Source organism: Anomaloglossus baeobatrachus, chromosome 2 (genome assembly GCF_048569485.1).
Source record: "Anomaloglossus baeobatrachus isolate aAnoBae1 chromosome 2, aAnoBae1.hap1, whole genome shotgun sequence".
NCBI lineage: Eukaryota > Metazoa > Chordata > Amphibia > Anura > Aromobatidae > Anomaloglossus > Anomaloglossus baeobatrachus.
Genome location: NC_134354.1, coordinates 436,969,136 through 437,257,493, shown reverse-complemented (window position 1 = coordinate 437,257,493; position 288,358 = coordinate 436,969,136). Strand labels below are relative to the sequence as shown.

At 44.9% G+C, this 288,358-nt stretch overlaps 1 protein-coding gene across 2 annotated transcripts; it reads right to left on the bottom strand.

Moving 5' to 3' along the window:
• Positions 1 to 50,107: 50,107 nt before the first annotated feature.
• On the bottom strand, positions 50,108 to 278,692 carry RASL10B (RAS like family 10 member B). 2 transcript variants are annotated; one of them, XM_075336257.1, is made up of 5 exons: positions 278,614 to 278,692; positions 88,273 to 88,711; positions 68,401 to 68,747; positions 57,453 to 57,577; positions 50,108 to 52,731 (listed from the first exon to the last, which is right to left on the bottom strand). In XM_075336257.1, the coding sequence occupies exons 3-5, from the start codon at positions 68,614 to 68,616 to the stop codon at positions 52,461 to 52,463; spliced, it is 612 nt and encodes a 203-aa protein (XP_075192372.1). In that variant the 5' UTR covers positions 68,617 to 68,747; positions 88,273 to 88,711; positions 278,614 to 278,692; the 3' UTR covers positions 50,108 to 52,460. The 2 variants fall into 2 exon arrangements, with proteins under 2 accessions (XP_075192372.1, XP_075192373.1); XM_075336258.1 differs by lacking the exon at positions 278,614 to 278,692 and adding an exon at positions 137,558 to 137,632.
• Positions 278,693 to 288,358: the final 9,666 nt, after the last annotated feature.

Below are 288,358 nucleotides of genomic sequence, written 5' to 3'. Positions count from 1 at the left end.
GTCTTGCCTTTTGGGTTACATGGCGCTCCGGCCACGTTCCAGAGGTTGATGGACTTAGTGCTGGAACCCCACCAGGCGTATGCATCAGCGTACCTTGATGACATCATTATTTACAGCTCCGATTGGCAGACCCACTTGGAACAGGTACAAGCGGTGGTGGACGCGCTTCGAACAGCCGGATTGACAGCCAATCCCAAGAAATGTGCGTTGGGACTCACGGAAGCCCGCTACTTGGGCTACGTGATAGGCCAAGGAGTGATTAAGCCCCAAATTAACAAGGTTGAGGCGATCCAGAAGTGGCCTAGACCCCTGACCATGAAGCAGGTTAGGGCCTTCCTGGGTATCGTGGGGTACTACAGGAGGTTTGTAAAGGATTTTGCGGGACTATCAGCCCCCGTGACGGACCTTCTCAAAAGGCAAGAAGTCCGTCATGGTGCGCTGGACTCCGCAGGCCGAGGACTCCTTCCGGGCCCTGAAGGGGGTCCTGTGTGGACAGCCCGTTCTTGTACACCCTGATTTCCGGAAGGAGTTCATAGTACAGACTGACGCCTCAGAGGTCGGCCTGGGGGCAGTGCTGTCTCAGGTGATTCAGGGGGAGGAACACCCCGTAACCTTCTTAAGTAGGAAGCTCACCCCTCCCGAGCGGAATTATAGCGTAGTGGAGAAGGAGTGCCTGGCGATCAAGTGGGCCTTGGAGTCCCTACGCTATTACCTGCTGGGACGGCAGTTTCGCTTGGTGACGGATCACTCTACACTGGTCTGGATGAGGTCCGCCAAGGAACGGAATGCCCGGGTTACCCGGTGGTTCCTTTCTCTGCAGAACTTCCGGTTTACGGTTGAACATAGGGCCGGTGGGTTGCAGGGCAACGCCGATGCCTTGTCCCGCGGCCCGTGTTTGATGGCGGGAGTTCAACCCCGCTCGCTTGAACTGAGGGGGGGGGGGTATGTGAGACTGTGACCGGGGTTATCTATGACGGCCGGTATGTCTCGCCCCGATTGTGCTCACTCCATGATAGAAAGTAGATCCACTCCAGGGTTAATGCTGTTTCCCTACAGGCTGAAGGAAGGGTTAAATGGAAACAGGAACAAGGGCAGGTGTGCCGGGTGTGAGGGAGTGAACAGAACTCCCTGAGCTCTCTGCTGGAGAGGCACATGTATATTGTTGTGGACTTTTGTTTGGACATTAAACCGTGTGCTGTGAACCTTAATGCCTGGATCCGTGTCTTCTACTGCGCAGCCGACCACGCTACCTCACAACATATATATAGTGGTGGGATGTTTAGGGACATACCATATCTATAGGATCATGTAGTCACAAGGTCGAAGCGGTCATAATGTGCCGGATGATTCAATTAAGGTGAGTATTTAGCAGCATTATACTGTAGAAGAGAAGATGTTAAGTGTCTCGTGTCCTCAAGTTCTAGTCAATTTTTAGTCACAACATAGAAGCGTCCACTTGATTGCTTGATCGGGTCTGTTCCTTCTATAGACGGGTATCTATTACTTATAGGCTCCCATAGGACCTTATTACCTTTACTACCACAGTCCACTGATACTTAACATCTTCTCTTCTACAGTATAATGCTGCTAAATACTCACCTTAATTGAATCATCTGGCACATTTTGACCGCTTCGACCTTGTGACTACATGATCCTATAGATATGGTATGTCCCTAAACATCCCACCACTATATATACGTATATATGTATATAAGCATATACATATATACTTATTGTTTCCTCTCTACAACAGGTCTTTAACGTGCATATGTACCCTATATATTTAACCCGCTGAATCCAGGTGAGCTCCCTTACCATGAGTGCTACTCTTACCTGATATCACACACTGCTCACCATCACCTTAACCCATACCCCTTCTTTCTCCAATCTACTGTTGATTCTTCACACCTGTGACATCATAAGAGACCCCTAACGTGCTGTAACTGTCTTCCCATTGTTGTTGCTGCTGTTATTTCTCTCCTATTGTTGTTCATATTTATGTACTGTATTATTTCAATGTCATATGTGCCTATACAATTATATTGATGGATGTCCTTTTTATTCTTTGTTTTTGTCACAGCAAAACAGAAATGTAGAGTCATGCATATGAGATAAGAAGAAGATAAGAAGAACATTTAGAAACAATAATAATCCTTGATCTTGTCTCTTATTCCGAAGGCTCTGACTATGAACTACTTACTAATGAAATAAAATATCTTTAATAAAGAAATAGAGAAACCATTTAACCCTTCTATATCAATAATATTGTATCCAGTCTGTCCGACCTGAAGAAGGCCTTTCAGGCCGAAACATCAGCTTGGCGGACATTATCTTGTACAGCACCTTTTTTCACGATTTCTTGCACCAATAAATGAAAAGGATCTGAAATCAATTTTTTTCATGTATTTACTTCAAATATCAACTGGAAACGATTAGTGTGCAGGAGTTACTCCTTTCTAGATAAGTTTTTTTCTCCTGAGCACCTAGGTGAGGAGATGCGATGTCTTTTTTCTATAATTGTACTTTGAAAACAAACAATTACTTTTACCATATATTGTACAAAAAAAAATTGGGAAAAAATTCCAAGTGTGGTGAAATTGCAAAAAAAGTGCAATTTCACAGTTTCTTCTTTTATTTACCATGTACACTATATTGTAAAACTGACCAGGCAATATAGTTCTCCAGGTCAGTACAAACTCATAGATATCAAACATGTATAGTTTTTTTTTATTTAATTGGTGAAAAAAAAAATTGTCACGGGTCACCATTTTCCGAGAATATTCTCATTTTTCGGGATCTGGTGCTGTGTATTGGCTTATTTTTTTCACCCTGAGCTTACATTTTGCAAATACTATATTTTGGTAGATATGATGTTTTGATCACCTCTTGTTGCAGTTTATCGCAACCTTGCAGTGACCAGAAAAACATAATTCTGGCGTTTTGATTTTTTTCCCGTGACGCTGTTTACCAATCAGATTAATTTATTCTATATTTTGATAGCTCGGACATTTCTAAACAAGGTGTTATGAAATGTGTATTTTTTATTTTTGTTGTATTTTCAATGGTGCAAAAGGGGGTGATTTGAACTTTTCTGTTTTTTTCATATTTTTAAAAACTTCCCCCCACTTTTTATTGTTTTTACAAGTTCCCTTAGTGATATTCCAATTGCTTATGCTGTAAAGAGCGGTGCATCAGCACTAATCTGTACAGCAGAAATGATGACTTCTTATGAACGCTGGCTCAAAGCCAGCATTCATAGGAAATTTGTCTTGACAGAGACAGGGATCATCAGCTGTCCCGCAGCTGTCAACTATACAAGTTGCACATGTGGTATGGGTCCCCCTGAGACTAGTATCTAAACACCATAGCAAAGGCAGAGTAGCTTGTTGTCACCCAGTACCCAAAGCATCTCCATCACCCTCAGCAATACACTTGCTCTGATGCAGTAAGGTGGGGATTATTGCATAGCAAATGCATAGTTTTTCATTTTCACAAATGTTTCATTTTCTCAAGGGATAACAGAAGAAACCAAAAACTAGTGGGGATTCACCACCAAGAATACAAGGATGTGGTAATGATAAGGCCTTAATTTAGGTTGATGCCATTCAGTCATGCATCCCTCTTAAACTGTCTGCAGTCCAAATTATGAGTCACTCGTGGTAGCATGCATACCACTCTTTCACTCACACCAGAGACGTGCTCAGATATGAATAGAAGGTAAGACTCCTTTATTCCGGAAGTTTGTACAGATATTTAACCGGACTTCTTGGCTAGGTGCCAAGAATACGTAACACGTCTCCTATTGGATAAAGTAGAACAGCTTATTCTGTGATATACAATTTACTGTAATGTGCTTGGTTCCTCATTTATATTAAGCAATGTCAGCATGATTCACTCGTCACATGAATAGCCCAGACTGTCTAAGTTTTATGTCCAAATGCAGAACTAGGTGGGGGTACACAGTCTGAAACAGCATCTTAAATACTGTTCTTTATGGATATCTCCATATAATTCTTATATACTCATAATCTTGTCCATAACAGTCCCCCCTTTGGAGATAGCCAAAAAGTCTTTCCTTACTTTCCCAGGTCTATTGATCTGTCCTAGTGCCGATGGTTACCTCACTCACATACGAGATACCCCATCCCTTGTGGATGAATCTCCCCACCCAACAGACTATGCATAGGAAGCCAGATCCTGACCGTATTTTCTAGACTGTCCTCATGGCTATGTTCCGCTGGCACACGTTATTCAGGAAGGGGGAACGTGTCAGTAGTCCTCTAATTGGCTAATATTTATCAGGGTTGGTTTCTCTCAGAGTCTCAAGCTCCTCAGTCCTCAGGCGGTAATGGTGGGACATCATCAAAGGTGGGATGCACAGTCGTCTTCTGGTCCACATGCTTAGATATCATCGTCCTGGCACAAAGTATCGGGTAGAAGAGGGAAGACAGCCATCTCCTGGTCTCAGGTCCGACATCTCTTTGTAGTGGAATGCATGGATCTTCGTCCGAAAGAAAAAGAGTGAGAGAAGAAAGAAGAAGAGAGAGAGAGAGAGATTGAGAAGAGAGGGAGAGAGAGAAAGAGAGGAAAAGAGAGAGGAAAAGAAAAGAGAGGAAAAGGAAAGAGAGAAAAATCTAGATCTGGTTGGATCTGGAGGAGAAAACTCAAAACGTATATTAGGCAAATGTTTAAACAAACAACAAGCTTAGTTGAAGTATCTGGGAGTACTTCTAAACAGGATTTCATAGGGTCTCAACCTAGTGGTCCCTGCTATGGTGTGTCTGACACTGAACAATTCAAGGGGAAGACTCTCATGCCCTTGCTTTCTACACTGCCCCATCCTCCCAACCTTCCCTCTATTCTGTGGCTGGTATGGGGTGTGTAGAGTCAGTTCTGTGTCTAAGGCCTGCCATACCTCTTTGGCTGGCAATGAAAGCAGGTCACTAGCCACTTTCTATGGTCTCCGGGAGTCCACAGCTGCACCCTATCTCAGTCCTCTTCTTCTTCTGAGACTTGCTCTTGTAGGGTCAGGACAACGTTTTCTCAAGACTTTCCATCTTCCCTTTCTTCTTCACATCGGGGTCATTCAAAAAGCACAGATTGACTGACTGTTTCTCTGGCAAGTGGTCTTGGGGCTTCTTTGGATGTTCTGTCAGTGAGGGCACTTCTTACTGCTTCCCTTTACTCCTCCAATGTTGGCCTCAACCCTCCTCACCGCTACTCTGGCAATAGCAAAGATTTCATCCATTCTTCTATGGCCTCATGGCGGTGTACAGTTCCATTGGCAGTGATCAAGTCTCTTGTCTTCCATACAGAGTAGATGCTGGCTGCCATTTTGCAGGCTTCAGCGAGAGCACATACATCTGCTTCTTCACAGACAGGCATGCGGGTAGCGACTGCTCTATCAGCACAGCGTCTTCTGCTACCAGCACCATACCCATGTAGAACCGTCTTCTTGATGCACATCTTGATCCATCCGCAAAGATGTTAAGTCAGGGTCCAAAGGTGTATCCGTCACTGTATCGAATCCAGAGTTTCCTCAGCTATGCCAGAGTCGACTACCTCTTCCACCAAGGTGTCAGAGGTGGGACACTCCCCCCTTGGAAGAGGGAGAAGTATAGCAGGATTAAGGACCCCACACCGGGAGATGGTGACTTTGTCAGGAAGCAGTGATGTCATACGGGCACTGATCTTCAACTGGTGCTTTAGGAAGGTGTTCAATCTGGCTGAATAGTGTTCAAAGGGCTGCTGTCTTCCAACATGGCAAACATGTAGAATGACTTCTGGGCTGGAGATGACGTGATGATACTCTTCAGGTGACTGTGACTGTAACTCAGGTGACTGGGACTGTAACTCAGGTGACTGGGACTGTAACTCAGGAGTTACCAGCTGTAGTTGTTTGCATATGGGCTCTCGGAGACCTGATACAAAGGACTATACCCAGGTTTGTAAGAAAGAGCAATGGGTGTAACTTTGGGGTCAGGAGAACACTGAAATTCTAAAAACTAAGATCCCCTAAAACCCCGGGGAAAGAAAAGAGCACAAGAGTGTTTGGAAACTAGCAAGCAGCACCCCCTGACTACATATACACAACTAGGAAAAAGCAGTGGAGCGTATCTACTCTACCTCTCCTGTGCTGACCCTGTAACTGGGGTCCCTGCACTCTCCCTCATCCCGACGGTAGACCTGATGGTGGTCAGGGTCGGGCCTCCAGCGTATCCCTCTCTCCTGTCAGACCCTGCAAACTAGGACACAAAGGATTACTGGGTGCTGCCAACAAAAACCCTAATATATACCAACTCCTGATGATCAATGTCCCCTTGGGTCCACATGAACCTCCACCCTCTCTATCAGGGAACTCTTGTGCAAGATACCAGGCAGGATAACATACAAGTGAAAATATCTCAAAACTAGGCTAAGTAACAACTGCCATAGGCAGAAAAATATTCACCGTCCACCAGGACTAATAGTGAGCAGTCTATATGGTCTACTAAATTGTATACTAGATACAGCAAAAACAAACATGCAAAAGTGAAGGGAAAAGGTTTCCACAGGACTATCAGCAATAACCTCTGCTAAGGTTCATGAGTGGGAACACAATGGGGAACAACTGCATATATGACCAAAAACGGAGTGTGTGTTTCAGGTCCCTATATCCCCCCTCTGCAGTCCCTGCTATGTCAGCAATAAACAGAGCAGTGGCTGTAGCTGCTGAAACAAAAATGGGGAACTGGGTGTCGGCTGGACTAAAATGGCGTCAAAAGATGAACTATGTAGTGTCTGAGTTAAAACGTCCACTAAAGATAATTACCGATAAGAAACAGCCGCTAAAAGAGGAAGTAGGTGTTGGCCAAAAATGGCGTCTGAAGAGGCCTGGGAGGGAGTGACATGTATTGTGACATCTACATTCAGGAGGTATTCAATCTGTCACTGGGAATATGGATTATATAGGGACCCCTGGGCTGACCCTGTAACTAGGGACCCTGTGCTTGCCCTCATCTCGACGGTAGACCTGATGGTGGTCAGGGCCGAGCCTCCAGCGTATCCCTATCTCCTGTCAGACCCTGATAACTATCCCCATACCATACCCCACCCAGGGCTGGGCAAAACACTGAGTGACAGAAAGAAATCTACATTCAGAACAGGAAATAATGGCGTGGGCTTACGTGGACACAGTGCTCCACAGACAGCACACAAGTCCACCCTATATATCAGCTTATGTTTCTTATTTTCACAGACAGGTAAAATACACATAGTGTAGTTACTAGATTCAGAATTACTCATCAATTCTCATCTAATCTCCCCCCTCTCCATTTCAACATACGTGTGTCATTTACAATTAAACTTCACAGAACTTCATTCACAGGACTGAAATAGAAACTAACACTTCTCTTATTTTTTTTTTTTCCCCAATTTCAACTCTCCTACGGTGTTCTACACCAAAAACTGCGTACATTATACATAAAACATCTTCCAGTGTCACTTGGGTGATAAGGTACACGCACCCTCACTGTAAACCCGCAAACCTGGATCCATTACTGGCCAGAAAGAATCCCCAGCTTTAATTTGGGTGAGCCCATATAAATCAGTTTTGGTGGTGGGATGAATCATTGTTAAATCATTCAAATTGTCTCTCCAGTAAAGGAGACAAACTCTAGCACAGCGCCACCTATTGGAAGTAGCGATCCTAAAAGTCACAAGTGGATTTTCAACAATCCATTGCAATATGACTCAGGATATATAAGCCAGATCAGAATCCCAATTTGCAGACACGGTGTTTCGGGGTGCTTGCCCCTCGTCAGTGCAAAGTATGGGGGTGTCATCTTCCTGCCCCCCCCCCCCCTGGTGGCTTCTGTTGCTCCAGCAACAAACTTGGGACTTAAGATGGCTGGAAAAGGGAACTAGGCACGTCCCGACCTGAAATGATGTCTGGAGAGGCTAGGGAGGGAGTTTGGTGGGCAGGGGGACAAACTACACAAGTCCAACCCTTTGGAGACGACTTATAAGGAGGGGGGCGTTGTTTCCTAATGGGCTTGGCCACTTCCTGAGGTGCCATTTTCTGAGCTGGTGCAATATAGAAATATCTACTATCTCCATCCCATTCCTCTTTCCATGCCAATTTTCTAACATCTTTTGACGTTCTATACCATGCCTCAGCATCCATAAGGAGATCTTTATCTTTCAAAATCCCTCCCTTATTTAACAAGACATCTTTCCATTCTTGCTCCTCTCATCTCCCTCTTGATAGTGATCCCTGAAGGAGCGACTTCATATTTTTAATATACTTTTTACCTTTTTGCTCGCTTACTAATTCTTCTGCTGGTTAACTTGACAGGTGTGGACTGATTAGACCCCATGTTTAAAGGGTACACGACCTAAAACTAACACGTCAACCTGGATGTCTGGTCTGTGCCGTAGTGCACTTCCTCTCCTGGACCAGTAACTATACACATCCACAGAATACCAAGATTTCTATCCACAAAACCACAACACAAACGGGTTGTCCTACCAGGAAGAAGTGTCACGTGGGTGATAGAAACTAAATTCACCCTCACTATATCTTACTTCAAGTACTAGTAACCTCTGTTCACACTATATACACCTTATTTGAACAAATCCGTCCAGAACATCAATACTCAATGATTAAGCCTAAAATCAAGGGTTTTCCCCAATGTATTCAATCCTAGGTAAGAATACACTGACATCCACTAAAACAAGACCAATGAGTACGCATACCACGTTCAACTCACTGCTTAGCAGGAAAACCGTACCAGGTAACAGTCAGGGTCCCTCCCCCACTTTATACAACACTGCACTGTACATAGAAAACCCTTCCAAATCTTCTATTCCCGAAGATCAGGTCCGTCCAAGGCCTTATCAAACATCAACTATCGACCGGACATGTCACACACCAGTGTATCTCGCAGTATACATAACAGTATACATACAGTTAACTTCAAAGTACAGCTTCAGAGGTTTTTTTTTTTTTTCCAAAGACAGCTCTCACTACATTATCGTGACTTCCTCTTTTTGGCAGCCGTAACAAAAACAAAACAGAGCTTCTGTTTCAGGCAGCCAGCAAGTACTTCGCTTGCTGCAAATCAACAGACATTTCAACAGATAGACACAGGTAAACACAATGACATAACAATAAGGACACTATATAAACCATCCAGGTGGCTGATCTCACCTGCAGATATAACCATATATATCCATATATCCAGCGTATATGACAACTTCCTCATTTTCCTCTGCAGTTAAGTCAGAGAAAAATAACATAGAACTTCTGCTTTCTCCAAAGAGACATTTATACAGACAGCTTAAGGTGAACCTGACCACCTTGGTGTGGGATCTCTTAGGACGGCTTATCTCATGCGAGATGGCGGTCATTAGGTGTCTAGACTGGGACAGCCCAACCCCCCCTTCGAAATGCAAGTACACGCAGGAGGTTTGCAAGGTGAGATTAGACAAATTTTCTCACCTGCAGCTGGAGTGCGCATCTCCATCCCCTCGTGCAGTTACATTCGAATCAAGGTGTTAGCACGGCCGTCCGCCATCCAGAGCTCCGTCCTAAGGTTCGTTGGGCGCCAAATGATAAGGCCTTAATTTAGGTTGATGCCATTCAGTCATGCATCCCTCTTAAACTGTCTGCAGTCCAAATTATGAGTCACTCGTGGTAGCATGCATTCCACACTCTTTCACCCACACCAGAGACGTGCTCAGATATGAATAGAAAGTAAGACTCCTTTATTCCGGAAGTTTGTACAGATATTTAACCGGACTTCTTGGCTAGGTGCCAAGAATACGTAACATGTCTCCTATTGGATAAAGTAGAACAGCTTATTCTGTGATATACAATTTACTGTAATGTGCTTGGTTCCTCATTTATATTAAGCAATGTCAGCATGATTCACTCGTCACATGAATAGCCCAGACTGTCTAAGTTTTATGTCCAAATGCAGAACTAGGTGGGGGTACACAGTCTGAAACAGCATCTTAAATACTGTTCTTTATGGATATCTCCATATAATTCTTATATACTCATAATCTTGTCCATAACAGTAGCTGAATATTGGTGTATTTAACATAGGTCAGTGAACATTCTATGATTTTATTGGCCATGTTATTAGAATGTCTGTCTAACAGTACATAATTAATTTTTTTCAGTCTTTATTTATTTTGAAACAATGGCGATCATGTGATCGGGAAGCAAAAAAAACTGTTCGTGAGCACAAAATGACTGCTGAAACAAAGCACATCACTTTGTAGTGAACATACCCATTATAAACATGATGCCTTTAGGGCCCAAAACATTACTGTGTTTGCACATTTTATTATCTAGTATGTTTTGCTGCTTTTGGCTGTTGTAATTTACACCTTATTCTTCTTTTAATTTGTGCCTTTAAAACCCTTTTCGCTATACATAGCAGTACTGATGCACTGCTATGTATAGTACACGCAATCACAACTTCAACTTCCCTAAGGGGACTAACAAATACAGTAAATTGCTTTTAGTAATATGAAAAAAAGTTCCAATCACCCCCTTTAGCACATTTCAAAAATAAAGAAAATTTAAAAAATGCACATATTTGGTATTGCTGCATTCATAAATGTCAGATCTATAAAAATATAAAATAAATAATAGTATGGGGCCCAACTGTGCTGAAACATTGATTCTATTGTGAAGAAAAATATGGGTTTTTTTGCATTCAAGAACTAAATATAATATTAATTTACCTTTTAGCAGAAGATCTGATATGACATTGCTGCAAATGTCAACAAGTTAGGAAACCAATCCCAGGCTTTGAATGGATTCTAGGGTTCCCTTGTAACTCTTTAAAAGTGCCTATAATTATTAGCTCAGTTAGGCTAGTTTCACACATCCGGCTTTTCAATGGTTTGCAGGATTTGGCGCACGCCAGTACAGTTTATACAGTACAGTGGCAGCGCTGTAACTTCCGGGTCACGTGCTCCGGTCACATGACAGCATGTGACCGGAGCTTGTCGTGCTGCCACTGTACTGTATCCACTGTACTGGCGTGCGCTGAATCCGGCAAACCGGCGAAAAGCCGGATGTGTGAAACTAGCCTTAGATGGATTTTAGCAGATTATGCTGCCAGAAACCTTGCCTACACCCTTTGTTAGGGCATAAAAGTAAATAGGCTTTATATAATTTGACCAATTGGTCCATTTTATTGGGGACAAAATAAAAGGTAAGGTGAAATAATGTATCGCACATAAACAAGATAACTAGTTATTTTGTTTTTAGTTAGTTAGTTAGCTAGTTAGTACGGTTTTTATACAAGAAAATCCCATGGCAGATGACATGACCAGTGATACCATAAATTCACCCTTGAATATTACCTGCTTAGCCCAGCAGGAAGTACGCCGCCACCTCGAAATCACTAAGGTTGACAAATCTCCAGCCCGGATGGTATACATCCCAGAGTACTACAGGAATTGAGTTCTATGATAGATAGACCATTATTTTTAATCTTCACAGATTCCTTAATAACAGGGTCGGTACCACAGGACTGGCACATAGCAAATGTGGTGCCAATATTCAAAAAGGGGACAAAAACTGAGCCGGGAAATTATAGACCGGTAAGTTTAACCTCTACGGTTGGTAAAATCCTTGAGGGTTTCTTGAGAGATGCTATACTGGAGTAGCTCAAGAAAAATAACCTTATGACAGAGTATCAATATGGGTTTATGAGGGATCGATCCTCTCAAACTAATTTCATCAGCTTCTATGAAGAGGTAAGTTCAAGCCTGGACCAGGGAAATGCAGTGGATGCTGTGTATATGGACTTTTCAAAAGCTTTTGATATGGTACCACACAAAAGGTTGGTACAGAAAATGAGAATAATGGGGATAGGGGAAAATATGTGTAACTGGCTTAAGAACTGGCTCAGTGATAGGAAACAAAGGGTGGTTATTAATGGTACGTACTCGGACTGGGTCTCAGTTCATAGTGGGGTACCACAGGGGTCAGTATTGGGCCCGCTTCTTTTCAACATATTTATAAATGACCTTGTTGGGGGCATGCGGAGTAGAATTTCAATTTTTGCAGATGATACTAAACTCTGCAGGGTAATCAATACAGAGGAGGATAATTTTATATTACAGGGAGATTTATGTAAATTGGACGATTGGGCTGAGAAGTGGCAATTGAAGTTTAATGTAGATAAATGTAAAGTCATGCACTTGGGTAGAGGAAATAAAATTTATAATTATGTACTTAATTGTAGAACACTGGGTAAAACAGATACAGAAAAAGACTTGGGTGTATGGGTGGATGGTAAACTTCACTTTAGTGGACAGTGTCAGGCAACTGCTGCCAGGGCTAATAAAATAATGGGATGTATTAAAAAAGGTATGTGTTCTTGAAAAAAATATAGTTCTACCTCTGTACAAGTCACTAGTGAGACCGCAATTAGAATACTGTGTACAATTCTGGTCACCGATATATAAGAAGGACATAGCTGAACTGGAGAGGGTGCAGAGAAGAGCGACCAAGATTATTAGAGGAATGGGTGGGCTGCAATACCAAGACAGGTTATTAAACTTGGGATTATTTAGTTTGGAAAAACGAAGGCTTAGGGGGGATCTAATCACAATGTATAAACATATGAGGGGACAGTACAGAGACCTTTGCAAAGATCTCTTTACACCTAGGCCTGCGACTGGAACACGGGGGCATTCACTACATCTTGAGGAAAGAAGGTTTAATCATAATCACAGACGAGGATTCTTTACTGTACGAGCAGTGAGACTATGGAACTCTCTGCCGCATGATGTTGTAATGAGTGATTCCCTACTAACATTTAAGCAGAGCCTGGACGCCTTTCTTGAAAAATGTAATATTACCAGTTATGTATATTAGATTTTATGACAGGGTGTTGATCCATGGAACTAGTCTGATTGCCGTATGTGGAGTCAGGAAGGAATTTTTTTCCCTATTGGAGCTTGTTTGCCACATTGGGTTTTTTTTTGCCTTCCTCTGGATCAACATGTTAGGCTACAGGTTGAACTAGATGGAGTTAGAGTCTCCCTTCAACCTTAACCCCTTAACGACCCATGACGTACTGTGTACATCATGGATCGTGTGCCGGTAAGCCCCGCCCCCTGCCGCCGGCAGGAGGCGGCAATCCGCGCACATATCAGCTGTTATAAACAGCTGACATGTGTGCCTGCTAGCCGCGGGTGGAAACGATTCCACCCGCGCCCATTAACCCCTTACATTTCGCTGCCAAAATCTGGCAGCGATATGTATATGGGCGCCGCCATGACAGTCACTTACCCCACCCCCAGCGGAAGTCACGTGACATGATCACGTGACTTTCGGTGGTTGCCATGGTAGCACAGGGTCATGTGATGACGCCTGTAGCTAACATGACTCACTTCCTCTCAATGCCGGAATACAGCCGGCATTGAAAGTAAAGCACCAAATCCGCAGTTCTCAGCTCTGTAGCTGTGATCTGCAGATAGTGCAGAGCGATCGGATTGCTAATCGCTATAGCCCCCTAGGGGGACTAGTAAAATAAAAAAAAGTAAAAAAAAAAATAAAAAACCTAAAAGTTCAAATCACCCCCCTTTCACACCATTGAAAATTAAAGGGTTAAAAAATGAAAAATACACACATATTTGGTATCGCCGCGTTCAGAAATGCCCGATCTATCAAAATATAAAATCAATGAATCTGATCAGTAAACGGCGTAGCAGCAAAAAAATTCCAAACGCCAAAATTACGTTTTTTGGTCGCCGCAAATTTTGCGCAAAATGCAATAACAGGCGATCAAAATGTAGCATCTGCGCAAAAATGGTACCGTTAAAAATGTCAGGTCAAGACGCAAAAAATAAGCCATCACTGAGCCTCAGATCCTGAAAAATGAGAACGCTACGAGTTTTGGAAAATGGCGCAAAACGTGCGCTACTTTTTTTGGACAAGTTTGTGAATTTTTTTTAACCCCTAAGATACAAGTAAACCTATACATGTTTGGTGTCTACAAACTTGCACTGACCTCAGGCATTACATAGATACCTCAGTTTTACCATATAGTGAACACAGTGAATAAAATATCCCAAAAACTATCGTACGATCACACTTTTTTTGCAATTTTTCACTTGGAATTGTTTTGCCGTTTTCCAGTACACTATATGGTAAAACTTATGGCTTCATTTAAAAGTACAACTCGTCCCGCAAAAAACAAGCCCTCATATGGCAAGATTGATGGAAAAAAAAAAAAGTTACGCCTCTCGGAAGAAGGGGAGCAAAAAGCAAAAACGGAAAGTGCCCGGGGGCTGAAGGGGTTAAAAGCTATGATACTATGATTTGATTTTTTTTCAATTAGAAACTGTTCTTATTTGTATATAGGTTTAGAATAGTACAAGACTAAAATTTGATTAAGAAAAACACTGAATTTATCTTCAGTTTATTAAATTCACCTTTAGCAGCATTGCACAATTTATACAAGGATATCATCTATGCATATGCAGTATATTTAGAAAATGCATTGCATTACTTATCTTCTACTGGTCTTAAGTTAAAGTCCACATTTTTGCCAAACGTTTTTGGTTTATTATTAGGGATGATCGAATATCTCCAATATTCGGCAATATTCAGTTTCGCGAATATCCGACAAATAGGTCACCGCTATGCGAATATTCGATGCATAATGTAAGTCTGTGGGAAGCCCGAATAGTTGCTATTCGGCAACAATTCGGGTTTCCCATACACTTACATTGCGCATCAAATATTCGCAAATAGTTGAATAGCGGCAACCTATTCGGTGAATATGGGCATTGCCGAACATTTGAGGTACTCGATCATCCCTATTTATTATGTTTTAATATTTATTACCAATGTATGTGTTTTCTGAATGCACATAAGTAGTGTACTGTAAGTTCAACTTAACATTAATCAGTCCCTTTCAAAATGTATATTTCTGCTAGGAAAGAATACTCTGTGATCATAGTTTCATAGTAATCATCTTGGACATACTATCGTAATACTTGTAGTATTTTTACAGCAATTAAAAAAATGACAGTGGGTCCTTGAGTTGTTTTATTAAGAGTAACCAGCAGATGGCACTATCCAATAATAAGATAAAAACCTTGCACACAAGTTGCTAAAGTCTCCATTATCTTGAGTAAAACAATGATTATGAAATATAGGATCATTACTAAAATGTTGCTCAACGTCAATAAAGAGAAATATACCGTAGTTATTGTGTAGCATAAATAATGGAAAAATAATTCTACTGACTTTCTTACCTGCAGTAGGTACATCAAAATACTGCAACTATTAATACAAAATTGCTTGCCATTTAGAATAAACTATATTTTAATATACAGTATTCAAAATATAACATTGGCTAAAAGTAAAAAACACACCGGATAATGTTACGTGATTATAGACCTCTTATTTAGGGTTGAATATCTGTGCTAGATGATCATGATGACAAAATGAGAGAAGAGTGTATCAATTCCACACAAAATTTAATTTGTTTAAACATTTTTAGTAATTCTCTGAACCTAGCGAATTCAGATAATTTTCAATTTGCTGCCTGCAAATTGCAGAAGCATTGTTGGACATGCTTCCTCATAACGCCTTGCTGCTACCACTTTACATGGTATAGCACTGTGAATAAGGAGGAACTATAATAGCCCATATAAAAGTTGAACCAGGAAAGTCAACAGCCATTTTGTTGTGAATAAGGATAGTGAGATGGCACCAAAGCTTACAACTTAGGTATAGAGATACGTAGAGAAAGCCATTAAATACTAAACAGATTGTGCTACTTGTGTGTGTACACTTTATAATACTTACCTAACGGTCACTCGGTGGGTCTAATGAGCATCTCCGTTCTCCGATGCCGGCGCTGCCTCTTTCGGCCATTGTCGTCTTTCTTCTGAAGCCAGTGTGCATGACGCGGCTACGTCATACACACTCGCCGATCCTGCGCAGGCGCACTACAATACTTTAATCTGCCCTGCTCAGGGCAGATCAATGTGCGCCTGCTCAGGACCTGAATGCCGGCGAGTGTGGATGACGTCGGACCCGTCATGCACCGCGGCTAGAGAAGAAGGAGCACAAAGATGGCCGAAAGAGGCGGCGCCGGACAAAAGTGTTTTTTATGTTCTCACAGCGGCCTGGGCTCTTATATACAGCATGTTGTAGTGCTGTATATAGGAGCCCAGTGGTGGTGGCCGCAGCTTATACGCCAAAAAAGTGGTGACAGGTTCCCTTTAATGAAAAGAATGAGCAAGAAATTATGGACTGACACATCCTGATGAAATAGAAAGAGAATAGTCAGCATTTAGACTTCGATGCGATAGGAATGAGGAGGTGGAGGACATGACTCATATGCCTAGCTGTGTTTTAGGAGGTAGTAGTGGCACTGTCAGCTAATGAAACCAAAGCAGCTTTTATTCTTTTTGTGATTGTCATTTTGGTAGTCTGGCTGCATCCTCAAATAGTGCTTGGTCATTGTGATCATCAACATCATCAAATTTCCGTACTTTTTCCTTTCAGTTTTCCATTTATCAACTCTCACTTGTTCAAGTTTACTACAGTCACTGCCGTACCATGTTTTTACATTCAGGTCTGTGCCCACTCTCTCTGCATTTATTGCCAGGCATTGCCACGGCTTATAGGAGCATGGGAGATAAATACTGAACTTGGTCGTTATATTAACTCTAGTGGTGGAAAAGAACTAAAATGCTTGAGTGCTTGATACTCAAATAGAGCAGGTTGAATGCTAGGACAGATGTGATTCGAGTAAGGAGTATAATGGAAGTCAAAGAGAAACTCAAGCATTTATCCAGAACCTTCCCCCCAGGAAGGCTTCGGGGGAGGAAAATTGCTGAAGTTGATGGAAACAGCACTCAAATGGAATGGGAACAGCATGGTGAAGATGCCTGGAAGCATCTCTGACTCTCAGGTTGCTGCTGGGAACAATGTTGTTAGAGTATTACACCACTTTTACAAAAGAAAAATAAAACATACAAAACCAAAGTAAAAATGGATTTTATAGGAAAAAAATGTTATGAAACAGTTTTTCCTGTATAATGACAATACTAAGGACCAGGGGGCACTCACAGTGGGTGGAAAAAAGACAAATCTGACAGCTAAATAGGAAAGGCTTGTTTACAGTTACAGCAGTCAGACTGTGGAATGCCCTACCACAAGAGGTAGTGAGGCAGACATTATAACAACAGTTAAAAAAGGGCTGGATAATTTCCTCAGTACAGATAAAATTGGGGGTTATAGATAATTTAAGGACAAACATGTATACAGTGCCTTGCGAAAGCATTAGGCCCCCTTGAATTTTTCAACCTTTTCCCACATTTCAGGCTTCAAACAAAGATAAAAATTTTAATGTTATGGTGAAGAATCAACCAGTGGGACACAATTGTGAAGTTGAACGAAATTTATTTCTTATTTTAAACTTTGTTAAAAAAATAACTGAAAATTGGGGCGTACAATATTATTCATCCCCTTTAAGTTAATACTTTGTAGCGCCACCTTTTGCTGCGATTACAGCTGCAAGTCGCTTGGGGTATGTCTCTATCAGTTTTGCACATCGAGTGACTGAAATTTTGCCCATTCTTCCTTTGCAAATAGCTCGAGCTGAGTGAGGTTGGATGGAGAGCGTTTGTGAACAGCAGTTTTCAGCTCTTTCCACAGATTCTCGATTGGATTCAGGTCTGGACTTTGACTAGGCCATTCTAACACCTATATATGTTTATTTGTGAACCATTCCATTGTAGATTTTTCTTATTTTTGGGACTATTGTCTTGTTAGAAGACAAATCTCCGTCCCAGTCTCAGGTCTTTTGCAGACTCCAACAGGTTTTCTTCAAGAATGGTCCTGTATTTGGCTCCATCCATCTTCCCAGCAATTTTAACCATCTTCCCTGTCCCTGCTGAAGAAAAGCAGGCCCAAACCATGATGCTGCCACCACGTTTGACAGTGGGGATGGTGTGTTCAGGGTGATGAGCTGTGTTGCTTTTCCGCCAAACATATCTTTTGGCATTGTGCCCAAATAGTTCGATTTTGGTTTCATCTGACCAGAGCACCTTCTTCAACATGTTTGTTGTGTCTCCCAGGTGGCTTCTAGCAAACTTTAAACGACACTTTTTATGGATATGTTAGAGAAATGGCTTTCTCCTTGCCATTCTTCCATAAAGGCCAGATTTGCGCAGCGTACGACTGATTGCTGTCCTATGGATAGACTCTCCCACCTCAGCTGTAGATCTCTGCAGTTCATCCAGAATGATCATGAGCCTCTTGGCTGCATCTTTGATCAGCCTTCCCCTTGTTTGAGATGAAAGTTTGGATGGACGGCCTTTCTTGGTAGATTTGAAGTGGTATGATATTCCTTCCATTTCATAATGATTGCTTGCACAGTGCTCCTTCGGATGTTTAAAGTTTGGAAATCTTTTTGTAATCGAATCCGGTTTTAAACTTCTCTACAACGGTATCACGGACCTGCCTGTTGTGTTCCTTGGTCTTCATGATGCTATCTGCGCTTTAAACAGAATACTGAGACTATCACAGAGCAGATGCATTTATACGGAGACTTCATTACACACAGTTGGATTATATTTATCATCATCAGTCATTTAGGACAACATTGGATCATTCAGAGATCCTCAATGAACTTTTGGAGTGAGTTTGCTACACTGAAAGTAAAGGGGACTAATAATATTGCACGCCCCACTTTTCAGTTATTTTTTTTTAAAAAGTTTAAAATAAGCAATAAATTGTGTTCAACTTCACAACTGTGTCCTACTTGTTGTTGATTCTTCACCATAATATTAATATTTTTAGCTTTATGTTTGAAGCCTGAAATGTGGGAAAAGGTTGAAAAATTCAAGAGAGCAGAATACTTTCGCAAGGCACTGTAAATGGTGGAGGAAAGTTGAACTAGATGGACTTAGGTCTTTTTTCAACCTATGTAACTATATGTAAGTATATAAGGCAAATTAAAAAAAGTGAAAAAAAACCCTCACCTCTGCCATCCCTTAGGCTATTTTCCTGAAAAGTTCTCCTTTTAGCGTAGTTCGAGAATGATGAACAACCAGTAATCAGTGTTGGTTAAAATGTGTATAACACGAGGGTCACTGGAAATGCAGCAGGACATAAAGTTAGCCATGTGTGCAAGACTCCCAACAGGCAAGACTTCCTTGTCCGTAAAAGGAGGAGGACCCTCCATTTCCTCCTCGATCTCCCTCCTGCTCCTCCACTTCAGTCCATTCATGCTGAACAGATGGGATGAAGCTGGTGTGGGTAGTACCCTCTGTAGCGCAGGAAATTTTCTCCTGTCCCTCTTTTTCAGCTGCCTCATAAAAGCCAAATCTAGAAGCCATAATCATGGCGTAACACGTAGGGTGTGGACCGCGGTATATTCTCTCCTCTTTATTCCCAGTTTTTTGGGTGCTCTATTTGGTCTATTCATTATGTACATGTGCATGTATAGCTGTCTGAGGACATATATTGCTGTTTAGTATTGTGTGTCTTATACCCTCAACTTGCCTGTTTATGTTTACACTGGCTGTATGTATTAGATTATTGAGTTGATTATAAGGGTTTTTTTTAGCATGTATAATGTTTTTGCGACATTTTTTCTGCACTGTGCACTTTAAACTTATTTTCACCCTTACTTGAGCTTAATCTGCATATATTTTCTGTGCATTATTGATGTGAAGAGCCAAGGTTATTGTATTATTCACAGATACTGTGGTACTATCTGTAATTGCATCATGTGTGTCTTTTTCTGTATGAAATGTTTTTAATTGTTTTTATGTTTTTTTGCACAATGATTAAAGCTATTTTGCACTTGATTTTGAGGTCATTGGCTGTATAAATTTTACAATACTCCCTTTTTGGTTATATATGCATTAGCTTGCCACAGGTTTTGGAGAACCTCACAGATGTCAGACATCCATACCCACTCATCAGTTCTTATGTGCAGAGGCTGACCGGCATGTTGTAGCTGGTATTCAATAACTGCCCTCTGCTGCTCACAAAGCCTTGCCAACATGTGTAATGTGGATTTCCAGAGCATGGGAACATCTTACACCAGTTAGTGAGCTGGAAGTTGCAAGTGCTGCTACAGCACTGCCAAACTAGCGGCAGCTGTAGCTGACTTGCGGAAAGTGGCGCACACGCAGTGTACTTTCACAAGTAGCTCAGGAAAATCTCGGTAGGCTTTCAGAAACTGCTGAACCACTGAGTAAGTGGGCCATGCCTTGTATGTGTGCGAGTTTGCCAAAATTCAGAGCTGCCACCAGGTTATGGCCATTATTACACCCGACCATGCCTGGTTGTAGCTTCAGCGGAGAGAGCTACAGTTCTGTCAGACCTTTCAACAACTCTGTGACGGTGTCCTGTTTGTCACCTAAACAAATTCATTTCAGCAAAGCCTGTTGCCGCTACACCAAGGCAGTGCTGCAGTGCTTACAGCTTGCCACTGATATGGGCGACAATTCAGAGATGGAGGATGAAGAGGAGGAGGGGATTCAGTAAGTGATGTAGGAGGTGGGGGAAACCCCAATGGAACTATGACCTAATATTCTAAGCATCAGTAGCCTGTGTGCCATCTTACGGTCTGACTCGACCCTCGCCTCCAAATAGTTCATCCAGTGACCCTTCAGGGAAATGTAGTGGCCCTGGCCACATGCACTTGTCCACGTGTTGGTGGTTAACTGGACCTTCCCAGTCACTGCATTGGTCAGGGCATGGGTGATGTTATGGGACACTTGCTTGTTTAAAGCGGGCTTTACACGCTGCGATCGTACCCGCCCCGTCGGTTGTGCGACACGGGCAAATTGCTGCCCAAGCCACACAACATCGCTTAACCCCGTCACATGCACTTACCTGCCCTGCGACGTCGCTCTGGCCGGCAAACCGCCTCCTTTCTAAGGGGGCGGTTCGTGTGGCATCACAGCGACGTCACACGGCAGGCGTCCAATAGAAGCGGAGGGGTGGAGATGAGCGGGACGTAACATCCCGCCCACCTCCTTCCTTCCGCATTGCCAGTGGAGGCAGGTAAGGAGATGTTTGTCGCTCCTGTGGTGCCGCAGGAATGAGGAACAACATTGCTAATAAGCAGAAAACGATTTTTTGTTTCAGGACGACCTCTCCGCGGCAAACAATTTTGACAGCTTTTGCGATCGTTTAAGGTCGCTCATACAGTCATATGAAAAAGTTTGGGGACCCCTATTAATGTTAACCTTTTTTCTTTATAACAATTTGGGTTTTTGCAACAGCTATTTCAGTTTTATATATCTAATGACTGATGGACTCAGTAATATTTCTGGATTGAAATGAGGTTTATTGTACTAACAGAAAATGTGCAATCGCATTTAAACAAAATTTGACAGGTGCAAAAGTATGGGCACCCTTATCAATTTTTTGATTTGAACACTCCTAACTACATTTTACTGACTTACTAAAGCACTTAATTGGTTTTGTAACCTCATTGAGCTTTGAACTTCATAGGCAGGTGTATCCAATCATGAGAAAAGGTATTTAAGGTGGCAACTTGCAAGTTGTTCTCCTATTTGAATCTCTTATGAAGAATGGCATCATGGGCTCCTCAAAACAACTCTCAAATGATCTGAAAACAAAGATTATTCAACATAGTTGTTCAGGGGAAGGATGCAAAAAGTTGTCTCAGAGATTTAAACTGTCAGTTTCCACTGTGAGGAACATAGTAAGGAAATGGAAGAACACAGGTACAGTTCTTGTTAAGCCCAGAAGTGGCAGGCCAAGAAAAATATCAGAAAGGCAGAGAAGAGTGGTGAGAACAGTCAAGGCTAATTCACAGACCACCTCCAAAGACCTGCAGCATCATCTTGCTGCAAATGGTGTCAATGTGCATAGGTCCACAATACAGCGCACGTTGCACAAGGAGAGTGATGCAAAATAAGCCGTTTCTGCAAGCATGCCACAAACAGAGTCTCCTGAGGTATGCAAAAGCACATTTGGACAAGCCAGTTACATTTTGGAAGAAGGTCCTGTGGACTGATGAAACAAAGATTGAGTTGTTTGATCATACAAAAAGGCGTTATGCATGGAGGCAAAAAAACACGGCATTCCAAGAAAAGCACTTGCTACCCACAGTAAAATTTGGTGGAGGTTCCATCATGCTTTGGGGCTGTTTGGCCAATGCCGGCAGCGGGAATCTTGTTAAAGTTGAGGGTCGCATGGATTCAACATCAGCAGATTCTTGACAATAATGTGCAAGAATCAGTGACGAAGTTGAAGTTACGCAGGGGATGGATATTTCAGCAAGACAATGATCCAAAACACCGCTCCAAATCTACTCAGGCATTCATGCAGAGGAACAATTACAATGTTCTGGAATGGCCATCCCAGTCCCCAGACCTGAATATCATTGAACATCTGTGGGATGATTTGAAGCGTGCTGTCCATGCTCGGCGACCATCAAACTTAACTGAACTGGAATTGTTTTGTAAACAGGAATGGTCAAATATACCTTCATCCAGGATCCAGGAACTACAGGAAGCGACTAGAGGCTGTTATTTTTGCAAAAGGAGGATCTACAAAGTATTAATGTCACTTTTATGTTGAGGTGCCCATACTTTTGCACCTGTCAAATTTTGTTTAAATGCGGATTGCACATTTTCTGTTAGTACAATAAACCTCATTTCAATCCAGAAATATTACTGAGTTCATCACTTAATAGATATATGAAACTGAAATAGCTGTTGCAAAAACCCAAATTGTTATAAAGAAAAAAGGTTAACATTAATAGGGGTGCACAAACTTTTTCATATGACTGTAAGTGTCACACACGCCGATATCGTTAATGACGCCGGATGTGCATCACAAACACCGTGACCCCGATGATAATTCATTAACGATATCGTAGCGTGTAAAGCCCGCTTAAGGTAAGGACAGCACACCGGGAAAAATAGTGGCCGCTGGGGACCAGAGTACTAAGGAATTGTTATCGCCATGAGGTTGCGGAACGCCTCAGTGTACACAAGCCTACATGGTAACATTTCCATGGCAAGTAGTCTGGAAATGTGCCCGTATAGTGTTTGGGCCTGTGGGTGGGTGGCTGCATTTTTCCCCTTGCATTCCAAGATCTAAGGTAGGAACAGCTGAACGCTGAGCTGGGGCAAGTAAGTGGGCATAGTTGCTGATGATAGTTTCAAATGTGCTATGACAAGTGCAGGTTGGGAGGCACCCAAGCCTGCTTTCTGGCCCAGCGGATTGTCAACCACACAGCACAGAGGAATAGGTAGTAATATCACCCTCAGACCATGATTGTGGACTCAGGTGTTCTGCCCACCTAGTAGGGTGCTTTGATGACATATGCCTGAGCATGCTAGTGGTGGTCAGGCTGGTAGTGGTCAGACCCTTGCTGATCTTGGTATGACAAAGGTTGCAAGTGACTGTTCTTTTGTCATCTGCACTTTCTTGAAAAAAGTGCCAGACTGGTGAACACCAAACCCTTGGCATTGGAACTTGCCACATCTAGTTGATTTGAGGAACAGTTGCCTGCCTTCTCCCTCTGGCCACCCCACTGCCTCTTCCTGCCTATTGTGATAATGCAGATCCGTCCTACTCTGCATTGTTGTCCTTGCTCTACATACCATTTTCCCAGTTTGGGTAAGTGACTTCATAGTCCACCACCTCATCTTCCACTTCCGCACTCTGGTCCTCCTCCTGACTTCTTTATTTATTAATATGACTTTTTGCCAACTGTGTCTTATCATCATCCACCTCTTGAGAAAGTAATTGCTGTTCCCCACCATGGTCTTTTTCTGACCGTGGCTGCTCAAATATTTGGGCATCACTCCACATGATCTACTCATGTCGCTCTTGAAACGTACAGGGCAAGAGGCTAGAATCAATATTTGTAAATGTAAAGAGCTCTTTGTGGAGTCACTTGTCTCCTGTAACTTGCCTTGGTGGGGGAAGGAGGATCAAGGTGAGGATTATGTGGTTAATCCTCTTCGCTAGTGAGACAGGATCATGTGGAAGACAGGGACCAAACCCATCAACTGTTCGCACTGTTCTTGCTTCAATAGTAGTGTCCCGTGCACCCCTGCAAAGTGGGACAAAAAGATAGGTCTAGATGATGAGTGTGTTTGTGTGCCCCCGCAGCATGCAGAGTTTGCCCTGGCTCACGGCCACAGCCTCTGCATGCCATGCTATCACAGGGACATCCAATTTCCCATTCCTTATCGCACCCATTGCGCATTTTAAATTAGGTATGCAACGAAGATCAGTATTAACAGGAACTAGAATAGAACAGATGTAGGCCTGAAAAGTACTTTTGGTTTTACTTTGCAACAGCAAGGACTGTAAGGCTATAATCCCTGCCTAGATGCCTCTGCTATACTATCCCCTCTCCAGCAGCTGGTCCAACACTAAATTCAGCTAACAGCAGTATTATTAGAGAATAGAATAGATTTTTTACATTGCAGCAGCAAGGGCTATAAGTATTAATCCCTGCCTAGATGCATCTAATACACTATCCCTTCTCCAGCATTTAGCCCTACATTAAATTCAGCTAACAATGGTATTATTAGAGACTAGAATAGATTTTTTGCGCTGCAGCAACAGGAACTATAAGGGAATAATCACTGTAATACACAATCCCTTCTCCAGCAGCTCTCATTACATTGTTTCCGGGGTAGAGAAAACGGAGGGGAATGTCACAGTCTTTTATAAACCTGATGATGCAATGCGACTGGCCAATTACAATAATTCCACTACCTAACATGGCTGTGGCAATAAGGTGATTGGCAAGCAGCCCATATTTGGTGGCAGAAAAACAGTCGCGAAACATGTGGAATGGGGATTCGAGCATGGCTCTCGAGCACCAGGGATACTCTAACAAATACCGAGCATGCCTCAGCACTCAGATGATGAATTAAGTATTGTGGAGACAAGGGGCTCAGTGGGTGCTCTCGTCCACTAAAACCCGCCGCCTTTAGAAAGACAGCGTGGCTCAGGGCTCATCCCAACTGAACGCCGGCCTCCTTAACCATGGGCGTAACACTACTCAGACAACACAGGGTGAGGGAACCACAATAATTAGACTTTATTGGATCCCCAAACAATTAACGGCACATAACACATAACCAGCAAAACACAAATGTAACAGGCAACAGAATCTCACCCTTCCGCTGGCTCACCAGGGATTAGAATGTCTGGGCCTCCTAGCTTCCAGGGCCGCTTACTCCAATCCAGCAGCACCCCGCTTTCGGCGGGCACCCACCGAGATAGGAATAGCGCCAGATTTAGGAAGCTGTGTGAGGTCTGTAAAGTCTGTAGCCAGGTGACTGGATTGTCCCAACCTGAGTGTCCTCCTTAGGTAGTCCTGATATGATGTTACAATCCTGGCAGCCGGAGTCGAAATCCCTAGACTGTGGATATGGTCTCCAACCGGAACCGGAGTCCCTAGATTGAAGCCATAAGATGTCCTGATCTTCTAGTCAGCTCCAAAGAGCTTAGACTGGATCCATCAGCATCCATCAACCTTCATCAACCCTGGTGGCTTAAAGAAGTCCCTTTTATAGCCACAGCCTTCCACTTGGATACACTGCGTCCTCATCGATTGGTTGGACAAGAGCGCCTCTCCCATTGGATGAAACTCAAGCTGCATGGATAATGTTCATTTAAATGATGTGCATAGAAAGACTCAGTATATCTACATGGAGTCGGCAAGTCACCGACTAGACAATGGCTACTAAGGTAATTACATTATCAATACACAACTACAATACAATGATTACTGGAAAAGTCTGGAGAGCAATAGCTAAGCAAACATGACTTAGCACACATAAGAACAATAGTCTGGCTGAATGTTAAGAAACTTTAACCCATGTGAGTCCATGTCGTCACATTCCTCCCCCTTCTTAATATTAGCCAGACATGATAGGCTTCCGATCATCCTTCTCCTCTTGACGGCATTGTCCTTTTTAATGGTGAGGTCAGCAACAGAGGCTTGCATCTATACACTTCCCCCTGATTACCTCCCCCAAGTTGAGCAGCCATATTGTGGACAAGCACTAAGGTGGGGTCCATGAGTTGGGCCTGCACAAATCTCCCACTATCAATCCTCCCCCAGTCAATAGCCACAGTGTGGTTAGGCTTACTCACGGTTCTTGGCTCCGAAGTGGATGATGGAGACCGGGAATGCATACCATCCCTGGAAAAGATGTTAGAAAGATCCACATCAGGGTCCTGCTTGGCTTGGAGGTGGGTGATGGCTGCTTCAAACTGACTGGATAGTCCTTGTCCTAGGTCATTCTCCAAAATGACTGGTGTGAGCAGGTAATTCACAAGCCCCACTTTCACTTCCCTTTGAGTGGTATCCGAAACAACAGGCTTGGTGGGGCCATCTATGAACCCCACTTCAACTTCCTCCTGGCTAGTCCATGAAACAACAGGTGTGGGGAGGCTGTCCATAAGCTCCATATGGACCTCTTCCTGGTCAGACCCCAAAGTAACTGGTGTGGGGACGGTGTCCATAAGCTCCACATCAGCCTTGCTCTGGTCAGTCTCCACAATGACAGGTGTGGGGAGGCTGTTCACAAGTCTCACATCAACCTCTCCCTGGTCCTTTCCCGAAATAACTGGTGTGGGGACGGTGTCCATAAGCTCCACATCAGCCTTGCTCTGGTCAGTCTCCACAATGTCAGGTATGGGGAGGCTGTTCACAATCCCCACATCGATCACTTCCTGATTGGTCCCCAAAATACCAGGTGTGGGGAGGTTGTCCACAAGCTCCACCTCGACCTCTCCCTGGTCGGTCCTTAGGTCCAACTGCACACATGCCAGAGGAATGTCTGAGCGCTGGCCCTCAGCCAGGGAGATGGATAATTGGGAATCTGGTACAGGGTCTTCTGGGGAAACAATAACTGGACTTACCAGGGTAATGGAGGAAACAGTGTCTCGTAGTCCCTGGCTCTTGACCGGCTGAGCTGGTAGATGGGCTCCAAGCATGCGGCCTCGGTGTTGGAGACAATCTCTATCTATATGTCCATGGCGCCCACATGTATAACAGCGCCATAGATTGGGCGAGTCACAGGCCCTGTTTGTAGTCCTTTGTTTTGGCGCAGCTTCTGCTGGGTAGCGGGACCATCCTTCTCGACCGGCTGGTGCTAGCAGTACGGCAGCTGGAATCCCATAAACATATTCCAGAACCCAAGCCCTCTCTTCTCTTGAGGATCTAGGCCCCAATGCATCCAACAACGCTTGGGCCATTTTGGGCAAAGTTGATTTCCGATTGTCATCCATGATGTGGCACATAGTTTAAATCCTCTGGGTCAATATCGACGGGATCCTCATCGTCCTCTGCATCATTCTGGGCATCCCAACGGACTAATTTCTGGATCAAGTCTGACCGAGTCTCAGCGTTCCAGTAGATAATCATTCGCCTCTGGCAGAGATCCTGTAGCATCCATTTACTGCAGCGGTCGTAACTCCTCTCTTGTCCTTGTCCCATGGCTGAGCTGGTGGGGTTGGACATGGCAGCGTCCGAAACCTGAATGCCTCCCCTATGGCCTGCTGGGTATGCTTATGTACCTCCCTGGTTGTTGAGCCCTGGACGGTGTCCGAAAACACCAGTCCGCTGCAGCTCCCCTGGGTAAACCAGGCTGAGTAGTATCCCACTGCTGCCACCAATTGTGGAAACATGGGGCTCAGTGGGTGCTCTCGTCCACTAAAACCCACCGCCTTTAGAAAGACAGCGTGGCTCAGGGCTCATCCCAACTGAACGCCGGCCTCCTTAACCGTGGGCGTAACACTACTCAGACAACACAGGGTGAGGGAACCACAATAATTAGACTTTATTGGATCCCAAACAATTAACGGCACATAACACATAACCAGCAAAACACAAATGTAACAGGCAACAGAATCTCACCCTTCCGCTGGCTCACCAGGGATTAGAATGTCCGGGCCTCCTAGCTTCCAGGGCCGCTTACTCCAATCCAGCAGCACCCCGCTTTCGGCGGGCACCCACCGAGATAGGAATAGCGCCAGATTTAGGAAGCTGTGTGAAGTCTGTAAAGTCTGTAGCCAGGTGACAGGATTGTCCCAACCTGAGTGTCCTCCTTAGGTAGTCCTGATATGATGTTACAATCCTGGCAGCCGGAGTCGAAATCCCTAGACTGTGGATATGGTCTCCAACCGGAACCGGAGTCCCTAGATTGAAGCCATAAGATGTCTTGATCCTCTAGTCAGCTCCAAAGAGCTTAGACTGGATCCATCAGCATCCATCAACCTTCATCATCCCTGGTGGCTTAAAGAAGTCCCTTTTATAGCCACAGCCTTCCACTTGGATACACTGCGTCCTCATCGATTGGTTGGACAAGAGTGCCTCTCCCATTGGATGAATCTCAAGCTGCATGGATAATGTTCATTTAAATGATGTGCATAGAAAGACTCAGTAGTCACCGACTAGACAATGGCTACTAAGGTAATTACATTATCAATACACAACTACAATACAATGATTACTGGAAAAGTCTGGAGAGCAATAGCTAAGCAAACATGATTTAGCACACATACGAACAATAGTCTGGCTGAATGTTAAGAAACTTTAACCCATGAGAGTCCATGTCGTCACAAGTATTATTAAGCAGTGGCGAGCACACTCGCCCATCACTAATTGAATCCCTTCTGTGAGTCATGGGTGCAAATTACACAATTTGTTACCTAGTTGACAGTCATGAAGTATTTAACTCTGTTTAATTCCTATTTATCTTCCATTGCCTAGCTCTAGTTTGAATCCGGTTTCGGACTATAGCCAGTGTTTTGACTACTTTGCTGCCTGATGATTCTGTTCCTGAATTAATGGTACTGACTCAGCATTCTGACCATCCTCTACCAACTCATTTCACTGGCCATTAGCCAATCTGGGGACCCAACCCAGGAGGCCCTGTGTAATTCCAGAGCCCTTTATAGTGGACACCTAACCACCATTATTTCTGGAAGAAAGACAGCCCTTTTTTTCTACTCTCAAATAACAATGTTTTGAATAGTGGTAATGCACTACTGCAAGTAGGTTGGAGTGACACTGCAAAGGTTTGAGCATATTCTTCTCAATGAATATCTTCCATTCCAGGACATAAATGGACATTCTCATCAACAGCAATAGGGCAGAACTTTGCATCAAATGTCACACTTTATGGTTCCCCAACTGTACCAGGGCAACTTTGTAAGTGACAATGCCAAAAGAATCATTGCGGATTTGTTTTTTGGCATAGTAAGACACACTTCCTACATGATGGACATCTTCAATTTGATCTTGCCATTTCTTTAAAACAAATATGCACGATTGAACAAGTTGGTCCTTATGTATGGGAGTCTGTGAGCATTTCCTCCTTTCTGAGCCCCTTCTGAACTGCAATGTTGCAACATCATAATGCTGCATGTTGAATAGTCTGTACAAGCAATGTAAGGTGGTGACAATGTATGGCTATGTGCGCACAGTGCGTTTTTCGCGGCGTTTTTGCGCGTTTTTCGGGTGCGTTTTTGGCCTTAAAACTGCAGGACTTTGCTTCCCCAGCAAAGTCTATGAGTTTTCATTTTTGCTCTCCGCACACATCTGTTTTTTTTACCTGCGTTTTTGAGATAAAAAAAAAAAAATGGACATGTCAGTTCTTTCCTGCGTTTTTCTGCGTTTTCCCCTCATGCAATGCATTGGAAAAACGCAGCAAAACGCAGAGATCAAAAACGCAGCAAAACGCAGCCAAAAACGCACCAAATCGCGGCAAAAACGCATGCGTTTTTTGATGCGTTTTTTCGACGCAGGTGCGGTTTTGTGCGTTTTTAGAAACGCACAAAAACGCAGCGTCAAAAAGACGCAGTGTGCGAACCTAGCCTAAGGGGTGTAATCTATAATCCCCCACTGCTAGGAGGTTAGGGATGCGTGTCACTTACTGAAGCCCTTTGAAAAGACTACAAAACTTCTTAGGGATAAATGTGACATCAATGATTTTATTCCACTCAGAATTATATTGGAAAAACACTAAGAAGGATGCAACAAGGTAAGGAGGAATACACGCATCTTTTACACATTCATCACTGATTTGGGGCTATTGGTGACAATCACGGACTAATGTCTCATGAAGCAGATAGCCAAGAAAAAGGAGCAGCAATAGGTGAGTGTGGACATTGCGTTATCCCGGCCACATGCAGGGAAAGAAGCTAAAAGTCAGTTTGAAATTGATGTTGACAACTCTGGCTATGTTGATCAATCATTGCAGCAGGGAGCGGAAAGTGAACCAACCGGGACTATAGTTGTACTGGTGAACATAGAAAGCTGCATGCTCGATTGCTTGGGGGCTGACAGACAAATTGTTAGCATCAAGCAAAGAGATGACATAGTTTTAGGCCTTCGGTATAAAAGCAAAATAAAATTATTTTTATCAGGTGTCTGTAAGGGAATAAACATTGGCGTATTATCAGGATAAGCTAACTTACTGGCTCAACAAAGATTTTTTGGAGCAGATGCCTGCTGACGACATGTCTAACCAGGAGACCCTCTTCCCCTCCCTGCAGTGTCAATGCTCCAATGCCTGTGCCAGGCCTACTACTACAATTAGTAGCTGAAACAGCATGAGCAATCATAGTATATGTAACATATGGACCAGATGTTATATCAGCTGCTGCGCAAATGTGACACACATCAGCAAACAGATATGCACCACCTGATAAACTAGGTTCAGTCATGGACTTCTTGATTAACAGATTGAACCATTGGCAAAAACTGGCCCAATTTCTCAATGGCATACTGTCTTGTCCAAGCCTCCAGTCTTCTGTCAAAGACTATTCAGCGAAGCAGGTGGTTTTCTCACATACACGCAGACATATCTTTGGAAAACCTTTTATTTTTCAAAGTTAATCAGACATGAATCAGCAAGGATTTTTATTCACCTATGGCTGATGCTAATGATTAGATCACGCAGACTGTTACAACACACATCTAAGCTAAAGGACACAAACATTGAAAAAGGTTCAGGATGGACCGAAACATTAACTTAACAGTCAATCATAATATGGATCTTTGACCCATACTGATTTCTTAATAAAGCAGGTTTGTCTTGCATTATGTATTGAGTGCCATGGTATTCTACATTTAGTACTTTGGACTCATCTCTGTCCTATCACTGTGCACTTCTATACAAAGGCCACAAGTGTCAACCATAAATTGTTTCTTGGCTAATGAGTATATCAACATCAGCATTTGCCTGCCTGTCCATTATGTTGTACTCTGCTATTTCACCACTAATGCTAATGCCCCTACACTGTTGGGCCCTTCCTGTATATCCATTATGTTATATTTATAAAGTGTTGCTACTGCTGTTGCACATCTCCTGTCTATCATGTTGTAGACTGTGATGTTGCTGCCAACAGACAGCCATACATTTTCTGCCTGTCCATTAAGTTCTATATCCATACCATACTGCTGCCAAGTTATCAATATGGGCCCTAAAAAACCCCCAGATGTCTCTTGCCTTTAATATCCTATACTGTGCTGTTGTTGCACAGCTTCTAGTTTCCCAGGTGTAGAACAAAGTTCACAGAGCAGATTACATGGGATAACAAGTGTTTTACTCCTTGAAACATCAGGTAATAATATGCACAGTCATACAGGAAACTTTACACAACATCGCCATCTACTGTTAGATCAGCATAAAGTCCTCCTTCACATATATACAAAGAAGTCCTTGTCTGTTGCATATACCAACACCGTTTCTCAACAGTAAGGACTTATTCTGTTAAGCCTAATTTCTTCATTAGTCTCTGATGTCTTTTAACATTCAATGCCTTTGTGAAAATATCTGCTGTCACATATTCAGTTGGACAATATTCTAATTTCAGGATTCCTACTGCTGCTGTGATGTCCTTGCAATAGTCGTTAGATACAGTAATTTTCCAATTGCTGCTCTGTACTCTTCATTATTTGGTAACACATTTTGCTTGCTATTCATCTCTTTAAGATAACTAGTTTCCATTGAAGACTTTACTGTTTTTTGCATCCTTCAATCCAAATGTTTCTATTATGTCTTGAATCATGTGATTTTGATTAAGTAGGAAACTTCCATCTTCTTCTTTCTATCTGTATTCCTAGGTACTGTTTCAAATTTCCCAAGTCTTTGATCTCGAAATGTTGATTCAGAATTCTTAGTATGTCCTCTTTATCCCTTTCTTTTTCAAAACAAATTAAAATATCATCAACCTATATGAGTACATAGATCTATCTGTCCATCACTCTTTTTGTGTATAGGCAAGGATCAGCTTTGCTTCTTTGAAATTTTTTATTTGTGAGCACTTCTATGATTTTATCATTCTACGCTTTAGCAGCTTGTTTTAAACCGTATATACTTTTCTGTAGTTTATAAACCATGTTCGGGTTACTTTTATCTTTGAATCCAGGAGGTTGTTTCATATAAATATCTTCTGTTAAATCTCCATTCAAAAATGCTGTCTTTACATCCAGATGCTTAAACTCCATTTGTTTCATTGCTGCAACTGCAAACAAAGTTCTTATTGTAGTATGTTTGGCAACTGCAACAAATGTTTCATCATAGCCGTCTCCAAATTTTTGAGAATAACCTTTAGCTACGAGTATAGCTCGGTATCGTTCAGCTGTACCATCTGTTTGGTATTTTACTTTAACCCCTTCCTGACCTTTGACGCACCATATGCGTCATGAAACCTTGTGCCTTCCCGACCTTTGACGCACCGTATGCGTCATGGCGGGTTTCCGTTCCTGCAGCTCTGGTGACCGGGTTCACTGAAATCTCACCAGTGCTGCAGGTACATAAGAACTTGTAGTTGAGCCCGGGGGTTGACTTTTCCCCCCCATGACTACGATCGGTCTGATTGGCTGTTGAAAGTGTCACTTTCACTTTCACATTCAATCAGAACGATTGTAATATTTCACCAATGAAACTTGGTGAAATATTACAATCCAGCCATGGCTGATGATGGAATATCATCAGCCATTGGCTGGAACAGGGAGACTTCTGTGAAATACCCCCCCCCGATCTGATGGAGCTAGCGTCCATGTGACGCTATCCCTCCAATCAGATGTGGAGGGGCGGTGTGACCGGTGGGTGCCCTCCCCCTTCAGGCCTCATCCTGACCGTGGATGGCGATGCTGAAGATGAGGGTCCCCTGCTGCCGCTGCCACCGCGATCTGCCGCCTCCAATCGCCATCTGCTGCCACCGATCGCCATCAGGTAAGTTTCTCTCCCTTCTGTGCTGTCTTCCCTTCCCTTCTGTGCTGTTCCGCGCTCCCCTCTGTTGTCTTCCGTCCCCCACTGTCGTCCGATCCCACCCCCACACCAACCTCCGCTCCCCCTGCCATCCGATTCTACCCACCCCCAACCCACACCGACCTCCGCTTCCTTCCCCGACCTCCGCTCCCTGTGATCACTCACGGCCGGTGCCCTGCTTCTGACACCCGGCTGGTGTGAGTGACTGACTGCTGCTGCCAGTGATCAGTCCCCAGCCCTGCTGATCACTGGGCATCAGGAGTGTGTGATCTCCAGCCCCTGCGATTGCCCCCCCTGCGCCCCTGCGATTGCCCCCCCTGCGTCCCTGCGATTGCGCCCCCCTGCGATTGCGCCCTCCTGCGATTGCACGTCCCTGCGATTGCGCATCCCTGCGATTGTGCCCCCCTACATCCCTGCGATTGTGCCCCTCTGCGTCCCCGCGATTGCGCCCCCCTGCATCCCCGCGATTGCATCCCCTGCGATTGCTTCCCTGCAATTGCATCCCTGCGATTGCGCCCCTGCGCTCTTATTGCCCTGCGGCCCTGCAATTGCGCCCCTGCGATTGCGCCCCCCCCGCGTCCCTGCGATTGCGTCCCTGCAATTGCGCCCTCCTGCGTCCCTGCGATTGCGCACCCCTGCGTCCCTGCGATTGCGCACCCCTGCGTCCCAGCGATTGCGCACCCCTGCGCTCCCCTGCGACTGTGCTCCCCTGCGATTGCGTCCCTGCGATTGCGCCCCTGCGATTGCATCCCCTGCGATTGCTTCCCCGCAATTGCGTCCCTGCGATTGCGCCCCCTGCGATTGCGCCCCTGCGCTCTCATTGCCCTGCGTCCCTGTGATTGTGCCCCCCTGCGTCCCTGTGATTGCGTCCCTGCGATTGCGCCCCCCTGCGTCCCTGCGATTGCGCCCTCCTGCGTCCCTGCGATTGCGCCCCCCTGCGTCCCTGTGATTGCGCACCCCTGCATCCCTGCGATTGTGCACCCCTGCGCGTCCCTGCGATTGCGCACCCCTGCGCTCCCCTGCGTCTGCGCTCCCCTGCGATTGCATCCCCCTGCGTCCCTGTGATTGCGTCCCTGCGATTGCGCCCCCCTGCGATTGCGCTCCCCCTGCGCCCCTGCACTCACATCCCCCTGCATCCCTGCGATTACGCCCCCTGCGTCCCTGCGGTTGCGTCTCTGCGGTTGCGTCCCTGTGGTTGCGCCCCCCCTGTGATTGCGTCTCCTTGCGCCCCGGTGATTGCGCCCCAGTGATTACGGCCCCTGCTGGCTTCTGCATCTCTTCAGCCTCCTCCTGCAGTAGAAAGTTTCTCCAAACACTTGCACATACACACGCAGACTAAAATAAAGTTTAGGGTTTGGGGGTTTTTTTGCACACGCAGACACAAATGTCCTGCTCGTCCCTCCGTAGCTGATAGTGAAGGAGAGGGTCCCACTTCTCAATTTCTCCCACTCTTCCTCCTCCAGTGACACAGACTGGACGTTGCAGGAGAAGAAATCGTCCGGAGGCCGGGAGGAGAAGATTCGAGGGCCGGGAGGAGAAGATTCGGAGGCCGGGCGGAGAAGAGCCGGAGGCCGGGCGGAGAAGAGCCGGAGGCCGGGCGGAGAAGAGCCGGAGGCCGGGCGGAGAAGAGCCGGAGGCCATGGAGGAAGACCCACAGTAAAGTGTGAGTAACCCCCAACCTAGCGCTAGTGCACTAAACCACACACACCAAACTGACGTACATTATACCACACTAACCTGAAATACACTACGTCAGGTTGGTATGCGGTGTGGTATAGTGTACGTCAGGTTGGTGTGTGTGTTGTAGTGTACATCAGGTAGTGTGTGTGTGTGGTGTATACTACACCACACATATCAACCTGACACACACCAACCTGAGGTACACTACCCTATATCACACTGCACACCAACCTGACGTACACTACACTATACCACACTGCACACCATCCTGACGTAGTGTATGTTAGGTTGGTGTGTGGTGCATGTCAGGATGGTGTGTGTGGTGTATACACTACACCACGCACACACACATCAACCTGACCTACACTACACCACATACCAACCTAACATACACTACGTCAGGTTGGTATGTGGTGTAGTGTAGGTCAGGTTGATGTGTGTGTGGTGTAGTGTACGTCAGGTTGGTATTTGTGGTGTAGTATACACCACACACGCCATCCTGACATGCACCACACACCAACCTAACATACACTAAGTCAGGTTAGTGTGTGGGGTGTAGTGTATGTTAGTTTGGTGTGGGGTGTAGTGTAAGTCAGGTTGATGTGTGTGTGTGTGTGTGTGTGGTAAACACCACACACACCAACCTGACGTATACTACACTACACACACCAACCAGACGTATACTACACACACCAACCAGACGTATACTACACTACACAGACCAACCAGACGTATACTACACTACACACACACACCAACCTGACGTATACTACACTACACACACACACACCAACCTGACAGACTACATATTCTCCATACGCCACATGGTGTCTGTAAATAATTGGAGCTAATTTTCCATTCAAATTGTTAGCAGACACCATGTCGCGTATGGAGAACCCCTGTGTGCCTACACATTGGTGCTCCCCCAGAAGTGACCCCATTTTGGAAACTAGACCTCCCAAGGAACTTATCTAGATGCATAGTAAGTACTTTGAACCTCCAGGTGCTTCACAAATTGATCCGTAAAAATGAAAAAGTACTTTTTTTTCCACAAATTTTCTTTTAGCCTCAATTTTTTTCATTTTCACATGGGCAACAGGATAAAATGGATCCTAAAATGTATTGGGCAATTTCTCCTGAGTACATAGATACCTCATATGTGGTCATAAACCACTGTTTGGGTGCATGGCAGGGCTCGGAAGGGAAGGAGCGCCATTTGACTTTTTGAATGGAAAATTAGCTCTAAAAGTCAAATAGCGCTCCTTGCCTTCCGAGCCCTGCTTTGCACCCAAACACTTGATTTCCACCACATATGAGGTATCGGTGTACTGAGGAGAAATTGCACAATAAATTTTATGGTGTAATTTTTCCTGATACCCTTGTGAAAAAAAAAGCTACGTGGTTGAAGTAACAATTTTGTGGTAAAAAAAAAAAAATATTTTCACGGCTCAATGTTATAAACTTCTGTGAAGCCTCCAGGGGTTCAAAGGGATCACTAAACATCTAAAAAAAACTCTATGAGGGGTCTAGTTTCCAAAATGGGGTCACTTGTGCAGGAGTTCCATTGTTTAGGTACCTCAGGGGGTCTCCAAACGCAACATGGCATCCCCTAACGATTCCAGACAATTTTGCGTTTGAAAAGTTAAATGGCGCTTGTTGCCTTCCGAGCCCTGCCGTGCACCCAAACAAGTGATTTCCACCACATATGGAGTATCAGCGTACTCAGGAGAAATTGCACAATAAATTTTATGGTGTAATTTTTCCTGATACCCTTGTGAAAATGCTAAATTTTATGGCTAAAGTAACATTTTTGTGTAAAAAAAGTAAATTTTCATTTTTTCCTTCCACATTGCTTTGATTCTTGTGAAGCACCTAAAGGGGTAATAAACTTCTTGGATGTGGTTTTGAGTAGCCTGAGGGGTGCAGTTTTTAGAATCGGGTCACTTTTGGGTATTTTCTGTCCCTTAGGCCTCTCAAACTCACTTCAAATGTGATGTGGTCCCTAAAAATAAGTTTTTTGTAAATTTTGTTGGAAAAATGAGAAATTGCTGATGAACTTTGACCCCTTCAACTTCCTAAGAAAAAAAAAATTGTTTTGAAAATTGCGCTGGTGTAAAGTAGACAAGTGGGAAATTTTATTTAGTAACTATTTTGGTAGACATTTCTCAGATTTATGGGCATAAATTTCAAATTTTGAAAATTGCGCAATTTTCTAAATTTTCGCCAAATTTCCGAAATTTTCAAAAATGAACGCAAAAAAATATCGGCCTAAATTAACCACTTTCATGAAGTACAATATGTCACAAAAAAACAATGTCAGAATCACTAGCATCCGTTGAAGCGTTCCAGAGTTATAACCTCATAAAGGGACACTGGTCAGAATTGCGCAAAATGGCGAGGTCAGTAAGGTCAAAATAGGCTGGGGATCTGAAGGAGTTAAAAACCCATTTACATCCTATAGCTTTTATTCCATCTGGTAATTCTGTCACTGTCCATGTCTTTGAGTCATGCATGGATTTTATTTCTGTTTCTGTTGCCTTTATCCATTTATTAGCTTCTTCTTCAGGAAGTCGAGATAAGTTTTCCCAAGAGGTAGGTTCATAAATTTTGCTTGTACTTGCCTTGCATGAAAGATGTATTGGTGGTTTTCCTTTGTTTTCTCTTTCTATTGAACGTCTTGGTTCTGTGTCTGTTTGTAGTTCTCTTAATTTTCAGTATTCTGTTTTTCATCAATTTCAACTTCTTTTTCATCAGATGTTTTTTCAGTTATATCACGGCTGTTTTTCTCATTTTTTGTTTCTAGTGAAATCATAGTGTCTTCATTTAGATCCTCAATGAATGCCACACTGTTACTCACCGTAACTCTGTCTGTTTTGTGATCTAGGATTCTATATCCTTTGCAATTTTCACTATATCCAACAAATATTTCTTCTATGGATCTGTTTTGAAGTTTGGAACGTTTTTCTGACATCCAAAAACTCTTGAATGATTCACACTTGGTTTCTTACCCTACCACAGTTCATATGTTTTTTTTTTCAGTTTTCTAGAAAAAAGTTAGTTTTGTAGGTAAGTAGCTGTCATTACTGCTTCACCCCAATATTTCTCTGGTAGTTTGGAATCTGTTAGCATACATCTTATCATTTCAGTCAGAGTTCTGTTTTTTCTTTCGGCTACCCCATTTTGTTCAGGTGTGTATGGAACAGTCTTTTGATGCTCTATACTCTTTTGTCTTAAGTAGTTTTCTATTTTGTGTCCTGTGAATTCACCTCCATTATCACTTCCAATGACAATTGGCTTCCTCTGAAACTTATTTGACTTTGTCACGTAGTCTACTAATTTATTGAAAACTTCACTTTTGTTCTTGATCAAGTATGTGACTGTGTATCTTGAGTAGTTATCTATAAAAGTCACTATATATCTATTGTCTCCTGATGTAGTCACTTTCATGAGTCCACATACATCAGTATGCACCAAATCAAGTGGTCTTGTGCTTTTTGTCTCACTTTCTTTAGGTATAGATATTCTTGTAGCTTTAGATTTTATACAACATTCCCATCTTACGGTAATTGAGCAATCAGATATCAATAGATCCTTTGTCAATTCGTTCTTTTGTAGCTCCATTATACTTTCAGGATGTCTGTGTCCTAGACATCTATGCCACATGTGAATACAATTGATCATGTGTACACAACTTCATCTGTTCCTTTAATGTGTGTAGATGATATAATTGTTCATCTGCCTTGACATTGGTTATCTTATTTCCCGCTAGGATTTACATTCATCATCTTTGAATTTTACAGTAAGGGTACCTTCACACTTAGCGATGCAGCAGCGATCCGACCAGCGATCTGACCTGGTCAGGATCGCTGCTGCATCGCTACATGGTCGCTGGTGAGCTGTCAAACAGGCAGATCTCACCAGCGACCAGTGAACAGCCCCCAGCCAGCAGCGACGTGCAAGCGACGCTGCGCTTGCACGGAGCCGCTGTCTGGAAGCTGCGGAGACTGGTAACTAAGGTAAACATCGGGTATGGTTACCCGATGTTTACATTAGTTACCAGTGTGAGCAGGGAGCAGGGAGCCGCGCACACTGAGCGCTGGCTCCTTGCTCTCCTAGCTACAGTACACATCGGGTTAATTAACCCAATGTGTAATGCAGCTACATGTGCAGAGAGCAGGGAGCCGCGCACACTGCTTAGCGCTGGCTCCTTGCTCTCCTAGCTGCTGTACACATCGGGTTAATTAACCCGATGTGTACAGCAGCTAAATGTGCAGAGAGCCGGAGCCGGCAGCACAGGCAGCGTGAGAGCTGCAGAGGCTGGTAACTAAGGTAAATATCGGGTAACCACCTTGGTTACCCGATGTTTATCTTGGATACAGCTTACCTCAGCTGTCAGACGCCGGCTCCTGCTCCCTGCTCGCTTCATTTGTCGCTCTCTCGCTGTCACACACAGCGATCTGTGTGTCACAGCAGGAGAGCGGCTTTGAAGAAAACGAACCAGGGCTGTGTGTAACGAGCAGCGATCTCGCAGCAGGGGCCAGATCGCTGCTCAGTGTCACACACAGCGAGATCGCTAATGAGGTCACTGCTGCGTCACAAAAAGCGTGACTCAGCAGTGATCTCGGCAGTGAGCTCGCTATGTGTGAAGCACCCCTAAGTCCTTTAGCTGTTAGACGTTTTACAGATAACAATCCTCCTTCTAATCCTGGAACATAGAACACATCGTGTACAAGTATTTTTGAATCATGCCCAAACTTATTAGAACAGTTTAGCATTCCTTGTCCAATACCTTCCGCAGTTATTTTGCTCCCATCTGCAAGATAAATGGCTTCCTTCTTATTTAAATCAAGTTCAGTAAAGAAACTTTCATTACTTGTCATATGACTTGTTGCTCCTGAGTCAATAAACCAACCTGATAATGATTTCTTATCAGTTACTTTAAACATGCCATTCCAATTATTTACAGATGAATCAGAGATTGTGTTTTTCACCTTCTGTGTATCCTCTTTATGGTGTAATTTCTGTTGTTCTGCTTTCCATATAGCACAGTCTTTCTTTAAATGTCCCTTTTTCTTACATCTGAAACATTCCCTTGCCTCTTTATTATGGGGTCTCTTTGATTCTGTAGCTTTAAGAGCATTTCCACCATCTTTTTCAGTAGAATCATTTGTTTGCTCTTTCCTTCTTTGATATTCATCTATGAGTCTGCTCTTCACAAACTCTAATGTAATGTCTGCTTCAGGTCTAGTCTCTAGTGCGTATATTAAAGCAGTGTATGAATCCAGTAAACTACACAATAATATTGCTATTATATGGCTATCCTTAATATCTTCACCAATTGATCTCAGCTATGATATCACATCCATCATGGAGAATATATGCTCCTGCATGTCATTGTAGGCACTCAGTCTCATGCTGTAAAGCTTTCTTAGCAGAAATAACTTGTGATTTAAGCTGGGTCTTTCATGTAGCTTTCTTAATTCTTCCCACATTCCCTGTGCTGTATCCTCATTCCTTATATGGATTAATTGAGAATCTTCCACTAATAAGCTGATAGTAGCTCTTGCTTGTCTATTTTTCTTATCCCATGTCTGATTATTATCATTGGGTCTAACTATAGTGATTACTTCCCATAAATCATCTTTAGACAATAACATCTCCACTTTGAACTTCCATAACTGATGATTCTCATTATTCAGCTTAGCTACTGTGAGTTTTAGCTCTGTGCTATTCATTATTATCAACTTGTCTTATTTGTTTGGAGAGAATTGTTCTGAAGAATTCTTCTGCATTCACCAGGGTCTTGCTAAGCTTTCTGGTGTCCTGGATGTCTGGGATCTTTGGTTGCCTGGTAATCTTGGTGTGCCTAGGAATCTTTGGGGTGCCTGGGCCCATAACATGTTGCACAGCTTCTAGTTTCCCAGGTGTAGAACAAAGTTCACAGAGCAGATTACATGGGATAACAAGCGCTTTACTCCTTGAAACATCAGGTAATAATATGGACAGTCATACAACATTGCATCAGGAAGAGAAAGTGAAACCAGAAAGAAAACAAAGACCTTTTACAAATACAGAGAGTAAGGAAACTTCACACAACATCACCATCTACTGTTAGATCAGCATAAAGTCCTCCTTCACATATATACAAAGAAGTCCTTGTCTGATGCATATACCAACAGCTGTTAGTGCCAATAGACAGACAAAAATATGTTGCTTGTCCATTGTGTTCTATATACTGTTCTGCTGCTGGAAACTAAAAAAATGGATAGTTTTTGGACAGCTTTTCAAAAAGAAATAAGCCATGGTTTCTTCATTCTCTTCTTTCACGCACCAAAACCAAAGCACACTTTGCTCCCTATTTTTTGATAACCTTACTGATAAACAAATTATATATTTTTTTAAATTGTCAAATAAATTGAGCTATGTGTTGTTTTAGCTCTGGACTGGTGCTTTAAGTTGCTTATTTACTGTACTGTCTAGGCCCTCGTGCTTTCCCATTGCTTAATGTCTATGCAAACAAATACCAATTTTGTTATTATTCCACAAAAGTGGATAATTTTTTTTTGACAGCTAAAAGAAGCCAGGCCATTGCTCCTTCACTTTGCAAACACCAAAACTGTTGCTACTCCCCCAAAGGGGACCACAACTGTTAAAAAGCAATGTCTTTTTCCATACACACCACCATGTTTATAAACCTTGGCACTACAGTGTGTTAATAAACAAACTTTGTATCCAGTTGGATGAAAACACGTCAGGTGGGCTGCGCTGCTGCAGTAAATTGATTCTTCAACAATGATGGAAATAGTGTTTTGCTTTTTTAACTAAGAACTAGTGATGGGTGAACCTAGACCGTAAAAGTCCGGATCCAAGCGGGTAACCTAGTATTCGTGCGCCAATCCTGGGCCCAGTACCTATCCGGATCCGGCCATCTGGATAATTGAAGGCTGCAGCCCCCAGTCATGGGCTTATCTTGGCTGTGTATTAAAATAAGAGGGACCTCAGGTGTCTTTTTCTTAAATTATTTAAATAAAGGCCGAGCCCCAAAACTCCAGGTCACACCACCCCGCCCCCGACACAAAACCACCACAATAATGTCTGCCACACAGCACAAGTACCCTGTGAAAGGAGCTGGACAACTCACCTTCGATAAGCTCCCAGTATGTGAACATAGAGCAAAAAGGCAGACCCCTCTTGCAGTCTCCTGCTAATTAAAAACGCCTATGCCAAATGGGAGGAGTGCTTGCTCTAATAAAAAATCAGAGGGGAACAGACAATGCAAAGCAACACAACTGGAGAAAAAGGCATGAACCGCACATCCAAAAATTATACTTTGATCTAATGCCGCCAGGCAAAAATTTACATACCTGAACATTTTTAACATTCTGATTAGACTATAGGAAGCCTACTGCCACATCAAGGCGAACCTCTGTGTGGGTCCCTAACTTACCTCATGTTCAGGTATATACATTTTTGCCTAGCGTATCTAGATCACAGTATAACTTTTGGATGTGCGGTTCATGTCTTTTCCTTCAGCTCTGTTGCATTGAATGGTTTGTCCCCCTTTGTTCTTTTTACTTGAACCAGCACTCCTCCCATTTGCCACACATGTTATTAATTAGCAGGAGGCTGCAAGAAGGGGTTCTGCCGTCTTGCTCTGAGTTCACATACTGAGAGCTTGTGGAAGGTAAGTTGTCCAGCTCCTTTCACAGGGTGCTTGAGCTGTGTGGCAGCCATAGTTGTGGTATTTTTTTTTATCGGTGAGGTGGTGTGGCCTGGAATCGCGGGGGCTCTGAGTTGTTGTGAGGTACCAGGTCACCTGCCTTGCTGGTGCACTGTCGCTACGGCAGTGGTTGGTGCATAGCGCTGCACCTTTAAGGCTTCAAATAAGTTAGAGACCCACTCAGAGGTTTGCCATGACATGGCTGTGGGCTTCATACAGTCTGATCAGAATGTTAGACCAAGAACTACATGTATATAAATCTTTGCGCAGTTCATGTCTTTTGCTCCAGCTATGGTGCTTAGACGGCCAACTATCCCAGCCAGCAGCACGCCGCTTTTGTTGGGCACTCACTGAGAGAAGATAGTGGCAAGCTTAGCAAACCCACTGAGCGCAGCAAGATATGTAGCCATGTGACCAAGTTGTCCCATCCCGGATTCTATGAGTGGGCTCAACGTTGAACAGTAAAGCAGTTCTGTGATTCTTAAGCTGGAACCGTGGATCCTTGGCTGAAATCCTGTAGAATGGCAGTTCTGTTATCCTCCAGCTGAAATTGTAGTTCCACGGCTGAGTTCATGTAGAATATCCCTGAACCTTGAATTAGTTCTGTGATCTTCCAGCTGGAACTGCTGCTCCTTGGCTGAAGTCATGTAGAATATATAAAAGTAAAGCAGTTCTGTGATTCCCCAGCTGGAACCAAAGTTCCTCGGCTGGAGTCATGTAGAATAATTCTCTGGTGACAAAAAAAAAGACCCTTTTATACCCCTCAGTTCTCAATTCAGGGTATTGGGTCTTGGTTAGAGATGGTGGCCCTCTCATTGGTCGCTAGTTCAATCCAACTGCATAATTTTCCTCTGAACTATGCAGTCAAGGGGACTGAGGGAATACACATTTACAGACAATATGGCTCCGATCACTTTGACAAGAGACAATGGCTAACTTCTCTAACCATATGTCTGACCTAATAAAGAACAGTTCACCCCTTCACACAAGTGGCCAGACACTGAGTTGTAAATACTATATGGATGGTGAGACATGCCAGAGAGATAAATACACAAACTGAGATACAAAAGTAATAACTTCATTATTGGATGTCCCACTTAGACAATTGGCTGGAACCTCCTAACAGAGGAAAAGATTAAGGTGGGGAGGTGGAAAAACAAAGCCAAACAGTACCCCTTGTACATCAGCCTCTCAGTTTCTGCTCTCATATGCTGTTTCCCTATACGTTTGTTCAAAACCATGATTCGTCAGGGGATATAGATACAATTATATACAAATAGTGAGCAACACGCCATGTAACACCATGTTGTGAATTAAAGAAATAAGGAAAAGCTAGCAAACTCTCTAGTTTACATTTCTGTATCTGGCAAAATTACAAAACATGCAACTACATATGAAAAACAAATTTAAAGTACACGTCAAAAGTTTAGATACACATGTTCATGCAATGTTTTTCCTTGTTCTTATTAGAATGTGCACATTGTAGAGTCAGACCGAAAGGAACAAAAATACAAAGGAACACATGGAAGCAAGGAGTAAAGAAACAAAAGAGAATATGTGATAATAGGTATGGACAAGTTATGAAAATGGTAGTTAGATTGCATGGAATAAGCAAGTTTACAATTTACATGAGCTACCTATCTGTTGTAATTCTCCTCCTAAAATTAGCTTTTATCTTACACAGTTTACAGCTTGTTGTCAGATCACCAGTGTCTGAAGTATAGGGCACTAGCTACATCCCTGGCTTAACACTTGAGATCCTCGTCACCTCTCTCCTGACCATTCATTTCAAACAGCAGTTAGTGGCTCACCCCCTCCCTGTCAGTTTCTGAGTCGGAGTTGATGTTTTAAGTTTCATAGAAGTCACAGGCTCACATACTCACCCATTGCTATTTCTAGAGCAATACACCTAATCACTTATCTCACTTTACGTGTGCTTGTTCAAAGGCCCTGTTATCTCTATTTGCAAATACAGTGAAAATAGATTAGTACAACGCACTGACTAAAGGTACCGTCACACTAAGCAACATTGCTAGCAACATCGCTGCTGATGCACAACTTGCTAGCGATGTTGCTTAGTGTGACATCCAGCAACAACCTGGCCCCTGCTGTGAGGTCGTTGGTTGTTGCTGAATGTCCTGGGCCATTTTTTAGTTGTTGCTCTCCCGCTGTGAAGCACACATTGCTGTGTGTGACAGCGACAGAGCAACAACTACATGTGCAGGCAGCAGGAGCCGGCTTCTGTGGACGCTGGTAACCACGGTAAACAGCGAGTAACCAAGAAGCCCTTCCCTTGGTTACCCGATATTTACCTTCATTACCAGCGTCCGCCGCTCTCAGCTGTCAGTGCCGGCTCTCTGCTCTCTGCACACATAGCCAGACTACACATCGGGTAATTAACCCGATGTGTACTGTGGCTGTGTGCAGGGAACAGGGAGCCAGCACTGGCAGTGTGAGAGCGGCGGACGCTGGTAACGAAGGTAAATATCGGGTAACCAAGGGAAGGGCTTCTTGGTTACCCGATGTTTACCATGGTTACCAGCGTCCGCAGAAGCCGGCTCCCTGCTGCCTGCACACGTAGCAGAGGACACATCGGGTAATTAACCTGATGTGTACTGTGGCTAGGTGTGCAGGGAGCCAGCGCTAAGCGGTGTGCGCTGGTAACCAAGGTAAATATCGGGTTGGTTACCCGATATTTACTTTAGTTACCAAGCGCAGCATGCTTCCACGTGTAGCGACACTCCAGCGATCCCTGCCAGGTCAGGTTGCTGGTGGGATCGCTGGAGCGACGCTTAGTGTGACATCTCACCAGCGACCTCCTAGCAACTTACCAGCGATCCCTATCAGGTTGTATCGTTGTTGGGATCGCTGGTAAGTTGTTTAGTGTGACTGGGCCTTAACCCAGAATGTGTCACAGTAACACCATAAGCTAAGAAAAAGATACTGACCAAACCTTTTCCTTACGGATGAGTGCCAGTAACACCTGTAACATTTTATACCTTAGATTCCTCAAAGTATCCACCTTTTTCTGAGATGAAGTCATGGAAACCATCAATCACTATAATGAAACTGGCTCTGATGGGGACTGTAACAGGACAAGAAGATCAAAAAATACCTTAGCTACAGAGGATAAGTTCGTCAGTGTTACCAGTCTCAGAAAGCACAAATTGACAGCACCCTCAGATAACAGCCCTCATAAATAATCCACGTATATCAAGAAGCAGACGCATCTCAACATCAATTGTCCATTGGGGGGGGGGACTGTGAGAAGCAGGCCTTCAAGGTTGAATTGTTGCATAAAAAGCCACTGCTGAGGACTGCAGACAAGAAAAAGAGACTTGTTTGGGCCAATCAACAACAGGACTGGATATCAGATCAGTGAAAATCTGTACTGTGGTCTGAGCCAAAACTTTAGATTTTTGGTACCAACTGCCATGTCTTTTTCCAGGGATGACAAAGTGGTGAGCTGAAGTGGACCCATTGGATCACAGGGGAGACCCAGATTACCCTTAAGTGGGAGGGGCTTGACTAAGCACCCATCGTGAGACAGGTGCCAAGTGCCACTCCCAGGGCAGTGACCGGGACAGTGGCAGCTGACCTCCAGGGCAAGGAAGGACACAAATGCAAACAGGCAGATTTCTAGTGTAGACCAGAACAACCGGTATGGCTGAGGCAGGTAGCATGACCGTGGCGGACAGACACAGTAACTATTATAGGCAGGGACCACCGGAATGGCTGAGGCAGGTAGCACAGTCAGGACAGACATGTACAGTCACTTGTATAGACAGGGACCACAGTGAGTGAGTCGGCGTCCCTGCAGGAGGGAGAGAGAGGAGTGCAGGGACGCTGGCAATACAAGACTCAAGACTCTATCACCTTCAGCATCCTAGACTTCCTGGTGGCCTTCCGGAATGGTTTTTGATGAGCCGGGTTGTGTCACTTCTGCTGCGTTCTCTCTGCTGAAGTTATGGCAGGGTAAACACACAGTCAGTCAGTATGCTATTCAATTCTGCACCCTCTCCTCCGAACTAGGATGGAATAATCAGATATAGGTGGCTGCCTTTAGGAAAGGTTTATCTTGAAGGATTAATGATGAATTGGCAGACCGTGATATTCCCACTACTCTGGATAACTTGATTTTATTGGCTACTCGGGTCGACCTCAGATTCCAGAAGTGATCCATGGAGGTGACACGTGAAAGGGAACCTGTGTACCTTGCTCCATCCCTCCAGAAGCCACAGGTTTACCAGTTTCCAGCTGCTGTTCCTGAACCCATGCAGATGGACCATATCAAGATATCCAAACAAAGCTGAAACCATCATCTGGCCATGGGCCTGTGTTACTACTGCAGAGGTGCGGAATACTTCATCCATGTATGTCCCATGAGTTCCGGACCATCTTACAAAGGCTCAGTAGGACAAAAGTCACCCTAGGTAAAAACAAATCCTTGTTGACTCTGTCTGTCTGAATTGCCTAAAGGTATTCAGTTCTTTGAGACGGTCCACCTAGATTCCCAATATGCTAGGAACTTCATTCAACAGGCTGATGTGGATCGGTACCAGATCCCTGTCCGACGCCTCTGAAGTCCCTTGACGATATCTTTGGTGGATGAAACACTCTAGAAGGAACCAACATGCTTTGCTTCTGAGCAGGTGTAACTTCAAGTGGTCTGTCTTGGCTCTGTGCCCACGAGCCTGCCCTGCCCTGGAAATTCTGAGAGGAGCTCCATTGGGAAGAGAGTTGCCAATAGAGATATCTGGTTCCTAACGTCTCTGTGATGACTACCCTGGAAGCCGGTGCAGTCTTCCTTTCAGGGTCTGGCAAGAGGCCTCTCATGCAAAAGATATCTGCCCTACGCCTTCTGCTGGCCTTTCCTACATCTTTCAAAGACATCTAACTGGACAAAAAACTTTATTCAGACCTGGTGAAGAGGGGGCATGGGGGATTTTCTGTAGCACCAACGTTCTTGCACTGCCCTTAGGGGGCGAAAGCAACTGCCCTGCTCTTAAAGGGCTGACGTGTCAATTTCTGGAAGTGCCTCTCAGCTTATGCGCAACGCCTTTAATTTGTGTTCCCATCTGCAAGCTAGTTGTCAGGTCCTGTGATTTGTCCCATTATTTATACCTGTGTCCACTTTCCCATACCTGTTTGACCCTGTTGTGACCATCGTACCTGTCTGCTCCACCTGTTCTGTCTTCCTCAGCCATCCCGGCTGCACTCACCTGCACTAGAGACTGTACCCACTTGCACCTGTGTCCATCCCTGTGTTCCCTGTCCTGGGGGTCAGCTGCAACAGTCCTGGACAATGCTCTGGGAGTGAAACCTGGCCCCTTCCATGTCAGGGTAAGCCCGGGTCCCCCTGTGATCCAGTGGGTCTACTCCTACTACTGCTTGCCCCAACACCAGCGAGCATTACAGTGGACATATATACAGGATTATAGAATGCTATATATAAGGGTAAACAGGTGGTGGTCATACATTATATAGGGAAAACTTGGTGATAGGTTCCCTGTAAAAGACATATATCCAGTATGGCTACCGCATCATTCTGGAGCAACATGCCATCACATCTCGTTTGCACTTAGTGGCCCCATCATATATGTTTCTACAGAAAATAAACCAAAACACACCTACAAGCTATGTAAGTGCTTTGTAACTAGGAAGTGCTATGTCAGATGACATGGCTCCACACTAACTGAACCCAACCCAATTGAGATGTTGTGAGATGAGTTGCACCACAATGTGAAGGGATCAGCCAACAAGTGCTCAGCACCTCTGAAAATGCCTTCAAGACTGTTGGAAAGTCATTACAGGTGCCTGGAGGTGATGAAAATGTCTCAGAAAATGCAAAGGGAATGTAAAGCTGTCATCATAGTAAAAGGGGAGTATTTGAGAAATCTAAGGTTTAATATATATTCTGATTTGTTTTATTTCTGTTTCTTTTACTTGTGTACATATATATTCCTTTCTGGTTTTGCTTCCTTCAGTATACATCTATAGTGTGCACATTCCAATAAGAACAAGGAAAACCATTGCATGAAGAGGTGTGTCCAAATTTTTGAACATACGGTAACTGGAAGTATCTTAGTTATTATTTTATCATTATTCCTTTGGAGAGCTTATAAATTAATAAATTAGGATATACTTACTGGCAAGCTATGTTTTCCACTGCTTGCTACTTCACTAAATACTTTTCTCCATAAGGGCAGAGCTGTGATCTGTGACTACACTTCAGTTATGGTGCCTACAGGGGGTCTGAGATAGAAGGTGGGTCTCAGACTGCTCATCTCTCCGCCTCCACCTGCAGTTTTTCATTAATAAGGGGTACTCGTGATGATTTGTTATATGTGCTCCTGCACAGACGTGTACAGGGATGCAGTACAATCAAAGGGGTCATACAGTACCTTACGTCTTGGAGCTCTTGCAGAGGCATATGGAGATTTTATTATCTACTTCTAACATAGTTAAGAATAACATAAAAACAATATAGCAATACAAAATTTATTCATTTAAAATCTTCTACATCAATTAAAATTTTGACTAAACATAACATTTCATCAACAGTTTATTTAATTGCATCCTACATTGATAGCCCTGAAAAAGAATAATGCCACTAAGAATAGAAAGTAGAGTAAGTGACAAAGGAGAGGTCCTTAAAACTGTGTCACAGGCCATCTATAAAATTGCAAATCAATAATCAGTATCGTTTATCAGTTTTGATAAAAGTAAACTAAACATTTTTTGACCAGGCTTAATTCACTTACTTTTTTTTCAGGGTTTTTTGGGGCTTGCATAACATGCAATTAGTTTAGAACTTTTTTCATAGTGTTTTCATCATACATTTTGGCAAGGTCTTTATTTTGTTACACATGTAACATGCATTTTTCCAGGCATTTTTCATATCCTATGCAGAAACCTATAGGTAAAATGCCATACTCACAGCATGCTAAGTGTTGAAAAAAATATATTGGCACACCTAAAAAATAAATAAATTCACCACCATGCCTCAATTTAAATCAAATTGTTCATAATGTGATTAATATTTAATTTCCCTCCAATTGCAGTACTGATCTGAAGAACTAAACACTCCATAGTTAAATTTAGATGATATTTATTTTAATATGTATGTTATTGTATTTGACCCGCATCACTGCAGCCATGCCACCTTTCTACTAATGCTTCTCTATTACGCATGCCTATCCTAAACGCGACCCGTGAACCTGAAGGTCTCAGTTAGTAAATTAAACATTGGGCAATTACCGTATATACTCGAGTTTTCAAGTAGAGTTTTTCAGCCCATTTTTTATACTGAAAACGCCCCATCGGCTGATACTCGAGTGAGGTTTCCACAAAAAAAATATTCTTACCTTTCCTCCATTCCTGCGGTGCCCTCTTAACTGCTTCTTGCGGACAGCAGGCACATTGACCCCTCAGTGATTGCGGCAGGTACACACTGCACGGGACAGCCGCTGCGGTCATCACTTTATTACAGTTGAATGCTTTGCGGCGCCACCGGAAAACATTCAACTGTAGTAAAGTGCCTATGGCAGTGGCGGTGACATGCACCTACCGCGATCATCGAGGGGTCTGTGTGCCAGCGGTCCTCAAGAAGCAGGTAAGAGGGCACTGCAGAAACGGAGGACAGGTGAGAATATTAGAATATTTTTTTTGTGTGTGGGTATGTAAACAACAGCAAAATAGGGGCCAAGAAGGGGACCGAAATGAGGATGTTACTAAAGGATGGGGCACATTTCTAGAGGGTTCATTACTACAGGAGACAATATGGACACATTACTACAGAAGACGATATGGCCACATTACTACGGGGGACAATATGGCCAACATGGCCACATTACTACAGGGTGGGCACATTACTAAAGGGGGCAATATGGCCACATTACTGCAGGGAGCCATATGGGCACATTACTACAGGGGATCATATGGACACATTACTACAGGGGACAATATGGCCATATTATTAAAGGGGACAAGGATGGGCACATTACATTTTATTGGTATATATTTTTATTTTTGAAATTTACCAGTAGCTGCTCTATTTCCCACCTTAGGCTTATTCTTGAGTCAATAAGGTTTCCCAGTTTTTTGTGGTAAAATTAGGGGCCTCATCTTATACTTTAGTATATACAGTATGGGATTGTAAATAAATATACTTTCAATTTAACTATGTAGTATGTACTAGTTCTTCAGATCTAATATTTCACTACAGCCTTCCATAAAAAATATGGCCACATAAAAAAATGCAAAAATGAAACTGAAGATGCAAGTACCAAGAAAAAAAATGACAAAATAACAAAGCGTTTTTCCTGAAAACGACTATGTAAAGATAGTTGGTTGAAGCTGATTATCCAACTGAAGCGCAAAGGCCATCTGATATGTAATTAAGCTTTGAATTTTAGAAATTATTGAAATATGCAAAAGAACCGACTGTGATGAAGACTGTACAGCACTTCATACAGCTGGAGGTTGATGGAAACCTTACGTTCTGCCGAACAATTAGCAGCCAAGTAATCACAATGAAGACATATTAATATGTGCACAAACTGGTAGGCGCTCAAGTCATTATTAGTAATAAGTGGATGAAAAGATTAGAATTAACAGAAGAGGTGGAACTAGTTTTCTAGATCTTGAGATCATTGTTGTGCAATTCACATCACACAGAGATTATTCTTTAACTGATTGCGATGTGTAAAAGTGAACGGTAAAAGTGTACAGAGAATCAACGAGACCAACACATTCCATAAACACAAGGAACTGCACTGTTGTCACCAAGGCCATTGTAGGTCACATACAAGGCCTGGCTCTGAATGGTGGCTTTATTTTATTGTGCTGATACAAATTATTATATATATATATTTCTATGTATAGGTGATGGTAAGAAAAGGAAACAAAATACAATTAAGTTCACCACAAAAGAGCCCTCTGCTGCCAGACCAAATGGTAAAACATCTCATAGCAATGTTCTTCCTGATCTTCTAGCAAAGACAAGACTAACAAATGCAATAACAATAGGGTTTGTCTATCGGAATAAAGTTAACCTGGTAATTCTGACGCTTTCCATGGACAATGAGCTTATGCATTCAAAATAAAATGAGAAATATGATGCATAGTGTAAAACGTATAACCAATAATGTTATCTTGGAGACATCTATAGAAATTACTTGTTAGCAACTGTTACCCTGTAAGAAGATATGGAAGAGTGAGTTAAAAACAACAGCACAGTTAGCCAGAGATATTACAGCGACCCAAGAATGAGGGTCTATCTGCCTGAGGATTAATATTTAGCTACAAGTTTTTCCACTTCAAATAAAATCTTTGAAGTCAATGTTGGAATCCATACAAATTAGGACACAGAACCTAGACTGGAAGTTTATCTGAGATCCAATAAATTTAAGGTAGCAATTAGGAACTGAAGCACAGACCATTTAATCTAAGGTCAATTGGTATCTAGTGTCAAGAGAAGAACTAAGCAAGTACAGTATTATGCCACTATTAATCTTATTCTCAAAATAGTTTTAAAAAAGGATATCTGGGTTATCACAGAAGAGGTCATTATATCCCCATTTTCCAGTTAAAACAAGAAAGGGAGTGCTATGCTATGACTTCACGTTAATGCTAACAATGCGGTAAATCTTGATCACTGGGATTAAAGTCGTTTTGCTGGGCAAGTGGTTAATGTTCATAGTAAATCTCGAAGAACAATGACATTGAACCACTTCGTTATTGTATTTCCATGATAGTGAGTGCTGTGCCATCACATGATAGAACACCGGTTGCGACGTAATGCCCCTTGAAAGCGTATTGCAGCATGTACATGCTTGCATCTGGCACAGCCAACACTCTTAAGTAGTTCACTGAAAAGTAGCAGGATGTGCCAGTTATACTTGGCAGAGCATTCAATGTAGCCACATTTCCAGGTCTTTTTCACTAGGTGGGACACGTTCCAACGTGGGATAACACGGCCTCGTTGCAAGTCTCGCTTATTCCCAACTATGATAATTGGAGTTTCCGATGTGCCAATCACTCTGGAAAAAAAATGAACATATGTGAACATGAGTACAGTTTTTCCTCTGGTTTAGTATACATTTATGTCAGTGAACAGCAGATGGATTCAGGTGACTTGTTAGAACAGGTTGCAAGTTACACGGAATAACAATTTTTTGGCTATTATCTGACATCTATTCTGCATTTTTCACCAATATTCCCCTCTGTAGACACAGTCTTGTTATCAGAGTACTTCTTCCTCCTGTTTGATGTTACCCATTCACAAGCAGGCAGATGCAAACAGCTGGGAAGAACACCCCCACCATAGCTTGGAGAAGGTTTTTCTGTGTGTGAGATGTAATGACACAGCCCTGATCTCCTGGTCTAACCTCCTGCATGAGTCAGTGTGGAGTGGGGGAAGTGCAGCTGAGCTTAGCTGTGTCACATTACAAACATTTTTATCAGCTCTTCTTTCTTAGAATGGTTAGTTCTGCTGTACTGCCCATCCCCTCAAACCAAAATACTTTGACCACTAATATTTGTAAAGGAATGGAGAGATCATAAAATAATTAAAAAAATAAGTCTTGTTTTGCGCTCTAGCACCTATTTCATCTTGTGTCCTATTCAACATGCAATTTTGATGAAAAGTCCCCTTTAAAGAAAGATTTGAGCAGTTTTTGAGAGTGAATAATCAGTGAACGCGACAGGGTGGTGAAATATGACTCAAAATATAAATAATAATGTCATTATGATACAGTCTAAAGGCATTTTGCTTTTAGTTGACAACACATTAAATAAAAGTTGACCAAGCCAGTTAATTTGGGCAGATTTAGTTAACCATCAAAAATTTATGGGACTATCCAGACAGGATTTTAAAATGATTTGCTTTGGTTCTAGTTGGAGATAGGATGCTGCCAGAGAGGAGGGCAGTATGCATGCTTGGCAGAGCTGTTAAGGATGTACTTGAAGAATCGGCATTCGGTTAACAGCTGTATGGTCACGTTTTAAAAGGAAACTGTCATGTTAAAAAAAACACTATTAACCTGCAGATATTGGATTAGAAGTGTTCTGATGCTGCTCAGCCAACAAACAGAGTCCTGCTGCCAGGAGGAAATTAACTCTATTGCTTGCAGCAGCCTCCATATTTCAGTTATTGGAGCATGGTTGGCTTCAGTCACCGCTCAATACATAGTGACCAGCAGCTGTAACCAATTCCCGCCACTGTACTTATGCAATGCTCAACCGGCTGTCAGTCAGTGCTGGAGCATGGTTACAGCCGCTCACTTGTTGTGACTGAAAACACGCCATGTGTGTACCTATGACTGAAAGCCCAAGCCGTCGGGAAGAATAACATTTATCTTTCCAGGCAGGTGGGCACTTAGTGCGGCAGCCACATGACGTCAGAACACTATTAACCTGTAGATCAACCCCATATCTGCAAGTCTGCATTTTTTACATGAGATAAATATTTTATGACAGATATGTTTCATGAACATAATATAGTAATAAACTAAGTTATAGATGATATCTTAGTCAGCAATATTACAATGACACTGGTGCCAAAGGTTAGTAAGGTGTCCATGTATTCGATGTGATATCCTTCTAATGGTGAATGATGGTCGCTATTCAACCCTGCACTATCAGTACGAACCTTTATATACACAAAATAGCATGCAGCATGGTGCAAAAGAGTAACCATGGGGACCTAAAGGAAAACTTGGCATAGACCATACGTACAATACCACCATGAATAACAAATGAGTTGCCGGAACGAAGAGGTTACAATTATTATGAACTAACTGCTACGGGTGTCCTTTCATTTTTGTGCAGGTTAGATCTCAAAGACTGAGAATTCCTCTAAATAATGACCAGAAAAATGTACACAAATTGGAGTCAAGATTCTTTGGTATTGCTGATACATATGCAGCCAAGAAAATGGCTATTTCTACTTGTTGCCTAGATACATTATTAGCTGGAGCAAAGGACAAAATATGAAGCTAAAGTTTCAGATTTTAATGGATACACTTGAATGTACTGTAGGAAAAATAAAAATAACAAGGTAAAAAAAGAATCATACTTATAAAGATCTACTCTGATCATCATTTAGTTATGTTCATAGCGAGCGGCTTAAATGGTCTCTGTATATAAAGAAAAATTGATATCATTTCATAGAAAATGTGCTAAGTTGGAAATCTGAACATCACTTTCTGTAAAAATTATGTTGTATCCCCCCAAAAATACTCCAAAGTGCCGGCTATTGTGTGTCTCCCTTCTGTATAACATGCTACTCACTGCCTGTTGTCAAGTGTAATCTGTCGGATTAAAATGGGGAACAAATAGGGGCACAAGAGAAAACCATGAAGCACATGGGCACTGCCAAACTATGGAAAACTATGTTGAAGAAAAGGTATTTATTGCATAAAAACCAAGTGTTTCAGAACCAGTCTGGTTTCTTCCGCCAAGTCGGCTTAAAGGGGGTTCTACGAACAAAGTTAATTTTAATTAATAGATCTTGGAATAATAATAAGTTCCACGATGTGATGTGTTTTAAAAAAAATATCTTTTACTGAAATAATCTTATATATGTGCCCCTGCTGTGTACTGTGTAACGGCCGTGTCTGACCATACGGGACATGGTCTGATCATACCACATCTCCTGGGCAGGGGAGAAAGTAAAAAAATATATAGATATTACAGCATGGGATTACAGCTGATTTTTTTTGTGAGGTAAAGCATTTACCCACCTGTTTTATAAAAAAAAATGTTTTACCTCAAAGAAAGAATCATTGCGATCCTGTGCTGTAATGTCTATATACTTTTTTACTTCCTCCCCAGCCCAGGAGATGTGGTATGATGTGCTGTGGTGACAATGGCTGGTGGAATATATGTTTGCTAATGAGAGAGAGTACATTTCAGCATCTGTGGTGCTGGTGGAATTCTGATAAGGAGAAACTGTCCACTAACCACTTGAAATATTGGACTGGTATGGACACCAAAAGCAGATTTAACTTGTTGTGGGGGTTGAGGACTGCAAAACTATGATTTTTTTGGGGGGAAAAAGGACATGTATGCTTTAAATAATTAAGCACATATCACTGAAATGATCACTGTTGGGTTAACAAACTATGCATATATAAATAGTATGAGCAAACATAAGAAACCTTGTTATATAAAATATCTGAGAAATATTCACCTTTACTCAGTAATGAGCCACATCTCATTCTGCCCCTTGAACTTATCATTCACTCTGAAAAAACTGCTAAAATGCATCTTTTGCAAAACAAGACAGACTTCCAGTTCCCAAAGAAATCAGCTCACAACTGCCTATTGAAGCCTTTAGACAGAAAACGTATAAGGGAGGATAAGGGAGCATAGTGAAAAGCACAGTACGAGAGAGAGGTTCAGACATACATAGACATGTGCTGCTGGTTCCTAATATGTTTTTATCCCCCCGCCCAGTGCTGAATTCACAGCTACACTGCTCAGTACAGCTGTATGTTGTTTTACATGCTGCTGCTGTTTCCAAGAGAGACAGAAAGCAAGAATCTATCATGTCTGTGTGTACTATGTATGTAAAGCATCATATATCTAGTCTACACCCACTATCTTGGGGATAACTGAAAATTAGAGATAGCCTGTAGAGATAAAAAATAATGAAAATTGGAGGATAAGAGTCTTATAATGGCCAGAAATAGTGTTATTCCTCATGTACACAACTTATTCTGAAAAGTCCCCTGAAACAACAGATGGTTATAAGGATTTATACACAATTTAAAAATATATAGACAATGCTAGAAAGCCATTAAACCCTATGGAATGGCATATTGAAGTAAAATATTCAGCCTGAATGAAGGCTTTATAGGAGTTTGAGTAAAGACTCCTGGCTAGGAATGATCTGTTACAGCATCTAAAGGTTATTCCCACAATTACACAAAGTACAGTAAGTGCATACTTATTGTTAACATACAGACTAAGTCCAACTTGTATCCATGTGTTGTTTTTTTAATCTAATTATGTCCCTCTGTGCATCCAGCTTCACATAGATGGTCTTATTCTTATCAACTAAAACTACATTTTCAAGCAGCACCTTGCTTCTCCTCAGTGTTGCAGACCCTCTCTCCCAGCTCCTGTGTTTTCCTGACAAGCCCCACCTCTCTGAGTTATCATCAAGCTAATTTAAGTGATGTGTAGGATTTACCTTATACCTCTGGGCACTCTCTGCTCTTTTAAAATACCTTGTCTGAACGATTTCATTTTCTGCCATCTACTTCAGTATTGCTACCTGTGTGGTTTTACACCATTAAGCCTCGTTTCCACTTGCGCATAGCTTCTGATGCGAGAGCATCATAAGCGATATGCTAATGAGAATCTGCTGTGGGTGTGAGCTGAGGATCATGCCACTGTGATCCGATCTTGCGAGCGGATCTTATTAACAGAGCACATCAGCGCTATAGCCAATTTCTGAGCTCAGCGCCTGATCAGAGGTAGATGGTAAAAGCCACTGCGCTCAGAGATTTGCTGCAAATACAGCAGTGATGCATTGCTGAAAACAAAACACTGAGACCTGAGCAACAGCTGGGAGCTGGCACTGACTGTTTGTTATTTTAGATATTTTACAGTATTGTGGTCTACTTTCCTGAACGTAGAATAACCCTTTATTAACTGGTTTACAAGTATATATGTATGTGCTATAATATCTAAACATTATTGCAGTAATAAAATATCAAACCATCTGAAGGTTTCTTGCGTATTGATGACCCACCTTGTTTCCAAGATCTGTTGCCTTATGGTTTTGATGTATTCAAAGCTGTCAAAGCAACAGATGTCATAGACGAGGATGTAAGCATGTGCACTTCTGAGTCCCCGGCAGCAGGAATCTGCCCACTCCTGTAACATATAACACTATGATATATCTTGCCATGTTATGCAAGCATGGATATTTTTATAAAGATGATGCCAATCGTATAAGTTACATTAACATTAAGAAAAAGAGGCAAATGCAGTATACTCTCCCCCATGTTTTCAGTAGAGATAAGTTGCTGCCAGAGGAGTTTTATCCTCTCTCCCCATTGATAACACAACAATACTCGGCCGAGCCTAGTGCTTTAGTGCATAGGTTAGTATGGAGAGACTGCTGTCTACTGTATGTACTATTCGAACGTTCAGCTGACAGTTATCATATGTGTATGGCCGGCTTAACACTTGTCAAGTTTGGACAATGTAAGGCAAATAGTTCCGTTTGCCGAAAATCCAAAATACCGTCTATTAAGGTCTATTTGACAACACTAATTTATACTTTTATTCTTTCAAAATCATTTTTATGATGATTGCAACAATCATTTTCAACTGCTACAGAATATATACTCCATGATACTATGGCTGAAGGTGACTGAAATAAGTCAATTCTCAGATTTTATGCCTTTGTCAAAGCCCACCTTGAATTCATCTTGGCCAGGAAAATAGTAAAAAAATGCATACCTGTCTATTACACAATTGTAATCATCACCCCCTTATGCCAAAGTCAATGGTCTGCAATAGAATGACTGAGACACCAAGATACTATAAAAGGAGAAAGGGATAATAGCAGTTGTGCAATGGATGGGAAAACTTCCCATGTACTTTTATTTAGAAGGTCTGTGATCTTCCTATACTTGTAGGACATTTGAGGCACCCAGACTTTGTCACTTTGGCAGCAGAGCAACAGAAGCCTTACTACAGTGGATTCTTACACTATTTTATTGAAAAATTGTCAGACAAGCTACAAGAGATGGTGACATTTCATGACTTGTAGATGGAAAAACTTCACATGTACTTTTATTTAGAAGGTTTGTGGTCTTCCTATGCTTGTGGACATTTGAGGCACCTAGACTTTATCAGCATAGCAGCAGAAGCCTTGCTACAGTGGATTATTCAATTTTTCTACTTTTTTTTTTAAATTGCTATAACATTACAGAAAGTGTCCTACATCATTCTTTTCTTTACTCACGCCTCCTGTCACTATAACCCACGCACACCTCCTTAACAGGCATGCTGATGAGGGAAAGGGTCATCCCTTCTGCCTTGGGGTTTGTAGCACATACATCTCAGCGTGGGAAGTTGCTGAGGGATAGAAAAACGGGGGTGGTAACTTCAAAGAGTGCAATGCGACATGCCTGTGGCGGGATTCCCCCTGCCTGAATCTGCAAATGTTATGTAACCAGCCAGATCACAGACAAGCTAGCTTATGAAAATATTACAGGGGGCGAGAGCGAGAAAATGTAGAGGGGAGTCACAGCAGAACAGATATAGAGGTGCGTGGTGTGTGCATATAGAAACTGGTGCTAATTGTAACTATTTCAGCTACACTGTGATATTCCATCAAAGAGAGAGATGAAATGAATGCTCTAATTTATATATCCTCAGATACCTAGTGAATTCCACTGGGAGAGAAGCATCATTGTGATCACATAATTGTAACGGAGATGTTGGTTTCTTAAGAGGACCTGTCACAGGTCAATAGTGACCAGTTTTGTGCTCTTATTTTATTCTCACTGCTCCACAGAGTATTTCACTTTTTTCTTTCTTTAAAATCCAGCTTACGGTTCCAGAAATATGAGCTTTTTTATTTGTTTGGTGCAAATTTTTATGGGCTTTACGAAGGGGGCAGTGCTCACAGGGTAACAATGCAGACCACCCTGTAAGCATCACAAACTTTTAAAGACCATGAAAATTATCACCACACATCTAGTTGAAATGCATCGCGGTGCAGAGACCTGTCGGGTCCCTGCACTGCGATTCACGCCTACAGCCAAATAGAAGCTGGCAGCTTTCATCGGCACCTCCGTGATTGAAGCGGCACATGACAATGATGTCATGCTTTGTCATAGCACAAACGCTGATAAAAGCTGCCGGCCACTGTGGACCAGCTATAAAAGGAGGACACCATGGTACGTACCACACGAGCCGGGACAGTGGTGAGTACAGTATATACCAGGAGGGGGACATTATATACCAGGAGGAGTATAGGACTGAAACATATATAGCAGGAGGGGGACAGTACATACCACATACCAGGAGGGGCCCAGGATGTGGACATTATATATCAGGAGGGGCACATTATATACCAGGATGGGGATAGTGTTTTGCAGGACGGGCCCAGGAGAGGAACATATACACCAGGAGGTGAACAGTATATGAAAGGACGGGCCCAGAAGGTGGAAAGTATATACCAGGATGGGAGACATAAATACCATGATGGGGGACATATTTACTTTACTAGGATGGGGGGTATATATACCAGGATGGGGAAAATATATACCAGGATGAGGAACATATTTACCAGTAAGCAACCCAGTATGAGGTATATTTGAACAGGATGGGGGGTATTACTACATAATGGGGGAGGGCAACTAGTATATCTTTATAGGATTTAGAACACTAAATACATACATACATATACATGCATCTGTCTAAAATGGCGAGATGGGGGGGCCAGGTGCAAATTTTTCACTGGGGCCCATCTAACACTAGTTACGCCACTAATTACCACTAAAGAAAAAGGCCCATATCTCTGGAACTGTATAGTAGATATATAAAAATAAAAACGGCGTTCTCAGGGGAATAGCAGGAATAAAAAGCAAAAATTTGTCACATTTGACCTTCTGATAGGTCCTTTAAAGATAACCAGACAATAATTTTTAATTTTATAAAATGCTAGCATTATGAGCATAATCTTTGAATTGCAAGAATAATAGAGTATTTCATTTTTTTCCCTGTTAATTGAGATAGAAATCATATGTACTTGTTAGTGCATGTAAAATATTTCTAATTGAAGAAATTTAGATGGTTGAAAAATAGAAACATACACTTATGCACATTATAATTATTCAAGTCTTCTACACCATAGCTGGGCAAAGTGCAGCTCTCAGGCAACATCCAGCCTTCTGGCTGTTCCAGCTGTTTTAGCTCGCGTAACAAAACAGCTGAAAGGCTGAAAACAGTGGCCCATCGTGCCCTCTGCTGCCCAACATTGTTACCCAGTGTCTAACATTATCGCAGGATGCGGATAGCGGTGAATACATTGGTGGTAGAGGAGCCTGCTCCTCCTTAAACCAATCAGCATGTGTGATTGAGACAGCAGACATGATGACGTCACATCAGAGCATAGGCTGTGCGGACAATCAATGCACTGAAGACCAGAGCAGAACACAGGGAAACAGAAGTGAGATAAGTATGTGGTGTTTTTATGTGTATGGGATGTGTCCACGTTTATAGGGGATTATGTGGGACTCATACTGTATTTAGGTGGCTAAGTGAGGGCTCATCTAAGATGGCCCAAAAATGAAAAAAAAAAATAAAAATTCTGCTAGCACGTGGAAATTTGGTGCTGAAATCTGGTGCAGATGATTTCAGCACCAAATGTGCACCTCCTGGGCAAAAAAACGTGGCAAACATCGCGGGAAAAAACGAGGGAAAAAAAACTGTGGGAAAAAAATGCGTCAAAACACCGCTGTTTTTTTGCCAGGAGGTGTAGATTGGATGCAGGAATATGGTGTCAACATTTCAGCACCAAATGTGCATCCCTTGGCCCAAAAAAAAATTCTGTTTGCAGGTGGAAATTTGGAGCTGAAATCTGGTTCAGACGATTTCAGCACCAAATGTTCACCTGCTGGCATAAAAAACGCGGCAAAAAACGGGGCAAAAAACCACAGTTAAAAAAAAAAAAAAAAAAAAAGAGTCAAAAAAACACGGGTTTTTGTGAGGAGGTGTAGCTTGGATGCAGGAATATGGTGTCAGAATTTCAGCAAAAAAATCTGCATCTCTTGGTCAAAAAACCTGCGTTTTTCTGCTAGGAGATGCAGGTCTGTGAACTCAGTGACCTCCACCTGAGGTCAGATTACCTGCGATCACAGATGAAAGACTGTGGGAACCTGCAGCTGTGATCGCAAATGACCTGAGTGACGTCACCGCTCATTGCGCAGCTCATTCATTCTCTGGAGCTCACAGAGAGCGGTCCTGCTCTATGGCCTCTCTCTGTGATATTCAGATATAGCAGAGCTGAAGCTGCATGGGACCTCCTGTGGATTACGCCGGACCTGGACAGGTGTGGTGGGGGTTAATAAAGTGGTGAAGAAGGGTGTGTTTGTATTTTATTCCAAATAAAGGATTTTTCTGTGTCTGTGTTTATTTACAGGTTTGTGTGATGCAGGTATCTGATAGACGCCTGTGCCATCACAAACCTACGGTTTAGTAGCAGCTGTGCGCTGCTATTAACTCCTCCTATTACCCCTATTGGCATCGCATCACGCCACCGGGAAGGGCCGGTATCGCACCGGGATTGTCACATCTAATAGATGCGGCAATACCGGGCGGCTGCGGGCTTGAATACCAGCCCCCAGCCGGCGTTATCACGGCTAGGGATGAAAATTAGGGGAGACCGCACGTCGTTTTTTTTTTAAATATTTATTTAAATTTAAAAAAAAAAGCCGCATGCGGTTTCACCGGAATCACACATGTGAGGGACTTGCGCGAGTCTGCCATGGCAGCACCCGGCAAAGCCTCGCACATGTGACTGGATAGACAGAACAGATACAGCCCAACAGCTGGGGCTGCAGCCGCGGGCTATATCTGTGCTGCTTATTGTTTATTTTTTACCACGATACTGACCGGCAGACACTTGCACTGCTTTACCCGCCCACCGGCCATCCTGGCGCCTGTGATTGGTTGCAGTCAGCTGACACACTGACACTCAGGGTGGGGGCGCATCTAGCTGCAACCAATTACACGCGCTGTGGGCGGGCAAAACAATCAATATTGAATTGTCGGCTCCGGAAGGGAATAGCATGACCCGGAAGGAGTGTGCCGCCATGACAGCGCCTCGGTGAGTATGCCGCCCTCGCTCCTATCCCCCTCACAAACGTTTTTAGTCTCCGGATTCCGGTCCCCATTGACTTATATAGGCATCGGATTCCGGAGTGGATCGGATTCTTTTTAAAATCTGGCAGTGATCGTCCGGTCCCGGTTTTTTGGATGTTCGATCAGCTCTACTCATCTTGTATATTGAGAGGCTATGTGGGGGTCTCATTCTGTATATAGGGGCTATGTGAGATATCCTACTGTATATAGAGGGCTAATAATATGTGGGGGCTCATGCTGTATAAAAAGGGACTATGTGGTGGCTCTCACTGTATATAAGCAGCTATGTGGGTACTATATATAGAGCGCTATGTGAAAGCTCATACTGTATATAGGTGGCTATGTGAAGGTTCATACTGTATATAGGGGATATGTGGGGTTTGGGCTATGTGGGAGCTTACACTGAATATAGGGGGCTATTTGGCGGCTCAAAGTGTATATAGGGGTACTGCGTGGGGGCTCATACTGTATATAGGGGTATTGTGTGGGGGCTCATACTGTATATAGAAAGGCTATGTGAGTGCTGTTGTATTTCTGCCTTAAAAGTTCCTTCACACATGATTTTTTAAATATATGTAAAAAAAAACCTGTGTTTTTCAAGCATCTTAATCCCCTAACTACTTTTTGGGATTTACATTTTAGTTGCAGGTCACATGTGGGTTGTATAGAATGGGTTTAACAGCTGGGTCCACACTATGCCGAGCAGAGGGGCTTAACTACCGCGGTCGCAGCGGTCGCCATTGCGACCGGGCCCGGGAGGTTAGGGGCCCGGCGGCCGCCCGGCAGATCAGCAGCCATCTCCTTTCAGAGGGAGAGGAGCTGCGCTGATCTATCACAGACCACACGGCCGCTATTTGACCCGGTGCCGACACCAGGCTCCCCTGCCTGGTGTCAGCGGCTGCATCGGGGCCCCCTGCCTGGTGTCAGCAGCTGCGGCGGCTCCCCTGTCACCGCACACAGTAATGATGAAGCATATGCATCACCATTCTCCCCCTGTGCCTGCGCGGTGACGTCACTTCCATGCGACTGCTGTAGTGAATGCACAGAGCGCAGGACGGGAGGACGCCGACCCGAGCACCGGAAGAACGAGGAGATGGGGAGGACGAGCAGCGGTGGAAGAGGAAAGCAGTGAGGACAGAAGCGGTGGAACGAGGAGATGTGAAGACAGAGCAGCGGTGGAAGGAAGAGAGAGGGTGAGTACTTGTTGTGTGTGGTTTTTTTTTTAATATAAATTAGTGAGTACACAGTGGCCAGAGGCTTGGGAAAGCTGCCTTATTATACATGGAGGTCTGGGGAGGCTGCATTATTATACATGGAGGCCTGGGGAGGCTGCATTATTATACATGGAGGCCTGGGGAGGCTGCATTATTATACATGGAGGCCTCGGGAGGCTGCATTATTATACATGGAGGCCTGGAGAGACTGCATTATTATACATGGAGGCCTGCATTATTATACATGGAGGCCTGGGGAGGCTGCATTATTATACATGGAGGCCTGGGGAGGCTAGCTGCATTATTATACTACATGGAGGCCTGGGGAGGCTGGCTGGTATATTATACATGGAGGCCTGGGGAGGCTGGCTGGTATATTATACATGGAGGCCTGGGGAGGCTGGCTGGTATATTATACATGGAGGCCTGGGGAGGCTGGCTGGTATATTATACATGGAGGCCTGAGGAGGCTGGCTGGTATATTATACATGGAGGCCTGGGGAGGCTGGCTGGTATATTATACATGGAGGCCTGTGGAGGCTGGCTGCTATATTATACATGGAGGCCTGTGGAGTCTGGCTGGTATATTAGACATGGAGGCCTGGAGAGGCTGGCTGCTATTTTATACATGGAGGCCTAGGGAGGCTGGCTGCTATTTTATACATGGATGCCTGGGGAGGCTGGCTGTATTATTATACATGGAGGACTGGGGAGGCTGGCTGCATTATAATACATGGAGGACTGGGGAGGCTGGCTGCTATATTGTACATGGAGGCCTAGGGAGGCTGGCTGCTATATTATACATGGAGGCCTGGAGAGACTGGCTGCTATTTTATACATGGATGCCTGGGGAGGCTGGCTGTATTATTATACATGGAGGACTAGGGAGGCTGGCTGCATTATAATACATGGATGCCTGGGGAGGCTGGCTGTATTATTATACATGGAGGACTGGGGAGGCTGGCTGCATTATTATAGATGGAGGTCTGGAGAGGCTGGCTGCTATATTATACATGGAGGCCTGGGGAGGCTGGGTGCATTGTTATACATGGAGGCCTGGAGAGGTTGGCTGTATTATTATACATGGAGGACTGAGGGGGCTGCATAATACAAAATGAAGGAGACCATATACATGGAATATAGGGGTGCATTATGCATGGAGGAGTATGGGGCTGCATAATACAATATGAAGTTTTATGGGGCTGCATTGTAATACATATAGGACTATGGGGGCTACATTATAATATATGGAGGATGATGGAGCCTACCTTATACATGGACTATGGGGGTGCATTATAAAACATGAAGGACTATGTGGTGCAGTATAATATATGTAGAACTATGGTGTGAATTATAATACATGGACAACTATGAGAAATTCATGATAATAATTGAAGGGCTACTTTATACATGGAGGATTATGGGGTGCATTATAATATATGGAGGACTATGTGGTGCAGTATTATATATTGAGTACTATGGGGTGAATTATAATGCATTGAGGACTATGGGAAATGCATTATAATACATGGAGGACTATGGAAGTGTATTCTGATATATGAAGGGTTATGTGGGACCCTTTATACTATTTGGAAGGCAATGTGGGGGCCATTATTGTATTTGGAGTACTATATACAAGGGGGGACAAAGATACAAGCATGGGATGGGAATGTTTTGTGCTGAGGGATAAAGGCTCTTTCCCTCAGCACCCAGCTTTCCCATGCTCTGCTGTACATCTCTCAGCACCCAGCTTTCCCATGCTCTGATATGGGAAAGCTGGGTGCTGAGGGAAAGATGTATAGCAGAGCATGGGAAAGCTGGGTGCCAAGGACAAGATGGATATCAGAACATAAGAAAGCTGGGTGCTGATAGAGGGATTTCAGATCATGGGAAATCTGGGTGCTGAGGGTAAGAGCCAAGTGTCACCGTCATTATCCCATACCCCGAGTGTCGGTGTATGTGGAGGGAGGCCCCAGGTCTGAACTTTGCATCGGGGCCCATCAAACTCTAGTTACGCCATTGAGATACACCATATAATGTGTATGAGATCCAATGCTTTTTTGCTCACCTATAAACTTATATAGGCAAGTTTCATCGGACATCTGGAAGAAACTAATGCATGCTATGATGTTCTTTCACATGCAGATTCGGTCCGTGAAAAAATAAGTACATTTGAACAGCCCAATTGTATAACATTGGACATAGCAGTCAGACACAAAATACAGTCATGTGAACTTGGCCTAACAGCATGTACAAGCTCCATCGTTGCTGTTTAACCAGTTAATCATTGACAACAGCATAAATATCTTCACGGGGAACCAATGGGTTACCATGGTGTCTGCTGACGGCCAGCATGGCTGTCATCATAGTCCTGAGAACATCGTTTCTATTATAGATATTGCAATACTCAAGTATTGCAGTCTATAGTATGAGTGGTAAAGTAATTTGAGTGGACTAAAAAACCCCAGCAAGAAATATATAAAAAAAATAAAATTTCAAATTTCTTCCCTTTTTCCTGTTCAAATATAAAATTAAATATTGAAAAAAAACCAAACATATTGGATATCATAATTTCCGTAAAAGTCCGGTCGATGAAAATATAAAATTATTTTTTACTTAAAAAGCACGTTAAATAAAAAAAAAAAAAAAAAAATATATATATATATATATATATATATATATATATATATATATATATATATATATATATATATATAAATAAAAATAAGACCTCACACAGCCCCATCAATGAAAAAACTCAGAAAATAGCGCGGGGGGGGGGTGTTTCTTTTTTTTAATTATGTTACTTTTTTTTTTTAAGTTCGGATTTTTTTTTTAAGTACTAAAATATAAAAGAAACCTTACAGGCTTAGTATTGCCGGAATTGCACTGACCTGGAGAACCATGGTGCCAGGTCATTTTTGCAGCACAAAGAACCCTATAAAAACAAAATTCAAAAAACAATTGCAAAATTGCATTTTTTTCCACCATCTTACCACACTTAGGCTGTCTAGCACTGCAGCATAAACGCATGCGTCCTGTGTCCCGTGCACAATCTATGAAGATTGTGCATAATCCGTGCGCACGATGCTTTTTTGAACGCAGTGTTTTGAGAGTCAAAAATTTGACAAAATCTCTGCGTTTAAAAATGCAGCATGTCACTTCTTTCGTGCGCTTTGGATGCAGCTCCCACTCTGTCTATGGGAGAGGCAGCATCCCCAGAGCATGAAATCGGCATCTATGCTGCAGACTCACTGCATCCATTACGCAGTGTGTCTGCAGCGATTTGAAGAGCACATGCACTGCCAAATCGCTGCAGAATTTGCAGCATGGACATGACGCAACATGCGCACATAGCCTTAGAGTTTATTTTTAGCCATTTTTCAGTACATTGTATGGTAAAATGAACGGTGTCATTAAAAACTACAGATTATCCCACAAAAAACAAGCTCTTTAATGGCAATGTTGATGGAAAAAAAAGAAGTTATGTCTCTTGGAAGAACAGGAAAAAAAAATTACAGAGCAAATAACTAAAAATTGCCTGGTTTTGAAAGGGTTGGTGTTTTGTTTTTATAAGCGCTTTTGATTACTTTTTAATTTTGTTTGAATATTTTTCCTTTTTTTTATGGTCTTTAGGGTAGAACCAGAAAACCACACTATCTAGAGCATGCTGTGTTTTATAAAAAAAAACAAAAACAAAATACTAACCTCTAAAATGCGACAAAGAATGCCAAAGAATATTTTAAAATAAGCAAAAATAATCAAATGCCACAGTGTATGTAGACTTTCTATATTTTAGTATAGACTATAAAGTAACAAACAATATTCTGGATATTAGAAGAAACATTGAATTATAAATTATACCGTAGAAATATTACTACTTTTCTTGAAAATAACCCAGAGAAATATAATCTTCCAAAAAACATTGTAAAAATGGCCCACAAATATTTAAAGTGTACCTCCAATTGTTATCTGCTATCTCATCTGACGTGGAGATGCACTTTTTACGCAAAAACATGACATGTGGTGAATATCATGAATGGTTCCTATTCTAATTAATAGGAATCCTACATGATACTCTTTTAGGTGCTGTACCACCTGGAGGACAATTGCATGTTTTCATTCCTGATGTTAGCTTAGAATGGTAAATCATATTTGGATGGATACTTCAATTAATAATAATAATTAATACATCAATAAAAAATACAAAAAAAAGAATAATAGAATACTTTCAAATTTCTAGGATGATACCACTTCATGATAAGTTGGGGTTGAATGTCTAGGACCCCACCAAATGTAGAGAATGAAGGGGTTGCACAGCTTATTTAAGGTTGTGTCTCCTTTGCCGTTCATTCTTGGTTATTCGTTGAGCAAAGAACTATAGCATGAACAAGTGCTGCATTCTTAGGTTCCCAGTGATTGTTTACACCCCACCAATCATAAAATGATGGCAAATTATTGCCATTATTTTATAATAATGTTTACATAGATATTTTGGTTTCAATTACGACTGGTTTTGCAAATGCCAATGTATGCGTTTATGACAATAATTAAGACAAAAGAAAACTTAGCCCTGTTACTAACTCATGTAATCAAACTTACTTGTAATGTGTTCACTGGAAAAGATGATATGGGAGGGAAGTCCATGATTTGAAGTTCGTGGACATGGCCATTCATGACAACAGCTGGTAGGAAGACACGTCGAGATTTGGTGGGGACACAGTTCTCGTTGAACTCGTTGTACATAAACTGACGCACAATTGCACTTTTCCCCACTCCTTGGGCCCCAAGTACCGCAATCTTGAAGGTCGTCACCATGCCTCCCTGGGCCGGTGGTGGGTAATTCCCTCACGCGGTCCGTGGCGTTGGCAAGATGGTTGCACTGCGGCATATTCCAGAGGCTGCAGGCTCAGCCACATTCAGGAAGCATCTCCTTGGAGAAAAGGAGGCTGTATAGGGAATAAGAAACAAAATCATCATTATACTAAAGTGAAAAAGTTAAATTTAGCCAAGTTTATAAAACAAAACCGTGGGGCTATTGTTATTGTGTGCATAACACCTTAAAATAAAATACACCTTGTACGTTTATTTCTAGCTCCAAATAAAAATCCAAAAGTTTTATTTTTCCATTGAGTTGCATTAAAGAAAAACTTCAACATTTCACGAAAAGTCAATTGCTTATTTACAGGGTAATTTCACATGAGTGTATAAAATGTTGTCCCATTTCAATCCAGAAAGAAACAGATAATTTTTCATTTGAATTGTCATATACAATACGTAGTCTATCTATTTGCCTGTTTTTTCATCCATTTTTATGTATCAGCAAACCATAAATTTAAGTATAGTAAATACAGTTTCCTAGGGTAATAAATACCATGTATCCATGAAATTGCTATGCTAACTGGAAGATCTGTATGGGATCCACCAACCATGGCGATAATCTGTGGTTGTTGGATGGGATGAAGAGTCTTCTTTGGATTAGTTGGCCTAGTGTGACTTCACATGTATTTCACGATGACTAAGTACCAAGCCAGGTCTTCAAAACAAGAGCCAAAGGATGGCATTGGTTAAGAAGCGGATCTTATGGGTACCGTCCAATGGTCACATTATACCGATGTGGCTGATGGACCAGGTCCTGTGAATAAATGCGCACCAACACTAGTAATTTCTCAACATAGTCATATTTCTATATGCTTGTTGTTTATGAATGGACATAGCTCTTGCTTACATTTGAAGGCTGAAATCCCACTATAACCTACTTTCAAAGAGCTGCACATTTTAGTGTCAGTGTAGATAGGAACAATGCACCTGGAGTAAATGACGAGATATTTTTACTACTGTTCTGTTTAGATCACTGAGGAATGCCTACACCAATCGTTTTCAAACTTCCTTGGACCAAGAAGCCTAAAATCAGCTATTAACTTTACTACAGACCTCATCTTTACATACTACACTTGGCGATTAAGCCCATGTGACATATCAGTAGAGCCAAAGGTTATGGTTCTCCCAAGATTTTTATGGCCAAATTCCTTCATACCTTTTTATGGTCACACAACCACAATCCCTGATACGCCTTCATCAGCCCCTCAATCCCCAAAATAAATTCAGGCTCCAAATGTCCAAATAAATTCACAGCATAGATTTCCATAATCAATTTATAATTATGACACAAATAATAAAATTTACAGAAAGTAAAATCTGCTTATGTTTTTATCTAACCATAATTTTGGGGATCAAACTGTCCCATTTTGCTAAAGCATCTTCTAAAAATAGGCTAATTGTCACGTGTCAATCTATTGAAATCCCCAGTACTCAGCTTTAACCCCAGCTTCAAGTGTTTATTTTTTTTGCAGTACCCCACAGGTGAAATGAAGCACTACGTGGTTTTCATTAAAATCAATGGGATGTCTGTCCCTTAGGCCCATTTCACACGTCAGTGAAAAACACAGACGTTCTTCACTGACGTGTAAAACACGCACATGTCCCTCTGTGTGCCGTAATTCACGGCACACGTGGGTTGTCTAAGTGCAATCTGGGCTCCGTTCTCCGTGGTCCGTGATTGCACATGGAGATTAACTCACCTGTGCCCGCTCCCGCTCTCCATGGTGCTGAACGCTCCCGCGGTGCAGCATCCGGCCGGCAGTGACCCCCGCAGCAGCTGCTTCCGGGTCGGCTGTGTCGTGCATTCATGAATATGCACGACAGTAATGAGCCGGCTCAGAAGCAGAAGGCAGAACAGGCTGCAGAGAGCGCCGCTGGAGCCGGGTGAGTAAAAATGATTTTTATTTTATATGCACGTTTTTTTCTGGCACGTGTTTCACGGATCACACCACTGCGTGGTCCGTGGGACATCAGTGATGCCAGAAAAAAATGGACATGTCTCCGTGCGGCAATCACGGACACGCGGGTACGTCCCACGGAGACACTGATGTGTGAGCAGACCCATTGATTATAATGGGTCTGCGTATGTCAGTGATTCTGGTACGTAGAAAAAAAAGCACAAACGTACCAGAATCACTGACGTGTGCAACAGGCCTAAGGCTAGGCACGCACTTTGCGTTTTTACCTGCGTTTCCACTGCTTTTTTGGTCCATTTTGAGAAGCACCTTTTTCATGCCAAAAGGCATGCGTTTTGATTTCCCAGCAAAGTCTATGGAAAATGGGGATTTCTAGACCGCACTTTGCGTTTCTAAACGCTGCGTTTAATTTGTATGTTTTGTTGCAAAAACCATGCGTTCAAAGAAGGAGCATGTCAGTTGTTTTTGCCATTTTAGGTGCCTTTTGCTAACATTGAAGTCAATGAGAAATGGCAAAAACCAAGATTCCTGCAAATTTCAGCGTTTTACCTGCTTCTTCAGTGCAGAAAACATGCGTTTTGAACTTCAAAAACGCATGCTTTTTGGACATCAAAATAATGATATCATATGTCCCTTTACACACACACATAGTCCGACAAATAAAAATAAGAAATTTAATAAATTATTGCTATTTTTCCATAAATTATCAGATTACCGCTATAAATTCATTAAATTAATCTATTTTCATGTTTTTTCCTATGAATATAGATTTGATCCTTTTTTTCCAATTTTTTCAATGAGTTTGACTATTTAAACTTTATTTAGCAGTGTCTTGATGTACAAAACGCATCTATCAAAACGCAGGTAAAAAGCGCTGAAAACGCATCCAAAACGCTGTAAAAACGCATGCATTTTCAGTGCTAAATTTCTGAAAAAGGCAACGTTGGTCAAATCAGTTAGGGGAAAAGGGTGCTTCTTGAACTGCAAGTAGGTGAACGCAAAGTGCGTGCCTAGCCTTAGGGTGCGACCGCACTTTGCTTTTTACCTGCTTTTTTGCTGCTTTTTCAACTGCAGCGTTTAATGCCAAAATGGATGTGTTCTGCTTTTCAAGCATAGTCTATTGTTTTGGCCATTTGGGTTTTGCACTGCAAAGCTGAGTTTTTGCCCAAATTTCTGCCACAAAAAGGCTGCAGTTTGAACTGCATAGTGCGGTCTAGAAACCCAAATTACCATAGACTTTGCTTGAAAAGCAGAACACATCTATTTTGGCATTAAACGCTGCAGTTGAAAAAGCAGGTAAAAAGCAAAGTGTGGTCTCACCCTAAGGCCCGTTTCACACGTCAGTGAAAAACACTGACGTTTTTCACTGGCGTGTAAAACACGCACATGTCCCTCCGTGTGCCGTGAATCACGGCACACGTGGGTTGTCTAAGTGCAATCCGGGCTCCATTCTCCGTGGCCCGTGATTGCACTTAGAGATTAACTCACCTGTGCGCGCTCCCGCGGTGCAGCATCCGGCCGGTGCTGACCCCCGCAGCAGCTGCTTCCGGGTCGGCTGTGTCGTGCATCATGAATATGCGCGACAGTAATGAGCCGGCTCAGAAGCAGCAGGGAGAACAGGCTGCAGAGAGTGTCACTGGAGCCGGGTGAGTTAAAATGCTTTTTATTTTAGAAGCACGTTTTTTTCTGGCACATGGTCCGTGGGACATCAGTGATGCCAGAAAAAAATGGACATGTCTCTGTGCGGCAATCACGGACACGCGGGTACACCGCACGGAGACACGTGCAGTGAAAAATCACTGATGTGTGAGCAGACCCATTCATTATAATGGGTCTGCGTATGTCAGTGATTCTGGTACGTTTAAAAAAAAGCACAAGGCTATGTGCGCACAGTGCGTTTTTCGTGGCGTTTTTGCGCGTTTTTCGGGTGCGTTTTTGGCCTCAAAACTGCATGACTTTGCTTCCCCAGCAAAGTCTATGAGTTTTCAATTTTGCTGTCCGCACACAACTGTTTTTTTAAGCTGCGTTTTTGAGCTTGAAAAAAAAAAATGGACATGTCAATTCTTTCCTGCGTTTTTCTGCGTTTTCCCCCCATGCAATGCATTGGAAAAACGCAGCAAAACACAGAGATCAAAAACGCAGCAAAACGCAGCGAAAAACGCAGCAAAACGCGGTAAAAACGCATGCGTTTTTTGACGTGTTGTTTAGTGGCCAAAAACGCACAAAAACGCAGCGTCAAAAAAACGCAGTGTGCGAACTTAGCCCAAACGTACCAGAATCACTGACGTGTGAAAGGGGCCTTACAGAGGCATTAAGGCCTCATGCACACGCTGAGTATTTGGTGAGTTTTTTCACGCTGAGTATTTGGTGAGATTTTTACCTCAGTATTTGTAAGGCCACGTACACACGTTCAGTATTTGGGGAGATTTTTACCTCAGTATTTGTAAGGCCACGTGCACACGTTCAGTATTTGGTGAGTTTATTTTACCTCAGTATTTGTAAGGCCACGTGCACACGCTGAGTATTTGGTGAGATTTTTACCTCAGTATTTGTAAGGCCACGTACACACATTCAGTACTTGGGGAGATTTTTACCTCAGTATTTGGTGAGATTTTTACCTCAGTATTTGTAAGGCCACGTGCACACGTTCAGTATTTGGTGAGTTTATTTTACCTCAGTATTTCTAACTTGAAACTAGGAGTGGGTAAAAAATATAGAAGTGGTGCTCGAGTTTCTATGATACTTTTCCTCTGATTGTTCCACTCCTGGTTTGGGCTAAAAAAATACTGAGGTAAAAAAACTCACCAAATACTGATTGTGTCCACTTGGCCAAAAGGGGACGATTCATTAAGGCTAAGTTCATGTCCAGTAATCATCCGTAAGGCTGGCTTCACATTTGCGATTAACTCGCACGAGTACAATGTGAGAAATTCTCGCATTGCACTCGGACCAATGTTAATCAATGAGGCAGCTCCGATCTGCTATTTTTTTCTCAGTCCAAATCGGACTGAGAAGAAAATCGCAGCATGCTGCGTTTTGGTGAGTTTATCGCGCGAGCCACTCCAATGAAACTCTATTGGTGCGTGGAAAAAAACGGATATCACACAAACGGCACACACACCATCCTAGTGACATGCGTTTTTCTAAATACATTTATCGCATGTTGCAGAAAACACTGAAAATGAGTGAGGTCTGTCAATTTCTATCTCTATTTCTATCTCTGTCAGTCGGTCTGTCTCTCTCTCTGTCGGTCTCTCTCTGTCTCCCTGTCGTCGGTCTCTATCTCTCTCTGTCTGTCTATCCCTCCCTCCCCCGCATTCATACTCACCGATCCATGATTAACCTGTAAGTTAAAGAAAATATACATACACCCAAAAATTCTTTATTTGAAATAAATTACAAAAAAAAACACCCTCTTTCACCACTTTATTCAAGTCCCCAAATACCCCTCCAGGTCCGACGTAATCCACGGAGTTCCCACGACGCTTTCAGCTCTGCTACATCAAAAGCTGACAGAGAGCGGTCACAGACCACGACCGCTCTCTGTGAGCTCCCCGCAGCAACTGAAGTGAGTCGCGCTATCAGCGGTGCCGTCACTCACGTTACCCGCGCCCACAGATCTCAGCTGGAGGACTGGTGCTGTGGCCGCGGGTAACCTCAGTGACGGCACCGCTGATAGCGCAGATCACTTAAGTGACTCAGGGGATTTGCGGTCACCGGTGAGACAGAGCCGCGGGAGGACAATCAAGTCTGGTGAAGTTCATCCGACTTCATTCTGATCCCGCGGTTCTGTCTGTGTCTGCTGTCAGCGGCCATGTAGCAGAGCTGAATGGCAGATGACATAGCTGCTGAGAATAAAAACGGATAACATACGCATCAAACACGGATTGCACACGGACTACAATCAATTGAAAAATCAAAGAATCGCATTGCTGTTGCATTGCAAACGGATCAAGACTTGAACAGAGCTCATGCTACTTTCTAGCATGAGACTCGGTCCGATTTTACACTCGCAAGTGTGATTCCAGCCTTAGAATGGAGACCGCAGCAATCTGTTAGCAAAAATGTTATGCAGTCTAAATTGTCTGTTTTGAAATAATTGATATCAGCTAGATCCATTTTTTAACATGGAGTCTAAAGAAAGCTGATCCGTTAACTGATTGCTATTTATCTTGCATTAGATACTGATCCAGTAAGCAAAAAATGGATCCTTTGCAAATAAAAAAAAACCCCGAACTGCTAAATAGCAATTAGTTGACAGATCCGTTTTCCATAGACTCCAATTTTAAAAAAATGGATCCAGCTATAATCAAGTCTTCAGTCTTGGTGACCTTTACCAGCAGTCATAGCAACGCCAATCCTGCCCAGGTCCTCCCCAGCTCGGCCCATTTTGGCAATGATGCTTCAATCTGGAGTGAAAATGTCAACAGCCCAACTCCACACGGAGCCAAAAAATTTTTGAGTCCGTGTTGACACAAAACTTTTGTGTTACACCGCGTTACGTAAAAAATTTGTGTAACTACATGTTGTGCACTTCAAAGCATTTTAGGATAGTTTGCTGGCATAAAAGTGTCGCGGGCGGAGGAGGGGACGCTGCGCTCACCCATTGCTCGGGTCCGGCTGCTGCTGCTCGGTGGTGGCTCGAGCGGTGGGCCGGATCCCGGGGACTCGAGCGGCGCTCCTCCCCCGTGAGTGAAAGGGGGTGGTTTGGTTTAGGGATATTGTCCGTGACGCCACCCACGGTTGTGGTGAGGTTGTGACACCACCGCTGCTCTGGACGGGGATCCCGGGAGCGATGACAGGGAGCAGCTTGGATGTTGTTTCTCCCCTCCGTGGGTAGGGGGGTTGGTTGTCCCGGGGCCCGGTGAGGGTTAGGGATGGCAGGCGGGTTACGGGGCCTGGTGGGGTGCAGGGTCGTGGGGGCAGCGCTGTGCCCCACGACACGGTAGTACTCACTCAGCCAATGATGAAAGCATAGTCTCCGGTAAAACAAACGGCTGGATGGACGGGTCCCACAGACGGCTGCGGTGTTTTTCCCCTGACCCAGTTTAGTAGTGTAAGTCCTTTTCTGCCCCCTTCGTTTACGCTCCTCCTGTGCTCCGGTTTCCAGCTGGCTCCCCGGTTCGGTACCGGACGGGCCACTACCCTGTCACGGCTACCTACGGTTCCACCAAGACTGTCTTCCCGGCTCCCACAGACGGCCACTACCGTTTGCCTCACTGGCTACACGAGGGACCTAGGCTCCAACCTAGGCCCCAGTCTGCGTCTGCCTCTCTGCAGACCTCCTCTCTCTTCCTCTGCCTGGACTTGTCTGAGCTGGTTTTTTGCCTCAGGCCAGCTAGACTCCTCGGTGGGCGTGCCCATCTGCCTGACTCCGCCCACCCGGTGTGTCTGTCTGAACCCGAGGGAAGAAATCAGGTCTCACTGGGGATGTCTGCTGTGAACTGCTGGGGGTGGGGGTGTGTGTGTGTTGTTACCTGTGCCCCTGGCTTGTCCAGGGCGCCACATTCCCCCTTAGTAAAATGCAGACCGTCCGCGGGCTGCCCGTCCATCACCGGTTTTATTTTCACAAACTGAAAAAGAATAAAACATTTTAAAACATTTTCACACATACAATTTTTTCATAAAACTTCCCTAACGGGAGGCATATCACTTCAACCGTTGCAACAACAATACACTTTTAATAATAACAACGGAACGGGTCCTTCAGTCACCCACCCAAACAACCTGGCCCTGATGCTGCCCTAAGCAAATGGGCAGCACCCCTTGCCCCAGTCCATCACTAGGCTGCCCGGGTGGGTACTTCGCAGGCGTTGCGACCGGGCGGACTGCCGGAGCCGTCGTCATCTCCGTCGCGGCCGGGCGGACTGCCGGGGCCGTCGTCATCAGCGGTGCGGGGACCGGTAGCAGGGCGGTGACGAAGGTAAGGCCTGGGGACCCCATGTCTGGGCCCTCCCTCACAGACGCTGCGAGCTCCGCTACCGGTGACAGGGGTAGCGGGTCGGTCGGGGCGTTGGCCGCGGGCACTGAGGTTTCAGCGGTGCCGGACGGGACATCTCGCGCAGCGGTGCTCCAGGAACCAAATACTTGCAGAGTCCTAGCGTCCCTGCTTTTATAGCCGCGGGCTACATGCGGCCAGACGCCATCCGTCCCCCTTAGTCTTTTTCCGGCTCCTCCTCTACGGGGGCGGGGTTTCGGTTTTCGCGCCTCCACTACTCGGGAAGACGCTCGAGCGGGGATTTTTCGCGCCCAAAATGGCGGCTTCTCCAAATTTTCGGCCGGATACCTCCGGCGGGCACAAGGCGCACCTCTACCAAACGGCAGAGTGGTAAGATCCTGTTTGTGACGCCAAGTTGTCGCAGGCGGAGGAGGGGACGCTGCGCTCACCCACTGCTCGGGACCGGCTGCTGCTGCTGGGGCCTGGTGAGGTGCAGGGTCGCGGGGGCAGCGCTGTGCCGCACGGCACGGTGGTACTCACTCAGCCAATGATGAATGCAAAGTCTCCGGTAAAACAAACGGCTGGATGGACGGGTCCCACAGACGGCTGCGGTGTTTCTCCCCTGACCCAGTTTAGTACTGTAAGTCCTTTTCTGCCCCCTTCGTGTACGCTCCTCCTGTGCTCCGGTTTCCAGCTGGCTCCCCGGTTCGGTACCGGACGGGCCACTACCCTGTCACGGCTACCTACGGTTCCATCAAGACTGTCTTCCCGACTCCCACAGATGGCCACTACCATCTGCCTCACTGGCTACACGAGGGACCTAGGCTCCAACCTAGGCCCCAGTCTGCGTCTGCCTCTCTGCAGACCTCCTCTCTCTTCCTCTAGCTGGACTTGTCTGAGCTGGTTTTTTGCCTCAGGCCAGCTAGACTCCTCGGTGGGCGTGCCCATCTGCCTGACTCCGCCCACCCGGTGTGTCTGTCTGAACCCGAGGGAAGAAATCAGGTCTCACTGGGGATGTCTGCTGTGAACTGCTGGGGGTGGGGGTGTGTGTGTGTTGTTACCTGTGGCCCCTGGCTTGTCCAGGGCACCACAAAAGCGGTTACGAACCTTAATCTTTTCCAGTCTGAGAGATGTCCTTTACAGTCTCGCAAATAGATCAGGGCTGTGAGGAAAGGGAGCCAAATAGAAAAGGCATAAAAAACTGTCAAAGAGGTGATAGTCATCTTTGAAATTGTGCCAGGGTTTCCATCTTAGCTATTTCCTACTCCATCTTTTACATCATTTTCAGGATAGCTAGAATATATAGACAAATCGTAATAGTGATACATGAATTACATTTCTGAGCATTTTCTGAAATATCTATCTCTACTGCTTCCAACAGAACATGTATAACTCTTCTTCAAAGTATTAAAATTGATGCCTCACATCCCTAGCCTCTATATTCTCTTCAGGTACAATTTATGGAGGAAATGGAAACAATTTTTTATCTTTTCTAAGGATATTCCACCTTTCAATAAAATAAGTTATGATATTTAGTAAGGATAGATTTCCTATTCTATTCAGGTTTCTGATGTATAATTATGATTCATAAATTGTGAATAAGTGCATCAGGAACACAAGGAAAGTCAGAGCATTAGGTATAAATGTGGATCAGTGATATCTCACTAAATATAAAATCTAAAAATTCAGACTGAATCGAATATAATCCCATCATACACTTTACCCAGTCCAGTGCCACACAGGAGTATAATAATGAGGGGTATGGCAAGATGTAAAGTTCCCTCACACAGGGGATACAAAGGTTTTTTTTTCTCCTTATAGAAATGGATTTGCAAAGATTTGACCCTTCCTTCTTTCTTTTTTTTTAAATATATTTGTTAAAAATGTTCCATCATATTTTCATTGTCCATAGAATATATTGAGTACACGGAAGAAGGGCTGCCAACTTGACTATTTATTTTTTCTGGACAAGTAATCAAAAATTCACGAACAGCTAACATTTTATTGGCACATCGGAAAACCATAATAAATCCTTGTGATTAGTGATACATATCTACAACCCATAATTATAAGCTGTATAATTATCAGTATCGTCATAATAATCTGTAGAAATTTCTTCAGCTTCAAAAAAAATCACGGATGCCTTAATTTTTTTTATGGTCAGGGCAAAAATTCAACTTCCTATATAGCCAGGTCCCTTGCTTCCCATACTCAGCAGGTTTCAACCGCACATAGATAACATTTGGTAAGGTACCCATGAATACAAGCAGGTTTTAACTGCATATAGAGGTAAAATTTGGTTAGGTACCCATGCACACAAGCAGGTTTTAACCGCACATAGATAACATTTGGTTAGGTACCCATGCACACAAGCAGGTTTTAACTGCATATAGAGGTAACATTTGGTTAGGGACCCCATAAATAAGATTACCGTAAAGTTGGGTATGAGGCAGTAATGAAATGATCAATACATTAGCTAAATATCTCTTTTTTCAAATAATCCTCAGCAGTTATGCAATGTCACATTTAATTTTTTTCCATTTTTCATATGGCTAGTTGTATTTTTCATTCCTTATGTATCATAAAGCAGTTATGCTTGTTCATATTTCTCTGAATTTGTTGTGCAGCTTTCATTTCATATAGAAGCAAGCTGGACAGGCTGGCAGGTACTGGAGATGGACACAGGATTAACAAGACAGGAGCTCAGGACCTGACAACTAACTAAGTAGCAGACTGGAGACTGACTAACTAAAGGCGTTGCACAGACACCTCTTCTAATGTGAGGCTGTCTTAAATACACAGTGCCTCTCAGCCATAGGCTAAGAGTCATTTCCTGGAAATGGCATGCTGGCCCTTTAAGAGGAGGGCCGGTGTGCATGTGTCTTATGAGCTCTCCCGGGAACCCTGTGCGGCAAATACAGGGCCCAGAAGGGAAAGGAGGCAGCAGAGCATGTGGATGGCCCTGCTGCAGCGGGGGAGGATGCAACCCGGCCGGGTCGGTGAGTAAGTCGGCGTCTCTGCAGAGACACCGATGCTACACTTGCTTTTCTTTCATAATGGCTGAGTTTTTTAAACAGAAGACGTTTCAGGAAAACGTATGTTTTTCCTGAAGCATCTTTTTTGGCATTCTTTTGGTATTTTTTGCGGATTCTTATGTAAACTAGTGAGTGGCATCCAAATGGAAGTTGTCTGAAGAACGGTCACTTCTTTTGTCCACTTCACAGCTTTCAAGTCTAAAGAAGTTAAAAGAAGCTCAAAATGACCAAACATATATACAGTCAATCGTTCTGACAATGCTCTGCATGTGTGCATTCTATTTAGCAGCTTTAAGTGCTTTTTCAGAAGGATTTCAGGCTGAACTTGGACACGCCCGCACCGGAGCTGTGGGGTTACTCGTTACTGGGCCGCGGTTCTGTTTCTGGGATGCTGCGGTGGCGGCAAGGCCCGGTTCCGTGACTCTGGTGGTGTCAGTTAAAAGGGGGGGAAAGTAGTTATTTGTGACGCCACCTGTGGTATGTAGCAAGATAAGTGCTGCCGCTATGAGATGGGACTTCTGGGGTAGATGGTGACACCGCTTGGTTGGTATAGCTCTTCACAGGTAGAGCTGGGCGGGTGGGAGTAGTAGTTGGTTATGGCGGGGGTGCAGGGCCGGAGGCGCAGGCGAATAACGGAGTGACACAGGTATGCAGTCTCAAGGTTTTTACTCACTGTAGCAGGTTCCAAGGTAACACGACTAGTCAGTGAGCGCCTTTGGAGTGCTGGGTTCCACTGTGATGGGCTCCAGTCGATCCCAGGTAGTTCGGAGATCAAGACCGATGCACTCTTCTATTGATCCTTCCCTGGTCATCTTCCTGCGCTAACTTCTCTCTCGCCTGTCCCACACCTACGCACACAATTCCCTGAGCCGGTGTCCGCGGGCCCTGTCGGGTGGCTTGAAGCTCTATCCCTTGGCCCTATGTGGTCACCTTCCAGCGGATTCGTGTGCGAAGTTGGCTTTGGTACTAGATGTGTCCTTAGCCTCTGGTTTTACTAGCGGAGCATGTTGGTTCTTCTCCTCTAGTCTAGGGACCAGTCCCCGTTCTGCAGCCAAGTCCCTCCACTCCAATATGTTGTATGTGGAACGAGGCCAAGGGAGTATCGCGCACTTCCTGTGGGTTCTAGGACCCTTTCTGTCTTGTGCTTGGGTCGAGCTGCACCAGCTCCAGACCACGGGTCTTCTCTACTCCACTGCTCCTTTTTGACTCTCTGCTACTACAGTGTTCCCTCACTAACTAGACTGCACCCCCAGGCTTGGTCAGATTAGGGGGAGGGAGGTACCATCACCAGTGGAGGCTATACATAGCATTAATGGCACCAAGCTCTAACCCTGACCCGGTGGGGAGCTGCTAATTTTAGAGTGTTGTGTGTGCATACCGGTGGATGACCTCTTCGTTACCCAGGATGGAGCACCACACCTCTGGCTAAGATGCAGCACCTCTGTGTCAAATGAAGCCCCAGGGGTGCCACAAACTCACCTGGAAAAGACATTAAGTGCACATACCCTCATAAGCTCTCTGTTTCCCTTCACATTCAACTATGATGTGGTCTGTGGTTATAAATCAGTTCAGAGGAGCTCAGTAAAAGACAGATAAAAGTGTTACCAACTTTCTGTCAGTGGACTGACAGATTTTCAGTTAAATGAACTCTGTCAGCACAGAATGACTGTTCAAGCCAAGAACAGGCACTCGGTGCATCATGGCAAGGCTAAACACTTAAGTGCAGCTTCCCATCTACTTGTTTTCTATTTCTATGAAGCCAAAGCCATCAAAGAGGGGAGAGTAGAGACAGATGTGAAAACAAGCAAGTGAGAAGAGATATATATATATTTAAATGATTAGCCCTGCTATGATGCACAGGATGCCTGTACTTGGTATGAACAATCATTCGGTGATGACAGTCTCTTTAAAGAGAAAGTGTCAGCAGGTTCTTGCTACCTCATCCGACAGCAACATAATGTAGGCCAAGAGATCCTAAATCCAATGGTGTATCACATAGATTACTGGCTGCAGTCATTCTGAAAAAATCAAAGAATTTAGGTTCAGGAACACAGCAGGGCTGCCCCCACCCATACCAGGCTCTCAATAGAGATTGTGCATTGACAGTGAGGTGTCAATCACAGCAGGAGGCGTGTGGAGTACAGTGCCTGTTAGTTTCTAGTCCTGTAATGGTAAGAGTAATAAATTCTTTAGTTTAGGCCCCTTCACACGTCTGTGATAAAAACGCATGTTTTTCACGGTCCGTGTTGAAGGTGCGTACGGCAATCTGTGTGCCGTGAGTTTGGTACATGTGTGTTCTTCTATGTGCTATCCGTGGTCGCAAATGGGGATAAGGAACTTTTTACTCACCTGTCCCGGCGCTGCTGCTTCCAGGTACAAAAAAAGTTAAAATATTTAAAAAAAAAAAAAAAAAAAAAAAAAAAAATCAAAAAAAAAAATCAGAAAATAAAGAACAAAAAAATTTAAAAAAATATTATACTAATAAATATATTTATGTAAAACCAAAAATAAAACAACAAAAGTACAAATATCGCCGCTTCTGGAACAACCCAATCTATAAAACTGTGACACTAGTTAACCTCTTTAGTGAACACCGTAAAAAAAATTAAAAAAACAGCAAAAACTATGTAATTTAATCAAACCGCTGACAAAGAAAAGAGGAATAAAACTAGATAAAAAATACATATGAAAATAAAAATGGTATCAGTGAAAAGTCATCTTCCCCGCAAAAAAAACAAGCCACCATATAGCTGTCAGCGAAAAAAATAAAAAAAGCTATAGCCCTCAAAACACATCAATGTAAAAAAGAAATTCTATGAAAAATAGTTTCTATTGTGTAAAAGCGGCAAAACATAAATGAAACAATATAAATGTGGTAATGCTGTATTTGTATTGACCTCAAGAATGTCTTATTACGTTTACGACATGTTGAGAGAATTAAAAAAAAAACAAAACTAAACAATTCCTGAATTGCTGTTACTTCTTGATTCTGCCTTACAAAAAGCAGAATAGAAAGCGATGAAAAAAATATTAAGTTGCCCAAAATGGTACCAATTAAAACTCCTACTCTTTTGGCAAAAGACAAGCCCTCACATCACTGTCAGCAGAAAAATAAAAAGGGGAGGGGAAAACATGAAACCTATATATGAAAGCGCACAACACTGAAATATATAATCAAATATATATTTATTGGTTACTCAAACATTTTTAAAAATATAAGAAGATCAGACACAAATGGATAAAAACACACTGGCACCAAGCCGGTAGTGGATCAGAATGATTCAATAGGAAAAATAAAAATAATGGTCAGTGCTATAGGCAAGTAACATCCAGCAAAAAATACAATAGTATTGTACCAAATTATTTATAACAGATAAAGGAACACATCAATAAGCATGAATAAAGGCACTGGACATAGATATGGATGGTGTATTATAAAATGACAAGAATAGGCCTAAATAGATGAATGTCCCAGCTGAAGCATGGGAATCAATATGGTGTATCCGTCAAGGAAAGTACGTAGTAAAATGCATATGAAATAGTACAGACAGTATGATTGAAAAAAATACAAACCAGAGGCTGCCAGGCAGGAACTCAACATGCATTTCACCAGGCTTTGTAAGAGTGGCCCAGTGGGCCAGTGTATTTTTATCCATATGTGTCTGATCTCCTTACATTTTAAAAAAAATTCTGAGTAACCCATAAATATATATTTTATGATATATTCTAGTGTTGTGCGCTTTCATATATAGGTTTACAAATATCTTTATTTTGAAAAAAAAAATGTATAGTTTCATAGTAGACAAACCTAAAAAAAACTATTTATATCTGATATTGCTATAATCGTGCTGACCTGAGAAATAAAGCTGCCTTATTACTTATATGGCAAAGTGAACGGCATAAAAAAAAAAAGATAAAGCCAATTCTTCAACTGCTGTTGATTTGTTCATTCTACTTCTCAAAGATTGCTGTAAGGCTCAGCTCACATATACCCTGCGCTCTATGCTGAGCACTTACACCAGGGTGTACGTGTCAATCTCAGAAAAATGTGATTCAGACAACATTCCCAACAGAAAATTCATTGTAATGAGATAGCAAGAATCAATTTGACCTCCTGTCTAGCCGGTGATCCGGTGGTGCCCATCTCTTTATGTGTTTTTTTTAGGCATGTACAAAAGTGCATTCAGCAACAGCTTTGTGCACCTTTGAAAAGACGACACTGCTGAACAGAAGCCAAATAAAGTTTAGAGTAACTCTGCTGCTTCATTATAGTGAATGGATCCATCGGTGGTTGCACCTGAATCACAAATTTCGGAGATGTAGATAAAAAAAAATTCTAATGTTAAGTGCTCAGCAAACAGCACAGGATAAATGTGAACTGATCCAAAATGTTCTCAACCCCAAATTGCCAGCAATAGCATTCAATTCAACCCACAAAAACACAAGTCCCCACTCAGGTTCATCGTCTGTTAACGGAAATATAGGGGGGCTTCCACCTTAATGGTTGCACAAAGACTCTGAAAAAGCACTATGGCTTCCCCAAAAAGAAATCTAGCAAAATCTGCACTTCCAATTTCAAATGCCCCCCATCCTTCTGAGTAGCACAAACTAAACCAAACTGTGTCTAAACTACAGTTAGCATGCATATATTTGGCATTATTGTAGTGAGGAAGGACCGCTTAATTTACGGGGTGCGTGTTTCAGGAATGATAAGCAGGGCACAATGTACGGACACTACAACATACTGGGCATTACAAGGGCTTATTTGCAATTTTTAATTCTGTAACATTCACTGTCTTTGACTCCATGGGTGTTTTCCAGAGACAATATCATCACTACACCAGTAAATTAATTCCCAACTGGGTATAATTTCTAAAATGTAATCACTTGAAGGTATTTTTGCTGTTCTGGCACTTAGGGGCTCTGCAAATGGAGTCTGCAAACTGTTCTAGGAAAATTTGTGCTCCAAAAGTCAAATTGTGCTCCTTCCCTGGCTGGAATCGTTGCCGGACTCTATGTCATGTTTGGAAAGCCCCTGATGCGCCTTAATAGTGGAAACCCCCCACAAGCCACCACATTTTTCAAACTATACTCATCAAGGAATTTATCTAGATGTGAGGTGAGCATATTAAACCCACAGGTGATTCATAGAATTTTATAATGTTAAGCTTGCTTTTCCTGAGTACAGTTATAGCCCATGTGTGGTGAAAAACTACTATTTGGGCTCACAGCAGGGCTTGGAAGGGAAGGAGCGCCATTTTGGCTGTAATAGACTGTGACCACTATGTCACATTTGAAGATCCCCTGACATGCCAAAAAGCAGAAACCCCCCCCCCCAGAATTGAACCCATTCTGCCAACTATACCTCTCAAGGAATTTATCTAGGTGGTGTAGTGAGCAATTTTAACCCTCAGGTGATCCACAAAATTGTAAAACATTGGGCTGTGAAAATAAAAAATACAATTTTTTCCACTAAAATGTTGCTTTTGCCCCAAAGTTTTAATTTTGAAAATTGTAATATGACAAAATGGAGCATGCAGTTTGTTAAACAATATCTAGTGAGTGCAAAAATACCCAATATGTGGTCGAAGACTACTTTTGAGGTACAGTGCAAAGCTCAAAAGGGAAGGTGCATCATTTTGGACTTCAAAACTTGCTGGAATGGTTTGCGGGTGCCATGGTACATCGGCAAAACCCCAGAGATGCATCAACAGCTGTAATCCCCCACAAGTGACCCCATTTTACAAACTGCACCTCGGAATGAATACATGTAGTGGTGCAGTGAGCATATTGATGCTACAGGTGTGTTACAAAATTTTATATATTGGGCAGTGAAGAAAAAATAATTACATTTTTACCATTAATATGTTTTAACCCCAGATTTAAAATTTTCACAGGCGGAATAGGTAAAAAAGGCCACATGTGTTGCACAATTTCTTCTGAACGTGGCAATACCCCACAAGTGACTGTACAGTACTGTTTGGCCGCACCACAGGGCTCAGAAGGGAAGGAGCGCCATTTGATTTTTGGAGCACAGATTTTCCTAGAATAGTTTGTGGACTTTATTTGTAGAGCCCTTAAGTGCCAGAACCGAAGAAATTCTCTCAAGTGACCAAATTTTGGAAATTACACCCCTTTGGGAATTCATCTATGCGTGTAGCAACGATTTAGGCTCCAGAAAACACCCATGGTGTCAAATGCAATGAATGTTGCAGAAATAAAAATTGCAAATACATCTTTTTAATGCCCAGTTCATTGTAGTGCCTTTACATTGTACCTAGCTCTTGCTTCTGGAAACCTGCCCCCCTTAAACTAAGCGGGCTTCCTCACTACAACAATGCCAAACACGTGGAGGCTAACTGTGGTTTAGGCATATTGTGGTGCTCAGAAAAGAGGGGAGCATTTGAATTTGGGAGAGCAGATTTTGTTGGATTTCTTTTTAGTGGAGGGAGCCATAGGGGTTTTCGAGAGTCTTTTTGCTACTAGTAACATGGAAGCCCCCTATATTTCCGTTAAAAGATGACGGACATGAGTGGGGAGTTTTTGTGAGATGAGTTCAATGCTACTTGGGGACGATTATGGTACAAAACATTTTGGATCAGATCACATTTATCCTGTGCTCTATGCTGAGTATTTAAATTGGGGTTTCCATCTACATCTCCAAAATACGTGATTCAAGTGAAACACCTAACGGATCCATTCACTCACGAGGCAGCAGTTACTCTGGATTAGGTTTGGCTTCTGTTCAGCGGTGTCTGTCTTTTCAAGGTTTAACGAAACTGTTGATTACCACACATTTGTGTCCACCAAAAAAAAGTTTAAAAAGATGGACATTGCCACACAACAGGCCAGATGAGAGTTCAAAGTGATTCCCTTTGCCTCATTACAGTGAGTTTTGGGAATTTTGTCTGAATCACGTTTTTTAGAGATTTAGGGTATGTGCCCACAATCTGCACATGCAGAGTCTGTGCCCATGATCAGGATTTGGGGAGCTGCAGATTTTCGCCCTGCGGAGAACACTTGTGTCTCAACAAGCATAAATTGACATGTTGTGGATCGGAAAACCGCACCACATGTCAATTTATGCTGCATAGAAAAGAAGTACAGTGGGCATGGGATTTATAGAAATCCCATCCACTGTACTTGTACTGCCCAATGCAGCGTTGTGGATGCAGTGAAAACATGCTGTGTGTGAAAACACACTGCATCCAAAACACTGCTATTCCTAATCATGGGCATGCACCCTTACACATAATCCCTGGTGTAAGCGCTTAACGTAGAGTGCAGGATAAATATGAGCCACAACCATACTGCCATCTTTGGGAGGCAGAATGAACAAATCAACAGCAGTTGAAAGAATTAGCTATTTATTTATTTTTAACACCATACTGTACACCTTGTGGTAGAAGTGATTAGGCGGCTTTATTTCTTTGGTCAGTACGATTACAGCAACGATACCAACTTATAGAGCTGTGCGGCTTGTTTTTTTGCGGGACAAGATGATGTTTTCAGTGGTAACATTTTTATTTATATATGACTTTTTGATCATGATTTATTCCCCTTTTTTGTCAGCTGTATGATGAAAAGACATAGTTTTGTATTTTTTTAATATATTTTTTACTGTTCACTGAAGGGGTTAACTAGTGTGACAGTTTTATAAATCAGGTTGTTATGAATGTGGCGATACCAAATATGTGTACTTTTTTTTTTTTACACAAATATAACTATTTATTGGAACTCTTTTTGTTCTTTATTTTATGATTTATTTTATATTTATACATTTATTTATTTATTTACTTATTCCCTATACGGGACACTAACTTTCACAGCTCTGATCGCAGCTGCACTGTACTGCAATGATTGATCATTACAGTACAGTGCAGCTATCAGAGCTCCACTGTCAGAAGCTTCAGTGATTATTCTGCAGATATAATCCCTTAAGCTTCCTGTAGTCAGGGGACCCAGAGGTCATTATGACAACCTTGCGATGATCGTGCCCTTGCGATTATATTGGAGGGGAGTGCCGGCGGCGATTGCATCGAGCACAGCTCCTGTGTATCGCGATCGCCATGACGTATCTATACGTCCTTGGTCAGCAACTACTTCCCTCCCAAGAGGTCAATAGTCGTGAAAGGGTAAAAGAGAATGTAGGGGCTTGATCTGTAGCAGAGAGAAATGTGCCTATAATAACTGGTGCACACAATATGTAAAGTGATACATCGCTGGAATCGGGGTCTCTGTCCCTTGCTCATGCTGCTGTGACATTACAGTACGTACCATTAAACCTGTCGACAGATTACCTTTAAGTACAATGATACTATAAATTAGTAGTTAGTACTCTGCAATCATAGTTATCAAAGACGTCCAGTACTGACTGTATAAATACAAGTGCAGTTGGGTCTTCTGGTAGTTACTAAATGACAGCAAAAAATATTACAATTAATAAAAGGGTATTCTTATCATAGGCATTAATGTTATATACATATTATAGTCCTTTTAAGTCAGAAAAAAACAGAATTTTTAGACCCAAAATAGGAATATTAGACATTGGCACAGTGGTAAATTATATTTGCTCTAATTCTCATTGGAAATGAGTCCCATTCGGAGCTTTGGGCCCGGTATTGCTTCTATGTACAGACCTAATCAAAAATTTATTTTAGTTAAACAAAATAAATATAAAGATAAAAGTAAAATGTGGACTCACCATAGCAAATATTACTGCAAACTAGTGACAATAATCCAAGGTGCTCAGCCGATGAGTGACTTTTAGAGAATGATAAATTCTTATCAAATATGGCAAAGGATTTTGCTGTCAAATGAGTACACGAGTTCCTCCAGTTTCGAAGCAATGTAGAATCTCATACAGTGGATTTTCAGTATGACTCAGATCAAGAATCCTTAAGAAGTCTTTTATACCACTACTTTTACATAGTAGTGTAAGTCTTCTAATATTTCTGAGTATGAAGGTGAAATACCGTTTCCATGTCTGATTACACTTCTGACACTGAGTGCTTTAAAGATTTTTTTCCTTTTATATCTTGCAGGCTGATCTTCACATACAGATGTATCAGATAATGTAATACTTCATGTATACCGTTGGAAAACGAAAGAGGCCAAAAATTCTGAAGGACCAATGGTTCTTGCTGAGAAGAGAAAAATATTGGTTTCAGATTTAGGCACACACTACAGACAACCAAATAGTGATTGCATGTGAATTCTTTCTTAACAGAAAATCCCCTACAAGTTCATGTAATTAGTTTATAATGTCAATTTGGACTGACAAACTCACTTTAGGGTGTGCTCACACGAACGTGTGACTCGCACGATTATCGGATCGGATCACCTGACGCAGCTGGCTTCTCTCCTGACAGGAGCTGGTCTGCTGCATGTATTTCTATGCAGCTGAGACGCTCCTGTCCAGAGAGTGTGCGGCCATACCAGGTGATGTCGATGCGAGACTCGCTGAGTCACTCGTAAGTGTGACTCTGGCTTAAGGCAAGAGTCACACTTGTGAGTGACTCACATCTGCATCATCCGCCATGGCCGCACACTCTCCGGACAAGAGCGGGTCGGCTGCATGTATTTCTATGCAGCTGAGACGCCCCTGTTTGTACAGTGTGCGGCTGTGGCGGGTGATGCCGATGTGAAACTTGCCGAGTCACTCACAAGTGTGACATCGGCCTAAAGGTAATCTTTCACCAGGTTTTTGCTATGTAATTTGAGAGTGATGTAGGGACCGAGTAATTGATTCCAGAGGTGTCATTGCTACAGTGCTTCACCAAAAAGAAAACCTACCCCAAAAAGAAGCCCTAGCATGATTTTACAGGATATTTGGAGTATGCTTGAAATATAAGCCCTACTCCAAAAATAAGTCCTAGTTACAGTCAGGGCTGATGTAAGGGGGAGTCCAAATTCATAATTTCTCAGGGCCCCACTCGCTAAGGGACCTTTAGATGAATGTGCAGTGTGTATGGATGGATGGATGGATGGATTGATGTGAATTGTTGTTCATGGAAAAAAAATAAGACATCCCCTGAAAATAAACCATAGTCCATCTTTTGGAGCAAAAAATAATATAAGACCTTGTCTTATTTTGGGGGAAACAATGTAGAATGCTTGGTTTACGTTTGATAAATTCACTGTTTTCTCTGCTGCAGATCTACCAGTTCTTTGGATGTTGGGGTCTATATAACCCCACCCAAACTGCTGATTGGAAGCTTTATGTGTACTCGGGTTACATTGAGCAGGAGGACTACATTGCGCCAGACAACTAGTCCTTTACTTATAAACTGCTGCTGAAAAAAAACACTAATAGGGGGCTCAGTAGGTGACACATCACTGGAATAAGGGTATCTGCCCCTACCTCATTCGGTTCTTAGATTAAAAAAAAATAGCAAAAATCTGCAGATTCAATTTAAAACAAAAATGTAAAAAAAAAATGTTTTAAGAAAAACCGGATTTAAAAATTGGGCATCTTCTGATGAAACACGTTCTTTATTTTGTTATGTGCATATTTATACAGCAGATGGCTGGAACTCCTAGTTTTTGTAACCTAATTGCATTTGTTTTTAATATTTAACAAAATGTGAAGATTAGGAAAATGAAGAGTTATTGAATATATGATGAAGACATTATATATTAATAACTATGATCACACAACATACAAAATCCAGGCAGATTAGATAGGGAAGAGCACTGACAGTAGCCAGATTCATTTTTGTAAGTCATCATCTGTGTGTGCTGTAATATTGCCGAAATACTTTTTAATCACTAGAAACACTGCGCCGAGTAGGATAATAATATATTGGAAATTACATGTACAGCTTTGTCATCCAGTAAATACCACATTCTGGGCTCTGGCTCGCTGGCAAAGAATGGAGTCAGGTCACTGATAGCTGATGCCAGGTCACTAAAAGCGAGACGCAACAGCTTTTCACAGTCACAGCTCAAAGCCCACATAAACTTAGGAACAGGATGATTTCATTACAGACTAAAGAAGAGCCAAAGCGGAACACAAACAGGAAGTACACAACAGTTGGCCTGTAATTCTTAATTGGATTTTGGTGGCTAAGCTGGACTGACATTTTCTAGCTTTTACTACTAACAGATCGCCTGCTGGATGATAACCTCATTCAATTATATAATTATAAACCGTCGTCTTTGGAAATAACCATTTTATGCTCAGAATTGTCAAGAAGATCATTCTATGATAAAGTGTACAATTTCACAAGTGTGTACAAATACTGCTAACCACAATGTGTATCTGTTAATGATGAGCGAGTGCGCCTGCCACCGCTCGATACTCGAGGTGCTCGTGTATGCTCAGTACTCGGATGAGTATGATGGGTGCTCGGATGTGTCGTTTGTGAACGATCCGACACAAAGCGCTGGGTCCCTTCAATGAACGATGAGTGCCGGCACCCCAGTGAGCCGCTTACAGTCTCTGAATGGCTTTCACTTGGGGTAAGATCAACTTGCCCAGATGCTATGTGAAAAAAAAAAAAATAAAAAAATACCCATCCTTCCCCAGAAATGCTCTAAATTTGGATGGTTGGATGTGGGTGGAGAGCCAGACTGCCCATCACTAATGGTCTTCCATTATACTCGTTACTCAAGTCAACCCAATCAGAAAATCCGACCTGCTCTATTTGAGTACCGAGCACCCGAGCACTTTAGTGCTTGCTCACCATTATTTTAAAAAATCTATTTATCTACAGAACTTACAGACCTGACGTTGTCATTTAGGATTAGGAAAGATAAAACCGTGTAGTATCACAGCCAAAAAACACAAGCTCTTCCAACCAACATAAACAGCCCTGATACAATTTCATTCTACTCGACAACTTAAGAAATTATTTCAAAAAGAGAAACCGAATTACAGAACATACTTCTAATTGTAGCAGGCAACAGTGCAATAGGGTACCAGCAAAGCAGCGCAAGTCAGTTAAATGGGGTTTACCACTAATGAGATTAATCCCCAGGATAGGGAATAAAAGTTGCATTGATTTGGGCCCTAATGCTTGGAATTCCAATAATCCCTGGAATAGGTGTACCAAGACACCATTTTTCCTAGCAAGTTGCAAGTGGATGGAGTGGCATGCCATAGTCATATATGAGATTGTTTACACATGTTAATCAAGACGCCCAATTTCCTCCCTTTTCTTCATCAGGGAAAATGTAGGAGTGTAGGAGTCAGACGCACCTGATTCATTCCTAATGTATTATGACTTAAAAGCGTCTAATGAATGGTGTGCGCCACACCAGAAATCTTACTCCAGTTTAATGATTTACTGAAATAGACAAGCTGTGGCATTCCACCCCCGCCGTGCTCCCATCCCACCCCAGCTTCAACAAAATGGAAGTGAGAAAATATTGTGAAGCTTAGTTATTCCCAGTTGTGTGTATACAGTCATATGAAAAAGTTTGGGCACCCCTAGTAATGTTAACCTTTTTTCTTTATAACAATTTGGATTTTAGAAACAGCTATTTCAGTTTCATATATCTAATAACTGATGGACTGAGTAATATTTCTGGATTGAAATGAGGTTTATTGTACTAACAGAAAATGTGCAATCTGCATTTAAACAAAATTTGACCGGAGCAAAAGTATGGGCACCCTTATCAATTTCCTGATTTGAACCCTCCTAACTACTTTTTACTGACTTACTAAAGCACTAAATTGGTTTTGTAACCTTATTGAGCTTTGAACTTCATAGGCAGGTGTATCCAATCGTGAGAAAAGGTATTTAAGATGGCCACTTGCAAGTTGTTCTCTTATTTGAATCTCCTATGAAGAGTGGCATGATGGGCTCCTCAAAACAACTCTCAAATGATCTGAAAACAAAGTTTATTCAACATAGTTGTTCAGGGGAAGGATACAAAAAGTTTTCTCAGAGATTTAAACTGTCAGTTTCCACTGTGAGGAACATAGTAAGGAAATGGGAGAACACAGGTACAGTTCTTGTTAAGCCCAGAAGTGGCAGGCCAAGAAAAATATCAGAAAGGCAGGGAAGAAGAATGGTGAGAACAGTCAAGGACAATCCACAGACCACCTCCAAAGACCTGCAGCATCATCTTGCTGCAGATGGTGTCACTGTGCATCAGTCAACAATACAGTGCACTTTACACAAGGAGAAGGTGTATGGGAAAGTGATGGGAAAGAAGCCTTTTCTGCAAGCACGCCACAAACCGAGTCACCTGAGGTATGCAAAAGCACATTTGGACAAGCCAGTTACATTTTGGAAGAAGGTCCTGTGGACTGATGAAACAAAGATTTTGTTGTTTGGTCATACAAAAAGACGTTATGCATGGAGGCAAAAAAACACAGCATTCCAAGAAAAGTACTTGCTACCCACAGTAAAATCTGGTGGAGGTTCCATCATGCTGTGGGGCTGTGTGGCCAATGCCGGAACCGGGAATCTTGTTAAAGTTGAGGGTCGCATGGATTCAACTCAGTATCAGCAGATTCTTGACAATAATGTGCAAGAATCAGTGACGAAGTTGAAGTTACACAGGGGATGGATATTTCGGCAAGATAATGATCAAAAAAAACCCGCTCCAAATCTACTCAGGCATTCATGCAGAGGAACAATTACAATGTTCTGGAATGGCCATCCCAGTCCCCAGACCTGAATATCATTGAAAATCTGTGGGATGATTTGAAGCATGCTGTCCATGCTCGGCGACCATCAAACTTAACTGAACTGGAATTGTTTTGTAAACAGGAATGGTCAAATATACCCTCATCCAGGATCCAGGAACTCATTAAAAGCTACAGGAAGCGACTAGAGGCTGTTATTTTTGCAAAAGGAGGATCTACAAAATATTAATGTCACTTTTATGTTGAGGTGCCCATACTTTTGCACCAGTCACATTTTGTTTAAATGCGGATTGCACATTTTCTGTTAGTACAATAAACCTTATTTCAATCCAGAAATATTACTCAGTCCATCAGTTATTAGATATATGAAGCTGAAATAGCTGTTGCAAAAACCCAAATTGTTATAAAGAAAAAAGGTTAACATTAATAGGGGTTCACAAACTTTTTCATATGACTGTATAATTAGAATTATTATCCATATGTATAGAAAAAATTGTAGAGTAATACAAGGCAACAATATATTACCGACAGACAGCTGATTCAGTGCTAAGAGTGGTGCGGCAGCCCCAAACACTGACGCGCGTTTTGCAACAGGCGTGCTTCCTCCAGGAGTGATTAGTAACTACTCCAAGGGCTCCTTTTTATTTGGTCAGACATCCCACAATTATTAGAAAAGAGGAATCTGGTGAAAGTAATCCTAAGTCCGATACATCGCGTCCGGTCAGTGGATCACCTGACCTGCCTGGTTTCTATGGACTCGTCCGTAGTAGTATAGGAAAAGTAAGCTGATAATACTTCACATCCGGAGATCCGTCACATAGAAAGCTCAATCGCCATGGGAACATTTAAACAAATTGTCCGGTCAGCCAATCATGTGACCCGTTCAGTCTCCATGGTCTCGGTAAGTGATACAAGTGAAAGCAATGGCCGGATCATCGCATCCAACAGTCACATATCTCACCCGCTTTCCAAAGAAAACTATCAGACGGGTCAAAGATATTATCATATAGTACTCCTATTCATAATATACAAAGTGGACGTGTTTATTCGATTTACGATGTAAAATATAATAATTTTACATTAACCTTCCATTATTGAAAAATGGAAGGTTAATGTTTATTGTCCACTATTACATATTGCGATATTTGTTTTGTGGGTGCAGGCTCCCCATATCAATACCATCAGTCAATTGGGGTGGTCCATTTGGGTTTTTATGTGTTCATTGATTTTTTATTTATTAATAAAGTACTTTTGAAATTTAATATGGGCTTGCTTGTTGTTAATCGGTGCTGATATTACTTATGCATATGGCCCTCCATACTAGTTGTGGTATTGGTGTTAAAGTCTGCTTATGTCATCAAGAATCAATCACTCTATTCACTCTGTGGGTGATGCTGGTGCTGGAGATGTTAGAACCAGAAGCTCTGGACAGCATAGGCTCTGTCCACCCGCTAACGTTACATTGGCTGACACATGCAGTCTTTCTAGTCTCACAAAATGGGGGTGTGGCCTGTCCAGCTGAAGTCGTCAGCTTCTGGCTTCAGCCTATTAGAAGGCACCTCACCCCACTAAAGCCTGTGTTTTCAGACTGACGATAGATTATATCTGGCATAAGAAGTATGGATCTCCTCCTAGCGGTGGTGAATCAAACGCACGACCTGGCCCATTCAGTCGAAAGTCTTGTAAAGCGGATTCAGCATTGTGAATCCACTCAAGCCCAAGCCCCTGCAGCACCTCCCTTGTTTTTTTACGGAGCCCAAGTTTAATCTCCCCAACCGTTTTTCAGGTGACCGTAAAGCTTTTTTTCTTTAAGGAAAGCTGTCGGTTGCCTTTCAGGCGCCACCCACGTACATCTGGTTCTGAGATCCAAGGTGTGAATGTCATTATATTCCTGCTGCAGGGAGACCCCCAGGCTTGAGCCTTTTTCTCTGAAAGTAAATCAAGTGCACCCTGTCTCCGTCAGAGGCGTCCTGCCAAGGGTTATAGCAGAGTTTTGGCATGGGGCCACATTTACACAGTGGAATGACCAGGCCCTTTGCTGTTGGTTTCACTTTGGACTTAGTGACCAAGTTAGGGATGTTGGTTCATATCTCTTCTCCATGTCCCTGGATAGGCGTTGGCGCAAACAGGAACGCACTGATGATGTTGCACCTATTCCTAAGCCTTGTGCACCTGTTACCTGTACTGAGGAGTTCATGCAGACTAGGGGAGCTCACTGCCATCAGCTTAAAGGCATCAAGCAACACAAGCCGGTTTTTGGTAACCACTATGGAGAGTCTGAATGTGAGAGGTCTTCCTGCCCAAGGCAACTGCCACCAGAGAAACGTTAGCGCCTGGGTGGGCCCAAGGATGTCCACCTAGGAACCCAGGTATTTCCCTGTGATCAAATATGTGTGGCTTCAGGAGTTTATTAATTGCAATTCTGTGCAAATTTTGTTGATGCCATGGTGGCAAAGGATCTTGCTAAAATTATGTATTCCAATAAGGATCACTGATATTGGTGATATAACTCTTAAGGCTGCTTTACACGAGTCGATCTATTGTGCGATGCATCGTTGGGGTCACGGATTTTGTGACGCACTTCCGTCATTCGTAACGACATCTCCTCATGTGACAGCTCCTTGCGAGTTCAACCGATGCCTAATCGTTTGAAATTCGGCCATCGTGTACTCATCGTTTAATTCCATAAAATCGGTCAGTTTAGTCTTAATGAACGACACATCGCAAAGTGTGAGTGACACCGTGTAATCGGCCATCCTCGTAGTTGTTTGGGACGTCATTAAACGTTCAGGGCGTATTTGTGGTTTTAATTATTCACGCCTAATCTAATCTGATTGGTTGTAGCAGATGCGTTTTGATTGGTTATTACTGTTATAAAAGACGGCGCTGTAGTCATGTGTGAACATTCATCCTTGGCGTCATGCACAGTGTTTTATAGTGCATTTCTCCTAATTTTTCTTACGTTAGTTTGTTAGCTGGATTTTCCGACCTCACTCCTTGTATACCTTTTTTGTGGTAAGTTGTAAATGCCAATCTTTCCTTTTTGGATCTACATCGACATTTGGCATCATTATAATGTTTGTGCTTTATATATTTTAAGGTATCAGGATGTTCAGCAATGTCGAAACTGACATTTTATCTGTGGGTCTCCTTATGACCGAGATATTGCAGGAGGAGGAGGAAATAGACCAAAATACACGTATGAATCCTCGCCCCAAAAGATTATGGTCACGTCAATGGCTGCTTCGAAGGGATGAGATATCCCACGTGCGTCTAGTGCATGATTTACAGGAACGCAATCCGCATGATTATCGCAACTATCTACGTATGTCGGAAGAATCTTTCTCATTAGTCCTGACGCGTATCAGCCCATACATAAAGCGCAGAGATACTTTAATGCGTAAGGCTGTTCCTGCGGAAGAAAGGTTGCTGGTGACTTTGCGCTATCTTGCCACAGGCCGTAGCCTCACTGATTTACAATATTCTGCCGGTATTTCGAGATCCCTATTAAGTTCCTTAATTCCGGAGACTTGTCAGGCAATAATACATGCGTTAGCAGATTTCATGCCTTTCCCCAAGACAACTTCAGAATGGTCTGATATAGCTCATAATTTTGCGACGAGGTGGCAATTTCCCTGCTGTGGTGGTGCGATTGATGGCAAGCACATAATAATAATTAAACCCCCAAATAGTGGGGTTTTTTTTTATAACTATAAAGGTTTCTTTAGTATAATTTTATTTGCAGTTGTTAATGCAAATTATGAATATTTAACAGTGGATGTAGGAATAAATGGCCGTGTTTCCGATGGTGGCGTTTTAGAACAAACTGATTTTGGAAAGCGTTTATTTAGTTCCTTTTTATATACAGTGCGTATTCCTTGTATTTTTTTCTTGATAAGATTTACATCCACAGGCTCATTAGGGAAATGTTTTTTATAGATAGTAATCAGATCCGCATAAGCGGCTTGTTTGATGCGTTTGTTACTATATTCAGGCGATTTAATTTTCCAAAGACAGGTTAAAGTGCGATATTTTTCAATGAAATCACGCAAAAATAATTCGTTTTGATGAGCCGTCATCTGTGAATGAATATATGAGAACATTTTATTTTACACTGTTATAATAAACATGTATTTTTTTTTGTCAAAAAAAAAAAAATTGAACCAAAAAATAAACCCTAAAAACATTATTATGTTGCAAAAAACATAATACACGATAAAACATACACAAATAACAATAAAAAAATAAACATTAAAAAGATAAAAAAAAATGTGAACGGCTAAATGACACAATAAATAAAGCATACAAAAAAAAATTTAACCAACCTTTGGAGGATAGATACTCTGAATGCGTCAGAAATCAGACCACAAACAAGATTGATGCTAAGGACACACGAGGCAACAAAGACAGGCGCAGAAGCCAAACTATATATATGGGATGTAAGCAATCAACCACATTAGCAGAACTGGATTGAGCAGGTCAGAAGAATTCAGGGCGTGCAACAATCCAGACAACGTCACGGAGGGCTGTATAGTTTGCCTAATTACGCCCATACAAAAGACAGATTGAACAAAGGAAAACATGTGTGAAGCCTTTTGGACGTCCGCCATGGCCAATCAATATATCGATGAGCGTTTTGTTGTCGTTTGACAACACTCAACGTGTGACACATGGACAACTACCTATCAGCGATACAAACAAAAAAAAAAAAAAAGACTTTGCCAAATAAATCGCACGATGGATTGACTCGTGTAAAGCAGCCTTTACCCAGGGTGCAATGAAGTACGTCACTAAGCAGTTGTCCCTGCTTGTTGGAGCTTTACATTTTGAATCTGTGTCATTTTTTGATAGTGGTCTTAGACATGCCTTGGTCACGTAAACATAACCCGGTCATTGACTGACATCAGGCTAATATTGTGCGCTGGAGCACTGAGTGTCAGGAGACATGTAGGTAGTTATCCGCGAACCAGACTAAAGCCGCACTCAATGATTTATCTTTTGTATTCAGACATTTTGCAGATTTATTTTCTGTGTCCGAATCTGAAAAATTACCCCGACACAGAAATTATGATTGTCCCATAGACCTGGTACCTAACCCCCAAGGGTAAAATATACAATCTTTCTGGTCCAGAAAGTCAGACCATGAAAGATTATATGGCAGACAGTCTGCAAGAAGGATTTATCAGACCGGCCACATCTCCAGTAGTCGACGGGTTCTTTTTTTGTTGATAAAAAGATGGTGGTCTCAGACCTTGCATTGACTATCACGAACTTAACTCAATCACTGTGAAGAATCAATATCCTCTACCACTCATCCCTGATCTCTATAACCAGTTGTTGGGTGCCTGTTGCTTCACCAAGTTTGATCTCAATGGTGCATATAACCTGATCAGTATCAGAGATGGAGATGATTGGAAGAGGGCATTGAGGACACCTGAGGAGCACTAGGATGCCTTTTGGGCCAAGTAATGCGCTGGCTGTTTTAAATAAAAAACAAAAACAAAAAAACTCAAAAAAATTTAATGACATATTCATAAATAGCAGTGGTGAATATGTGGTTGTCTATCTGGATGACATCTTGATTTATTCACCTGATATTATTTTGCACATCCTACATGTACATAGTGTACTGTATAGACTCAGACAATTCCTTATTTGATAAACATGAAAAATTTGCTTTTTTAGTTGAAATAAACTTCTTGAGGTATATTATTTCTGCTAAAGACTTCCGCATGGATCCCTCTAAGGCTCAACTCATTAAGGAGTAGGTGCAACCCAAGTCTCTTAAAGGCTTGCAGCGTTTTCTTGGGTTTGCAAGTTATCGTAAATTTATTAAGAAATTTTCAAAGATTGCCAAAGCACTAACTGACTTAGCTAAAAATGAGGCCTGATCTTGAGCATTCTTTTATTGTGGAGATTGATGCCTCTGAGGTTGGAGTTGGAGCAGTGTAATTGCAAGGCACCCAGCCTCTCACGCACCTTCTTTTCATGATAATTTCCATTTGCCAAGAGGAATTACAACATTGGTAATTGTAAATTGTTGGCAATTAAGTGGGTGTTCAAGGAATGACACTACTTCTTCTATGGTGCCAAACAAAGTTACTGTTCTCATGGACCACAAAAATCGGACTTATTTGGAATCCGCTAAGAGACTCAATACTATGCAAGCTAGATGGGTTTGTTCTTTTCCAGATTTGCTTTGTGGTGACGCTCTGACCTGCTACTACGACCATAAAAGCTGAGACACTTAACCAAAGATTCTGCCCTTCTCAGTCTGACGACTCTGAACCAGTTCCTATTTTAGCTGATGGCAAAATTGTGTTTGCTTCCTCAGATCTTGTAGAGGATATCTATAGATCCCAAAAGCAAGCCCCTAATAATACTACTACCCAAAAACTATTTGTTGCTCTTCAGTTTCACCTACGTATTCTTCAGGAGTCTCATGATTCTGCGCTCGCAGGTGACACTGGTATAAACAATGCTGTCCGACAGCTAACCAGGAATTTTTGGTGGCTAACCATGGATTTCCTCATTGAATCATTAGATCAGCACATTATAACAAGATATGACAAGTAACATTACTGTAGATGCAATGGCACTTCATATCACAGATGTTCTCATTGCTCCGCCATACCACTGAACGTTAGTATTGTTTTTAAATTGACTATGCCTTAACGGAATGTTTTTCAATTGTTTATAAATAGCTCTGTATACTACATGCATGTTCATTTTATATTGCATTTGCTTATGCTTGAAAAGGGCAGTCTGTTAGATGAAATGTTGCTGTGATGATGTATTTTTGATAACAAAGGAAAGAAACTACAACTCTAGTGCCTTAGAAATACTTTATTCTTTGTATTTATTGGGAACTTTGTGGGAAGTTGGCCCAAGGAAGCACAGAGTCTATGGAATAGTTCAAAGGTAATTATCATTTTGAAAAGTGAAACAGACAAATGTCGCAAAAATGTTGTGCAACTCAAGAATTCTGGCAAAATTGCTTTGATGAATTGGGGACCCTTCTAGAATACTGCCAGTGATAGCCATATATAAATATCTATTTAACTATTTGGGGAAAAAAAAACCAAAAAAAACATTCTTGAAATGTTGCCGTTTTCACTTTGTGAACCTGTCCCGGTTCCTCCATATAGTCAAAGCAAGCAGGCGGTCACGTGCTGCATGTGTACAATCTTCATACTCGCAGTCACTGCCCAACTAGATGCACATAGAGTGACTGAAAACTTTTTCCAAAGCCAAGACAACCTCTTTAACTGCCAGTTTCACATCCACATTCTCCTTTTTCATAGCTATATCCTCATGTGCAGAATAGGAAGGGACCTGTCAATCAAAAATATGAGTGTGGGGGTAGCTGCAACTCAGGATTACAAGAACTCAATGCTTGCCTCATGTTGCACCGGATAAATGGTGATTTTATAGAAGAAAAAAACCTACTACAATACATCCAATATGTACCCCAGCACTGGAATCAGGGTCTCGAATGAGGCACTAAAACCCTGGTGAGAGATTCTCTTTAAGATGCTGCAGCCCAGGAAAAAAGAACATGAAACAGAGAGCCTTAGGCATAACACAAACATCTATATTGGCTAATGCAGGAACCATTCACTGACAGAAGTTTACAAATCCTAACAGAATAAACAACAACCATAAGTAAAATCACTGGAAGAACTCAGTTGACACATCAAAGCATATCTTCACATGCACAGAGACCTGACCCCTCAGCATTCAGATACAGCTATTTACCTCCTAAATGAAAACATGACCTAAAATTTTGCTTTTCATGGTGTAACACACCCATACAATCAACCAAGGGTGTAATCAATAGTGATCAGGGGCATAACTAGAAAAGAATGGGTCCCATAGCAAGCGTCTGAATGCCTCACTTTGAGTATGAATAAGTTACAGTTCCACGGTGCTTAAAGTGCTTAGAATACCATGAAGCTTTCTGCCCCTCAAGCAATATGACGCCCCCACACTCCATCGATTACAACATTATGTCTCTCACATAGTAGAATGTCCCCGCAATCCACCTAACATAGTATGAAGTCCCAGGTTTCCCCACACTCAGTGTGATGCCCTTACAAGCCCCTACCACCAACCCACTATAATGCCCCCTTGAACATCCTCAAAGTATGTGCCTACAGCCTCTACACCGTATAATGGCTCAACATCACACCCACTTGTTAAGATGCCCTCCAGACACAATATGATACCCCCACATTCAATACTATGCCACCACACCTCCACACACAGTATTGTGCCCAATATCCCCAAAACATAGTATGATTTCCCCCAAACTACCACACACAGTATGATGCCCCCACAGTATGCAGCCTACAGAATATAATACCCCACACATAGTATAATATGTGAACAGTACCCACACACAGTATAATGCCCTCAGATAGTTCAACACAGTATGATGCCCCACAGTACTCCCACAAAGTACAATTTCCCCACACACTGTATAATGCCCCCACAGGCACTCACACACAGTATGATGGCCCCACAGCCACCCACACACAGTATCATGCCTCCACAGCCACCCACACAGTATAATGCCCACATATCCACACAGTAAGATGCCATTACACAGTAAGATTCCCACCACGCAGTGTAATGCCTCCCAGTACTCAATAGACATAGTATGATTTTCAGATAGAGCTGAAATCAAGACATACCTTCAGGAACAAAAGAGACAAATCCCAAAATCTGGGACAGCTCTGCTGGATCCAGAACAGTTGGGAGTTATGCAACACTGTTCTGTTTTCATGGTGATTTTTCATTATCTAGCCCCTCTAAGCTGTTCTTGCTCAGCTCACTTTTGTACAGTATCAGTAGCTGTCACAGGTGTGTCACGCTTGACAAAGTTCTGTGGTGTCCAGCTGTAGGTCACAGCATTTGGCTACACAAACTGCTACCTGACATTTATTTGTTCTCTGCTTGGGGTTAATATTTTTCCCTTTAGGACCCTGCAGATTTCCTCACCTTTCAGCTGTTAATCATCAGCACTTCCCTTGGTGACCTTAAATACTCTCATTCACACTTAGTCTTTGCTGGTGATAGAGTTAATAACCTATACAGGCCTTGTGTGCAAGCAGTCAGCTTGTATTTATCTGCAGAAACATTGTTGTTTGTTGCTGTACCTCTCCCTGAGTTATTCTGTAGATCAGTTGTCCATGTGCTTTCCCCTGTGTATTCTCCCTGTATCTTCTTTAGAGCTTAGTGGGGTTCACTAAGCGCTCATCCCATCCGTTCCCCACCTCGGTCCCAGTTATAGGGTCAGTCAGGTTCAGGTATCCTACTCAGCGCATAAGTGTAGCACTTATCTAGGGTGGTAAAGGGAGCCAGGGGTCAGCTGAAGGTTTGGTCATGGGCTCTCTCCCCCTTCCCTGTCGCTGAACGCATGGTACTTCCCCATACCCAGTGTGACACTAGCAAAGTGATATGTTCATGGTGGATACTGAGGATGTACAAAAATTTACTTTTCACAAATACACCTTAACCTGCATTTTTTGTTATTAGCTGGAGAAGTGTGTGGGGGGGGGGGGTGGGTGTATGATAAAAAGGTATTCAAAACATCCTAAACATCATCAGTGTATATTAACCTCTACAAGAGCAACAAAAATATAGCAGAGCAGTCAACTTCACAGAGGAAAGAAAACAAAATTACGTGTTAGATGAGACGTTACAAAGTCTCTCCACTTCATCACTACATAGTAAACCTCTGTTGTCAGCTCATAGGAACTGAGAACTGATCACGCAAGAAAAACTCTATTACCGCTATATTTATGCTCTTTTTAATAATCCCTGAACTATTGGATAAACTATACAAGCGCTGATCTACATCTAGTCCACCAGGAAAGTGAATTGTATTGCTCGAAATAGAGTATCGACTAGAAATAGAGAATGACGCTTGACGGAGATGCTAAAGGACAGAATAATTCATGGTTTACACACAACATGACGTCAGTAGAACCTGGCAGATGAATTAGAAAAGATTATTCTTCTCATTCTATCATTTTCCTTCACTCTTCTTTATTACTTTGGCCTTGAATCATATCTGAGAATATTGCTCGTTAGTAAATTATTCAATCCTGCCCAGAGATAAAGTTATGGCCGAAAGTGTTGGCACCCTTGAAATTATTCCTGAAAATTAAATATTTCTCCCAAAATATTATTGCAATTAGACATGTTTTGTTATACACATGTTTATTTCCTTTGTGTGTATTAGACATAATTTGACACAAAACTCCAACAATGGACCAGTCAAAATTGTTGGCACCCTCAATCTAATATTTGGTTGCACACTCTTTGGAATAAATAACTGCAATCAGTCGCTTTCTATAAACATTAACAGGCTTCTTACACCTCTCAACTGGAATTTTGGACCACTATTCTTTTGCATTGTGCTCCAGATCTCTCATAGTTGAAGGATGCCTTCTCCCAACAGCAATTTTAAGATCTCTCCACAGCTGTTCAATGGTAGTTAGATCTGGACTCATTGCTGCCACTTCAGGAATCTCCAGAGCCTTGTTTCTATCCTGGTTCTGGGGGCGTCTTGAAGTATGTTTGGGGTCATTGTCCTGCTGGAAGACCCATGACTTAGGAAGCAAACCCAGATTTCTGACACTGGGCACTACATTGCAATTCAAAATCCTTTAGTAACCTTCAGATTTAATGATGCCTTACACACAGCAGGCAGTAAAACAACCCCAAAACATGTTTGAACCTCCACCATATCTGACTGTATGTATTGTGGGGGGGATTTTGTAGGCCTCATTCTGTTTTCGGTAAAAAGTAGAATAATGGGCTTTACCAAAAACCCCTATCTTGGTCTCACATGTCCATAAGATGCTTTCACAGAAAGATTATGGCTTACGCATGTACATTTTGGTAAAACGCTGCCTATCTTTTTTATGCCTCCATGTTAGCAATGGGGTCTTCCTGGTTCTTCTGCCATAGCGTTTCATTTCATACAAATGTTGATGGATAGTTCATGCTAACACTGATGTAAGTTAAGCCCGCAGGACAGCTTGAAATTCTGTGGAACTTAACTGGCGTGGTGGGGAACAGCGCATTTCCTGCCAGAGCACGTTAGCACGCGCTGTCAGAGTTTGACAGCATGATCTAATGGGTTAAATAGGCGCAAGTGAATTGGAGATCCACCCACGCCTGTCAGCAGACATTTACAGAGAATAATGCGGGCTCGACATGCGAGCCCCCATTAAAAGGACAAACACGGACAAGGACGTATATATACACTACAGTTAAAAAATTTGTGGTCACCCAAACAATTTTGTCTTTTCCGGTAAAAATCATACTTTTATTTATCAAATGAGTTGCATAAAGAATAGAAAATATAGTCCAGACATTGACTAGATTAGAAATAATGATTTTCGCTTGAAATATATTTCTCCTTCAAACTTTGCTTTCGTCAAATAATGCGTCTTTTGCAGCAATTACAGCTTTGCAGACCTTTGGCATTCTAGCTATTAGAGGTAATCTGGAGATATTTCACCCCATGCTTCCAGAAGCCCCTCCCACAAGTTGGATCGGCTTGATGGGCACTTTTTGCGTACCGTATGGTCAAGCTTCTCCCACAACAGCTCAATAGGTTTGAGATCTGATGACTGGGCTGGCCACTCCATTACAGATAGAATATCTGCTGCCTGCACCAAAGCAACCCCAGACCATCATATTACCTCCACCATGCTTGATAGATGGCGTCAGTCACTTTTCCAGCATCTTTTCAGTTGTTCTGCATCTCACAAATGTTAGTCTATGTGATCCAAACACCTCAAACTTCGATTCATCTGTCCATAACACTTTTTTCCAATATTCCTCTGTCCAATGTCTGTGTTCTTTTGCCCATATTAATCTTTAACTTTTATTAGCCAGTCTCAGATATGGATTTTTCTTTGCCACTCTGCCCTGAAGGCCAGCATCCTGGAGTCGCCTCTTCACTGTAGACGTTGACACTGGCGTTTTGCAGGTACTATTTAATAAAGCTGCCAGTTCAGTACCTGTGAGGCATCGATTTTACTAACTAGAGACTCTAATGTACTTGTCTTGCTGCTCAGTTGTGCAACGGGGCCTCCCACTTCTTTTTCTCCTCTGGTTAGAGCCTGTTTGTGCTCTCTTCTGAAGGGAGTAGTACACACCGTTGTAGGAAATCTTCAGTTTCTTGGCAATTTCTCGCATGGAATAGCCTTAATTTCTAAGAACAAGAATAGACTGTCGAGTTTCACATGAAAGTTTTTTTTTCTGGCCATTTTGGAAGTTTAATGGAACCAACAAATGTAATGCTCCAGATTCTCAACTAGCTCAAAGGAAGGTCAGTTTTATAGCTTGTCTAATCAGCAAAACTGTTTTCAGCTGTGCTAACATACTTACACAAGGGTTTTCAAGGGATATCTAAAGATCCATTAGCCTTCTAACACAGTTAGTAAACACAATGTACCATTAGAACACTGGAGTGGTGGTTGTTGGAAATGAATCTCTATACACCTGTGTACCGTATTTTCCAGCGTATAAGACGACTGGGTGTATAAGACGACCCCCAACTTTCCAGTTAAAATATAGAGTTTGGGATATACCATATATAATCGAGTATAAGCAGACTCAAATAATGTGCCCATTGTTTAGTAATGTCCCCTGCTGTAATGTGCCCATTGTTTAGTAATGTCCCCTGTAGTAATGTGACCATTGTTTAGTAATGTCCCCTGCAGTAATGAGCCCATTGTTTAGTAATGTGCCCATAATTGTCCCCCCCTTGTAGTAATGAGCCCCCTGTTTAGTAATGTCCTCCTACTGGTCCTCTATTATTTTGTTTATACACAATAAACATTATTCTCACTTCTCCTCCGTTCACGCCAGGGCTGTGGAGTCTGAGTCGGAGTCGTGGAGTCGGAGCTCATTTTGGTGAAGTCGGAGTCGGTATAAAATGCACCGACTCCGACTCCTAAAATATATAATAAATTGGGGACCGTAGTGCAATGCAGAATGTGCTGAATATTTTTTTATAGGAATTTGGGAAAGTTATGAAATGTCCTATAAATGGCTATTCTAGTCCTGATCTAAGGCTACATTCACACACAGCGTTTTTGCTGTGTTTTTTGAGGATACGTTTGTCAGCTGCAAAAGCAGATCAGCTTTTTAAAAAACCGCATCACCTGAAAGGTTTTTGAGCTCATAAATAATGTTTTCAATAGCAAAAGCAGATTAGAAAAAGGCCACACAAACTGACATGCTAATTCTTTGTGAGGATCCTCACAAAACGATGTGTCTGAATGTCCTATCTTGAAACCCATTGTCTTTGCTGCGATGCCCAGAGTCACTGCATTTCACTGAATTATTTTGCCATCAATGTTCGATATGTTTGTAACAAGAAAGAAATTGTTAGCAAGACACTGGCAGTAAAAGATACTAAAGCTCATCACACCAGCCAGTTTCTCCAGGCCTTAGTGGAAAAAAGTTCTGCAAGACTACGAACTCAAAAAAGAACAGGTTCTTGCTATTGTAAAGGACAATGCTTCAAACTTGATAAGTACAATTAAACTGATGAATGAGAGTAATGAACAACAGCTAGAAGAAAATTTAGGATTTAGTATGTTAGAGATGGAAGGCCACAGTGCTGTTCATGTAACTGAGGAACAAACAGATATTACAACAGAAGAACAGCAAAATGATACTTTAGGATTAAATAATCTTGTTGAAGCTGCTTCAAAACACTTTCATATTCATCACATGCGCTGTGTTGTGCACACGCTGCAGCTGGCAATAAGAGAGTCTGCAAGAGGGACCCCGGTTTCACACATCCGGCTTTTCGCCGGTTTGGTGGATGCGGCGCACTCCAGTACAGTGTATACAGTACAGTGGCAGCGCGACAAACGCCGGTCACATGCTGTCATGTGACCGGAGAATGTGACCCGCATCCGCCAAACTGGCGAAAAGCCGGATGTGTGAAACTGGGTGGACATGCTGAAAATCTAATTGGAAAAGTGAGGAAGTTGGTTATTGCCGCCAGAACCCCTAAAATTGATTCCATCTTGAAGAGACGTGCTGCGAAAGGGGCAATTGTTGATCAAGCCACTCGGTGAGGCAGCACTTATTTAATGACTGAGCGATTTCTTGAACTAAAATCGCTTCTTATAGATATGGTGAACCCTCAGGTAACCGTAAATGAAGGTCAGTGGACACAGGTGGCTGAATTGAAGAAATTGCTTAATCACCCATTTACTGTGACTAAAAAATTACAAGCTGAGGATTTAACTCCTGGCATTTTCATAAGAGAGTGGAAGAACTTGCTATTTTGCCTGTCCCAAAGAAGAGGTTTAATCCCAAATAGCATTTCTGCTTCAATGAAATGGAGAGAGACACAGCTATTGGAAAATAATATTCTTCTGGCAGCTGTTTATGTGGACCCAAGTCATCGTATAAGTCTTCGTATACTGCTTGATGATCAACAGCTTACTAAAGGAAAAGAAGCTTTGAGTGAGGTAGCAGTTAGGATGAGCGGCTACAGGACTGCCAGGCGCAAGAGGACTTGGGGCCTGACAGTGCTACTGCTGCCATATCTTCATCCTCATCAGATGAGGAGTTTAACTTTGACAAGTATTGGATGATATGGAGCAGGGAACGCGTTGCCGCAAGGAAAAAGATTTCACTCCGTCTCCTATAGCAAGCAGATTGAGCAGGTGAAAACTTTTACTGAAATCTGGTCAAAAAAAAAGAAAAAATCAACCGTTCATCAAAACTGACTGTGCATGAGGCAATTCCTTTATACCGGGAGAGTGTTAGAGATGTTGCCCATGAGGTTACGGCTTTGCCTCCAACCCAAGTTACTGTAGAGAGGTTGTTCTCTAGCCTTAAAAATATTAGGTCAGATTTGAGGTCATCTGTGAAGGAGGATCTGATGGAAGCAATTCTATGTTTTAGAACAAATTCATAGACTGCACAAATGTTATTTAGTATGTTTTTGTTTAAAACTGTTTTTTTGCCACTTACATAGTGTATTACATAGTGTTATATATAACACTATATAATAAACTATGTAAGTGGCAAAGAACAGTTTTCAACAAAAACATACTAAATAATAACATTTAGTATAATGCTTATATTTAAGTGAAAAATTTATTGTAGTACAATGTGAACATCAGACATTTAATCATTTTTATGATACAACTAGCTGTACTACCCAGCTTCGCCCGGGTTAATAACTGTTGTTAACAAAATAGAATGTATTAACAAAAATTTATTCTGCACACAATATCCACTGCCCGGGATAGTAACTGTCTCTCTGTTTCTCTCCCAGTCTTTGTCTGTCTCCCCCTCTGTATATATCTCTCTGTGTCTCTCTCTCTCTCTCTGTCTGTCTCTTTCCCTGTCTGTCTCTGACTGTCTCTTTCTCCATCTGTCTCAATCTCTTCCCCTGTCTGTCTATCTATCTCTGTTACTTTCCCTGTCTGTCTCTTTCCCTGTCTGTCTCTTTCCCTCTCTTTCCCTCTCTTTCCCTGTCTGTCTCTTTCCCTGTCTCTTTCCCTCTTTCCATCTGTCTCTTTCCCTGTGTCTGTCTCTTTGTCTGTCTCTTACCCTGTGTCTCTTTCCCTCTCTTTCCCTGTCTGTCTGTTTCCCTGTGTCTGTCTCTGTCTCTTTGTCTGTCTCTTTACCTGTCTGTGTCTGTCAACCTATCTCTCTCTTTCCCTCCTTTTCCCTGTCTGTCTCTTTCCCTGTCAGTCTGTCTTTGTCTGTGTCTGTCTCTTTTTGTCTGTCTCTTACCCTGTCTGTGTCTGTCTCTTTCCCTGGCTGCATTGTGACATGCCAACATTCCATATAAGGGCGTGGCTGCGCATTCTTCTGAAGTTCTGGCTACACTGTGGCTCCCAGCTCTATTCGCTTTAATGGAGGCAGGTTTTTTGGCGAATAACTGTAAAGCGCGGGGTTAAAATTTCCCCTCAAAACAAGCCTATGACCCTCTCGGGGTCCAGACGTGTGAGTGTGCAAAATTTTGTGGCTGTAGCTGCGACGGTGCAGATGCCAATCCCGGACATACATACACACACACACACACACACACACACACACACACACGCACACACACTCACATTCAGCTTTATATATTAGATAATCAAGATATTTAGATATAACATAAAATATATTTATTGGAATACAAATTTAAACACAAAAACTAATAAATTGTAAATATATGATACAATATGTAATATATGTGTGTACATATATATATATATATATATATATACACACATACATACACACGCAAGATATATGTGTAATCTACTGTATATTACATAGTGTATTACATATTTACAATTTATTACAGTTTATTGTGTTCTAAAGTTGTATTCCAATAAATATATTTTATGTTCTATCCAAATATCTTTATTATTGTTCAGAAAAATTATTAAATGTCTGATGTTCACATACACATGTTCATGTACTACAATAAATTTTTCACTTAACTATAAGCAATATATGTAGGAGTCGGAGTCGGTGCAAGGGAAATTGAGGAGTCGGAGTTGAAGGTTTTGCTTACCGACTCCACAGCCCTGGTTCCCGTGGTGACCTCAGCTGCTTCTTGTAGACCGCAAGGCACATAGACCCGTCCGTGATAGCGTCCAATGCATGGGGCTGCTGTCTGACGTTGACGTCAAGGCCATCATGGCTTTACTGCAGTTGAATGCTTTGCAGTGCTGTAAAGTATTCAACTTCAGTAAAGCGCTGACAGCAGCGGCCCCGTGTATGGGATGCGATCATGGAGGAGTGCTTCTTGTAGACCGCAGGCCCATACATTCCTCCATGATTGCGTTCTGTACACAGGGCCGCCGTTGCTGTCAGCGCTTTACTGCAGTTGAATGCTTTACGGCACCGCAAAGCATTCAACTGCAGTAAAGCCATGATGGCGGCAGCCCCGTGTACAGAACGCTATCGCGGAGGGGTCTATGGGCCTGCAGTCTGCCAGAAGAAGCTGAAGGCACCGCGGGAACAGAGGACAGGTGAGAATAATTTATTGCGTGTAAGAAGGGGACCGGTAGGAGGCATTACTAAACAATGGGCTCATGCAGCACCGTACACCGCCGTATAAGACGACACCCGACGCATAAGACGACCCCCGACTTTTGAGAACATTTTCATGGGTTAAAAAGTAAAATTATATGCCAGAAAGTATGGTAGATATTGTGTTAAAAAACAGACGTTTGAATCTAGAATACTAGAATAGTCATTTACCACATTAAAAATGTATAGAGTGTATTTCTGTTTAATTTAATGTTAGCTTGATTGAAAAAAAATCTGCTTTCCTTTCAAAAATAAGAAATTATCTAAGTGACCCTAAACTTTTGAACTGTAGTGTACATCCTTCGTCGTGAAGGGGTTACATTTGATTGCTTTATTTCTGACATCCAGTAAGAATGTAGAGTATTCTGATATATGCATGTTATCTGTATGTCATACGGATGCTAGGTGAGAAAAAAAAATAAAAATCACACACTCGCATAACATACACAAAAATATACGCATGACACTCGTCCCATTTCAGGATGAGTATTGGCACGATTATCATGGCAGTTTTGATAAAAAGGCAGTGGTGTAGTCATAAGATCTTGATTCATTAAGAGTAGAGATGAGCGAACCTCAGGCTCGAGGCTCGAGATTCGGGCTCAGAAAATTCCAGAAAAATCCTCGTTGTGAGTATCACGCTGTGCTTGTGTCTGAGTGATTATCTGAGTGTGCAATGCTGGAAGTGTTTGTTCGTCGCAAATTAGGCTTTTATTCAGCATACTGAGTTTTGTTCTTGGAGAATTAATTTATAAAAAATAAAAAAAGACTGCCCACCAACCTCTGGAAGTATTTTGCTTTAGGCTCATAAGCAAAACATTTTTGGAGCAAAGTTGGCGGTGGGTTGTTTTTTTAATTTGCAATGAACAAAACTCAGTACACTGAATGAAAGCCTAATTTGCGATGAGCAAACGCTTCCAGCAGCGTGCACAATGCAGGTAATCCCTCAGACACAAGCACAGTGTGATACCACAGGGTTTATTACGGCATTTTTTGAGCCCAAACCCAGAGCCTCAGGTTCGCTCATCTTTAATTAAGAGGTGTATGCATCTTAATGAATCAGGAACATCTGGCAAGTGGTGTGCTTAAGTCTTTGACAAGTGGCATGCGTAAGGAATGGCCTATTCCCAATCCAAATCCTTACATTTTGGCAGAGATGGGCAAAACTGGAGTGAAAAAGCCTATAGTCTGTAGATTGTGTTGCAGAAATTTTTTTCAACTTTTCAAAGCTTCTTATGCCATTGTAAAAGTTTTGATGAATAAGCACCTAAGTTATCTGTTCAACCATCATTGTGGTAAATGGCACTAGATTATTGGATTTTGTATAGTTTTGTATAGTTAAACTATTGTATTGAAAGTTACATCAAATAATTGGGAAAGATGTCAACAAATCAATTATGTGTGTGATTCATGAGCTGGTAATAAAGGCAACATGTGCGGTGAAATGGATCGACATTACGGTTTGCTGAAGATCTTAATTCTGCATCCATGACTCACACTTCTGTTGTGCTGACACTCTGACACGCCTGAGTTTGTTTCCATCACTAAGTGTGACTGAATCCTGTCCTCTCACAACTGCTAATAATGACAAAGGTACGGAAGTCACATTATTTAGGGCTAAGAAGCAGGGGATAATGCACATGATATCAGCATGTTGGCGTAGGAAGCCTTATTATGTCACTGAGTCATGCTGCACCGGCTGCATTGGGGTGCTGACTGTGAAAACGGACTCATCAGAATCTGGGGGTTAGGTCTTTATACAATTGAAACCAGAAGTTTAAAGGGAACCTGTCAGCAGAAATTTCGCCCAAAACCTAAAAGATTCCCCCTCAGCAGCTCCTGGGCTGCATTCTAGAAAGGTTCCTGTTATTATTGTGCCCCATGTGAGACCAAAATAAAGACTTTATAAAGTGGTACCTTTTTGTATTCAGATAGTGTAAATGTGACACGGGGCGGGCTCTCTGGCGTCGGTTATTCTGCCCCCTGGTCCTGTATGCCGCCCCCCATCGCTCCTTTCCATAGCTGATGCACCGCCCACTGCTCCAGCCATCCCCGCGCATGCCCAGTGCCAGTCTCACGCGACTGAGCAGTGTGACCGCTGGTGACGTGTGCGCAGGCAAGTGATTATGGGCGGGGATGTGATTGTTATCAGCAAGTACCCGCCCATAATCTCGTGAGCGCGCAAACCTCACCAGCGGTCACACTGCGCTCAGGGTAGATGCTAGACTGTATGGGCTGCTTCCAGGGATGACGTCCCTTTTGTCACGTGATAGGGGCGTTGTGAGGCAAATCCCGGGATATGAAGATGAATTGTGACTCCAGTCATAATCCCTCATCACTCCCTGGCAGTGCCCCCTCCCTTCTTGTTCTCAGTGTTCCACTTACACCTCCATGGCCATGTCCTGTGATATGGAGATGAGGTGGTGTGGGAACAATGGACACAGGATGACTCCCTGCCGTCACCCTGTAGTAGGAGCTGCTAGCTAGTTAGCAAGGCTATGGAAATAGCCAGACAGAACGACTCCAGTAAAAAATGGTTCATATCTCGCAAGCCATATTTCCGATAAATATGGCAACCATAAAAATGGTGTCTCCGCATGCGGACGATGCCGGCACACCCTTTTTATGGGAGCAGGACATTGGGAAATGCCCCAGGCGTGATATCAGCCAATGGGGAACTGGCAGACAGGTCATGAGTCCCCTCGTTCTGTAGCTAAATTCATAACTGTCACAATGAGAGCATTGGCGTCTGCCTACGACGCTCCCAGGCAAAGTTATGGCCAATATCCCCTTTGCTGGATAATTCTGATCCATGCAGGGGGAGTGGCAGTGCTTCCCTGTGAGGTCACTAAGGTAGGAGGGGACCTGGATCTGCCCAGGTTGATAACCCTACTTCGGCCATTTTCCAGTGTTCTTTCGCTGGGGGCACGTGTAGGAAACATCTGTGGGAAGGATCCTAGAAACCTGGGTACAGCGCCCCCCTGTGGCCAGACGCAACAAGGTAACTGCTGGAACTGTGTATGCCTGTTTGTAACCCATGCTTTGCTTGTAACTGTACTCTGACATAACTGTATATTCTGTAGATTCCCTATTGTATATATTGTAGTTCTAGTGTGCTTTAGGCTGATTAAATTATATAATTAATCTTGGGCTGTTCTGTTATCTCGATCTTGAATCCCACGTCTGTGTGTTCGGCTAATAGTTACCGTAAATCGGTTGGTGGCAGCGAATTGTGCCAAGGATTATTGTGGGGAGGCCAGTGAGATTCGGGGAGATTTTATATATTCCGCCCGCGGAGGTCGGGGGAATATATACCTTACTCTCACCGGGGACCCTTCAATAATCGGCATAAGTAGTATAGCGGCCTCCTGGCTTATGGTCGGGCAATTCCATAATTGGCCTGACTATAAGAGGGGCGCTAGAGAGCGCGTCACGTGCTCTGTCTGTCGGTCGGGAGGTATAAAGGAGGGGTGACCCCCACTTGTTACCCCCCGATTGTGACGTACTGGTAGCCAGCGCGGGGGATTTCTGAGTGACCCCCCCGGTGGTTTGTGACATATTGGTGGCAAGCGGTGGGATCGAGATAATAGTGTGTGTGAGTGTGAGACCCATACTCCCAGACACTAAAGACTGCCTGCAGCAGCTGTGGCTGCTGGGGTCTTCAGACTAGCTCAACACTAGAGTGTCAGAGTGCAGATACTGTAAGGTGTGTGGAGGCATCAGGTGTCAGTTCTGTGTCAGTGACCAAAAGTCTGCAAGAATGGCTGATGGCACCAGGAGCAGAGCTATGCAACTGGCCAATGCTAAGGCAGGAGCCGAAGAGAGGGAGGACGGTGCTGTGGACAGCAATGAGGAGGTTGCCCACGAGTCCTCCAGGAGCTCGACGCCAGAAAACCGTTCTGCCGAGGACATTGCGCAACCTGGCACTGCTGGACAAGATGAGGAGGAGCTCACCCAAGGTTCCTCAACGAGCCAGATGCCAGCCCTCCGCTCTGAAAGGGACAGTGAATCACCAGGCTCCGCAGCGTGCCGCAGATCACCACGTGCCATTCCACCGAGCCTGGGAGGCTCGGATAGCCTTCTTCAAATGGCTATGGCCCTTCTCCAGGCTGGAGACCAGAAGGGCTACAAGGAACTCCTGGCAGAGCGCAGGGCAGAGCGGCACGCAGAGCGTGAGGCTGCGGAGCAAGAGCGGCAGGCAGCGCGTGAAGAGCGAGAGCGACAGGCAGACCGTGACTACCAGCTGCAGCTAGCTCAGCTCCGGCCCTCATCAGCCACATGTGACCTTCGAGACACCAAACTTCCAAAGGTCCGTGTTGAGGACTTCCCAGTGCTGGAGAAGGATGGAGACTTGGACTCTTTCTTGACTGCTTTTGAACGGACTTGCTTGCAGCACCATCTGGACAAGGACCAGTGGGCCAAATACCTGACCCCCCGTTTAAGGGGTAAGGCCCTGGATGTCCTTGGGGACTTGCCTGCTGAGGCAGATCAGGGCTACGACACCATCAAGCGGGCCCTGATCCAACAGTACAACCTCACTCCAGAGTCCTACCGCAAGAAGTTCCGGAGCCTACAGAAGGGACCAAAGGACTCCTGGGCTGACCACCGGCGGGCACTTGCCCGAGCTGCCGACCACTGGACCCAAGGCCTGCAGCTTTCCACCGGACCGGAGATCCTGGACTTGTTCATCACGGAGCAACTCTTGTGGAACTGCCCTGAGGATCTCCGCCAGTTCATCCGAGACCAGAAGCCAAAGGGGTCCACGGCTACAGCTGCCCTTGCCGATGACTACACCATCAACCGGGCCCCTGAGGCCAGGAGAGCGGCCACCAGCAGCACCTGGAGAGGGGGTAAGATGAATTCTGCGACTGCCCCACCTGCCCCTAGACTGCAGGGGGTGTCCCCCTCAACTCCCCTCTCCAGGCCCGTGGCAGAACCAAGACGGTGCCACCACTGCAACCTACCTGGACACTTCAAGGCCATGTGCCCTCAGCGTCCCAAGGCCCCGGCTCCGTCCCCGTCCCAAGGGCCGCCCAAGGTGTATTGTGTGGGTGGGGGTGGTGGTAGGTCCCTGGACAGCTTCCAACCTGTCACCGTCGGCCGGTCTGTGACCATAGGACTGCGAGACAGCGCCTCGGAGGTGACTCTGGTGCGGCCTGAGATGGTGTCCCCCCAAGACTTGATCCCTGGAAAAACCCTCGCTGTCTCCGGGATTGGAGGCACTGACCCGGCGCTGCCTGTTGCTGACATCTATGTGGACTGGGGCGCAGGGCGAGGGGTGAGGGAGGTGGGGGTAACTGATCGGATCCCTGCAAACGTGCTACTTGGGACAGATTTGGGGCAGATAACCTCCCAGTTTGGGCCCCAACCAAGGGCTGAACCTTCAGCCAGTACTGACATGCCTCCGGACAATGTTAATGTGTTATCTATGAATGATGTAAGGGAGGAGGGAGTGAACTCTGATATTTCTGCTTGCATAGACACCATAGACACACACTCAGCTGCAGCTGTGACAGGGGAGGGGGTCAGAGAAAGGTGTGACAATGCCTCTACAAGTAACCAGCCTGTGAGCTGGGATCTGTTGCCCTCTGCAGGGATAAGCAGAGAGCAGGGTGCTGCAGGGGGAGGACCAGTGTGTGGGGTGGGGGCTACCACAGCAAATGTGGGGTCCCCAGAGATTTCACAGCGGGGTTCTGTTGCTGCAGGAGGGGAACAGGCAGGTGAGATTGGGGCCGGTCCAGGAGCGGAAGTGCTCCCAGGTAAGATCTCGGTGCATGGTTCCCCCACAACCGGGGTGTCAGGAAGCCAGGTAGGTCTGCCTGAACCGGCGACTTGGTCAGGAACGGAGGAGGAGCAGGCACGACCCACGGTCGCAGCGGCTGTGGCCGCTGTCACCCGCAGTGGGAGTGCTGGAAGCCAAGGGGCCTCCCGGAGGTCCGATAGCTCTTCCCCTTCTGACCAAGTGGCAGCCGAGTCAGGTGGAGGCCAGGACACAGGTCCCGGGGTACTGACTGAAGATGTGACAGTCTCGTCGATTCTGGCCACATCTAGTCAGGGGTTTCAGGCAGCGTTAGAAGCTGACGACAGCCTGAAAGCTCTTAAGGAGCAGGCGGCCCAGCCTCCCTCGGACTCGGACCCGGAGCGAGTGGTCTGGGACCAAGGACGGCTGTACCGGGCCACGGTCCAGCAGGGTTCACCGGAGGCGTGGCCCAGGGACCGACAGTTGGTGGTACCCTATCCGTTCCGGACGGAGTTGTTGCGGATCGCACATGAGATTCCGATGGCCGGACACCTAGGGATCGCTAAGACCAAGGCCAGGTTAAACCAGCATTTCTACTGGCCAAAAATGGGGGCCGATGTGGCTGCCTACTGCCGTTCGTGTGAAACCTGTCAGAGAGTGGGGAAGGCGGGGCCACGCCCCAAAGCCCCACTAGTATCTCTGCCAATCATCGATGAGCCTTTCAGGAGGGTGGCTGTGGATCTGGTCGGCCCGCTGGCCATCCCCAGCAGCTCCGGGAAACGCTTCATACTGACGGTAGTGGACTATGCCACCCGGTACCCAGAAGCAGTGGCCTTGTCGTCCATTCGGGCTGACAAGGTGGCCACCGCATTGCTGGAGATTTTCTCCCGAGTGGGTTTTCCCCAGGAAATGCTCACTGACCGGGGGACCCAATTCATGTCCCAGCTGATGGAGGCCCTCTGTAAGCAAGTCCAGGTGCGACATCTGGTGGCCAGCCCGTACCATCCACAGACTAATGGCCTGTGCGAGCGGTTCAATGGCACCTTAAAGCAGATGCTTAAGATGTTGGTCGACTCCCATGGGCGTGACTGGGAGCGGTATCTCCCACACCTGTTATTTGCTTACCGGGAGGTTCCACAGGCCTCAACAGGATTCTCACCGTTTGAGCTCCTGTACGGGCGACGTGTGCGGGGCCCCCTGGCTCTGGTGAAAGAGGCTTGGGAAGGGGATTTGGCCACCCCTGGAGTGTCGGTTATCGAGTATGTCATGCGCTTCCGGGACAAAATGCAGGCCTTGACGCAACTGGTACACGACAATATGGCTCAAGCCCAGGCCGATCAGAAGCGTTGGTACGACCAGAACGCTTGTGAGAGGACCTACCAAGTGGGTCAAGAGGTGTGGGTACTGGTCCCCGTACCACAGGACAAGCTTCAGGCAGCCTGGGAAGGCCCATACCTCGTGTACCAGCAGCTCAACCCTGTAACGTACCTGGTCACCCTGGACCCTGCCCGTGGAAGGCGGAAGCCCTTCCATGTGAACATGATGAAGGCACATCATGAGCGGGAGGCATGTGCGCTCCCCGTGTGCAACCTGCCCGAGGAGGGAGAAGCGGAAACCCTCTTGGATATGCTAGCCCAGGTTAGGGCAGGCGGATCCATTGAGGATGTGGAGGTTGGCCACCAGCTCTTGGAAGACCAACGGTCCCAGCTGTGGGCCACCCTACACCCCTTCCGGGGGTTGTTTACCAACCAGCCCGGAAGGACTGACTTGGCTGTCCATCACGTGGACACTGGGGATCATCCGCCGATCCGGCGTTCAGCATATCGGGTCTCCCTGGAGGTGCAGCAACACATGCGCCAGGAGATTGACGAGATGCTGAAGCTGGGGGTGATCCAGGCATCCAACAGCGCTTGGGCCTCGCCTGTAGTCCTCGTCCCTAAGAAGGACCGAACCACTCGGTTCTGCGTGGACTACAGGGGGCTCAATGCGGTCACGGTCGCCGATGCGTACCCAATGCCACGCATCGATGACCTGCTCGATCAGTTGGCCGGGGCTCAGTACCTGACCATCATGGATCTGAGCCGGGGATATTGGCAGATCCCCCTGACTCGCAAGGCCAGGGAACGCTCTGCCTTTATTACCCCATTTGGACTGTACGAGTCCACGGTGATGCCATTCGGGATGAGGAATGCCCCTGCCACTTTCCAGCGGATGGTCAACACCCTGCTCAAGGGACTTGAAGGGTACGCGGCCGCGTACCTGGATGACATTGCCGTCTTCAGTCCCACCTGGGAGGACCACCTAGAGCATCTAGCACAGGTGCTCAGGCGGATCCACCGGGCAGGTTTGACCATCAAGCCGGGAAAGTGTCAGCTGGCCATGAGCGAGGTCCAGTACCTCGGTCACCGGGTAGGTGGGAGAACACTGAAGCCCGAGCCTGAGAAAGTGGAAGCCATCGCATCCTGGCCCACCCCCAGGACCAAGAAGCAGGTGATGTCCTTCTTGGGGACCGCTGGGTACTATAGGAGGTTTGTTCCATGCTATAGTAGCCTGGCAAAGCCCTTGACGGACCTCACCAAGAAGAAGCTGCCCTCTGCAGTCGATTGGACAATGGACTGCGAGACAGCCTTCCGGGCCCTAAAGGACGCCCTGTCCAGCCCGCCCGTGCTACAGGCAGCCGACTTCACGCGGCCGTTTGTAGTACAGACCGACGCCAGTGACTTCGGCCTCGGTGCGGTGCTCAGCCAGGTGGACTCTGCGAGCCAAGAGCACCCGGTCTTGTACCTGAGCAGGAAGCTGTTACCAAGGGAAGTTGCCTATTCCACGATGGAGAAGGAGTGCCTGGCCATAGTGTGGGCCCTGCAGCGTCTGCAACCCTATCTATACGGGCGCCACTTCATCGTGGAGACGGACCACAATCCCCTCAGCTGGTTGCACACCGTCTCTGGGACGAATGGGCGATTGTTGCGATGGAGCCTTGCGCTCCAGCAATACAACTTCACCATTCGCCACAAAAGGGGCCGTGACCACGGTAACGCAGACGGGCTGTCCCGACAAGGAGAGGTCGCGGACGGGCGCACGGGGGAACACCGGAGTGTGCTGCCCCCTAGCGCCCTCAAAAGGGGGGAGGTGTGAGGCAAATCCCGGGATATGAAGATGAATTGTGACTCCAGTCATAATCCCTCATCACTCCCTGGCAGTGCCCCCTCCCTTCTTGTTCTCAGTGTTCCACTTACACCTCCATGGCCATGTCCTGTGATATGGAGATGAGGTGGTGTGGGAACAATGGACACAGGATGACTCCCTGCCGTCACCCTGTAGTAGGAGCTGCTAGCTAGTTAGCAAGGCTATGGAAATAGCCAGACAGAACGACTCCAGTAAAAAATGGTTCATATCTCGCAAGCCATATTTCCGATAAATATGGCAACCATAAAAATGGTGTCTCCGCATGCGGACGATGCCGGCACACCCTTTTTATGGGAGCAGGACATTGGGAAATGCCCCAGGCGTGATATCAGCCAATGGGGAACTGGCAGACAGGTCATGAGTCCCCTCGTTCTGTAGCTAAATTCATAACTGTCACAATGAGAGCATTGGCGTCTGCCTACGACGCTCCCAGGCAAAGTTATGGCCAATATCCCCTTTGCTGGATAATTCTGATCCATGCAGGGGGAGTGGCAGTGCTTCCCTGTGAGGTCACTAAGGTAGGAGGGGACCTGGATCTGCCCAGGTTGATAACCCTACTTCGGCCATTTTCCAGTGTTCTTTCGCTGGGGGCACGTGTAGGAAACATCTGTGGGAAGGATCCTAGAAACCTGGGTACAGCGCCCCCCTGTGGCCAGACGCAACAAGGTAACTGCTGGAACTGTGTATGCCTGTTTGTAACCCATGCTTTGCTTGTAACTGTACTCTGACATAACTGTATATTCTGTAGATTCCCTATTGTATATATTGTAGTTCTAGTGTGCTTTAGGCTGATTAAATTATATAATTAATCTTGGGCTGTTCTGTTATCTCGATCTTGAATCCCACGTCTGTGTGTTCGGCTAATAGTTACCGTAAATCGGTTGGTGGCAGCGAATTGTGCCAAGGATTATTGTGGGGAGGCCAGTGAGATTCGGGGAGATTTTATATATTCCGCCCGCGGAGGTCGGGGGAATATATACCTTACTCTCACCGGGGACCCTTCAATAATCGGCATAAGTAGTATAGCGGCCTCCTGGCTTATGGTCGGGCAATTCCATAATTGGCCTGACTATAAGAGGGGCGCTAGAGAGCGCGTCACGTGCTCTGTCTGTCGGTCGGGAGGTATAAAGGAGGGGTGACCCCCACTTGTTACCCCCCGATTGTGACGTACTGGTAGCCAGCGCGGGGGATTTCTGAGTGACCCCCCCGGTGGTTTGTGACAGGCGTGTTCAAAATACTATCACGTGACAAAAGGGACGTCATCCCTGGAAGCATCCCATACAGTCTAGCATCTACACTGAGCACAGTGTGACCGCTGGTGAGGTTTGCGCGCTCACGAGATTATGGGCGGGTACTTGCTGATAACAATCACAGCCCCGCCCATAATCACTTGTCTGCGCACACGTCACACTGCTCAGTCCCGTGAGACTGGCACTGGGCATGCGCGGGGATGGCTGGAGCAGTGGGCGGTGTCATCAGCTATGGAAAGGAGTGATGGGGGCGGCATACAGGACCAGGAGGCAGAATAACGGACGCCAGAAAGCCCGCCCCCGTGTCACATTTACAGTATCTAAATACAAAAAGGTACCACTTTATAAAGTCTTTATTTTGGTCTCACATGGGGCACAATAATAACAGGGACCTTTCTAGAATGCAGCCCAGCAGCTGCAATAGGGGAATCTTTTAGGTTTTGGGCGAAATTTCTGCTGACAGGTTCCCTTTAAATACACTATCTAAAAAGACACATATCTGACATAAAATCAGAATAAAACTTTTCCATTTTAGGTCAATTTAGATTACCAAAATTATTTATATTTGCCGAATGCCAGAATAATGAGAGCGAGAATATATTTTAAGGTATTTTTATTACTTTCTGCAAAGTCAGACATTTCATTAGTATTTGGTACCATTGCCATTAAACTGTATGACTTGCGGCAATTGTTTTGGATCTCCTTCCACAAGCTTCTCACAATAGCTGGTAGCTACTTGGCCCCATTCTTCCTGACAGAACTGGTGTAACTGAGCCATGTTTATAGGTTGCCTTGCTTGCCTTTTCAGCTTTGCTCATAAATTTTCAATGGGCCATTTTGTGCAATTTTGGGCAATTTTGTGATGGCCACTTGAAAACATTGACTTTGTTATCCTTAAGCCACTTTGTAACCAGTTTGGCAGTATGCTTCGAGTCATTGTCTATATGGAAGACCCATTTCCACCCAAGATTTAAGTTCCTGGCTAAGGTCTTGATATTTTGCTTCAGTATTGCCACATAATCTTCTTTCCTCATAATGCTATCTATTTTGTGAAGTGCACCAGTCCCTCCTACAGAAAAATAAATCCACAACATAATGCTGTCACCCTTGTGTTTTACAGTTGGCATGGTATTCTTTGGCTTCAAAGCTTCTTCCTTTTTCCTCCAAACATAACAATGGTCATTATGGCCAAACAGTTCAATTTTGTTTCGTCAAACCACAGGACAGGTCTCCAAAAAGTAAGGGTTTTTTTTTTCCTGTGTGCATTTGCAATCATTCATTTGGCTTTTTTATGTTTCTTTTGGAATAATGGCTTCTTCCTTATAAAGTGGCCTTTCAGTCCATGTTGATACAGTACTCGTTTCAGTGTGGATAATGACACAAACTTACCAGCTTCCGCCAGCATCTTCACAAGGTCTTTTGCTTTTGTTCTTGGGTTTGATATGCACATGTCTGACCAAAGCACGTTCAACTCTGGCACACAGAACCCGTTCCCTGCCTGAGTGGTATGATGGCTGAACATTTCCATCTTGTTTGTACTTGCGTATAATTGATTGTACAGATGAACAAGGCACCTTCAGGTATCTGGAAATTGCACCCAAGGATGAACCAGACTTCTGCAAGTCCACAATTCCCTTCCTGAGACCTTGGCTGATTTCTTTTGACTTTCCCATGATGCTACATAAAGAAGCAGTGTGTTTTAGGTGTGCATTAAAATACATCCACAGATGGGTTTCTAATTTACTCAGATGTTGTCAATAAATCTATCAGAAGCTTTGAATGACATATCATCATCATATGGGCTATAAAATATTGTGTAAAGGCATAGTACTCTTAGTGTATGTAAACGATTTTACTTTGCAAAGAATAATAAAAATGCCATAAAACATTCTCTCTCTGTCACAGTATTTTGGTGTTTGGCAAATATAAATGATTTTGGTAAACCTAATTGACCTAAAACAGGAAAGGTTTATTCTGATTTCATGTCAGATAGTGAGAAAAACATGCAGATGTGTCTTTTTTAGATGGTAAATGTAAACTTCAGGTTTCAACTGTACATGTACTATTTTAATGACTGACAGAATTACTATTTTGTAGGAAAACTCAGGGGGCATTATTACTATATAAGAAGGGAATCAGGAGGCAATATTACTATCAATGGTGGAATCAGATAATTATTACCAGTTATGTAGGAACTCGAAGGGGAGGCCAATATTACTTGTGTGGGAATACTCTGTGGACATTATTACTTCATGTGGAGCACTCAGGGAGCAATATTTCATATTGAGGCACTGAGAGCAGTATTGCAAAGGGGGAGGTCAAGGGTTTCTAATTTTGTGGGGCACTGAGGGGGCATTACTAAATTTTTAAATGGACACTCAGGGAGCATTATTATAGGGGTACTCAATATTATAATGATCACAGGGTATCACAGGGAACATTATTTTTTGTAAGGGAAAAAATATCTTTTTAAGGGTGCTCATAAGGCTTTGTGTCCACGCTGCGGAAAATGCGCGGATTTTGCCGCGGATTTCTCACGGAAAAGCAGCGGATTTTCCGAAAATCTGCAGCAGCGGCACTTCCCAGCCATTTCTATGGCATTTTGGAAATGCTGTGCCCATGCTGCGGATTTTTCCGCGGCGGATTTGCCGCGGATTTTGATCCGGAAAAATCTGCAACATGTCAATTATTGTTGCGGATTTTGATCCGGATTTTGGCTATAGAATTGGGAAAAAAAAAAATCCGGACCAAAATCCGCGGTAAATCCGCGGCAAATCCGCACCTTTGAAAAGGTGCGGATTTGCCGGGAAAGTCGCGGATTTTCATGCAGAAAAATCCGCAGCAACATTCTACCGTGGACACATAGCCTAAAAGGGCATTAATATTTTAGTGGGTAATTTTACAATCTAGAAGGCATGAGGGTCAGCATTATTACTGTTTGGGGCACTAAGAGGAGCACTGTGTTATGTGCTGTGCAGTAAAAGGGACAAATAGGGCAGCAACTGGCTCAGCATTGGTGTAACAGTAGGATGAAAAGTATGTGTAGGTTAGGAATAGGTGGGGACAGTGCTGGAAATGTGAGAATTCAAATATGTCTTTGCTGAAAACATTTCAAATGATTTGTGCCTGGAAGAAGTTATCATAGCGGTCTGGGTCACATGGAAAAGTGAACGATTTCACCACAAAGAATATCATCTGAAAGTCACCTAATATAATGGTACTTTAATCTTATGTACAGTCTTCAGGATTGGTATCTACCATTATATGATCACTGTATAGCAGTATTGTTATGGTGAATCTTATTCAATAGCAGCATTATCATCTGCTGAGGTTCCCACTATGCCCACAATAAATAGAGAGCACCTCTGTTCTTGTAAACATGGTTAGCTAGATTAGTGGCCCACTCAGGTATTTTGCCCAACCCACCCTGTGATGAACCCTGTATATGCCTCTGCATCTGGGCTATGTCTTATGTACATATTGGACGCCAATTATCAAGGTATTTATTTTAATTTAAATTAAGTAAAAAAAAACAACTAAATATAAAACCACCTCCCATCCCCCACAAAAAATTCTGCCAATTCCACTCATAATCTCCGCTTCTCCTGTGATCCTATTTGTCTCATATGATAATTAAAACTAAATAAAGATATCAAGAATGTCTCCCTCATCTTCCTCACTGGCCTGTCTGACAACTACGTGCAGCAGGAGCCTCCCCAATGCCCGGCCTGCAGGAAAACAGTTAACAATAAGCTCTGTCCTCTTGGCTTGTCCTTAGGCTACATGCGCACGCTGCTTCTTTTTCGTGTTCACAAACTGCAGCCAAAACTGCAGCCAAACTGCACCTTGTCAGAGAGAGCCTGGAAATGTCACAAAAAAATGTAGGTGCTTTTTTGGTGCGTTTTTGCTGCTTTTTTGGTGCGTTTTTGGCTGCAGTTTTGTCAACAATTGTTTCATGTATTTTTCAGTTCAAACAAGCCCATAAAGCTTGTTGAATTGAAAAAAAAAAAAATTAGAAATAAATAAATAATTAAAAAAAACTGGCGTGCGGTCCCCCCCAATTTTAATGCCAGCCAGATAAAGCCATACGGCTGAAGGCTGGTATTCTCAGGATGTGGTGCTCCACGTTATGGGGAGCCCCCCAGCCTAACAATATCAGTCAGCAGCCGCCCAGAATGGCCGCATCCATTAGATGCGGCTGTTCTGGGACTGTACCCGGCTCTTCCCGATTTGCCCTGGTGCGTTGGCAAATCGGGGTAATAAGGAGTTATTGGCAGCCCATAGCTGCCACTAAATCCTAGATTAATCATGTCAGGCGTCTATGAGACACCCTCCATGATTAATCTGTAAATTACAGTAAATAAACACACACACCCGAAAAATCCTTTATTAGAAATAAAAAAACACAAACACATTCCCTCATTACCAATTTATTAACCCCGACAAAGCCCTCCATGTCCGGCGTAATCCAGGATGGTCCAGCGCCGCATCCAGCTCTGCTGCATGGAGGTGACCGGAGAAGCAGCAGACACCGCCGCTCCGGTCACCTCCATGCAGCTAATGAAGACAGCCGCGCGATCAGCTGAGCTGTCACCGAGGTTACCCGCGGCCACCGCTGAATCCAGCGGTGGCCGCGAGTAACCTCAGTGACAGCTCAGCTGATCGCGCTACTGCGTGGAGCTGACAGGAGCGTGGAGGACGGGACTTTCAGCGGTGGCGGTGGCGGTGAGAGGGGTCCATCATCTCCCCTGTGCGGGGACAGCGGTACTTCGGGGAACACGGGGAGGACGGGACTATCAGCGGCGGCAGCAAGAGGGGGATGGACATTGGCAGCTGAAAACATTGATTTTTCCCTCTCGCTGCCGCCGCCGCTGATAGTCCCGTCCTCCACATCATCTCCCCTGTGCGTGCACGCTGGGGACAGTGGTACTTCGGGGAACACGTGAAGGACGGGACTATCAGCAGCGGCGGCAGCGAGAGGGAAAAATCAATGTTTTCAGCTGCCAATGCCCATCCCCATCTCGCTGCCGCCGCTGATAGTCCCGTCCTCCACATCATCTCCCCTGTGCGTGCACGCTGGGGACAGTGGTACGTCGGGGAAGACGTGGAGGACGGGACTATCAGCGGCGGCAGCGGCAGCGAGATGGGGATGGACATTGGCAGCTGAAAACATTGATTTTTTCCCTCTCGCTGCCGCCGCTGCTGATAGTCCCATCCTCCACATCATCTCCCCTGTGCGTGCATGCTGGGGACAGTGGTACGTCGGGGAACACGTGGAGGACGGGACTATCAGCGGCGGCAGCGAGATGGGGATGGACATTGGCAGCTGAAAACATTGATTTTTTCCCTCTCGCTGCCGCCGCTGCTGATAGTCCCGTCCTCCACATCATCTCCCCTGGGGACAGCGGTACTTCGGGGAACACGTGGAGGACGGGACGGGACCACTTGCCTGACCTCACTTCCTGACAAATCACCTGCGTTTTTGCTAGCAAAAACGCAGGTAAAAGGCAGGTAAAATGCACCACTTGTGATTAGCATGCATTTTTCCTGCGTTTTTGATGCCCTCATTGATTTCAATGGGTAACAAATGTTGACAAAAACGCAGGAAGAATGAACATGCTGCATTTTTTTTGTCACAAACTTTTGACAAAAAAAACGCTGACAAATAAACTGCAATGTGCGCATGACAAATCTGACTTCTCATAGACTTTGCTGGGAAGTCAGATGTCAGAAAGTTCTGCTGACAAAACTGCAGCCAAAAAAGCAGCAAAAAAGCAGGAAAAAAAGCAGCGTGCGCATGTAGCTTTAGGTTAATTTCCTTTGGACCTGTTCCATTTTTTGCTGATTAATGACTGTTAAAATCCTGCAGAGAACACAATTGGTTTCAGAACCATGTGAAACATCCTGCAAAGTTACAGTGTAAGTTTACCATTTATTGCCATATATAATTCTAGATTTAGTGCTTCTATTAATGTAGAAGAGAAAAGAATGTTAGGCTATGTGCGCACTAGGCGTTTTTTTCACGCTGCGTTTTTATGTGCGTTTTTGTCTAAAAAACGCACCCGCGGCTAAAAAACGCGGCAAAAACGCATGCGTTTTTGCCGCGATTTGGTGCGTTTTTTGCTGCGTTTTTGCTCACTGCGTTTTTAATCAGTGCACAATGCCATTAAAGATTGTTGATGAAAAAAAAAAAAAAAAAAGGTCTGATGTCATTTCCTTCTTCAAAATGTTCATTGTATGCAGGAGAGCAGACAGCTGCAGAACTAGTGTATGCAGGAGAGCAGACAGCAGCTGCAGAACTACAAGTCTCAGCATCCTCCATTCACTAGTGTATGGAGGAGAGCAGACAGCAGCTGCAGAACTACAAGTCTCAGCATCCTCCATTCACTAGTGTATGCAGGAGAGCAGACAGCAGCTGCAGAACTACAAGTCTCAGCATCCTCCATTCACTAGTGTATGCAGGAGAGCAGACAGCAGCTGCAGAACTACAAGTCTCAGCATCCTCCATTCACTAGTGTATGCAGGAGAGCAGACAGCAGCTGCAGAACTACAAGTCTCAGCATCCTCCATTCACTAGTGTATGCAGGAGAGCAGACAGCAGCTGCAGAACTACAAGTCTCAGCATCCTCCATCCAGGACTGTATGCAGTTTTTTGCCCAAAAAGAAAAAAAAATGACGTGGGCTTCGCCATATTTTTGTATGCTAGCCGGGTACAGCAGGCAGGTACGGGCTGCCCCCAACCCCCAGCTGCCTATTTGTACCCGGCTGGGAACCAAAAATATAGAGAAGCCCTTTTTTTTTAATTATTTCATGAAATAATTAAAAAAAAAAATGACGTGGGCTTCGCCTAATTTTTGAGTCCAGCCGGGTACAACTAGGCAGCTGGGGATTGGAATCCACAGTGCAGGGTGCCCATGCTTTCTGGGCACCCCCGCTGTGAATTGCAGTCCCGCAGCCACCCCAGAAAATGGCGCTTTCATAGAAGCGCCATCTTCTGGCGCTGTATCCAACTCTTCTAGCTGCCCTGAAGCCGGGTGGCGAGCTAGGTAATAATGGGGTTAGGGCTAGCTGTATAGCTGGCCCTAAGCCCGAAATTCATGGTGTCACGCCAATATTAGACATGGCCACCATGAATTTCTAGTAATGATAAAAAAAAAACACAACACAGAGAAAAATATTTTTATTAGAAATAAAACACAACACAATTAGTGACTCCATCTTTATTGAAATAAACCCCCCTCCGCAGTAATCCTGGGTCAGGGTCCCGCGCCGTCCAATGCGGATCCAATATCATCTGATCGGTTTGCTGGAAGGCAAAGCGATCAGATGATGTGTCAGGATCAAGTGCCTGAAGCACATGACACATCAGCTGATTGTATAAAAGCCGATTATACAATCAGCTGATGCATCAGTAGAAAAAAAAAAAAAAAATAATACTCACTTATGTGCTGTGGTGATTACCGGCAGCTCCTGGAGCGATCGATTGGACAGGAGTCTGATCCTATACGATCGCTGCCGGAGCTGCCGGTAATCAGCTGATGAAGTCCCCTGACGGCAGGATCAGCTGATAGCCGGCCGGGCGCGAAAAAGCCGGCGACACCGCGATCAGCTGATGCGTCAGGTGACTGCATCAGGTGATCAGCGCCAGGTCCTGCAAGCAAGGTCCTGCCCCGGGGAGACTGCACACAGCCAGAGCGGCGGTACCGGGAGGAGATGGGAGCGGGCATGGCACCGGGACCCTGCGGACAGGTGAGTATATGACATTTTTTTTTTCTACTGTTCACTTTGGTTTTCGCCGCTGCCTCCACCTCCCGCCCAGACATGGCGCCGCACGGAGCTGACGTGCACAGGACGGGAGGTGGAGGCAGCGGTGACGGTACCGGGAGGATTCATGCTTCTCTGTTTACCAACAGAAGGAATCCTCTTCCTGTACACGTCACTGTAGTGCCCACCCCTTGCGTTTATAGCTGCGTTTTTAGTCATAGAAACGCGGCTATATGCGTTATTCATTGCGTTTTTAACATCTCATTGAATTCAATGAGTGAAAAACGCAGTGGAAAACGCAGAAATAATTGACATGCTGCGTTTTTGTGGTCACCACAAAAACGCAGCTAAAAAAAAAACGCTGTGTGAGGACAGCACTTCTGAAAACCCATTGGCATTGCTGGGGAAGCAATGTCACTGCGTTTTCAGCACAAAAACGCGGAAAAAAACGCCGCTAAAAACGCGGCAAAAACGCCTAGTGCGCACATAGCCTAAATGTTAAACTAATACAAAACTATATACGGTAATCAGTAAAAAAATAATAATAATAATATATATATATATATATATATACACGGTATATATACACACACATATCTATATATATATAATTACCTTATTCTGTCTGTCTGTCTGTCTTGCTCCAAAATTGTGTCACTGTGACAGTGTCGTTAGAGTGACAACTGTCGGATTGGCCGCTGGGCTCGGCCTGGCCCCGCCCCCCCACGGATTGGCCGCTCACCTCGGCCTGGCCACGCCCCCCGCATGGATTAGCCGCTCGCCCCGGCCCTCCGCACGCATCGCCCGTTCCAGCGTACACCGGCTCCCGGTACACATGTGCAGGGAGCCGGCATACGCTGACGCCTCGCCCGCTCGCCCCCGCCACACGTTGGCACACTCGGCCCCGCCCCCGGCGGACATAACCTTGCGATGCTGGGATCATGACGGAGCCGGTGTACGCTGGTAACCATGATACACATCGCGTAACTATAGGAAGCGCTTCCCTTAGTTACCCGATGTGTATCATGGTTACCAGCGTACACCGGCTCCTGGTACACATGTGCAGGGAGCCGGCATACGCTGACGCCTCGCCCGCTCAGTCCCGCCCCCGGCACACGTTGCCACACTTGGACCCGCCCCCGGCGGCCCCAGCATGGGGGATGGAGCACGATGGGGGGTGTGCAGCATGGAGGATGGAGCACGATGGGGGGTGTCCAGCATGGAGGATGGAGCACGATGGGGGGTGCGCAGCATGGGAGATGTAGCACGATGGTGGGTGCGCAGCATGGGGGATGGAGCACGATGGGGGGTGTGCAGCATGGGAGATGGAGCACGATGGGGGGTGCGCAGCATGGGGGATGGAGCATGATGGGGGGTGCGTAGCATGGAGGATGGAGCACAATGGGGGGTGTGCAGCATGGAGGATGGAGCACGATGGGGGGTGTGCAGCATGGGGGATGGAGCACGATGGGGGGTGCGCAGCATGGGGGATGGAGCACGATGGGGGTACGCAGCATGGGGCATGGAGCATGATGAGGGGTGCGCAGTATGGGGGATGGAGCACGATGAGGGGTGCGCATGTGGGAGGGAGCACGATGGGGGGTGCGCGGCATGGGGGATGGAGCACGATGGGGATGCGCAGCATGGGGGAAGGAGCACGATGGGGGTGCACACCTCCCCCCAAAACACACACACACCGCCACACGCGCACCGCACAACACACCACACACACACTGGGAACCACAAACACCGCCCTACACAGACACCCACACACAGACAACGCCGCACACACAACACCCAACACACAAACACCGCGGCATACATAAATATACGCACATACCGCGCAACACACACATTGCACAAAACATACCTGCCCCCAAAACACACACACGCACTCCACACCTACACAAACCGCGCAACACACACAGCACCACACACACACACAACGCTACAGACACACAGCGCTCCACAAACAATGCAACACACACAACGCAACACACATACATCACCGCTCTCACACACCCCCACACCCAGACAACACCCAGAACATTTACAGCGCCCTACACAAACACTTGGTAACTACACACAACAACATCTATATATATATATGTATATATATATATATATATATATATATATATATATATATATATATATACAGTTAGGTCCAGAAATATTTGGACAGTGATGCAATTTTCGCGAGTTGGGCTCTGCATGCCACCACATTGGATTTGAAATGAAACCTCTACAACAGAATTCAAGTGCAAATTGTAACGTTTAATTTGAAGGTTTGAACAAAAATATCTGATAGAAATTGTAGGAATTGTACACATTTCTTTACAAACACTCCACATTTTAGGAGGTCAAAAGTAATTGGACAAATAAACCAAACCCAAACAAAATATTTTTATTTTCAATATTTTGTAGCGAATCCTTTGGAGGCAATCACTGCCTTAAGTCTGGAACCCATGGACATCACCAAACGCTGGGTTTCCTCCTTCTTAATGCTTTGCCAGGCCTTTACAGCCGCAGCCTTCAGGTCTTGCTTGTTTGTGGGTCTTTCCGTCTTAAGTCTGGATTTGAGCAAGTGAAATGCATGCTCAATTGGGTTAAGATCTGGTGATTGACTTGGCCATTGCAGAATGTTCCACTTTTTTGCACTCATGAACTCCTGGGTAGCTTTGGCTGTATGCTTGGGGTCATTGTCCATCTGTACTATGAAGCGCCGTCCGATCAACTTTGCGGCATTTGGCTGAATCTGGGCTGAAAGTATATCCCTGTACACTTCAAAATTCATCCGGCTACTCTTGTCTGCTGTTATGTCATCAATAAACACAAGTGACCCAGTGCCATTGAAAGCCATGCATGGCCATGCCATCACGTTGCCTCCACCATGTTTTACAGAGGATGTGGTGTGCCTTGGATCATGTGCCGTTCCCTTTCTTCTCCAAACTTTTTTCTTCCCATCATTCTGGTACAGGTTGATCTTTGTCTCATCTGTCCATAGAATACTTTTCCAGAACTGAGCTGGCTTCATGAGGTGTTTTTCAGCAAATTTAACTCTGGCCTGTCTATTTTTGGAATTGATGAATGGTTTGCATCTAGATGTGAACCCTTTGTATTTACTTTCATGGAGTCTTCTCTTTACTGTTGACTTAGAGACAGATACACCTACTTCACTGAGAGTGTTCTGGACTTCAGTTGATGTTGTGAACGGGTTCTTCTTCACCAAAGAAAGTATGCGGCGATCATCCACCACTGTTGTCATCCGTGGACGCCCAGGCCTTTTTGAGTTCCCAAGCTCACCAGTCAATTCCTTTTTTCTCAGAATGTACCCGACTGTTGATTTTGCTACTCCAAGCATGTCTGCTATCTCTCTGATGGATTTTTTCTTTTTGTTCAGCCTCAGGATGTTCTGCTTCACCTCAATTGAGAGTTCCTTAGACCGCATGTTGTCTGGTCACAGCAACAGCTTCCAAATGCAAAACCACACACCTGTAATCAACCCCAGACCTTTTAACTACTTCATTGATTACAGGTTAACGAGGGAGACGCCTTCAGAGTTAATTGCAGCCCTTAGAGTCCCTTGTCCAATTACTTTTGGTCCCTTGAAAAAGAGGAGGCTATGCATTACAGAGCTATGATTCCTAAACCCTTTCTCCGATTTGGATGTGAAAACTCTCATATTGCAGCTGGGAGTGTGCACTTTCAGCCCATATTATATATATATAATTGTATTTCTGAACATGTTTTTGTAAACAGCTAAAATAACAAAACTTGTGTCACTGTCCAAATATTTCTGGCCCTGACTGTATATATATAAAAAACACAAATCATACATTAACTACACAATACGTAAATTCTAGAATACCCGATGCGTTAGAATTCGGCCACCTTCTAGTATATATATATATATATATATATATATATATATATATATATATAAAAATAAATATATAAGAAAGTTCAAAACATGTAAATTTATCAAACTTTTAGAATGCATTTTATTATGGAATAATGGCATCCTCCTTATGCTTCCCTTCAAGGAAAGCTTTTTTTAAATGCTCAAAAACTGTAATGTCTCCAAGCATAGTATTTGTATCACTCCAGGAACAGCGCAGCCACTTAAATGTCAAGGAGTGAAAAAATATGCATTTCCCTTACGTCATTAACAGCAGCCCAATAACACTATAAAAGGTGACCCCCCAACTCCACCCTTAGGTTTTTTTCTGTCCTTTTGGACTAAATAGGTTAGGTAGTAAGTGCCAACTAACACATTTCTTTTCATTTAAATAGCAAGTATTAAGGCCCAGTCACACTAAACAACTTACCAGCGATCCCAACAACGATACAACCTGCTAGGGATCGCTGGTAAGTTGCTAGGAGGTCGCTGGTGAGATGTCACAATAAGCGACGCTCCAGCGATCCCACCAGCAACCTGACCTGGCAGGGATCGCTGGAGCGTCGCTACACGTGGAAGCATGCTGCGCTTGGTAACTAAGGTAAATATCGGGTAACCAACCCGATATTTACCTTGGTTACCAGACCAGTGCATACCACTTAGCGCTGGCTCCATGCACACCTAGCCACAGTACACATCGGGTTAATTACCCGATGTGTACTCTGCTACGTGTGCAGGCAGCCGGCTTCTGCGGACGCTGGTAACCACGGTAAACATCGGGTAACCAAGAAGCCCTTACCTTGGTTACCCGATATTTACCTTCGTTACCAGCGTCCGCCGCTCTCACACTGCCAGTGCCGGCTCCCTGTTCCCTGCACACCTAGCCACAGTACACATAGGGTTAATTACCCGATGTGTACTCCAGCTACGTGTGCAGGTTGCAGGGAGGCCTTCTTGGTTACCCGATATTTACATTTGTTACCAGCGTCCGCAGAAGCCGGCTCACTGCACATTCAGTTGTTGCTCTCTCGCTGTCACACACAGCGATGTGTGCTTCACAGCGGGAGAGCAACAACTAAAAAATGGCCCAGGACATTCAGCAACAACCAACAACCTCACAGCAGGGGCCAGGTTGTTACTGGATGTCACACACAGCAACATCGCTAGCAAGTTGTGCCTCAGCAGCGATGTTGCTAGCGATGTTGCTTAGTGTGACGGTACCTTTACACAGGAATATCAAGTTATCTTAAAGGTAGTCATGTCAATAAAATGCTTAGTCTGCAGGTTCATAGCATTTTACGGCTAGGTTCGGACACTGCGTCTTTTTGACGCTGCGTTTTTGTGCGTTTTTACCGCGATTTGGTGCGTTTTTGGCTGCGTTTTGCTGCGTTTTTGATCTCTGCGTTTTGCTGCGTTTTTCCAATGCATTACATGGGCGGAAAACGCAGAAAAACGCAGGAAAGAACTGACATGTCCATTTTTTTTTTTTTAACTCAAAGACGCAGGTAAAAAAACAGATGTGTGCGGACAGCAAAAATGAAAACTCATAGACTTTGCTGGGGGAGCAAAGTCCTGCAGTTTTGAGGCCAAAAACGCACCCGAAAAACGCGCAAAAACGCCGCGAAAAACGCACTGTGCACTTAGCCTACAACTGCCAGGCTGCCATACTGAAAGCCCGACTACAGGAAGGAAATTAACTTTATTCCTCCTGGAAACCTCAGGCTTTCAGTTATACAGGCATGACCGGAGCTGTGTCAGTCACCGCTCAGTCTATAGTAAGCGACTGGCTGTATCCACGCCACAGCCAGCTTTGTGCTGATACAATGCATATCAGAGCTGACTGACTGGGTCTTCTAAGACTCCTGCTCCCTCCTTGCACCCAGTGATCACTTGATTTGAGTTCAGAGGAGGAAGCACTATCAGTGTTTTTATTAGTGTTTCCTAATCTTCATACACAATTTCACGCTATGTATAGGGAAGTACCACGCCTAGGGCCTCAGGGAAGAGAAACCCTGTATCTAGGGAAGGGAGAGATGGTGACCGCAGACCAAACCTTTCACTGGTCCCTGTCTCCCCTGACCACCTTAGATAGTTTCTACACCTATGCGCCGAGCAGGATACCTAGACCTGGCTGACTCTGAACTGGACTCTATGTAGGGAAAGGATGGGATGAGCACTTAGTTAACCTCACTAAGCTCTAAAGAAGACACATAGAGCACAAACACGGGAAAATGAATGAATAAATTAATCTCCAAGAAGACTCAGGGAGAGGAACAGCAACAAACAACAATGTTTCTTTAAATGAATACAAGCCGACTGATTGCACCTAAGGCCTGTATAACAATATAACTCTCTTACCAGCAAACTACAAGAGGAAATGTGAGTATTTAAGTACACGAGGGAACGTGATGACAATTAGCAGCCTAAAGGTGAGGATAGGCACAGGGTCCTAAAAGTAAAGGGATTAACTCCAAGCAGAGAAGAAGCATAGGATACCATTTATACCACAGCAGTAAGAATAGAATGTCAGTGAGCAGATTGTGTAGCTAAACACTGCGATCTTCTACAGCGGGACACCACAGGACTGTGTCAACTGTAACACACCCATGACATAACCCTTGTTCAGTGCTGAGTACACAGCAATCGGAAAGGCTAGCATGATAATAAATCATGTCGGCCTTTTCAGTGAGGAATCTAGCAGTGTCTGACAGTCAGCTACCTGCCTCCACAACTGCACAACTCCAGCAAGTGTGATACTTTACATTGACATTTTAATCCCTTTACAACCTAGGATGTACCTATACCACCTAAGTCGTAGCTGTCTCTTTAATACAGGCTCGTAAGGATCAGCAGATGTGCAGCGAACAGAGATCCACCCACACCTTTTAACTAGTTAGATCGCAGTGTCAAACTCTGACACCGTGATTTAATGTGCCCCGGCGGGGATTGTGCCATTCCCCACTACCATCACGGGGTGGCAATAGGTTGTCATAACAGCACGGGGTCAGCTAATGAGCACTGTCGCTCTCATGACTCACATCCTGTGACTGACGGCAGAGCGCTGACACTCACAGGATATCAATATTTCTGCTGTTCAGAGGGATGCTGAAGCTTTGCTCTGATCAGCAGACGAGATCGGATACTGCAGGCATAAAGTCCCCTAAGGTAACTAATAAAATCAATATAAAGTTCAAATCACCCCCCCCCCCTTTGCCCCAATGAAAATAAACCAATTTAAAAAAATAAGCATATTTGGTATTGCCATGTTCAAAAATGCCCGATCTATCAAAATACAAAATCAATTAATCTGATCAGTTGCCGCAACACTGCAGTTAAATGCAGTAACAGGCGATCAAAACATCGCATCTACCCAAAAATGGTATAATTTAAAACATCAGCTCAGGACGCAAAAAATAAGTAGTCAATGAGATCCCGGATCCCAAAAAATGAGAATGCTACAGGTCTCGGAAAATGGTGACAAAAACGCTATTGTTTTTTTTACAAAAACTTCAATTTTTTTTTCCCTACTGACATAAACTTTAAACTATACATCTTTAATTTCTACGAGCTCATACTAACGCAGGGAATCATAATGTCAGGTCAGTTTTACCGAATAGGGAACATGGTAAATAACCACCCCAAAAAAAATAAAATCATGCAATTGAACTTGTTTTGCAATTTCACAACACTTGAAATTTTTTTCCCTGCTTTCCAATACAATATGTGGCAGAATCAGTGGCAGAATCAGCGTCGGATTGGGGTGTCTGGGGCCCACCAGAGGAATTGGCTCCATGGGCCCACCCTACAGCGATATGCAAATACCTGTTATAGTCATTATCCCCGTTATAGTGGAGCACTGACTGTGAAACACAGCCGGCTCCTGCACATCTGAGCACACACAGTAACTGATGTACAATTACAGTAGTTTGCAGTAAGGGGGATCTTTGGTGAAAACAAGTGATCACCGATCCACAGGTTTGGTAGGTGATCACTTATTGAATGAATGGATCAGGGGAAGAGTCGGACATCAGCTCCACTTTCAAGGGGATAAAAGTTGCACGGTCGGTGCTGGTCCCAGCAATCTGTCCCCACAGATAAATACGTTATCAATTATCCTTAGGCCACATTCACACGTTCAGTATTTGGTCAGAATGTTACATTAGTATTTCTAAGGCTACTTTCACACTTGCGTTGGACGGGATCCATAGCATTGCGTTGTGTGACGGATGCAACGGATGCGTTGCATATAATGGCACAACGGATGCTACAGATCGTACAAAATAACGCAATCCGCTATAGGTTTTTTTTCCTTGACTTTACACATCTGAGCATGCGCAGTTGTGTAAAGACGGTTGCGTTAACGGAATCCGTCAAATGACGGATTCTAACGGAATCCGCCACCATAGGCATCCATTATAAAAACAACGGACACCAACGGATTCCTGCAGGTTGCGTTTTTTTTACACTCCACCAAGCACAGAAAAACGCTACATGCAGCGTTCCATCCGCCCGACTTTCACTCGCGGTCAGCGTCAAAACAACTGATGCGCCGCGGGACGGATACAATGCAAGACCATCCGTTGCTATCTGTAGCTAATAGAAGTCTATGAGGAATATAACGGATTCCTGCAACGGTTACCGTAATTCCTCAAGGCTGCGGATAGCAACGGAAGCCGTCCAACGCAAGTGTGAAAGTAGCCTAAGCCAAAACTAGGAGTAGGTTAAAATGCAGAGGTGTTTCTATTATACTTTACCTCAGTATTTGTAGCCTAAACCAGGAGTGGTAAAATCAGAGGAAAAGTACTGATCAAATGCTCAACATGGGCACATGGCCTTAGAATAGGCGATTACTTAGCATATTTACTACAGTGTAATAGTCACAGGACAGGGAGGGGTTAAACGTTCAAGCATTCAATTTCTACTGGATATAATTTTCCCTTTATTGATAGAGAGAAAAAATGTCCTCTAGACACAACACAATCCACTATTCCAAGACCAATAATACCACGTACAAGGGAGAAATACCGCCACACCGTGACCAATAACATATTACCACCACATAGTAACCAAATACAACCACATACAAGAGAGAAATACTGCCACACTATAATCAGAGCACATAGTGACCAAATATTATGACATACAAAGGAGAAATACCGCAACACTATGACCAGACCACATAAATGACCAAATAATACCACATACAACAGAAAAATATCCCCACACAGTGACCAGACCACGCATTACCACCACACAGTGCCCGAATAATACTACAATAATGATCATGAATAAAAACCACAATACTAATAACACTAATATTACCATCAATGCCATTATACACAGGAGCTCTGTATATAGTGTCATTGTACAGGTAATACAGTGATCACCAGTGACACTATACATAGGAGCTGTGTATATAGTGTATAGTGTGTGTGTACATGTAATACACTGACTTACCAGCGACGTCTCTAGATGAGGTTATTCAGCTTCACTTTTCTTCTTCATCCAGAGCTGTCCGCCATCACTTCTTCCTGCTATGACGCGACTCTGCAGAAAATAACACACATTCACCTATAGCCGATCACTCCCAGAGCACATTCCTCACGTTTCCCCCAATTTCTACACCATGGGTTGCACAGCACTGGGTTGGTGGCACAGAGTACTAGGGGCATATACAGCGGCAAGAGGCTTACAGCAGCGACCGGCAGGAGGCTCACTGCAGCGGGAGGCTCACTGCAAGGGGAGGCTCATTGCAAGGGGAGGCAGCAGGCTCATTGCAAGGGGAGGCAGGAGGCTCACTGCAGGGGGAGGCTCACTGCAGGGGGAGGCAGGAGGCTCACTGCAGGGGGAGGCTCACTGCAAGGGGAGGCTCACTGCAAGGGGAGGCTCACTGCAGGGGGAGGCTCACTGCAGGGGGAGGCTCACTGCAGGGGGAAGCTCGCAGCAGGGGGAGGCTCACAGCAGGGTGAGGCTCAAAGCAGGGGGAGGCAGGAGGCTCACTGCAAGGGGAAGCTCACAGCAGGGGGAGGCTCACAGAGGCGGGAGGCAGTTTATGATGGAAAGGCTGGGGGCCCATCAGAGCATCGGGGCTCAGTTTGCCCACTAAACACCCCTGCCCAGCCCGCGGTAACAAGCCCACGGTATAGCATGGGGGCCCACTGGGGCCCCTGGGGACCCACCGGAGGATTCTCTGGTGCTCCGCTGGGCCAGTCTGACGCTGGGCAGAATGAATGGTGTCATTCCAAAGTACAACTTGTCTCACAAAAAACAAGCCTTCATATGGCTATACTGATGGAAAAATAAATAAGTTATGGCTTTTGGAAGAAGGGGAATAGAGATCAGTAAGTCCGAGGTTCGGTGATTGTTACGAATACAGACTTTACAGAAAAAAATAAAATAGGTTTCAGAGTTCAGGTATGCTGACCACTCAAGCGAGTATCGCTGTGTTCGGGTATGCTCGGTGATCAGCCCAGTGCGAGCCACTTGTAGTGTTTGAATGACTCGCACTGGGGGTAACAGCGTTATTGGATGTAGTGTGCACCAAACTAAAAAAATGAAAATATTTCACCCACCTGTCCCCTGGACGTTTTCTGCCTATGGCTGGCTGTATGTGGGCGGAGGCTCAGACTGCCCAATCAGTGACTGCCATTGGGGTTCAGGTCAAGTCCGGCTCCTAAATCAAACTTTATCTAAAGTCTAGCTGAACCTGCTGAACCGAATTTCCATGAGTCCGCACATCTCTAAAGGGGAGGAAAAACTGAAAACAAGAAAAAAAGAAAATTGCCAAGGAAGGGGGGGGGGGAATGCGGTTAAAATGGGCAGTCCAAAAGTAGTTAAATAGTTACAGCTTGATTTTGAATCTGCTGTGAGACGTAATTCTCTGTTATCTTGTAATGTTCCAGTATGAGAGCTTGTAAATCCTTCTGCAGTGGACTATTTGTGGCCAGTTTTTGAACCACAATTGTGCATATTAAATTTCAACAATTGACTATTTTAATAATTGTTTAATTATTCCTTTCACGAAGAAATACAGCATGGCAATCCCAGATAATATAAGTGAGACAAGTTTTTATATTGGTATTAACAACAGTTTTCATTACTGCAGTGAGATGCAAAGCTCATGGGTTTCGATCTCACTAACGGCCCTGATGCGAATATAATAAGCACTGAAGAACAGTAGTAGCAGCTTGAACATGCGAGTATTGTGATGTCCCTCTACAGGAGCGTTAAGAAAGGGATTGTACCTTTTTATTTAGTGACTCCAATATGATAATTGTTATGGTCTTTACCAAGGGGAATTTGGTCACAGGGTACTATGCATAGCAGCCTAGAAATATACCACTCCGGCAAATCTACTATACAACCTATCCCTTCCACTTCACCCCCATGCTTAACACTAGAAGTCCCAGAAATTTCGAGCTCTCTGGGTTCCAAAGGTAGAAATGTTAAATGACCCCTCTCTAGGACTTCTAGTGTTAAAGGGGTTGTCCAATTTAAATCCACAAGTCTGCAGTCACCATGTGTCACTCGATGTGACTGCAGACTTATGAATACTCACATCAAACGCACTCTGCACTGCAAGGATTCTGTGAGCATCGGGAACGGTGGTCACATGAGTGCAAGTATGTGATATGGATACTCCAGGACAGAATCCGAATAGACTGTTTCCTGTGTGCTCAATGCAAGTGTATTGCACAAGGCTGAAAACAGTCTAGTTGGAATCTGTCCGGTTGTATGCATTTCGCATACTTGCGTCATGTCATGGGTGCGCTGTGAGGATGCACTCACATAGCATGCCTGCACACTTGTGGATTTAGACTAGCCAACCCCTTTAAGACCACATCGACCCAATTGTTAGACCAATTATAATTCACATATGCGTGGTAGCTAAAAATCTAATTGCATCATACTGGAGACAAGTTTTGATTCCCACAATCACTGAGGTGATTGACAAAGTTACCTTACATAACGATCTTAAACAAAGTTATGCAATTTATAATAATTCATTTGCTGCATATCATAAAAAATGGAGCCCTTGGCTTTCTTACCAACAAAATTCTTAATAGAGTCTGGTCCATGTGCTTAATGTCTGATTTTTAAACTTCACAACCCTTGAAAATTGAGACTTCTATACCTGGAATTTTACTTTTTTATTCTGCATTTTATCTTCTTTATGTATATATACTTGAATTATTATAAAAGTTCTCCATTATTACTTACCCTTTCACACTCCCTTCCCTCTTTTCCTCTCCTGCCCAATAAAATGTTCTTTCCTTCATCCCATCCCTTCCTTTTCTCCCTACCCTTTCCCTTAGGTATGATGATTTACTCACTTGATACGTTAATGTCTACATATATTGCTATGTATTGAGTATCCTGTATTAGGTTACTGTTTGTTTTGCATTGATTGTATGAAAATTCTTTAATAAAAATTATTTCAACCTAAGACCATAAAATTGAGCATATTGCGCGCAGTAAATAAAAAGGCCCACATATTTTGAACCATATGGCAGATTAACAAAACATACAAACCAAAAACAGAATACTCAGGGGAGCAGTGGGAATAAAATAAGAGCAAGAACAGGTTACTTTTAACCAGATGACATGCAAGTACTGACTTTGCTACAGTTTTTAAAACTGAAGAAAATGTTAAGACACAAGTCTATCTAGTTCAAAAGAGCCGTGGCCATTACTTTTGTCAACAGGTAACCAGGTAACTGAAAAAAGGGATCCAAGTACAAATAGATCAGCGTCTGTTTAGCAAAGGTTATTATTTGTTCACCTGTAATTCACTGAGTAATTGCTTTCCTAATGTACGAGACAAGGATACAGCACAATATACACAATGTAGCTTGGCTGAAATTGATGGACCTGCGTATCATGTGTCTTGACTGTTCGGTTTATTATGAGCAGCAGGATAATGGGAATATATATATATATATATATATATATCATATATATATATATTATATATATATATATATATATATATATATATATATATACACACTCTCTATGCTGTGGTGTAATTGTGAATATAGAGGGGTTGTTTTAAGTGCTAAAATATTGCCACCTATTAATATAATCCTGCTGTGAACACACATCACCATAATCAAATTGATTAGCATTCTATAAAATTATTAGTTTGTTTTTATGGGCTATGGATCTTTTAGATAATTGCTACTAAAGGCTGCTTTACACCTTACGATATCACATACGATATCGTATGCGATCGTACCCGCCCCCATCGTATGTGCATACACGTACTTACCCTTCCATATGACCTCGATTTGGGCGGCGAACATCCACATCCTGGAGTAGGAGGGACGTCCGGCGTCACAGCGACGTCACACGGCAGCCGGCCAATAGAAACGGAGGGGCGGAGATGAGCGGGACGTAAGAATCCCGCCCACCTGCTTCCTTCCGCATTGCCGGTGGGAGCCGTGGGACGCAGGTGAGATCTTGTCAACGTTCCCGGGGTGTCACACACCGCGATGTGTGGTATCTCGGGAACATTGAACAACCCGATGTGCAATTTTAAGGAAATGAACGACGTGTATGCGATGAACGGTTTTACGTTCAATCGCAATTGCACGTAGCTGTCACACGCTACAACAACACTAACGATGCCGGATGTGCGTCACTTATGACGTGACCCCGCCGACACATCGTTAGATTTGTTGTAGTAAGTAAAGCCCGCTTTACACCGTCCAGAGCATCCCCCACATCCCAGTTGTTGCGGGAATAACCACTGGTGATAAAATCCTGGCATTACACAGTTCAGGCTGGTAGGGCTCTCATAGAAAAGACTGAGAAGCCATGTTTTAAATAACGACATCTTCGTAATAATTAACAGATATATCACAGGAATGAGGATTCTTCCTCAACATAGATATGTGGCATATCAAGTTGTATTTGAACTACTACACCTATGAAAGCCGATGATGGATGGACGAGGAAATAGCTGCTTTCACTACTAGGCTGACCATTGGGGCACTCGCCGTAACCAGTTAGTACCGTAAATACACAACGGATTCCAATGCATGGAAAATTATATATATATTATATACACACAGGGTGGTCCAGAAGTAGGTGGACAGTATGTGTAATAGGGTTATGAAGGGGGAGATTTATCAAACATGGTGTAAAGTGAAATTGACTCAGTTGCCCTAAGCAACCAGAGTCCACTTTTAATTCTTCGCAGACTCTGGAAAATGAAAGGTGGAATCTGATTGGTTGCTAAGGGCAACTGAGTCAATTTCACAGATCCAGTTTTCACAGATAAATCTCCCCCAAATCTGTTTTTCTTTTCATATGATTCAGATAACCCATAATGGCAAATAATTTAAATTACAGATCAGAGAAAATGGATTTTAAAAGACTACTGGAAATCTCAAAATGCCGATACTGTTAGAGCAAATTGGGTTGAAACAGTTCTCAGCTCTGTAGCTGAGATCTACAGATAGGGCAGAGTAATTGGATTGTTGATCCATATAGCCCCCTAGTAAAATAAAAAAAAAGTTTTAAAAAATTTAAAAAAAAAAACCTAAAAGTTCAAATCACCCCCCTTTCACCCCATTGAAAATTAAAGGGTTAAAAAAAAAATAAAAAATATACACATATTTGGTATCGCCGCGTTCAGAAATGCCCGAACTATCAAAATGTAAAATTAATTAATCTGATTGGTAAACGGCGTAGCGACAAAAAAATTCCCATCGACAAAATTACATTTTTTGGTTGTCGCAAGTTTTGCGAAAAAAAAAATGCACTAACAGGCGATCAAAGTGTAGAATCTGCGTAAAAATAGTACCATTAGAAATGTCAGCTCGGGACGCAAAAAATAAGCTGTCACTGAGCCATAGATCCCAAAAAATGAGTACACCACGGGTTTCGGAAAATGGCGCAAAAAGTACGCCACTTTTATTGGACAAGCTTGTGAATTTTGTTTATCCCCTCAGATACAAGTAAACCTATAAATGTTTAGTGTCTACAAACTTGCACCGACCTCAGGCATCACAAAAACACATCAGTTTTACCATATAGTAAACATGGTGAATAAAATATCCCAAAACTATTGTGTGATCACACTTTTTTTGCAGTTTTTCCACACTTGGAATTTTTTTGCTGTTTTCCAGTACACTATATGGTAAAACTTATGGTTTCATTTAAAAGTACAACTCGTCCAGCAAAAAACAAGCCCTCATATGGCAAGATTGACGGAAAAATAAAAAAGTTACGGCTCTCGGAAGAAGCGGAGCAAAAAACAAACGGAAAAACGGAAAACGCTCTGGGGCTGAAGTGGTTCATTAGAGCAACTATTAAATGAGCCTGGTGTCAATCTTTGGGGTGGTATTTCAACTTTTGGTGTTTTAGGACCAATATTTTTTGATGGAACAGTCACAGGAGATAAGTATCTCGAAATTCTAATGAATCAATTTGTTCCCCAGTTACAGCAACAGCCTAATACAAATGACCTTTATTTCTAACAAGATGGGGCCCCTCCACATTATTCAAGAGTAGTCCACGAGTATCTTGATAAAACATTTCCTAATAAATGGATTGGCCGAAGAGGCCCACTTGAGCCGGCACATTCACCAGACTTGACCCCCAATGGATTTTTTCTTTTGGGGAGTGCTCAAGGACAACATTTATAGTCGAAAACCAAAAAGTGTCAGTGATTTGAAAAATTACATAAGAGATGCATTTCAAGAAATTAATACCCAAAGAGACTTGTGCAAAAATGTTTAGCGGCAGACACTAGCTGTAGTACCCGGCGTTGCCCAGGATAGCAACTGTCTCTCTGTCTCTCTCCCAGTCTCTGTGTGTCTGTCTATCTCTCTCTTTCCTTGTCTGTCTGTCCCTCTCTATCTCTGTGTCTGTCTCTATGTGTGTGTCTGTTTCTCTCTTTGCCCATCTGTCTCTTTGCCCATCTGTCTCTTTGCCCATCTGTCTCTTTCCAGGGCTGTCTCTTTCTAGGGCTGTCTCTCTGCCCGAGCTGTCTCTTTGCCCGGGCTGTCTCTTTCTAGGTCTGTCTCTTTGCCCGGCTGTCTCTTTGCCCGGCTGTCTCTTTGCCCGGGCTGTCTCTTTGCCCAAGCTGTCTCTTTGCCCAAGCTGTCTCTTTCTAGGTCTGTCTTTGCCCGGCTGTCTCTTTGCCCGGCTGTCTCTTTCCCCGACTGTCTCTTTGCCCGCTCTGTCTCTTTCCAGGGCTGTCTCTTTCCAGGTCTCTCTTTGCCCGGCTGTCTCTTTGCCCGGCCGTCTCTTTGCCCGGCCATCTCTTTGCCTGGCTGTCTCTGTGCCCGGGCTGTCTCTGTGCCCGGGCTGTCTCTGTGCCCGGGCTGTCTCTTTGCCCGGCTGTCTCTTTCCCGGTCTGTCTCTTTCCAGGGCTGTCTCGTTGCCTGGTTGTTTCTTTGCCCGGCTGTCTATTTCCAGGTCTCTCTTTGGCCGTCTATCTCTCTGTCTCTTTCCAGGGCTGTCTCTGTCTGTGTCTCTCTCTCTTAATCCGTCTCACCACCGACATCATATTACCTCACACATAAGCTTCTTATACTAACAGTTAATTTTGGTCCTATAGAAACCACTTACTGTTGCTATTTATAGCCTGTAGCTCCCACCTCCATTCAGTTTAATAGAGGCAGGATTTTTGGAAAGTAACTGTAAAGCACAGGGTTAAATTTTCCCGTCAAAACATAGTCTATGACGTTCCCTGAGTCACAAGGAGTGTCTGTGCAAAATTTTGTGATTGTAAATGCGACGGTGCGAATCCCTTTAGCGGACATACATATATATACACATACATATACATACATACATACATACATACATATGCACTATAGTTCAAAAGTTCGTCCTTTCCATGAAAAGTCATACTTTTATTTCTCAAATGAGTTGCATAAGGAATAGAAAATATAGTCAAGACATTGACTAAGTAAGAAATAATGATTTTGATTTGAAATAAGTGTTTTCTCCTTCAAACTTTGCTTTCGTCACAGAATGCTCCTTTGCAGCAATTCCAGCTTTGCAGACCTTTCGCATTCTTGCTGTTAATTTGCGGAGGTAATCTGGAGATATTTCACCCCATGCTTCCAGAAGCTCTTCCCACAAGTTGGATTGGCTTGATGGGCACTTTTCGCGTACCATATGGTCAAGCTGCTCCTACAACAGCTCAATAGGGCTGGGATCTGGTGACTGGGGTGGCCACTCCATTATAGATAGAATACCAGCTGCCTGCATCTTCTCTAAATAGTTCATGCATAATTTGGAGGTGTGCTTTGGGTCATTGTTCTGTTGTAGGATGAAATTGGCTCCAATCAAGCGCTGTCCACAGGGTATGGCATGGCATTGCAAAATGGAGTGATAGCCTTCCTTATTCAAAATCCCTTTTACTTTGTACAAATCTCCCACTTTACCAGCACCAAAGAAACCCCAGACCTCACATTACCTCCACCATGCTTGACAGATGGCATCAGGCACTCTTCCAGCATCTTTTCAGTAGTTCAGCATCTCACAAATGTTCTTCTGTGTGATCCAAAATCCTCAAACTTCGATTCGTCTGTCCATAACATTTTTTCCCCAATCTTCCTCTGTCCAATGTCTGTATTCTTCTGCCCATATTAATCTTTTCCTTTTATTAGCCAGTCTCAGATATGGCTTTTTTTTGCCACTCTGCCCTAAAGGCCAGCATCCTGGAGTCGCCTCTTCACTGTAAATGTTGACACTGGCATTTTGCGGGTACTATTTAAAGAAGATGCTAGTTGAGGACCTGTGAGGCATCGCTTTCTCAAACTAGAGACTCTAATATACTTGTCTTGTTGCTCAGTTGTGCAGCGGGGTCTTTCACTTCTCTTTCTACTTTAGTTAGAGCCTGTTTGTACTCTCCTCTGAAGGGAGTAGTACACACCATTGTAGGAAATCTTCAGTTTCTTGGCAATTTCTCAAATGGAATATCCTTTATATCTAAGAACAAGAATAGACTGTCGAGTTTCACATAAAAGTTTTCTTTTTCTGGCCATTTTGAGAGTTTAATGGAACCAACAAATGGAATGCTCCAGATTCTCAACTAGCTCAAAGGAAGGTCAGTTTTATAGCTTCTCTAATCAGCAAAACTGTTTTCAGCTGTGCTACCATACTTGCACAAGGGTTTTCAAGGGATTTCTAAACATCCATTAGCCTTCTAACACAGTTAGTAAACACAATGTACCATTAGAACACTAGAGTGATGGTTGTTGGAAATGCGCCTCTATACATCTATGTAGATATTGCATTAAAAACCAGACGCTGGAAGCTAGAATAGTCATTTATCACATTAACAATGTATAGAGTGTATTTCTGTTTCAATTTAATGTTAGCTTCATTGAAAACAAATGTGCTTCTCTTTCAAAAATAAGGAAATATCTAAGTGTCCCTAAACTTTTGAACTGTAGTGTGAATGAAATATATATATATATATATATATACATTATATAATATATATATATACACTAGCTGTTCTCAGCCAGCTAACGCTCGGCTCAAGTGTATACATGTATACAGCTCTCCTCCCAAGGGTATATGTAGAGCCCCACGGGGCAGGTGTTTTAACCTACTCGTCGCCGAGCCGGGGGTGCAGATCCTCTGCATAGTCACGGGATGGCCTGACCTGGTTTCTTTGCCCAGAGGCGTACAGGCAGGGAAGGATGGCGGTGGACGGGAGGCAGGAATGGAGGATGGGGGTGCTAGGGACGGTTAGGAAAGTCTATTAGATGATCGTGACGCCACCTGTGGTATGCGGCCAGGTATGCTGCCGCCGCTGCAAGGTCTCTCACTGGGGCAGATGTTGGGTGCAGCCGGGATGGTGTCGCTCCCCATAGGCGGAGCAGGATTACTCCGGGGAGGATGATGGAGGAAGGGGGTGGTGGTAGTCCCTGTTGGCGCCACAGCGCTAGGCGATCATGCTGGTTAAAAGAGAGGCAGAGGCAGGGGCTGCGATTCCAGGTCTTTTTACTCACAAGTCGTTCAAGCGCTTCCCCAGAGTACCGATCTCTGACACGATGGGCTCCAGGCGATCCCGGATCTGTTGGCGGTCAACGCCGATGCCCATGAAAGTCTGTTGGTGAAATGTCCCTCAGTTGCTATCTGGAACTCGGGCCGAGCCCCTGTGAGTAAGCACCTTACTGTTCTATATGTGTGTTTTGTGAAGGCACCGGCAGGTTAACCCCCTCCTGACCTGGGATAGATATTACCACTGAAAAGTGGTGTAATATCCTGTGGCACCTGAAGCCCAGGGGCGCCACATATACAGCTCCCCTCCCCCAAGTGTATACAGCTTTCCCCCCAAGGGTAAACAGGTTCCCTCCCCCAAGGGTATACAGATCTCCTCCCCAAGGGTATATAGGTCTCCTTTCAAAAGGTATACAGCTCTCCTCCCCAAGGGTATACAGCTATCCCCCCAAGGGTATACAGCTCTCTTCCCCAACAAGGGTATACAGCTCACCTCCCTGGTATACAGCTCTCTCCCCAAGGTTATACAACTCCCCTACCTGGTATATAGCTCCCCCAAAGGTATATAGCTGTCCTCCCCCTAAGGTTATACAGCTGTTCTTCCCGCAAAAGGTATACAGCTCTCCCTTCAAGGGTATACAGCTTCCCTCTCCCCAAGGGTATACAGCTCCTCTCCCCCCAAGGGTATACAGCTCCCGTCCCCCCAAGGGTATACAGCTCCCCTCCCCCCAAGTGTATACAGCTTTCCCCCCAAGGTTATACAGCTCACCTCCCTGGTATACAGCTATTTGTCGCTGTGCTTACAGGACCTGTGATGATGTCACATGGAGGGGAGGAGTCAGGGGGTCACATGATCAATTCCTCAGTGTATGCAGGACTTTGCTGTGCTGGTTGTCATGGTGCTAGATGAGGTGAAGTTTATGTGTGGGGTCAGGAGGGATTTAGAATGTGGATGTAGCAGAGATGTGTGTGTAATGTGCGGGGGGGCGGAGCCGTGTGTGTAATGTGAGGGGGCAGAGCCGCGTGTTTAGTGTGCAGGGGGGTGGAGCCGCAGATGGTAATGTGGGAAGGAGGAGCCACCTGTGGTAATGTGTGGGGGGGCGGAGCCACATGTGCGGTTATGTGTGGGGGCGGAGCCACGTGTGGTAATGTGTGGGGAGTGGAGCTGCATGTAGTAATGTGCCTGGGGAGTGGAGCCGCGTGTGATAATGTGGGGGGGCGGACCCGCATGTGGTAATGTGTGGGGGCAGAGCCACATGTGGTAATGTGCGGGGGGCGGGGCCGCATGTGGTAATGTGCCCAGGGGGTTGAGCTGCGTGTGGTAATGTGGGGGGCGGAGCCACACGTGGTAATCTGTGGGGGCGGAGCCACATGTGGTAATGTGTGGGGGGAGGAGCCGCGTGCGGGATTAGCGAGCAACCACGAGTAATCACAACAGCTCTTTTATATATATATTTTATATATATATATATATATATATATATATATATAATATATATAATATATATATATATATATATATATATAGATAGATAGATAGATAGATAGATATCAGTATAGTCACTTGCCAAGCTCCATATTAACCCCCAAAAAACTGCTAGTTGCCACCACCAATCATTTACAGGCTGATTAGACACCCATTAAAGCTAGCGTATGGCTTCAGAGATATGGTTTATAGAGTGAGAGGGATGAAGCTATTACATTTTATATATTTAATCTGGAAAGTAGACAGTGTTTATAAAAATATACACAATATATTACAAAGGAGAAAATACAATAAAGTATATACAACTAAACGTCACAGAAATGGCTCAGATAACAGGGATGGTCATGGGATATGGCTTCAGTCTCTAGTAAATTATGAGATCCCCAACTTTCAGGATATCTTCACCCGTGAAGGAAGATATCGTGGTCATGTTTTTTATCATAATTTTTCTTTTCTATAGAGATCAATCATGGCTTGGACAGCATCATCCATCTGATCGACATTAAATTACAGCTCATTATCAGACCTCACGATTATGAAAAAATATGCATGTTCTTTCCCTCGGGTTCACAATGCCAAAAATGTGTCTCCGATAAATATCAGATAGATACAAACCCCAATATTCATCACTGACAATCGGCCCCAGAAGTCTGGGACAATCTTTTGAAGATCTGAATAGTTCTCTCTTGATTTGAAGCCCTGAAGAGTTCTCTTTTGAGGTGATACACATGATGCTGCTCCAGCTCTGTATACAGTGTGTCCACCCATATTCTGTCCACCGCCATTAACTTGAGAACGGCGGCAGCTATAGGCATAGAAGTGGTGTCTAGGTATAGTAAAGTAGCCATGCGCTACGCCATGAAACCACCTATAGCGCCACCTGGTGGAAAACAACGGAGTTAGCATTTTTATCTCGAAAACGGAACAAGATAGAGAAAAAAAAGAGAATTACACAGTTGTAGGGCATCATCAATTCAATACGAATCGTCACCTTACATACAGAAATGCTATGATTAGAACGTGTAAAACTCACAAGGCTGCGGACGTGAAGCGATACCTTCCTACAAGACATTGGGTATGGTGGCTGCGTGGAGTGGCCTCCACACTTACCTGACCTGGCCCCATTGGACTTCTTTCTGTGAGGACACATCAAACAGCAGGTGTATGCGACCCCTCCACCAACATTCCAGGACCTACGACGACGTATTACAGATGCTTGTGCACACGTGTGACCTACCATATTGCACAACGTGCAGCAAGATACAGTATGCTTTCCAGAGTCCAGATGTGCATTGCAGCTGACGGTGGCCACTTTGAGCATCAAAGTTAAATAAGCGCCATATGCGTGACCAGCATTCAATGTTTTGGGGGGGGGTCATGGGTTTCATATCGTAGCATTTCTGTATGTAAGGTGTAAATTTGTATTGAATTGATGATACCCTACATTTTTTTAATTCACTTTTTTTCTCTATCTCCTTCCGTTTTCGAGATAAAAATGCTAACTCTGTTGTTTTCCACCAGATGGCGCTATAGGGGGTTTCATTGCGTAGCGCATGGATACTTTACTATACCTAGACACCACTTCTATGCCTATAGCTGCCGCCGTTCTCAGGTTAATGGCGGTGGATAGGATATGGGTGGACACACTGTATACAGACCCCAGTACTTGTATTGGTTTCCCAGCAGATAACCAGTTTAATTATCTGCCCACACTAGGTGGTCTTAGATCAGGGGTGGAGAACCTCCTGCCCGCGGGTCGTTTGCGGTCCGTGATGACTTTTTCTGCAGTCCCTGGGCACATTCCCAGGGACCGCAGTGCTCGGGCGACAGACATGCTTTTGCCGGCTGCCAACCCGTTAAATCACTGCGTGATGCGAGGAAGCGCACGCACCCTGAGCTGTGGGTAGATGCTAGAATGTTAGAATGTACGGGCTCCTTTCAGATCCTGATTGCAGCCCGTACATTGTAACAGACTCACTACTGAAGATGTTAGAATGTACAGGCTCTTTCCAGGACCTTACTGCAGCCCGTACATTCTAGGCTCAACCCTAAACTGTGCTAGGGTGCTCATGACTTACCTTGTGGGCGGGGTAAGCAGTGCCCTGTGTTCCTGTCACATAAGAAGTGCAGCAGATTTACCTACCTCCCTGCTGTACATACCTCCCGATCCTGGAATGTGTGACTCCTCCCCCCAGTACTGAGAGTCCTCAACCCATCGCTGTCCCCCTCCCAGTGCTGTGTACCCCCCAGTGCTGTGTAACCCTCACTACTGTCTGTGCCCCCCTAGTGCTGTCTGTGCCCCCTGGTGTTGTCTATCCTCCCCTAGTACTGTCGTGCCCCCCAGTGCTGTCCATGCCGCCACTAGTGCTGTCCATGCCATGGTCAGTGCTGTCCGTGTCACCTAGTCATCTCCGTGCCCCCCTTATGCTGTCCATGCGCCCCAGTGCTCTGTACCCCCCAGTACTGTGTGCCACCCTCAAGTACTGTGTACCCCCCAATGATCTGTGCTCGCCACTGTCCGTGCCCCCCACCCTGCTGTCCATGCTCCTCAGGTGCTTTCCGTGCCCTAGTGGTGACACCTATGCTCCCCCAGTCTTGTCTGTGCCCCCTTAGTGCTGTTTGTGCTGCCTGCTAGTGCTGTCTGTGCTGCCACCACCTAGCGCTGTCCATGCCGCCACCTAGCGCTGTCCATGCTGCCGGTGCTGTCTGTGCCCCCCCGGTGCTGTCCGTGCCCTCCTGGTGATGCCTATGCTCTTCCAGTCCTGTCTGTGCCCCCTTAGTGCTCTCCATACTTCCTCCTAGTGCTCTCCATGCTGCCTCCTAGTGCTCTCCGTGCCGCCTCCTAATGCTGTCCGTACCGCCGCCAGTGCTGTCCATACCGCCGCCAATGCTGTCAATACTGCCGCCATTGCTGTCTGTTCCCCAGCCCCTCTTCTGATGTGTACTCCCCAGCCCCTCTTCTGATGTGTACTCCCCAGTGTCTCTTGTGATGTGTATGCCCCAGCGTCTCCTGTGAGGTGTATGTCCCAACGTCTCCTGTGATGTGTATGCCCCAGCGTCTCCTGTGATGTGTATGCCCCAGCTTCTCCTGTGAGGTGTATGTCCCAGCGTCTCCTGTGATGTGTATGCCCCAGCGTCTCCTGTGATGTGTATGCCCCAGCGTCTCCTGTGATGTGTATGCCCCAGCGTCTCCTGTGATGTGTATGCCCCAGCGTCTCCTGTGATGTGTATGCCCCAGCGTCTCCTGTGATGTGTATGCCCCAGCGTCTCTTGTGAGGTTTATGCCCCAGCGTCTCCTGTGATATTTATGCCCCAGCGTGTCCTGTGATATTTATGCCCCAGCGTCTCCTGTGATTTTTATGCCCCAGCGTGTCCTGTGATATTTATGCCCCAGCGTCTCCTGTGATTTTTATGCCCCAGCATCTCCTGTGATGTTCATGCCCCAGCGTCTCCTGTGATGTTTATGCCCCAGCGTCTCCTATGCCCAGATGTAGTATCAGCTTTCTCTCTGTTAAAAATTAATATCATATATTCAATGTGTAGGTGGATATGTCCCCTATCCAGAGATGTTTTACGTATTGTCCAAATTTTCCCTGTGACAGTGACCATCAACTGTGCAATGAGAACCATGTCTGACAATTCCAGACATACATGAATTTTCACATTATGGGGTTAGCTAAAGGCCCTAATTCATAAAATATTTTTTGCCAAAATGATGTACATTTTTTTATTCTAAATACAATACAATACAAATGAAAGCCTTTTAAGAAAAATTCAAATTTTAAAATGAATCCCTAATTTTTCATGTTTCCCTGTTTGACTGTCCCTCTCAATATATTTAGTCACATTAATTTTCAGTCACCTTTGTGTCTTTGAAAAGTCCTAGAATAAAAGCAAACATGCCACATAAGCTAATGACAAAAACTGTTAATGTGTATGGCTTCATGATCAATCAATCCCATCCAGAACAACAAGTTCCCATGTGTAACAATTAATAGCTTTAGCATTAGTGTTATCATTTATCTACAAACTTTGGCATTTTGGGAACATTAGAGTCTGCTAGTTTGTAAAGGAGGCCATAAACTTTAGATAGACAACACTACTCCTTCTGCCCCGCCTTACATACCATGATAACAAAAAGATCCATCACTTGGAAATTTAACATGTCCATCATCTTTGATAAGGTGAAAGTCAGGACATCTCCACAGACTTCAGGCTGTACTATGCATGTGTAGCACCCCTGATGTATCAGGTGCCACAAAATGTAACCTGTGGAAACCCAAATCTGGGAATATCCGTGCCAGCCAACACACCAGCACCCTCAGGCCACATAAATAACCCCAATTCCAGACTGGGAGACTGCCTAGCAACAGGTAAAAGGGATGGGCACTTATTGGCTAATTGCCACCCAATCTGTAGGGAGAGACCCAGCAAGGGGAGGGGCCAGTAGTCAGTTGGGAAGTTGGCGGGAGGAAGTGTAGGAGAGAATTGGAAGTGAAGGAGTGAGGAGTGAGAGAGTGAGGAGTGAAGTAGAGAAGGAAAGGTGAAAAGACCTAAAGTAAGAACGGAACGTTGTGTCACGCTCCCCGGGTCCTGGCGCCGTCCCTCACTCACCGCCCCGGTCCCTGGTCCTCCTGCCCACGGCTACACAGCTCACTCTTTCTCCTCTGTGTCCTCCATGCTTCCTTTCCCCCGCACCCGGCGTTCCCCTGCGACCCAGGACACACAGTCGGGCTCTCCTGCATCCTCTGCACCGCTTCCTGCTCTGGTCTCCGGCACTCGGGAATCGCGAATGCGCATTAGGGCGCGTGCAGTCATTGACCTCCTCTTAAAGGGCCAGCGTCCGGAAACCGGATATTGCCAAAATCAGGTACTGGGTATATTAGGATGTCCTTTCCATGTGGGCGGTGCCTGTTCACTGTGTTCCTTAGAGCTAGGTGTTCAGGTCCCCTTGTGCCTTGCCAGTATTTAACTCTGTCTCCTTCGCAGAGCCTGTGCTACCACCTTAACCCTGTCCAGACTACAGGATTGTCCAGGAGGTCCTCCGGTGACTGTTGGAGGTGAAGACTACCACCATTCCATCAGCCTGTGTCCGTCTCTGATCCCCGACTTCGCCCGGCGACTTCAACCTTCACGCCCAGCTGGATCCAGATCCCGTCTGTTGTTCCAACCCGGCATTCCGGCACTGTCTTCAGGAACCCTGTGGCCCCAGAGACTTCGTACTACCAGTCCCCTGAAGGACGCTGTTCCCGTACGTACTAGTACTCCGGCTACCGTGCATCTAGGCCCTCTGGTAGGGTGATCGGACAGTCCCTGGAGAGGGGTTAGCTCCGGGTTGCCTCACTGGGGGAGTCCCGTGCACGGCCCAGAGGATCCACCACCAGGACATAACAGTTTGAACAGGCCATGGATCCCGCCGAAGCACTAGCGTCCCAGCTGGCCGGATTACAGCAGGAACTGGTACGACAATGCGAGACCCAATCTCACATGCTGGCCTTCATGTCTTCAGTGGACACTCTCCTGAATACCCTTCAAGCAACAGCCACGTCCCTGTCGACTTCGACCACGACTGCGGCTCCCGTGGGGGCTTCCTCCGAGACCTCCAAACTTCACCTGGCCTCTTCGCCCTGGTATGCCGGGGACCCCAAGACCTGCAGGGGATTCCTGAATCAGTGCTCGCTACACTTTAAGTTGGTCCCGCATCTCTTTGCCTCTGACCAAGCGAAGGTAGCCTTTGTGATGTCCCATCTAGAGGGCGAAGCACTGGCCTGGATGAATCCCTTGTGGGAAAAAGAAAATCCTATGACAACCAACATCCGGGACTTCCTGGAGGCCTTTCGTACTACCTTCGACAAGCCTGGATGTGCCTCCATGTCCGCCTCATCCCTTTTCATGTTACGCCAAGGGACTTTGACGGTTGGTCAGTACGCCAACCGGTTCCGTACTCTGGCCTCTGAGCTAGGCTGGAACAATGAGGCGTTGACAGCAGCCTTCTGGGTAGGGCTCTCCGGTCGCATCAAGGACGAGTTGGCCGGTCGCGTCGTTCCTCCTACTCTGGATGCTCTGGTCGCCCTAGCTACCCGGGTTGATCTCCGTTTCCAGGAACGGCCTAAAGAAGTATCCCGCGAGAGACGTCCAACAAGGCACTCCCCTACTCCGTTGAAGTCCACCATCTTCCAGTCCGCACCTTCTGGTACCTCTACTCACGAGCCCATGCAAATAGACCGACTGAGGCAATCCAAACAACGCCGTGCAGAACGGCTCGCCAAGGACCTGTTGTTTTTTCTGCGGCGACAGTACACACCTGCTGCGTTCCTGCCCTGAGAAGCCGGGAAACTCCAAAGCCTAGGGTTGGTAGGAGAGGCCACCCTGGGTACCGGGACTCTCTCAAACCCTGTTACATGGACTGTCCAAGTGACGACGGAGGAGACCCCGTTCACGGCAGAGGCGTATCTCGATTCCGGGGCTGCAGGCAACTTCATCCAACAGGCTACGGTGGACAAGTACCGGGTAACTGTTATACCGCTTGAAAAACCCCTTGTGATTGCCTCTGTAGATGGGAAACCCCTATCTGACACCGTGTTGTTTATCACCAAGCCTGTGGAACTTCGTATTGGAGCCCTGCATACAGAGAAAATTACTCTCTATGTCCTCCCGCGTATGTCTCACCCGCTCCTGCTGGGCTTACCCTGGTTACGGGTACATGAACCGTCTGTCAGCTGACGTTCTGGAGAGATTACCCGATGGGGCCCGTCTTGTCATGAGAACTGCCTGAAGTCCGTACAACCCATCCACCGACCTCCGGCCCCGGAGTCCCTACCAGGACTACCCTACGCCTATTGATCCTTCGCGGACGTATTTGACAAGAAGGAGTCGAGGTATTGCCGCCACATCGGCCCTACGACTGTGCTATCGACTTACTGCCTGGAACCACCCCTCCTCAAGGAAGGATATACCCCTTGTCTCCTGCTGAAACACGGGCCATGTCAGACTACATCGCCGAAAACCTGGCAAGGGGATTCATTCGGAGATCCTCGTCTCCTGCCGGAGCAGGTTTCTTCTTCGTCACGAAGAAAGAAGGTGACTTACGCCCCTGCATCGATTACCGGGGCTTGAACCAGATCACCGTAAAAAACAAATATCCCCTGCCTCTAATCCCAGAATTATTCGACTGGCTCAGAGGGGCTCGTATATTCACCAAGTTGGACCTCCATGGAGCCTACAATCTGGTTCGTATTCGCTCAGGGGACAAATGGAAGACTGCATTCAACACCCATGATGGGCACTACGAGTATTGCGTGATACCCTTCGGTCTTTGTAACACCCCGGCTGTCTTCCAGGAACTGGTGAATGACGTGTTCAGGGATCTCCTCTACGTCTGTGTGGTCGTATACCTAGATGACATCCTGGTCTATACCCTGGACTTAAAGACCCACAGAGAGAACGTGCAACTCGTCCTACAAAGGCTTAGGGAGAATCGCCTGTACGCCAAGTACGAGAAGTGTGTGTTTGAGCGGTCGTCCCTTCCCTTTCTGGGCTACGTGATCTCCGACACAGGCCTGCAGATGGATCCCGAGAAGGTCTCTTCAATCCTCAACTGGCCTCCTCCTTCCGGACTGAAGGCCATTCAACGTTTTCTTGGCTTTACCAATTATTACCGCCAGTTCATCCCTCACTTCTCTGCACTGACAGCGCCTCTCTCCGCCTTGACCAAGAAGGGGGCTAACCCGAAAGACTGGTCACCTGAGTCCGACGCTGCGTTCTGCTCCCTGAAGTAGGCGTTTGCTTCTTTCCCCGTTCCCCACCGACCAGAGTTGAACCGACAATTCACCTTGGAGGTGGACGCCTCCTCCTCAGGGGCCGGGGCCGTGCTTATGCAGAAGTCCTCCAACGGGAAGATGGTCACCTGCGGCTTATGCTCCAAGATCTTCTCGGTGCCTGAACGCAACTACACCATTGGCGATCGAGCGCTCCTGGCTGTCAAGCTGGCCTTGGAGGAATGGCGTTACCTCTTGGAGGGGGCGGTATACCCGGTGATCATTTATACTGACCATAAGAACCTGGAATATTTGCGGTCTGCCCAAAGACTGAACCCGCGACAAGCCCGTTGGTCTCTGTTCTTTGCCCGGTTTGACTTTCAACTCCATTTTCGGCCCGCAGATAAGAATGTGCGGGCGGATACCTTGTCCCGGTCCTTTGTGCCAGTGGAACAGGAAGAGGAGACGTTCCAGCCCATAATCTGCCCCAGTAAAGTTGTTCCGGTGGCTCAGACACCCCCTGGGAAAACTTTAGTCACGGAGACCGACAGACAGAAAGTCCTACAATGGGGGCATGCTTCGAAAATAGCAGGTCATGCCGGTCAGAAGAAAACATGGAGTACGATTGCTCGTCACTATTGGTGGCCGTCCCTTCACAAGGACGTCGTCTCCTTTGTCTCCACCTGCCCATCCTGTGCCCGGAACAAGACGCCCAAGCACCTGCCCTATGGTCATCTTCTGCCTCTGCCGATACCCTCTGTTCCATGGCAACACATTGCAATGGATTTCATCACGGACTTACCCCTGTTTTCCGGACATACGGTCATCTGGTGGATCGGTTCTCGAAGAGGGCTCATTTCGTCCCTATGGCTGGACTGCCCTCTGCCCAGGAGCTCGCTGACGCCTTCATACAGCACATCTTCCGGCTGCACGGCTTTCCTGTACACATTGTGTCTGACAGAGGAACTCAGTTCACCTCGCGCTTCTGGAGGACCCTCTGCGACCACCTGGGAGTGTCTCTGGACTTTTCCTCGGCCTACCACTCCCAGTCTAACGGCCAAGTGGAATGGGTCAACCAGATCTTGACTTCCTTCCTGCGCCACTACGTCAACGTTCATCATGACGACTGGTCCACGCTTCTCCCTTGGGCTGAATTCTCTCATAACTATCACGTCAGCGAGTCCACCTCCAGCTCTCCCTTCCACGTCATCTACGGACTTCAACCTTACGTTCCTTTACCGGTATCCGCGGTTTCCGATGTCCCCGCTGCAGATGCCCTGGCCAGAGACTTCTCTGCTATATGGAACTCTGTTAAAACCTCCCTTGAACGTGCTTCCGCATAGATGAAGAAACACGCGGACAAGAGAAGCCTTGATCCTCCTCGTTTCTCTCCTGGAGATTTGGTCTGGCTTGCCTCCAAATATATCCGATTGAAGATGCCATCATACAAGTGGGGTCCGCGGTACATCGGTCCGTTCAAGGTCATCCGAAGGATCAATGAGGTCTCCTACAAGCTGCAGCTTCCGGCCACGATGCGGATACCCAACTCTTTCCACGTCTCCTTGCTCAAGCCTGTTGTCCTTGGTCCTTTCTCCGCTGATGCCGGTACTCCCCCTCCTCCTATTGCAGACGATGACGTCTATGCGGTAAGAGATATTGTAGCCATGAAGACCGTCAGGGGTAAGCAATTCTACCTGGTCAACTGGGCGGGTTATGGTCCCGAGGACAGGTCCTGGGAACCCCGGGAGAATGTTGGCACCCCTCTGTTACGTGACTTCTTGTCCCGGTTGCGGGGAGGGGGGCGTGAGGGAGGGGGTACTGTCACGCTCCCCGGGTCCCGACGCCGTCCCTCACTCACCGCCCTGGTTCCCGGTCCTCCTGCCCACGGCTACACAGCTCACTCTTCCTCCTCTGCGTCCTCCATGCTTCCTGTCCCCCGCACCCGGCGTTCCCCTGCGACCCAGGACACACAGTCGGGCTCTCCTGCATCCTCTGCACCGCTTCTTGCTCTGGTCTCCGGCACTCGGGCATCGTGCATGCACATTAGGGCGCGCGGTCATTGACCTCCTCTTAAAGGGCCAGCGTCCGGAAACAGGATATTACCAAAGTCAAGTACTGGGTATATTAGGATGTCCTTTCCATGTGGGCGGTGCCTGTTCAACGTGTTCCTTAGAGCTAGGTGTTCAGGTCCCCTTGTGCCTTGCCAGTATTTAACTCTGTCTCTTTTGCAGAGCCTGTGCTACCACCTTAACCCCGTCCAGACTACAGGATTGTCCAGGAGGTCTTCCGGTGACTGTCGGCAGTGAAGACCACACCATTCCATCAGCCTGTATCTGTCTCTGATCCCCATGCAGGTTACCCTCATTTTACCACATTGGGGGCTCCATACAGTATTTAATTTAGCTTAAAATTGGAGACTGCCCATAAGTGTTGCTCCCGGTCCCCCAGGCCTGTTGATATAGGTTGTATGTATAGGGATTACTTTAAGCGCACATTATGTACATTCTGATTAAAATCTGTTTATATATTGTTGTACACTGAACGGTTGTACAGGGCGGTACCCCCTACTACCAGCACAAGAGATGTGGGATTTTGATGTTTCATGTTTTTAAGTGATTTTAATGCAATTGTGTGTCTTGGGTTTGTGCACTTCATATATTTTTCTACTTACAACCCTAGTATTATGGTCTCACTTTGTGGTTTGCGCGTCCATTATGCATGAGCTTTTCCTCTCCCCGGTTGGCGTCTCTGATCCCAGACTTCGCCCGGCGACCTCAACTTTCACGCCCAGCTGGATCCAGATCCCGTCTGTTGTTCCAACCCGGCACCTGAACCTGATTCCGGCACTGTCTCCAGGAACCCTGTGGCCCCAGAGACTTCGTACTACCAGTCCCCTGAAGGACGCTGTTCCCGTACCTACTAGTACTCCGGCTACCGTGCATCTAGGCCCTCTGGTAGGGTGATCGGACAGTCCCTGTACAGGGGTTAGCTCCGGGTTGCCTCACTGGGGGAGTCCCGTGCATCGCCCAGAGGATCCACCACCAGGACATAACACGTTGAAAAGGAGACAAGGACTGTGGAGTAAGGAACCAGGACTCCAGGAACCGTGAGTTACCTGTGGAAGCATAATACTCCAGGGACCACGGGGCGCCTGTGGAAGTCCGTAACCAAGGCTCACAGGACTCAGCACAAGGCCCCCGCAGACCTCAGGACAGTGAGACACTTTATGGTCAACTGTTAAATCTGCCAGGTGAGGGGGATCTCCAGGGTCCCTCACCACCCAACGAGTCTGAAGCATCAGCAGCAAAGAGGGGACCTGGGACAAGAGACAGAAGTCCACCCATTAAATAGTCCAGGCTGCCTGCAATAGGCCCAAGACTGAAACTGAGGGGCTCCCCCAGAAGCGCTAAGCCACGGGAGCCCAATATAAACCAGTGTGCACGGAGGACAGCTACCCCAGGTCACAGCTGGCATGGAGAACAAGGGGAGCGGGAACACCTGAAACCGGCACCAGCGGGTCCAAGTAATCAAGCCACAAGTAAAAAAAAAGACAAGTTGAAACTGCAATACCGGTGTGGACTGTTTCCTTCTCGCCTCCGTACACATACATTGACTGTCCCCTACTATGGCCTCCTCATCATCCACTGCTGGGGCCTAGTCCTGCTTGCGGAGGGCCCAAAACACCTAAGCTGCAATACTCTACTAGCCCCAGCAGGAGCCTGCAGTGGCAGCTTCAATAACCTGGCCGCACACCGCAAGTGGCGTAGTCAAAAACTCTTATTTTATTTTCTTTTTCTTCCATTTTTCACCCCCTTTTTTATCGGACCGACCCCCATGGTCACGGAACCGGGCATCGGCCGTGACCACGACTGTTCCTCCCAGCGCACCACACGCCCGGGACCAAGTACCCCACAGCCCTGGGGCATCACACATGCAAAAGCCTCATTCACATTAGGTTTAAGTTGGCCAAGTGTGCCAATTTTGCCAGGACAGGACAACCTGATCTGCATACAGACCTTTCTCCTCTTCCCTGACAGATGATCTTGGTGAAGAGCAGGATTAGGGAGTTAAAATCACCTCAGGTACAGTCACTGAATTTAGTGAGGTCCCCTGAGGTCAGGTTACATGCGGTCACAAGTGGAGGGCTGTGGGAACCTCCAGATGTGACCGCAACTTACCTGAGTGACGTCATCAATGATCGCATCTCAGTCTCTGCATGAAGTCTGCAGCGGATTGTCATGTACCATGATCGCGTGCTGTGCCTTCAGTAATGTAGCAGAGCTGGAATATTCATGGGACCTCATGTGGATTACGTTGGACCTGCAGGGGTGTTTTGGGGGTTACTAAAGCGGTGCAAGAGGTTGCTTTTTTGTCTTATTTTAAATAAAGGATTTTTTCATTGTATTTCTTTTCACTTACAGATTATGAATGGGGGACAGTGGCAGCTGTGAGCTGCGATTAACGTCTTATTACCCCGATTGCCTCCGCACCAGGGCAATCAGGAGAGCCGGGTAAAGTGCTGGGATTGTTGCATCTAAAGGATGCGACAATTCTGGGTGGCTGCAGGCTGCGCTATTTTTAGGCTGGGGGGGGCCAATAAGCATGGGTTTCCCCAGCCTGAGAATACCAGGCCAGGGGTAGGACTTTATCCTGACTGGGTATCAAAATTGGTTGGGATCGCACACTGTTTTTTGGTTGTTTGTTCTTTTTTTACGTATTTATTTAAATAATTAAAAAAAAAAAAAGTTGTATGCTATTTCTCTTATTTTCATAGACAGCCAAGAAAAGGGCACGACAGGTGCTGCAGCCTGTAGCTGTAAGCTTTTTCTGTGCTGGTATCATAGTATGGGGGGACCCTTATTTATTTTTATACCATGATACACGCACATAGCATCTATGATTAGAAGAAGTCAGCTGACACTCAGGGTGGGGTTGCGTCTGACTGCAACCAATCACAGACATCGGTGGGCAGGGTAAGCAGTGCATATGCAATGAAGATAATGAGTGGCCCTGGAAGTGAATTAGTGGCCTAGAAGCAGTTACAGTCGCGCTGGAGCCTCGGTAAGTATAGGACGCTTGCTCCTATCCCCCTATCCCTTCGACCACCATTTTTAATCGCTGGATTCTGGTCGCCATAGACTTTTATGGGGGTTGGCGTCTGGCCTGATAACTGGCATCAATCCCGGGCCGGAAAAGATTTTTCTTTTAACTAGGTTAAACCCGCTGATTCCGGTTATCTGGAAGTTTGCCCATCACTACTCCTGATATAGCCATGCCTCTTTCCTCATGTGAAGGGCATTGCAGCTTCGGTATCCATGGTTATGACCACGAGCAAATAACTGACTAACTAATTGTCACTATATGAGTGGATGTAACCATGGATACCTAAGATGCAATACCCTGCACATGAGGTAAGACACATGGCAATACCAGGAGACTATACTGCATTTCTAATTGGAAGTATGTGCCATTCTTATTATAACTCCAACTACGTATCGGACTAGGGTCTTGGAGACGGATATACCTCTTTAAGTTTTTCTTTATAAATCAGATTGATTAACAAGAAAGAACAGGAAATGGTAATTCAGAAAGAGAAGACAATGGTGTGAAAAAAACAGACATCAAGAGAATAGAAGAGCATAAAAAGGACGATTACGAAACATAATAACATGGCTGACACTGGGAGATAAAGTGTGAACTGGGAGAGATTTGAGCTGGTATCATTACACTGCGCTAATCAGGGATAAACTCGAGTTTAAGAAATCGGACCATTATAAGCATTTTAAATTAATGTTGTGTTCAGCAAAATATTGCTATGGAAATGAACAACCGTTCATGATGATCTCATTAGAAGATGACTGAAAATAGGTTCTTGTTGAAAGTACAATCATTACGTTATGTGTAAATAGCGACTTTCAAACATTTAGTGTTACACTCATTTACAATCTGGGACACTGGGTGAGGCATTAGAAGAGCCTATTTTAGGAAGCTAAAAGTGATAAGTTGTTAGCCTTACTGAAATAACACTATACTAATTAAGACAGCAAAGTTAAACACATGAATGATCCTTATAATATAAAATTGCCTCTCATTACACAACATAACTTAACCGTGAGTTCGATCAGTAGGAACGTGATACTGTAGAGTCAAGGATATAAAGCAAGGGGACTAATGATAACCCGCCCCACTGAAAAATAGCACGGTAAAAAGAAGGAAAAAGAATAATATATAAGATCTCAGTCTGTACTCACACAACGGTTCAAACGCCTGATGATTCCACAATGCATATATTGTTTGGCAGTTTTCTAGTCAGAACTACCTATATACAACACTTAAATGCAGGAACACTGTGTCAGGACTCTCTTAAGGCCCCAATATACGCATTGGACTAAAGTCGGCCAAACCCACTATTGATGGGTTTGTATTGATTCCACTGTACCTCCACATAGTAATACTGCTCTCCCCATCTCTTCACATAGTAATAATGCCCCTCCTGTGTTCCAGCAAATAGTAATAGGGCCCTCCTGTGCCTCCACAGTTATACTGCTCCTCCCGCCCCTTCACATAGTAATAATGCCCATCCTGTGTTCCACCAAATGGTAATAATGCCCTCCTCTGTGCCTCCACATAGTAATACTGCTCCACCTGTCCCTTCACATAGTATAAATGTCCTTCCTGTGGTCCACCAAATAGTAATAACGCCCTTCTCTGTGCATCCACGTAGTAATACTGCTCCACCTGTCCCTTCACATTGTAATAATGTGTTCCACCAAATAGTAATAGGGCCCTCCTGTGCCTTCACATAGTTATACTGCTCCTCCAGCCCCTTCACATAGTAATAATCCCCTCCTGTGTTCCACCAAGAAGTAATAATGCCATCCACTGTACCTCCACATAGTAATACTGCTCCTCAAGCCCCTTCACATAGTAATAATGCCCCTCATGTGTTCCACCAAGAAGTAATAATGCCATCCTCTGTACCTCCACATAGTAATACTGCTTCCCATGTCCCTTCACATAGTAACAACGCCCCTCCTGTGTTCCACCAAATAGTAATAATGCCCTGCTCTGTACCTCCACATACAGTGCCTTGCGAAAGTATTCGGCCCCCTTAATTTTTACAACCTATTCCCACATTTCAGGCTTCAAACATAAAGATAAAAAATTTAAATTTTACGGTGAAAAATCAACAACCAGTGGGACACAATTGTGAAGTGGAACGAAATGTATTGCTTATTTTAAACTTTTGTAAAAAATAAAAAACTGAAAATTGGGGGCGTGCAATATTATTCGTCTCCTTTAAGTTAATACTTTGTAGCGCCACCTTTTGCTGCGATTACAGCTGCAAGTCGCTTGGGGTATGTCTCTATAAGATTTGCACATCGACAGACTGAAATTCTTGCCCATTCTTCCTTTGCAAACAGCTCGAGCTGAGTGAGGATGGATGGAGAGTGTTTGTGAACAGCAGTTTTCAGCTCTTTCCACAGATTCTCGATTGGACTCAGGTCTGGACTTTGACTTGGCCATTCTAACACCTGCATACGTTTATTTGTGAATCATTCCATTGTAGATTTTGCTTTATGTTTTGGATCATTGTCTTGTTGGAAGACAAATCTCCGTCCCAGTGTCAGGTCTTTTGCAGACTCCAATAGGTTTTCTTCAAGAATGGTCCTGTATTTGGCTCCATCCATCTTCCCATCAATTTTAACCATCTTCCCTGTCCCTGCTGAAGAAAAGCAGGCCCAAACCATGATGCTGCCACCAGCATGTTTGACAGTGGGGATGGTGTGTTCTGTGTGATGAGCTGTGTTGCTTTTACGCCAAACATATCGTTTGGCATTGTGCCCAAATAGTTTGATTTTGGTTTGATCTGACCAGAGCACCTTCTTCCACGTTTGGTGTGTCTCCCAGGTGGCTTGTGGCAAGCTTTCAACAACACTTTTTATGGATATCTTTGAGAAATTGCTTTCTTCTTGCCACTCTTCCATAAAGGCCAGATTTGTGCAGTGTACGGCTGATTTTTATCCTATGGGCAGACTCTCCCACCTCAGCTGTAGATCTCTGCAGTTCATCCAGAGTGATCATGGGCCTCTTGGCTGTATCTCTGATCAGTCTTTTCCTTGTTTGAGATGAAAGTTTTGAGGGACGGCTGGGTCTTGGTAGATTTGCAGTGGTATGATACTCCTTCCATTTCAATATGATCGCTTGCACAGTGCTTCTTGGGATGTTTAACGTTTTGGAAATCTTTTTGTAACCAAATCCGGCTTTAAACTTCTCCACAACAGTATCACAGACCTGCCGGTGTGTTCCTTGGTCTTCATGATGCTCTCTATGCTTTAAACAGAACACTGAGCCTATCACACAGGTGGATTATATTTATCATCATCAGTCATTTAGGACAACATTGGATCATTCTGAGATCCTCAATGAACTACTGGAGTGAGTTTGCTGCACTGAAAGTAAAGGGGTCGAATAATATTGCACGCCCTAATTTTCATTTTTTTATTTTTTACAAAAGTTTAAAATAAGCAATAAATTTTGTTCCACTTCACAATTGTGTCCCACTTGTTTCTTCACCATAAAATGTAAATTTTTTATCTTTATGTTTGAAGCCTGAAATGTGGGAAAAGGTTGAAAAAAATCAAGGGGGCCGAATACTTTTGCAAAGCACTGTAGTAACAATGCCCCTCCTGTGAGTAAGTGAGCCCTCCTCTATGCCTCCACACAGTTCTATTAAGGCTATGTTCACACAGTGCTTCTTTTATACCGTTTTTGGTGCATTTTTGAAGTCACAATGATACACCTAAATCAGGGCTGGCGTCAGCACCCGGCAAACCCGGTCAAATGCCGGGGCCCTGTGCTGCCGGGGGGCCCACTCGCGGTGGCAGGAGTGGCATACCGCTACTTAGGGGGGGCCCGATGCCTGCGCTGTCACCAGCCTCTCCCTCGCCGAGGATCACGCTTTCAATTGTATCGGCATCGCAGTTGCCGATACAATTGAAAGCAATGATGAGAGAGGAAGCAGTGTGCTCCCTCTCTCATCATTCTCCTCGCTGTGACTGTCGGCGTACTGACAGGACTGCAGCGGAGTGCGGTGACGTCATCACTGTGCGCCTGCAGTGAGGTCAGAGTGAGCAACAGCAGTGGACGCGCCGAGGAGACCGGAGCAGCGGGGGAACGAGGAGAAGTGAGCATGTACAATCACTATCGCCAGACGACCATGGGGGCTGTATACTACATGAAGGTGCTTAATGCTATCTGGCTCTGCACTGTGCTATATAGGGCTGTATACTACATGAAGGTGACTAATGATATCTGGCTCTGTACTGTGCTACCGTGTTTTTCCAAAAATAAGCACTCCCCCAAAAATAAGCCCTAGCAGGGATTTTCAGCATTTTCGGAGAAAGGCTTAAATATAAGCCCTCCCCCAAAAATAAGCCCTAGTCCCGGATCAATAATGAAGTGTCCATGCAGCTAAAAAAGTTACATATACTGCAGGACACTTCATTATACACAGAGGCACCCGGCAATTACACTCACCCGATGCTGAGCGGCAGGACCTGCAGTGATCACACACCCGCACTCATCAGCTCTCACACACACACACACACACACACCAGATTTCACACACAAACATCGGATCGCACACACAGTCAGGTCGCACACACAGTCAGATCGCACACATAATCAGATCGCACACACAAACATCGGATCACACGCAAACATCAAATCACACACACAAACATCGGATCGCACACACATTGGATCGCACACACATCGGATCGCACACACATCGGATCGCACACACATCGGATCGCATACACACTCACCTCATCCAGCGACACCGATCTCTTCTCGCCGGGAGAATCCTGAGAGGCAGTGCAGTGGAGCGCAACGAACAGGACCTGCAGCCGGACACGTGACTTGCTCTCACTCCCTGCTGCCGTAAGTGCTGGATGTGATTTGCTGTGTGTGTGTGTCATCGGCTGTGTGTGTGTCTGCGTTCGGCTGTGTGAATCTGTGATCGGCTTTGTGTGCCTGAGATCGGATGTGTGTATCTGTGATCGGCTGTGTGTGCCTGTGTTCGGCTGTGTGTATCTGTGATCATCTGTGTGTGCCTATGATCGGATGTGTGTATCTGTGATCGGCTGTGTGTGCCTGCGATCAGATGTGTGTATCTGTGATGGCTGTGTGTGCCTGCGATCTGCTGTGTGTACCTGCGATCGGCTGTGTGTACCTGCGATCGGCTGTGTGTATCTGCGATCGGCTGTGTGTATCTGCGATCGGCTGTGTGTATCTGTGATCGGCTGTGTGTGCCTGCGATCGGATGTGGGTATCTGTGATCGGCTGTGTGTGCCTGCGATCGGATGTGGGTATCTGTGATGGCTGTGTGTGCCTGCGATCTGCTGTGTGTGATCTGCTGTGTATATCTGCAATCTGCTGTGTGTGTGTGTGATCTGTTGTGTGTGAATGTGTGTGTGAATGTGTGTGTGTGAGTGATCTGCTGTATGTGTGATCTGCTGTGTGTGCCTGCAATCTGCTGTATGTGTAATCTGCTGTGTGTGCCTGCGATCTGCTGTGTGTGTCAGCTAGCAGCAGGGTAGGACAGCGTGCAGCACCGACCGGAGATCACAGGTGGACCTTGGAACCACGCAGACGTCCTGGTCTGGTGAGTATGAGTCTCCTGGGAAGTGGGGGGGGTCTGCTTTTTTGGGGGGTAAACTTACCACCAACCGTGTTTCTCCAAGAATAAGACCTCCTCCAAAAATAAGCCCTAGTGCTTTTTTGGGGGGCAAAAAAAATATAAGACAGTGTCTTATTTTTGGATAAACACGGTATATAGGGCTGTATACTACATGAAGGTGCCTAATGCTATCTGGGTCTGCACTGTGCTATATACAGGCTGTATACTACATGAGGATGCCTAATGCTATATGGGTCTGCATTGTGCTATATGGGGACTGCTTAATGTTATATGGGGGTTGCATAGAGCCATATGCGGGCTGCATAATGCCATATGGGGGCTACATAGTGCAATTTAGGGGCTGCATAGTGCTACATGGGTTTACATAATATTATATGGAGGACTATGGGGGCTTCATAACACTATATGGAGGAATATGGGGGCTGCATACTACTATACCCCAGGAGTTATATGTCCCCTCCACCCCTTTGCTGTATACACCCTCAGAGCTGTATGTCCCCCCCCACCCCAGAGCTGTATACTCCCACAGCTGCATGTAACCCCCCACCTCAGTGCTGTTTGTCCCCCCAACCCAAGAGCCACTGCCCCCCTCTAGAGCTGTATGCCCCCCATTGCTGTATACCACTTTCTTCAGTAATATGTATTCCCCCCTAGTAATGTGTATGCCCCCAGCCTCTCTTGTGATGTATATACAGCGGTGTTAGTGTTCTCTATGTGCGGTCATGTCTGTTAGTGACAGCCACCAATCAGCGTGGCACACACACATGCCCAGGAGGAGCTGGATGAAGACAAGCGGGGACGTGAATGAGTCTGCTGCCAGCTTCCCAATATTAGAAATATCTCTAATATGTCTGTGTGTGCATGTATGATGTGTATCTATGTATGTCAGTGTATATGACTGTGTCTAGATTTATGTCTGTTTATATGTGTTTTTGTGAATTTCTCTTTAAATATATATATGTGTACGTATGCCTGTATGTGTATGTATCTGTGGATGTCTATGTGTGGATGGGGCCCACTGAGACTCTTTCGCCAGGGCCCACAAAAACCTGAAGCCGGCCCTGACCTAAATGCATGCATTTCCTTCTCCCAGCAAAGTCTGAGATTTCTATTTTGCTGTCCACACTGTGCATCTTTCTTGTCTGCATCTTGGCTGCATTTTTCAAGATGCAGCATGTCAATTCTTTTTGCATTTTCCAGCGTTTTTGAGCCCTTCCAGTCAATAGATTTGACTAAAAAAAAAAAATGCATTGGGCAAAATGCGGTAAAAACTCCATTTTTACCGCGGGTGCGTTTTTTGGGGCAAAAAACACTGCATCTTTGTGGCTAAGAAAAGATGCACTGTGTGAACCTAGCCTAATAATGCCCAACACTGTACCACTGCATAGTAATTATGCTTTCACACAATACTAGTGTTCTTCTTTGTACCTCCACATAGAAACAATGATCCCATTGTCACGCCACATAGTAACAGTGCCCTTTTTTGCCTCCAAATGGTGGCTTACCCTTTATTATGAAGGAATTTTGAGACATGGCTCTCAATTCACAGTACTAACGTGTCTGAGAGTTGACTCTGTGGGTTTTAATTATTTTTTAATTATGATGTGGGAGTCTTTATGAATCATGTCTAATCAGGTTTGATACACTTTTTCATATTACCGTCCTCCTATACAAGGCAGTAAAACACAAAATAAACTAAGACTTAACTCAACCCATTCCCAATATGAGCACCAATGCACTCATTACTTCAGTCTCCAGCCCCCAACAGATGGTGTGTTAACCCATTCCCGACATTTGACGTAAGTTTAAAGGGCACTTTGCACACGACATCGCAGGTGCGATGTCGGTGGGGTCAAATCGAAAGTGACGCACATCCGGCCTCGCTGTCGATATCGTAGTGTGTAAAGCCTTTTTGATACGATTAACGAGCGCAAAAGCGTCGTAATCGTATCATCGGTGTAGCGTCGGTCATTTCCATGATTTGAAAATGACCGATGTTATGATGTTGTTCCTCGTTCCAGCGGCAGCACACATCGCTGTGTATGAAGCCGAAGGAGCGAGGAACATCTCCTACCTGCGTCACGGCCGCCAATGCGGAAGGAAGGAGGTGGGCGGGATGTTTACGTCCCACTCATCTCTGCCCCTCCGCTTCTATTGGCCGCCTGCCGTGTGACGTCGCTATGACGACGCACGACTCGCCCCCTTAAAAAGGAGGCGGGTCACCGGCCAGAGCGACGTCGCAGGGCAGGTAAGTGTATGTGAAGCTGCCGTAGCGATAATGTTCGCTACGCCAGCTATCACCATGATATCGCAGCTGCGACGGGGGCGGAACTATCGCGCACGGCATCGCAGCATCGGCTTGCGATGTCGTAGTGTGCAAAGGGCCCCTTAGTCATGGTTGGGAACTGGTTCCCGCAAATTGACGTAATGTACATAATGTAATTGTATGTAATGGGAACTTTTGGTCACCATGTCTTCAGACACTGTGATCGCATGAAGGTGCCTGCGGAATCTGACAGCAGTGCACCGGGACTTGTCACCACAAGGGAGTTCGCTGCCTCCCCACAAATGCAATTGCTGTGATTGGTTGTTCAATTCAGAACAGCCAATCACAGCAATTTCAATGTTTTGGTACATTAAATTGCCTGAAATACTGAAGTCCAGCTATGATCGGTGCTAGAACAACTAGACAACGACAGGGTTACCAGCCCCAACACTGATTAGAATGAATGAACAATGACATCTGATCGCACCAATCAGTGAGCTGAGACGGGGTCTGACCTCACAGTGACAGCTCTCCTCCGCCTCATTCCAGCTTTGAGACGCGAGGAAAGTGGTCCATGTGTCATACTGCTGCTGATCCGCTGGGCCTTGTGGTTCCACAGGCTATTTTAGCCCTTGCCACCACTTCTATTGCTGTTGCTGCTGACTGAAGACAAGAAGAAAGATGTTCCTGTACCAACATTTTTCCAGTCCACCCCAATCCCTCTCTCCCCTTTTTCCCCACTTGCCCACACCCATTTCTGCCACCGAGCGCTGATCAGTACTTGATTGCTCAATATTTGGCGGTTTATTGTCTTATGCACCTCTGTGCGTGCGTCCGCCAAGTGCTGATCAGCGATGCACATCCACAAACTTTTTTTGTATAGTGTGCTTTACCTGTATGTATTTACTGCTACTTTTTCTATTTATACTGTCATTCTCCGAAAATAAGACACTATCATATTATTTGCCCCAAAAAATGCGGTAGGCTTTATATTCGGGGTAGGGCTTATTCTCAGGGAAGCACGATTGGGGGTAAGTTTACCGCCCAAAAAAGAAGACCCTCCTTCCCAGGAAAATCATACTTACCAGACCCCGGCTGCGCGCTCCCAGCAGGTATGCCTCATGCAGTTCTCCGCTGCTTCAGGCGGACACACTAACATACATCAGATCGCACACCCACACACATCACATCACATACCCACACACACATCACATCACATACACACACTCTCCATATCTGGCGATACCAATTGCTTTCGGCTGGCAGGGGAAGATGGGATGCAGTGCAGTGGAGCACGAGGACCTGTGGTGAAACGCATAGAGGACCTGCAGTGAAACGTATCGAAGTGTTCCACCGTAGATCCTTCATACATTCCACGGCATATTAAAAGTTATATTTTATTATTACACTGTGTCCCTGCTAGAGATATGATTATCATACAAGATAGGGCAGAGAAGGGGTTAATGCTGCGCATCAGCCAAATGAAGACGTATAATGTTGATGAAGATGAGTATTCTTTTATTTCATAGGTCTACGCGTTTCGAGGTAAAACCTCTTCCTCAGGACCAGTGCATCAACAACAAGACCTGACTTTACTACCAAAATGTCCAGGTCAAATTTTCCTACTGCCATTTAAAAAAATAAAAACTGTGTACTAAACCTACTCGACTACTAAGAGAAAACCCACTATGCACTAACCACCACCGTGTGTGTAAAGTTGAAATGAGCGGATATTTTGAAATTCGAATTCACATACTTTCCCAAAAGCGAATCTCAACGCTGGAAAGCTTGTAATTGCTTAGAAAATATATGTGAGGGAGAGGCGAGAGAGAGAGAGAGAACCCTGCTGACCATAACAGCTTATACACAACAGGAGAGAGAAGACCCTGCTAACCATAACATCTTAAAGGGAACCGGTCATCAGATTTTTCCCTATTAAACTAAAAGTATCACCTGCAGCTCCTGGGCTGTATTCTATGAAGGTGCACCTTGGCCCTGACTCCCCTTCCAGAACCCAAAAATAACTTTATAAAACGTGGCCATTAGGTATGCTAATTATCTTGGTTGGCCAGATGGCGGGCTCATTTTCTCCTCCTGTCTCCCCTTCCTGCTGCTGATCGCCGTCCTCCTGTCTTGATTGACAGGATGACGCCTCCGTCATCCTCCTCGTCGTATTTTTAAATCGCCTGTGCAGTTAGGTCTGCTCGCGCAGGCGCAGTTCGCTCTGCCATATCGCAGCCAGAGCAGAAAACACAGCTGCCCTAGCTCGCTCCGGTGAGCTAAATGCGCAGGCGCGAGATTATAGGCGGGTACGAGCATGGCGCTGGTGACGTCGGCGCTGTGCATGACCTCACCAGCAACATGTTCGTACCCGCCCATAATCTCGCGCCTACGCATTTAGCTCACCGTCGCGAGCGTGGGCATCTGTTTTCTGCTCTGCCCGCGATAGCGAACTGCGTCTGCGTGAGCAGACTTAACTGCACAGGCGCGAGATTTAAAAATGCGACAAGGAGGATGACGGAGGCGTCATCCCGTCAATCACGGAAGGAGGATGACGATCAGCGGCAGGAGGGGGATACAGGAGGAGAAAATGAGCCCGCCCATCTGGCCAACCAAGGTAATTAGCATACCTTAGGGCCAAGTTTTATAAAGTTATTTTTGGGGTCTGGAAGGGGAGTCAGGGCCAAGGTGCACCTTTTAATAGGGAAAAAATCTGATGACAGGTTCCCTTTAAACTCTACAGGAGAGAGGGGACTCCACTGACCAGATGGGCTTATGCGTGCCTTACACGAGTCGACCGATCGTGCGATTTCACGATCGATCGTACCCGCCCTCGTCGTTTGTGCGTCACGGGCAAATCGCTGCCCGTGTTGCACAAAGTCGTGAAACCCCCATCACACGTACTTACCTGCTGAGCGACCTCGCTGTGGGCGGCGAACATCCTCTTCCTAAAGGGGGAGGGACGTTCGGCGTCACAGCGACGTCAAACAGCCACCGGTCAATAGAAGCGGCGGGGCGGAGATGAGCGGGACGTAAACATCCCGCCCGCCTCCTTCTCTCCGCATAGCCGCCGGGAGCCGCGGGACGCAGGTAAGCTGTGTTCATCGTCCCCGGGGTGTCACACGGAGCGATGTGTGCTGCCCCGGGTACGATGAACAACCGGCGCCATTCTAATTAAACAATTTTTTAAAACTGAGCGACGAGTACACGACTCACGATTTATGAGCGATACTGCGTCACTCGGAGGTGTCACACGAGACGACGTCGTGAACGATGCCGGATGTGCATCACGAAAACCGTGACCCTGACGATGCATCGCACGATAGCTCCTCTCGTGTAAAGCACCCTTTAAACTCTATTAGAGAGAGAAAACCCTGCTGACCATGAAAGCCTACACTCGAGAGGTAGAGAGAGGACCATGATGACCATAAGATTTACACCCTACAAGAAAGAGAAAGAGAAAGCCCATAATAGTTTTGTCACAAGGAGATTTTCACAAACTTCACCGGCTGTCATGGTGGCGACTTGTTCTGTTCAGACTACAGATTCTGAAACTCCACATGATAACTCCTCTGGTGTCTGTAATCTATGCAGGTAGACTCAGGTGTCGACTTCCTGAGTGCTAAATCAGAGGCAGGCTATCAGAAGTTAATCTCTGCTAGTCTGCTTGTTAGTCTCCTTTGATCACCTGTTGTTACTAACTACCTGCCTGTTCTGCATAGACCTGTTCTCTGCCGGATCAACCAGTGATATCCATGCTTTATTTAATACCTCGTGAGCATAGCAGTATCTTCTCTACCAGTCTGCGCTGTTGACAGGGCATCATTTCAGAAATCTTTTGGATTGATAGCCAGCTCTCCGCAGTTAAGGAGAGAGGAGCTGGCTGTCAATCAGAATGACATCGGAAGACACCCTGTCAACACACCACAGCGGAAGAGAAAGCGCTGTTCTGTTGTCGAGACATCAGCTGAAGTTGAAGAAACGGTTCGCTCTATGCCAGCAGAGAGTGGCAATAGGCAGATCAAGCAGGTAGTTAGCAACTACCTGCCTGATAGTTCTTAGCCACATACGCAAAAATATTACAAGTGACAGAAAACCTCCTAATATGGATTAACAAAAATGTAGAAGTCTAGCTGAAAGAAAGCAGCTCAGGGTATGTGCACACATTGTATTTTAGACATGTGTACAGAGGCGTATCTAGGGGGGGGGCTGGCAGGGCATCTTCCCCGGACGCAGTGTCGGGGGGGCGCTGTCGCACCGACTGATGCAGCACTATGAGTCAGCACCTGTCAGCAAGCGCGGTGATGTATGCTTCGACCCCGGGGCAGAGTTCCGGGGACCGTAGCACTTGTGCCAGCAGCCGCACTTTCCTGGTTTGCTCTATCTTAACTCCTCACCTGCACGCAGCCTTCACTGCTGCGTTCAGGGTCTAAGTTTGTCTGTGGGTGGACCTAGCATGCACTGTGCACTGCGCTCCCGAAGGTAGATGCTAGAATGTACGGGCTCCTTCCAGGTATAACTTAATTTGTCAAGAAGCAGGTCAAACTCACTAACCTGGAAGGAGCCCATAAATTCTAGGCTCAACCCACAGAGGAGCTGAAGCATCTACATACCTCCGAGCTGTATGTCATCGCCACACCCCAGTGCTATCTGTCCCACGCACGCCAGTGGTGTATACCCCAGAACTGTTTGTCCCTACCACCCCAGAGCTGTATACCCCCTGAACTGTTTGTCCTTACCACCCCAGTGCTGTATACCCCCAGAACGTTTGTCCCCACCACCCCAGTGCTGTATACCCCCCTAGTGCTGTATACCCCCAGTACTGTCTGCCCCCCCACCCCAGTGCTGTATACCCCCAGAACTGTCTGTCCCCCCACCCCAGTGCTGTATACCCCCAGAACTGTCTGTCCCCCCACCCAAGTGCTGTATACCCCCAGAACTGTGTCCCCCCACCCAAGTGTTGTATACCCCCAGAATTGTCTGCCCCCCACCCTAGTGCTGTATATACCAGAACTGTCTGTCCCCCACACCCTAGTGCTGTATACCTCCAGAACTGTCTGTCCCCCCACCCCAGTGCTGTATACCCTCAGAACTGTCTTCCCCACCCAAATGTTGTATACCCCCAGAATTGCTTGCCCCCCACCCTAGTGCTGTATATCCCAGAACTGTCTGTCCCCCCACCCCAGTGCTGTATACCCCCAGAACTGTCAGTCCCTTGACCCCAGTGCTGTATACCCCCTAGAACTGTTTGTCCCCTGACCCTAGTGCTATATACCCCAGAACTGTCTGTTCACCCACCCCAGTGCTGTATGCTCCCAGAACTGTCTGTCCCCTGACCCCAGTGCTGTAAACCACCAGAATTATCTGTTTACCGATCTCAGTACTGTATACCCCCCAGAAGTGTCTCTCCCCAGTGCGCTATACCCCCCAGAGCTGTATGTCCCCCCACCGCAGTGCGGTATACCACCCCAGAGCTGTATACCCCCTAGAGCTGTATCTCCCCCCACCACAGTGCTGTATACCCCAAGAGCTGTATGTCGCCCCACCCCAGTGCTTTAATGCTCTTCAGAGCTGTATGCCCCCCTCTGAAGCTGTATGTGCCCCCATTGCTGCATGTCTCCAATCTCTCCTGTGATGTATATAGTGGCAAGAGTGTACGGTCATGTGAGCGTAAGTATGAGATTTTTATATTTCTGGCCACATTCTGATTTGACGTGTCCAGACTCACTCAATACATTTTGAGCGAGACCACGCATGTCTAGTCAGCAGGTGACCACATATACAGTACAGACCAAAAGTTTGGACACACCTTCTCATTCAAAGAGTTTTCTTTATTTTCAGGACTCTGAAAATTGTAGATTCACATTGAATGCATCAAAACTATGAATTAAAATATGTGGAATTAAATACTTAAAGTGCGAAACAACTGAAAATATGTCTTATATTCTAGGTTCTTCAAAATAGCCACCTTTTGCTTTCATCACTACTTTGCACACTCTTGGCATTCTCTTGATGAGCTTCAAGAGGTAGTCACCATAAATTGTTTTCCAACAGTCTTGAAGGAGTTCCCAGAGATGCTTAGCACTTGTTGGCCCTTTTGTCTTCACTCTGCGGTTCAGCTCACCCCAAACCATCTCGATTGGGTTCAGGTCTGGTGACTGTGGAGGCCAGGTCATCTGGCGTAGCACCCCATCGCTCTCCTTCTTAGTCAAATAGCCCTTACACAGCCTGTTGAAAAATAAATGATGGTCCAAATAAATGCAAACTGGATGGAATAACACGCCGCTGCAAGATACTGTGGTAGCCATGCTGGTTCTGTATGCCTTCAATTTTGAATAAATCCCCAACAGTGTCACCAGCAAAGCACCCACACACCATCACACCTCCTCCTCCATGCTTCACGGTGGGAACAAGTCATGTAGAGTCCATCCATTCACCTTTTCTACATACAAAGACACGGTGGTTGGATCCAAAGATCTCAAATTTGGACTCCTCAAACCAAAAGCACAGATTTCCACTGGTCTAATGTCCATTCCTTGTGTTCTCTAGCCCAAACAAGTCTCTTCTGCTTGTTGCCTGTCCTTAGCAGTGGTTTCCTAGCAGTTATTTTACCATGAAGGCCTGCTGCACAAAGTCTCCTCTTAACAGTTGTTCTAAAGATGAGATGTGTCCAAACTTTTGGTCTGTACTGTATGTAAATCCCATACTTGCAGTTTCGTGACCTCCCACTCTCACTATCGGTACCAGATTGTCTCTCCAGGACTGGAGACAAACTCTAGCGCAGCGCCACCTATTGGAAGTAGCGATCTTAAAAGTTAAATGTGGATTTTTAACCCCTTCACCCCTGGCCACTAAAACACCCTAATGACCGGGCCATTTTTTGCAATTCTGACCAGTGTCACTTTGACAGGTTATAACTCTGGAACGCTTCAACGGATCCTGGCGATTCTGAGATTGTTTTTTCGTGACATATTGTACTTCATGTCAGTGGTAAATTTAGGCCGATATTTTTTGCATTTATTTGTGAAAATTTAGGAAATTTTGCAAAAATTTTGAAAATTTCGCAATTTTCAAATTTTGAAAATGTATGCCTATAAATCTGAGAAATATGTCACACAAAATAGTTACTAAATAACATTTCCAACATGTCTACTTTACATCAGCGCAATTTTCGAAACAAAATTTTTTTCCGTTAGAAGGGGTCAAAGTTCATCAGCAATTTCTCATTTTTCCAACAAAATTTACAAACGAATTTTTTTTAGGGACCACATCACATGTGAGGTGACTTTGAGAGGCCGAGGTGACAGAAAATACCCAAAAGTGACTCCATTCTAAAATCTGCACCCCTCACTCTGCTCAAAACCACATCCAAGAAGTTTATTAACCCTTTAGGAGCTTCACAGCAACCAAAGCAATGTGGAAGGAAAAAATGAAAATTTTACTTTTTAACACAAAAATGTTACTTTAGCCATAAAATTTTAATTTTCACAAGGGAGAAAAGAGAAAGTGCACTCTACAATTTATTGTGCATTTTCTCCTGAGTAAGGATGTTTGGTGAGCACTTCTAGATGTTCTAGATGTTTGGTGAGCACTTTGAACCCCTGGGGGCTTCACAGAAGTTTACAACGTTGAGCCGTGAAAAGAAAAAAAAATGTTTTTACCACAAAACTGTTGCTTCAACTAGGTAGCTTTTTTTTCACAAGGGTATCAGTAAAAAATGCACCATAAAATGTATTGTGCATTTTCTCCTGAGTACGCAGATACCTCATATGTGGTGGAAATCAAATGTTTGGGCACACGGGAGGACTCAGAAGGCAAAGAGCGCTATTTGAATTTTTGAGTGCAAAATAAGCTGCACTCATTAGCGGATGCCATGTCGGGTTTGAAGACCCCCTGAGGTGCCTAAACAATGGAGCTCCCCCAAAAGTGACTGCATTTTGGAAACTAGAGCCCTCAAATAATTTTTCTAGATGTTTGGTGTGCACTTTGAACCCCTGGGGGCTTCACATAAGTTTATAACGTTGAGCCGTGAAAAGAAAAAAATAAAATTGTTATCACTAAACTGATGCTTCAACTAGGTAGCTTTTTTTTCACACGGGTATCAGTAAAAAATGCACCATGAAATTTATAGTGCATTTTTTCCTGAGTACGACGATACCTCATATGTGGTGGAAAGTAATTGTTTGGGCGCATGGCGGGGCTCAGAAGAGAAAGAGCACCATTTGACAGCAAAATTGGTTGGAATCATTAGCTGACGTAATGTTCCATTTGGAGACCCCCCTGAGGTGCCTAAACAATGGAGCTCCCCCACAAGTGACCCCATTTTGGAAACTAGATCCCTCAAGGAATTTATCTAGATGTTTAGCGAGCCCCAAGGGGCTCCACACAAGTTGATAATGTTGAGCCATGAATACAATTTTTTTTTTTCCACCACAAAACTGTTACTTGAACCACGTAGCATTTTTTTTCACAAGGGTATCAGGAAAAAATGTACCATAAAACGTATTGTGCAATTTCTCCTGAGTACGACGATACCTCATATGTGGTGGAAAGTAATTGTTTGGGCGCATGGCAGGACTCAGAAGAGAAAGCGTACCATTTGACAGCAAAATTGGTTGGAATCATTAACGGACGCCATGTCACGTTTGGAGACCCCCTATGGTGCCTAAACAGTGGAGCTCCCTCACAAGTGACCCCATCCCCTCAAGGAAATTATATAGATGTTTGGTGAGCCCCTTGCACCCCCAGGGGCTCCACAGAAGTTGATAACGTTGAACCGTGAATTTTTTTTTTTTTTTAACCACAAAGTTTTTGCATCAATCAGGTAGCTTTTTTTTTTTTTTTACAACGGTATCAGGAAAAACTGCACCATAAAACGTATTGTGCAATTTTTCCTGAGTACGCAGATACCTCATATGTGGTGGAAAGTAATTGTTTGGGCGTATGGTGGGGCTCAGAAGAGAAGGAACGCCATTTGACTTTTCAAACGCACAGACGTGGTGCACTGATCGACTGCTGCAGGACGCACATTCAGATGAGATACAAAAAGCGTCGGTGATACGGAAAAAAAGAAAAAGTCACGCCAAAAATTGAGCAGGGATGCCGATCCGTTATGTGCATCCCTGATCAGCGCTCGGCGGGACGCACGGACGGATGCGATACAAAAAGCGTCGCGGATACGGAAAAAAGTCATGCCAAAAATTGAGCAGGGATGCAGATCCGCTATCTGCATTCCTGATCAGCGCTCGGCGAGACGCACGGATGGATTCGATACAAAAAGCGTCGCGGATACGGAAAAAAGTCACGCCAAAAATTGAGCAGGGATGCAGATCCGCTATCTGCATTTCTGATCAGTGCTCGGCGAGACGCACGGATGGATGCGATACAAAAAGCGTCGCGGATACGGAAAAAAGTCACGCCAAAAATTGAGCAGGGATGCAGATCCGCTATCTGCATTCCTGATCAGCGCTCGGCGAGACGCACGGATAGATGCGATACAAAAAGCGTCGGGGATACGGAAAAGAGTCACGCCAAAAATTGAACAGGGATGCAGATCCGTTATCTGCATCCCTGATCAGCGCTCGGCGGGACGCACGGACAGATGCGATACAAAAAGCGTCGGGGATACGGAAAAAAGTCACGCCAAATATTGAGCAGGGATGCAGATCCGTTATCTGCATCCCTGATCAGCAATTGGCGGGACGCACGGACAGATGCGATACAAAACGCGTTGAGGATACGGAAAAAAAAAAAAGTCACACCAAAAATTGACCACGGATGCAGATCCGCTATCTGCATCCATGATCAGTGCTTGGCGGGACGCACGGACAGATGAGGTGTAAAAATGGACAGGATACAGGGGAAAAAAAAAAAGTTATACTCACAGTACCCAGAGGAGTAGCAGGCGGAACAGAAGGCAAGCGAGATAGACATCTGTACAGGAGCAGCAGGCAGGACGTTGGACAGATCAGCAGAAGACCCAGGAAGAAGGACCCAGAGATGGAGACAGATGTGATCGGGCCAGTGAAGAAATCGGACGACCCGGTGAAGGCAGGTAAGAGGACGTCAAGGGGAGAGGGGATGGGGAGAGCAGAGGGGGGCGCGGGAGAGCAGAGGGGGGCGCGGGAGAGCAGAGGGGGGGGCGGGAGAGCAGAGGGGGGCGCGGGAGAGCAGAGGGGGGGGCGGGAGAGCAGAGGGGGATACCGGAGAAGCAAGGAAAGAAGGAAGGAAGGAAGGAAGCAGAATAGAGATGACAGAGGAGGCAGGCAGATCGCAGGGGGAGCAGATCGGGATGTCGGGGGGGCAGATCGCAGAGGGAGCAGATCGGGATGTCGGGGGGCAGATCGGGGCGTGGGGGGGCAGATCTGGGGGGGCACGGGCAGGGGCCATAACGGGAGTGCGCAGGGGCCATAACGGGAGCGCGCAGGGGCCATAACGGGAGTGGAATACTCACGTGGAGCAGGCGCAGAAGCGGTGACATCAGAGGCGGCGTCTGCGGCGGCAGCGGTGGCGTGGTACCACAAGTACCAGCCACTCCAAGCTGCAGACATGTTGGGGGAGGCTCCCCAGACCAGCACAGGCCTGGGGAGGACGGCCACCTGCAGATCAGACCGCCCCACTGCACAGTGATTGGAGCGATTGTGCGTCATAGCACGATCGCTCCAATCAGTGCTGCAGGGGCTGGGGGCGGCATGTTTGAGATCCACCTATGATCTCCTGTAGCTGCTACAATAGATCATAGCAGGATCTCATAGTATCGCACTAATTCGGGCATTATTTTTGCCGAAATCAGTGCGAATGTTGTGGTTGGCGGTTCAGATTTGAACAGCCAATCACAGCGATCGTCGATGGGGGGTTGCGATGCCACCCCCCCTGGGTTCAAGCAAAGGTCCCCTGCTGTAAGAAACAGCAGGGGACATAATTTGAAAGCCGCTATGGCCACGGCAATCAAATGAAGTTTAGGCAGTAAAATTACGTCCCTGGTCGTTAAGTCACGTTAAAATAGGACGTAATTTTACTGCCCGCGGTCGTGAAGGGGTTAACAATCCTTTACATATAACTTAGGATATATATGCCAGATCAGAATTCCAATTTGAAGACACGGTGTTTCGGGGTGCTTGCCCCTCGTCAGTGCAAAGTATGGGGTGTCTGATCTGGCTCATGAGAACCTTTTGTGGGGACCACGGGGGAACACTATTCTCCTTATGGAGACTTTGGAAGCCAGTCTGGCTGCTTTCAAGTAAGGGGACTTATAGCTGCCATATCGGTACCAGAGAATCCTGACAACGGCCAGTGCGCGCACTGTGAGAATTCAGAAGTCTGCAGTCACATAGTGACTGCAGATTTTCATCTCAAACCTGGACAACCCCTTTACTTATAAAATTAAGCACTGTAGCCCAATCATAACAGCATGTAATATACTCCCTGTCAGGATTCAGCTCTGCTTCTGGTTCCAGCAGTCATCATATGGCCACTCCACTCATATGTGATTTTCATGCTTGCATGTGACAACTGACTTTTCTTCCTATGTTTCTCTTTGAACATTGAGAGAATTAAATTATTAAGAGCAGCTCGTCATCACGTGACTGAGTGTGCAAATCACATATGAATGATTGGTCACATGGGGGGCACCAAGCTGAAGTCTTGCCCCGGGTGCCAGAAAGCCTAGAAACACCTCTGCATGTGTACACTCCCCAGGTTTTTCAACCAAAAGACATTTCAGGAAAACGTTTTTTTTTTCCTGAAGCATCGTTTGCAAACTTTTCAGTCATTTTTGTCACGTCTTTGCTCCCAGTGTTTTTTCTGTTACTTGTACTATATAAACTAGAGAGCGGTTTCCAAGTGGAATCCACCCCGAAGAATGGTCAGGTCACTTCTTTTAGCTGCTTTGCATCTTTGGAAACCTGAAGCAGTTAAAAGAAACTGAAAAGACTGAACATAAGCACAGAAAGTTGGTTTTACATTGCAGTGCAAATATTCATTCTTTTTAGCGTTTAGCACTTTTTCAGGTGGGCTATGGAGAATAACCTGATAATGACATTCTGTGCACATACCCTAAACACATATCATATTTGACAGTTAAAAATAAAATAGGATAAAGAGTTGCACACCAGTCACAATGTATATGGGAATGATAAAAAGCAAAACTGCTATCGGAATACTAGACTGAAAAATACAATGAACGACCTGAAAAAGTGAAAAAACATGAAAATGGAAAATGCATAACTACTATGAATAATAGGAATATAAGAGACGTTTAGCCATTTTATTGATCAATGCAAAGGAGCCCCAAAACCAACACCAAGGTAATCTCTATTTTTGGGTTCCCTAGCCTATATGTAACCTCACCTGCAGTTAAAAATCTTGCTCTGTATGGGAAGCAAAGGAGGACCAAGCTATATATGTGAAGGGAAACAAATGGCTGTGGGTGGGGCAGGGTTCTCAGACAGAAAGTGCATACTAACTAAAGAATGTATGTCTGGAACACCAATGGTGTGAACATGGTGCAAGACTCAAAATACATAACAATACAATAGGATAAAGAGTTGCAGACTAGTCACAATGTATATGGGAATGATGAAAAGCAAAACTGCTATGGGAATACTAGACTGAAAAATACAATGAACATTTATTTTAAAGGGAACCTGTCAGGTGCAATATTCACCCAGAACTACGAGCAGTTCTGGGTGCATATTGTTAATCCCTGCCTAACTGTCCCTGTATCTACAGTGCTGGCCAAAAGTATTGGCACCCTTGCAATTCTGTCAGAGAATACTCAGTTTCTTCCTGAAAATGATTGCAGTCACAAATTCTTTGGTATTATTATCTTCATTTAATTTGTCTTCAATGAAAAAAAATAAATTGTCATAAAGCCAAATTGGATATAATTCCACACCAAACATAAAACAGGGGGTGGACAAAAGTATTGGCACTGTTTGAAAAATCATGTGATGCTTCTCTAATTTGTGTAATTAACAGTACCTGTAACTTACCTGTGGCACCTAAGAGGTGTTGGCAATAACTAAATCACACTTGCAGCCAGTTGACATGGATTAAAGTTGACTCAACCTCTGTCCTGTGTCCTTGTGTGTACCACATTGTGCATGGAGAAAAGAAAGAAGACCAAAGAACTGTCTGAGGACTTGAGAATCCAAATTGTGAGGAAGCATGAGCAATCTCAAGGCTACAAGTCCATCTCCAAAGACCTGAAAGTTCCTGTGTCTACGGGGCGCAGTGTCATCAAGAAGTTTAAAGCCCATGGCACTGTGGCTATCCTCGCTAGATGTGGAAGGAAAAGAAAAATTGACGAGAGATTTCAACGCAAGATTGTGCGGATAAAGAACCCCGACTAACATCCAAACAAGTTCAAGCTGCCCTGCAGTCTGAGGGTACAACAGTGTCAACTCGTACTATCCGTCGGCGTCTGAATGAAAAGGGACTGTATGGTAGGATACCCAGGAAGACCCCACTTCTTACCCCGAGACATAAAAAAGCCAGTTTTGGAGTTTGCCAAAACTTACCTGAGAAAGCCTAAAACGTTTTGGAAGAATGTTCTCTGGTCAGATGAGACAAAAGTAGAGCTTTTTGGGAAAAGCCATCAACATAGAATTTACAGGGAAAAAAAAGAGGCATTCAAAGAAAAGAACATGGTCCCTACAGTCAAACATGGCGGAGGTTCCCTGATGTTTTGGGGTTGCTTAGCTGCCTCTGGCACTGGACTGCTTAACCGTGTGCATGGCTTTATGAAGTCTGAAGACTACCAAATTTTGCAGCATAATGTAGGGCCCAGTGTGAGAAAGCTGGGTCTTCCTCAGAGGTCATGGGTCTTCCAGCAGGACAATGACCCAAAACACACTTCAAAAAGCACTAGAAAATGGTTTGATAGAAAGTACCGGAGACTACTAAAGTGGCCAGAAATGAGTCCAGACCTGAATCCCATAGAACACCTGTGGAGAGATCTCAAAATGGCAGTTTGGAGAAGGCACCCTTCAAATCTTAGGGACCTGGAGCAGTTTGCCAAAGAAGAATGGTCTAAAATTCCAGCAGAGCATTGTAAGAAACTCATAAGGTTACCGGAAGCGGTTATTCGCAGTTATTTTGGCTAAAGGTTGCGCAACCAAGTATTAGGCTAAGGGTGCCAATACTTTTGTCTGGCCCATTTTTGGAGTTTTGTGTAAAATGATCAATGATTTGATTTTTGTTTGATTCTCTTTAGTGTTTTTTCATTGCAAGCAAAATAAATGAAGATAATAATACCAAAGAATTTGTGATTGCAATCATTTTCAAGAAGAAACTGAGTATTATCTGACAGAATTGCAGGGGTGCCAATACTTTTGGCCAGCACTGTAGTAGCGTAGATAAAGGGATCTTTAGAAAAAGTATTTCTAAAGATTCTTTATAATATGCTATTGAGGCCAGGGACTAGTCATGAGGGTGTTACTTCCCCCGACTAGCCACCCTCTTAGCATGTTAACAGTGCACTCCCCTGTGGGCATACTAAAATGCTATTCAATGCAGTGTCACCAGCGGTGATGCGCGTACTTGTGTTCGCGGTGAACACTGAGCTGAATGCCCCGCACTTGCGGTCATGCGCACTAAACCTCTCTAAAGCCAAGACGCGTACACACGGCTTCATACTGCGCAGGACCGAAAGTGCGGGACATTCAGCTCAGCGTTCACCATGAACACAGGTACACGCATCACCGTTGGTGACACTGCACTGAATAGCATGTTAGCATGCCCCTGTGGGCATACTAACATGCTAAGTGGGTGGTTACTTAGGGGAAATAACGCCCTCACGACTAGCCCCTGGCCTCATTAGCATATTATAAAGAATATTTGGAAATACTTTTTCTAAAGATCTCTTTATCTATGCTAGTGTATACAGGGACAGTTAGGCAGGGATTAGCAATATGTACCCAGAACTGCTCGTGGTTCTGGGTGCATATTGCACCTGACAGGTTCCCTTTAATCCTATCTGATCTATCGTTCCCAGAAGCTGCGCCAACGTGTATGTAGATGACGCTGTGCGGCCAAACCAAAAATAAATGTTGTTTTATCCATCAGATACCGAATGGTTCGAATAGCCTGTTATCCGTCGGATACCGAATAGTGTCGAATACATTCGCTCATCCCTAATAATAATCTAATCTCTTTTCTAATATACTTTAATTAAAAAGTCCCTATCGTTTCCTCACTATTACGCTATGTAAATGATTTATTTATTTATTTTTACCTACTTCCGGTTTGATTTTTTTTGAGAATCCGCAGTGCATGCTGGGATACTCAAACGACACACCATCAGGGGCAGAGGCTGGTGTCATGGGAGCAGCCTCTATCCCCACCCTGAAAAGGTAGTGTCATCTGTGACATCTATTTCAAAAAATGGAATAGTCCCAGCTCTACTGATCCTGTGTCAGCTGTTAATTCTAACATATACTCAGTACGAGATCCCTTGTCACGGTGCCATATTACTTTCAATGCACAGTGACAGTTCGCTCCATTGGTGGCTCTGACGAGACATGGCGAGCCGGCAAGAGAATGTATTTTCAGTTTGCACAGTAAGGAGAGAACACAGTGGAACTGGTCTCTCATTTCCCTGTTTGCTTTATTCTCTCCTTACAATGCACACTAAAATACACTCTCATGCAGGTGGTCACTTCTCCTCCCAGCCGGCGAGGTAGCGCACTGTCACTGTGCTTTAAAAATAATAACGCATAGTGATAAGGAGGCTTGTACTAAATACAAGTTGGAATTGACAGCCGGTGCATGCTTAGTAGGCAGGGACTAGCCTACTAATGTCACTGATGATGCTTTGTTTTAGAGTGGGGACAGACGCTGCTTCAGTGATCGCAGCCTCTGTCCCCTGATAACATTTGGTTTGAGTATCCTAGCATGCACAGGGGATTCCTAAACAAAACCTCATCATACCGGATGTAGGTAAAAAAATAAATAATCAGTTAGATAACATAGTGAGGCAACGATGGGGACTTTTGAATTAAAATATATTAGAAAAAATATTAGATTATTACATTAAATAGACATTTAGGATTAAAATAAATGTTAGTTGTGGAATACCCCTTTAAACTTCCATTCTTTTCAGTTCGTTATTCTTGTCTTTTTCTTTCTCATCCCCACTAAACATTTGCTACCTTGCTTGAAACATTAATAGTCAGCGAACTTGTATTGATTTTTTTTTCTTTCTTTTGCCTATTCAATAGCACACATTTTCCTCAGTGTATAATATATGCCATCTTGAGTTCTCTACACTCCTCCATGTTAAAAATGCAATACCAAAAAGGAAAAGTTGTGAAATTATGGAAATCAACGCATCGATAGACATGCTAATGAAATGCAATACAATGATATGGTCACATCGGATTCAAAGAATGGCTCGTAGTGATCCATTTTATAGTGCAAACAAAATAAGACATTGCATACCAGGCCTAAAGTGTAAAATAGTGCCTACACAAATGATCAGAAGGAATTTGCATGACATTGGGTTGCGAGTGTCCAGAAACAGGTCTTCCATTGACCTCAGGCCACTTCTCTCAAAGGTTGTTGTGCTGACCAAAATTAAAATGGAGATCTATCTTTTTCTTGAATTAGTTCCGGCCTTTATGAGAAAAGTGTCTCAGGTGCCATTTTTCAACACGACAACTCCAGGCCGCATGTTGCTCATGCTTCTGTGAACAGCTTTCTTGGCTTACATGTGCTATATTGGCCTGAGGCATCTCTAGACGTGTCTCCCATTGAGCACAGCTGCGAATATTTATAGTGTCTGTCCTCAAGTGCATTTAATGTTGGCAGAAAATTCCTCAGGGAACTTGTCATATTTAATAATGCTGTTATCTTGCAGATATAGGGTTAATCTGCAGGGTTAATAGTGTTATAGAGGTTCATGGTAGCCATACCGAAAGTGCAGTACTCTTTGGAAAATTACATTTATTTCTCCTGTGTTGCCAGCTTTCAGTCAGACGGCACAGAGCAATTACAGTCACCACTCACAGCACAGAGTACTGGTGCACACCTGCATGACTGGGCACACCTGCATGACTGAAAGCTGGCGGCTCCTGGGAGAAATAAAGTTACTTTTATCCCAGCAGGTGCCTCACTTTCAGACTGCGGTGGGCATCTTCATAACACTAATAACCTGTAGATCAATCAGCACTGAGTAAATAGTGATGTTTTGAAAATGCAGTTTCCATTTTTTCATTATTTGCCTATTATTAATATATCTAACAATCCTGTTATTTTCATAATGCCACATCTCCAGTTTTATCCGGCTAATTGGTCAAAAAAAAAATTCAAATTTTCATGTGATTTAACTAAACAAGTGGACCTCAAATAATAGAATTTGTATAATAACACAATCAGATAGTGGTCCAGCATCAGCTCTCCGCACTGCTTCTTTCTCAGTGTTTCGGCTGCTGTGGTGGCGTCACATCAACAGCTCACATCAACACTGTAGCCAATCACTGAGCTGAATGGCTCTGCGAATGTAGTCGGCATGAAATGCTGAGCTCAATGATTGGCTACAGCTGTGATTTCCACTGTCCATGTGATATCAATGCTGTAGCCAAAACACAGACAGATGTAGCAGCAAAAAGCCAGCGCTGGTACCTGTGAAGATGAGTTACTACTGTACAGTATATCATATGAGGATCACTATTTTTAAAAATGGAAAAGTGAAACCTCAAAGGGATTGTCCAGGCTTGGGGTTAAAGTCTGCAGACCTATCAATCCTCACAGTGCACAGTGTATGCGGTGTCAGAATTCTCTGGCATCAGGAGCGGGTGAACACGTGGCCGCAAATATGGGATTTGCATACATGCAGTTACGTGCAACTAGACATGCGTGGCCTCGCTCAATACAAGTGAATTGAGTGAGGCTGGACACGCCTAGTCAGAATGTGACCAGAAGTATGCAAATCACATACTTGCAGTCACATTACCTCCTATTCCGCGCTGACATTGAGAATCCCAACAGTGCGTGTTGAGTGACAGCGGACTTGAGCCCCAGGTCTGGACAACCCCTTGAAAGGACAGTTATACTTTCATATGGGTGATATGTGTACAGGATAACTTTGTTACTATATTTACCTAATAGTAGTAATAAAGTCATTAACTACTGTATACTTTTATTAATATTTATTGTATCTAATATTTCTGTTTTGTTTAAAAAGGGAACCTGTCACCTCCAAAAATGCTATTTACCTGTAGTTATAGGGGTATTTTGCAAGTAAATAGAATTTAAATCATATCTGGCTGGCCTACTGGAAGTGTGGCGATGGGGAGAAAATGAAGCTATGTTCTCCTGCAGCCATTTGCTTCCATTCATAGGGGTGGTCACCGCTCACTATATAGTTAGCGTGCTGTGATTACTCCACAGTACACTGACTGATGGCCTGCTCTATGCACAAACACACACTGCAAAGCAGGCTTGTCAATTAACGTGCTGGGGAGTGATTACAGTACACTTACTGTTTAGTGAGTGGTGACTCTTATAGTCTATTGCAACACCCGGATGACTATGATCACATTTCCAGTAAGGTCTCATTCAGATGTCAGTAAAAATCACTCTGAGAATGGACCGTAATGTACAGATGAACTCTAGGGCATTTAAGTAGAAGCATGTGTGGTGCCCCTGAGGCTTCAGTCGCCACAGAGGTACTGCACCTCAGCCAGAGGTGTGGTGCTCCATCCTGAGTACGGAAGAGGTCATCCACATGCACACAAAACACACAACACCTCAATTAGTAGCTTCCCACGGGGTCAGGGTTAGGGCTTGGTTCCATTAATGCTGTGTGTAGCCACCACTGGTGATGGTACCACCCTCCCTCTAATCCAAAAGGGCCTGGGGGGTGGAGTCTAGCGAGTTGGTGACACGATAGTGACAGGCAGTTAGAAGGAGCGGTGGAGGAGTGAAGGCCCAGGTACAAGACATGCCATACTCCTGTGGCCTCGTTCCACATACGACATATTGGGACTTGGTCGCAGAACGGAGACTGGTCCCTAGACTAAAGGAGAAGAACCAACGTGCTCATCAAGTAAAACCAGAGGCTGAGGACACATCTAGTACCAAAGCCAACTCCGCACACTAATCCGCTGGAAGGTGACCACATAGGGCCAAGGGATAGAGCTTCAAGCCACCAGACAAGGTCCGCGGACACCGGCTCAGGGCACTGTGTGCACAGGCACAGGAAAAGCGGGAGAGAAGTCAGCGCAGGAAGACGACCAGGGAAGGAACATAAGAAAGGTGTACCGGCCTTGACCTCCGAACTACCCGGGATCGACTGGAGCCCATCACAGTGGAACCCAGCACTCCGAAGGCGGTCACTGACTAGTCGTGTTACCTTGGAACCTGCTACAGTGAGTAAAAACCTTGAGACTGCATCCTTGTGTCGCTCCGTTATTCGCCTACATCCCCACCATCACCTACTACTGCCCTGGTGCTCAGCTCTACCTGTGGGGAGCTATACCAACCAAGCTGCATCACCATCTGCCCAAGAGGTCCCATCCCGCAGCATTGGCTATCTCTGGCCGAGCACCACAGGTGGCGTCAGGTACTATCAACCCCATCATTATCCCCTCTTCATTGACTGACACCGCCAGGGCCTTGCCACAGTGGCGTCCCAGAAACAGAAACCATGGCCCAGTAATGAGTGCCCCTCGGCCCCGGCGTGTCACATGCAGTGGTGAATTCCTCATCTCAAACAATTTATTGAAACAAATGCCAACCACAGTGGTGGGTATACCCCCCCAAAAAATATCAATGCCTCAATAACTTATGTGGACTTGAGTATCAAATACAGTTTGACAACGATGTCTCTTGAGAGTAACAAGTAGAGCTATTATCTGCTGAGTCATGGCAGACCACTGTTCATGAAGGGTGACCCTCAGGTCATTGAGGTTCTGGGGTACAATGATAGGTATTCTAAGGGATTCAGGTCTGGAGAAAATACAGGCCACTCCATTTAAGGTGCACCAGTCTCCAGCAGCTATTCCCTAATGATGAGATATCGATGAGCTGGAGCATTGTTGTCCATGAAGATGAAATTTGGGCCTGTGTTGTTTATGCAGAGGCACAATGACTGGATTACTGATGTTATTCAAGTATTCGGGGCTTGCCACTGTACCATTAACAAAGTGTAGAGCAGTTCTGTATTGAGTAAAAACACCTGCCTACACTGTACCACCACCAACAAAGGTTCATCTGGTGACAACAGTGGCTGATGCATAGTGCTCTCCTTAAAGGGAACCTGTCACTACTTTTTTGGCCTATAAGCTGCGGCCACCACCACCGAGCTCTTATATACAGCATTCTAACATGCTGTATATAAGAGCACAGGCCAGGGGTATAACAAAAAAACCACTTTATAATACTTACCTAACGGTCGCGCTGTGGGCCTTATGGGTGTCTCCATTGTCCGGTGCTGGAGACGCCTCTTTTGGCCATCTTGGTTCTCCTTCTTCTCTAGCGGCGGTGCATGACGGGTCCAACGTCATACACACTCGCCGTCATTCAGGTCCTGAGCAGGCGCACTTTGATCTGCCCTGAGCAGGGCAGATCATAGCATTGTAGTGCGCCTGCGCAGGACTGGCGAGTGTGTATGACGTAGCCGCGTCATGCACCAAGGCTTCAGAAAGAGGACGAAGATGGCCGAAAGAGGAGGCGCCGGCACCGGAGACGCCCATAAGGACCACAGCGCGACCGTTAGATAAGTATTATAAAGTGTTTTTTTATGTTATAACCCCAGCCTGGGCTCTTATATACAGCATGTTAGAATGCAGTAAAAATGTCAGGCGCATAGAGTGGAGTAATCTCTGTTTTGAATTACCAGCCAAGATAAAGCTACCAGCTGCGGTTTGTAGGCAGCGGCTGTCTGCCTTACCCTAGCTGGCTATCAATAATGGGGAGACCCGATGACATTTTTTAAAATTGTTTATTTTTTGGCTAAATACAAGGTTAAACACCCTTTAGTGCCACATGAAAGGCACTAAAGGATGCCAGCTTAGAATATGTAGGGTGGTAGGACATATATATATATATATATATATATATATATATATATATATATATATATATTATATTATATATATATATATACACACACATATATATATATATATACACACATATATATATATATATATATATGTTTGACATCTATTCATCTATCTAGCTATTTAGGCTGCTTGCCCACGATCAGGATTTGCCGCTTTTTGGACGCAGTGTGTTTTTGCAGTGTCCAAAACGCTGCAATGAACAGTACAATCACAGTGGATGGGATTTTTAGAAATCCCGTGCCCACTCTGCTTCTTTTCTGTGCAGCATAAACTGACATGCGGTGCGGCTTCTCGAGCTGCAGCATGTCAATTTATACCGCAGAGACGAGAATGTTCTCCGTGAGAATAGAGCTAAAGTCTGCAGCATCCGAAATCAGATCATGGGTATGGGCAGCTGCGTTCTCCCGTTGACAATACTTGCATCTCCGCAGGAGGGATGACACTGTGTCCTAGACACACTGTAGCTGGATCATGGGCATAAAGCATAAAAGTGAGAAATTTGGTGCTGCAGAAACATTTTTATGGCGTACATGTAGGCTACAAATGCTCACTATATCCCTTAATAAAATCCTTGAGGGGTCTAGTTTCCAAAATGGGGTCACTTGTGAAGGGTTTCTGCTGTTTAGGTACCTTAGGGGCCCTGCAAATGCAACATAGTGCCAGCAATTTATTTCAGCTTTTCCAAATTTCAAATATTGGTCCTTCCATTCCGAATCCTTCCGTTTGTCCAAACAGAACTTTTAGACCACAAGTGTGGTATCACCTCACTGATAGAAAATTGGGCAACAAACTATAGAGTCCACTTTTTAGTGTTACCTCTTGTAAAAGTGAAAAATTTGGTGCTAAAACAACACTTTTTGTGAAAAAAAAGAGAATATGTTCAGTATCACGACCTAATGTTATCAAATTCTGTGAAGTACCTGTGGATAAAAATGCTCACTATAACCCTGAACACAACCTATTAGGCCCTGTGCGCACACTGCATTTTTACCTGCTTTTTTGCTGCAGAAATTTCTTGAGAAAATGGTTGTACCTTTCTGCAGACATTCCCCGGCAAAACCTATGGAAAAAAAAAATAGCTGTGCGCACACTGCGTTTTTTTTTCCTCAAGAAAATTCTTTCTGCAGAATTTCTTGAGAAAAAGAATGAGCATGTCACTTCTTTTCTGCAGGTAGCTGCGTTATTCACTCCATTGACTAATGTAATCATGAAATACCGCAAGGAATAAACGCAGGTAGCAAATTATGTGCGTTTCATTGCGTTTTCCTGCGTTATTCCCGCGTTATTTCACTTTTTTTGGGAGATAATGTTCATCACCACCCTGTGCTTTGCAAGGAAGTGATGTCATGATGAGAGGAAGAGGAAGTTTCTCCATTTTCAGTGGGGTTTAGGAAGTACTGAAAATGGCGTGGTACAGCAGAATGTTTGTTTTTTTATTTTTTTAAAAGCTGTGGATTCAAATTTTTATTTTTTTTATTTTTATTTTCACAGATAAAAGATGTTAAAAATTGGTGGCGGTCAGTGAAGGACCACTTCCATAGAGATTTGTTAAGGGACAGCAGAAGTGGATCTGCTGCACCGACAAAGAAATTTATGTTTGAAGATGAACTTCGCTTTCTAATGACAGGCAGAAGCTTACGGCAGTGAGTAGTTTACATTATAAACCTTTGAAAAATCAAAGTATGTTTGCAATACATTCAGAATTTTTCTTCTTTTCCTTTCCAATCATAGGACTGAAGGTAACATCTTGCCTGTCCAACAACCAAATGAAGACATGCCATCACAAAGAGAAGAGGACTCGCAGTGTGAACTGGAAGCTTCGGTCAATGAGGATGTGGACGGTCAGGGCTCAGCAGCTGCTGCCGATCACATATTGGCTGTTAGCATACCTGACACATCAGCTGCTGATGAAGGGACAGACCCAGGATTCTCTTCCTCCGTCTCAGCTTCCAATGCTTCTGTCAGCAGCTCATCCACAGCGGCAACAGGAAGCTCCATTTCAACTTTACGCCGTAAAAAAAGGAAGACAACGCAAAAAAGGAAAACTCTTTCAGAGCAATGTGACCAGCTCACATGTGAGGCGTTGTCCCTTTTGAAAAATTTCACAACAATAACAAATAATAAATGTGATCACTTTGCAGCTAGTCTTGGTAGCAGGCTTCAGGAAATGCTGAAACACACACAGTCGGCCTATATGACAGCCTGCTGTGCCCTATTTGATGTGTACGAAATCCCCCCCCATCCCAGTGTAGCTAATGTTGTCAGGCTTATTCATGACTATTTCTCAAAAAACCCCAAAACTGAACAAACACGAAATGTCACCCAACCACCAAACACTAATTACCAGTATAGCATGGGTCAGCAAACTCAAATTTCAGTTGGGATACCAACCACAACTTAGCCAGGCCACTCTCAAACACATGAAGTTGGACCATTTACAAATAATGTAGCATGTGAACAGAGGGCTGGCCCCTCTGCCCAGTCAGACGGCTTACATTCAGGCTATTTCACACAAGATTTATTTAGGTTGTAATCCTAGTTTATATTTTTTTACTGATGTTTCACTTAAATTGGACCTAGACCCTACAGTCATATGCATATCATAAAGGATTACTCTTTGTTATGCTCCCTTTTTGTATGGTGAATTTTCCTGGGACGGTGAGGCAGGAATTAGAAAAATGCATATGCATTTCACATCCCTGCCAAACCTTCCCTGGAAACATTACCATACAAAAAGGGAGCTTAAAAAAAGGGATCCTTTAAAGGGAACCTGTCATCAGAAATTTTGCACTAAACCTAAAAGATTCCCCCTCTGCAGCTCCTGGGCTGCATTCTAGCAAGGTTCCTGTTTCCATTGTGCCCCCTTTCTGACCAAAATAAAGACTTTATAAAGTGGTACCTTTTTGTATTCAGATCTTGATAATGGTACGCGGGGGCGGGCTCTCTGGTGTCCGTTAGTCTGCCTCCCTGTCGCTTTAGGCCATTCCCCATTGCGCAATTTCAAAGAGGTGACGTGAGGTAAGCTGGCCAGTGCTTGCGCAGAATGGTGGAGGCAGCTGTGAAAGCGCGAGCATGAGATTATGGGCGGGTACTTGCTGATGAAAATCACAGCGCCGTCCATAATCTCGCACATGCGCTACACGTCACCAGCGGTCACACTGTGCACATTGCACAGTCCCACGAGAGTGGCACGGCGCATGCGCGAGATTATAGCCGGCGCTGTGATTTTCATCAGCAAGTACCCGCTCATATTCTCGTGCTCGCGCTTTCACCGCCGCCTCCACCATTCTGTGCAAGCGCTGGCCAGCTTACCTCACATCACCTCTTTGAAATTGCGCGATGGGGGACAGCCTAAAGCGACAGGAAGGCAGACTAACGGACACCAGAGAGCCCACCCCCGTGTACCATTATCAAGATCTGAATACAAAAAGGTACCACTTTATAAAGTCTTTATTTTGGTCAGAAAGGGGGCACAAGAACAACAGGAACCTTGCTAGAATGCAGCCCAGGAGCTGCAAAGGGGGAATCTTTTGGGTTTAGTGCAAAATTTATGATGACAGGTTCCCTTTAAGACATGCCTATGACTGTAGGGTGTAGGTCTTCATTTCTAAAAAAATTTCTGTCCTCTATGTTATGCGTTGGGTTTGTGGGCATATTTCAGCTGGCTGATTCACTTTTCTGTTTGGTAATGTCTTTTTTTTATGTTCCAATAAAAAATACAAATGATCAAAATGTATGCGTTTGTTGGGGTTGAAAAAAGTCAAAATAGAATTTTTGTTTGAAATTTGAGATTAAGAGCATGTAGCTCGAAACGCGTACCCCCCTGACATCTCATCTCATCTGTATGGGGATTTTTTATACTCTATGGATATGATACATTTCCATTTTATTATGAATTAAATAAAAAGCAAGATTTTATACAATTTTTGGACACGAGTGCTGGATTTTCTTCTTCTTGGAGTTTCACAGCCGGGCCGGCTTCACCGTGCACCTGTCTTCTATGGGAGTCTCCATGATGTCTGGGTGAGCTGATTCTATTCCTTTGTTTCCTAAATGATCAAAATGTATGCGTTTGTTGGGGTTAAAAAAAGTCAAAATAGAATTTTTGTTTGAAATTTTTTTTTAATAAAAACATTCTCTTTCCAAAATAAATGAATTCAAACATTTTTTTCAATATATTTCATAAAGGTAAAAAATATATAAATATAGACAAATTTATAAAACCATATGTACACATAAAACAAGATCCGATGAAATGTTGAGCAGATATCTTCTTCAATTTCAATTTTGTCCCATCGGTGTCTGCTGATCCGGCTGCACATCACCAACACTGGAGTACTGCCAGTGCATGGCACCTTCTGGACTCATGAAATAGTCAGTGAAGGTTTCTCACACCAACAAACCAGAGTTAGATGGTCTTCCCCAAATCATCTTGCTCACTGGAAGACATACTGCCTGCTGTGTTTCCTCAACTAGCTGAGAGCTGTACTCTCGAGCATAGTTGTGGAGAACACAGCAGGCCTGTATCACAGTGTCAACTGTTTCGGTTTATAACTGTATGGTTGTATGGAGAATCCTCCACTGACTGGTCATGATTCCAAAGGTGCACTCCACATATCTGCGTGCACGACTCAGCCTGTAATTAAAAATCCTCTGCCGGGTACCCAGTCCCCTCCGTGGGTATGGGCGCAGCAGGTTTGGCAATAAAGGAAAAGCCTCATCTGATACCATCACAAAGGGGACTGGATCTGTGGAACTCGGCAAAAGGTTGTGGGGCTGGGAGCGTTTCGCAATCCTGAAGAATTTTCAGTCCAATTTGTGATGTTCGCCACACCCGAGAATACCCTGTACTGGCATAAGCACCGACATCTATGGCAACAGATTTGTAATGTGCATCAGCCACCGGCATGAGGACCACTGAAAAATACTTCTTATAATTAAAGAAGAGTGATCCTGATCGCGGTGGCTTCTGAAACCTTACATGTTTGCCATCGACTGTACCTATGCAATTGGGGAAGTTGACCACAGTTTGAAAGCCTTCTTCAACCTGCAGCCAAGTTTCCTCAGTTAGGGAAGGCATCACCATAGTCTGCAACTTCTACCAGATCACGTTACATGTGCACCTCACAATTTCGGAGATGGTTGATTTGCCAACCCGAAATTGAAGGTGCAGGGATGTGAAGCTCTCTCTTCCGCAGAAACCTGCAAAATACAAGTACAAAGAATTAGAAACACACACAAACATAAGGCATTGTATGCATTTCAAAATTAACTCTTCACATGATCTAATATATAAAGTTGAGTGTATGTGTGTATGTCCGCTAAAGGAATCCACACAGTCACATTTACAATCCTGAAATTTTGCACAGACACCTCATGTGACTCAGGGAACATCACAGACTATGTTTTGATGGGAAAATTTAACCCCACACTTTACAGTTACTCTCCAAAACAACCTGCCTCTATTAAAGTGAACGGATCATTAATAGAAGCTGAGATTGGTTGCTATAGATCAAAGTACACTCTTAGTATAAGAAGCTTATGTGTGAGGCGTTATGATGCCGGTGAAGAGACAGAGAGAGACAGAGAAAGACAGACAGGGAAAAAGACAGACAGACAAAAAGACAGACAGAGGAAGACATGGAAAGAGACAGACAAAGAGACAAACAGACAGAAAGAAACAGACAAAGACAGGGAGAGCAAGAGACAGACAGGGAAAGAGACAGACAGAGACAGGGAGAGAGACAGTTACTATTCCGGGCAACGCTGGGTACTACAGCTAGTCTCCGTATAAAAAAGTAGTTTGATTTGGTTGCGGTCAGGGCTCTACAGAGAGTAACTAGAGTTCCTCCACAACAAACTCAAAAAACTATGGCCTTTATTTATGAAGACTGCCACATTACACGGCAGTCTTGATGAACAGTACCCTGGAGTAAGATGTACTAAATTGGCACATCTTACAGCTGCCACATGCAATCCCTAAAAATATACTCCAGTTTGGAATAAATCTAAAAAAAAAAAAAAAAAAGAAATATATAACAAAAAAATGTAATATGTGAAAGGATTCTTTAAGTTACTTACCGCAAGGTGATGAGCAGCAGTTCCTCAGCAGACACCGATTTCCTTATTCTGGTATCGGCATAAGATAAATCATGATGGAGCAATGATAACAGTTGATCAAATGCGGGAATGGTTAAATGACAAAAAGATGTAAATATATCGGGATATCTGCAAAAAAAAGAAGCAATTAATCAAAAATTAAAAAAAAGATAGTTTAATAGATAAATACGTAAAGAGAGATATAGATAAAGGATAAATAGAGACAGAGATAGAAGGATAGATAAATATATAAATATAGATAGAGATTTAGAAAGATAGATAGAAAAATAGATATATCGATATTTAGATACAGAAAGAGAGATACAGGGACATAGATACAGAAAAATAGAGAGAGAGATAGACGGACGGATACATTTATAGAAGGATAGATCCATATATAGAAGAATATATAGATACAGATAGAGATATGGATAGATACAGAAACATAGATAGAGAGACAGAGAGATAGGTAGATAGAGAGAGAGACACATAGATAGAAGGATAGATAAATAGATACACATATAGAGAGAGAATTAAAAAAAAACAGTGTTTACAGGTTTAACTTACCTTCTTAAATCTTTATACAGGACACTAAAATGACCTTTGGCTTCCCGAGCCACAAGAAGGGGATGCACCCACATTTTTTTTTCGCCTAAAAGAATATATGTAATGTTAAAATTTAACACAGGCAAAAAAGTTTTTAATTTCTATAGGAAAAAAAAACAAAAACATACCTGCTGTCTCCGACGACGCAAAAGAGTGATTACAGTCACCAAAAGCAGCTGAAAGTGAGGTCTGTGTAGCTGCATTGAAATTCCATTGCTTGCCATATTGTCAAACATAATGGAGAATATCCACACTACAGAAAATGGAGAAAGACTGAAGAAGGAAATTACATCATATTTTTTTTCAACCTGCTTTATTGCTGTTAAAACATTAAAAAAACGCTGGGACCAACCTGCAAAAAAACGCACCAAAAATGCACAAAAACGCTTGCGTTTTTTTAACGCAGGTGCGTTAATCTTTCAGACTCAAGAAATTTCTAGAGAAAACTTCATTTTCTAGTGCGCACAGGGCCTTAGGGATCTAGTTTTCAAAATGGGGTCACTTGTGCGGGGTTTCTGTTGTTTAGTTACGTTAGGGTCCCTAAAAATGCAACATGGTGCCCACAATATATTTCAGCAAAATTTGCGTTCCAAAATTTAAATATTGCTCCTTCCATTCCAAGACCTCCTATCAGGATGCTCAGAATAAACTGGTTAACAAATTTAAAGTTTATTGTCCTTTATCCGAGATACTGGGAGATACCCCTTTTGAAACAGGTCCCTGAACAAAGTAAAGTTTCGCCCTATTATCACTGGGTGCAACAGGTCTTTCACCAATCCGACCTCATAAGACTCTGACTCACAGTTTGTTTTTATGGTCACAGTGGCAACAGGATAGTCCTTGGTGTCCTCATGGATACAGAGGATGCCCACCATCTTCTACAAAGATCATTGTCTTGCTGGAATTTCCAGCCCCTGCCTAGTTTGGATTCACCATGTGGTAGCATTACATTTTCCAGTATATCCTTGTACATGGAAGCATTTCCATCAATTTCAGGCAGACTGGCCAATGGCAGATGCAGAAAAGCAGCCCCAAACCATGATATTGCCACCCCCATGTTTCACTGTAGGTGTTTAGTACCTTCCATCATTAAATTTTCTAATTCGGTAGTATATATATAGTGCTTGCCATCATTACCAAACAGATTAAACTTGGATTCATCCGACCACAACATCTTAGACCAATTTCTTTCCACTGGCTGTGTTCGTTGGCAAACATAAAATCTGCAATCTCACAAACATTTGCCTTTCATTTATTTTTAATTTACGCACATACTCAGTCACTATTATACTCAGTGTAACAGAAATGCAATTGAAGTATTTAATCTAATCAATATGTCAGTTGAATATTTCCAGCCTATCTACACTTGATACCTGCACCTGTTTCTTGCCTTAAAACATATTTCACATGAGTAATCGATCGTCTCTTGGGAACCACTGAGCAAGAAAGAGACACTAAATGAAAGTTGTCATGTCTGCAGAGAAGCTGCCTGTTATCTAAATGAAGCTGCCCACACATGACAAAATGTATAAGTCACCAAGGTCACTTTAGTCAGGGATTAAAAAATACATTATACCATGGCACAATTATTTTATTGACTCTTTACTATACTCAGCTCATATTAAAAAAAAAGAAAGAAAAAAGAGCAAGTGTTTTGGGGCCACCAGTACATAAGGGAATTGACACCCGATACAGTATGGTATGTAATATTTACGGTATATAATTTTACTTTGGAGACATGGCCAACAATGAAAGGTTATGCATAGTGATGGGCAGACCAGGAATGTAAAAGTCCAGAACCACGTGGGTTCAACAGTACCCGAGCACCGACCCCGAAGTTCTCAGGGAACTCCGGGTAATGATCTGGGTCCGACAACGATGGTAATTAAAAAAAATTAAAGGAAAAATAAAGAAAAAAAGGGGAAAGCGTTATACTTACCGAGTCTCTCACGCGGCTGTACGCTGCTTCCGGGTCCACTTATACTACTTACAGGGACACTAATTAACCTCATGCATATGCATTGCTTCCTCCACCCTCCGGCACTCCCAGCGTCTCTGATTGGTTGCAATCAGATATGCCCCCACCATGTGTGACAGCGTGTCTGACTGATTTCAATCAGAGGTGCTGTCTGTGTGTGTATATTGGTATAAATTTTTTTTTAAAAACGTGGTTTAGGGTCCCCCCATTTTATGATACCCAGCACAGATAAAGCACACGGTTAAAGATTGCAGCCTCCAGCCATGTGGTTATCTTGGCGGTGTATCAAAAGAAGAGTATGAGAAGGGTATATCTACAGCTTTTTCTTAAAATCTTCCCATAAGTATTCAATTGGGTTGAGGTCTGGGGACTGTGGGGGCCAATCCAACAACTCTACTTCATTGTCAACTGTTATACTTTTCATAGTACTCAAGTGTATCAGATCCCGCTTCTCTTCTGCACAGTCTCAATGATGGTGCATACTGATCGACTCACTTGGGTATGTTTTCTTCATATCTACCCATAAGTGTTTAACTGGGTTAAGATCTGAGGACAGTGGGGGCCAATCCAACAACTCTGCTTCATAGTCATTGAACAATTTCTTCGCCAATCTCAAAGTATGCTTCATGTCGTTATCCTGCCGGAACACTGTCATCCTTTACATAGCATTCGAATGTATAAAGTAACTTGTCTTATAGGATACTCACATATAGATCAACATTGAAACCACCCTATGGAAAAATTGATTCCTCCGAAACTGACGGTTACGAGGGAATGGAGTTTGTACAGCCGGAAATCCTTGTTTCTTGTCTGCCGCTTTGGACAGAAGGTCATCCAGCTTTGATCCAAACAAAAAGTCTCCTTCACAAGGCATCCTGCATTGACTGTTCCTGGACTGTACGTTTCCCTTCCAGGATTTCAACTAGAGGGCCCTTCTGGCTGAATTGGAAAGAGCTGCTACCTTTGCAGATAATTTGAGCCGATGGAAGAATCCGCTAGAAGTCTGCCACCCCCTGTATACGTGGAATTGAGGAAATAATGTCCTTTCTAGACACGTTACCTTTAAGTTGGTCTTCTTGTTGGACCCAGACTATTAGGGACCTTGCTACACATGTACCTGCCACCGCCGGGCGAAGAGTTCCTGCTGCAGCCTTCCAGGTACCACGGACTTGCATTCCAGGCCTCCAAACATGAGGTCTTGTGTGAGTTCAGGATCTTTATCATCCACCAGCCCCATAGTGAAGCGGACAACTGAAGAGGCAGGTGACAATTTTCCTGAACCCTGTTCAGAGCTGCCTGATTTATCTGAAGTTCCCCCATCTTTCCTAGTGGATTTTTTATGTGTTTTCAGTGCTTCAGAGAGGGAGCCTATGGAATCCCTGACTTCAGCACGGATAAGATCTCTCACCTCAGCCTTGAAGCTTGGTGCTTCCATACATAATCCAAAAATCAGAGAAGAATAATAGATGCAGTTTACTTATACTAATATTACCCTGGGGGGGGGTTATCTCCAGCTTGTATGGCTGATAATAGAGAACAATAGACGCTAGTTTCCATATTACAATAGCTTATTTCCTAGCCTGTTAAGGTTGATAGTAGAGAATAGTGGATGTGGTTCCCCCATATTATACCAGCCTTTTCTTGGTTAGTAATAGCTGACAACAGAGAATAAAAGCAGTAGTCCTCCCACATTATAACAGCTATTCTCTGACTTGTAATAACAAGGGATAATAGTTGCAGCCTTTCTATACCAATAACAGTTGTTTATAATGGCTGACAACAGAGAACAGTAGAAGCAGTGTTTCTGGTGTTGAGGGGTTTGCTTATTTACACTTGACAACATCTGGAATGATATAATTATAAACTATGTATTTTTTATCACATCTAGAGTGTCAAAATTGTATACGAAGCTCTTTGTGGTAACATTATGTATTTTTTTTTATTTTTTTTTTTACAGTGATTTGCCTTGGGATTTTTTTGGCCAGGCACCACCCTTCCTCAGTCATCAGAGGACAGTAACCACCTGATCCACATAGCACAATCTGGACCAGAACTGAGAATCACAAGTGATACAACAGTCCAAGCCTCCCAATATAGCCAGGGTTACAGGTGCACCACAACACTCAGCAGGCTCTTTTTTTTTTGCTCTCTGTCTTGTTTTAAATGAACAATCAGTCTACAACAGATGTTTTCACTTGGACACTGATTCACTGAGCCATGTTCATGTTTCCACTTATATGTAATTTTAACATTATGATCTACATAAAACAGAAGAACGTTTTGATACAGGTGGGGCAAGGCCCCCTTGGTAATCTGAGGATAGACTGACCATGCAAACCCCACAATTTCTATGATTCCTCTTAGGCCCTGTACGCAATAGAAAATGAAATTTTCTTAAGAAAATTTTGCAGGCTCTGAAAAATTATCGCACCCGCAGTAAAAAACCGCGGCAAACCGCACCTGAAAAACGCATGCGGTTTTACCGCGGTATTACCACGGTTTTACTGCGGGTTGGTACATGTGTTTTAATGCATTCAATGCAATAAAGCACATAAAAAAAATGTGTCATTTACTTCTGATAGATAGATGGATAGATAGAATGAAAGATAGATAGATAATAGACAGAGGTGTGACGCCCCTGACTACATCAGGGTGTCATAGGGAGCTGCACTTTCATCTCTCATAGTGCAGAACTCGTCCTCCATGGTTCTGGGTTCTTACACACTGATATTGCTTCCATCAGCACTCAAATCCTAGTCACACCTCACACCACACCCTGTCAGGCACACCAGTGGGTGGTCTAGCTGGAAAAGGGCCACCCGCCTAGGGGTCAGGCAGACTGGTGGGAGGGACATATGAGAAAAAAAGGAAATCCACAGCACCTTGGTCACTTACTATGTTGCCTGTAAAAAAACACAATTAGCAACTCAGGAACGCATGTCCATAACTAAGTGATCACTTGGTGTCACATACCAAAAGAGAAAGATGACAGCGTTCGACCTGTGGTCTTTGTCAGGTCGAAACATTGCTGTTTTTTATCTGATGGAATAAAAAACAACTTATTTTTTTCACCCGGAGGAATGCTGTCATCTTTCTCTTTTGGTGGGAGGGACATAGTAAGTCTAGTAATAGCGCTTAGAGAGTGAGGAGCTGAGGGAGTTGTAGCTCCCTGTGTGTCCTTGGTTGAGCCGCAGTCAGTGGTCTGGGACCAGAGGGAGTCAGAGACCCGGTCGCAGGGTATTGGAGGAGGTGCAGCAGACTTAGTTTTGGAGAACGGTCGGCACCAGAAGTCCAGTAACCGGACCGGTACTGAGCACAGCAGGGTACAGGACCCTAGATCAGGGAGTAGCTTCACGCAACCTGATAATTCACTTGTGGAGGATAGTCTCTTTATGAACTTTCCCCAAGAGCTCAGAGATTGAAGGCATCAACACAATGAGGGGGATAGGGCTTTCCAGCTTATGCAGCCCACTGAAATCCCAAGTGTCAGCCATCGAGAGCACAGCTACACTATTTCGCTATAGGGAGCGGGACCCTGACAGCTTCAGGCCGAAGGGTCACACTGGGACATCTACACAACTGTGCATGGAGGCAGGCTACAGACCACTAAGCAATACCAGCAGGAACAGACACCCGGACGGGCTCCCCAGAGTGGCAGCGGCACCCAGAGACTTGGTTTACTTCTGTGTTAGAGTCTGCTTATTGGCCGCACTAACAACTGCACCGCATGTGTGACCTGTCCAAATCCTCTCCACTATACCATTCACCATCCCTACGGTGCCCCGGGGCCTTCCCTACCCGTGGAGGGACCACCATCTTGCTGCCCCGCTCCATCCACCCCGGGTACTCCCATCAGCAGCGGCAGTACTCCCTTACTGCACACCACAGGTGGCGTCACGAACTGTCCCCTTGTAAATATTTCCCCCTTTGAGTGACCGCTGAGCCCCGGGTCCAGGGACCCTCGAGCCACAGCAAAACCCCCGGATCTGAACAGTCTGACTGCTGCAGGGTTGGCACAGAGGGATAGATAGATCATAGATAGATACAGTCATATGAAAAAGTTTGGGCACCCCTATTAATGTTAACCTTTTTTCTTTATAACAATTTGGGTTTTTGCAACAGCTATTTCAGTTTCATATATCTAATAAATGATGGACACAGTAATATTTCTGAATTGAAATGAGGTTTATTGTACTAACAGAAAATGTGCAATCTGCATTTAAACTAAATTTGACAGGTGCATAAGTATGGGCACCTCAACATAAAAGTGACATTAATATTTTGTAGATCCTCCTTTTGCAAAAAATCACAGCCGCTAGTCGCTTCCTGTAGCTTTTAATGAGTTCCTGGATCCTGGATGAAGGTATTTTTGACCATTCCTGTTTACAAAATAATTCCAGTTCAGTTAAGTTTGATGGTCGCCGAGCATGGACAGCACGTTTCAAATCATCCCACAGATGTTCAATGATATTCAGGTCTGGGGACTGGGATGGCCATTCCAGAACATTGTAATTGTTCCTCTGCATGAATGCCTGAGTAGATTTGGAGCGGTGTTTTGGATCATTGTCTTGCTGAAATATCCATCCCCTGCGTAACTTCAACTTCATCACTGATTCTTGCTCATTATTGTCAAGAATCTGCTGGTACTGAGTTGAATCCATCCGATCCTCAACTTTAACAAGATTCCCAGTGCCGGCATTGGCCACACAGCCCCAAAGCATGATGGAACCTCAACCAAATTTTACTGTAGGTAGCAAGTGCTTTTCTTGGAATGCCGTGTTTTTTTGCCTCTATGCATAACGCCTTTTTGTATGACCAAACAACTCAATCTTTGTTTCATCAGTCCACAGGATCTTCTTCCAAAATGTAACTGGCTTGTCCAAATGTGCTTTTGCATACCTCAGGCGACTCTGTTTGTGGCGTGCTTGCAGAAACGGCTTCTTTCGCATCACTCTCCCATACAGCTTCTCCTTGTGCAAAGTGCGTTGTATTGTTGACCGATGCACAGTGACACCATCTGCAGCAAGATGATGCTGCAGGTCTTTGGAGGTGGTCTGTGGATTGTTCTTGACTGTTCTCACCATTCTTCTTCTCTGCCTTTCTGATATTTTTCTTGGCCTGCCACTTCTGGGCTTAACAAGAACTGTACCTGTGTTCTTCCATTTCCTTACTATGTTCCGCACAGTGGAAACTGACAGTTTAAATCTCTGAGACAACTTTTTGTATCCTTCCCCTGAACAACTATGTTGAATAAGCTTTGTTTTCAGATCATTTGAAAGTTGTTTTGAGGAGCCCATGATGCCACTCTTCATAGGAGATTCAAATAGGAGAACTACTTGCAAGTGGCCACCTTAAATACCTTCTCTCGTGATTGGATACACCTGCCTATGAAGTTCAAAGCTCAATGAGGTTACAAAACCAATTTAGTGCTTCAGTAAGTCAGTAAAAAGTAGTTAGGAGTGTTCAAAACAAGAAATTAATAAGGGTGCCCACACTTACGCACCTGTCAAATTTAGTTTAAATGCAGATTGCACATTTTCTGTTAGTACAATAAACCTCATTTCAATTCAGAAATATTACTATTAAAGTCCATCATTTATTAGATATATGAAACTGAAAAAGCTGTTGCAAAAACCCTAATTGTTATAAAGAAAAAAGGTTAATATTAATAGCGGTGCCCAAACTTTTTCATATGACTGTAGATAGATAGATAGATAGATAATAGGGGGATAGATAGATAGATAATAGAGGGATAGATCGATAATAGAGGGATAGAGAGATATTAGCTTTATTTCTGATGTATGCGTTTCCCCCCCAATATTTCTCATACAGCAGTGACCCTGCGGGACCTTGTATCTGAGTTCTCGCTGGGTCACTACCGGTCGGTGACGTCACTCTATTACTGCTGGTGAGGCCCTGAAGTTCTCGCGAGCAGTAATGTGTTGACATCACCGACCGTGAGAAATGTCCTGGAGTTACCCCTGCAGTCTCGTTACGAGGCTGCATTGAGTACTATGTGTCAGACGGGGCTGGATCACTATATGCAAGCGTCGTGGGACCTCTGTGGATTACGCCAGAGCTGTGTGTTTGGGGGGGGGGGTAATAAAGCGGTGAAAAAGGGGGCTTTTTGTGTTTCATTTCAAATAAAGGATTTTTTCAGTCTGTGTGTATATTTACTTTACTTACAGGTTAATCATGGAATCTGTCTCATAGATGCCTTCCATGATTAACCTAGGACTTAGTGGCAGCTATGGGCTGCCATTAACTCCTTATTACCTCGATTGCCACCGCATCACGGCAATCGGGAAGAGCCGGTAACATGCCAGGACTGTCGCATAATGGATGCGACATTCTCGGGGCAGCTGCGGGCTGATGTTCTTGGCTGCGGGGGGGCATTAATTATGGCCCTCGCCCTCCCGAGCCTGGGAATAACGGTCCGCCGCTGTGAGCTTACCTTGGCTGGACGGTAAAAATACAGTGAAGCCCACACTTTTTTTTTCGTTTTTTTTATTTTTAATATGTACGTTTGATTTCTATGTGCATTGTATGTTTGTATGTGCCTGTGTCTGAGTGTGATATGTGTGTGTTTACTCTGCTCAACTTTCTCTCCTAATGACATCACAGAAAACATGCAGCAAAACCTGTAGGTGACAAACTGCAGTGTGCGCACAACATTTTTTTTTTTTACCATGGGTTTTGCTGGAGAAGGACTGCAGCAAGCTTAGGAACATTTTCTGCAGCAAAACATGCAGCAAAACCGCAGTAAAAACTGCAGCGTGCGCACAGGGCCTTTGAGGTATGCTTCTTAGATACCTCCTGAAAGACAGAAGGGAACATAGGGGGAGACTTTTAAATAAGAAATGCTGCAGCAGAAACTCACCCCCCAAGATGGCGGATCTGGTACCGGTTTCGGAGGCAGTTTATGACTTCCAGATTTGGATTTCTCAGACCCCCCGGAATGTCAACTTGCCGGACTGGATGGACTAGCCCTGCCAGAGGAGCACTCCCCTCACTGTTGCTACTGTGAAGGCTGGGAATCCGCATGCTGTTCCAGCACATTCTGCTCTGGTGGAGAGTTGTCTTCTAACCTGAATAGGGGAGAAGTCATACTCACCAGAATGCAGCGAAAGGGACTCTTCACACCTCCTCGGTTCAAATTTCCCACCCGGAATCCGTTCTCTGGGCGACGTCATCTTGGAACACCTTGCGCATGCGCAGGTAGTGAACTTCCGGGTGCCGCGTCACTTCCTCTTTACCCCGGCATTCCGTCAGCAGGGCACCCGTCTGGCGGGCTCCGTGTGAAGATCACATAGCCTGCGGCGACGCAGAGCTGAGCTCCCGCTCCAGGCCCGCGCCCCACCACCGCAGACAGCCGAAGCCCTGGGGAGGTGCATCCAGGCCCGAATGCCGGCTTTTGGTAAGAACAAAATTTCCACATCGGGTCGGACCTGGGAGATTCCGTGGGTTGTCCAATCAGGACAGGAAAGCAAACTGATGCGAAGGAGAGGTACCGCCCTTTTATTTCAGTGCGTTTCCTATCCTGAGGTGGGCGGAACCTCTCTCTCTCAGGTGCTGCTGTCATGGGCGAAAGGGAAAAATGGAAACAAATGTTTCAAAACATCTTGATTTGAAACAGTATGTCAAGGGAAAATGTATGCAAGAACATTTCTGCACATTATCAATGAGATTATTAATGGTTGTCTGAGGAATATTCTGTCACGCTGAACAAATTAGGGCACAAAATCATCTAGGTCTACTGCCAGCCTCCTTTGCAATATGACCGATGACGTCCCAGATCCAGGTGTACTTGATAGGAGAAATGTCAAACTCTGCAGGCTACAGTAGCACGTTTAGGTTATGTAGTATGGTCACAGTAGCATGTTGTCATCTTGAAATACGGCTCTTGAGATTTTGAGAAATGGCTGAATGAAAATTAGAGGGGTTTGGCTAACATACGTTATGCCACTTTCCAGGGGACCTCATGAAGGTCTCTTTATGGTGTTGCCCACATAGTCTCCAGATAGATCAGAGACTGGAATGGAGCAGTGAAGGCTAGAATCTAGGTCAATCTTCTTCAGTGATGAGTCCTGCTGTCATTGTGGATGGAGTGATAGCCAAAGGTTGGTCTAAAGATCACTTGAACAAAATAAAAAAAAGGCCTTCTTGAGGGACTGTCTACCTGGTCCTACTCCAGGCTTATGGTGTCTGGTGGCATAATGTATTTTAGCCAGACCCTTCAAGTCTTCATTTCAGGTAGATTAGCAGCTTGGCATTACATTGATTTGTTCGTGGAACCAGTCATACAGCCATTTTTCAATACAACAAAGTCAAGCCACATGTTGAATGTTCTACTGTGAGCATCCTGTATGGCCTAAACGTGCTACTATGGTCTGTTTCATCTACAGGTTTGACTCCCATTGAACACATATCTGGGACATCAATGATTGACAATTGCAAAAGACAGCTGACATCAACTGGAATTTAATTATTTGCTTGTCCTAGTGCATTCTATGTGGAAGAACAGTCTTCAGACAACCAAAACGGTAACAATGTTTTGAACTTTAAATTTCAGGCTCCATATCTCACCATGCACTACTACATCTTTGAGCGTGAGACTACCTTCATTTTTTTTAGACAATCATCTTGGTTATCTCATTCATGAATTTGACTTGCAACTATTTTGCATATGATTAGTTATGCAGATTCTTGTCATGTTACTGCATCATTACAGTTTTGCTCCTGGAAAAATATTTCTCTTCCTGTATACTACAAATTACAACCTGTTCTCACATTCTCTAATAGCTTTGTGTGCTATTAGGTTGATTTCCAAGTGAAAGGTCACTAGTTCAAAAAAAGAGCAGCCATGAAAAAGTTTTCCCTAAGAAAAGAGAAACAACTTCATCCAATTCATCGATGAAGGAAAATTGACAAACTGCATCATGTGAGTGCCATGACAGTTGGAAGCATACAAAATGAAGACCAACAATCCAAAAGCCAAGAGGTGGATGTCCAGGCAAAATATCAGAGTCAACAAGTCACCTTATCACATGGTCTATCAGTTCTGGTGTGACAAATATGGTATTTTAGGTGCTGACATGCTTGGTAATAGGGAGATCACAGACGTCCAAAAATATGTGACACACATTACACAAATCTGGAATGGTGGCCCAAAAAAAAGGTGAAGAAACCTTGACTTCAATATCATCTTAAAGAGCATCAGCTAGAGTTTGCAAAAAAGTACAAAAAGTGGACAGTAAAAGAGTGGAAACAGATCATTTGGAGCAATTAGGCGAAAGTCAATAGACTAGGCTTTGATGGATGCAAAAAGGTCTGGAAGAAACTAGGGAAAAAAGGGGCTAATGGATCAAGAAATTGAAGGAACTGTCAAGTTTGGTATAGGAAGCCTGATGATATGGGGTTGTTTCACAGCCAAAAGCTGAGATACTTGACCAGGATCGATGGTGATGTCAATGCTGAGCTATATGTGAGTATCCTACAAGACGAGTTACTTTGTACATTCAAGTACAATGGGTATGAAAAAAAAGACGTAGTGTTGCAGCAGAACAATGACCATAAGCATACGTCATGATTGGCAAACAAATGGTTCAAAAATAATGAAGTAGAGGTGCTGGATTGGCCCCCACAGTTGCATGAGATAGCCAAAATGATTGTCTATAAAATTATGTTAATCTCATGTTCGACGCTGTAGTGGATGGTGAGATATGGAGTCTGAAAGTTCAAAGTTCAAAACATTGTTACCCTTTGGCTCGTCACTGTAAGGTTGTATATTTCTATGCATGGCACTTTCAACAGTGTGTAAATTTAGATGTTCTGAAAATTGTATTTCCATTTCATCATTTGCATATTATTAACAAGTCTATCGATGCTTTGATTTTCATATATCCACAACTTTTCCTTCTTGGTGTTACAATTTCAATGAGGAGGAGCGTAGCTCGTATTGTCCAGATCATAAGAGTTTACAGTCCTAAAAATGTCTTTATTGTATGTTTGTGCTCTTATCAATGCTTACACTTGAATGTGGCTGAGAACACCAAAATTCTTTCATAAATAGAAACAATAATACTGCCTATTTATCCTTTAATCAACCTTTTTTGTGTGCTAGCCAACTCCACATAATGCAGTGAGAAAATATAAGAGGATTACTTGTGTAGCAGCATTTGATTCAGTTTGCCCTAGTTTTTCTGAGTTGTCATCTGCCAAGCTTTAAAGCATAATGGAACCTCTAAAATGTACTGAAAAGGTTTACGTGCTCTAATTCAAACAAATATTATGTTGTACAGATAAATGGTAAAGAAGTCTTCACAGTAATATAAAGTAGTCCAGTAAGAGTTCATTAGGCAGTTTACAAATGATTCAGATTAATGAAGAAAATAGGGATATGATATCTACTGATATTTAGCTGCTAACAATGCACATGGTATGAATCAAGTCCACTATTTGTTACAAAAAGGAAATGGGTGAAAATGTTGGTGCCTATAACACCACAAAAGCAATGATAATTCTCCAAAATAGTAAAATGTTCACCAGAGATCTGTCGCAATGCCAGAAGGGGAACAGGAAAGGAAGTTATGTGGTGGATTGAAACTATGGGTCAGCCATGGAGACAGGTTAATGTATGTTTGATAAGAGCAGGATGAGGAGTTGCACTACTGCAAGACCGCTCTGACCATGGACAAACATACAGTATCGCCTGTTGTCAAGTCACTGCGCTCATTAGCATACCATAAAGGATCTTTAGAAATAGTTTTTCTACAGACCTCTTTATGTAAGCTCCTAGATACACGGCAGGGATTAGCAAAATGCACCCAGAAATGCTCGTGGTTCTGGCTGCATATTGCACTTGACAGGTTCACTTTAAACTTTTTGGGGGCAAGACCATTATGTCTCATATGGATATATTTTCATCAAAGGGGTTGTCCACTTTTAGGACATTTCCTTCTCAATCCGTATGTTTCCCAACAACAAAATAAGAACACTTATTTTATCCTCCTGTGTCAGCATTTCCTCTCCTGGGGTTCTCGTGACATTGTTACTTCACGCGATCCCTGCAGTCAATCAGAGCTGGCTTCACTCTCCTTCGGACAAACCAAGACATCTCAAGTAAGCGAGAGAGCAGCAGCAGCTTTCACTTCCTCCAGATATCTGATCACATGTCAAGTTTCCACCAGGGGGCGCAGAAGCTGAATGGAGATAGAACTCCAAAGAGCAGTTAGACTAATGCCCACAAGGGGGCACACGCACCAGTGAAAGGGTAGTCAGCAAGCGTAAGTCTTAACCAAGAAATCACATCTCAACAAGGGAGTGAGCAAGCCGTAAACATGTGAAAGCATAAGCATGAGGGTCAGGAGCCAAGAGGTCACGTCAGAAGCCAAAAAAAGGAAGCAAAGTCGTTGAAAGGAAATGTTACCGAGGCCGGGAGAGCAGGTAAGTACAAAAGTGGGGGAGGGGACCAAGAATGGGACAAGGGTCAAAGACAGGGCAGACAAACACTACAAGGGAAACGGAGGTCAGGGAGAGGTAAGCTGGTTAGTGGGACGGATCAGGACTAACTAACAAGAACCAGTTGTGCACGCTGCAGAGCAGGAACTATTACTGGTGGCATTCCGAAGGTCTCCACACCATAATACAGCGGCGTGAGTCCCAGAACAAGGCACAACAGAACAGACCCCTCTTACCTGACTTAACCCCATCAGAGTCATGCTACAGTCACGACTAGAGATGAGTGATGATCGATTCGTACCGTTCGCCAATTTCAAATTCGAGTGATTTTGGGCGGTGTTCGAGTCGTTCAACGAACTCGAACGATTTGCTTCAAGTTCGGCCGTTCGAGTTACCATTCGATAACGGTTTGATCACCAAAAGCGTAGCTAGTTACTAGCTGGCTTTTCACTATAATACTGTCAGTCACTGTTAATAATGATATTATCAAAATTCAGCGCATTGTGTGCAGGGGGACGACGTTTAGATCAGTGCTGCTGAGTGCTGAAAGAATGGCGATCGCCATTTTTTTTTTCCTAACCGCGCGTACAGTGGGGCGTGCCAGGCTGTCAGCCAATCACAGACAAACACACAGCAAAGTGGGTTTTTGCCAGACAAGCAAGGGCATGTGTCATAGGCTGTGCATGTCACATGTTCTTGCCCTATAAGACCCGGCTATTTTCCCCATCGCCGCCATTATCTCTCTACTGCGGGTGTGTGACAGTCACCACATCCGCTGCTGCTGATGTGTGCGCTATAGAGTTATACAGTGCAATCTACACATCGGTTTAGGGATTAGGGACTACTTGTAATTTCAGCCCTTTTCAGGGCTATATTACAGCACTTCATAGCCATTTTTGCTAGGCAGGTCTGTGCCAGCGCTGTGCAAGGGTTTATGACAGCGTCTGTCTAAATCAGCTTAGGCAATTCCTTGGGGCATAGTTTCATTGTCATGGATAGTAAGTGAGGGTTCCTCTGCTGACAAGAAAGCTAGACCACCTCTGCATTATACACCACCTCTCCATGTTTGCTATGCCATTTTAATTGCACAAAGTGCAGCCAGTTTTAGGGGCATAGTTTTATTATCAGGGATAGTAAGTGAGGGTTCCTCTGCTGACAAGAAAGCTATACCACCTGTGCATTGCACCCCACCTCTCCATGTTTGCTACGCCATTTTAATTGCACAAAATGCAGCCAGTTTTAGGGGCATAGTTTTATTGCCAGGGATAGTAAGTGAGGGTTCCTCTGCTGACAAGAAAGCTATACCACCTCTGCATTGTACACCACCTCTCCATTTCTGATACGCAATTTTAAACTGCAGGTAGTCCAGCCAATCTGTGAGAAAGGTGCAGGCATAGATATAATGTTGCCTTCATCCAACAATGGTGCTCTCGATGTCTGATAGAGCTCAACACCAGCAGCTGTTTCCACTTCCAAAACAACTGACGACCTGCCAATTACACTGCCTGTTGAGGTTAAAGGCGTGGAAGGTCTGCGTCTAAAAGTGTGTGTGACTGCTGTCCCCACAGTCACAGAGGATGAAGATCACTTGATGGGGTAGACGGTGGTTGCACCGCCCCGCTAGGCCGCATTGTAGCATAGTGACCTTCCCACTGCGACTTATGCTTCATTTAAAGTTGTGTACAGGGTGGGCTCACCAGTATACAGCACAACCACGCACTAGGAAAAGGACTCTAGGCAGTTGGGTTGATAAATGATTGTTTACCTGTACCATAACAAACAATAACAACCATGCATAAAACTTAAAGAAAGAACAATCTGTTCACAAGTCCAAAAGCCTACACCCCTATGTTGCGACACTCGTAATGGCGATTTATACCCCTTCTCACCAACCTTTGCCTAACCAAGGGACTGTCTAAACCGTTTCCTACTACCTGGTAATCCCTCTGCGTAGCAGGAGTCATTGTGTGTGTCTGTGTCTATATAGTCGGCCTAAGCAGAACAGATATGTGTTTTGTTACCAAAACAAAGTGTTGCGTGCACGCAGTCCTGGCTGGGCCCAGCCTACCGTACCCGGGTACTGTGTTGTCCAGTTGCCATAAATACAGACTTGACGATCCTCTCACGGTAATCAGTATAGCCAGCAACTGAAGAACGGCGGTCTCCGGCACAGGATGCTGCTCACAGGCGTTACGGTCCTCCGCACCAAACTCCAACATGAGTCTCCTCACAATCCACCGAAGTGTTTCCACGGCGGGTCCTTTCTGTTCCGCACAACTTTTGCTTTTCCTTCAGCTCACTTACAGCACCTCCTCCGGTCTCCAAGTCCCCAGCCGAAGACAGTTTTGATATTGCTGTAGTGACCAAACAGTCAAAGGCAGATGCAAAACAGCGTCCCCTTGTGGGTGGTCAGCATTGCAACAATTCATACAATGAATGGCAAATAAGCATCTTGCATTCACAGTGGATAAAGGTCATCAATACACCCTCACCCTATCACTTCATATCCATGTGACGGTTCATGGCTAAAGTACTCAAACTAATGATTTTGAATTAATCCTCTATTTGCGCCTTGCTTTTGGAAACACATTTTAAGTTATTATCAAGATGGTATTTCACTCCCTAGAGAATTCAGCAATTCAATCACAATAGTTCTTCTTTGTCTTTGAGGAACTGTGGTAGTCCGTGCACTTTATTAAATATTTTTTGGGACTGTCCGATGCTGCAGATTTTTTGGAAAGAGGTCTCTAACTTGGTTAGTGATGTCACACATTCAAATTTAATATTAACTCCACAATTGGTACTTCTTTCTCTGGATTCTGATTCTTTGGACACAGTTTATAGGCATTTGGTTATCCATCTTTTCCTAACAGCTAAATCTTTGATAGCGGCCTCATGGAAGAATCCCCTTCCCCAAACCCTTACCATTTTAACTAACTCATTAAACTTACATGATCAATTTGAAGAAAGATATGCAACTTTCAATAACTCGTTTGCTAGCTACCACGAACAATGGCATCTTTGGAACAGCTAGCAGCAAGGTCTATCGTAATTTCTAACCGGTTTATGTTTTTCATGTCTTTTGGTCAGCTTGCTCCCCATGCCTGAAAGAAATCTCCTCCTCTATTTGATTATTTCAAACGTTTGCCCTTTATTTGCCAAAGTGGTTTCAGAAATTTTGTACAGTTTTTTTTTGTGTAATTATATGCTTTATAAATAGCTATGATATTTTCCTTTCTTTTTAAGGATTCATGATATATGGTTCTCCTACTTCATTGTTCCTCCCCATTCCCCTTTCCCCCTCCCTTTTTTTTTTTTAGCCTGTTTCCCTATTAAACTTTTGCAATCCTTCACATCCTAACTTTCCCTTCTCTTCCTCCTTCCCTATTCATCAACAATTATTTATTACTTGTAAGAAATCATATGACTTATTACAAATTAATATGATGTTTTTACATGACCTTTCCCATATATGATATATAATCCCTAATAAAAATATTTTAAAACAAACTAGTGATTTTTTTGGCCTCTACTTACAGATTGGTGACAAATCTTACAGATGATATGACTTAGTTGATCCTTTGCGTTGTCAAAAAAGACCCAGGCTAGGCAAGGCTTGCAGCCCATGCGACCTTCTGAGCCACCACGACTTGTGCTCAGAGGCAGAGTTGTGGCTCAGGATTCAGTTGATGACGTGCTTCCAGTACTTCGTCTCTGTCCAGGAAGACGCAACCTAACCTCGTCATCAGTAGCATGCTCCTCCACCTCCTCTGCTGACCTCACCGACTGGCTGACTGTGGTTTCACAGTAAGTGGGGTCTCCAACCTCATCATCACCCTGGGTGTTTCCACTCCCCTCGTCCTAACTCCTCAGAGCCAACCTCTTCCTGCCCTGACCGAATAGTACAGTTGTTGTTCCAATCAGGTATCTGAGTCTCTTCAGCATGTTCCCCATTGTGGCCACCAAGAGGATTTACAGTTTGGGAATGAGGGTCTACATTATGCTCAGAACCTTCTTCATCAGGGCATGAATCCGACTCACAAAGCTTCTGGCCATCAGTGCAGATCATTTCCTTGTCTGCACTCACTGCAGCTTTGGAGCAGACCTCGGATTCCCAGGCTATAGTGTGACTGAACAGCTCTGCAGACTCAACCATCTCTGTTACCCCATACTCAGCAAGCCAGGTGGAAAATTAAGAGCTGGTAGGAAGCAAGTGCGATTGGGTTGACACCGCAGAGGAATGGAGTATTTGGGATATTGAAGTTGAGGTGGAGGAGAGGCCACTTGATGGAGCACTTGAGATCCATTCAAGCACCTGCTCTTTTGGTGCCTCATCTACATTTGGTAGCGATGGTCGTGTCCGTAAACAAAGGGATCATATCAGATTATCCACAGGAAGTAGACATCTTATTTTATCTGGAAGTTGGTGTTACGAATTGGTGCCGCCGTAGCCACAAGCAGCCTGCTGTGGTTGGAGTTGCGCCCAGGCGTCAGCTGCCATTTTTGGCCGTGCCTCGGGTCGTCCAGCTGCCTGCTTCCTCCTCCACGTCTAAGTGTAGAGAAGCAGCTAGTGCGCATGCGTGTGCCGATTTACACCAGCCACAGCCTAAGTCCATTGTTTCGCCTACTGAGCATGCTCAACCTGACTGTGCCATTCCTGAGGCTAAGTCCTCAGTTCGGGCTACTGAGCATGCTCCCACACATAGTGCGAAAAGCCTCTTTTCACAGGTACTTGGACTCCGTGCCGTGTCTAAGTCCTGTGTTGTGCCTTGAGAGCATGCTCAAGCTGATAGTCTGTTTTCTGAGACTGTTTTTAAGGCTACTGAGTATGCTCAGGCACTTACTGGACCTAGCCTCTGATGCAGTAAGGACCTCACTGGCCATGTCCGTGAGGTGGCAGTCCCTGATAGGCCAGAGGGCATCAGGTGTCCTGATGATGTGGCCACTCCGGACTGGCTCGCAGAGGCCTGCCCCTATGACTTGGCACCTCATCATTATTTGTCAAACGATGACTGGTGAGGTGTTTGTGGCGTGGCTGCCATGAGGTCATCAGTGAAGTTGCGGTTCCGGATAATCCACTGGTTAGGTCACCGATGACGTGGCACTCTGCTATTGTCTCCGGGAGGTGCATTGTGGTCCACCCTGGGTTGGGTCAGACCCAGGTTATAAAAGGGGCTGGAGATAACATGGAGGTATGCTGTCTTCTATTATGTTCAGACAGAGCACACCTCCATGTGTTGAACCCATTGCGGCTTTAGGACAGAGGTAGGCAGGGATAGGGCGTCGGTGCTGGACGCCACCACACTTGGTAACGCAGAACGGTTACGGCCAGCTCCTGTCCTACCAGTCCTGCTAGTGCAGCCCAGTGGCATTAGCTGGGCTGCTGCTGCTGCTGCTGCGCCTGCTGTACCCAGGTGTTCCCCCTACGCACACGAACAGCGTACCCAATGGCTCCTGTGTTGTTAACAGAGAGTTCCTGGGCTGGGTGTGTGGACCCTGTGACGCTAACAGGGTTCACAGTCTCTAGATCCAAGTGTCGTCTAACTCGGTTCAGGATACTATTAGTTTAAGAGCCACCCAACTCTGTATCCTCCGCCTAATCTTCGGGTTGCCAGCATCTCCTTTTCCATCTGGTAGCACGGTGGACCCCGACTGGTGATTGGGATATATACCACCTTATTCAAATCTGCCAGTACCCCCGTAACAGATGGTGTTTCTTCAGCAGATGTTACTGTTGCTTTACCACCAACCCCGCGGACACAAACTTTTTTCCCTGTTCACCTTTCCACCAGCATCTGTCATTTTTCCACTCATTTTGTATATGACCAAATTTTTAACTCTGCAGGGACACCCTACTCAACGCCGTCTCGGCACAGCAGCTAGCCCTCGGTCCCTCAGATGTGGACAAGTTAAAGACCATTTCCTCCTAGCCATGACAAAGCGTTGAAATTCCCTCTGTGCAGCACTGGTGTTTAGTGGAAAAGCCGATCTAAGATTGCGTAACAGCTTCTGGTGATACTCCTGCATATGTTCGTCCCTTCTATGGCAGGACATATTTCGCCAAATTTTGTCTTGTACCAGGGATCTAAGATTGTGGCAACTCAGTAGTCAGCATTACTTCTAATTCTGACAATCCGAGGGTCATGTTCTAGGTAGTGCAGCAAGAAGGCGCTCATGTGTCTTGCGCATCCAGGAGGACCAAGTCCTTGCTGTGTTGTTGGCGGCAAGGTGAGAATCATGCTTCCTTCCTCTGCCCTCTCCCCGCAACTTCGCACAACAGAAATGTGATCAAGGTCTCCCTCATCTGCGGAGTCTTCGATGCCCATCACCAGTTCGTCCTCCATTTCTTCCTGGGCTCCTGCGCCTTCCTCAACAGTTTGGCTGCTACCATGCGCCCTTGTTAATCCCTCTCCCCCATCATCCCATGCCTGCCGCCTTGGTGCTGCTGACCGTCTGGACCATGTAGATCTTGGTATCTCTTCCGCATATGACTCCTCCTGTACTTCCTCCCCTTCCTCTTGTCCCAACACCTGACTCCGAATAATGTTTAGACTGTGCTCCAGCATGTAGATGACCGGAATCGTCATGCTGATGATGGCATAGTTAGCGCTAAACATCTTCGTCGCCATTTCGAAACTGTGAAGAAGGGTGCATAGGTCCTTCATCTTAGACCACTCCAGCACTGTGATCTGCCCCACCTCTGGATCTCGTTAGCCCAGGCTATACATCATAACGTATTGCAGCAGGGCTCGGTGGTGCTGCTACAGACATGTGCAGATTCAAATTCCTTCGTATCGGCACATCGCATTTCAGGCGGTGAACCGGCAGGCAGAAAGACTTCTGGAGTGATGCAAGTCATTGAGCTGTGGGGTGTGAACAGCGGAAGTGAGCACATAGCGAGCGTGCCCTCTGCAGAAGGCCATGTAGGCCGGGATAGTGCTTTAAAAATTGCTGGACAACCAGGTTCAACACGTGAGCCCTACAAGGCACGTGTGTCACATTGCCCTGGCGAAGGGCTGCACCCAAGTTTGCATCATTGTCGCACACGGCTGTTACGTCACCACCGGAGTCCGCTCCAGCGACTTGTACTCCGATCGCCAGGTGACACCGTGTTCCTTTCGTAGATAGTGCTGGTGATGGGAGAGGAGTCGATGCCAGCGGCACCGGTGGGCGCAGCTTCCGCTCATCCACTGGGTTGGGTTACCTTGAGATATGCAGTACCACTGGCTGACTGTAGGTGGTGGGTGTCTCACAGCTGAAGTACCATCATTCAGCTACAACCAATGGGAAGACACCACACCCTTTTTTATGCCCCTCCTGTCTGCTGACCACTGCCAGAAATAGTTCTGAACTTCTGGTTCCTGTTCCGCCCAGTTCTGTTTTGTAATTTTGTGTGCTGACTACCACTTGTTTCCTGACTACGTCTCCTGCCTGCTGTTTATGTACCTCGTTGCCCGATCCGCATTTGACCTCTGCTTCTTTTCTGATTACGTCCTTGCCGTACGATTCTGTTCCTCAATTTATGGTTTGACCCTGCCTGACTACTACTCTCTCCGACTGCAGCCTTCCACAGGTATTGATCACCTTGGGCCCTGTGTAATTCCAAATCCCTGTATAGGGGTTAAAGGGCTTCAGGGTTCTAGGGGTCCTGCTTGGTGAGTGGCTTCACTCTTGCCTATAATTTACAGCCCGTCTGAGTGTGTGGATCAAGGCAGGCGTTACACCGTGCCCTCTGCAGAAGGCCATGTACGCCGGGATAGTGGTTTAAAAATTGCTGGATAACCAGGTTGAACACATGAGCCACATTGTCCTGGCGAAGGGCCGCACCCAGGTTTGCATCATTTTCGCACACGGCCTTCCCTGGCTGCAGGTTGAGTGGAGACAACCATTGATGAAACTCGGTCTCCATAGCTAATCGTCCACAACTCGTCAGCGGCGTGACTCACATTTCCCATACATTTCAAAGTAAAGAGTCGACCGCCCTATGGCGTTGAGTTCTGCTGCCAGCATAGTAAGGAGGTGTGCGGGATTCCTTGTGCATAGTTACAATGAGGGTGGCCTTACCAGACAGGATTTGAGCGGAGGTGGATGACCGAGACGAGGTTGAGGAGGCAGAAGCAGTGCTGGAAGTTCTACATACAGAGGAAGGATTGACACACAACTCGTGGGGACGGCAAGACTTGTACAGCAGACCCTTCTCCATCTCTCACCATAGTCACCCATTGTCCAGTCAGCGACATGTAACGCCCCTGTCCATGCTGACTGTTCGAAGTATCTGTGGTGAAATGCACCCTGTTACACACAGAGTTTCTCAAGGAAGCGGTGATGTTGTGTGCGACATCTGGGTGTAGCGCAAGTACACCTTTCTTGGAGAAGTAGTGGCGACTGGGCATCTGCTCTTGGGGCACTGAAATGGACATAAGGTCTCGAAAATACTCTGTGTCCAACGGGTGGAAAGGCAGCATTTCTGTAGCCAACAGCTTGCAGATGCAGAAAGTCAACCTCTTAGGCATGTCATGCCCATCTAAAATCATGTAAAACACAGCAAGGGGACTCCAACAAGAGTCTCCATGTTTTCCAAAAAACTTAAGTGGCATCAATTGTCCCACAGCTGCAAACTTAAAATGTTGATTTGCATGAAGCACAATCAAAAATCCACAAGACTCTACTCTCCCCAGGATGACACAGGGGTAGAAAAGTCCTTGCGGATCCATGATTTGTTCATCTTGATGAACATTAGTCTGTCCACATTGTCACTGGACAGACGCGTGCGATTATCTGTCAGCACACCTCCAGCATCACTGAATACACGTTCAGAGAGAACGCTGGCTGCATGACACGACAAGATCTCCAAGGCGTAAGTGGCTAGCTCAGGCCATTTTTCCTGATTGGAAGCCCAAAATGAGCAAGGCTCCAGTTGCACAGTCATGGCATGGATTTTTACTTGGAGATACTACTACATCTGTGTCTCCTCCTCCTTTTACTCGTCCAGCTCTTTTGTTTCAGCATGAGTATATGTACTTGTCACTTTTCCATGTGTTTGTGGTGTCTTGTGAGTTGTTTGTCACCTTTTGGACACCTTAGAAGGTGTTTTTTATGTGTTTGTATGTGTTTTTGTTTGCCTCCCATTGTTTTCAATGGGGTTCGAAGGTGTTTGTCGAACTTTCGCCGAACTGACCCGCCGTTCGACGAACCGAACTGAACTCGAACAGTAGGGGGGGTGGCTCAACACTAGTCACGACAGTACCTCTGTAGAAGGGAGAGTGAAGCCAGCTCTGATTGATTGCAGAGATCGCCTGACGTAACAATGTCATGCGAGCCCCGGGAAAGGCAATACTGACACTGTTAGGGGTACTTTGCACGTCGGGGTCAAATCGAAACTGACGCACATCCGGCGCCAGTAACGACGCCGCAACGTGTAAAGCCTAGATGCACCGATATACCATCGCAAAAGCATCATAAATCGGTGATCTGTGTAGTGTCGGTCATTTTCATAATTTCGCTGCAGCAACAGGTACGATGTTGTTCCTCGTTCTGGCGGCAGCACACATCGCTGTATGTGAAGCCGCAGGAGCGAGGAACTTCTCCTTACCTGCCGTCCACCGGCTATGCGGAAGGAAGGAGGTGGGCGGGATGTATACGTCCCGCTCATCTCCGCCCCGCCGCTTCTATTGGCCGCCTCCCGTGTGACGTCGCTGTGGCGCCGCACGACCCGCCCCCTTAGGAAGGAGGCGGGTCGCCGGCCAGAGCAATGTCGCAGGGCAGGTAAGTGCGTGTGAAGCTGCCGTACCGATAATGTTCGCTACGGCAGCTATCACAAGATATCGCATGTGCTACGGGGGCGGGTACTATCGCGCTCGGCATCGCTACCATTGGCTACCGATGTCGCAGCGTGCAAAGTACCCCTTAGAATGGTGTCCACACCAAAGATGACTTTGTATTTTGTTGTCCCGGAATATAGGGATTGAGAAGACGTTGTTCTAGTAGTGGACAACCCATTTATCTGCCTGTGGATATACTTATTGGTGGGTTTGTGTGTTTTTCTAGCCTCACCCTCTAACTCTGTTACATATTATGTATGGTGATCGGACAAGTACACCCTAACTACATTAATAACAAATAGAGTGAATTAGCTTAATCAATAATGTGTAGATGGCTGTATCGAGCCCATTTAGCACTGCTCAGAAGTTTCTGCAACTCAGAACATTTGACAAAAATGTCAATCAATAGAAATGTACTTAGATTATAGTGTCAGATTTTCAATAGCATAAATTAAACTAAATTTACTAAAAAGGTAACGCAACCCAATAAATAATAAACAGTAAATCGGTCCCGGAGGGTAACTTTTGAGGAGGATAACTACAGGTGCTCTTGTGTTTACTTGAAACACATGCACAGATGAGACTTGTCCTGTTATGAGTAATACCGGCAAATTCTCAGCCAGATCTACCACATACCGGCATACAAGGTATTTCCAGCAGGGTGGACAAGGCTCTGTAAAGATCTAAAGTGGCTTATGAATAATCTAGTAACATTAATAAAACCCAATGGCCTTCGAGATAATGCACAAAAAAAAAAAATTAAAGAAACAAAAACCCAAACTCCGCACACAAATAAAACCTCTACAGAACGCATTTCATTTTGTATTTATACCCATCCCTGATTGTGCATTCTTCAAAAACATGATGTTAAACAAATAGCACTTGTTTTATAGTTTTAATGAGCGCTGGCCAAACTGCAGTTACCCAGTTTCCATGGTGACTAGGAAATATTCTCTCTTGACTGGAGAACGGACTTGTAGTAGTTTACAAAATTTAGACCGAACAATGTCGTCGACTTTGACCTCATACGTACCTGTCCTTCAGAAACTTCAAGCCCAAGAAGAAAACTGCTTTTGCTAAATCAAGCCAATAGACTTCACACTCACAGCGTCCTAGAGTGATGTCCAGTCTATTGGACCATATTGCCATTTCAGATTTTAACAGATCAATATTTCTACATAAGTTAGAGAACTAGACTTACAATGAAGTACAAGATGTATAACAACGAATATAACCAAACAAATGCATGCTATATACTTCTATATACCTTATATTAAGGAGAACAGCATTTTTTTCCTCTGTTATCTGCATTTCTTTTTAAGTCAGATTGTTGGATATTATAAACAGTAAAAACAATTTCCCAGTTTTCACAGATATGGTACAATAACAAAACATAGTACATAATGCAGAAAAAAGAAGCGAAAGAAGAGGGAGAGTTACAAGAATAAGAGTTAAAGGGGTTATCCACTAATTAGACAACCTCTTCACATTCCCCTTGTTTGTCCCCATAAAAATAAATAAGCCTATATTCACCTACGGTGCGGCCGCAGTTCCAGCAATGTCTAAAGCCGCGTACCCGGGGCCCATGTGACATTGTTATGACAAGTGGGCCCTGAGCCAGAAGGCATTTTACATAGTTACATAGGTTGAAAAAAGACCTAGGTCCATCTAGTTCAACCTTCCTCCACCAGTTCTACATTTGGTCACAAAGTCATTTATAACCAACAATGTTGTGTGTACTGAGGAAATCATCCAGCCCTTTTTTGAAAGCTGTTATAGTATCTGCCATTACTACCTCTTGTGGTAGGGCATTCCACAATCTGACTGCTCTAACTGTAAAGAACCCTTTCCTATTTAGCTGTCGGAATCGCTTTTCTTCCACTCGCAGTGAATGCCCCCTTGTTCTTATTGTCTTTGGAAGAAATAAGTCATGTGCCAGTCCTTTATATTGACCACACATGTATTTATACATATAAATGAGATCTCCTCTGAGACGTCTTTTTTCTAAGCTAAACATATCTAACTTTTTCAACCTGTCATCATATGGGAGGCCTTCCATTCCTTGTAGTAGTCTAGTTGCCTGCCTTTGAACTGACTCTAACTTCTGAATGTCCTTTTTAAAATGTGGAGCCCAAAACTGAATCCCATATTCCAGATGTGGCCTTACAAGTGATTTATAGAGGGGTAACAATACGTTGGGATCACAGGATCTAATCTCTCTTTTTATACACCCTAGAATCTTGTTTGCTTTTGCAGCTGCTGCTTGACATTGAGTGCTGCTGCTCAGCTTATTTGTAATGAGAATACCCAAGTCCTTCTCCTGTTCTGTAGTCCCGAGTTTACTTCCATTTAATGTATACGCAGTTATAGGATTACTCCGTCCTAGGTGCATTACTTTACATTTATCAACATTAAATCTCATTTGCCAAGTATCTGCCCATTCTGACATCTTATCCAGATCTTTTTGTAATATTATACTATCAAGGTCAGTTTTTAATATCCTACACAGTTTGGTGTCATCAGCAAAGACTGACACTTTACTATCAATCCCATCCACAAGGTCATTAATAAAGAGATTAAAAAGAATTGGTCCAAGCACAGATCCCTGCGGCACCCCACTGCTGACTATGGCCCATTTAGCGAATGTTCCATTTATGACTACTCTTTGTTTCCTATCTTTTAGCCAATTCCTTACCCAGATGCATATAGTTTCCCCTAGTCCTTGCTTCTGGAGCTTTAGTATAAGGGTATTATGTGGTACAGTATCAAATGCCTTTGCAAAGTCCAAATAAATCACATCAGCTGCATTACCAATATCCAGGTTTGCACTTACCCCCTCATAGAACCCCAACAGGTTGGTTAGACACGATTTATCTTTCATGAATCCATGCTGTCTGTCAGATTTGTCTCACTACCTTTAGACATTTGAGAAGGATGGGAACTTTGCGACGACTTCCTGCTCAAATGTCCGAAGGCGGGGACAGAGAAGCCGGAGCTGATTGGTTGCAAGGCCAGCGTGTCATAATAATGTCACATAAACCCCGGGAATGCGGTTTTAGACATCGCTGGAACTGCAGCCGCAACGGACGTGAGTATAGGATTATTTATTTTTATGGGGGCAAACAAGGGGAATCAGAAGGGGTTGTCCAGGTAGTGGATGACCCCTTTAAAAGAGGAAGAGGAGATCAAAGAGGTAGAAGAGGAATAAGAGGGAGAAAAGGAAGAAAATGAAACATCATAAGAGGGAGAGGAGAAGGAGGATGTAATGCTTGCGGCCGGTGTAGGGGCAGTGAGTGGGATTACTGGACCCACTGGACCACAGGGGGGATCTGGGTTACCCTTTAGAGGGATTGGTTTAACTGTTCACCCATCGCAAGAGGGGCATCAGGGACCACTCCCAAGGAAGCGACTAGGACTGTGACAGCTGACCCCCAGGACAGGTGATTGACTCGGTATAGACAGATACAGGCTGGGTGACTGAGGCAGGCTGGACAGGCGGGTACGAACAGGAATGTTGAGTACCGCGGTGTAAGTCAGGTATGGGAAGGCAGTTACAGGAGACAGACACAGGGTTAACGGGACCTGACAACTAGCTAGCAGACTGGTATACTGACTAACTGTATGTGTTGTGCAGGCACCTTCCTAATGCCTTAAATATACTGTGCCTCTCAGCTAGAGGCTGAGAGGCGTTTCCTGGAAATAACATGCCAGTCCTTTAAGAGAAGGGCTGGTGTGCGCGAGTCTTAGGTGCACTCCCGGGAACCCTGTGTGGCATGTATAGAGCCTGGGAGGGGAAGGAGGCAGCAGCACACAGGGATGGCCGAGGAAGTGCGGGGCAGGACACGACACAGCCGGGGCAGTGAGTAAGTCGGCGTCTCTGCAGAGACGTCGGCACTACAGAGGAACTGGATGTCACAGAGGAAGAGCAGGTAGAAGAGGTAGAAGATGATTAAGAGGAAGAAAATGAAGAGTTATAAGAAAAGTGTTATAAGAGGGAGAAGAGGAGGAAAAAGATGTAAAAAAAAGGTAGAAGAGGAGGTAAAAGAGAAAGAGAAAAAAAGAAAGAAGACAAATTGAATTTATTTTTACACATTTAGATTGCCTATGGAATTCACACAGTAAATTTGGTGCAGGTTTTGACTTTTTGTGGAAAGTGGAGGAAAGATAAAGTAAATTTGAATTTCCCCAATAACTCTATAGTAGAATTTGACCACGCCCATCATAGCAATCTTAGATACAACTTCTTCTTTTGCTATCTTCTACAGTGTACTTCTAATTAAGGAACATTTAAGAGAATTGATAACGTATCATTACCCTGTGCTCTTAAAGGGGAAATAAACATTCTTTCTTGCTATTCAACTGTGAGAATATAAAATATTTTTCTATATGCTTACTTACTGTGAGGGTACTATATATATATATATATATATATATTGTGAGGTATCAACCGGCTGTATTACAAAGGGCCGGTATGTTTTGCAGAAGCGTGGGTGCTCTGCAATGTGAAGCTGGCTGGGACCTGTGGTTCCACAGGATTGCATTACATGCAGAGCCATGGAAGGGTGTGTGATGCTGATTACACACTCCTTACCACCTGTGGGTGTGGCTCCATGGGTTAAAGCAATCCTGTCTCTGAACCTGGGAGAAGTGTGTCTAGGGCAGTCTAGTTAGAGACTAGCTCTAGACTTCCAGCGTGTATGCTGGGAGAGTGTGAGAGCAGAGCCGAGAGTTCTGCATGGAGAGTGTCGAGGGCAGTCTAGGGAGAGACTGGCTCTAGACTTCCAGTGTGTGTGCTGGAGATGGAGAGAGCAGAAGCAGGGTGTTTTGCACTCCTCCGGAGACCTTCTTCTGAAGGAAGGGGCTTTTAGGTCCATGTGTAAAGCCATGTGGCTGGAGCCAGGGGGAACCTGGAAAGGACACTAGCCACCTTAAGAGGAAGGTAACTGGGATTGGACCTGGGGTCTGGATACTGACAAGGGTCCGTGACACATGGGTGGCAGTCCAAAAGGGTGTGGACTTTATATTATGTGTTGGTCTTTGAGGAGAAAGCCAACGAACGGCATCTTTATGTTATGTGACCTGATATGGTTTATGGACCTGTTAATAAACCAGATGGTCTGTTAAAGAGACCAATTACTCTGGCGTGCTTTAATCCCGCTACCTGATGTGTGGCCCACATACACTTGGGGCCCACATTGTCACAATATATATATATATATATATATATATATATATATATATATGTTTCTCTATATGTTTTTATATAACCACTTTATACTTTTCTATAACCAAGTTTTCTTTTGTAAATGAGGGGCAAGTTGGAGTTTTAAAGCCTGCAGTTGATGTCTGATATATATTTCAGTTTGTTTTCGGATTACGGCTACATATCAGAAAAAGTATGCTTACTCAAGGTCACCAGCTGGACTGATACAAAGCAACATAATGCAGATGTGATAAGAAAGACTGGCTATCTGCTCAAGTCCAAATTCAAGACTGAAGATGTTATGTGCCAGAGACATTGCCAGAGATGGAGTCGGAAAATAGGAGGCGCTGAGAGGAATTTCCAAAATAGATACACGTCACAGACTTTTTGCATATTTTTTAATATAACCAATGACATATACTTAGGAATTTTACTAAAAGATTGACCCTTAATTGTTCATTAAAAGGCTGGTAAAAAATAAAAGCACATCACTCTTGTCCACCTTCACTGAGAAGGAATTCGTACCATCTTATTAACTGTGGTCTGGATTTCTTTGCCGGCACTCAGTAACTATTAATCAGAGATTTCAGCAGAAATTCACTGTTAAGAAGGTGATTTCCGAAACTATTGAATTTCTCCTTGACAGTTGGTGTCGTGACTCGGATCGCTCCAGGAAGAAACGGAGATTTAGGAGACCGACACCAGACGCTCTTGTGGTGACTGTGGGCTGCCTAACTCGGAACCTGATCAATTCCAATGGACTACGGTAAGAGTTTTTATTTATAATCATTCTCTTAACTGTGTCCTTGGGCACCTTTCATTAGCCTGGAGAAGTTTAGTCAGTCTCGTGCTCTATCTTTACAACCAGATTCCCTTCCTCCTGGGCGACCTTAAAGAAATCGAAAAGGTTGTAAGTGTGTGTCTGCTGAAATAGTTCGAGGATATGTCTATCTAGTTGCGTTTTCTGGCAGTTTTTTTTGTTGTTTTTTTTCTCTGTGTGAATTTTATTGTGTAGATCAGGTACGCTTGGTTGGTAGTAGTGGCAGACTTAAATGTCATAAGGCCCGTTCAAGGTATACGCCCTTGCTATAGACTTCAGGCTAGCTGGTGTCTTAGTACTGGGAAAAGGCCAATCAAGGTCCTGGTTGGGTGTTCCCCTGAGTGGACACGGGTGCCCCCCTGAGTGGGCACGGGGTTAGGTTTCTGTCTCAGAATTCACAACTAGTTGGAAAATTACCCAACAAATGGACGCCTTTAAGTCCATTTTTACGTCTGATGGTGGCTTAACTCCCGGACACATGAAAGCAAACATGTGACAAAATGAAAAGTTGATGCTAATTTGCAGTATGTCAGAATAAGGTAGAATACAATATGAATGATGGAATAAAGCATTGAAAGAACAGAAGGGAACTTTGGAAAATGCAGGATTATTTGGGACAGCCCAAGCATGGTATAGAGTAGCCAGTGCAATTGTAAAATAATGTTATATGTGAAGGAGGAAGTACAGTGGAACCTTGGTTAACGAGAACAATCCGTTCTGGGAGTGTGCTTGTTAACCAAGTTACTCGTTCAGCAAAGCAAGATTTCCCATAGGAAATCATTGCAATGCAGACAATTCGTTCCACAACTTCTTAAATGTCCCATCCTTGTCCCCTGTTGTGCCATTTCACACATGCACAAACACATGCAAACTCACACAAACTCACACAAAACACACACAAACAAACTCATACGCACATATTATATGCTCACCTTACCTTCCGTTCCATCACCAGCCTGCTGTTACTTGCTGTTCGCTAGCACAGGCTGTTTATCAGTTAACCATGACGACGAGGGAGAAACTTCCGCACACAGAGCGCTGACGTCAAAGGCATAGCCACTTGCCTCTGATTGGTCAGCGCGCTGCCTTTGAGTAGCAACTGACAGCGGAAGTTCCTGCCTCGTCGCCGATGGTTACCGATACACAGCCTGGAGCGGCAAATTACAGGACCCAGGAGGCCGGCAATGCAACGGAAGGTACACATATTACGCTCACCTTACCTTCCGTTCCATCGCTGGCCTCCTGGGTCTTGTAGTTCGCTGTGAGGATTCCTCCCTCGTCGCGATGCACCGGCGAACTACAACAACCATGAGGCCGACGATGGAACGGAAGGTAAGGTGAACATAATACTGTTTGTGCGTGTTTGTTTTTTGTGTGTTTTGTGCGTGCATGTGTGTGTTTGTGTGGACTGCAAGAGCGGGTCAGAGCGTGGTGGATGTACGGAACCGGAAGTGTGTGCGGTGAGTATTTTGCTCGTACAGCTAATCTTTCTCGTAAACCGAGTTACAAATTTACAGAAAGCTTTGCTTGTTAAGCGAAATTCTCGTTAACTGGGTTACTTGTTAAGCGAGGTTCCACTGTACATGATAAGAAAGCAATGTATTGTGTTATGCTTACTACAAGTTTTTGTCACAACCAACGCCTGTCTTGCTAAATTCTACTAAAAAGGGGGCTGAAAGCCCGTACTTACGAAGCGCTCACTGATATCCTAATCAGGCACGAATACTAATATTCTTTATAGCAAGATACTATTTATTTTAATAGCACATGAATAGTTAATGGTACATAGGCATTTAGAACTATAGTCCATAGAATCTTATACAATAACAGAAATATGCATCAACATTACCGTTTGTTGTAGCAATCCTTTCACATCGGAGGGAACTCGATTTAATGATAAGGGAACAACATAGCATCTTGCATCACAGGAGCAGTGCGTACGTACACTTCAATGTCCTGGAAGGTTTCCCCTAACATTAAGCAAGTCCGGTGTATTTTTATAGGACAACTTTGTAGGTTGTGTTTAAATGGTCAGCAGCATGTGACAGTTCAGTCATGTTCATGTAACTTGACCACAGACTGCTGTGGGCACCAGCAGCTTCCTGCACATTTCCTGCACATTTAGCCAGTGGTCAACTGGCCGACCACAGTTGACCATAGGGTTAGTGAAATATTGCAATTAGCCGTAAATTTCATATGCAAGCTTCCTTAAACCTGTCTTTAAGCCAACCACAAGTTTCCGGTAAGTGGAACTGTAAATGTGACTTCCTCATTATCTTGAAACTGCTTCAAGACCTGTTTGACATTTATTCCTTGGTCATCATATTGGCTACTCAGAGGACATCTCTTTGATACTGAATTATTGATGGATCAAATAATATCTGGGATCACTCCTATCTTTTGATTATGATCCCTATCTAATCACACATTCTTTCAGTCATATCACATTGGTATCACAATCGGTCCTTGATCCCAGGGATTATTTTCCATCATCAGTATTCCACTAGAAGATCACTCGGAATATACCATACCATGACCAAGAAATATTGTTTGCCACAAATTTTGTTTTCTTGGTTTGTTTAGATAAACGTTGAAATCACAAATATAATCACTTTCACTACTATGTACAGTATATTAAAACTAAAAGCAATATTATCTGAAAAGCTCCCTTGAATATCATGTGTTTTGGCATTTGCTCGATATTCAAAGGAATCATTACACATTACATTTCCCGATATGTTACTAGAAGTTTCACTAGTCCCATTTATGAACATATTGGCATAAGGCCATAACATATTATGAATTGTCTTTTCCACTAAGCTGGGTTTAAAAGCATCTACAGTATTTATAGCTGTCCCAAAACTTATTTTTATATTCCCCATAGGGATGAATCCCAGGTTAGTCAGTCCAGTCTTATATCTTAGTACCCAAATTCCTCCCTTAAAAGCCAAATATTGCAAATTGGTGACTGTTGCATTCAAATTGCCTTGCCACCATGGAAGATTGATCCATCCCACTATGGAAATGGGTACTGTAGTATTCTATAGACGAACACTTCGAGTGTCTTTATCAGCAAGATGATCAGAACAACTTTTCTACTTTAAGATTTCCTCCATCGATACCGGGACATCCAGATAAGGGATACTGGTGGCTGTAACCGAAGAATGTGTACAGATACAGCAATCTGTGTGTTGAAAATGTGATGGTGCATCAGAAATTCATTCGCCACAGGTTCCTCCTGATGTAGACTTCTCCATCCAACGACCAAAGAGGCAAACATCAAGCACAGAAATTTCTCCATCTCATCACTATCGAGCTCTTCCCAGTAACCGATACCATGGATTCCGCTTATTTACCACACCTTCTGCAAATAAAGATACACTATTATTCTCGTAAATAACATTTTTCTTGTGGAACATATTCCCACTTCTCCACTCCTGGTCTCATTATCAGGAGAGTACGATCTGTTCCGACCGCTATTACCTCTGCCTCTGAGGGCGGTCCTTGGAGGTTTTGAATCCATATTTTTGCTCCTACATTTGTAATATTAGAGGATCCAAAACCTTTAGTACCCCGTATTGTTAATTCTGCTGGGGCAGTTCCTTCTCTTATCTCAGACAAGTTTATTGGAATTATTAACATCTGAGCCACCTTCTGATGTTTCATCAATATCAAAGGTTCATTTCCCAAATTTAGCATCAGTACCTTGATTTCTCCCTGATAATCTGCCTCTATTACCCCTCCCACCACTATGGCTCCTTTTAACGCTAAACTAGAACAAGTGGCTATTGGACCATAATGATCCTTTGGTGTATGGCAACCCAATCCTGTTGAAATTGGTTTTACCTTACCTGGGGGTACCACGACAGTTTCCAATGTACTGAGGTCTAAACCTGCTGAATAAGGCATCGCTCTTTCTGGTGTGCCCAAACAGCTGTACCTTGCCTTGTCAACTGTTGGACTGACTTGTCTGATGGCTGCTGCTTTATCTGCTTCTGAATTAAACAAACGTTCAAGTGAGTTAGTAGGGACATGAGCATCGACATGAAATACAGTGGTCTTGGTAGATTGAATAATCCCTTCAATGTCTTGCCACACTTCCCTGACCATCTCAAACACATTTTGCTGTTCCTCTCCCCAGTGGAACTCATATTTTTTCCTCGTTACTTTGTACAAATGAGCCAACATTTGTCCCAAATGAGGGAAATGTTGTCTCCAAAAATCAAACAATCCAATATAAGACTGAGTCTCCTGTTTGGATTTAGGGACCGGAAAATTAATAAATTTCCGTCTGGCATTGGGCAAGATCTCTCTGTGCCCCTTGTTCCACTGAATCCCTAGACATGTTACCACCTGAGACGGTCCTTGAACCTTGGCATCATTGATTTCCCATCCTTTACTCCACATATGAGCAACCAGTTTTGTCAATTGATCTTTCCCACTTTGCTCATCTTGTACTTGTATCATTATATCATTGATATAATGTGAGATCTGCATTTTCTTATGACAAGACATAACCCCAAAGGAGAATTTTCCTTCTGTTAGATTAAGAGTCATCCATTTTAGGATATCAATTCCCAAATTATATTCTGGTTTAGGAACTACCAGCACCGTATACTTCTTGATAGGTAAATTACCTATCTTCAAAGCTACCTGTGTCTGAACCCCGGTGATCACTTGACCACCTAGTCCAGCAATTTTTACTCGAGGTCCTTTTATTTTTTCTGGGTTTCCATGAATTAAAGTAGCCTCCGCCCCCGTGTCAATCAAAGCTGGGACTCTTTGAACATTTCCCCCTTTCCAGTGTATGCTAAGATTGACGTAGGGACGTTCGTCCCTTTTTATCAATAGGGGGGCTTGGCTGGCTACCTATGGTAAATCACTTCCTTCTGAACTTTCATTTACACAGACTTCAGTCTGTGTATTAGCCCTTCCTTCCATGACCTTTGTGGCCACGGCTGCAGCCAGTCCTTCCCATGGATAAACTGACTGAAAATCTTCCCAAGACACTTTCTTTGGGGGGTTTTCCCCTTTTCCCTCTGATTTCTTTACCTTGGGGGTTTTTGAACCCCCTTCCACATTTGTAGTGGTCACTTTCTTTGCGGATAGAACTTTCTGTTTGTACAACTTCCATAATTCTCCTGTCTCCTTTCCATCAATCCTTTCCTTATTGATCCCGGCTTTAAGCAAAGCCTGGAACATGTCTTTGCGAGACACTCGTGGGGCCTTCCCTACTGATTTCTCTTTACAATCAGGATTGTTTGGCTTACTGTTACCAACATGGTCTCCAGGGGACGGCTTATCCCACTGTCCCATATCCTGTAACTCCTTCATCCTCCCTAGAACTACACCGATTGATTCTCCAGTCAGCGCTACAGTTAAGGTTAAAATAACGGTTTTGTATGCTGGAGGAGCATGTTTAACCAGCCTATTTCTTATGCTGGCTGTCAATGGGTACTGGAGATAATCATCATCCATTCCCAAAAGAGGAAGAGCATTCCTCATTGCTTCTTCCTTCAGCCTTTCCATACCATCTTTTAAGGTATACCAAGGTTTATCATTGATAGGAAAGTCTGCTTCTGATGGGTATTTGTCCAGAAAAGCATGGGCTAAGATCATGATTAAGTTTTGAGTACCATGCTCATTATGATCAACAAAATAATTTTTTATTGATCTCTGAATTACTGGGTCACGAGACATGGTGACAAATTTTGCCACGTCTCCAGCGTCAAAGTGCACTCCACCTCCTCCGAGATCGTGCACCCTGACCAACCAGGCAATTTCTCCTTCTCCTGGTTTTTGTCTAAACTGTGTTAAAATGCTATCAACTTCTCCTTGAGAGTAATCTTCAATGGTTACTCGATTTTTTACATGAGGAATTGTTCTCTCATTTGTGATGGCATTACCATCTTCGTCATATTGCAGATTCCCCTGACCATCCCGGACATGTTCCCGGATGATCTCATTCTCTGTCCTCTCTAGGCGCCTCCTTACGGGATTAGCCTGAATCTTCCCTTTATGGTAATCCTCCTCATCAGATGATGAAGATGAATCCCACACATCCCCATCCCAAGTATCGGGATCCCAGTTTATAGAAGCTGAGGCGATACTTTTATGTACTTTGGTTTTATTTACTTTTCCTCTTCTTTTGTTGTACTTATTTTGAGCAATTTTTATGGCAGCTTTTTCTGCCACATTCTGATAATGTTCCAATTTATCCTTCAACAGTCTGGTATTACATTCCATAACTGTTTTCAGGCCACTTAATTCTATCATCTTTTGTTCCATCTGGGAACTTTTCTTCTGCATCTTTAGATTACGCTCATGCATTACACTATATGCACTTGCCAAAATCCAGATGTGCCGTGCTAAAGACACTACATCACCTGCTTTCACAGGGACACTACCGAATACATTCATAACATCAGTAGCTTCACTACCCTTAAGCTTATCCTGCCATTGTTTGCGCCGTGCTAAAGACACTACATCACCTGCTTTCACAGGGACACTACCGAATACATTCACAACATCAGTAGCTTCACAACCCTTGAGCTTATTCTGCCATTGTTCTGCCAATCCACAATTGACCAATTCATGTGCTATAAGATTGTAGGGAGTCTCAGTCCAGCCGGAAATCTCCACAACAACCTTCTTAACATTATCCTTATGTTTTCTGAACATTTTGACACTATGCAAAAAGATTGAAAAAATATCTGGAATTTTGCCAAATATATGTTTTTAATTTCTAAATTACAAAAATTAGTTTAATTACTTCTTATAGAAGTAATCCTGCCGACTACGCCAATTTATGTCTTGCTAAATTCTACTAAAAAGGGGGCTGAAAGCCCGTACTTACGAAGCGCTCACTGATATCCTAATCAGGCACGAATACTAATATTCTTTATAGCAAGATACTATTTATTTTAATAGCACATGAATAGTTAATGGTACATAGGCATTTAGAACTATAGTCCATAGAATCTTATACAATAACAGAAATATGCATCAACATTACCGTTTGTTGTAGCAATCCTTTCACATCGGAGGGAACTCGATTTAATGATAAGGGAACAACATGGCATCTTGCATCACAGGAGCAGTGCGTACGTACACTTCAATGTCCTGGAAGGTTTCCCCTAACATTAAGCAAGTCCGGTGTATTTTTATAGGAAAACTTTGTAGGTTGTGTTTAAATGGTCAGCAGCATGTGACAGTTGAGTCATGTTCATGTAACTTGACCACAGACTGCTGTGGGCACCAGCAGCTTCCTGCACATTTCCTGCACATTTAGCCAGTGGTCAACTGGCCGACCACAGTTGACCATAGGGTTAGTGAAATATTGCAATGAGCCGTAAATTTCATATGCAAGCTTCCTTAAACCTGTCTTTAAGCCAACCACAAGTTTCCGGTAAGTGGAACTGTAAATGTGACTTCCTCATAATCTTGAAACTGCTTCAAGACCTGTTTGACATTTATTCCTTGGTCATCATATTGGCTACTCAGAGGACATCTCTTTGATACTGAATTATTGATGGATCAAATAATATCTGGGATCACTCCTATCTTTTGATTATGATCCCTATCTAATCACACATTCTTTCAGTCATATCACATTGGTATCACACCGCCCTATAAAGGTGTCGATAGTCCACATTCTTGGACCTGCACACACTGTGCCTAGAAAAACCCTCCCATTTCTTTGTTTTGTTTCTTGTGGGACGGCCTGCCCCTCGCCCACACCACCCTGTATTTCCACACCCTCTGCCCCCTCTGATGTCAAGCTGCCTTCACTCATTGATGTAGTTACCCATGTGGCAAGCTCCTCCCCAAACGGCCATTTTGGTACACCCAATGTGCAGAGTACACTCAGTCCCAGCCATGTTCCCTTATATCATTACTGGCAGCAAATGGAAGTTACTACATTTCTCCGGAACATGTAGCAGCCCTGTTCCCACACTTACCCTCCCCAGAAAGTTTTTTGATACTCCTGCTTTTAAAACTGTTTTCTGCAAAAGACGTGATGTTATTGAACCCAGTGAGACTGTCCCTGATAATGGGCCCATCAGCTGCTCCTACCGAGGAAACAGGGGCATCAGAAGAATTACTGCCTGGCCTGAAAGCACCCACTGTTGTTATGCTCCCACTAGCCCCAACGGATGAAACCATTCCGGACCCTAAACCAGAAGAACCCAAGTATGTCCTCTTTACCCCAGTCCAAGTGAATAGCCTACTCAGCTGCCAGACCCGTAGAAGCAGCCCATACCTTTCTACAGAAGACTTCAGGAAATCTGTAACCTATTCTGCAGTTTGGAAGGATCTATCCAACTTAGCCAGCATAAAAGTCGGAACTGGTTTTTACCCAGTCATTCAATCTGCTCTTGACTAGAGCGCTCTGAATCCAACAGGGAACTTTAGATTTGGAGTCGAGTTCTGCCGCCAAGTCCAAGCTTAAGCAAAAGCAAAAGGCAAAAGGTCGCCTTCACCCATATCACCAACGTATTCCAAGAAGACAATGAGTCGGCTGAAAAATTCTACATGAGATTATTCACTTCCTTTGGTGATCAAGTCTATAACATGTCTGTCCCATTTCAATGTGTTCACTTCATAACTTCCTTTGTGAACTTAAGGACTCTGTCAGATCGAAAATTGAGGACACCAGACCTGAATACTTGGAGCTCCCCACTAAAAAGGTTCTCCTCATTGCTAAGTCCATTCAGAAGAAATCTGCCTCCACCAATTCTACCTCTGATACTACACCGGTTATGCACAATGCTCCTGATAACCAAGACCAACAGACCCAACGCCAGAAGTACCCTCCTCTTTAAGTATACTCACCTCAACAATCATATCCAGGCGGGCCCCAGCAACGCCTCCCACCCAGGAATCTAAAACATACTATGTGTTTCAGATGCGGCAACTATGGACATGTCAGAAGACACTGCAGGACTTGTATGCAGGAAGCACTCCCCGCCGGAAACAGTGGTCACCCGCAGAACAGCTATGGCAACCATTGACAACAAATATCCTGTCCATACGAAATCGTCAAGCTTGTGTCAGATGCTTTTACTAATATTATTGTCACCAATACTTTTTCTAAATCAGGCCCCATATCGACAGTATCTCTTTATGTTAATGGGCAAACCTTGCCTTTCGTGGTCGACACAGACGCAGCCAGATCAGTTATATGCCTCCAGGACTTAGAAGACCTATCTTTGCTCCTACAGAAACTCAGAGCTTCTATTGTATATAATGAAGATGGGATGCACTTGTCTATGTCCGCTTCTCTGACACCAGAAGATGCCTGCCTTCTCAAAGTCACCCCACACCTCTTCATTGAACACCTTCCAGTTTCACCTGTACAGATTTTCCTAAAACTAGGAGCCCCCATACCTCAATTACCTTAATATCCCCTGAAGCCAAACCAAGAGAAATGCCTTGAGGAACAAATGCAATCTCTCCTCACAAACGGTGCCCTGATCCGAGGTGTCTCCTGCCAATACCCCTCTATTTCCAGTAAAGAAAGAAGACTGCCATGAGAGAACCAGAAAGAAAAAAAAAATGAAGACATTATCCTAAGTCACCCTGTCACTATCCTTGTCCCACATGATCTCAAAGCTATTGTCGAACAAAGTCATCAGAAGAATATCTCCTCACAAAGACATACAAGACTCCAGTGCGCCTTGCTCCTTCCCTCCAACGTTATGCCCCAGTGCTGTACTACTCTCAATCCATCGACCCTGCTTCCTCCTTCAAGGGGTAATACTTCTGTACATGGGATATCCTTTCCAGGCCTATGGCCATTGACTATGAAGACCAAGACACCCAGGAACATAATTGCTTTGAACTTACGCGATCTGAGTGCTCTCATCTGCATACAGCTACAGACACCATTGCAAGATGCTGATCTGACTTTCTTTACGGACGGCTCTTTTTCACACAAGTTACTGTTGTTGCGCCACTGGATATCATTATTGCGGAACTATTGCCTCCACACAAGTCAGCACAATTAGCCGAACTGATGGCCCCAACTAAGGCCTGCGTACTGGCAGAAGGAAAAACGCCCAATTTCTACACGGACTCCAGATATCTATACAGACTCCAGATATGCGTCTCTGTGGGCACTACGAGGCTACAAAACAGCCAGTGGAGCACCCATAAAGAACTCTGAAGCTGATGAAGCATTGATCACAGCTCTCAAACTACCAACAGCCGTGGCTGTCATAAAAAACTAAAGCAGACTAGAAACTAAACTCAGAAGAAGCTAAAGGGAATCAACTAGCAGATCAAGCAGCCAAACAAGCAGCTATTTGTGACATTGAAGAGGAAGCAGGAGTCTATGTCATGACAAGACAACAAAAGAAGGATGAACAGAACAAACAAGAAGATGTCTGAGGAATACACCAATTCAAGATCTTCCAAGACAAGGCTTTACCTGAGGAGAAAAACTCAATTGAAAGAGAAAGATGCAGAGCAAGACACAGACAGGATTTGGAGAAAAGGGAAGAAAGTCTGCCTACCAAGGAGTCTGTAACATGCGTTATCACAGTGGGATTACCCAGAGAGGAAGAATCCAAACATTATTGGCGATTACAGGTCTTTATCTGGAACCAGGTATATCTTCAATCATTAACCAACTTGTACAGGACTGTCAGATCTGTCAGACGTGTAATGCGGGAGGATCAGTGAAGACACCGGCTAAATATCTGCTCAAACCACTACACCCATTCTAAAGGATCCAAATTGACCATATGCAGCTACTCAAGACCAGGAAAAATTAGTATGTACTGGTATTAACTGATATGTTCTCAGCATGGCCCGAGGCCTACCCTGTTTCCAACATGACAGCCATAAAAACTATCAAGAAATTGCTTAAAGTAGTAGTCTGCCGCTTTGGAATCCCAGAAGTTATGGAGAGCGATCAAGGCCCTGCCTTTACAGAATATGTGACCAGAGAGCTTTGGTCCCTAGTGGGAGCAAACTTAAGTCTTCACACACCCTACCAACCCCAAAGGAGTGGCAAAGTTAAAAGACTCAATGGGACCCTGAAGAATAAAATCCTAAAAGTCAGTCACGAACTGTCCCTTCCCTGGCCTGAGAGATTGCCCATAGCCCTGTACTCAGTCAGAAACACCCCATGCCAACCTACAGGGCTAACTCCCTTTGAGATTCTGTTTAAGGGGCCTCCAGGGCTAGGACTGTCTACTCTGGCCACTATTCTTATGCCATTTCACATAACCTCTGTGAGAGAGCAGAAACCTCACAATCTACAGGTTTATACACACATATATTATTTTCCTATGGCATCAATATAAACATGGGGGTCTAAACTTCTCTTCTGCTTTTATATATATATATATATATATATATATATATATATATATATATATATATATATATATATATATATATATATATATATATATATATATATATATATATATAAGCAGAAGAGAAATTTAGACCCCCATGTTTATATTGATGCCATAGGAAAATAATTACAGTACAGGGAATTAACAAGGATAGACTTAGGGAATCAGAAAAATATTTTAGGAGGGACTGTGAGAATACAAAATATTTTTCTATATGCTTATCTACTATGAGAGTGCCATATATATATGTTTCTCTATATGTTTTTATATAACCACTATATACTGTACCTTTCTATAACCAAGTTTTCTTTTGTATATTAGGAGCAAGATGGAGTTTTAAAGCCTGCAGTTGATGTTTGATATATATTTCAGTTACTTTTCCTAATATGTAGCAGTAATCCGAAAACTATGCTTACTCAAGGTCACCAGCTGAACTGATACAAAGCAACAGAATACAGATGTGATAAGAAAGACTGGCTATCTGCACAAGTCCAAATTCAAGGCTGAAGATGTTACGTGCCAGAGACATTGCGAGAGATGGATGCGGAAAATGGGAGGCGCCAAGAGGAATTTCCGTAATAGATACACGTCACAGACTTTTTGCATATTTTTTAATATAACCAATGGCATATACTTAAGAATTTTACTAAAAGATTAACCCTTAATTGTTCTATAAAACGCTGGTAAAAATAAAAGCACGTCACTATTGTGCACCTTCACTGAGAAGAATTCGTACCATCTTATTAAGTGTGGTCTGGATTTGTTTGCCGGCACTCAGTAACTATTAATCAGAGATTTCAGCAGACATTCACAGTTAAGAAGGTGATTTCCGAAACTATGGAATTTCTCCTTGACACACCTACACAGCTGTGCTCCAAGCCACAAAGTGTGCATGAGGACATTCTGAAATCAAGGAGACTCATGGTAATCAGATAGAAATTGAGAAGTGACATAAAAAAGGAAAACAGACATGCCATGAGCAGTCCTTGCAATAGATAAGAAAACAAAACAACACATCAAAACACATTCAGCTCTGGAACAGATTCATGCTTTTATCTATAAAATAATCCCCCTACAATTGTATGCAGCGTTACCATGTTCATACATCAACCATGAAAAAAAATTAGTGTGCCATGTTTTATTGGATGCTGTACGCACGCTTGAAATGTTCATGTGGCATTATTCCTATACTATTAGATCTTTTATATGTGAAAATATAGATTACATGTTTAACCATCTTTAATGCTAATGTATAAATTAGCCCATCATCCACTTTTATGATTGTTTAACCATTACAGGTCAAATAATCTAGTTATTCTGAAGTCTGGCTGTTTCATATAACGGTAATGGCTTAAAAGGATCTGAAATATTTCCGACTGTCAAGCTCACAGTACAACATAGGTCATCAGTAATTCATTTCTACTCACGCATCAGCTTAGAACTAATTATAAAACCATCACATACACTTAATATATCATAACACAATTTGGGTAAAAAACCTATAATTTGAATCGCTTTGTTAATGGGCTTCTGTGGGAGAATTAATCTATGTGTTCACATTTTCCTTTGCTGTCACGTCCTATGTTCCTTTTGACTATGCAGCCATTTAAAAGAGGGTTTACATCGCCTATTACTTTCATTGACAGACCCAGGTGCATGGCTTCAGATCATTGGCAAGGTCATTCAGGTTCCTTTCCTTTGTCATATTCTCTGATTGACAGATTAAAAACTGCATGAAAAATGTTTTCCTTTGCACACAGTGTGACTCAAATGATATGTTTTCTACTTGGAGGAATAAGACTGCCAGCACAAAGTAAAGGGCCAACTAAGGTATCCAAATTAAAACATTGCAAACTGTCTGTTTGGGCATTCATCAATGTCTTCTTTCTGGTAAAGCTGTCTTCTACTGCACAGTTCCTTTGCTGTTCATAGGGAAAGTGATTTGCAAGACTTCAGTACTTTGATTCAAAGTTTCAATCATATCTATGGAAGGTTACAAACACATTATTACAGTGCTTTCTGTCGAGCACTACGTCAGTGGTTCTGTCAGAATCCTGAAAAAACACATTTTGTCAGGAACAACAAAAGAACGTCGATGGAGCTATTGACTTGGATGAAGTAGAGTCACTGTTGACAGTCTTGCCTCAGTCCTGGCAGTGATCATCTTTTTCAGACATGCACTAAAATGTGTTTGGTATGTTTTGGTACACGTCTAAAAAAGATGCTCACTGCCATGAAGGAGACCAGACAGTGTCCACAGAGACTCCATTGGTTTCCTTAAAGTGAATGCCTTTGTCTGGGTTCTTGTCAATATACAGTTTTTCAGCGATTCTAACAAACTACATTGTGAAGCTCGCCGTAGAGCACTGGACTAGTGTGTACCAAGCCTTAAAAAGATGTGTCCTATCCAGGCTGTGCCTTTTCCCTACCTTTTTTCTAGGGCATACAATGGAAATTTCATTAAGGCCCCCTTCACACATCAGTGATAAACACACACGTTTTTCACTGATGTTTTAAAGACTTATATGTTCATCCGTGTGCCGTGATTTTAGCCTACGTGTCTTCTCCGTGTGCTATCCGTGATAGCACACGGAGATCAGGGACTTCTATACTTACCTGACCATGCCGCTGCTGTCCGTGGTGCTGATATCTCCCACACTGCTGTCTCTGGCCGCTGCTGTCTTCCCTCTGCTGTTTCTGGGTCATGGTGCAGTGAATGTGCATGAGCATAATTAGCCGGCCTGGAAGCAGGAGACAGCAGCACCGAAAACAGCAGCGCTGGAGACAGGTGAGTATAAAAATAATTTTATTTCACAGATACGTGATTTCTCCGGTACGTGTCACACTGATCACACCATTGCATGGTCCGTGTGACACCAGTGATGCTAGAGAAAAATGAACTTGTCTCCGTGCGGAACACACGGACATACATGTGCGCCGCATGGAAACACGGTCAGTGAGAAATCACTGATGTGTGCGCAGACCCATTGATTTTAATGGGTCTGTTTATGTCCGTGATTCTGGTACGTATAAAAACAGTAACATATGTACCAGAATAACTGACATGTGAAGGGGGTCTTAGGGAGTGTTTCTTTCAAAGTACAGATGTGTACAGACATGCCTATAGTATAACATGCAGGACATGTGGACAGATAAAGTACTTTGACTTATATACATCGAAATAAAGTTTAAGCTAGGCCATCCACTAAACATGAACTCGAGCCACACATCAGGGAGACGGACCCTGCTGTTAACAAGTCAATCAGATATCCGAACAGCAAACATGTGCATCTATCAGAGATGCACTTGCGCCTGCTTGCCACTTAGATCGCGCTGTCAAATATTGACAATGCAATTTAAATGGCTGCGACGGGGATCGCACTGTTCCCCTTCGCCATCGGCAGCCCCGTCACACTATCACAAGGTGCCAATGGGTTGCCATGGTAGCGTGGGGTCAGCTGATGACCCCTGACGCTAGCCTGACGTATTTCCTGTGAGACTCGACAGAGCACCGACTCTCACAGGAAAGCTACATTTTTGCTGATCAGAGCAATGCTGTTCTGATCAGCAGAACTGCACAGGTGATCAGAGAGTGATTATGTCCCCTATAGGGGCAAGTAAAATAAATGAAAAAAAAGTTTTAAAAAATATGAAAAGAAAAAAACAACTAAAATTTCAAACCACCCTCTTTTGCCCCATTGAAAATCTAATAAAAAAATGTAAAAATATACCCATATTTGGTATTGCCGCATTCAGAAATGCCCGATCTATCAAAATACAAAATCAATTAATCTGATCGGTACATGGTGTGGTAAAGAAAAAAAAAAGTCAAAATGACATTTCGGTCGCTGCAAAAATGTTTTAAAATGTAATAACAGGAGATCAAAACATAGCATCTGCACAAAAATGGTGTAATTAACCCCTTAACGACCTTGGACGTACTGAGTACGTCATGGTGACATGGTGCTAAAGGACCCATGACGTACTCAGTACGTCCTGGCGAAATCGCGGTCCCGGAGCCCCGGGGAGTGAAATTTATTTACTTAAACGGTGGATTCGGGAAGGAGGGGACCTCTGCCTGACGTCAGGAGGGGTGGTGCCTCCTCCCCGAACCTACAGAGGCTGTGATTGGCTGACGAACGCCGCTCAGCCAATTACAGCCACTGTAATGTTCCAGCCATTGAAAATGGCTGGAACATTGAAATCCAGCCCTGATCAGTGCTGCTGTAGCACTGGCCATTGGCTGGAGCTGGGTGATCGATGCTTCACCCGCCCCCAGCTCTGATTGGAGAGACCGGTCTTGTGACCGCTCTCTCCAATCAATGTGGATCTGCGGCCTGTGACCGTCCCTGGAAGCCGAGGAGAGCGGTAAGTTGTTGTCCCCACCGCCCGCCCCTGTCCCCGATCGCCCCGCCGCCCGCCCCTGTCCCCGCCGCTGCTCCCGCTTCACCGCCGCTGTCTCCGATCGCCCCGCCGCTGCTCCCGCTTCACCGCCGCTGTCTCCGATCGCCCCGCCGCTGCTCCCGCTTCACCGCCGCTGTCTCCGATCGCCCCGCCGCTGCTCCCGCTTCACCGCTGTCCCCGCCGCTGTCTCCGATCGCCCCGCCGCTGCTGCCGCTTCACCGCTGTCCCCGCCGCCATGCTCCCGATGCACCGCTGTCTCCGCCGCCATGCTCCCGCTCCACCGCCGTCCCCGCCGCCATGCTCCCGCTGCACCGCCGTCCCCGCCGCCATGCTCCCGTTCCACCGCCGTCCCCGCCGCCATGCTCCCGCTGCACCGCTGTCTCCGCCGCCGCTCCCGATCCACCGCCGTCCCCGCCGCCATGCTCCCGCTGCACCGCTGTCTCCGCCGCCGCTCCCGATCCACCGCCATCCCCGCCGCCATGCTCCCGCTGCACCGCCGTCCCCGCCGCCATGCTCCCGCTGCACCGCCGTCCCCGCCGCCATGCTCCCGCTGCACCGCCGTCCCCGCCGCCATGCTCCCGCTGCACCGCCGTCCCCGCCGCCATGCTCCCGCTGCACCGCTGTCTCCGCCGCCGCTCCCGATCCACCGCCGTCCCCGCCGCCATGCTCCCGCTGCACCGCTGTCTCCGCCGCCGCTCCCGATCCACCGACGTCCCCGCCGCCATGCTCCCGCTGCACCGCTGTCTCCGCCGCCGCTCCCGATCCACCGACGTCCCCGCCGCCATGCTCCCGCTGCACCGCTGTCTCCGCCGCCGCTCCCGATCCACCGCCGTCCCCGCCGCCATGCTCCCGATCCACCGCCGTCCCCGCCGCCGCTCCCGATCCACCGCCGTCCCCGCCGCCGCTCCCGATCCACCGCCGTCCCCGCCGCCGCTCCCGATCCACCGCCGTCCCCGCCGCCATGCTCGCCACTGTCCCCGCCGCCGTCGCACCCACCTTTTTCAGCCGCTGCTGCCCCCGATCGGCGGCGGCCGCCGCCTCCTTCATCGGCTGCCCCTTCTCCATCGCCACACCACCTATCCCTCCATGTGCTGCAAGCCACCCTCCCCCCACGTGGGGGGGAGGGTGGCTGGCTTGCAGCACATGTGGGGGGAGGGTGGCTGGCTTGCAGCACATGTGGGGGGAGGGAGGGGGGCTTGCAGCACATGTGGGGGGAGGGAGGGGGGCTTGCAGCACATGTAGGGGGAGGGAGGGGGGCTTGCAGCACATGTAGGGGGAGGGAGGGGGGCTTGCAGCACATGTAGGGGGAGGGAGGGGGGCTTGCAGCACATGTAGGGGGAGGGAGGGGGGCTTGCAGCACATGTGGGGGGAGGGTGGCTGGCTTGCAGCACATGTGCTGCAAGCCACCCTCCCCCTACATGTGCTGCAAGCCAGCCACCCTCCCCCTACATGTGCTGCAAGCCCCCCTCCCTCCCCCTACATGTGCTGCAAGCCCCCCTCCCTCCCCCTACATGTGCTGCAAGCCCCCCTCCCTCCCCCTACATGTGCTGCAAGCCCCCCTCCCTTCCCCTACATGTGCCATCTCTCTCTCCCATCAGACTCTGCCCCCCTCCCCGATCTGCTGCCTGCTCTCTCCCATTTTCCATCTACTGCCCCCTCTCACCCTCCTCGATCTGTTGCCTCCTTCATCTGCTGCCTCTTCTGTCTGCTGCCTCTTCTGTCTGCTGTGATCCTGCTGCCTAGATCCATCCTGTAAGGTAGGTATCCCCATCTCACCCCCCCCCCCATCCTCTGCCGCTCCTCCATCCGCTGCGCCATTTCCCATCCATCCGCTGCGCCATTTCCCATCATCCATCCGCTGCGCCCTTTCCCATCCTCTGCCGCTCCTCCATCCGCTGCGCCCTTTCTCATCTGCCGCCCCGCCCTCTCGCATCGCATTATCCAGCGCAGTTGCTCGCTTCCAGACTGCAGTGGAAGATGCGATGCGAGACTCGTGCATTGCTCTCACGTTTGGCACTGGTCTTGGCAGGCGCTCATTTTTTTTTTTTTTTTCTACTGATGTCTGTATTTTTTATTTCGCCAAACTAATTTTTTTTGTATGGGGGGGGTCTAGTTTCCAAAATGGGATCACATGTGGGGGAGCTCCATTGTTTAGGCACCTCAGGGGGTCTCCAAATGAAACATGGCGTCTGCTAATAATTCCAATCAATTTTACTGTGAAATGGCGCTCCTTCTCTTCTGAGCCCCGACGTACGCCCAAACAATTGATTTCCACCACATATGAGGTATCGTCGTACTCAGGAGAAATTGCACAATACATTTTATGGTGCATTTTTTCCTGATACCCTTGTGATAAAAAAAGCTACCTGGTTGAAGCAACAGTTTTGTGGTAAAAAAAAAATTTTTTCTTTTCACGGCTCAACGTTATAAACTTCTGTGAAGCCCCCAGGGGTTTAAAGTGCACATAAAACATCTAGAAAAAATATTTGAGGGCTCTAGTTTCCAAAATGGGGTAACTTATGGGGGAGCTCCATTGTTTAGGCACCTCGGGGAGTCTTCAAACCCGACATGGCGTCCGCTAATGAGTGCAGCTAATTTTGCACTCAAAAATTCAAATGGCGCTCCTTGCCTTCCGAGTCCTGCCGTGTGCCCAAACATTTGATTTCCACCACATATGGGGTATCTGCGTACTCAGGAGAAAATGCACAATACATTTTATGGTGCATTTTTTCCTGATACCCTTGTGATAAAAAAAGCTACCTGGTTGAAGCAACAGTTTTGTGGTAAAAAAAAATTTTTTTCTTTTCACGGCTCAACGTTATAAATTTCTGTGAAGCCACCAGGGGTTCAAAGTGCACATCAAACATCTAGAAAAAATATTTGAGGGCTCTAGTTTCCAAAATGGGGTCACTTATGGGGGAGCTCCATTGTTTAGGCACCTCGGGGAGTCTTCAAACCCGACATGGCGTCCGCTAATGAGTGCAGCTAATTTTGCACTCAAAAATTCAAATGGCGCTCCTTGCCTTCCGAGTCCTGCCGTGTGCCCAAACATTTGATTTCCACCACATATGGGGTATCTGCGTACTCAGGAGAAAATGCACAATACATTTTATGGTGCATTTTTTCCTGATACCCTTGTGATAAAAAAAGCTACCTGGTTGAAGCAACAGTTTTGTGGTAAAAAAAAATTTTTTTCTTTTCACGGCTCAACGTTATAAATTTCTGTGAAGCCACCAGGGGTTCAAAGTGCACATCAAACATCTAGAAAAAATATTTGAGGGCTCTAGTTTCCAAAATGGGGTCACTTATGGGGGAGCTCCATTGTTTAGGCACCTCGGGGAGTCTTCAAACCCGACATGGCGTCCGCTAATGAGTGCAGCTAATTTTGCACTCAAAAATTCAAATGGCGCTCCTTGCCTTCCGAGTCCTGCTGTGTGCCCAAACATTTGATTTCCACCACATATGGGGTATCTGCGTACTCAGGAGAAAATGCACGATACATTTTATGATGCATTTTTCCTGATACCCTTGTGAAAATACTAATTTTTATGGCTAAAGTAACATTTTTGTGTTAAAAAAGTAAAATTTTCATTTTTTTGTCTACATTGCTTTGGTTGCTGTGAAGCTCCTAAAGGGTTAATAAACTTCTTGGATGTGGTTTTGAGCAGAGTGAGGGGTGCAGATTTTAGAATTGGGTCACTTTTGGGTATTTTCTGTCGCCTAGGTTTCTCAAATCACTCCAAATGTGATGTGGTACCTAAAAAATTTTTTTTTGTAAATTTTGTTGGAAAAATGAGAAATTGGTGATGAACTTTGAACCCTTCTAACTTCCTAACGGAATTTTTTTTTTTTTCAAAAATTGCGCTGGTGTAAAGTAGACATGTGGGAAATGTTATTTAGTAACTTTTTTGTGTGACATATCTCTCAGATTTATGGGCATAAAATTTCAAATTTTGAAAATTGCAAAATTTTCAAAATTTTCGCCAAATTTCCGAAATTTTCACAAATAAACGCAAAACATATCGGCCTAAATTTACCACTGACATGAAGTACAATATGTCACGAAAAAACAATCTCAGAATCGCCAGGATCCGTTGAAGTGTTCCAGAGTTATAACCTGTCAAAGTGACACTGGTCAAAATTGCAAAAAATGGCCGGGTCTTTAAGGTGAAAACAGGCTGGGGGCTGAAGGGGTTAAAACCCTCAGCCCGAGAAAAAATAAGTCATCACTGAGCCCCAGATCCCAAAAAATGAGAACACTACAAGTATCGGAAAATGGTGACAAAAGTGCTATTTTTTTATTGACAAACTTCTGAAATGTTTTTTTAACCCCTTAGATAAAAGTATACATGTATCTACGAACTTATACTGACCTGAGTCATCATACTAACACCTTAGTTTTACCATATAATGAACAGGGTGAATATAAAGACCCCCAAACAATAGTGCAATTGAACATTTTTTTTGCAATTTCACCACACTTGGAATTTTTTCACCATTTTCAAGTAAGCTATTTGATAAAACTAATGGTTTTGTTCAAAAGTACAACTCGTCACACAAAAAACAAGCCCTCATATGGCAATATTGATAGAAAAATAAAAAAAACTTATGGCTCTTGGAAGAAGGGGAGGAAAAAATGAAAATGAAAAATGGAAAATTGACGTGGGTGGAGGGGGGTTGAAGAGGTTAATACTTTTGTGCTGAGTGAAATAGGTATCACATTTCTTGGGGACTATTTAAATAATGTGTACTGTAAATAGTCTTCACGTTTAGGGCAGGATATTCATTCCTTAGGCTACTTTCACATTTCCGTTTTTTGCATCAGTCACAATCCGTTTTGTGACTGATGGGACGGATATGTTAGTTAGTTGTAAAACTGATGCAACGGATCCAGTAAAAAAACTGACCCGTCGTATTTTTTTCTTCTCTGAGAAAGGTCATTTGCTATGGAATAAAGAGAGAGAAAGAGAGACAGACAGACAGACAGAGAGAGAGACAGACAGAGAGAGAGAGAGAGAGAGAGAGAGACAGACAGAGAGAGAGACAGACAGAAAGAGACAGACAGAGAGAGACAGAGAGAGAGAGACAGAGGGAGAGAGACAGAGACAGACAGAGAGACAGACAGAGACAGACAGAGACAGACAGAGAGACAGAGAGAGACAGAGAGAGAGACAGAGAGAGAGAGAGAGGCCAAAGCATCCGTTGCTGTCAGTTTTTTCGCGCACAGAAAAACGTTACATTCTGCGTTGCTTCCGCCTGGCGGTGAGTCACTCCATGACTGATCCGTTGCACGGCGGATGCAACGCAGGGAAGTCAGTCGCAATCCGTCGTTAATAGAAGTCTATGGGGAAAAAACTGAATCCTGCAAAATATTTTGCAGGACACCGTATTTACTCAAGACGACGGATTGTGACTGATACAAAAAAAGATGGAAGTGTGAAAGCAGCCTTACCCTAATAGGACTTCATTTATTTGTCTCCTTTTGCTGTAACATTAGGCCTGTTCACATGTTGTGATTACCATGGGTTAGGCTAGAATAGTACAGAGGAAATTATGGCTACAGACTTCCAGTGGGTCTAGTGAATGGAATGTGGATCACTGTAGTATTCTATGATAATCTAAGTTTGTGTCACTGGAACCATGGGTATTGTGAATACTACAGTGGGAACAGAAAGTATTCAGACCCCTTTAAATTTTTCACTCTTTATTTCATTGCAGCCATTTGGTAAATTCAAAAAAAGTTATTTTTTTTTCATTAATGTACACTCTGCACGCTATCATGACAGAAAAAAAACAGAAATGTAAAATTTTTTGCAAATTTATTAAAACAAGAAAAACTTAAATATCACATGATCATAAGTATTCAGACTCTTTGCTCAATTTTAAGTAGAAGCACCCTTTTGAGCTAGTACAGCCATGAATCTTCTTGGGAATGATGCAACAAGTTTTTCACACCTGGTTTTGGCGATCCTCTGCCATTCTTCCTTTCAGATCCTCTCCAGTTCCGTCAGGTTGGATGGTGAACATTGGTGGACAGCCATTTTCAGGTCTCTCCAGAGATGCTCAATTGGGTTTAGGTCAGGGCTCTGGCTGGACCAGTCAAAAATGGTCACAGGGTTGTTCTCAAGCCACTCCTTTGTTATTTTAGCTGTGTGCTTAGGGTCATTGTCTTGTTGGAAGGTGAACCTTTGAACAAGTCTGAGGTCCAGAGCACTCTGGAAGAGGTTTTCTTCCAGGATATCTCTGTACTTGGCCGCATTCATCTTTCCTTCAATTGAAACCAGTCATCCTGTCCCTGCAGCTGAAAAACACCCCCATAGCATGATGCTTCCACCACCATGTTTCACTGTTGGAATTGTATTGCGCAGGTGAGGAGCAATTCCTGGTTCTCTCCACACATACAGCTTAGAATTATCACCAAAAAGTTCTATCTTTGTCTCATCAGACCAGAGAATCTTATTCTCATAGTCTGGGAGTCCTTCATGTGTTGTTTGTTTTGCAAACTGTATGCAGGCTTTCATATGTCTTGCACTGAGGAGAGGCTTCCGTTTGGCCACTCTGCCATAAAGGCCCTACTGGTGGAGGGCTGCAGTGAGAATTGACTTTGTTGTACTTTTTCCCCATCTCCCTACTGCATCTCTGGAGCTCAGCCACAGTGATCTTGGGGTTCTTCTTTACTTCTCTCACTAAGGCTTTTATCACACAATTGCTCAGTTTGGCTGGATGGTAGGGTCTAGGAAGAATTCTGGTGGTCCCAAACATCATTAATGGAAGGATTATGTCTGCCAATGTGCTCTTAGGAACCTTGAGTACTGCAAAAATTATTTTGTAACCTTGGCCAGATCTGTGCCTTGCCACAATTCTGTCTCTGAGTTCCTTGGGCAGTTCCTTTGACCTCATGATTCTCATTTGGTCTCAAATGCACTGTGAGCTGTGAGGTCTCATATAGACAGGTGTGTGCCTTTCCAAATCAAGTACTATCAGATTAAATTAAATACAGCTGGACTCCAATGAAGGAGTAGAACCATCTCAAGGAGGATCACAAGGAAATGGACAGCATGTGACTTAAATATGAGTATCTGAGCAAAGGGTCTGAATACTTATGACCATGTGATATTTCAGTTTTTCTTGTTTAATAAATTTGCAAAAATTTCTACATTTCTGTTTTTTTTCCCTGTCTAGATGGGGTGCAGAGTGTACATTATTGAGGGGAAAAAAATGAACTTTTTTGAAGTTACCAAATGGCCGTAATGAAACAAAGTGTAAAATTTACAGGGGTCTAAATACTTTCTGTACCCACTTTACAATGTGGTACCAGCTTAACCTAGTCTCTGGCCTAATACACAGATGCAGGAGATGTGTGTATGAAGCCATTATGGCAATGGATGGTCCATCCATGGCTCCTTTACTAAAGCTCCTCCACTCAAAGATCTTCTTCAGTAGGGACCTCATTATATATGGAGTCTGAAGAACCATATCTAGATATTATTTGTGGGAACCATACCGAATCCAATAGGAAAAGCAAAATATGACTGTATGAAATGGAAGGCGCCATGCACCTCTACGAAAGCTGTTGTTTTAGGGATACAAATTTGCATATAAATTATGTTCCACAATATAAGGATAATTGCTTATATATATTCCCAAAGTCTTAATATTTTAATATTATATCGAATGATGGAAAAAAAGATTATACTTGGATATGACCAAGCTTGGGTTAATTCATCCAGAAGGCAATACAGAATCAATAGTGTGCACCTGCATTGCACATTACAAAAGTTTTCTTCAGAAGCTTACTGAATGCTGTGACGGCATAAATGCTTATTGAGATAGCACGCACAGCTGTACTCGCTCTTGCTGAGAGCTGCTTTTGTATACCAGCACCATATCCCAGCAAGTAAAATGACATCTTTGTGCATACAAATAAATATCAGAAGCACAATGGAAAATGGGCCTAGGTTCCACATATATAAAATATAAAGTAAGCATAGTAATATGAAGTGGCTATTATATTGATAATATTAACTTCTAGAACAAATGTTACATTAGCAAGTTAAATAATGCTGGTCCAGATAGGCCACGCGCATTTGTTGAGTATTTGGTGAGTTTCTTACCTCAGTATTTGTAAGGTCACGTGCACACGGTGAGTATGTGGTGAGTTTCTTACCACAGTATATGTAAGGCCACGTGCACACGTTGAGTATTTGGTGAGTTTTTTACCTCAGTATTTGTAAGGTCACGTGCACACGGTGAGTATGTGGTGAGTTTCTTACCTCAGTATTTGTAAGGCCACGTGCACTCACTGGGCATGTTGTGAGTTCCTTACCTCAGTATTTGTAAGGCCACGTGCATTTGTTGAGTATTTGGGGAGTTTCTTACCTCAGTATTTGTAAGGCCACGTGCACTCACTGGGCATGTGGTGAGTTTCTTACCTCAGTATTTGTAAGGTCACGTGCACACGGTGAGTATGTGGTGAGTTTCTTACCTCAGTATTTGTAAGGCCACGTGCACACGTTGAGTATTTGGTGAGTTTTTTACCTCAGTATTTGTAAGCGAAAACCAGGAGTGGAACAATCAGAGGAAAAATCTAAAGCACCATTTCTGCATATTCCCGGTTTTCCCTTACAAATACTGCAGGTAAAAAAAACTTGCCAAAAATACTAAATATGTGCACGTGGCTTTATATATACTGAGTTAAAAAAAACCTCACCATATACTCAATGTGTGCATGTGGCCTCACAGTATATTACAAAAATGAGTTACCCCCTTCACATTTTTGTATTTATTTTATTATATCTTTTCATGGGACAACACTGAAGATATGATACTTTGATACAATGTAAAGTAGTCTGTGTACAGCTTCTAGAACAGTGTAACTTTGGCAACAAAAGTTAGTATACCCCTAAGTGAAAATGGCTAATTTGTGCCCAAAGAGTCAATATTTTGTGTGGCCTCCATTATTTTCTAGCACTGCCTTAACTCTCTTGGGCACAGAGTTCAATTTAACTTCACGGGAGCCACTGGAATTGTCTTCTACTCTTCCATGATGACATCTCGGAGCTGGGGGAGGTTGGAGATCTTTCACTCCTGCTCCTTGTGTCTGAGGATGCCCCACAGATGCTTATTAGGGTTTAGGTCTGAAGACATGCTTGGCCAGTCCAGCACCTTCAACCTCTGTTTCTTTAGCAAGGCAGTGGTGTCTTTGGTGTTGTTATAATATTTGAATAATACCCTGCAGTCCAGTTTCCGAACGGATGGGATCATGCTCTGCTTCTGTATGTAACAGTACTTGTTGGCACTCATCGTTCCCTCAATGAACTGTAGCTCCCCACAGCTGGCAGCGCTCATGCAGCCCCAAACAATAACACTACCACTAGCATAGTTGACTGTAGACAAGACACTTGTGCTGTTACTGCTCACCTAGTTGCTGCCACACACACTTGACTGATCTGAACCAAAAAGGTTTATTTTGGTGCCATCAGACCACGGGACATGTTTCCAGTAATCCATGTCCTTAGTCTGCTTGTCTTCAGCAAACTGTTTGGGGGCTTTCATGTACATCATTGTTAGAAGAAGATACCTTTTGGGGACGACAGCCATGTTGACCAATTTGATGCATTGTGTGGTGTGTGGTCTGAGCGCTGACAGGCTGACCCCACCACCCCTGTAATCTTTGCAGCAATGTTGCCATCACTCATACATCTATTCTAAAAAGACAACCTGTGAATATGACGCTAAGTACGTACACTCAATCTGTTTGGTCAACCATGGCGAGGCCTGTTCTGAGTTGAGCCTGTCTTCTAAAACCACTGTATGGTCTTGGCCACCGTCCTGCAGCTTAGTTTCAGGGTGTTGGCAATTTTCTTACAGCCTAGGCTATTTTTATGTAGAGCAACAATTCTTTTTTTTTCAGATCCTCAAAGAATTCTTTGCCATGAGGTGCCATGCTGCACTTCCAGTGACCAGTATGAGTGTGTGAGCAATAACACCAAATGTATCAGACCTGTTACCTATTAACAACTGAGACCTTGTAACACTAATGAGTCACATGACAATAGAGTGTGAAAATGGCTAATTGGCCACAATTTGTCCATTTTCACTTTGGGGTGTACTCACTTTTGTTTACCAGCAGTTTTGACATTAATGGCTGTGTGTTGAGTTACTTAGAGGGCACACCAAGTTTACACTGTTATACCCAGGGCTGTGGAGTCGGAGTCATGGAGTTGGAGTCGGTGTTCATTTTGTTGGAGTCGGAGTTGGTATAAAATGGACCGACTCCGACTCCTAATATATATAATAAATTGGGGACAGTACTTCAATGCAGAATGTGCTGAATATTTTTTCATAGGAATTAGGGAAAGTTATGAAATGTCTTATAAATGGCTGTTCTATTCCTGATCTAAGGCTACATTCACACACAGCATTTTTGCTGCGTTTTTTGAGGATATGTTTTTCAGCTGCAAAAGCAGATCAGCTTTTTAAAAAACCGCATCACCTGAAAGGTTTTTGAGCTCATAGATAATGTTTTCAATAGCAAAAGCAAATTAGAAAAACGCCACAAACTGACATGCTCATTCTTTGTGAGGATCCGTTTTTGAGCCCAAAAACGGATCCTCGCAAAACGATGTGTCTGAATATCCTATCTTGAAACCCATTGACTTCACTGGGATGCCCAGAGTCACTGCATTTCACTGCAAAAAAAACGGATCCGCAAAAACGCTGTGTGTGAATGTATGTAGCCTGAGGATCTAGGCTTTGTCTTAGCCGAGATAAGTCTGTGCTGCACTTGAGCACGAGTGAAGCTCCTCCTCTACAGGCAAGGGTAAAAAGTAACCACACTCAGAGAGTAGGAAGGCCTGCACTCATCTCAAAGAGAAGGAAGGCCGTACTCATCTCAGAGAGAAGGAAGGCCGAACTCATCTCAGAGAGAAGGAAGGCCGCACTCATCTCAGAGAGAAGGAAGGGCGCACTCATCTCAGAGAGAAGAAAGGCCGCACTCATCTCAGAGAGAAGGAAGGCCGCACTCATCTCAGAGAGAAGGAAGGCCGCACTCATCTCAGAGAGAAGGAAGGCCGCACTCATCTCAGAGAAAAGGAAGGCCGCACTCATCTCAGAGAGAAGGAAGGCCGCACTCATCTCAGAGAGAAGGAAGGCCGCACTCATCTCAGAGAGAAGGAAGGCCGCACTCATCTCAGAGAGAACGAAGGCCGCACTCATCTCAGAGAGAAGGAAGGCCGCACTCATCTCAGAGAGAAGGAAGGCCGCACTCATCTCAGAGAGAAGGAAGGCCGCACTCATCTCAGAGAGAAGGAAGGCCGCACTCATCTCAGAGAGAAGGAAGGCCGCACTCATCTCAGAGAGAAGGAAGGCCGCACTCATCTCAGAATTGCTAGACTATACAGGATAACAAGATTAAATATGCTTTAAGAAGTAATTGCCTTAAACATTCAATAAACTGTGTATAAATCAATAGTCCAGTATACTATATGCTCTCTCTGTATGCTTGTTTGTTTTTTTTCCTTTGAGCTCATGTACTTTTGGAAGAATAGCTTCTATACAATATACAGGGAAAATACAGCAACAGGATTGATGAGGACTTATATGAGGACTTGCATAGGTATAGAAGCCAAAACATCCAGTTATCAGTTTCTTTGTTCCTGGAGTATGATACACAACAAACTTGTCCCTCCCTCCTCACCTCTTCATAGGCTGAAGCAATCTGACGTGAAACATTTAGTGAGCTGTACCTAAGAAAAGCCTGAGATTGGAAATTCACAGTAAAGCTATCTAATGACATATTTTACAAACTTTATATTTGTCATCTGTACTATTAATTTATGCAAAGTTTGTTTTATTTCTATCTAAAATTATACACTGGGGAAAATAAGTATTTGATACACTGTCAATTCCTACCTACAAAGAATGGAGAGGTCTGAAATTTTTATCATAGGTCCACTTCAACTGAGAGAAGCAGAATCTACAGGAAACGTCTGACTTCTGTAATTGCAAACAAAGGTTTCTGTACAAAATATTAAAGGGAACCAAACATCAGGATTTTCGTGTATAAGCTGCAGCCAGTGCAGTACTGGCACTATCATGCACAGTGTGTACATACCATCAGGGGGCAGCTCGGGTGTTTAGGCAGTGAAATACAACTTTATAAAGTTTGAAATTTCGTGCACTTTTTGATTGACGTGTGCACCTCTGCAGATAATGTCCGGGCGGGTTATGCAGGAGTTCCCCGCCCCCCCACCAGCCTGTTCCTCCCTCTCTCCTGATGTCCGGGCGGGTTATGCACGTGTTCCCCGCCCCCCCGCGCCGCCTGTTCCTCCCTCCCTCCCTCTGGCTGTATGTAAATATCTAATCTTCAGAAACATGGCGCCGGAGTGGGCCTCTGCGCATAGCGCTTATCTCCGGCGCCATGTTTCTGAAGCCCCCGCATTACACAACTTGGTGTCTGAGAGGGCGGCGCATGCGCCCTCGTTTCTTCACAGCCCGTTGTGACCGCGGGAGCGCGCGCGATTAGAACAGGACAGAACAGCTGACCGGAGGACGCGATTACCTGCTGCTCCTGTATCGTGCCGCCCCAGGACACCGGGCCAACACACCAGCCGGTGTGACATCGCTGTGGCGCCGCCCTCTCAGACACCAAGTTGGGTAATGCGGGGGCTTCAGAAACATGGCGCCGGAGATAAGCGCTATGCGCAGAGGCCCACTCCGGCGCCATGTTTCTGAAGATTAGATATTTACATACAGCCAGAGGGAGGGAGGGAGGAACAGGCGGCGTGGGGGGGCGGGGAACACGTGCATAACCCGCCCGGACATCAGGAGAGAGGGAGTAACAGTCTGGTGGGGGGGCGGGGAACTCCTGCATAACCCGCCCGGACATTATCTGCAGAGGTGCACACATCAATCAAAAACTGCACGAAATTTCAAACTTTATAAAGTTGTATTTCACTGCCTAAACACCCGAGCTGCCCCCTGATGGTATGTACACACTGTGCATGATAGTGCCAGTACTGCACTGGCTGCAGCTTATACACGAAAATCCTGATGTTTGGTTCCCTTTAAGTTCTGTTTTTCCATTGTATCAAATACGTATTTTTGCACGCAATAAAATGCAAATTATTTAAATCATACAATGTGATTTTCTGGAATTTTTTTAGATTCTGTCTCTCACAGGTGAAGTGTACAATTACAGGCCTCTCCATTCCTTGTAGGTGTGAAGATTTGCAAAATTGTCACTATCAAATACTTATTTTCCCTGTTCTTGCTTGAATTATAATATATATTATTTTTTTTAAAGGACATAATTATTTTATTTTGAGAGTGAATTTACATGATTACAAAATGTCTAAGAAGCTCCCTATGAAGTCAGCTGTATTTGAGCATTTCACAGAGACTTAAGATGAAAAATATTGTGTCAATGTATGACAAGTGACCCAGATGAAAACAAATGCTGTTTTGCCAAAATCATTGCATACTCAGGCAGTGATAAAAATGCTCCTACAAGAGCTTCCAATCTAAAAGACATATACAATGCTTCTACCCAGAAGTTTCCAAAGCTGTGACTGAGAAAGACAACAGCAGCATCAAGACACCAGTGTCCAGCACTTTCTGTGAGACAAAGGTGGAGGAAAGAGCATCTCAAACATCATTAACAAGATATTTTGTAAGTGACAAAGGTACTGTAACAATGACAGCAGATATGTTTAAACGGTAGCTCATCCAGCTTGTTGTGAAGGATGGTGTACCATTATCATTATTTGCACGACCAGCTTTTACAGCTCTTAATGGAGAAATGGCCCGCAAACTTGTTGTTTCTGTGGAAAGAGAAAGTATTAGAAAATTAGGGATTGAAGAATCCCTTAAACAAAAGGAAGATCTTAAAAAGACTCTCAAAAGACGCTTCATGTTTCTTAAAATGGATGCCTGCACACGTCACAGAGTGAACCATTTTGCCATCAATGTTTGATATGTTAGTGACATCAAAGACATTGTTACCAAGACACTGGCAGTAAAAGATACTAAAGCTCATCACAGCAGCCAGTTTCTCCAGGCCTTAGTGGAAAAACGTCTGCAAGATTACGAACTCCAAAAAGAACAGGTTCTTGCTATTGTAACGGACAATGCGTCAAACATGATAAGCACAATTAAACTGATGAATGAGAGTAATGAACAACAGCTAGAACAAAGTTTAGGATTCAGTAAGTTTGAGCTGAAAGGCCACAGTGCTGTTCCTGTAACTGAGGAACAAACAGATATTACAACAGAACACCAAAATGATACTTTAGAATTAGATGATCTTGTTGAAGCTGCTTCAAAATACTTTCACATTCATCACATGCGCTGTGTTGTGCACATGCTGCAGCTGGCAATAAGAGATAGTCTGCAAGGGGGACAAGCTGGAACTCTGACCGGAAAAGTGTGAAAATTGGTTATTGCCGCCAGAACCCCTAAAATTGATTCCATCTTGATGAGACGTGCTGGGAAAGAGGCAATTGTCGATCAAGCCACTCGATAGGGGAGCCCTTATTTAATGATTGAGCGATTGCTTGAACTAAAATGGTTTCTTATAGATATGGCGAACCCTCAGGTAACCCTAAATGAAGGTCAATGGACACAGGTGGCTGAATTGAAGGAATTGCTTATTCACCCATATACCGTGACTAAAACATTACAAGCTGAGGATTTAACTCCTGGCATTTTCATAAGGGAGTGGAAGAACTTGCTATTTTGCCTGTCCCAAAGAGGAGGTTTAATCGCAGATGGCATTTCTGCTTCAATGAAATGGAGAGAGACACAGCTATTGGAAAATAAAATTCTTCTGGCAGCTGTTTATGCGGACCCAAGTCATCGTACACTGCTTGATGATCGACAGCTTACTAAAGGAAAAGAAGCTCTACCTGAGGTAGCAGTTAGGATGGGTGGCCTACAGGACTGCCAGGCGCAAGAGGACTTGGGTCCTGACAGTGCTACTGCTGCCATATCTTCATCCTCATCAGATGAGGAGTATAACTTTGACAAGTATTTGGATGACATGGAGCAGGCAAAGCGTTGCTGCAAGAAAACAGATTTCACTCCATCTCCTATGGCAAGCAGATTGACTATATTTCAGCAAACTTTTTCACTTGCTCTCAAAGAAATAGAAAAATTCAACTGTTCATCAAAACTGCGTGTGCATGAGGCAATTCCTTTATACCCAGAAATTGTTAGAGATGTTGCCCATGTGGTTACGGCTTTGCCCCCAACCCAAGTTAGTGTAAAAAAGGTGTTCTCTAGCCTTAAAATTATTAGTTCAGATTGGAGGTCATCTATGAAGGAGGATATGATGGAGGCAATTCTATTTCTTACAACAAATTCATAGACTGCACAAATGTTATTTACTATGTTTTTGTTGAAAACTGCGTTTTGCCACCTACATAGTTTATTACATAGTGTTTACATTATATATATGCTGTGTGTGTATATATATATATATATATATATATATATTATATATATTATATATATTATATATATATATATATATCACAGTTAGGTCCAGAAGTATTTGGACAGTGACACAAGTTTTGTTATTTTGGCTGTTTACAAAAACATGTTCAGAAATACAATTATATATATATATATAATATGGGCTGAAAGTGCACACTCCCAGCTGCAATATGAGAGTTGTCACATCCAAATCGGAGAAAGGGTTTAGGAATCATAGCTCTGTAATGCATAGCCTCCTCTTTTTCAAGGGACCAAAAGTAATTGGACAAGGGACTCTAAGGGCTGCAATTAACTCTGAAGGCGTCTCCCTCGTTAACCTGTAATCAATGAAGTAGTTAAAAGGTCTGGGGTTGATTACAGGTGTGTGGTTTTGCATTTGGAAGCTGTTGCTGTGACCAGACAACATGCAGTCTAAGGAACTCTCAATTGAGGTGAAGCAGAACATCCTGAGGCTGAAAAAAAAGAAAAAATCCATCAGAGAGATAGCAGACATGTTTGGAGTAGCAAAATCAACAGTCGGGTACATTCTGAGAAAAAAGGAATTGACTGGTGAGCTTGGGAACTCAAAAAGGCCTGGGCGTCCACGGATGACAACAGTGGTGGATGATCGCCGCATACTTTCTTTGGTGAAGAAGAACCCGTTCACAACATCAACTGAAGTCCAGAACACTCTCAGTGAAGTAGGTGTATCTGTCTCTAAGTCAACAGTAAAGAGAAGACTCCATGAAACTAAATACAAAGGGTTCATATCTAGATGCAAACCATTCATCAATTCCAAAAATAGACAGGCCAGAGTTAAATTTGCTGAAAAACACCTCATGAAGCCAGCTCAGTTCTGGAAAAGTATTCTATGGACAGATGAGACAAAGATCAACCTGTACCAGAATGATGGGAAGAAAAAAGTTTGGAGAAGAAAGGGAACGGCACATGATCCAAGGCACACCACATCCTCTGTAAAACATGGTGGAGGCAACGTGATGGCATGGGCATGCATGGCTTTCAATGGCACTGGGTCACTTGTGTTTATTGATGACATAACAGCAGACAAGAGTAGCCGGATGAATTCTGAAGTGTACCAGGATATACTTTCAGCCCAGATTCAGCCAAATGCCGCAAAGTTGATCGGACGGCGCTTCATAGTACAGATGGACAATGACCCCAAGCATACAGCCAAAGCTACCCAGGAGTTCATGAGTGCAAAAAAGTGGAACATTCTGCAATGGCCAAGTCAATCACCAGATCTTAACCCAATTGAGCATGCATTTCACTTGCTCAAATCCAGACTTAAGACTGAAAGACCCACAAACAAGCAAGACCTGAAGGCTGTGGCTGTAAAGGCCTGGCAAAGCATTAAGAAGGAGGAAACCCAGCGTTTGGTGATGTCCATGGGTTACAGACTTAAGGCAGTGATTGCCTCCAAAGGATTCGCAACAAAATATTGAAAATAAAAATATTTTGTTTGGGTTTGGTTTATTTGTCCAATTACTTTTGACCTCCTAAAATGTGGAGTGTTTGTAAAGAAATGTGTACAATTCCTACAATTTCTATCAGATATTTTTGTTCAAACCTTCAAATTAAACGTTACAATCTGCACTTGAATTTTGTTGTAGAGGTTTCATTTCAAATACAATGTGGTGGCATGCAGAGCCCAACTCGCGAAAATTGTGTCACTGTCCAAATATTTCTGGACCTAACTGTATATATGTATATATATATATATATATATATATATATATATATATATATATATATATATACACATATACAGTGGAACCTCGCTTAACGAGTAACCCACTTAACGAGAATTTCGCTTAACAAGCAAAGCTTTCTGTAAATTTGTAACTCGGTTTATGAGAAAGCCTTGCTATACCAGCAAAATACTCACCGCACACACTTCCGGTTCCATGCATCCACCGCGCTCTGACCCGCACTTGAAGTCCACACAAACACACACACGCACGCACACACATACAGTATTATGCTCACCTTACCTTCCGTTCCATCTCTGGTCTCATGGTTCTTGTAGTCCGCCGGTACATCGCGACATCCTCGCGGCGAACTACAGGACCCAGGAGGCCGGCGATGGAACGGAAGGTAAGGTGAGCATAATATGTGTACCTTCAGTTCCATCGACGGCCTCCTGTGTCCTGTAGTTCGCCGCTCCACTCCAGGCTGTGCATCGGCAACCATAGCGACGAAGCAGGAACTTCCTCTGTCACCGCTACTCAAAAGCAGCGGGCTGGCCAATCAGAGGCAAGCGGCTCCTGCCTTTGACGTCAGCGCTGTGGCAGCGGAAGTTCCTCCCTCGTCGTTATGGTAACCCGATACACAGCCCGTACCGGAGAACAGCAAGTCCCAGGAGACCGGGTATGGAACGGAAGGTAAGGTGAGCATAATACTGTATGTGTATGTGTGCGTGTGTGTTTGTGTGTGTTTGTACGTGTTTGTGTGTGTTTGTGCATGTGTGGAATGGCACAATAGGGGACCAGGATGAGACATTTAACAAGTTGTGAAACGAATTGTCTGCATTGCAATGATTTCCTATGGGAAATCTTGCTTTGCTGAACGAGTAACTTGGTTAACAAGCGCACTCCCAGAACGGATTGTTCTCGTTAACCAAGGTTCCACTGTATACTGTATACTGTATATATATATATCCTATGTATATGTCCTTACCTATTGTACCATCACCCATTCCCTGTAGACTGTGAGCCCTCGCGGGCAGGGTCCTCTCTCCTCCTATACCAGTCTGTCTTGTACTGTTAATGATTGTTGTACGTATACCCTCTTTCACTTGTAAAGCGCCATGGAATAAATGGCGCTATAATAATAAATAATAATAATAATAATATATATATGTGTATTACATATTTACAATTTATTACAGGTTTGTGTTCTAAAGTTGTATTCCAATAAATATATTTTGTTCTATCTAAATATCTTGATTATTGTATCATGGAAATGAATAAATGTCTGATGTTCACATTGTACTACAATAAATTTTTCACTTAAATATAAGCAATATATGTGGGAGTTGGAGTCGGAGTCTGAGTCAGTGCAAGGGAAATTGAGGAGTTGGAGTCGCAGGTTTGTCTTACTGACTCCACAGCCCTGTTTATACAAGCTGTACACTGACTACTTTACATTGTATCAAAGTGTCATATTTTGAGTTTTGTCCCATGAAACAAAATAAAATATGTGCAAAAAAAAAAGTGTGTACTCATTTTTGTGATATACTGTAGCCTTGAGGTGCAACACATTATAACCTTAGTCCAGGTACTGTCAGAACCATTGTAAACATTTTCTGAACAAAGTTGTTATCTATTTATGTACAGTATGTTTATATCCACATGAATTCTTATATGAAACATATCTATCTAAAAAGAAAAACACAGAGGGGGCACTTCAAAGAAATGAAAATGTTTTGTTTTTTTTTATTCACCCATAGCAGTGGTATGGGGGGATACGTACCCCGAATCTGTCTGTCCGCCCGTGTGTCAGTCACAGTCATTACCATTTCTTTTATTTTCTATGTTGAGATCTCACATTCATCCATACAGGGCATTGTCTATTGTCTCATGGAAGAACCCTTTCAGCCACTACAAAACTAAATTAATTAAGTCAGTTTTTAATAAACTTGATTTAAAGGAGGTCCATCCTTGATTTAAAGGAGGCCTCAGCAGCGATACGTCTTTCTAAATGAATTCCATCAGCGCTAAGGTCCCATTTCTGTGCTGGAACCAGTGGTCATATGTCTCTGCCAACAATGATTGTGTACCACTCGGTTGAGGTCACACCGGTGAGTGGAGAAGAAAAAGGAAGGTCTGAGGGTGATTGTGTCGCGGGCAGAGGAGAGGACGCTGCGCTCACCACGCTCGGGTCCGGCGCTGCTGCTGCTCGGTGGCTCGAGCGGTGGGCCGGATCCGGGGACTCGAGCGGCGCTCCTCGCCCGTGAGTGAAAGGGGATGATTTCTGGGTTTGGGGATATTGTCCGTGACGCCACCCACGGTTTGTGGTGATAAGGGGACACAACCGCTGCTCTGGACGGGGATCCCGGGAGTGATAACAGGGAGCAGCTGAGGTGTTTCTCTCCCCTCCGTGGGTAGGGGGGTTTGGTGGTCCCGGGGCCCGGTGATAGCGACTGGAGGGTGGATGGCAGGAGTTGGGGAGGTGCAGGGTCGCGGGGCGGCAGCGCAGTGCCAGACGGCACGGTGGTACTCACTCAGCCAGTAACGTACATGGAGTCTCTGGTAAAACAAACGGCTGGATGGACGGGTCCCACAGACGGCTGCGGTGGTTGCTCCCGGTAGGTTGGCGGTAACTGTCTCTCCCTGCACCTTTGATGTGTTTTCGGCCCCCGATGGCTTCCCACCGGTGACCCGCTCCCCAGCAGTGTAGTTGCCAGAGGAGCCCCTTTTGCCCGCAGGCGCTGGCCCTGGGAACTCTAGCTGTGGCGGTAGCTGTATTTCCCTTCACGGTTGAGCGGTTGCCTTCAGTCGGGTCTTTGCTGCTGGGAAACCCCGGAGGTTCCCATCACTGACAGATTTGATCGGTTTAACGGCGACTTCAAGCCTGGTCGGGGTCCGTAGGCCCTGCCGAATGGTGCTGGCTTCTCTTCGCTCCCCGGTCCGGTACCGGCGGGCCACCGCCCGACCCCGGTCCTTACGGTTGTGCGTCAATCGGCCTCGCCTGCAGACGGTCACCACCGTCTGCCAACCTTGTTGTAGGTGCCCGGGCCACGTACCCGGACACGGTCAGTCTGCTCCTCCACTACCACTTCCCTCCTTCCACTTCACTTTCCCTCTCAGTTCTCTCTCCTTTTCCCACCTCCAGGACTGTGAACTCCTCGGTGGGTGGAGCCAACCGCCTGGCTCCACTCCACCTGGTGTGGACATCAGCCCCTGGAGGGAGGCAACAAGGATTTGTGTGTGACTCTGATGTTCCTAACCGGGGTGTGGGGTGTGTTGTTGCACCTGTGACAACCTGGCTTGTCCAGGGCGCCACATTCCCCCTTGGTTAAATGCAGACCGTCCGCAGGCTGCCCGTCCATCACCGGTTTTATTTTCATAACTGAAAGAAAAGGTAGAAAAACATATAAAACATGAAACACAAGCATTACTGTATAAACTTCCCATAACGGGAGGCACGGTACTTTTAATGTTACTAAACGGTAGTCACTTTTATTATACAAATGGCTTCCGCTCTCCCCCCGCCCAAACAACCTGGCCCTGATGCCGCCCCTAAGAAGTGGGCAGCACCCCTTGCCCCAGTCCAGAACCAAATTGCCCGAGCGGGTACGGTCCCTTTCAGGGGACACACGTCCATGGAGGACCCCTGACCCCCGGAGGTTGGCCACCGGTCCAGGTGGTGGCCGGGCCCCAGCCTACTCCACTGCGGGCCCTTCCTCCAATCTGCCTCTCCGGAGGCGGCAACGGTATAAGCCAACATTTTTATTTACATGCCACTAGTTTGTGGTTGCCCTGCAAGTTCTCGGGCTTGTCCGTAAGCAGTTTCTTACGCAAACAGTGCAGAAAGTCCCAACGGGGACTAGTTGCCGGCAACGGCCGGTTCACTCACGGTTGCAAACCAGGTTAATTACTCGGTTGATTACTTTCCTTATCATTCGGTTACTTAAATGGTACTGGTGGTCCCAATGGGGACAACTTGCAGCAGAGGGACCGCTGACATCACTGCTGGTTCACTACAGCGGCAGGAGGAGGGGGCTGGGCCGTGCTTGGGCCTCCTGACTGCTCCTCAGTTTGGCGTCCAGGGCAAACCAGCTCCTCTCTCCACAGTGCCGTGTGTATTGCACCAGGTCCCCTGGGAGCAGGTTACGGTCCGGGTGGTCCTTCGGTAAGTGTGCGTTGACGTCCCGGCGGGCCACGAAAACTTCGGCCTCCAGGCCCGGCTCAAAGATAAACCCGTATCCCCGACGGACATCGAACCTCCTCACTTGCCCTTCATGGATCAGGCCCCGTACCCGGAAGGTGGCTCTGCGGAGGCTCTCCTTCTCTCTGATGGTGCGGGCTATCATCTCAGCTCTCAGCCTCTCCCTTTCCACGATTTCTCAGCCCAGCGGGGTCGGTTCCCTGTCCCAGTAAGGGGCTACCACTTGCCCCTGTGCGCGGGTCGGGCCCCGCGAGACTTCCACCACGCTGCCTACCACTGGCGCCCTCTGTGGAAGATCCCGCGGTGTCGTGGCCTGGGGTGCTGCCTCACAGCAACGACCCGGCGCAGCCTCAGCCGAGGCGTGGGGGATGGGTACAGGGTTCCTCTCCCGCTCGACCTCCGCCTCCTCCTGCACGGGACAGGCTGCCGGAGTCGGTATGGGATCGGGCACGGTCACTGCATGTGCCTCCGGTACATCTCCGCCGACGGACTTCGTCTTCAGCAGCTTCCAGGGGAGCGGGTCAAGACGGTTATAGGCCTCGGCTGCAGGTCGGTCTGCTTCGGCGGACGGGCAGGGTACCGCTACCGGTTGGGCAGGTAGCGGGCCTAGTGGCGGGTGGTAGCAACCAATACGGGTAGCTGGGGAGGCAGCAGGGGAAGCGGGTGCAGGCCGGACCCCTCAGCCGCTACAGCCTATCCCTTCGGACTACAGGGGCGTGGGTCGCTTACCCGCCTCTCCATCTCTTCCTCCACTTTGCGTCTCCGCATAGCCGCCACCACGTCTGCCATGTCGGCCTCCCACTCCTCCAGGAGGAGCTGCACACGGACCTGCAGACGGCTGCTTAGCTGGACGGTCCGGACCTCCACCCACACTGCGGTGCCGGGCGCGGGGGCTACGGTGTTGCTGGCTGGACGGTGCATCGCTGCGGCGGCCTCTTCCAGGAACCAAAAGATGGCCGCAGAGTCCTGGCGTCCCTGCTTTTATAGCCGCGGACTACATGCGGCCGGACGCCATCTGTGCCCCCTTGGTTTCTTTCCGGCACCTCCTCTTCAGGGGCGGCGCTTCAGCTTTCGCGCCTCCACTGCTCGGGAAGACGCTCGAGCGGGGAACTTTTCGCTCCCAAGATGGCGGCTTCTGAAAATTTTCGGCCGGACACCTCCGGCGGGACACAAGGCGCACCTCTACCAGGCGGTAGAACGGTAAGATCCTGTTCGTGACGCCAAGTTGTCGCGGGCGGAGGAGGGGACGCTGCGCTCACCACGCTCGGGTCCGGCGCTGCTGCTGCTCGGTGGCTCAAGCGGTGGGCCGGAACCGGGGACTCCTCGCCCGTGAGTGAAAGGGGATGATTTCTGGGTTTGGGGATGTTGTCCGTGATGCCACCCATGGTTTGTGGTGATAAGGGGACACCACCGCTGCTCTGGACGGGGATCCCGGGAGCGATGACAGGGAGCAGCTGAGGTGTTTCTCTCCCCTCCGTGGGTAGGGGGGTTTGGTGGTCCTGGGGCCCGGTGATAGCGACTGGAGGGTGGATGGCAGGAGTTGGGGAGGTGCAGGGTCGCGGGGCGGCAGCGCAGTGCCAGGCGGCACAGTGGTACTCACTCAGCCAGTAACGTACACGGAGTCTCTGGTAAAACAAACGGCTGGATGGACGGGTCCCACAGACGGCTGCGGTGGTTGCTCCCGGTAGGTTGGCGGTAACTGTCTCTCCCTGCACCTTTGATGTGTTTTCGGCCCCCGATAGCTTCCCACCGGTGACCCGCTCCCCAGCGGTGTAGTTGCCAGAGGAGCCCCTTTTGCCCGCAGGCACTGGCCCTGGGAACTCTAGCTGTGGCGGTAGCTGTATTTCCCTTCACGGTTGAGCGGTTGCCTTCAGTCGGGTCTTTGCTGCTGGGACACCCCGAAGGTTCCCGTCGCTGACGGATTTGACCGGTTTAACGGCGACTCCAAGCCTGGTCGGGGTCCATAGGCCCTGCCGAATGGTGCTGGCTTCTCTTCGCTCCCCGGTCCGGTACCGGCGGGCCACCGCCCGACCCCGGTCCTTATGGTTGTGCGTCAATCGGCCTCGCCTGCAGACGGTCACCACCGTCTGCCAACCTTGTTGTAGGTGCCCGGGCCACGTACCCGGACACGGTCAGTCTGCTCCTCCACTACCACTTCCCTCCTTCCACTTCACATTCCCTCTAAGTTCTCTTTCCTTTTCCCGCCTACAGGACTGTGAACTCCTCGGCGGGTGGAGCCAACCGCCTGGCTCCACCCCACCTGGTGTGGACATCAGCCCCTGGAGGGAGGCAACAAGGATTTGTGTGTGACTCTGATGTTCCTAACCGGGGTGTGGGATGTGTTGTTGCACCTGTGACGACCTGGCTTGTCCAGGGCGCCACAATTGGCAGGGCATTTGTGACAGTATAGAGGTAAATTGGGAGAACATAATTTACTAACACTTCGGTAAGTAACCTGTACCATATTAGAGAAGTCCTCAAGACATATTCTGGATAGAGTAGACAAAGGGAGAAAAAAAAATAACCATGAAAGAGAAAAAAAAAAAAAGTATGGAGTCCACATGAAAGTCCATATTCACAGGTATTGAAGCATCTGAATGACCTCGTCTGTGACAAATAGCTTAGATTTTCTTAACCTGGAGCACAGATTGAGTACATTTCCCTACGCCAGTATCACACTTTGGTCACACATGGGCCACACTTACTTACAATGACCAATGGACAGGTCTCCTGACTTGAGCTACCTGATCTTAGATAAGCCAATTATCTCAGGTCAGGAAAGCCAGTGGTTGGGTTGCGTATTACACTGTGAGTGTGATCTAGACTTCAAATACGCCAGAAACTGGCCTTCAATGTTCCTACCCAGGTCAAAGCAGCATAGCTGGTACGAGCTGCACCCCTCCGCAGACATCTAGCACCCAGAATACATACATGCTTATGCCACTTCTCCATAGTGTGTATATTCCTGCTGGCTACAAAAAAATAGCATATTCGAATATCATTTACTGTATATTAAAATAATGTGCAAATGTTGTAGGTGTCGGAAAAAATGCTGTAAACTGGGAATATTTTCAAAAGCAGAATTTATAGTAGGTTATTTTGATCCATTAAAAAAATGCCTATTAAAAAAACCAAATGATAAATGTAAATCAAATCTATTTTCCTTGTGACCACCTTTTGCCTTCAAAACAGCATCAAAGTATCACTTCTGGTACACTTTCAAACAGTTTTTGTAGGAACTAGACTGGGAGGTTGCTCCAAACAACCTGAAGAACTAACCACGGCTTTGTGAATGTAGGCTAGTACAAATCCTTCTGCCTCTTCATGTACAGGTGCATCTCAATAAATTAGAAAATCATCAAAAAGTGAATTTATTTCAGTAATTCAATACAAAAAGGAAAACATTATATAGAGTCATTACAGAGTAATCTATTTCAAGTGTTTATGTCTGTTAATATTGATGCTTATGGCTTATTGCTAATGAAACCCCAAAAGTCAATATCTCAGAAAATTAGAATAATTACCACAAAATACCTGCAAAGTTTCCTAAGTGTTTAAAATGGTCCCGTAGTCTGGTTCAGTAGGCTACACAATCATGGAGAAGACTGATGACTTGACAGATGTCCAGAAAGCAGTCATTGACACACTCCACAAGGAGGGTAAGCCACAAAAGGTCATTGCTAAAGAAGCTGGCTGTCTACAGAGTGCTGTATCCAAGCATAATAATGGAAGGTTGAGTGGAAGGAAAAAGTGTGGTAGAAAAAGGTGCACAAGCAACCGGGATAACCGCAGCCTTGATAGGATTGTTAAGAAAGGAAAAGTTAAGAAAGATAAGAAAAGGCCATTCAAAAATTTGGGGGAGATTCACAAGGAGCGGACTGCTGCTGGAGTCAGTGCTTCAAGAGCCACGACACACAGACGTATCCAGGACATGGGGTACAACTGTCGCATTCCTTGTGTCAAGCCACTAATGACCAATAGACAATGCCAGAAGCGTCTTACCTGGGCCAAGGAAAAAAAAAAGAACTGGACTGTTGCTCAGTGGTCCAAGGTGTTGTTTTCAGATGAAAGTAAATATTGCATTTTATTTGGAAATCAAGGTCCCAGAGTCTGGAGGAAGAGTGGAGAGGCCACAGTCCAAGCTGCATGAGGTCTAGTGTGAAGTTTCCACAATCAGTGATGGTTTGGTGAGCCATGTCATCTGCTGGTGTAGGTCCACTGTGTTTTATCAAGACTAAAGTTAGCGCAGCCGTCTACCAGGAAATGTTAGAACACTTCATGCTTCCCTCTGCTGACAAGCTTTTTGGAGATGGAAATGTCATCTTCCAGCAGGACGTGGCACCTGTCCACACTGCCAAAAGTACCAATACCTGGTTTAATAACCACAGTATCACTGTGCCTGATTGGCCAGAAAACTCGCCAGACCTAACCGCATAGAGAATCTATGGAGTATTGTCAAGAGGAAGATGAGAGACCCCAGACCCAACAATGCAGACGAGCTGAAGGCTGTTATCAAAGCAACCTGGGCTTCCATAACACCTCAGCAGTGCCACAGGCTGATCGCCTCCATGCCACGCTGCATTGATGCAGTAATTCATGGAAAAGGAGCCCCGACCAAGTATTGAGGCATTTACTGTACATACTTTTCAGTAGGCGCCAACATTTCTGAGTGTAAAATCATTTTTTCAGTTGGTCTTAAAATAATAAAATTATAAATCGAATTTTCTGAGATAATGACTTTTGGGTTTTCATTGGCTATAAGCGATAATCATCAACATTAACAGAAATAAACACTTGAAATAGATCACTCTGTGTGTAATGACTATATATAATATATGCATTTTCCTTTTTTGTATTAAATTACTGAAATAAATTAACTTTGATGATATTCCAATTTATTGAGATGCACCTGTTGTCCCAGACAGACTTGATGATATTGTTTGTTGTTGCAAAATAAATTTGGAGCCAGACACCTAACAGTTATCCATAAAGCAATACTATCTCAGCATTGAGGACACCATTTTCCCTGAAATAATCCAGAGCCCCTTTTTGTTGAAATGCAGCCCCAAACTTGCAAGGAACTTCCACCATACTTCACTGTTGTCTGCAGACTTTCATTATTCTGCTCTCCAGTCCTTCAGTGAACAAACTACCATCTATTACAGACAAATATTTCACATTTTGACTCATCAGTCTTGAGAACCTGCTGACATTTTTCTGCACCCCTGATCCTATATTTATGTGCACGGTTGAGTTGCTGGGCTTTGTTTTAAAGTCACAAGTATAGATGGCTGTTTCACTCCAATTCTCCCAAGATGAACACTTCTGGCCTAACTACTCCAAAAAATAGATGGGTGTAGCTGGGTCACACTGCTTGCTGTCATTTCTGAGCTGATAGCACTGCAGTACATTTTCTGATTTCAAAAAGGAAGCATAATATATATACGGAACAAAAATATAAAACGCAACACTTGTTTTTGCTCCCATTTTTCAAGATCTGAACTCAATGATTTAAGACTTTCTATGTAAAAAATAAGGCAGTTTTCTCTGAAATATTGTTCACAAATTTGTCTAAGGCCCCCTTCACACGCACGTGTCTCCGGTACGTGTTAGGTCCGTTCCTGCACGTACCGGAGACACGGGCACACGTAGACCCATTAAAATCAATGGGTCTGCGCACACGTGCATGTTTTGCCATGGAACGTGTGTACGTGTGGAGCATACGCGTGTCCGTGTGTTCCACACGTAGACATGTTCACGTTTTCTCTGGCATCACGGGTGTCACACGGCCCACATTCGGACCACACGGATGTAGTGTGGATGCGGTCCCGTGTGACAAGCGCCGGAGAAAACACACGTGTCAGAGAAAAAAAAATAACAACAATACTCACCTTCTCCAGCCCTCCTGTCTCTGCCGCTGCTGTCACTTGCTGCCGACCGCCGCTCATTATGCTCATTTAATATTCACTTCACTGCGGCCGGAAGCAGCAGCAGCGGAGAGTCGGCAGGACCAGAGACCGAAGATCAGCACCACGGACAGCGACGTCAGGGACAGGTGAGTTGAAAGTGCTCGTTCTTCGTGTGTTATGATGGATAACACACAGAGAACACACGTGTGCCATAAACACAGCTCACGGAGGGGAAAACGCACCTTTGACATGTCCGTGAAACACGTGCGTGATTTTCACGGACGTGTGAAGGGGGCCTAAACCTGTGTGAGTGAGCACTTCTCCTTTGCCGAGATAATCCATCCACCTCACAGGTGTAGCATAATAAGATGCCGATGGGACAGCCAGGAAGTGCCGGCAATTTTTCTAGTTTGTATTATGGAGTCATGCCCTTTGTGCACTCCTCCCAGTTATTTTAGGTGTTTTTAGTTTTCCTTTAGCAGGTTCTATTCTACCCCATACAAAAGTTCAGTTTGGACAAGAGCGGCATAGCATTTAGAGTAGGACCCAGATGAGAGTTACACCTTGACGTTGGTACTGGGCACAAGTACATTTGGGCACCTTTATTTGCTAAGTAACTCATATTTTTCAAAGAAAGTTTTTTTCATGTTTTCTTAGCAGTAATGCGCGTTCACATTCCAATATTCACCATCTACATTCTTGCGTTTATATTTTTATTCAGTATATGTCTTAGATCTGCTGCAATACGTTTTCTTGCTCAAACACTGCCATCTATGGCCCTCAACTTTGCCCCGTTTTTGGTACTTCTTTAAAAAAAAAAAAACTCTAACAGCAAATCTTAAAACTCTAGTTTTGAAACCTTTGCCTGGGAAAGACTTTCCTGAAGCAGTATAACTACCTTGTGTCTTGTTGCTGTGACCACCAGTCTTCCTATGGTCTATTACCTGTGAAATGAAACAGTCTTTTACCGTTATAGCAATTTGGCTGTTGCTCACCTAGTTTTAAGCAGTATAACTACCTTGTGTCTTGTTGATGTGCTCAGTCTTTTTCTGGTAAAGGGACTCTGTCAGCAGGTTTTTGCTATGCAAGCTGAAGCCAGCATGCTGAAAGGGTTAAGAAAGAAAGTTCATGGCTGTCTGTGCTGTCACAGTTGATATTTTATTTATTTGGTATGTTTGTTTAAACAGCAGGACCCTTATCATTGCTGGAGCACAAAGAAACGCGCCCCTCACTGTTAATGTACAATCTCTATTAAGAGCCTGGTGTGGGCAGGACAGCTCTCTCAGCTCTGCTACATGACTAAAGCTAAAAATTCTGATTGTGTGAGAACCGCTGCAGCCAGTAATCTAAGTGATACATCGTTGGATTCAGAATCTTCTTGCCTACATGATGCTGCTCTCAGATGAGGAAGCAAAAACCTGCTGACAGATTCCCATTAATTACTTTATTTCAGCTGACATTTGAAAATGATGATCATTATCACCTGTTTGGTATAATTGACTAATCATACACATGACTACAATCCTGAAAAAAACTGGTTTTGTGCAAGTGTACCTAGAAGAATAGATGCTATTTGAAGACAAAGGGTATTCACACCAAATATTGATTTCATTTACATTTCTATTTTCTTCACTTTGCATTTTGTTTATTGACAAAAATACACAATTAACATTTTTCTTTTTCAAAGCATTCTTACTTGAAAGCCTTTTCCCACACCTGCCTAAACTTTTTACACAGCACTGTGTATGGCCTCCGATACACATCCGTGCCGCCGGTACGTGTTTGGTACGTTTTTGCACGTACCGGCGGCACGGAGACACGTACACCAGTGCTACCCTATGGTAGCAGGCACACACACGTAAAACCACACGGAACGTGTGTCCGTGTCCGTTTGTACGTATGTGCGTTTTCCAACACGCTGACATGTCCACGTTTTCTCCGGCATCACGGGTGTCACACAGCCCGCACCCGTACCACACGGATGTAGTGTGGATGCGGTCCCGTATGACACGAGCCGGAGAAAACTCACGTGTCAGAGAAAAAAATAACAACAATACTCACCTTCTCCTGCCCTCCTGTCTCTGCCGCTGCTGTCACTTGCTGCCGACCGCCGCTCATTATGCTCATTTAATATTCACTTCACTGCGGCCGGCAGCAGCAGCGGAGAGTCGCCAGGGCTGGAGACCGAAGATCAGTACCCTGGACAGCAGCGCGGACCACGTGAGTATGCAAATTCCTGGTTCTCCGTGTGCCATCGCGGATAGCACACGGAGAACACACGTGGCCCGCACGTACCGGCGAAACGTACTTACCTACACGCAACATGCAGGGAAAATACGTGTCTTGCGACACATGTGTGATTTTTACGTGACTGTGGCAGAGGCCTATTGCATAGTACAACATAAATTACGCCGAAATACTAACTTTATAACAAGTACTGTTAAAAAAATTCAGGATTAGGAAAAGACTCAGAAAATTAAGCTTAAAATAACAAATGACAAGTGAGCAGCAACCCTTGGAGGTATTGCCCTTGTGTACCGAATGTGGTGCCCCCAAAAATGTAAGGTTATTTTAAATGAATAGAAATTGAATATTTTGTCTGCTATTACTCACCCTTTCACTGACCTTCAAAGAAACTAGAAAGTAACCATCCTTTCCAGATCAATACATAACAATATTACACATTTATAGTATCCAAGCCGCATAACCCTGTGCAGCAGAGGAACAATGGCCCCCCTGAGACTATGCCAAGGCTCCACATTTTAAATACAGGGATGGGAGGGGAATAATTGATTGATCCTGCTTCAGTGTCTTATGATCTATAGAACAACTTGTCAGGAAATTATGAAAGGTGAAGGAGGACTGATACTACACAGATGAGAGCAGATAGCCTTCTATTCCAGCCATTTACACACAACTGCCTTTCTCTTCTGCATGCAGCTTTTAATCTCTGCAGTCTGCAGCTGCAGAAACCTTCAGCTATTGCCTTCCCGCGTCCTCATTGCGATACTTGATGTCATCTACATTCTAGAGGACACAGTGCTTTCTTATATAAGCCCTCATTGTCTTACTAATGGATATTACCTGAGCAATTACTCAGACTTCTTCTACCTGGAGAAACTGGCGGTGAGTCAGCATCTTCCCAGCAGTCAGCATGTGAATCACTGGCTTTGTACGCAGAACTTTCCTCCAATAAAGACATCGGAATAGGGCACGGAATAGAAAAAGCCAACTACACAGTCCGGAATGTATACAGAATAGAAACCATAGTGGTAGTCATACAATATTATCTGGGGTCCAGCAACGTGAAATCACCAGGTAAATGTCATTTACAGCCGAGGTATTTAGTGATGAGTGAGCTCTACCATACTCGGATCCTCGGTACTCGTAACTAGTGATGAGCGAGCACTACCATACTCGGATCCTCGGTACTCATAACTAGTGATGAGTGAGCTCTACCATACTCGGATCCTCGGTACCCGTAACAAGTGATGAGTGAGCTCTACCATACTCGGATCCTCGGTACTCGTAACAAGTGATGAGTGAGCACTACCATACTCGGATCCTCGGTACTCGTAACAAGTGATGAGTGAGCTCTACCATACTCGGATCCTCGGTACTCATAACTAGTGATGAGTGAGCTCTACCATATTCGGATCCTCGGTACTCATAACTAGTGATGAGTGAGCTCTACCATACTCGGATCCTCGGTACTCATAACTAGTGATGAGTGAGCTCTACCATACTCGGATCCTCGGTACTCATAACTAGTGATGAGTGAGCTCTACCATATTCGGATCCTCGGTACTCATAACTAGTGATGAGTGAGCTCTACCATACTCGGATCCTCGGTACTCGTAACTAGTGATGAGCGAGCACTACCATACTCGGATCCTCGGTACTCGTAACTAGTGATGAGTGAGCTCTACCATACTCGGATCCTCGGTACCCGTAACAAGTGATGAGTGAGCTCTACCATACTCGGATCCTCGGTACTCATAACTAGTGATGAGTGAGCTCTACCATACTCGGATCCTCGGTACTCGTAACAAGTGATGAGTGAGCTCTACCATACTCGGATCCTCGGTACTCGTAACAAGTGATGAGTGAGCTCTACCATACTCGGATCCTCGGTACTCCTAACAAGTGATGAGTGAGCTCTACCATACTCGGATCCTCGGTACTCATAACTAGTGATGAGTGAGCTCTACCATATTCGGATCCTCGGTACTCATAACTAGTGATGAGTGAGCTCTACCATACTCGGATCCTTGGTACTCATAACTAGTGATGAGTGAGCTCTACCATACTCGGATCCTCGGTACTCATAACTAGTGATGAGTGAGCTCTACCATACTCGGATCCTCGGTACTCATAACTAGTGATGAGTGAGCTCTACCATACTCGGATCCTCGGTACTCATAACTTGTGATGAGTGAGCTCTACCATACTCGGATCCTCGGTACTCATAACTAGTGATGAGTGAGCACTACCATGCTTGGGTGCTCTGTACTCGTAACTAGTGATGAGTGAGCACTACCATGCTTGGTTCCTTGGTATTCATAACGAGCACTCAGACGCTTGGACGGGCATGGCTTGTGTACTGAGTATAATGGAAGTTAATGAGGGTCTCGAGCATTTTTCTCCAAAATCTTCTTTCCCATTGACTTTCATTATACTCAGTAATTGAGTCATGCCCATCCGAGCACCAACTGCTTGTTACAAGTACCGAGCACCCGAGCATGGTAGTGCTCACTCATCACTAGTACCGAGCACCTGAGCATGGTAGTGCTCGCTCATCACTAGTACTGAGCACCCGAGCATGATAGTGCTCACTCATCATTAGTACCAAGAACTCGAGCATGGTAGTGCTCGCTCATCCCTAGTACCGATCACCCAAGCATAGTAGTGCTCGCTCATCACTAGTACCGAGCACCCGAGCACGGTAGTGCTCACTGATCAGTAGTATCAAAATTAACCAAGAAGTTCAGCCTGCCATTCACCATACGACCTTTTCATCAGGGTACACGGAAAGAAAGAAGGAGGGCGGGCCACCTCCGTAGGAAAATCCAAATACAAAAAAAGAAAAAAAAAACAGCACCTGCAGTCCAATCTTCAATTTAAATAAAACATACTTTTATTGGAAACATGTTAAAATATACATGTATAGATAGAAAATCCTTACACGTTTCAGGTCATAGTGACCCTTACTCCCTATGAGCATGGTAGTGCTCGCTCATCACTAGTACCGAGCACCAATGCATGGTAGTGCTCGCTCATCACTAGTACCGAGCAGCAATGCATGGTATTGCTTGCTCATCACTAGTACCGAGCACTAATGCATGGTAGTGCTCATTCATCACTAGTACAGAGCACCCGAGCATGGTAGTGCTCATTCATCACTAGTACCGAGCACTAATGCATGGTAGTGCTCATTCATCACTAGTACGGAGCACCCGAGCATGGTAGTGCTCGCCCATCACTATTTGTTTCCATTCAGAGTAATCTGAGTAAACATACACATGTTATATACAACGTACTACATACAGGAGGTACAAAATAGAGATATAGAAAGATATATGGCTGAGTATGTCAGCCGTGATATTGATTTAAACTACGCAAATCAACTTACGTGAGTGAAAGGGAACCTGTCACATTGTACATACAGCATGGCATAGTGAAGAAGGCGTTGGAAAAGATTCAGCATAACTTGTACTTTATTCATTGAACTCATTGTGTATTTGCAGCATGGAATGAAGAAGATGTTGGAAAAGATTCAGCATAACTTGTATTTTATAAACTAAACTCATTATATATGAGTCCGGTGCGTGGTCCTACGCAGTGATTGACAGCTATCTGCATACACAGTCATACAGAGAAGACTGTCAATCACCAGGAGGACCGCCCCCTGGACTCTTATGCATACAGATACTAGAGATTTCAATGAATAAATTCCATTTTTGCTGAAACGTTTCCCACAAAACTGTACAATAAGCTCCCCTTGCTCTATAACATCCTGCCTGCACATCAGACATCATTTTCACATGACAGGTTCCCTTTAAAATAAAAAAAATGCACTGTTTTATCTTCATTGAATATTCATTATAAGAAGAACACAGCTTCCAGCCATTAAAGCATGTGCATAGCAACCCCTGGACCTGCCCAGGCACATGTGATGGATCACTGACAGCTACACATAGCAGTGTGTGGATTCTCATTAATGAGTGTGCTAATATATTCAGATGGAAGGATCCTGCACTACTAGCTGTACCCGGTGACAGCCACTGCAGAGGGAATGGAGGTAATAAAATGCTACATTAATTATCCCCCACACCACAAGACAGTGCACACACCATGTACGATCCCTATAACTAGCCATGACAATGTAGAATATTCACAACTCAGATCCGCATAGGGATAGACAGATGCCAGCCATGCTGGGCACAGCTGGGCTACAATTTTGGAGTTTAGCTGCTGAGGGTATATTTCTGTATAATAACATATCCACTAGCAGAACATGAAATAAACTGTAACTGCAGACAGTAACCATGGGGTAGAGAACGGCATACTGTGGGCATCACATTGCCACAGGTGGGTCAGTCACCCTCAGCTGTCACATTGTAGGCAGGTAACAAGGACTGTGGTGCAGAGAGCAGGTATACTGCGGGCATCACATATCATTAGGTGGCACAGGTGGGTCAGTCACCCTCAGCTGTCACATTGTAGGCAGGTAACACTGACTGTGGTGCAGAGAGCAGACATCACATAGCATTAGGTGGCACAGGTGGGTCAGTCACCCTCAGCTGTCACACTGTAGGTAGGTAACACTGACTGGTGCAGAGAGCAGACATCACATATCATTAGGTGGCACAGGTGGGTCAGTCACCCTCAGCTGTCACACTGTAGGTAGGTAACACTGACTATGGTGCAGAGAGCGGGCATACTGTGGGCATCACATAGCATTAGGTGGCACAGGTGGGTCAGTCACCCTCAGCTGTCACATTGTAGGTAGGTAACAATGACTATGGTGCAGAGAGCGGGCATACTGTGGGCATCACATATCATTAGGTGGTACAGGTGGGTCAGTCACCCTCAGCTGTCACACTGTAGGTAGGTAACACTGACTATGGTGCAGAGAGCGGGCATACTGTGGGCATCACATAGCATTAGGTGGCACAGGTGGGTCAGTCACCCTCAGCTGTCACACTGTAGGTAGGTAACACTGACTGGTGCAGAGAGCAGGCATCACATATCATTAGGTGGCACAGGTGGGTCAGTCACCCTCAGCTGTCACACTGTATGTAGGTAACACTGACTGTGGTGCAGAGAGCAGGTATACTGCGGGCATCACATATCATTAGGTGGCACAGGTGAGTCAGTCACCCTCAGCTGTCACATTGTAGGCAGGTAACACTGACTGTGGTGCAGAGAGCAGACATCACATATCATTAGGTGGCACAGGTGGGTCAGTCACCCTCAGCTGTCACACTGTAGGTAGGTAACACTGACTATGGTGCAGAGAGCGGGCATACTGTGGGCATCACATAGCATTAGGTGGCACAGGTGGGTCAGTCACCCTCAGCTGTCACATTGTAGGTAGGTAACAATGACTATGGTGCAGAGAGCGGGCATACTGTGGGCATCACATATCATTAGGTGGCACAGGTGGGTCAGTCACCCTCAGCTGTCACACTGTAGGTAGGTAACACTGACTATGGTGCAGAGAGCGGGCATACTGTGGGCATCACATAGCATTAGGTGGCACAGGTGGGTCAGTCACCCTCAGCTGTCACACTGTAGGTAGGTAACACTGACTGGTGCAGAGAGCAGGCATCACATATCATTAGGTGGCACAGGTGGGTCAGTCACCCTCAGCTGTCACACTGTATGTAGGTAACACTGACTGTGGTGCAGAGAGCAGGTATACTGCGGGCATCACATATCATTAGGTGGCACAGGTGAGTCAGTCACCCTCAGCTGTCACATTGTAGGCAGGTAACACTGACTGTGGTGCAGAGAGCGGGCATACTGTGGGCATCACATAGCATTAGGTGGCACAGGTGGGTCAGTCACCCTCAGCTGTCACACTGTAGGTAGGTAACACTGACTGGTGCAGAGAGCGGGCATCACATATCATTAGGTGGCACAGGTGGGTCAGTCACCCTCAGCTGTCACATTGTAGGTAGGTAACAATGACTATGGTGCAGAGAGCGGGCATACTGTGGGCATCACATAGCATTAGGTGGCACAGGTGGGTCAGTCACCCTCAGCTGTCACACTGTAGGTAGGTAACACTGACTATGGTGCAGAGAGCGGGCATACTGTGGGGATCACATAGCATTAGGTGGCACAGGGGGGTCAGTCACCCTCAGCTGTCACACTGTAGGCAGGTAACACTGACTGTGGTGCAGAGAGCGGGCATACTGTGGGGATCACATATCATTAGGTGGCACAGGTGGGTCAGTCACCCTCAGCTGTCACACTGTAGGCAGGTAACACTGACTGTGGTGCAGAGAGCGGGCATACTGTGGGGATCACATATCATTAGGTGGCACAGGTGGGTCAGTCACCCTCAGCTGTCACACTGTAGGCAGGTAACACTGACTGTGGTGCAGAGAGCGGGCATACTGTGGGCATCACATATCATTAGGTGGCACAGGTGGGTCAGTCACCCTCAGCTGTCACACTGTAGGCAGGTAACACTGACTATGGTGCCCATGTGGAGACAGGGATGCCAACAGTTCATCTTCCTAGCCTTATCTGTGATAGGTAAGCCTGGCTTGTAGCCCCACGGCCAGCATGGGCCAGCTGCAGACCCTAACCATGTACGGTGCCATGTAAACAGAACAGGCACTGTGAGACACACGGACAACGACACCGAATGGATCCTCTCAACCGATCACTATGAGGATGATGATGGTAGCGATCAGCACGGCGGACAGCTCCACACATTCCGCCGGTCACAGCGGGGTTAATACACCAATGTTTTCAGACGTAGAGCGAGACAAGGCTGCACATGTCCTGATTCAGCGCAGCTCCCTCCGGCAGCGCAAGGGTTACCCACACTGCAGCGCTCGGCAGTAAGCACTGCTACACTTAGCACATTGCATTGCTCTGCAGTTAAAGGCGACGCTGCTGCCACAGAAATCTGGCCGTGCAATTCAGTCTCCCCCAGGGGCGCCAAGGGGTTAACCCGCCTTACCTGGAGCCGTCACCTCAGCCCCGCTCCAGCCGCACCTGCTGCCGCCGAGTGTCCTCAGCCATCTAAGCCGAGTCTCCGCCCACCTGAGTAAGAGGCTGGCAAATGGGCGTGGCCTGATTATCGTGTACCAGGGCTCCGCGGGGTCCTACAGAGGCGCTGCTTTTCTGACTACTACCTGTGTGATTAATGGATATTACTGGGGGTGTCAGGGTTCCAAGGTCACATTGCCTGTAGCTGCCTATGATAATTGGTCCACATTGTCAGCACAATGCAATCTACCTACAGCAAGGCATCACCCCGTGCAATCCGCTGGCGACAGCAATGGACGGCACGTGTTCTCATCATGCCATAGTCCGGGAGCTGTACGGTGGGGATGTGTACGGATGTGTACGGAGGGTATGTGTATGGATGAGTACGGAGGCTATGTGTACGGATGTGTACGGAGGGTATGTGTACGGATGAGTACGGAGGGTATGTGTACGGATGTGTACGGAGGGTATGTGTACGGATGAGTACGGAGGGTATGTGTACGGATGAGTACGGAGGGTATGTGTACGGATGAGTACGGAGGGTATGTGTATGGATGAGTACGGAGGGTATGTGTACGGATGTGTACGGTGGGTATGTGTACGGATGTGTACGGAGGGTATGTGTACGGATGTGTACGGAGGGTATGTGTACGGATGTGTACGGTGGGTATGTGTACGGATGTGTACGGAGGGTATGTGTACGGATGTGTACGGAGGGTATGTGTACGGATGTGTACGGAGGGTATGTGTACGGATGTGTACGGTGGGTATGTGTACGGATGTGTACGGAGGGTATGTGTACGGATGAGTACGGAGGGTATGTGTACGGATGAGTACGGAGGGTATGTGTACGGATGAGTACGGAGGGTATGTGTACGGATGTGTACGGTGGGTATGTGTACGGATGAGTACGGAGGGTATGTGTACGGATGAGTACGGAGGGTATGTGTACGGATGAGTACGGAGGGTATGTGTACGGATGAGTACGGAGGCTATGTGTACGGATGAGTACGGAGGCTATGTGTACGGATGAGTACGGAGGCTATGTGTACGGATGAGTACGGAGGCTATGTGTACGGATGAGTACGGAGGCTATGTGTACGGATGAGTACGGAGGCTATGTGTACGGATGAGTACGGAGGCTATGTGTACGGATGAGTACGGAGGCTATGTGTACGGATGAGTACGGAGGCTATGTGTACGGATGAGTACGGAGGCTATGTGTACGGATGAGTACGGAGGGTATGTGTACGGATCAGTACGGAGGGTATGTGTACGGATCAGTACGGAGGGTATGTGTACGGATCAGTACGGAGGGTATGTGTACGGATCAGTACGGAGGGTATGTGTACGGATGAGTACGGAGGGTATGTGTACGGATGAGTACGGAGGGTATGTGTACGGATGAGTACGGAGGGTATGTGTACGGATGAGTACGGAGGGTATGTGTACGGATGAGTACGGAGGGTATGTGTACGGATGTGTACGGTGGGTATGTGTACGGATGAGTACGGAGGGTATGTGTACGGATGAGTACGGAGGGTATGTGTACGGATGAGTACGGAGGGTATGTGTACGGATGAGTACGGAGGCTATGTGTACGGATGAGTACGGAGGCTATGTGTACGGATGAGTACGGAGGCTATGTGTACGGATGAGTACGGAGGCTATGTGTACGGATGAGTACGGAGGCTATGTGTACGGATGAGTACGGAGGCTATGTGTACGGATGAGTACGGAGGCTATGTGTACGGATGAGTACGGAGGCTATGTGTACGGATGAGTACGGAGGCTATGTGTACGGATGAGTACGGAGGCTATGTGTACGGATGAGTACGGAGGGTATGTGTACGGATCAGTACGGAGGGTATGTGTACGGATCAGTACGGAGGGTATGTGTACGGATCAGTACGGAGGGTATGTGTACGGATCAGTACGGAGGGTATGTGTACGGATGAGTACGGAGGGTATGTGTACGGATGAGTACGGAGGGTATGTGTACGGATGAGTACGGAGGGTATGTGTACGGATGAGTACGGAGGGTATGTGTACGGATGAGTACGGAGGGTATGTGTACGGATCAGTACGGAGGGTATGTGTACGGATCAGTACGGAGGGTATGTGTACGGATCAGTACGGAGGGTATGTGTACGGATCAGTACGGAGGGTATGTGTACGGATCAGTACGGAGGGTATGTGTACGGATGAGTACGGAGGGTATGTGTACGGATGAGTACGGAGGGTATGTGTACGGATGAGTACGGAGGGTATGTGTACGGATGAGTACGGAGGGTATGTGTACGGATGAGTACGGAGGGTATGTGTACGGATGAGTACGGAGGGTATGTGTACGGATGAGTACGGAGGGTATGTGTACGGATGTGTACGGTGGGTATGTGTACGGATGAGTACGGAGGGTATGTGTACGGATGAGTACGGAGGGTATGTGTACGGATGAGTACGGAGGGTATGTGTACGGATGAGTACGGAGGGTATGTGTACGGATGAGTACGGAGGGTATGTGTACGGATGAGTACGGAGGGTATGTGTACGGATGAGTACGGAGGGTATGTGTACGGATGAGTACGGAGGGTATGTGTACGGATGAGTACGGAGGGTATGTGTACGGATGAGTACGGAGGGTATGTGTACGGATGAGTACGGAGGGTATGTGTACGGATGAGTACGGAGGGTATGTGTACGGATGAGTACGGAGGGTATGTGTATGGATGTGTACGGTGGGTATGTGTATGGATGTGTACGGTGGGTATGTGTATGGATGTGTACGGTGGGTATGTGTATGGATGTGTACGGTGGGTATGTGTATGGATGTGTACGGTGGGTATGTGTATGGATGTGTACGGTGGGTATGTGTATGGATGAGTACGGTGGGTATGTGTAAGGATGAGTACGGAGGGTATGTGTACGGATGAGTACGGAGGGTATGTGTACGGATGAGTACGGAGGGTATGTGTACGGATGAGTACGGAGGGTATGTGTACGGATGAGTACGGAGGGTATGTGTACGGATGAGTACGGTGGGTATGTGTACGGATGAGTACGGTGGGTATGTGTACGGATGAGTACGGAGGGTATGTGTACGGATGAGTACGGAGGGTATGTGTACGGATGAGTACGGAGGGTATGTGTACGGATGAGTACGGAGGGTATGTGTACGGATGAGTACGGAGGGTATGTGTACGGATGAGTACGGAGGGTATGTGTACGGATGAGTACGGAGGGTATGTGTACGGATGAGTACGGAGGGTATGTGTACGGATGAGTACGGAGGGTATGTGTACGGATGAGTACGGAGGGTATGTGTACGGATGTGTACGGTGGGTATGTGTACGGATGAGTACGGTGGGTATGTGTATGGATGTGTACGGATGTGTACGGTGGGTATGTGTATGGATGAGTACGGTGGGTATGTGTATGGATGTGTACGGAGGGTATGTGTATGGATGTGTACGGTGGGTATGTGTACGGATGAGTACGGAGGGTATGTGTACGGATGAGTACGGAGGGTATGTGTACGGATGAGTACGGAGGGTATGTGTACGGATGAGTACGGTGGGTATGTGTACGGATGAGTACGGTGGGTATGTGTACGGATGAGTACGGAGGGTATGTGTACGGATGAGTACGGAGGGTATGTGTACGGATGAGTACGGAGGGTATGTGTACGGATGAGTACGGAGGGTATGTGTACGGATGAGTACGGAGGGTATGTGTACGGATGAGTACGGAGGGTATGTGTACGGATGAGTACGGAGGGTATGTGTACGGATGAGTACGGAGGGTATGTGTACGGATGTGTACGGTGGGTATGTGTACGGATGAGTATGGAGGGTATGTGTACGGATGAGTACGGAGGGTATGTGTACGGATGAGTACGGAGGGTATGTGTATGGATGAGTACGGAGGGTATGTGTATGGATGTGTACGGATGTGTACGGTGGGTATGTGTATGGATGAGTACGGTGGGTATGTGTATGGATGTGTACGGAGGGTATGTGTATGGATGTGTACGGTGGGTATGTGTATGGATGAGTACGGAGGGTATGTGTATGGATGTGTACGGTGGGTATGTGTATGGATGAGTACGGTGGGTATGTGTATGGATGAGTAAAGTGGGTATGTGTATGGATGAGTAAAGTGGGTATGTGTATGGATGAGTACGGATGTGTACGGTGGGTATGTGTATGGATGAGTACGGTGGGTATGTGTATGGATGTGTACGGAGGGTATGTGTATGGATGAGTACGGTGGGTATGTGTATGGATGTGTACGGAGGGTATGTGTATGGATGAGTACGGAGGGTATGTGTATGGATGTGTACGGAGGGTATGTGTATGGATGAGTAAAGTGGGTATGTGTATGGATGAGTACGGAGGGTATGTGTACGGATGAGTACGGAGGGTATGTGTACGGATGAGTACGGAGGGTATGTGTACGGATGAGTACGGAGGGTATGTGTACGGATGAGTACGGAGGGTATGTGTACGGATGAGTACGGAGGGTATGTGTACGGATGTGTACGGTGGGTATGTGTACGGATGAGTACGGAGGGTATGTGTACGGATGAGTACGGAGGGTATGTGTACGGATGAGTACGGAGGGTATGTGTACGGATGAGTACGGAGGGTATGTGTACGGATGAGTACGGAGGGTATGTGTACGGATGAGTACGGAGGGTATGTGTACGGATGAGTACGGAGGGTATGTGTACGGATGAGTACGGAGGGTATGTGTACGGATGAGTACGGAGGGTATGTGTACGGATGAGTACGGAGGGTATGTGTACGGATGAGTACGGAGGGTATGTGTATGGATGAGTACGGAGGGTATGTGTATGGATGAGTACGGAGGGTATGTGTATGGATGTGTACGGTGGGTATGTGTATGGATGTGTACGGTGGGTATGTGTATGGATGTGTACGGTGGGTATGTGTATGGATGTGTACGGTGGGTATGTGTATGGATGTGTACGGTGGGTATGTGTATGGATGTGTACGGTGGGTATGTGTATGGATGAGTACGGTGGGTATGTGTAAGGATGAGTACGGAGGGTATGTGTACGGATGAGTACGGAGGGTATGTGTACGGATGAGTACGGAGGGTATGTGTACGGATGAGTACGGAGGGTATGTGTACGGATGAGTACGGAGGGTATGTGTACGGATGAGTACGGTGGGTATGTGTACGGATGAGTACGGTGGGTATGTGTACGGATGAGTACGGAGGGTATGTGTACGGATGAGTACGGAGGGTATGTGTACGGATGAGTACGGAGGGTATGTGTACGGATGAGTACGGAGGGTATGTGTACGGATGAGTACGGAGGGTATGTGTACGGATGAGTACGGAGGGTATGTGTACGGATGAGTACGGAGGGTATGTGTACGGATGAGTACGGAGGGTATGTGTACGGATGAGTACGGAGGGTATGTGTACGGATGAGTACGGAGGGTATGTGTACGGATGTGTACGGTGGGTATGTGTACGGATGAGTACGGTGGGTATGTGTATGGATGTGTACGGATGTGTACGGTGGGTATGTGTATGGATGAGTACGGTGGGTATGTGTATGGATGTGTACGGAGGGTATGTGTATGGATGTGTACGGTGGGTATGTGTACGGATGAGTACGGAGGGTATGTGTACGGATGAGTACGGAGGGTATGTGTACGGATGAGTACGGAGGGTATGTGTACGGATGAGTACGGTGGGTATGTGTACGGATGAGTACGGTGGGTATGTGTACGGATGAGTACGGAGGGTATGTGTACGGATGAGTACGGAGGGTATGTGTACGGATGAGTACGGAGGGTATGTGTACGGATGAGTACGGAGGGTATGTGTACGGATGAGTACGGAGGGTATGTGTACGGATGAGTACGGAGGGTATGTGTACGGATGAGTACGGAGGGTATGTGTACGGATGTGTACGGTGGGTATGTGTACGGATGAGTATGGAGGGTATGTGTACGGATGAGTACGGAGGGTATGTGTACGGATGAGTACGGAGGGTATGTGTATGGATGAGTACGGAGGGTATGTGTATGGATGTGTACGGATGTGTACGGTGGGTATGTGTATGGATGAGTACGGTGGGTATGTGTATGGATGTGTACGGAGGGTATGTGTATGGATGTGTACGGTGGGTATGTGTATGGATGAGTACGGAGGGTATGTGTATGGATGTGTACGGTGGGTATGTGTATGGATGAGTACGGTGGGTATGTGTATGGATGAGTAAAGTGGGTATGTGTATGGATGAGTAAAGTGGGTATGTGTATGGATGAGTACGGATGTGTACGGTGGGTATGTGTATGGATGAGTACGGTGGGTATGTGTATGGATGTGTACGGAGGGTATGTGTATGGATGAGTACGGTGGGTATGTGTATGGATGTGTACGGAGGGTATGTGTATGGATGAGTACGGAGGGTATGTGTATGGATGTGTACGGAGGGTATGTGTATGGATGAGTAAAGTGGGTATGTGTATGGATGAGTACGGAGGGTATGTGTATGGATGTGTACGGTGGGTATGTGTATGGATGAGTACGGAGGGTATGTGTATGGATGAGTACGGATGAGTACGGAGGGTATGTGTATGGATGAGTACGGAGGGTATGTGTATGGATGAGTACGGAGGGTATGTGTATGGATGAGTACGGAGGGTATGTGTATGGATGAGTACGGAGGGTATGTGTACGGATGAGTAAAGTGGGTATGTGTATGGATGAGTACGGAGGGTATGTGTATGGATGTGTACGGTGGGTATGTGTATGGATGAGTACGGAGGGTATGTGTATGGATGAGTACGGATGAGTACGGAGGGTATGTGTATGGATGAGTACGGAGGGTATGTGTATGGATGAGTACGGAGGGTATGTGTACGGATGAGTACGGATGAGTACGGAGGGTATGTGTACGGATGAGTACGGAGGGTATGTGTATGGATGAGTACGGAGGGTATGTGTATGGATGAGTACGGTGGGTATGTGTATGGATGAGTACGGAGGGTATGTGTATGGATGTGTACGGATGTGTACGGTGGGTATGTGTGCATGTAGAAGTGCAGGATGGACCGCTTCCCCAGGTGTGTGGTGCGAGCTTACCCTAGGGCTGTGTTCACACTGCACATCTGGAGGAGACGTTTCTGGGACACAGCTGTCTCTGCAGGCTTCATACAAAGATATAAGAAGGCGTTTTTTCAGAGAAGTCAGTTTTATATGAGTGAAAATATAGTAGTAAGAAGGAAGCAATAATTCTGTATGATAAATGGGTCAGTAACACCTCCCAGTCTAAACAAGGGGGTCTGCCACCCCCAAACTGACATCCATTTCTACATTCACATAGGTGACTTGGGCCCTATATCACACACATGGTACAGATTTTACGATTTTACTTATTTTATGGAAAAAAGGTTTCATTACACATGTAAATGAGGGGCTTCGGTGCTACTTTGGTGCGTCCAAATGCTTAGTGCACGCCTGTCCTTATTATGATTGACGCCATGTATCCTCCTGCCTGTACACACTGACACTATAGGAATGAGAGCACATGTCGCGGGCGGAGGAGGGGACGCCGCGCTCTCCCACTGCTCGGGTCCGGCCGCTGCTGCTGCTGCGGCTGCCGCTGCTCGGTGGTGGCTCGAGCGGTGTGCCGGATCCCGGGGACTCGAGCGGCGCTCCTCGCCCGTGAGTGAAAGGGGTGTGTTGGTGGTGGGGGAAGGAATTTGGTTATTGTCCGTGACGCCACCCACGGATGTGGTGATTTTTTGGTAACGCCACCGCTGCTCTGTATGGGGATCCTGGGAGCGGTGACAGGGAGCAGCTGAGTTGTTAGTTCTCCCCTCCGTGGGTAAGGGTTGGTTGTCCCGGGGCCCAGTGATGGGGTGGAGGATGGGTGATGGCAGGCCGGGTGCGGGGCCTGGTGAGGTGCAGGGTCGCGGGGGCAGCGCCTTGCCGCACGGCACGGTGGTACTCACTCAGCCTGAGACGATGACACAGTTCTTGGTAAAACACACGGCTGGAAAGACGGTTCCCACGGACGGCTGCTGTTGCTTTTCCCCGGTAGTTAACGGTGACTGTCTCTTTCCCTGCACCTAGTACTTCTGTTGGTTCCAATGGGTTCCCACCGGTAACCCGCTCCCCGGCTTGGATATGGGCCGGAGGAGCCCCTCTTTGCCCGCAGGCGCTGGCCCTGAGAAACTGGTGCCTTGGCGGTGGCGGTGTCTCTCTCATACGGTTGGACTGTTGCTTTCAATCTGGACTTAGTTGTTTGGAAACCCGGAGGTCCCCTTCACTGACGGATTTGGCAAATTCACGGCGACTCCAAGCCTTGCCGGGATCCGAAAGGCCCCTGCCAATGGTGCTGGCTTCTCCTTGTGTACCGGTCCGGTACCGCCGGGCCACCGCCCGTCCACGGTCCTTACGGCAACTCCGATAGGCCACTCCTGCAGACGGTCACCGCCGTCTGCTAACCTTGCTGTCTCTGTCCGGGGCACACACCCGGACGCTCTCAGATAGTTGCTCCACTACCACTTTACTCTTCACACTCTCCCGTCCAAAACTAATCTGGTCTCTTTTCCCGCCTCCAGGACTGTGATCTCCTCGGTGGGTGGGGCCAACCGCCTGGCCCACCCCCTGGTGTGAACATCAGCCCCTGGAGGAAGGCAACAAGGATTTTTGGGTCTAGCTTTGATGTGCCTAACCGGGGTGTAGGGTGTGGTGATGTCATTACCTGTGACCCCTGGCTTGTCCAGGGCGTCACACACATACAATGCCAGTGTCTGTGGGTGCCCTCTCCTGTCTGCAGCACACAATGTATACAGGAGAGGGAGGTGAGAGCGCTCTCATACTGCAGGAGCCATACAGAGGTGTTGACGGGTTGTCCACTACTCAGATAACCCTTCTCAATCAGCATGTCTGCCTCCGGTAAAATAACAGCATATGCTCATCTTCCGTTCCAGTAGTATCAGCATTTGCTCTCCTGGGGCTCACCTTACATTATTACATCACACAAGTCCTGCTCCCAATCATCCCTGGCTTCACTTTCCTTGCCTTTGGATGAATTGAACATCAAGAGGAAGTCAGCTGTCACTTCCTCTTGATGTTCGCTATGTCCAAAGATGGGGAGAACGAAGCCAGCGGTGAGAATGCACAGGGCTCACATGACCTAATAAAGTTACGTAAGCCCCAGGAGAGCGAGTGCTGGCACCGCTGGAAAGGCATCAGCACTAGGGCCAAGTACCAGGGTTCTCTCACACTGGTGTATAAAACGGACAAGTGTAACAAAAAATATTGCATTGTGCTTGGAGTAGAATAGATCTGTGAGCAGGGTCTGACTGAGGTGTCTGGGGCCCACCAGAGGAATTGACTCCAGGGGCCCACCCTACAGCTACATGCAAATATCCATTAGCCGCTATCCCCGTTATAGTGGAGCATTGACTGTAAAGCACAGGCGGCTCCTGCACATCTCCTGTGCACACACAATAACTGATGTACAATTACAGTAGATTGCAGTAGAGGGTCTTTGGTGACAAGTTATTACCAATCCACAAGTTAGGTAGGTGATAACTTATTGATCGGTGGTACCAAACCAGTGGAAATCGCACCGATCGGAAGAATGAGGAACTTTTATTCCTAGCAGGACACTTTTATCTCCGTATCTATACAATGTGGCAGGTGGGGTGTGTGACCGC

Bases quoted from the DNA above. Each gene is read 5' to 3' on its own strand.
- RASL10B (XM_075336257.1), bottom strand. From the start codon at position 68,616: ATGGTGACGACCTTCAAGATTGCGGTACTTGGGGCCCAAGGAGTGGGG. The intron at 57,578-68,400 runs GTAAGTTTGATT...TATATGTTACAG, and splicing joins TTCCAGTGAACACATTACAA to GAGTGGGCAGATTCCTGCTG. The intron at 52,732-57,452 runs GTGGGTCATCAA...TTTTTTTTCCAG, and splicing joins CAACAGATCTTGGAAACAAG to AGTGATTGGCACATCGGAAA.